This window comes from Gymnoscopelus braueri, assembly GCF_963280865.1.
Source record: "Gymnoscopelus braueri genome assembly, chromosome: 19".
In the NCBI taxonomy this organism is placed as follows: Eukaryota; Metazoa; Chordata; class Actinopteri; order Myctophiformes; family Myctophidae; genus Gymnoscopelus; species Gymnoscopelus braueri.
Window position 1 is genome coordinate 17,830,989 of NC_137621.1, and position 238,354 is coordinate 18,069,342.

At 43.3% G+C, this 238,354-nt stretch overlaps 4 protein-coding genes across 8 annotated transcripts; 1 reads left to right on the forward strand and 3 right to left on the reverse strand.

The window, feature by feature from the left end:
• Positions 1 to 42,036: 42,036 nt before the first annotated feature.
• LOC308074012 (G patch domain-containing protein 2-like) lies at positions 42,037 to 73,142 on the reverse strand. Of its 3 annotated transcripts, none has more exons than XM_080413346.1 (10): positions 73,100 to 73,142; positions 70,616 to 71,329; positions 63,451 to 63,512; positions 61,591 to 61,758; positions 61,357 to 61,436; positions 60,322 to 60,386; positions 59,476 to 59,515; positions 59,206 to 59,297; positions 53,847 to 53,932; positions 42,037 to 45,302 (listed from the first exon to the last, which is right to left on the reverse strand). In XM_080413346.1, the coding sequence occupies exons 2-10, from the start codon at positions 71,323 to 71,325 to the stop codon at positions 45,154 to 45,156; spliced, it is 1,452 nt and encodes a 483-aa protein (XP_080269472.1). In that variant the 5' UTR covers positions 71,326 to 71,329; positions 73,100 to 73,142; the 3' UTR covers positions 42,037 to 45,153. The 3 variants fall into 3 exon arrangements, with proteins under 3 accessions (XP_080269472.1, XP_080269470.1, XP_080269471.1); XM_080413344.1 differs by having other exon boundaries at positions 42,037 to 45,305; XM_080413345.1 differs by lacking the exon at positions 73,100 to 73,142 and adding an exon at positions 72,928 to 73,042 and having other exon boundaries at positions 42,037 to 45,305.
• A 25,065-nt stretch (positions 73,143 to 98,207) lies between these two features.
• Positions 98,208 to 116,273, reverse strand: ift43 (intraflagellar transport 43 homolog (Chlamydomonas)). 2 transcript variants are annotated; one of them, XM_080413923.1, is made up of 9 exons: positions 116,168 to 116,273; positions 115,037 to 115,138; positions 109,070 to 109,140; positions 106,032 to 106,067; positions 105,199 to 105,248; positions 100,313 to 100,385; positions 99,415 to 99,490; positions 99,138 to 99,200; positions 98,208 to 98,784 (listed from the first exon to the last, which is right to left on the reverse strand). In XM_080413923.1, exons 1-9 carry the CDS (start codon positions 116,216 to 116,218, stop codon positions 98,674 to 98,676), a joined length of 633 nt encoding a protein of 210 aa, XP_080270049.1. In that variant the 5' UTR covers positions 116,219 to 116,273; the 3' UTR covers positions 98,208 to 98,673. The 2 variants fall into 2 exon arrangements, with proteins under 2 accessions (XP_080270049.1, XP_080270050.1); XM_080413924.1 differs by lacking the exon at positions 99,138 to 99,200.
• A 1,847-nt stretch (positions 116,274 to 118,120) lies between these two features.
• Positions 118,121 to 133,950, forward strand: tgfb3 (transforming growth factor, beta 3). Its single transcript, XM_080413234.1, has 7 exons — positions 118,121 to 118,920; positions 126,324 to 126,487; positions 128,151 to 128,280; positions 128,580 to 128,687; positions 129,746 to 129,902; positions 131,294 to 131,447; positions 132,600 to 133,950. The coding sequence occupies exons 1-7, from the start codon at positions 118,575 to 118,577 to the stop codon at positions 132,756 to 132,758; spliced, it is 1,218 nt and encodes a 405-aa protein (XP_080269360.1). The 5' UTR covers positions 118,121 to 118,574; the 3' UTR covers positions 132,759 to 133,950.
• Positions 133,951 to 135,734: 1,784 nt separating this feature from the next.
• On the reverse strand, positions 135,735 to 233,917 carry ttll5 (tubulin tyrosine ligase-like family, member 5). Of its 2 annotated transcripts, XM_080413282.1 has the most exons (32): positions 233,810 to 233,917; positions 232,708 to 232,850; positions 230,315 to 230,421; positions 230,068 to 230,150; positions 228,841 to 228,947; positions 228,224 to 228,354; positions 226,478 to 226,560; positions 224,277 to 224,346; positions 223,998 to 224,082; positions 222,212 to 222,313; positions 221,798 to 221,889; positions 221,296 to 221,403; positions 204,900 to 204,981; positions 203,998 to 204,059; positions 199,057 to 199,130; positions 197,637 to 197,678; positions 196,531 to 196,638; positions 196,146 to 196,237; positions 194,868 to 194,930; positions 193,201 to 193,346; positions 191,465 to 191,792; positions 187,070 to 187,187; positions 186,463 to 186,609; positions 186,123 to 186,217; positions 185,822 to 185,970; positions 184,946 to 185,500; positions 184,059 to 184,252; positions 177,902 to 178,038; positions 155,299 to 155,536; positions 148,403 to 148,587; positions 143,240 to 143,322; positions 135,735 to 137,270 (listed from the first exon to the last, which is right to left on the reverse strand). In XM_080413282.1, the coding sequence occupies exons 2-32, from the start codon at positions 232,767 to 232,769 to the stop codon at positions 137,218 to 137,220; spliced, it is 3,981 nt and encodes a 1,326-aa protein (XP_080269408.1). In that variant the 5' UTR covers positions 232,770 to 232,850; positions 233,810 to 233,917; the 3' UTR covers positions 135,735 to 137,217. The 2 variants fall into 2 exon arrangements, with proteins under 2 accessions (XP_080269408.1, XP_080269409.1); XM_080413283.1 differs by lacking the exons at positions 226,478 to 226,560; positions 228,224 to 228,354; positions 228,841 to 228,947; ... (2 more) ...; positions 232,708 to 232,850; positions 233,810 to 233,917 and adding an exon at positions 225,572 to 225,653.
• Positions 233,918 to 238,354: the final 4,437 nt, after the last annotated feature.

Consider the following 238,354-nt stretch of genomic DNA (forward strand, 5'->3'; position numbering starts at 1 on the left):
ACACATCACATGGTCTTCTGAGAGTGGGGTGGGGGTGGGGGTGGGGGTGGGGGGGGGGGTTGATTAGAGCGCTGCCTTATGAATGCTCATACCCAGGATATCATTCATAAACCAAACTGTGGATGGAAAGCGGTGAACTGAGCTAACCTCAGTCATATGACTATTAATGTGCTTTCACAACCACCCGACGACAACAACATCTTAAAACCACCTGCTGTCTTGCACAATGTTTATCCAAGACTGCGAGAGCCTGACAATGTGTCTGCATATGCATACTATTAGAATAGTATCTGCATCGAAAACGTACCACCGGCTCAGCTGTGCGCACTCATGCGCACGCACGCATGCACGTACACGCACACGCACACACACACACACACACACACACACACACACACACACACACACACACACACACACACACACACACACACACACACACACACACACACACACACACACACAGGAGCGTTGGTTGTGCTCCATAAAGTACGCACATGATAGTAAATGACCTGGTTCACTATTAACTAACTATTATCCACTTAATGTCCTTCCTGGCTGGCCACATGTGGAGCTGGGGCTGAGTGCAGGCCTCTGGGGCTGCCTGGGGCTGCTTCAGGGCCATGGCGGTTCAAAGCCTGCTTTGCCATCTGCTAGCAAAGCGGCTGCAAAGACCCCTTTCACAGGCCGGCTATGGCTACTGCTGGGGCTGCAGAGGCCCATGACTGGCCCTCCCTCACCTACTGTAGGTGTTTACCTCAGCTTCATGCATATGGATGCAGAGACGGTATGGTTCTCTGGTATGTGTGAGCTGACTTTATAATATATTGAGTGGTGCTGCTGTTTCTGAAATCAGAGGGAGATTCCTTATGGATATGACCTTTTGGTCATCTGTATCTGGGGTGACCTGGAAGTGCAAAACGCTTTCACAAAACAGAACATCTGAAAACCTAATTAGCAAAAAAGACAAAAAACTAAACAAAACAAATCAAAAACACTTTTCACAACAGAAAATACTACATTTCATGAAACAAACTGAGAATGAATACATAGTGTAGTATTTAGTACACTATGTATCGTAGTATTACTTTTTGTATTTAACATTATTATTTACCATTAATTTAGTGTAGCATGGCATTTTTGTATGGTTTTTAAATTGGACGAAATAGCGTAGCATGGCATTGTTTTTATGGTTTTTACATTGGACGTCAAAGTGTAGCATGGCTTTTTTTTTAATGGTTTTTACATTGGACGACATAAAGTAGTGTAGCGTGGCATTTTTTTATGTTTAAAAAAAAAAGTGAAGGACTATGGTGCTGACTATGGTTAATGACTATGGTGCTGACTATGTTAAGGACTATGGTGTTGACTGTTAAGGACTATGATGCTGAGTATATTAAGGACTATGGTGTTGACTGTTAAGGACTATGGTTCTGACTATGTTAAGGACTATGGTGTTGACTATAGGACTATGGTGCTGATTATGTTATAGGACTATGTTTTTGACTGTTAAGGACTATGGTGCTGATTATGTTATGGATTATGGTGCTGACTACAGTATGTTAAGGACAGCGATGCTGACTATGGTACTTACCTGTTTTCAATGGTGCTTACTACGGTGTTTTCTATGGTGCTTCCTATGGTGCTTTCCTGTCATCTATGGTGCGTCCTATGGTAGCCTCGTTCCCAGCCTTACTCATCTGCGAAGAGAAAAGCCTGGTCACGTCCTAAAGCAGAGAGTGTCTATAGGGGCGCGACTTCCGTCGTGCGTATTTCCCCCGGAAACTATATTTTTTGACCTATCACAACACTCGTTTCATTCAAGGAGAATGTAAACAGATTTGTAAAGCGGCAACGTCATTTCCTTGGGCGTTGTACAGTATGTTAGTCTTCTAAATGTTAATGTTGTATTCCAACATTTAGCTACTTTATTATAGTTAGTATAGTCAGCCTTGTACAGTATCTACAGTATTATTTGACATTTTGTTTCATACGTATTTCTTTTTACTATATAGAATAGTTACATTACATGCTACTGTATGATATTTATTTATATTTGACAGCGTAGTACAGTATACAGTATACTTTTTTTATTAAGAAATCTTGTGTGTCCTGGCTCCGCCCAGGCGCTCCACCATGCGCATTGCTGCCCACCTTAAAGCAGCTCAACTTGGCATGACTGGCTTCTAATGAGTGCTCCCTCCTCTCATCAAGCGCTCCTGAGTCCCTCCCTCTCGTATTCATCAATTCTCATTAGGGAAAATCATCACGCGGAATACAAACTTTTAGCCAATATTCATCACTGTCAGCCCTCATCCACAGCAAAGCAATGACAGACGCAGGAGCTGGGAGTGCCTGAGTAGCACTGACTTAGCTCTTTTATTCCCCAATCTCACCCTCTCTGCTTGCAGAGCCAGAGCAACTCTCCACAGTGCACACTCCCTGACAGCAATTACTTTATGCAAAAAGAGTGGAGGAGTTCACTGAGTGGCGTGAGTGAGAATAAGCTTCCACTGAACACCGGCTGTTGACAGGCTATATGGCATGCCGATAGGGTCATCTATACGCGCCTCCCATGGGCACCATGGGGTGAGAAGGCGGAAAGTAGATGCATGGCTATAGAGCAACTCTGAAGCACTTTGACTGGTCTCACTCACTTCTATTGTAACAATGACCACAGTCTTCATGCAAAAAAATCAGGTGTCATATTTAAGCAATAATACACAAGACTCTTCAAGAGGGAGTGATTTGCCATGAGATACTGGCACCATGGTTTGTTACGGTTGCGGTTGTAGCCATAGATCAGTACACCAGTGCCAATATGTTACAAATACTGTACTATCGTTTCATTATTAATATCAACTAGGCAACGTATTTGTAGATCTTAATTAATTGATTTATTATGTATTTTTGTATTATGTTTGGGTCCCGGGGACACACCAAATGTATCTTTTGGGTCTTGAGCTGAAAGGTTTGGGACATGCTTTAAATCACTGTTTCCCAAACAGTGGGTCGCAGACAAATCTTTATGGGTCACAAGTAAATATATCCCTTTATTTACGTTTCCTACATTTAAAAAATATGTGTAGATATTTCAAAAGATTGAAAAAAAATGTAACAAAAAAATCACAACTTTTCATCAATTAAAAACAATTCCAACATTTTTCAAAAGTATTTAATAAAAAGATAATAATAATAATAATAATAATAATAATAATAATAATAATAATAATAATAATTTCTACAAATAAATTGAAAAAAGTTTAAGAAGTAGTGAAAATTGCAGATCTACAACCTCACAGCACGAAGTGACGTGTTGTGAGATTGTAGATCTGCTATTTTCACTATAGTTTGGGTCTCGGGCAAACGTCTAATTTCTCTCTTGGGTCTTGTGCTAAAAAGTTTGGGAACCACTGCTTTAAATCATCCATACAGTACCTGCACATTCTTCCTAGAAATTGCCCCCCCCCTTCCCCTCCCCCTGCCCCATACCCTTAGTAGGAGCTTATCTACGTCACAGACAGAATGCTTTCGCCAGCAGTGTGTTCCCCCTTCTATAAAAATAGCATGTGCTTGTCATTCTCATAAAGGCAGCGGGATCAATACATTCATTCCCATTTCAGCCACTCTGCCCCCTCTGCCCACCCACGCCCCCAGAATAGGACAGCTTGCAAAACCCAGCCGCCATGTCAGCTAATCACGGCCCTATTGCTTCAGTCATCCATGCCTCATCGTTGGCCCGCCAACAACCACGCGGGCTGCCTGCCCAGCGCAGCCAGAGATTTACCCAGAGGTCAATGGGGCTGGCCGGGCCCCTCTCTCAGCCCCGGCCTCCCCTCCTGCCAGGTGGGATCATAGGGAAGCGAGCCGGAGATTCTGAGATTTGTGATCTCATTTCCTCCGCGGAGCAAATGAGATCACACCCGCCACAATGGGGGGGCCGCCTTTTGGAGGACCTTCATTCCAGGCTACAAGATAATAGCCGAAGACCATTTGCATCAACTAGGAGACATTATAATAAATCAGAAGGCGTGATGAATTCTCTTAATGCTTAACACTAACACGTGTTAACAACAGACTCTCAATTATTGCCATTTGGCTCTGGCTGCAGAGCAAAGGCAAGGCCGCTGTATCTTGTTATGTAAAGTAAGTGTAAATTAGTGGATGTTATCAACTGGCAACTGAGATATACAATCTTTAAAAGCGTCTTCAAATGCTGTAATCATATAGACATAATCTTTAAGAGAAAAAAGGTAATTCTTGTGATGTGGAATGTCCTTTTCCCCATAAAAACAACAATAATGAAACAGTTAGCCTGCATGTAATGTATATTTCTGAACAAAGTACACACATTGTTGGCAAATGTTAATTAGCAAACATGTAAAATGTTAAAATGACGATTTAATATGAAGCTACTATACTATGTACACCAGGCGTCTTCAATGTGTTTCAGCCCAAGGACCCCCTAGCTGAGAGACAGATGAAGCAGGGACAGATGAAGCAGGGACCCCCACTACATATTGCATACAACTGTGTTGCAGATTAAACTTTTTCATAGTTTTCATAGATAGTTGGATTCATGCTAATGTGTATTTTCAGATAGTTAACCTTTTAAACCCTCAATATTTAGTCAACTTGACCATTGGCTCTGTACTTGGTCTGCTCTTTTTTCCCCTCTACACCAACTCTCCAAAAATAGACGATCTACTGTACAAGCTTATTTTCGGCTAATCTCTCAAGAACAGATTCTGCTCTCCGCTTGAATCTGTCGGGGGGGTTCGTCATATCGCGTACGCACTGGCCTACAAGTGGGCGTGCCTTCAGATCAGGAAGCAGGCCGCGCTTTACCCAATCAAATGTAGTGGGCGGGATTTACGTGTCCGCCGATCCTTCCCCACTAGAAACAAACCGAAACTCATTTAACAATAGCGTCCTCGGAGCAGACAAAACCACGGAAAGATATTCACATTTTAACTTGCTCTTTCATCATAGAAACAAGTGGGCTTATAACCAAAACGATCCATGTTCTCTGGGAGAAGTGGTGTTAGTGTTCCGTGTAGAAATATTGTTAGTGGGAATGAAAACATAGTCGCACCACCGGAAGTGAAAGGCTGAAGGCAGACCAAAACCCCGGTTTCCTTGCGCACGTGTGCTACGTCGACTTTCTCCCAGAGCCAAGTGAGATAGTAAAAAACAGCAGAGGGCGCTGTTTTTCCTTTTCATTTGGCGATGGGTTCCCAGATTGATTTTCGGCTAATGTTCCCCATCACACAAAGATTTGGCGGACCCCCTTTAGTAACTCTGAGGACCCACCTTCAGGGCCCCGGACCCCCTGTTGAAGACCCCTGATGTACACTGTATGTACTGTACAATTAGAAATGTGAAAAACAACAACACCACTGCTAGAAAACATGGGAAGTTATAAAAAACAAAACATGTAAAACGGTACAATTATATTATAACATCTATAAAATGGCTATTGACAGTTTGTAAATCTTGTATTAATCTTTAATAGGTCACACACTTTCACTCTCACATGAAGTACACACAGTATTGTACATACACATCGTCTCTGTCGGGTGGAAACTGTTACTTTTCAGGATTCAAATTCAAAAATAGCAAAAGTAGCAGATCTGAGAGCTCAAAATGCGACGCTTCGCGTTGCGTTTTGAGCCGCGTTTCGAGCATGTGGATCTGCTACTTTTGATGCTTTTGTGTGACGCTGTAGTATGATCAAGGAGAGCGTTAATTTACCAAAAAAGCACAAAAAGGTAGAATATGGAGATAAGAGTTTTCTGCCCGACAGCAACGGAATACAGTGTAAACACACACACGTACACACACACACTAGCAGATTGGAAGGGGGAGCCTTGGAGGGTAACATACGATGGCCCGAGGCAGCGTCTCTGTGGTCATGACATCAGTCACATCCCTGAGGTCTGCTGGTGACAATATAAACAAACAGGATTCCCACCCTGCGGGGGGGGGGGGGGGAGGCAGTTTCGTACTGAGAACGATTAAAACATGATAATAAAAAAAAAAGTATGTCATTCCCGATGCCGGTTTTTACATCCACCGCCATCTCAACAAGCCACATTTTAACTGGGATAAGACGACGCGCAGAGGTGAGAAATACAGCCGTGTTTATTCACTTCCTGCCAGCTCTTGCGGAGGCCGTGGCTGCTTCCTGCTGAGGTGTGAGAGGATAAATCCCAGGACGCTGGCTGGAGGCTCACAAGGGACTTTCTCCATGGGGATGTCATAACACAGCCCGTGGCTATGGCCTGTAAATCTAGCACGCACGCACGCACGCACACACACACACAGAGGGTGACACAAAGGATAAAACAGTCAAAAACGTGCATGTGTGCATGGGCACACAGACACACACTATATGCCTCAGTGTGCTTATGCGTGCATGGGCACGCACACATATGCAGACAAAGGCATGCACATTTATTAATGCACACTCACACGCACACGCACGCACACGCACACGCACACGCACACGCACGCACACACACACACACACACACACACACACACACACACACACACACACACACACACACACACACACACACACACACACACACACACACACAGACTTCTACCTGGCCCCGGCTCCTTTATCTCGCAGTGATATAGAGCACCTGAACTTTTTCTGGGTGTGATTGATGGACGGCAGTATGTCCCTGAGGGGCTGGTGATTAAACAGGAAGTAGGTATAGAGCAGGAGAGGAGACGGGGAGCTGACGGGCTGCCTGGCTGACCCCCCCCCCACACGCACACACACACTCACTGATCTGCTGCTACAGAGAACAGAAGAGTGGACCAGAGACATAGATTATCAATAGAGTCAATATGGCATTGTGTTACATGCGGCCTCTGACCTCAGCAGGGTTTCCAGCTCTGATAGCGTAGGTTCTGATATCCTTATGTCAGGAACCGGCGGGGGGGGAAATGGAGAGGACCGCCTGTAATTCATCTGTATTCAGCGGTTGGATGTTTTGATTTTTATCCGTGCTCTTATCAGGGCTTTTTGGGATCAAATAATGTCCTGATTAAGAGCTTGAGATTCATTAACTCGGCGTCCGGCGAACCGTGTCGCGTAATGTGTTTATTGGAAGCTGTGGAATGTCTGTTTAAAGAAAAGAAAAAATTGACTGTTTAATTGAGCAAAAGAAAAACAAGACTGAGTTAATACTGTTTATTTTAATGTTGTTGTTTTTTCCTATGTAATCTATATCATCAGTTGTCGTATTTATATAAAGTTCTCACATTAGTATGCAAATTATTCTAAATAATGTCTTGCAGGCATTTTATCAAAGCATTATCTCCTCATTCCTAATTAGGATTCTAGTCACTCAGTCAAAGAAAAGCCGCAACATCTACCAACATCACCATCGGTTCTATACAGTAATGTCTCAGAACTGCTACTTAAATTCATCTCAAGCATTCAGCGTTTAATTTTTAGCCTGAGCTGCCCACAGGGACTTTAACCCTTTCTGCTGTCTCATTTTAATCGGATGCTTTTTTGTTAAATGTTTAACTTAAATTGGGAGCCTCATAAATATTCCAAATCACTCGCTCTGTGTTTGATGAGGAAATGAGCCTCGTACCCGCTGTGATTCCCCAGGCTACGGGGAGGGAGGGGGTGGAGAAGAAAAAAAACCTACAACTTAACTCTTAGAAGTAGACCCGAGCGCCACTCTGACAGCCTACATTAGCGGGCGGCAAATTGTTTTAACAATGTGAGGGCCGCCTTTGTGTGGAGATAATAATGATGATATCTCCTTTCTGTGGCGCTACATGCTACAGAGGTAATCACAAAGGTCTCCTCTGTCATCGCTGGCTGAGAGCCCCTTTTATGTTCCATTGGGAGGACAGCTTGTGCTGAATATGATTCTAAATCAATCAAACGTAGAAACAGTACATGTATGACGATCGCGTGTTGTGGCGCGTAACTATTTCTGTCCGATCAAATTAGAAACGCTGGACGTTATGTATAGTATGCACATGATCTACACAGAGTCTAAATGTACTTCTTTTGAGCGTTAATTGGAAACGGAGGTGCATGCAGGAGCGCTGTGTAGTTATAGCTAATATCATGGCTACCTGGCAAGGGTCATGAAGGTCTGTCATGTGAGTTAGTCAGGTGGGCCGGGACCTCACCGTTTCAAAGTAACCTCTTTCTACTCCTTTCTCTCTCTCTCTCTCTCTCTCTCTCTCTCTCTCTCCCCCTCTCTGTCTGTCTGTCTGTGTGTGTGTGTGTGTGTGTGTGTGTGTGTGTGTGTGTGTGTGTGTGTGTGTGTGTGTGTGTGTGTGTGTGTGTGTGTGTGTGTGTGTGTGTGTGTGTGTGTGTGTGTGTGTGTGTGTGTGTGTGTGTGTGTGTGTGTGTGTGTGTGTGTGTGTGTGTGTGTCTCTCTCTCTCTCTCTCTCTCTCTCTCTCTCTCTCTCTCTCTCTCTCTCTCTCTCTCCATTGGCTCTGTGGTCATTAATCTTCCACACACAGGTGCTGAGGACCCTGACCCTCTGCTCCACTTCCACTATTAGCGCCATGACAACTCCACGGTAAGGTTCATATCCCCAACAGTGTCTCCATCCCTCTTCTCCTATAGTTGACTTGCACTGGTCCAGAAACGATCATATCTAGACCCAGACTGTGCTCCAACAACACACTGGTAACGTGACGATTACCTACTGTCACAACAGCACATTTAAAGGGCTTGTGAGTGACATGTTTTTGGCAACAATAACAAAAAGAATTTCATTAAAAAGTTAAAGCTCTATGTAGTGACTATCTTAAACAACTATCAGCCACTCGGCAGGGCATGGGGAAATTGTTTTTAACGCGTTCATTAACAGAATGTCCAGACCATAACTGCTATTGGGTGATGTTCCCATGTATTAACTCATTGACTGCCAATGACGTGTTTTGACATAGGTCAATCCAACGCCCACACCGTCAATGGCGTCTTTTGACGCATGTTGTGTGTTTTCAGTTATTACAGTAGATGGCGCATTGGCACTCTTCACTAACCTATGAGTCACCATTTGACTCCTAGTGAAGTACGATCACGTGATCGCAAAAAAACCCTGCCACATTCACTACCATTCTAATGGATTTGGAAAAATGCCCCTTTCTCTGCTTTCTGTTGCTTATTGGCGAAAACAGCCTACATTCAACTGCCAATAAATATGGAACGGATTATCGTGACGGCACGCTTTTTTTTTTTTGATTCTACGAGACTCGGATACGTCTTTTAAAGCGATCGGTGGATGGATCATTGTGAAGAATAATGATAATTTCAAAGGTTAGTGAAAAACGCTCGGAATGAGTTAAGAGTAGAAAATATCACATCGCTATGGTTTCGTTGACGCAAATAAAAGTATATGGTAAAAACCCTATGATCTCCCCCTGTCTGCCCATTCCATGACATCAATCAACTGGCTTGTTGCACCTTTTTTACCTGCCTGATTGGTAAGGCACCCTGCCTCCCATGGTGAACCCGCCCACACCTGGCCAATGGCACACAAGACAGAATGGCTGCTTCACTCTGTATTCCGATAGTAATGATTGCTATAGAGCGTTTGTTCAGTAAAAGGCACATTTCTCCAGCTCTGTAATATTAGAAATACTATTTTCAAGTCAGGATGCCAATTGTATCCATTCAAAATAGAGAACCACACATACTCATTTAATCAGCTTCAATTTAATAGTGTTCCAGTTCTAGTCTTGTCTGCGATTTTTTTGGGAAGACGGGGAGACCCCGGTTAGTTACTTAACAAACACTCTGTAGCAATTATTAATAAAGTATAAAGAGCTATTAAGCGGAATTTACCATTCACAGCAGGGTGGCCTGGTGTTTTGAGACAGGGTAATCTAACGACCAGAAGGCAGTTGTTTCAAATCCCAACAGACTAATGTGTCCTTTCAGAAAATACATCAAACCACTGTGTGTGCAGTCATGGCATATCCTCCTGTTTAAAGACATCATGACATGTAAATTGGTTAAAGAAGCCCCCCACACACTCGTTTTTCACACATACTAATAAATATTAATAATACAGTTTATTTGTAACACACTTAATTTTTTAATTACTCTAAGTGCTACAATTCATAAAAGTCAAGAAAATGTAAATGAATACAATTCAGATCAATGGACCCAACTATACACAGTTAAGAAAAAGTACTGTAGTGACTCTCCTGTAAGTTTGGCCTTTTAAACTCACAAACTTAATTTGAACCGCAGTGATGTCTCCAGACACATCCCGGTCCAAGTTGTGAATCTGTGCCATGTTTCGGGGTCCTGACCCTAACCGCCACCACAGAGGAAGCCCTCATTCAACATCTGGACTGCGCAACACACACACACACACACACACACACACACACGCACACACACACACGCACACACACACGCGCACACACACGCGCACACACTCGCACACACTCGCACACACTCGCACACACACACAGTAAAGTCCTCTGTGTTACTTGTTCCTCTCAGAGTTAAATGAACACTGATGATTTATCTGCGTATCTCTCTGTCCATCTCTCTCTCTCTCTCTCTCTCTCTCTCTCTCTATCTCTCTCTCTCTCTCTCTTTCTCTCTGTCTCACTGTGTTTAACATACGCAGCATCTCGCTGCGTCCCCTCACAGGCCACCATACGTGCAGCTGCAGGCCCAAGGCGAAGTAAAACACAAATGTCACTCAGGATGGGTGGAAAGGTTAGTGGGAAGCCAGGAGCTGGATAATGTTAATTTGTTCCCCGGGGTTCAGGGAGCAGAACGCACAGAATGACACGGCTTCTCCAACTTCTCAATCAGTCCACAGCGATCTACGAAACAAAACGTAGACAAAAAGACACTTCATCGGACAGTTACGGCTAGAGCGAGCTGCGTTACCTACGGACATTGTTAATTAATTAATTAATTTGTCCGACCCACAAGGGATATGCAGTATAAGTGTGAAAACATTGCTATAGGGGGTCTATATTAGTATGTACTATATGCATTATTATAATTGATCATTTATGCCGACGGTTCATTTGGAAAGTATCAACACACAGACTATCAAATATTCATGGATAGTTTATTTCACGTGTATATTGCATATAGTGCCCATGAGGATTTGTCATTCCCCTCCAGTGTGATTTTTTAAAATAACAGTTTTCCACAATTCATTGGTTATTTCCCCTTTGAAATTACTTTAAGGTTACATAAAGTGCAGTCAGATATTATTGCATTTTCACAGACATTATTTATATCATATTTTGTATGTTGTATCAAATTATATAACAGCAGCAGTTATGTAAATGGCTTCATAGTAGGCATTTATCGTATATATACACCGGTAATTTGTCAAAATGAACAACAGGCCATCTAATTTATTATCCATGGGTGTCCTATTGGGAGCAGTGTGTGTGTGTGTGTGTGTGTGTGTGTGTGTGTGTGTGTGTGTGTGTGTGTGTGTGTGTGTGTGTGTGTGTGTGTGTGTGTGTGTGTGTGTGTGTGCGTGTGCGTGTGCGTGTGTGTGTGTACTCCTGGTGGTCCGGTCCAGACTGCGTGTCTGACTTTCACCGCGTCTCTCTCCTCCCCATCCCACTGAGGTCACCTCACTGGTATCGCAAGCACAGCAGTCACATTGTGCTTCAATGCAGACAGATTGCTTATAATAACCGTTGGGGACCTTTCATTTTTCCTTGTCAGCGGTTTGCGGGATAATTTTGGCACACTTTAAGGATTCAACTCCCCTAATAAGAGGATAAAAATAAACAAGCTAGTTGTTGGGGGCACTATATCGGGATGGCTTAATCCTGTTTACAAGTCTGAACGCACTCCGGCCGATAAAATCAAACCCCAGCAACGTGGTTATATGTGGCAATTTTCACTATTTCTAAAACAAGAAATGACTGAGTGCAAGGCTTTTAGAGTGCCAGGGTTTACTAAATGGATAAAACGTCATTTTCAAAATGTCATTACTAAAGACCTACAGGGCAAAAATGCACAGTCAATTCATGTTCCATACCAAATATTAGGCACCGTACAAGTACATTTATTTTTGGGCCATTGACCATTTTTATGACTAATTACATTACAAGTCTATTTTCATTTGCTATATAGCTGTTTAAAAACATGTTTCAAATTCTGCAGATGTGGGGCATATCGATTCCCTCAGTGATAGGTAGAAGTGCTTCACAGTGTGTTGAAAACAGGCCGACATATGACAGTCTTATGTAGTTTAAGCGCATTGCGCATTTGCAATTTTTTCATGAAGAGGGAAAATGAAAATGTGGAACTACACGAAACAGAATGACTGGGAGCCAGTTACAATCACTGGCAAAAAAAAAGTTAATTAATTGAGTCAATTGTTGTTCAAAACTACTGTAAGATGTAGTGTAAAGATTAATTTATGGAGTATGAATACGGCTTGATTACTGTATGAACGGAAAGTCTAAAGGGAAAGGAAGGAAAACTAGAATTAATCAAGGCAGTTTGAAGGACAGAGGTTAAGAAGAAAAGTAATGTACTGCCTTGACTGAGATGGACATTTAAAAACAACAGGAGATCAATACACACACAGGGCTATCTCTGACGATAAGATCTAACCATTACTGTCTTCAAACCTCAACACGTTTAATTCTACTCGCTGATTAAAACTGCTCATTGCTTTGTGAATCTCTCACTAACTCAGTCTGGTCTAACAGAGATCTCTCTTTGCGAAACAGCCGTCGTCGTCGTTCATCCCTGATATTTTGTGGAAATTGCCTCTCTGTAAAATATGAACAATTCCATCAACACAAAAACCAACCTGAGTGTTAACAACACAATATATTCCATGATGCAGCGAACCAACAACTGCATTAAAAAAAATAGGGTTCATTCTGGGGCAGGGAGACTCTGACAATATAAATAAATAAATATAATGAAAATGTGTGACATTCATTCTGGACCAGTATTTACCTCCTATTTCCTACAGGCCCTTTATGTATCTAATATTTCTAATTTACCACCGTCCAGGAAAACTGACACAAGAAGCCATAAATTCCCTTCTAATTCCAAATAATTCAGATTACATGGACGAGTAGTTTTCAATCAGAAAGATAATCTGGATGATAGATGGTGGGATAATTGGCTGTCTCTGCCACGTAAATATTGTGTCGTTCTATTAATCTTGCAGAATGAGGTGTCAAGCTGTCAGTCATTCGTCAAACTGAATTAGGAAATATAACGAATAAATAAATGCATGCGGCTGTGTGTGTGTGTGTGTGTGTGTGTGTGTGTGTGTGTGTGTGTGTGTGTGTGTGTGTGTGTGTGTGTGTGTGTGTGTGTGTGTGTGTGTGTGTGTGTGTGTGTGTGTGTGTGTGTGTGTGTGTGTGTGTGTGTGTGTGTGACACAGGGAAAGAGGTTGGGGGGGCAAGAGAGAGAGAGAGAGAGAGAGAGAGAGAGAGAGAGAGAGAGAGAGAGAGAGAGAGAGAGAGAGAGAGAGAGAGAGAGAGAGAGAGAGAGAGAGAGAGAGAGAGAGAGAGAGAGAGAGAGAGAGAGAGAGAGAGAGAAAGAGATGAGCTGCAATGGCCCTGAGTGAAAGTGCACAGTAAAATCCTTAGTGTTAATTTAACTCTGAGAGTGTACACAATTGTACTGAGATAAGGATTTGATTTGTGTGAGTAATGGGAGACAGCGATGTGTTAGCCTGCTGTGATTTGGTTTGTGTGTGTGTGTGTGTGTGTGTGTGTGTGTGTGTGTGTGTGTGTGTGTGTGTGTGTGTGTGTGTGTGTGTGTGTGTGTGTGTGTGTGTGTGTGTGTGTGTGTGTGTGTGTGTGTGTGTGTGTGTGTGTGTGCGTGCGTGCGTGTGCGCGTAAGAGAGAGAGAGAGAGAGAGAGACAGACAGAGAGAGCAAGAGTGAGAGGGATGGGACGTAATGTAGAAATGCAATATGGAGAAGGGAAATACAGAGGACACTGCTATTCTAGTTCCATCTCTCCCTCAGCATTCAGGATGAAATCACATGCAACACTGCACACATCTTAACATGTTTCTAAGTATGGAGCCATAATGTTACCCTAACGCTGGATCTGGCCAAGGGCACTTTTATCAACAAAAGAATTGCATTGTATTTCCTGTCCCCGGATCCATAATCATATCTTCTATCACGTCTCATCGCAGCAGCTCCACTCACTGAATATTTCATCTTAACTTCAGGTGAACAACACACAGTGTTTCCAGTTGCTGAAAATAGCTGAGCTACAAGCTCACAACGTGTCGCTGTGAGCTTGTACGACAAAGAATAATTCAGAAGAACGTGCTATTAATCCACATTGCTGTAAAGCTTCATTTATAGACTCCATTGCACAGCAGGGGAGTAGTGGAAAGGGCGACGCTCTTCCACTTCTAAAATAAAGACCCATGCATCCATATTCTGAGGGGAACGTTTGCTCAAAATAGCTGGTCTACAAGCTCCCAACGTGTCGTGTTGCAACATGTTGCTAGCTAGTAGATCGGCGATTTCTGGCTAATGTTCCCCCCAGAATAGGGATGCTGGGGTTCAAGTGGTTAAAGGCCTGCAAAAATTGTAATTAAACAGCAAGCATGGTGGCTCACTGTGTTATGACAGTCACAAGATAATCACAAGGTCACTGGTTTGAACCTCACCAAGGTTTACATTTTCTTGACTTCGAAGCATGTGTTGAAGTTAACATCCAGAAGAGCAATTAAAACACTAGAAAACCTGCGTATAGGTGTGAAGGGTACTGTAGGGGAGAGGATCGGTCACTGATACCGCAGTCTCTGCTGAGTCAGAACGGCAGGTTCAAGGCCCATGTCACCTATCCCCAGGATGCAGGACTACTTTGTGTGCTGGTCCAAGAAACTTGATGTAATTAAGTTGATTGAGAACATGTGGTGAGACTGAGTTACAGTGCGCTTAACCACCTTTTTACGTGCTACCCTTGTAAGAGGAATTAGTTATGTATACTTAACTTTATTATTATTATTGGTGGTGGTGTTATTCATGTGTGCTTATTTGTCTTTTTTCAATTTAACCTTTTCTTCAGTAAAATCTTGCCAACAACATCACATGGCCTTAGAGGAGTTTATGTAAAAAGAGTTTATCTTCTTGTAACAACCCATGTTTCTATTGTTCATTACTTTTCAACTTTACTAACTGAAGGCTAACACAAAAGAACGCTTCAAGAGTACAAAAAGACTTCAATTTTAATTGGCTGAGAGATGGTGTGGTGGTCCAAAGATCAGACTTTCAGTCTGGAGATTCCATGTTCAAATCCCAGTCCTTCTACGGTTTTTCAACTTTATCTGAAGGCTAACATACAAAACAGCGCTTCAAGAGTACGAAGAGACATATGACGGAAGTGGCTGAGAGATGGTGTGGTGGTCTAAAGATCAGACTTTCAGCCTGGAGATTACATGTTCAAATTCCAGTCCTTCTATGGTTTTTCAACTTTATCTGAAGGCTAACATACAAAAGAGCGCTTCAACAGTACGAAGAGACATATGATGGGAGTGGCTGAGAGATGGTGTGGTGGTCTAAAGATCAGACTTTCAGCCTGGAGATTCCATGTTCAAATCCCAGTCCTTCTATGGTTTGGTTGTTCAGGTTTTTCTGAAGGCTAACATACAAAAGAGCGCTTCAAGAGTACAAAGAGACATATGATGTGAATGGCTGAGAGATGATGTCCTGGTCTAAAGATCAGACTTTCAGCCTGGAGATTCCATGTTCAAATTCCAGTCCTTCTATGGTTTTTCAACTTTATCTGAAGGCTAACATACAAAAAAGCGCTTCAACAGTACGAAGAGACATATGATGGGAGTGGCTGAGAGATGGTGTGGTGGTCTAAAGATCAGACTTTGATTGATTGATTGATTGATTGAAATTTTTATTAGGCAAAAGAATGTAAAACAACACAGTTACATTTATAATGCTTTTGTCTAAAAGGTCCAGCCAAAAAAGTCCTTGCGGACTTTTTCAAAACAGCGCTTCAAGACTACGAAGAGACATATGGTGGGAGTGGCTGAGAGATGGTGTGGTGGTCTAAAGATCAGACTTTCAGCCTGGAGATTCCATGTTCAAATCCCAGTCCATCTATGGTTCGGTTGTTCAGGTTTTTCTGAAGGCTAACATACAAAAGAGCGCTTCAACAGTATAAAGAGACATATGATGGAAGTGTCTGAGAGATGGTGTGGTGGTCTAAAGATCAGACTTTCAGCCTGGAGATTCCATGTTCAAATTCCAGTCCTTCTATGTTTTTTCAACTTTATCTGAAGGCTAACATACAAAAGAGCGCTTCAACAGTACGAAGAGACATATGATGGGAGTGGCTGAGAGATGGTGTGGTGGTCTAAAGATCAAACTTTCAGCCTGGAGATTCCATGTTCAAATCCCAGTCCTTCTATGGTTCGGTTGTTCAGGTTTTTCTGAAGGCTAACATACAAAAGAGCGCTTCAAGAGTACGAAGAGACATATGATGTGAATGGCTGAGAGATGATGTCGTGGTCTAAAGATCAGACTTTCAGCCTGGAGATTCCATGTTCAAATCCCAGTCCTTCTATGGTTTTTCAACTTTATCTGAAGGCTAACATTCAAAACAGCGCTTCAAGAGTACGAAGAGACATATGGTGGGAGTGGCTGAGAGATGGTGTGGTGGTCTAAAGATCAGACTTTCATCCTGGAGATTCCATGTTCAAATCCCAGTCCTTCTATGGTTTGGTTGTTCAAGTTTTTCTGAAGGCTAACATACAAAAGAGCGCTTCAACAGTACAAAGAGACATATGATGGAAGTGGCTGAGAGATGGTGTGGTGGTCTAAAGATCAGACTTTCAGCCTGGATATTCCATGTTCAAATCCCAGTCCTTCTATAGTTCGGTTGTTCAACTTTATCTGAAGGCTAACATACAAAAGAGCGCTTCAACAGTAGAAAGAGACATATGGTGTGAATGGCTGAGAGATGGTGTGGTGGTCTAAAGATCAGACTTTCAGCCTGGAGATTCCATGTTCAAATCCCAGTCCTTCTATGGTTTTTCAACTTTATCTGAAGGCTAACATACAAAACAGCGCTTCAACAGTACGAAGAGACATATGATGGAAGTGGCTGAGAGATGGTGTGGTGGTCTAAAGATCAGACTTTCAGCCTGGAGATTCCATGTTCAAATCCCAGTCCTTCTATGGTTTTTCAACTTTATCTGAAGGCTAACATACAAAAGAGCGCTTCAAGAGTACAAAGAGACATATGACAGCAGTGGCTGAGAGATGGTCTAAAGATCAGACTTTCAGCCTGGAGATTCCATGTTCAAATCCCAGTCCTTCTATGGTTCGGTTGTTCAACTTTATCTGAAGGCTAACATACAAAACAGCGCTTCAAGAGTACAAAGAAACATATGACAGAAGTGGCTTAGAGATGGTGTGGTGGTCTAAAGTTCAGACTTTCATCCTGGAGATTCCATGTTCAAATCCCAATCCTTCTATGGTTTTTCAACTTTATCTGAAGGCTAACATACAAAACAGCGCTTCAACAGTAGGAAGAGACATATGATTGGAGTGGCTGAGAGATGGTGTGGTGGTCTAAAGATCAGACTTTCAGCCTGGAGATTCCATGTTCAAATCCCAGTCGTCCCATATTTCAATGTTGTAGTACTTTGAAATGTTCAAGGCCAAAATACAAAAAAGCAAGTCAAGAGCACAAAGAGACATGTGAAAGGAGTGGCTGAGAGATGGGGTAGTGGTCTGAAGGTTGGACTCTCAGCACAGAGGTTCCCTGTTCAAATCCCAGTCGTCCCATACTTCAAAGCTGTAGTACTTTGACATTTTCAAGGCCAAAATACCAAAAAGCAAGTCAAAAGCACGAAGAGACATTTGAAGGGAGTGGCTGAGAGATGGGGTAGTGGTCTGAAGGTCAGACTCTCAGCACAGAGGTTCCATGTTCAAATCCCAGTCGTCCCATACTTCAAAGTTGTAGTCCTTGACATTTTCAAGGCCAAAATATCAAAAAGCAAGTCAAAAGCACGAAGAGACATGTGAAGGGAGTGGCTGAGAGATGGTGCAGTGGTCTAATGGTAGGACTCTCAGCACAGAGGTTCCATGTTCAAATCCCGGTCGTCCTATACTTCAAAGCTGTAGTACTTTGAAATTTTCAAGGCCAAAAGACCAAAAAGCCAGTCAAAAGCACGAAGAGACACCTGCTGAGGGCCCAAAGGTGCGTTGGCGCAGTGGTGTGATGTGCTTGATCGGTTGCCTCTGCTACAGACAGTCCGCAGGTTCAAGTCCCATGCCATCAACGGACTGGAGGACCATCGGGGGGACTGCGTCCCTCCCCTGTTTCCTGATAGTTAAAGGTGGGGGGTTATGTCTGAAAGAACTCTGCCCAGCTAAGGTTTTACAGAAGGACACTCCAACTCATCCAGTGCCATCGAGGTCCTGTATGTGCCTCAAAGGCTCCGAGTGCCTCCGGTGAGTTTTCAGTGTTTGTCCATCAGATGGCCCTGTTCGCAAACCAGCGATACCATACAAGTCAGAGGCGGGCATATTCGGCCAAATGGTTCGCATGACCTAAAATTTCTTTCCGTAAAACATTAGCTGGGCAGAGTTCTTTCAGACATAACCCCCCACCTTCAACTATCAGGAAACAGGGGAGGGACACGGTCCCCCCGATGGTCCTCCAGTACATTGATGGCATGGGACTTGAACCTGCGAACTGTCTGTAGCAGAGGCAACCGATCAAGCACACCACACCACACCACTGCGCCAACGCACCTTTGGGCCCTCAGCAGGTGTCTCTTTGTGCTTTTGACTTGCTTTTTGGTATTTTGGCCTCGAAAATTTCAAAGTACTACAGCTTTGAAGTATGGGACGACTGGGATTTGAACATGGAACCTCTGTGCTGAGAGTCCGACCTTTAGACCACTGCACCATCTCTCATCCACTCCCTTCACATGTCTCTTCTTGCTTTTGACTTGCTTCTTTGTATTTTGGCCTTGAAAATTTCAAAGTATTACAACTTTGAAGTATGGGACGACTGGGATTTGAACATGGAACCTCTGTGCTGAGAGTCTGACCTTCAGACCACTACCCCATCTCTCAGCCACTCCCTTCAAATGTCTCTTCGTGCTTTTGACTTGCTTTTTGGTATTTTGGCCTTGAAAATGTCAAAGTATTACAACTTTGAAGTATGGGACGACTGGGATTTGAACATGGAACCTCTGTGCTGAGAGTCTGACCTTCAGACCACTACCCCATCTCCCAGTCACTCCTTTCACATGTCTCTTCAGAATATAAATACAAAAAAGCAAGTCAAAAGCACGAAGAGACACCTTCTGAGGGCCCAAAGGTGCGTTGGCGCAGTGGTGTGGTGTGCTTTATCGGTTGCCTCTGCTACAGACAGTTCGCAGGTTCAAGTCCCATGCCATCAACGTACTGGAGGACCATCGGAGGGACCGCATCCCTCCCCTGTTTCCTGATAGTTAAAGGTGGGGGGTTATGTCTGAAAGAACTCTGCCCAGCTAAGGTTTTACAGAAGGACACTCCAACCCATGCAGTGCCATCGAGGTCCTCTACGTGCCTCAAAGGCTCCGAGTGCCTCCGACGTGTTTTCAGTGTTTGTCCACCAGATGGCCCTGTTCGCAAACCAGCGATACCATACAAGTCCTTCAGAGGCACCAAGGCAGCAAAACCATGTGATCCCAAATAACACCCTGCTGAGCTCCTATGGAAGGGGTCAGGGGGTGTAATCAGCCGAATGGTTCACAAGACCTAAAATTTTTAGGTGAGTTTTCACAGTTCCGGGGTTTGAGTCTTGGTCCTGGTGAATCTTTATTTTCGGTCTTTGTAAGGCTATATACCAGGAGCATGGAAGCAGCCCACCTCCCTCCTCACGCTCTCTTTTACCTCCGGTAGGAGAGGGAGGAGCATGGAGGGAGCCCAACTCCAGCTTTTTAAGCATTTCATTTTTTGTGATTTCCCGTAAATTGTTATTCTTTTTTTTCTCCCATTGTTTCATATAATTAGTTTGATTTGACAGCTGTTATAGTTCATTCAGGCATTTCAGTTAAAGGTTCTATGACATTCATTTTCACTTTTTTTTATTTTTTAGTTTTTTTGGGTGTTTTATGACCTCAATTACACCCAAAAAATCTGAACTTTGAACTTTTTTGGCAGTGAGTTCACAGCCGATTAATCCCGCCCACTCTCCTCCTCGCCCCTCCCCTATCCTTTCCTTTGGGGGGGGGGGCGGAGCAGAGGCGATGATCCCTCACCAGCGACACCCGCAGGCAAAGATTTCTTTTTTCATTGCAGTTGAAAAGGCTTTAGAAATGTGAGAGAAAAACACCTGCCATGGATCAATGGAGTGGAATTTTTTGTTAAAACTTTCTATACACGTTTGAAGGACCATGACAAAGACTTTTAATGTGTGGTAAAACTGAACTTCATGAAACCTTTAAGGTGTTAATTTTTTTCTTTAATCGGTTTGATGGCTGTTTTTTTTATCACACCAGTGTGATTTCATAGTTCAGTTGTCTTTTAGTTTTGAAGCTAGAACCTTCGGTTTAGAAACCCCTGACTTTACTTCTTGAGACACGTTGTCATGGTAGTTGCAAGTGAGAATGAAATACTTAACCTTAGAAGGAGAGTGAAAATCTGCCAAATGTTGATATTGAACCCCAAACCTTTGATTTAAAAATCACTGATACAGCTTTCATGCTACAAGGGCATAGTAGATGCAAGTGAGGACGAAATACTTAAGCCTATAAGATTTAGATGCAGAGTGAAAGTTTTCAAACCACTGGTATCAAACAGAGAACCTGCATACAAACCACAAAAACATGGCCTGTGCTACAGCGGCTTGAAGATGCTGGTGATGACAAAATACTTAACCAAATACAGGATGAACATTTTCCAAGCACTGGCATCAAACTAAAAACCTTGAGCTTACAAATGTCATTTGTTATGTCATAATGAGCCCTTCCTCTGTCTGAGGAAGGGCGAGAGCTCAGAACGTCACAGCAGCACTCAGGTGCAATAAACAATTCTGCAACTGTCCACAGTGTGCGAGTGTTCTCTTTTAGTTTTCATGTCATAATGAACCCTGATCATCACTGGATGTATTTAGTACACTTAAGGCCTTTGCAGACAGGGTGCGATTTTTCGTACGGAAAAAACTGACAATATCATTTCTAAAATGAACACATGGTTCTCAATGACCTCATGCACACCGGCTCCGAATTTACCGTGCGGCGATGCGATGCGGCGATGCGTTTTCCAATCGAACCCAGTTCGATTTGTGCGTCTTTTCGCATGCGGTAAAAACTGATTGACTAATCGCACCCTGTCTGCAAAGGCCTTTATATAGGACCACAATGGAAACGAGTCCCAAGGACTTTTTTGTGTTATCCTTTTCCTTATCCTCACGCTCTCTTTTAGCTCTGGTGGGAGAGGGAGGAGCATGGAGGGAGCCCACCTCCAGAGGGAGGAGCTTAAGAAATATACATATTACAGTATTAAGTGTTTTTTAGGCATTGATTTTTTTGTAACTTCATGTTTTTGTTTGTTCAGTAACAGGGGTCTTCCTGGCTGTCCAGCTCTTTAGTAAACAGAAAATGCATTTTCGGGTCGGGATACCAATTGTATCCAGTCAGGAGAGGGAACTCGTACAAGATACAGGATAAACAAGTGAAATTGAAATGAATTACACAAAGAAATGAGCAGACAAAATTGGAACTGGAACACTGTAAAATTTTAAGCAGATAAATGGGTACTCTCCCCTGATTGGCTGAAATTGGCAACACACCTGAAAATGTATTTTCTGTTTATTAAAGAGCTGGAAAGACCCAGACCCCGGTACTGAACAAAGTTAACACTCTATACAGCAATGATTAATGTCAAAGCAACCTTTAAACAAAAATGTAATCCTACCTTTAAGGTGTATATTTAGTTTTTCCTTCTATTGGTTTGATGTCTGTTTTAGGCATTTCTTTTTTTTTAACCACACCAAATTGATTTTATAGTTGTTTAAGTTGTTTATTGAGTTGGTTTTTAGCTTTGAACCGAAAACCTTTGGTTTATGAACCCCTAACTAATTAATTCTTGTGCCACGCTGGCACAGAAGATGCAAGTGAGAACAAAATACTTATCATTGTAGACAGGGACAGTGTTACTTTTAGAAATGGGGGAGCACATCTATACTGTTTTTTTCTTACTACACTAAATCTCTTTACCAAAAATAGCAGATCTACGATGTCGCAGCACGACGCATTGAGCTTGTAGATCTTGTTTGGCTTATGTTCCCGACAGACAGAATATGGATGCTGGGGTTCAATTGGTTAATCAATTGACTAAAACCAAAATCTTAATTTTACAAGTTGGGGGAAATCTTTCATTTGAGTTGGTGGGTCTGTTTATCTTTTATTTGAGTTGGTGGGTCTGTTTGAATTAATGGCCGTTTTAATATTTCATTGAGGCATCTGAACCAGGTTTGTATCACAAAAGTGTGCTTTCATAGCTCTTTTATTTGTTTAATGAGTTTTGACCCTAGGACCTTTGATTTATAAACCCCTGACCTTATTGCTAGTGCCATGCTGGCATGGAAGATGCCAGTGAGAACAAAATACTTGGAGAGTGGAAATGTGAAAATGTACCTAATGGAAATCTTACACCTTAAACCTTGCGCTCACAAAGCGCTGACACAGCTCTCATGCCACAGAATCATGGAAGATGCATATAGTGAGAACGAAATGTTTAACCTTGTAGAATTTAGATGGAGTGAAAATTTTGTGTTATTAAATCTACAATTTGTAAATCTAGTATTTGTTATATCAAGAATGTATGAACAGCAGTGTAGTGTGAAAGGGGAGCTCAGCCGAGTGACACGCCCAAAATAGTCGATCTACAAGCTCTCAACATGTCGCGCTGCGATGCTTTGTGAGCTTGTAGATCGGACATTTTTTACAAATAATTCCAAAAGTAGCACTACACCCCTGCACGACAGTGTTGCTTGCCCAAAACATTCGCGCTAACAGAAAATTGGTTATTTTTGGCAATCGACACCGTCATACTACGGCGTATACATTCGGCTCAACTCATGTTTGGAGACAAAATGAAACATGTCACCAGCGAAGCACATGTCTAAAATATCAATTAACTCCCATGCAAAAGGCCATATTTTTTATTAATCATTGTAAAGGTAATAAATACCTCATCTACTCTGTTAACCTGTGCGAGAGGAAGGCAAAAGAATCAACCAGTGACATCCTCTTAATCTAATTTATAAAGATCATAATTAACGACCTGCAGGCTGTGGGAGACCCCATTTCAGACGGCAGACAGAAAGGGCCCCAGCCATAAGAATAAAAATGAACTTTTTCATTGAATTCTGAATTAGATCTCAGATATTCAGCCATTTAAAAGAAAAGGGCAACTTTAATGGAGTTCCTCCCCGCTTTTTAATATCTCGTAATTCTCTTTAAAGGGGTCCACCTGGCGTGACGTGGTCCCCGCTAATTGTGGCGATTAATTAGTGGAACCGTCAGGTGTTTGCATAGGCAAACAATGAGCCAGGGTCTCCTAAATCATTTGTGCCCTTTCGACACGGTTAAGCCTGATGTAATACTTAGTTGCAGGCAGGTGTTGCGTGCCAAAAATAGCAGATCTACATTCTACAAGCTCACAAGACATCGCGCTGCAGCGCCTTGTGAGCTTATAGATCTGCTATTTTCAGCGCGCGGTATACAATGAACCCTCTAGCGGCAGGTGAACCCGGGCCTGACGCGTGACAGATCAGATCTTCTCAGAGATGGGCCGTCCATTTATCTGCCTGATAAACTCAGAGCCGCTCTCCATTTTCAATCATCAGAAAGTAAATGAGATCAACAATCTAATGACGCCAGCATACACGTGTGATGTGCACACACACACACACACACACACAGACCAATACTCTTGAACCATTTATTTATTGCAGTCTCGTTTGCTAAAAAATAAAACAAATGCCCGCAATGATATTTGATTGAAATATTATTTATGATTTATCAGAAAGCCAGGTCCCCCCTTTCCCCCCCCCCCCCCAATGATTTCATGCAGGAATCCCATTCTCTCAATCTCCATCCTCCCTGCTCTGTTGTGTCCCTGTTAAATCACACAGCGCTGCGCAGGGTTCATGCGGTTTTCCCTGCCAGGCACAGGGAGGCCTGTCACTTCACAGCTCCCATACCTTCAGGCCTGAATTTACAGTGCAGGGCTCGCGTGCCCCGCTGCACTCCCCCGGTGGGGCGACCCCTCCCCTGCTGTCCCTGACACGCATAGTAAGCATCCTGGATCTCGTAAAGCTGACATCTTCACTAAACTATGCTAACAAGGCCGTAGTGATTTGTATATGCACGGCCCCGGTGGCACGTGCTTCCAGGGGGGGGGGGGGGGGGGGGTGCAGAAAGAGAGCGCACAGCCCCCAGGAAGACGCAGAAAGGGGTGGGGTGGGATCAGGGGTGGAATGCACTGTGGAGGTAGGGGGGGGGGGTGAGGGGGGGGTGGCTAATCAAAGCGCAGCCGCACACGCTAGGGTTCAAACGCTCAGATGCGTGCACAAACATACAAACAACCCACACGCCGGGGTGTGGGTGGCATCGTGGGTGTGTGTGTGGGGGGGGGGGGGGGGTAATGCCGGGGTCTACTGGGCTGTGCACTGGAACATTCCAGCTCTGTGATTCCTCCCCAGCAGTGGGATTTATAGACTTCACGCTGAGCGCTCGGTGCAGGTGCAGAGAGCACAGGCAACTGCTCTGCTCCACCGGTGCAATATATTACCCGGCAACAAACATCAGCCAGGGTGTCAGCGCAAACAACACTCTTATTATTTAAGGCCGTCTCTTTTAAAGGTGATGAGATGGAATGGCTCGCATGGTGAAATCAAGTCGACTCCCGGGGCTGGAGATGGCGCCCGTTGTTTACGAGAACTGTGGGGCCGGAATGAATTGACTTCATTAGTTTTTATTCCACATCATATGGATCAAGATTAACTAGGGAGTGAGTGATTTATACGCTATTATAAAATGCCATTACCGTTTGTCTGTAGATATATTGTACACACTGCATTTTCTTTTTAAATACACATAATATATTTGAATAGAGACATTTATTTTATCAGTTGATCAGTATAGCTTCCCCGTCATTGTACACGTCTCTGACTCGGCTCTATTAAAAGTTGTGGCAGCCAGTTGGGGGGACAGACAGACAGACAGGCCTGTCCAACACTCTCCAGCTTGTGATTGAGGGTCCTGTGCACTCGTTTACTGCCCGACAGGTGGGGCGCGATGAGAGCAGCATCCCCGCCATGACCCAGCCCGCTGCTAATTTGAGAGGCTCACAGTTAAAAATTATATTACACTTCATTAAAGCACACTCCTTTTTTATCTGCCCAGGGATGACATTCAGCGGGGGCCTGGTTAATAAGATCACATCTGGGGAAAGATTTTCAGCTTTGAGGTGGGCACTTTTGCATTAGTGGGGATGCTCAGTCAAAGCCGAAAGGGTCATTTTTTGAAATCAGACAATTTGCATGTGCAAGTCACCACACCGATGTTCTGTTTTACCTCTAAATTGTAGATTGTAGGACAGAGTCATCGAGTCACTCTCCAGGTTATATTCTAAAGCTTTTGTAAATGTGGGGATGGCAAGGTTAATATTGCGGCTGATAACAGTCGCAATGACTGATCAGCCGGCAGGCTAAGCCTGGGAGATTAAAAAAACTGTATGACGCACATTAAAATACTCAGTTCCAAACAAATGCTCAAGTTTAAAATGTTTACTGTGCAGTGTCACCAATTATTACAATTTACAATTTACAATAAATAAATCTGTAATACATATGTGCACAAGATAAGTTAAACAGTGAGCAATTAACAATAATACAAAATGCGGTCAACAAAAATATAGCTCTCCCAGCTCACCCCACCTCCATGGTCAAATCAGCCTTGGTGAGCAGGTGAGAGCCACTACCTTATAGACACTGAGGTCACCCACAGCGACACTCCCACCACCAAGGTGCCAATGCGGTGCCTTCATCAATCACATACCAATAACCCACTTTAGTGCACATTTGGCTCCTACAGTTAATATACAAACTTAGAAGGAAAACTTAGTCCATGCATTACTGGTCACTGAACATCTCAACAGTAAGCTGTCTTAAAGGGATATTTCACTTTCAGCAAAAACACCCGTCCTTGGTTTGGGTGACTCACCCTGCCCTCCTAATACGCGAGGGGGCCGTGTTTTTTTTAATTAATTTTTTCATTTAATTTTTTATTGTATAATTTTTTTTTCATTTAAAGAAAAATATATAAAAAGAAAATGAAAAAAGTTATCGAAAAAAACACGGCCCCTTCGCATATTAGGAGGGCAGGGTGAGTCACCAGAAACAAGGACAGGTGTTTTTGATGAATCTAACATGTTAAAAATGGAGTTTGAAGTTATAATGGGTTTGTATAGGAAGGGGGCGTGTCTGATAAAATGAATATCAAATATCTAAATACTGAATCAAGCAACTTAAAAACGGTCTGGGAGGCTCACAAAAGCTTGAGTAGACGATAACATGACCGAAAGTTTTTTTGAAAGTGAAATATCCCTTTAAGTCCAATTCCTCGATTTCCTCTATTGGGATAGATGCTAGCAACCATTTAGTCACTCACTAATGATTTAACACTAAAGGCTTAAGTGGTGGACTCTTTTGATCATTAGAGCTAAAATGCATGTGCAAAACAGCAGAAGAGAAACCAGGGAAGTAGTATGGGAGAGAGCCACGTCAAATTTTCAATAGATGACACTCAGATGAACTCTAAAAGTATGCAGGATCGCCCCTCACTGTCTAGCTTGTTACCAGACCTTCTAATCTCTCATCTACCATCTCTCTCATAAAGCGGGTCATGACTCCTTCATTTATAAGATCCGTTGCATGGTCCAACAACATAATCGGACCGTAAAGCAATAGCAATAGAATTTGTTTTCTCTGCTTTGAATACAAAAGAAAGGGATTATTTGGTGCAAAACAGTTACATGATTCTACTGCCAGCTAAAGTCCAGACGCAGTGGAAAACACAATCCTAAACAGCAGTGTCTCCGTCTCCTGCCACTCCTGTGAGGGCAGAAATTGAAATTATACGGTATTATCATCTGCTCTGTTGTCTACTCTGTTTATTTGTTCTGTCTCTGTCTTTCGCTCTCTCCTTCTACTCTCTGTCTTCTACTCTCTCAATTCTGCTGTGTCTGTCTTATACTCTCTCTATTCTACTCTCTCTCTCTTCCATTGTCTTCTACTCTCTCTCTTCTACTGTCTTCTACTCTCTCTCTTCTACTTTCTCTCTCTTCTACTGTCTTCTACTCTCACTCTCTCTGTCTGTCTGTCCATCTCATGCACCGAGGCAGTGAACGTGAATGAGCGAGCCCCTGATCTCCTTGCTGGCGGGCTGCTGTCAGCGTGGCCTGGAGTGGGCCGTGTGGAGCTGCTGTCGGAGGGTGTCATGTTTCCACGGTCCACACTGTGGCCCTCTGTGCTGCCCCGTGGCCTGATCTCAATAGGTCCTTTGATGAGCCACCCGAAGCCTTTCATCGTGCACCTTACCCCAGAGCACGAGGCCCATGGGGCAGGGAGGGGGAGGCGGTCACACGGCACAACACCTGGCAGGTACGCACACCCACGTGCCCAGGCTAAAACAAAAGGTACTCTGTCAAGACGTTTATTGGAAATTAATTTCCTCTTCCCCGTGGTTTTTGCATTCATAAAAACACAGGACAGACGAGGCAGGAGGAGGATGGAGGCACGAGACACCGCTCGTACATCGACAGTGACAGGATGTAAGAGGGTTTACATCAGGGCATTTAAGGAAATGCATGTGACTCACTCGCCCAGGGCAAACTTCTCACATATACTGTAGAAGCAAGCATCCCCAAGCAATTTTGATAGTCTGCCGGTTTTTTTTATGAAACTGCAACAAAAAAATAATTGTGACAGTGAGTTTGGTTGCTGTATTTTAAACCGGATTTCTCCCCCCCCAAAAAAAGCCAGCTACAGCTTAAGAAATGGTTGAGAAAAACTATTTTCCTCTCGACTCCCAACACAACCTGCATCAAGTGAGTGTTATGGACACAGGTTAAAGTTTTGATCTAACAACTTTATTACTGTGCTTCACAATGATGCTACCATGAGGGAGTTAGCAAGATAACAGACACAACAGCGTGTTGCAAATACACAAGCAGAGACAGTGGAAGAAAATAAAATCATTGGCGCATTGGCGCATTGGCGCATATGAAAATAGAATAAAAGCATCTTTGTATATAGTTTTACAATGGTCTGGAAAGTGAGTTATTTAGTTAGTTTAAGTACTAGTTATTTTATTTTTAAATGTTTTGACCACTCTCAACCTGGCATCCCTATTTGGGTATGTTATTATTGGCCCAAGAAATTCATACATTTAAAAAGAAAATAGTTTCATCTTGTGATGAAGTCGAAAATAATATAATAATTAAGTGGTTAAATATTTTTTTTACCACCTCAAAACAACCGAGGCCTCGCAACCGCCCGTGTCCCCCCCTGTGATCTTCGGTGTCCCCCTTAGAGGGCCACGGACCCCAGGTCGGCAACAACATGATTGACCGGCTCCATCCGTCAAGACTTCCACACACCTGTCCCCTGCTTCCTTCCCTTTAGCGTTGCCTCAGACACTGCACCATCCTCTTCCTCCCTTATCTACAGTTCAAAGCCCGACGACTGAATTATCTCCGGACGGTAAAAGAGAAGGGAAACAACTGTCGGCAGCTCTCAGTCTGCCGGGGGGGGGAGTGGCTCTCCTCAGAGAACCGCTGGGTCAACTGGTCCCTGCTGCCTCATCCAAATGCAGAGGGAGAGAGAGAGAGAGAGAGAGAGAGAGAGAGAGAGAGAGAGAGAGAGAGAGAGAGAGAGAGAGAGAGAGCACACACACAGAGTGAGGACACATCAATGCCTGTACATGAGAGCCTCTCATCAGACAAATGGTCTCTCTATTTCCCCCCGTGGAGCGCGGTGTCATTGGATAGTGGATGTTAGGAGGAGAAGCGGAAGCTGAGGTCTCAGGTTTGAGTGGCCCACTGGCCCACAGAGCGGACATGCTGAGGTGTTGAGAGGAGAGGTGTGGAGGCCGAGTCCACAGGAGACAGAGAGCAGAGTGGAGATTTAACTTGCTATGAGAGGGGTGGGTGGGTTTGCTTGGGGGTGGGTTGCGGGGGGAGAGGGGAGGGGGGGGGGTACAACAATCCCCACTCCGCAGGATGAGCGGAACCTATTGAACCCAGCACACCTGCGTCCGCTGATCAAAGGCGCGTTCCATTCCGTGCGTGTGCAGCTAGCGTGGATCAGACGTATTGTTTCCATAATATTTGATACTCTACGGCGACTCCAGACGGGCGCTCTAAGTAAAACAAATTATGCAATGTGTGATTGGAAACAGCACACGTTTCCACTGAGGCAGTGTGGACATTAAACGGTTCACCACCATACGGCTCGACCCTTACAGTATGGGCTGCTATACTTAGTTGATTTAAAGAAGCCAGAGAGCTCCACATAGATAGATACACCCCACCGGCCCACCGGCCCGCCCGAGCCCTCTCGTCTGTCTTGGCTCTCTGGCACACAAGGTCATCCGCTAGCCAGTCACGACACTCTAATTAAGGCGACTGATGGACACAGCTAATTGGTAGGATTTATAACCTCCTTTTATGATGCTTTATGAGGAAGGCAAGTGGAGGGCATTACCATTTATAGGCCCTCGGCTCCATGCTGGATGGATCCGACCTGACCGGCTGAACACTGCAGCAGAATGGGAACTAAGGCACCTCAGGTGGGTCTGTGGGGAACCTTTTCAGGGCCGGCGTTTCTTGATATGTGAGAATAGCGGCGGTAGAAAATAGATACATCCTACTATAAATGTGCAAATTGTCTGTCCGCGTGTCAGTTGTTCACGTATCTCGAGAACCGTCCTACCAACCGACTTCAAACTCGGCGGCGCGCAGCGCCGATGACCCAAGGGAGTGCCCGGCGTCGAGATAGATAGATACCTTTCTTGATCCCGCAGGGGAATTTCAGTCGCCCTGAGTCAGCACAGCAGTTAAGAGTTACAGAGTTACAGGTACAGAGAAGGAAAGAAAAACAAGAAAAACAATAAGAAAGTCAATACAGAACAGTATACAATAGTATACACCTATTCAACTATCCTGCACTATGCAGAAAAAACAACAACGAGTGTGACAGATCGGCAGCTGTCCACAACCACAGATCTGACCGATACGCCCATATAGAGGCATAAAAGGGACACGGAGAGACAGCAACAGACAGACAGACAGACAGACAGACAGACAGACAGACAGACAGACGGGTACTCTGACACAGGTACAATGGGTATTGCATTACCGGGTTGGGCATGCGGTCCCAACTTGCAGACGGGTACTCTGACACAGGTACAATGGGTATTGCATTACCGGGTTGGGCATGCAGTCCCAACTTGCATCATTCCAGACCTGCATCGTTACTGAGAAGGCTGGTGTCAGTAACCTGAACGTTCGCCCCAAAACACACTCGCCCCCATTTTTTTTTACTGAGGTTACGTTTAGGAGTACCTGGTGTGGTGGCAACCGTTCCCAGGTCGCCGGATTTGATCCGGGGCGACTGTGTTTTGGGGCGAGCATTCTTGTTTTCCTGGTGTCTAGTGGATGGAAGAGTGAAGGAGAACAGAAGAGATTGACAAAAATATGAACAGTGAAAAGTGTTAATTAAAAGCTACAATCTGTAACTTTTATGTCCGTTGTCTCCCTCTCCTGATGGAGAGAGGTAATTGGAACGATGCCCAACCTCCGATGAAGATGGCGGCACGTCTATTGACGTCTGCTTCAAATAACTTTATTGACATTGTCAACCAGTTAGGTGTCCTACCTGACACCAGGGTCTAAGACCTGAGGCCGATTCTACAAAATCCTTCTAAACACAGTTCTCACACTTTCACAAATTTTCCAAAAAGTAAAAAAAAAAGCAGATGTGAGCTTGTACATCTGCTATTTTTGAATAGCCAACTTATTGAAATAAAAAAAAAGTTGAGAATCACTGCTTTACCATATAAAGTAGATTGGTTAATAATAGCGTGTCACTTCATGCTGCGCTATGAGCTTGTAGATCTGCACATTTTTTGAATCGTGAAAATCTTGAATATATATAAAGTGAACATTTTTAACTCAAATCTTTGCTTCTGGGGGTCCCTGGAACAAAATATTTTGAGACAGGGGTCCACCGTCAAATACATATAATTTTGGGGGTCCTTGACATGAAAAAGTTTGAGAACCACTGATATAAGCAACATAAAGTTTTCAGAAAACTGTTAGTTAATTCAGAAGACATTTGTAGGATCGGCCTCAGGTCTTAATTACATTTCATACATTACAATAAGTCCCATATAAAGTTAGTCTGAGGCACAGCGAGGCACACCAAAGGCTCCGCGCGGCAGGAAGGCAGGCTGGGCCCCCGTAATGGGTGTGTGGTTATTGATTGTATTGTCAGGGTGGCTGACCAGGGTCCTGGGTGTGCTACGGGGGCCCAGTCCATCTGTGGACAATGCAGTCAGTTACAGCTCACTGCTCCGTCTAATAAAGGACAGGCAGATTGATGTCACCAGTATGGTTGAACTCTGCCTAACACTCCCCAGCACCCACACACACACACACACACACACACACACACACACACACACACACACACACACACACACACACACACACACACACACACACACACACACACACACACACACACACACACACACACACACACACACACACACACACACACACACGCGCGCGCACACACACACACACACACACACACAGTGGGACAGTCGGGGAGGGGTGAGAGGTGGTGGAATCATTATTTTCCCCTACCCTTAGAGATCCCTTTTCTAGTGATCATAGAAACCGGGGATCCCATTGAGAATAATATGACTCTGAACTGCACCACTTGAAGTATGAGTATTTGGAAGAACAGAGCGTATTCTGTGCTTGTACAGTATGTTATTCGTGGCAGGGCTAGAAATCAATTTAATAGCAATTCCATGCAGCTCTGCTCATGCACCTTTCTCATTAAATCCTTTAATTTTGTAATACTACAATAACGAATACAGAATTTGTAATAAACTGTTTCTGCGGTAGAAAAGAAAACGTGCACAATCAGAAACACACACACACACGCGTATTACACACCCGCACACACAAACAAAAGTGCACGCATTATTCCAAGCCCAAGCGCACAGCACACACACAAATTATGTGCAACCTGTTTGTATCAAACAGAGCAAGAAAATGCAGTCTGTCTGGGATCTGTGTGCATCCCCTCGGGGAAAAACTGCCCCACGCTGTCAGTCAAACACACACACACACACACACACACACACACACACACACACACACACACACACACACACACACACACACACACACACACACACACACACACACACACACACACATACACACACATACATACACACACACACACACACACACACACACACACACACACACACACACACACACACACACACACACACACACACACACACACACACACACAAGACTGCCTTTCTTTAACAGCAATACAGCACATCTACCAAGGCAACGAGAACTTAGAGCAGAGTTGTGGCGTTATGGCGTGCTTGACAGACCATTGAGTGAGTTTTCTCGTAATAAAAAGGTGTAACGATCACAGCCGTGATGATGGCTTCATGTTCTGCTGGTTAAAGTCGTCTGCTTTAGGAGGAAGTTGGCGGTGGGGTTGGGGGGGGGATGGGGTCGGGGGGGGGGCCCGCCTGAGCGTTTGGCTGGGCCCCAGCCCCACCGCCTCGGTGGCAGCCGTACGAGCGATTACTTCTGCGCAGCCAGCCAAAACACAAAAATCAATAAACAATCTCAACGTTTCGGAGGGCCTTTCGTCTGACCTAATAAATGTCTCAATTCACTGTTATGACTTCATTTTGCTTTAACGTCTTCTTCATGTGCATTTTTTGCCGATCAATTAGAGAATGGAGTGCCCCCCCCCCCCCCGCGCCCCGCCACGACTCCTGCCCTCGATCCGTGGCTGCCACTCTCAGTCTCTCTCTCTCTCTCACTCTCACACACACACACACACACACACACACACACACACACACACACACAGTAGCGCACACATATTCCAAGCCCAAGCACAAGGTGAATTGCTATTTTTATCCTTGAAATTAGATACGTTTTGAAAGCACTGTCCGAAAAGGCACAGAGGGTCCCACTTGACGAGCAGAAATCTATACTACTACTAAACATTTTCCGGTGCACAGTAATTTTATCTCTTTTAGGTAACGTTTTTCCTTTTGGTAAATGATCTGCATTTCTATAGCGCCTTTTATCCAAAGCACTTTAAAACGTGCGTTACGTTCACCCACTCACTTGCTGTTGTGTCTCCAACAGACACGCAAGGCACCAATCTGCTCTTCGGGACGCGAGCAGTTAGGGGTGCAGTCAGTGTCTTGCTCAAGGACACTTCGACATGGAGCAAGGCAGGAATCGAACTGGGAATCGGACCGGGAACCTTTTGGGACAGCCACTCTCCCTTCTGACGCCCCTTTTCACATCGGCGGACACACAGATGTTAGAACCACTAATAAGTTAATGTCCTACATTGTGCTCATACAAATCCCATAGAGCAGTGGTTTTCAACCCTTTTCATGCCATGGACCCGCAAATTAATATGTATTTGGCCGCAGACCCCCCCCCCCCCCCCATCTGAAATTGTTTTGTGACAGGGACCCCCAAAAGCAAAGATTTGAGTTAAAAATGTTTGCTTAAAAAAAAAATATATATATTCAAAGACATGCACACATTTTCAAGATTTTTCAAAAAAAGCTTGTATATCTATTTTTGAATAGCCAAAGCTAAGTGGTTAAAAATGATTGTGATGCTATGTTAACTAATTTAGCTGGGGACCCCCTGGTACCCTCCCCAAGGACCACTGGTGGTCCCCGGCCCACTGGTTGAGAACAACTGCCATAGAGTAGCAGTTTGGCGTTTTGGGTTTGCTCAGAGCAGGTAACAAGATGTGTACATAATAGTAAGTGTGTAGGAGAGGCTCCATTTCCAGGCTGTCAGTGACAATGACGAGCACAGTCTCTCTCTCTCTCTCTCTACCTCTCTCTCTCTCTCCCTACCTCTCTCTCTCCAGGCTGCCTGCTGCTGTCACAGGCCCTAATCCTGGCGCTGCAGGGATGACAGGTGAATGGTGCCAGAGCCCCTGGTCTGTGACTGGGAGAATCTCACACGCGCGCCCCCTCTCTCTCTCTCTCTCTCTCTCTCTTGTCTCCCATCGATTCTGCCAGTTCCCATTATTGTCAATCAGAGCAGCCGCGTCTCCATGGGGAGGAAACAGTGCATCAGCGCCAGCGAGCTGCGGCATAGAGGAGAACCGCTGCATGCCTGCCAGGCACCGCACCAGCCCGGGGCCACTAAGGCCCCCCACCCCCCATCGCCCCCCCCCCCCTCAAGAGGCCACCCCGGGCAGGACGCCAACTCTCAAACAGGACCTTTTTTTTTTTTGCTTTACAACGCCCAGTGCACGGGGCCCGCCCGAGAAGCACATGAGGAGGTGAAAACCTTTGGAGCAGGAGCTTGCACTCGGTGCAAAAAGGCAGGGTGGCCGAGGAGGGCCCCCCCTCGCCCACAAAACGCAGGTTCACGGGTCTGTCAGCGGAAAAGCATTACTGCTCCCTCAGACGTGACTGCCTTGTTAGAAAAATGACATAATAACAATGACAGGAGTAATGAAACAGCAGCAGAGGCGCTGTTCCGCAGGATGAGGTGGGGAGGGAGGTGGTCTTGCTCTCAGGGGCCAGGTCCATCAGAGAGGGGCCCCCAGATGGGGTCCTTGTGTCGAGCACATCCCCCTAGCGGCTCCCCTGACCCGCACCCGGGGCTTCTGCCGCGGCGGCGGTGGCGTCGTGCGGGGCGTTCTGGTTGGGTAATGTGACCATGCGGCGGCTATAAGCCCGGGAGATTGATGGGGAGCGCTGCCCTCCCCCTCCCCGCGCTGTAAAAGATTATCCGCTCACCCGCTGGAAACAAAGCTGTGATGGAAATTCGTCTCGCATCATCAGCAACAAAATATCTACACGGCGGAGCGGGAGTCTCTCATTTTTCATGGGCTATATATTAAATAAAAAAAAGAGCATTAAAGCAAAAGGGAAGGGGGGTGGTCTGACTGATGGCGCTAGTTAGTATTTTTTTTTTTTAAATGGGCCACTTGAATCAAGGAGATTATAAGGTTTTTATTGGCTGTCAGAAAACACAACTTTCTGCGTACTTCACCCGCTGAAGCTCATAACGCTCTGATTAGAATGCCAGCGGAAATGAAAAGGAATGGAGCTGCTGGGAGGGAGAGGACGCTGGGGAAGAGCACCGATACCCTGGAAATCTGTTCTCTCTCACCAACACGCACGCACGCACGGACACACACACACACACACACACACAGCGTCACAACACACAGTATATGAATGGATAGGCCGCTCACCATCTTCAGGCAGTGGGATTAATACACCTTCACACACAGGTTCACACGTAGATCCACACAGGCAGGATTCAGTTACTCCAAGAAAGACCGAGCCACAGTTGTTCTAGCAGGATACATGAGATGCATCTGTTTTTAGTGTTATCTCTCTCTCTCTCTCTCTCTCTCTCTCTCTCTCTCTCTCTCTCTCTGTGTGTGTGAAGTGAATATTGTATTCAGCTGATATGTGTTATTTGAATTTCCCATTAGCCCATTAAGACCGGGAACGCATCTGTGTCATTTTCAGATTTCTTTGGCTATTAAAAAAATAGCAGATATACAAGCTCATAGCTGTAGATCTGCAATTATTTAGAAAAATAGTGAGAATTTGTGCAAATCTTTGAATACATATATATATATTAAAAGCGAACATTTGTAACTAAAATTTTCTGGGGATTCTACAATGTCTAAATCCTAACAGCTTTCTGAAAAACTTATGTCGCTATAATATCAGTGGTCCTCAAACCTTTTTCATGCCCCCAAAACTATAAAAAAAATGATATGCATTTGGCCGCAGTCCCCCCCATCTCAAAATATTTTGTTCCAGGGAGTGCCGCGCTATGAGCTTGTATATCTGCTATTTTTTTAATAGCCAAAGAAATCCAAAGTGACACAGATGCGTTCTAGGATTGAATGGGTTAGGGGTGGACTGTGCATCTGGGTGGAAAAAAAAGGGGCTTGTTGATGCTCGTTCATGTCATGCAGAGCGGCGTGCAGCGGGAACCTGGCTCCGCCACTGCTGCAGCGTGCCGGTGATAAGGATGAACTGATGGGTTCAGACCGACACCTGCAGAGAGAAGGAGCCGACTAGAGTGTTAGTCAAAGGGTCACCTATACCTCTGAGCAGTGGCGGAAGAAGCACTCAACAAAGTAGTGATACCTCAATATAAAACTACAGGTCGCTGTCGGGGCAGAAAACCTCTTATCTCCATATTCTAACTTTTCGTGTTTTTTTTTTATTAACACCCTACGTGATCATTACGTGTTACACAAAAGCATCAAAAGTAGCAGATCTGCAACTTTTGCTACCTTTGACTTGAGTATAAGCAAAAAAGTAGTGGCATCAAAAAGATTTTGTAGTATAAAATAGGGTTCAAGTGGTTAATATATGTTTTGTAATATAATAATCTAAATGTGCAAAGTAACTAAAGCTGCCAAATAATTGCAGTGGAGTAAAAAGTACAATATTTGCCTCTGAGATGTAGTGGAGAAGAAGTAAAGGTATTGAAAATTGTTAATACTCAAGTAAAGTTAAAGCACCCCAAACTTGTACTTAAGTACAGTACTTCAGTAAATGTACTTAGTTACTTTCCACCACTGTCTCTGATGAAGCTGGCACGTCACATCGGAGCCTAAACGATTTTTAATAAAAAACCAAAAACCCAGACCACCATTGTGATTTCAGCTCCACTTTTTGATGGCATTAGGTGGACTGTGCATGATGGACAGGGGACTGTGCATGATGGACAGGGGACAAAAACACAGCCTATGAGGGGGCTACGCAATGCAATAGAAATTAAACACTGCCAGTATTTGAAAAAACGTTGTCGGCTCAGTCTTGTCAGTTTGTTCAAATGCCACTTTCTGTATCCCAGGAAGAGAGGGAGGAAGAGGAAGAGAGAGAGAGAGAGAGAGAGAGAGAGAGAGAGAGAGAGAGAGAGAGAGAGAGAGAGAGAGAGCAGGGAACATCAAACTCCTAAACATGACAGAGCTGGCCCTTTCTGACGAGAGGAAGGCATTGATTTTTCCTCCATTTCACCATCAATCTGGTGGAGAAGAGGTGGCTTGTGGATGCTCAGACAGCTGATGATGTGATTTGTAACCGTGGACCACCGGAGAGCCGGGAGAGAATTGCTCCGAGTCTCGACACGTGGCGAAGTGACTGGCGACTTCTTCAGCAACCAGCACACAAGATTAACAGTGGGCGATCTATTGATAATCTCCACAGGCCCAGGGAGTATTTCCTCTGTCACACACAGCCACACTGCAGCAACACTTCCATTTGGAGTCGATAGAGCCATTGTCAAATCGCACAAGTATCTACAGTATAAATTGTGTTGTAAATTATATTTAACGTCTATAATAAAAGAAACAAATAATGCGTGAAACAGTGAGGGAAATAAAGCATTTGAGCATGTGACAATTTCACAAATAAATGTGTAAATCCTAAAATGGTGCCTGCAAATAAACTGATTAGATATCAAACCCTGATTTCACACCACAGTTCATTTTCGTTGTTGTCCTAAATACTGACAACCATTTATTCAACACAAATTCAGCCAAAGCATTTGGAATAAATATGTTTCAGAAGAGCATAGGCAATATTTTAAGTACTCATGACACACAGGAATGATTAATACATCACTTAATATATAGGCAAGACATTAAAGAATCTGCTCAACGTTTCACATACAAATAATCATTAGATCCTAATAGACGTAATGGCAACTATTACAAAGTAGCGTACATTTAACCAAACCTCTCTCCTGTAGTGTTTACACAGCAACTCGGTGTAACAAAACATTGTTTGTCAACGCATTCTTCAACAAAGTACTGTAAAACGAAATGTGCCTTAGGGGTCGTTACACACCGGGGTTGTAATAACAACAGTTTTTTGAACTGTTGTTGGTGTCATGAGTACATCCAACACAGAACTAAAATCTTAAGCCGCGATGAAGCGACACGTTTTTTTTTTTCAGAAGGAGGTTGATTTTTTTCAGTCAATAAAGGCATCAACCTGTATGAATGAGGCATTAACTATATGAATAGTTTTTATGGTAAATACATGCCTGCAGTTTTGTATCGTTTATTCGTCACGCCCCCCGTGGTGTGTAAGGACCAAAAGAAAAAATATATTTTTTAAAAACTATTTTCTAAAATAGCGAAAAGCAGATCTACAAACATCATGAGGTGTTGTGAGCTTGTACTGTAGATCGGCTATTTTTTGCTATTTGTCATACAACGAAGTATATAGGGCTTAAATGGTCAATGTGGTACTTACAGAAAACAGGGCCAAATGCATAATCACCACACTGCGGGTTTGATGGAATTTCTTTTACCATTGTAATGTCTATCTAACATCTAGTGACAGAGGGCAGGCTTTCTAAAAGGAAGCAGTAATCCTCTTTAGATCATTTGCAAAGCAATTAGGCATGCTTCCACCGCTATTAAATATAAAGATAACAGCCTATGAGATAAGATGCTATTTGTGCTACATATCAAATGGAATAGCTGCCTAAGAGGCCTGATGTGCAGGCGATAGTTTTAAATCCTTGTAATGAAATTAAAAAATTATGATAGTAAAAAAGAAAATTGATAGCTATATCTACTGTACTACGTCTATCATTAAAGATGACATCATGAATAAAAATGTTCACACATTAAAATGGATCTATGGATGGACCTGCAATTAAGCATCACTCTCAATATTTTTTTATACAGTGCAATAATTAGAAATGTGTGGTTTCATGAACGGTATCATCAACATTCTGACATTCTAAATGAACAAGGCAAATATATACTTTTTTAGCTGCCAAGTACAGATATTATTAGATATAATGTACAATATATGTATCCAAGTGCAGTGCAGCCATACACACAGTCACAGGAAACCCAGACCCCGGCACACAAGGCTAGCGTTGTCAAGATGATGCTTAGAAGATCATTCGTTCTCAGCGTGGGGTCCGGGGAACTCCAGGGGTCGTTGAGGGGGTTCCAGGGGGTCCCCAGCTAAATGATTAATAATTAGGAACTCAAGAGAGTTTGGAACTCAGAGAGTATACAAATTAGGAACTTAGAGAGTATACAAATACTCAGAGAGTATACTTAATAGGGAACTCAGAGAGTATACAAATGGAACCAAATGGTTCCATTTGTATACTCTCTGAGTTAAATTAAACACTGAGGATTTTACAGTGTAGATTTGGGTCCCAGAGATAGAAATGGCATTAAATGAGGGTCCGTGGCCTAATGTATATCAAACTGGTTGAAAAGGTAGAGACTCACAGCGCTAGATGACTGACATGGATTCTACATCAGTAGAACAGCAGTCATATCTCCTTTTCATGCATTTGTCAGCAGGGACCAAAGAGACTACCTTTGCCTGTATACGGATCTGTACATACGTCTAACCCCCCCCTGATGACAACAAAGGAAACCCCAAAAGCAAATTCCCCGGTGACCTGTGACCTGGAGGAGAAAGGGAGCCCTGCCCCGCTTGCATAGAGAGCAGGTTCAAACGGAGTTTATGACGCCCCACCCCCACCCTCCTCCTCTCCACCCATCAGTGGACACTGGAAGCCTCCACACTGGGGCGGGGTGGGGGGGGAGACAGCCCAGGCATCACTCATTCACTCGCCTCCTAGGTGCCTTTGTCAGGTGATTGCTGGCGGAAAAAGGAAAACAGATCAATACATCTCCCATGGGCCTGACAGGTAATCTTTACCTGGGATGAAATATGAGCGTTACCAGCCCGCTGGATTCCTTAACTGTAACAGGGGCACGGAAACCATTCCCCCCCCCCTACTTCCTGGCCATTGGAAATTCATTTTTTGGGGGCATATGGTCTGGCTGAGGGCGGTGTCAAAACGGTGGCCGCTAATTACCATAGAACAGTGGGTTCTTATGGGTCCATTTGGTTCCATTCGTACACTCAAGAGTTACAGACCTGTAAGGGTCCATTTGGAACCCACTTTGAGAACCACGGTCATAGACGCAGGTGGGGCACGCCCTGCCACACATACACGCGCGCACGTGCGTGCGTACATACGCACACCCCTCGATGAAACCCGATCTGAAGTCTTCGGACTTCCTCCCTGTCAATTTCCTTGGCACCAAAACACAGACTGACGTATAAAAAGGCAGTGGAGAGAAACTCTCTATAAAACACGACACAGGTCCAACACGCATCAATATCTTATAGGTAGGCTTTAGATTAGCCGCTAATTAATTTATCACCTGTGTGTTTTCCACCTGTGAGTGGGCATCAATCTGGGGCTTTTCCTATCAATCAGGTCTTGTGTCACCTGAACGGAGCCACCCACCGTGTTGCCAGATTGTGTGAGAGAAATAAGCAACCAGGTCTATGAAAACAAGCCCAAATTAAGAAGCAACTATAAGCCACATGAGCACTTTAAACCTATATACTGTATACGCGATGCGACACGCTGTGAGCTTGTAGATCTGATCTTTTCAAAAAATCTTGAAATAAAATGTCAAATGTTTTGAGATTTTTTCAAGATTTTTGAAACATTCTAACAACACAAATCTGGTACGGGGCTCTCTACCTCTGGCACAAAACATTTTCATATGGGGGTTAGGGACAAATAGGCCTACATATTAATGTGGGGGTCCATGTAAGAAATTATTAAGAAATTTGGAAGCAAGCCCAAAATAATAAACAACTACACTTTAGAAACGAGCCCAAAAACACCGCAACCCGCAACTACCGACATTTACAAGAAAAACTTTTACAGAAAAAAACAAGCCCAAAGTCGCTTATAATAAGCGGACATGGCAACGCTGGCGTCCGTCCCCACCATACTGTGTTCAGGGCTGCGGCAGCCAGCGGGGGCGGGGCGGTCCCTGCCTGAGCACTTTGACTGATTCCTGTGGCAGGAAGTCTTGGGGAGGAGGCATTCATTTAGATGAGTGTGCACACACAGCATTTATAAATGTCACACCCATGCCAACATGATCACATAAAGCCTTCTCAAAAGGGATGATTGCGGGTAACTATAATTCATGGTAATTTTACAAATCTGATACCGCCGCTCATCGATGTAATCTGTTGAATAAGGCTTTTGAGGGGTCTTAACCCTTTAAGACCGGGGGACGCATCTGTGTAACCACTTTATCCATATTTTATACTTTTGGCTATTCAAAAATAGCAGATATACAAGCTCATAGAGTGCCGCGCTATGAGCTTGTAGATCTGCTATTTTTTTTAAAATCGTGTTTTTTTTTGTGCAAATCTTTGAATATATAGCTATAAAGCAATTGTTTTTTACTCAAATCTTTGCTTCTGGGGGTCCCTGGAAAAAAATTTTTGAGATGGGGGTCCGCAGCCAAATACATATCGTTGTGGGGCTCCTTGACACTGACATTAATATTATAGCAACATAAGTGTTTCAGAAAACTGTTTTAAACTGATTTAGAAGACATTTGTAGAATCCCCAGAAGCAATAACATTTTAGCTAGAAATGCTCGCTTTAAATATATATATATTCAAAGATTTGCACAACATTTTTCATGATTTTTAAAAAATAGCAGATCTACAAGCTCATAGCGCGGCACTCGGTGCCGCGCTATGAGCTTGTATATCTGCTATTTTTGAATAGCCCAACGAAATCTAAAAATGACACACAGATGCGTTCTCAGGTCTTAAAGAGTTAACAAGACATGCGGTAAATCGATTGATAATGATGCCTGTTCATTTCACTGAAAAGGTATACCGCTGGTAACGAGTCGTGAGATTGAGAATGTATTTCACTGGACTTTGATGTACATATTACTCATATTATTATTTTTATTATTTGTTTTTGGAATGAAGAGATCTCCAAAGGAAAGAGTCCTTGTGATGTTTATTCTTTCTTATCACCCTGGAACCCTCCATTGTTCATTATTTACTGCAGGTAGTGGGGGCCACTACATACTACTCGATTGGTTAGGGCAGGGGTTCCCAAAGTTGGGGTCACGACCCCACTTGGGGTCGCGGGAGACTGGCGGTGGGGTCGCGAATTTATTTTGGGTAAAAAAAATAATTAAAAAAAATATATATATTTTTTTTCAAATCTAAAAATTATCACAAATAGTACATTTTACCATTTGAATACATTACAACTGCACACCGAACGTGCAAGTTTATGTGCATAAATGACCTCCAGGTTTAGGTGGGGTCGCGAGTCAATTTCCGCATTATTTTGGGGTCGCGGGCTGAAAAGTTTGGGAACCCATGGGTTAGGGGCCAACCATGACATGGTCATACTGTAGTTTGCAGCTAGTTTAGTTTAAGCATGGGGTTGATTTTGTTTAATAAATATATTTTAGTTATGGTTAGGCATTGTTAGTGTGGTTTTTAAAACAATTTATTTAACCTTAAGTATCCCTATTCTGGGGTGAACATTCGACGAAAATAGCACGCTGTGAGCTTGTACTGTAGATACAGCTATTTTCGGCAAAGAAATTTGGTGTGTAGAGGTAAAAAACAAAAAGAATGGGGGGGGGGGGGGGGGTGAGAGTGGACCAAGTTCTGAGCCCTATAGGGGACCCCGTTCAAGTAAGCATAGGGTTTAAGTGGTTAAAAATAGACATCATTATGGTGCATTCACGCCGGACGTGACACAAATGTCAATTCAATATTAAGTCAATATTGAATGACATGACATCGAGCAATATTTCACGTCCATACCCGAAATGAAGCAGATTAAATGTGCAAGTTGAAAAATGTTCAACTGAAGATATTTTTGTTGAAGCGAACATAGCGTTTGGTTGGCTGCTTATTTCTGGGGTAAGTTTATTTAGACATTTAAATATAAATTAAAAAATTAATTTAAATTAAAAACTGTAAAAAACAAATTATACTTTCTAACAATAATGATGCCATTTAATTGATGTATTATTTAGGCACGGGTTGGGGGGGGGTTAATTAAACAGTAGTGTTAGTACAGTATGGCTAAGCTTGCAGGGTTAAGGTTAGATGTAGTTGACTTAATACATTATTAACTACGGTTGGGTACAGGTAGTACTGTTGAGATCGGGTTGGGTTAACTTAAGTCACGGATCTGGTGTGGTTAAGGTTGAGGAAAGCACCTGGTGAGGGTGTTCAGCATGCAATGCTGTTCGGTCTATCTTCAGTTGCTAATTTATTCATCCATTTATATTCTGTATATTCTACAGTATATTCTGTATATCGTCTTTTTGGCAGCAACAAAGAGATACACCTTACCTCCATAACCCAGGGAAGGTGACATTCTAAATTGTATATATTCAGTTGTTAATTTATTCATATACATTTCCGTCTGTATATTCTACATTCTGTATAATTTTTTTTTGGCTGCAACATAATATCTGTGTATGCTGATACAGTTTTAGCATACACACTGGTTTAACTTCACTTTATTACTTGTACCTGTATTACTTACTACCACCACTGGTATCTTACTTGAAATTATAATGTTTTGCTTACCCTCTTGTATAATAATTTGTATTACATACGTACGGTATGTTGGATATCACTTGCAGCACAGTCTGGTTTAGTCTGGCGCACCATTTCATTGCATATACACGTATGAGTACGTACGAGACAAAATAATTTGTAATTGTGCTCTGAGAACAGGTTGGGTTTCAATAGAACACCGGTTGACAAGCATGCCAGGGTAGTGTCTAACAAACAGATGAGATTTAAAAAGTGTGACTCTCCTATCTACCTGATTCTGCTCAAACTCCTCTCTTATCCACTCCACTTCCTACTCGACGTCACAGTCTGCTCAGTCACAAAATAAAACAACTAATCCACCACTGCAAAAAAAAAAAGAAAGAAAAAAACCCTGCACTTTTCAAACAGGTCTGCAGCTGGCCTTGAACTTAAATGTGCTGGGGGAAATTTGAATATGGAAGCTAAACTGAGGAAGAACAGAGACGCGCCCTCGGCGGACGGCGTCCACTCTCCCTCCTGTGTTGTGCTAATGAGTACCTTTGTAGCGAGTGTAGCTGTTCAAATCCATGCTAATAGGAGGCCTGTTCTTTGTTGCGGCTCTGTACTGGTGGTCGCCTCTGTGTGAACTCCACAGCAGCATGTGGTGCTCAAATGTTCTGATGCCCTCCTATCTGTGAGCCATACCTACAGTACAGGTACCCGCGGACACGCAATCTTGTTGGTTCCAACGCTGGCAGACACAAAGTAGAGCAAAACCCCCCTCCCCTCCCTCACCACTCAACCCCTGACCATCACGCGGTGTCCCTGCTGACAAACGCTCAGGCTACTAAAGAAGACATAATTGTTGGGCTTGTGTGGATGGGGGGCAGGTGGCCTGGAGACTGGTGTGTAGAGACGGGAGAAAAGGAGAGAGAGAGAGGGAGAGAGAGAGAGAGAGAGAGAGAGAGACAGAGATTGAGAGACACAGAGAGAGAGAGAGAGAGAGAGAGAGAGAGGAGCTGCCTGGTACAGGGAGTCAGGAGGAAACCTCTTGAAGCTGCCTTCTGCCTGGAGGACATGGTTGACTGTGGGGTGATTAACTAGGCTTGATTGCATTAACATTTCTCATCCTTTAAATACTAACTAGAAAGACTGAATGCTGATTTGAAGAGGAGCGATGTGTTCCATGTATTTTTTTCATCATTCTTCTTTGTGTGCCCAGCGAGAGGGCTCAAGCGTTCAGTTTATGTCGAGCACAACAGTTCTCTATTGCTACTGTGCCTCCTCCTCTCCTGGCTTGGATCACGCTGGTTCCCGACCCACCTTCAGTTCTCCAGCTGCCCCCCCTCCCGGGGGGTTAAATATACTTCTGGAGCATTTAAAGGTCCAGTCGGTCGGAAGCAGAGGCCTGTGGTTCTGCTGTTCTCCACGTTCCCACCGCTGCAGCATCAACAGCCTCCGATGCCACGGTTTTGGTGGCTCTCCGTGACTCATCTCTGAGCTCATCCTTGTGATAAGGAATGCTCGCTGCTGAAAGGATAAGTCAGAGTCAGGTATAATTGGCCAAACATGATTTTACACATTAATTAACTTGACTCTCATTGCACTTACTTTCAACAATCATTCAGCGACAGCAATGACAAACACCTTTGAGTAGATGTTACCCACAAGAGCCTACAGTAACTAGTGAGTAAAGGTCCTTGCACACTGGTGCGTTTTTTCGGCCGAATAACGGGCCGAATTTCGGAGCACGTAAAAAAAAAGACAGACCTCACGTTATGTCAATCACGTTTGCACACTGCCGCAGAATATTTCGTCCGTATTATCTGTTTTCGGACCAGGGTCGATTACTTGCGTTTTCCGCAGCTGTCTTTCGCCTTTTGAGCAGTGTTGTGTCCTTCCTGAGCCACCATACTTGTTTTGATTCCACCATGTTGGCTGAGAAGAAGCTGAGAAGCACGCACTTTACCGCACGTGTGTGTGTGTGTGTGTGTGTGTGTGTGTGTGGTCTTTTTAATGTGGCTCCAGTCTTGCTAGCAAAGCATCAAACTGACCCACTGACATCCTAAAAGCAACTCTGAAACGGTCGGGATAATGCCGCAGCTTCTTGTACAACGTGTGAAACTCTCCTTCCTGTTTACGAAATGTCAGGATAGGATGAACCCAATATTCTCTTTCCCTTTTTCTTTTTTTCACAAGTGACAGGACCACAAAATCATCTTCACTGCTTGATGACTCGTTCTGCGAAAACATTGCAACGAATATAAATAATACGCATCGGACTTCAGTGTGCAAGGATGTTGCCGTTTCTTTTTGCAGATTTCGGATTAATAAAACGCAACGAAAAAAACGCACCAGTGTGCAAGGACCTTTACTGCTCCCAGTGACTGCCCGCACAGAGTGCAAAACACTGATGTTGGCCTACAAAGCAACCAAAAGGTATAGCACCCCCATATCTTCAAAGCCTGATACAACCCCTCCCGCTCACTCAGATCGGCTAACACAGGGAAGCTGTCAGAACCTTCTCTAACTCTTCTCCCTTCTGGCTTCCAAACTGTGGAACGAACTCCCCATTGCAGTTAGAACTGCAGACTCACTCTTCCGCCGTAATCTGAAGACTCACCTCTTCAGACTCCACCTTAGCCCGTAGCACTTGCCGTACGTAGCACAGGCTTATGCAAAGGCTAAAATGTAATTTTGATAGCATGTTATGTAGACAGATGTCAGGTTCATTTGTAGACCTGGCATCCTATAGCGTGTATAGTTTCAATGTACAGATTATTTATAGGGGTGGGACGATATATCGATATCGCGATACTTTCTCCCGCGATAACTAATCGATATACTGCCGGAAAATATCTATATCTTTTTTCTTTTTTTTTTTAAGTTTGTGATACGTTGTTTTTCCTACTCTGTATTTGTGTAATGATGATTTTGAACTGTTTGGTGCTATTTTATGTGTTTATGAATTGAATACAAGGACTTTCGTGATATATCGTTGGTGAAATTTCATGCAATATATCGTGATATCGCAATATATCGATATTTTCAGATATCGTGATATATCGTTGGTGAAATTTCTTGCAATATATATTGAATATCGTGATATCGCAATATATCGAATATCGTCGAATATCGTGATATATATTGTTATCGTGGGCCTAATATCGTGATATATATCGTATCGTGAGGTACCCATATCGTCCCACCCCTAATTATTTATTTTCTGATATTACACTGTTAGACTGATGATACGTTCTTGGTTTACCTATGATCCTAGATTACTATTTCTATGCATTTGATGTATTACCTCGTGTTTGCCTTGCTTACTGTAAATCGCTCTGGATTAAGAGCGTCTGATAAATGCCTAAATTGTAAATTGTACAGTATTTATAAAACTGAGCTGAGCCGTGTTCGAAGCTTCGTAAAATGCTCTATGAACACACCTGTGACCAGTATTGCTACGCCAACGGCGTGTTTACAATATTCACCGCTCAGTAACTGGATTTGCATAGCAACTTCCTTGTTTGTGCGGGCAGTATCTACTTTCTTCTAGAAATTATTATTAAAAACTGTTTTAATTGGGATATGTCTTTTCATGTTGCCATATTTGGTAGCCGTTTTATAGAAGTAATAAGCCACTACAGTAATTTTAGAACAGATAAAGGTGTTATGCCCAACAACGCCCCTTAGCTGTTCTAAAGTGACTGCGACCCACAGCCTCTTGAGGCGAATTGCTTTAATAATAGAGATTAAATATAAACTAAATATAAGAAATGTATGAATAAATACAAGTATTACACAATGGCTGTGGGAATGTGCACCTATATGATTGACAGGCATTGCCCTGCAGACATGCAATGACAAGTCTCATGGTTGATTTAGTTATTCATTAGAGCGTGTGGAGATGGCATGTGAGAACTGAAGAAGCTATTCCTATGTCTATACAGTGCTTTGAAGAGCCTTCCAATGGGGAGCAGTTCAAAGTGTGTTGGCCAGGATGCGAGGGGTCGGAAATTACATCATATTCTTTACAGTAATGCACCTCGACAAAAAAAGAACCTTGTAAAAAGGCATTTTTCATCATGACCATTTCCCTATAGATTACTCCAAACAACTGATTTGCTAATAAATATAAAATGTATTCCCCAACCGATGGATGGCTGGTATATTGAAATAAACCTTTGAGGCAATCCCATCCTAGTAAACTAAGCACGGTATTAATGAGGTTTTGGTCAAGTGAACCCAATCCAATTTGGTCCCATATGACTTGTGGACATGGCTATTAAGAGACCAATCTGTGCCTTTCCTGTGATTTAACTCATCCACCGTCTGTCACAACTTATACTGATGTGAGAGGCTGTGTGTTTGAGACTTCATACATCCTGGGTTTCACGTCTCACTTAAAAAAAAAAAAGACATGGTCCTTTTCCTGATTGTGCTGACCTTTAAATCTCTCTGTCTCTGGGAAAATATCTGAAACTGAACTGGGGGGGGGGGGGGGGGCATTTACACAGAAGACGAAAGGAACGCTAAAACAATTGCAGTCACAAACATGTTTTCCCCTTTCCTACTTTTCCGTGGATAAATAAATCTCGGCTGGCTTCCCGAAAAGTTAGCGGCGGCGGTCACACGAGACGTTTGTGAGGTGGTCCGGGAACAGAGGACAGGGGAACTAGAAGTGACATTGTGGCGGGTGGGCTGTCTCAAAGGATTAGGCATTACAGAGTTCACCGGCATGTGCTTTTGTTAGTTCCCATTACATCTGCTCGTGCCTCTTTCCACATGACTTCTTCCCCAAACTGATCCGGCGGGCAAGATAATTGATTAATATTTCTTGAGGGAATGATGACTAACCGTTGCTGAGGTTCAACCCAAACATATTTTGGGACGTGTTGGGTTAAAACGTGGTCAGTGCTTCAGACAAAAAGCAAGGGATTTTTATATTTCAAACATTCAAACAATGGCTGGTATTTTAGTCTATGACTAATTCAATTTCTATCTTTTGTCCTGTTTATGGCATTATATAGGATAAACATATTTATATTCTCGTCCTTCTCTACATACAAATATTCACAAAAAATAAAGCTTGAAAGCAGTATATGAATATAGTATTCCACTGGTATTAACAGGTTGCAGTCATCATATTCCGACTTGAGCTTATCTGAATTGTTATAGGTAGCAATGGAATTCACATGCACCAGTGATATTAATGATACTACAAACTCTTAATTCACTGAAATACAAAAATGTATAATTTTATCCCCATAAATGTGTAACTGCTTGGGGAAAATCCCTACAAGTATGTTCAATGGGTCTGATATCAAGGTCAATGAATGCATTATAGCACAAAAAAAATCTGTCAATGGGAGAATTACAGTACAAGCATTTATTGGGGGGTGATAATGGGTGGCTGAATGGAACCATCTCAGCATCTTAATAAGCTCTCATGTGATGCTCTCTAAAAACAATCATTACAGGCCTTCCTGGAGCCCTCCCCTTCCCCCTGTTTATTAATCTGCTAATTACACATTGACAGTAATGGCCCCACTGACTCCCACACTTAAATGAACAAGGCTGAATAGCCCTTTAATGATTAGTCTCTCTCTCTCTCTCACTCTCTCTGCCCTCCGTCCCATTTTCTCTCTCTCTCTCTCTCTCTCTCTCTCTCTCTCTCTCGTTAACAGTGTACTGTAAGCTTGGTGATAGCACTACAGCGCCTGCTAAATAAAAGCTCCACAAAGAAACTAAACTGTAAAAGAAGCCATTAGCGGCACGGTTCAGATAAACAGCAGTAAAACGCAGAGGACCGGAAGCACTTTACGAAACGAGGCCGTGGATTCGAGCGGTGGCCACTGCCCAGTGTGCACGCCCCACACCGTGTGGGCTCACTTGTATGTTTTTAGCAAACAGCAAACCATCGCCACCACCAAAGTTTGGTGGAGCAGCAGCCAGGGCAGAGAGCGAGAGAGAGAGAGAGAGAAAGAGAGAGAGAGAGAGAGAGAAAGAGGAGGTGGGATTGTGAAGGACACGAGAGGGGCGCAGAGTGGAGCCTGAGAGGGCGAAATAGTGCGGTGGGCTGCATTTCTGTCAGCAGAAGTGATGGCTGAGTGCTGGCGTTATTTGTCTTGTGCTGCCATGCGGGCCTCGCGCCAGCCTGGGCATTAATGAGAGGGGGCCGGACCGCCGGGCAGCGACACACGGGGCCTCCGACGCAGGTGATCCGTCACGTAGCTGTCCTGCTCCGCTACATGGAGACAGAGAGCCCACGGACCGGCGGCGCGTGGACCCCGACAAACTGAGGACCGGACCGCGCCGCACACAGGCACCCACGCGCACCCATGCACATACCTGCACATACACAGGTCCTCAGTTGTGGTACCTTCCAAAAGACAGGTAAACGTCCGGGTCCATTAGGTTACTTACATTTAACACTCTCAATTAAATGAACACTGAGGACTTTACAGTGTCGTGTGCAGGTTCTACGCCTCTTTTTGAGCTGGGAATATAACCTGGGATGTTTTGAGTTACAGTATGGTCATTACATGAGCCACCATGGCTCACGTAAACTGGTCAGAGGGATAAGATAAGTCTTGCATATTTCACTATCCCAACTACTCAAAACCCAAACTCAAAGCTGTAAAGGATGGTTTCACAAGTTTAAGTGTTGATGAAAAAAAAAAGAAAAGGAAAACTGTTTTCAGCACCTCGGACAGCGACCTGGGGCATCCCTCATTAGTGGGATTGAGTGCAACCACGCTTCGGCAGGCCAGGAGACATTGCATTCCAATGATTCCACCTTGCAACATTTTTCCCACGACCATTTCCCCCTTAATTGTTTAATAGAGTACAGAAGTCCTGACGTCACTAGTTCATCCCCTGGGTCGCGGAAGTAATTTCTCTATGGAGAATAACATTGGGTCATCTTAAAATCTTCTCATATAAGAATTGTGATCCAAAAATAAACAAACCGTCTCTGCGATATTGTCAGGGAGGTGGCTCTGTATCGTTTATGATAGTCAGTCACTCATATTTGATACAGTCGGTTTCTGGGGAAGATTTTACTAATTCGGCGGAAGTAACATTAGCGTTTTCTCACCGTCGTCAGTTGATGCTTCATATCCATGAGTCAAACCGCCAGGATCATTTGTTTATTTTTGGAACACTGTTCTTATTTGACGTGATATTAAACACGTCTATGGGAATTCAGAATGGTGGGAAAAAAACGCAACCCAGGTAGGATGTGTAAATTACGTCAGACTTCGGTGCTCTATAGTAAAAGTTATAGGAAATAAAATACTTTTAATTGCAAAGAAAATTTCTGTTGTCCGAGCACTGGTATTCACACCACAGCATAAGCATCCTCAGAAATGTGTCATATACCAGGTGAGTTTGAGTTTATTACCTTCATCCCTTTCAAGATGATGAAGATGAAGGGCATTACAGGAGACAGCAGGGGAGGGGTAAAATTAATTAATGAGTCTGCATCTGAAACGAGCCAAAGCAGTTACAATCTATTTGGATCTTCACACTTAAATCTTTACCTGACAAATAAATCTCTCATCCCCAAAAATGCCCCCAAAAATGCACAGTGTTGATGTTTATTGATTTCAATTTTCTTTCCTAGGCTAATATTATATTTTATATAACCTAATAGTCAACTTTTTATATCACAATGGGAAAAAGACGAGAGAAACAAAAATATTCCAATATCTTGCAGCCACAATGGATCCGACTTGAAAGACAAAACGGGACTTAAATCTTCCGAAAATACTCGACAATATACAACAAAAGCTTGATGTGCTTGGAAGGAATGGTTGTCTACCTCTGCAGTTGGACTGATGGTGTTGGTGAAAAGCACAGAGAATGGCCAATTTAAGACTGAGAAGTGGAACGGTCATCTAATCCAAACAGATACCTCTCCTGATAAGTTGTGTTGGGTTTTTTTCACGGCCAGCTCCAACACTGTGCGGTAAAGTGCTAAAAGGCTAAAGAAAGAAGACAACGCAACAGCTGGGTTCCGTCTCGGCAGCAATTCCCTACGGGATCCTGGGAGACACCTCCAGTCACAGACCATTCTCACTCCTGATTACAGAGTTTCAAATCAACGGCTGGTGCCTAATGTATACTTAGCAGTGCGACGGTGTCCCACGCCAGAAACAGCAAATCTACAAGATCACAATGTGTCACAACAAGACTCGTAAGCTCATAGATCGCCTTATTTTTGGACATGAGACACCATGGTATGACGAAGTGAATCAGGCTTAACACACAGTACAACAACCTAACTCCCTCTGGTCAACTCACACAGAGTGTATGCTTGTCTCGTTCACGGACGTATAAACCAAGAGATGGTCTATTCTCATAGAACGCAGAGAATACACCTTTCCGTACAAACAGGGTGTTCACCAGGAAAACAATTCGATTCCATTTTCCCCAGGGAATGTTTAAAATCTTTACAGCTATAAACATTCACGACGATGACTGTTCTGTTGAGAACGGCAACAACCAAAAAAGAAAAAAGAAGAATCGGCACACATAAACTGTGAGAGCTTGTCAGAAAGAATGCGCATCTCCTGGCAGCGGTGAGATTACCGAGCAGAGGCGCGGTGGAGCAGCCCGCCAAGGTAAAGATTTATACAGAGCAGTTGCAGCCGCAGAAACTGACATTGGGCGACAGGGGATGCATGATAAATCACTGTGGACAGGGGGCAGCAGACTCAAGATGCAGGAAAACACACTCTGAATGACGCCATGGGGAGACAGACTCTCAAATATCCTTCTTTTTAGGGTATTTGAGGATTAGAGAAGTACTGAAACAATTCATCACCTCCGAAAGAAAAGCGAAAAATTATTCAAACAAATAATTGTTTTTAAACTGCTCATTCGTATAATTGAAAATAATCTGTCATTTGATTCGCGCTTTGTTTTTGTTTACGTCGAACACACAGCTGACTGACGTAATTAGCGGGAAAAGAAATCATCATCTATCATTGTTTGAGTTTTTCCCCACTTGTGTATTTTCCCCCCATTCGCTCACCCTGGCAGGCAGCAGAGCGTGGAGTTGCATGGCCCCCACCCCACCCAGGAGGAAATTGAGGGATACCCCTATTCCTGATTCCGCATGGTGAATATGAGGGGTCTTTAAGGGGCAGGGGTGAATCTTTTTTTAGTTTTATGGGTGGTGGCTCAGCGCCGGGGAGGTGAAGGACAGAGTTGCCGGCCATTCCATCACTCAGTGCAATAAATGGATGCAATCTGTATCCCAGTAAAGCATTGGCTGTTTTTAAATTCCACCTCTTTTATCCAAATGAATGATGGAGCCCGGTACAGTGCACTGTGCGGCGATATTAATATACATCAGGGGCCTGCACCCCTCACTAAATCAGGGAACCACCAGCATTTGTTATTTAAATGACAAACGGCGGCTTCAAGAACGGCAGCGCCGAGCGGAGACACGGGAGAAGAAGAAGAGGTGGACGAACCAATTCAGATTTCAATCCGCCAAAGACACAAGACCCCCGGGCCATCAGTCTAATGAAAAAAGGCAGCTCAACCGGTCCGAACGGGCGGAACGGCTGCTGCTCTGTGCCAACCCCCACCCCCCCCCCACCCCCGAACAGGGCCCGCTACCCGTCACACTTCTGTTTTACTGTTCTACACATGGGAGGATAGCTCTATGCACCCTGCACCCAATATAACATGGCTAACAAGCCTGATGGTATAGACTCCCCTCTGCTGTTAAACAGGTTCACACACTATCACAAACGCCACACCCCACGCTTACACTTTACATACTGAACGTGATGCGGAATTTTCGAAAACGGGTTACAGAACAATATTCCAAAACAGATTTTAACAAAGAAATTCCAAATGCCAAAATATTTCAAAACACATTTCCCATTTGCTAATGCAAAGCTTTGAAAATACACAGGGATTGTGTGTGTGGCGTGCTTTGGACCACGTGCATAATGTCTATCTGTAGTTTGACTAATAAAGCAACAGCTCCAATAAGGGTTAAAGTGAGAGTTCAGGAGGCCAGAGGTGCATCAGTACTGTGGAGGTTATTACCTGATGTTGAGAGAGGCACGGCAGACGTCTTCCTCCTTCTCTTCACGTCTCCTGTACACAACAGTCCCAGATGGACACTAGTCTGTCTGTGGGACGGAGGTAGACAGACAGACAGACAGGCAGACAGACAGAAGAAAATTAAGACTCATGAGAACGCCACAACAGACATACATACATACACACACACGCAGCAAAGGTCTAGAAACACTGAATGTGTTTAAATCATATACACACTTCACTCATGCATGAAGTTGACTGATTTAAAGGGGTGGAACTGAAAAGTGTCCAGCTAAAAGTTCCTAGATTATAGCTAATTTACAGTTACCCTGTGCATATGTTTTTAAGATGCCATTTTTGTTTTACTCTTTGATACAGTGATTTTTGTTTTCGCCATTCACCAGAATTAGGTTTTACACTTTGATATAGTGATTTTTGTTTTCGCCATTCACCAGAACACAACACGCGATCAAACAACCAACAGTACCATAAGACAAGGGGGGGGTACAGGTGTTGCAGGGTTCATGTGCCTGAGTCACAGCAGAGTTCACATAAACAAATTACACCTGCTCTATATCTCCTCCACCATATGTCAGACGCCCAGAAATAGGAAGAGTCCCCCACGGACTGTCACTGCCTGATTACTGAGATGTAAACTTAAGGTCAAGGTCCTTACCATCACTGGGGCTGGGAGTGGGTAACATGATGGGTTGACATTGTTTTGTGTGTATGTACAGTGTGTGTGTGTGTGTGTGTGTGTGCGTGTGCGTGTGCGTGTGCGTGTGCGTGCGTGCGTGCGTGCGTGCGTGCGTGCGTGCGTGCGTGCGTGCGTGCGTGCGTGCGTGCGTGCGTGCGTGCGTGCGTGCGTGCCAGAGAGAGGGAGGAATGGAATTTAAGGTAGGACTGGGCGATATTGACAAAATGAAATACCACAATATTTTTGATCTGTAGGGATGACTTTTGGTGGTGCTTTCACAAAATAATGTATTTACACAATATATATTTTTTTTAATCAATAATCTTCAGTATTGATGCATGACAATATTACAATATCCCAAATCCCAGATGATATCTAGTCTGATATTGATATAAACTTATAGGCTATGAATCTTGTGTGTTGAACAAAATGGAACCTCAAGGGTGCATTTTGTTCCATATTTACACTCTCTGCAATACATTAACACTGAGAATTTTACTGTGTAATTTGAGGGTTTAAATAAGCGCATGGGTGGGATAAAAAAAGTAATAACCTGGTAATAAACCAAAAGAATGCAGCATACCTCTACAGCATATGTGGCATTTCAGACGCACACAGCCTGCAACCAAGTGACAATTTAAAGAATACGCTGTGCTATTTGAAAACACCAGTAAAGATGACCTGTAAAGGAAAAAAACAAAAAGAAAAAGGGACTTCTTGACACACTGACAAAATAACAGTGGGCCATAACAGAAGGGGATCCTTGTTAACCACGGTGGTTCATGGAGGACTGCAGGCTACATAAACCCCAGCACCCCTAACAGGCATGTGCTAAGATAGGACCCTGTCAGGGCAGCCTTTAAACAGGCTACGTGTTCCATGACCTCAACACCCATAAATCACACGAGGGGTGGGTGTGCGAGGCGCTGGGTGCTGGGTGCCGTGCAGGGCACGCTTTGAGCGAAGTCTCTATGTTGTATAATCAATAGATATAAAAATAAATGGCTTGACCGTTATTCTCTCCCTGCTACCCCTCTCTAATAAAATCCCAGTAATGCATATTTCATTTACTTTTATACTTATTGATTACCTGTACTCCAGTTAGTAAATCACGCGCCTATCGATCCCTCAATCGTACCTCTGTCGGACAGCACATAACCAGCCATTTGCGCCCCTGATAAAGAGCTCAGACATTGAACTCCCCGCAGTAAATCTTTGCAAACTAACTTTTTAATTCCAAAATCGATCCGCGTTTTAAACGTCGCATTATTTCACGAGGCACGCCCGCGGCATTAAAAGTAATACCCTGATGCATTTGGTCTTAATGCGCGGAGGTCCATCCCTCCATCTCGTCCCTCATTACACTGAAACCCAGGTACTGTGGGCCCCCTCAGCAGCTTGGAGGGAGGCGTGGGACCCTCCCCTGCTACTGAGCGCTGGGGACTGCCGCGCTCAGGGGCCGCCAGGCGCCCACTGAGACACTCAGCACCATGCTAATCAAACATTAGAATACCATCAGCTGGCTCATTAAACAAGGCAAAACACCACCATTCATCTCACACTAGAACCCAGAGGCTTTTATTAGCATGTTAGTCGGCTCGGTGCAAGTCTGAAAAAGGACTTGTTAAAAGAAAAAGGACGTTATTCAACATCTGGCATTTCATCGTCTAAGACAGATGCTGGTCAATTGTTGTTTTACTGAAAAATGTCGAAACAGAATAGGAGGGGGGAGAAATGTTTTGACTGACAACGCAGCGGTGAGGAATGGGGGCAGAGCAGAGCAAATCCAATAAAGATGGCTGACAACAACAACAACAACTAAATTCTATCAATGACGCAAGGACATTGAGGAAAAATGTCTCCAGGATAGATTTTTCCAGGTCATAAGAGACACTTCTAAATGCAGTGCAGTTCCTTGGGGTGCAGAATAAAGCAGCAGTGACACAGGGTCAATTGTAATTCAGGCGCCCACATCCAAAAGCAGATATATCAATTAAAAATAATAAATCAAAAAAGGAGCGAGAAGCTGCAGATACAAAATGGCCATCTATTTTCATTAGGGTACATGGCGCTTCAGGTGTGAGCAGGATCTCAAGATTAATAGAGGTATTCAAATGAATCAGAAAGGATTAGGGTCCCCTGGGAACGTGATCAATAGCTGCAAATCAATAATCAATAGGCCACTCACACCAATATACTAACTGCTGACACCGAGATCTCACAATTAAAATGAAAACTGGGAAGGCAGTGGCGTAAGACTATGATTTATCTCACGGTGCAAATGTCATTTAGAAATAAATAAGTCAATAGATAAAAGCTGCTGGTGGCCGGCTCAGGTAGGAGGCAGCTACGCATTTTAACATGGCCAACAGCCCTGAGCATTACAACCAAATCCCACAAAGCATGGCGCCTATTCACACGCCAATACAAGGATAAATAGCATACAACCCCATGCAGCCTTTATCGCTTAACATCAAATCTCTGATTGTTGCTGTCAAGTCCCACCAGGAGATGACAGCTTTTATTAATACAGTATCATTTCAACCTGGCCAAGATACAAGATTAATGTTTACACTTTACCCACTGAGAAAAACACTTTTCTCTCAAGGGTGTTTGAAAATAAAGAAAAGTCAGATGTATGGGAGCTCCGTGGAGGGAATCGATCATGTGAATATGTTGGTCAAAAGAAATGAAAATATAGTGAAGTCAATAGTGGCCATTTTAAAGTCTGCTATGAGCAAGGCACCGTCCTAACAATTACTGTCAGTTTTATCTGAGAACTGTCGCCATTATACTCATACGAGAAATAATCGATTCTTAGGAACTGTACTGTACATAATATGTATATATACTGCAAAGCATGTGCAGGAGTGTTAAACCTAGGCATCTAGGCGGGAGTGGATACAGGCAGAACAGTTCAGGGGTGCAAGTCGGTACAGTACATGCAGGGCTGGGTCGTAAGGAAGCAGAAGCCATCTCACTGGAGAATGGATTTGAGCAGCTTGGGGAGATGGATTCAGCACGAGCTGTCCAACGGGACACATCTGAAGCCCCTCTACCCCCCCCCCCCCTCCCCCCTCTCTCACTCAGTCTTCCTCGTTCATTTGGGAGTATGATTTATACTTTTTGAAGTGAAGGGTCTTGAATCCTGCTATAAAGGAATTAAGAGGCCTCCCCTGAGTCTACCATTCAAATGAGAGCATGGCAGGGATATGAGGGCTGTTTAATAGAGAGAAATTAGTATTCACAATGCCTCTTAAGTGGAATCTGAAGGAACCTTTCAGGTGGAGAAGAAAGGGACAGTTTAGAAGAGAAAGACCTCAGCCAGGGGAGGCTTTTCATAGTCAGTCGTGTATTTGCCCCTCTTCAAGGAATGATGGCAAGCTCTGTGAAACAACCCAAGAGAGAGAGAGAAGAGCGCTTCAAACTAAATTAAGAATGCACCGTAAATAGGCACGGTGGAAACAATGCAATGCCTTGGCCTGGAGACGGCAGGACTCCTCAGGTCCTCTAAAGTTCCCCATGCAGATCCACCAACTTGAAGCAATGCAAGGTTTTGACAAACATCTTCCGGATTATTTTCCATGTATTTTTTTCCAGCAGTTCCACAAACGTTGGGATTTGAATCTGCATTACAACAATGTTTTTGTTTCACACAGTGTTTTTCTATTTGTGAAAGATGACCTTGAGAAGCACCAAATTCAAGTGTTATTAACAACTGCTGCTGGCTAGAAAAGTCTAAGCCAGGATTGCGGTTTGTGTTAATGTTTGCTCATTGTGTTATGTATGCTTATCGTATGCGTGCATCTCGGTGTTTCTTTTTGCTTGCGGCAGAAGGACTCACAGCAAGTAAACAAGTTTGAAATCCCCCTCATCAATATTTTTCACTTGTTTCAAACCTGCTTTGAAAGCTAATTATCCTCACACAGGGAAGGGAAAAACAACTGAAACATGAGTGAACAAGCACAGGTCCATGCACCATCCTCTTATCCTTCTGTTTCACATGTGAACCCAATCTGCGATTAGCATTATGACATTTAGTGATCAGATGTGAGGTCAACTTCCACCTGGAAAGCTTAGAACCAGACGGAGAGATGTGATCACTGGAGTAGGGCTTCAGGACAGCTTCCAATTGACTTTACAGTGAGTCTCTTAATCCCTACAGTATATACTTTGTTGCACAACAATAAACGAACATAGCTGATCTATGAAGTTCGCAACGTATCGCAATGCAGTGCATTGTGAGCTTGTAGATCAGCTATTTTAGCATATTATGAGTATGACATGCCCGTATACTAGGGACACTAGAGTTCATGTGGCTAAAACAATACAGCCTGTGGCTGTCTTTCAGCATTCAAAACCAGCAAAACCTGTGAGATTTGCAAGAGCTTGCAACTTTAGGTCACAATCCATGCACCACGCACTTGCATGTACACACACACGGACACACACACGGACACACATGCATGCAAATACACTCAGTCTCTGGGGAACAAACCATACTAGAGGTGACACTGGTTAAAAAGTAACCTACAGTAAACCGATTTAAGTATGTTGAACATAGATTAGCCCATCAACATATTGAGCTTTAATGGAAAAGATTCAATAAAGTCTCCAATAGGACTTTAAGTGGCTACTTTATCATATGCGTCATCCATCTCCTACCTGTTTTTACAGACAGTAGAGGAACATCTGCGATGGGAGCTCTCTGGCACCATGTCAATGGGATACACCGGCAATGCACACAAAGGGTTGTGCTGGAAAAACAGTAACAAGTGTATGAATATTTGATTATTTTATTGTATATTATTAGGCATTTTTACTCTTGCCATTTCAAATGCAGAATCTGAACAAGCTGTGGTAAAACAAAATAAAAATGAACAAATAATCCAAATAAAATAAACAAAAGTGAGAAATAATGGCATTGTAAAATACCTGGCTTCGGTCTCGTTTTCCAATAGCAGGCAGCCAAAAGCTACAGGGGAGATAATCAAAGCTGAATTAGTGAATGCAAAATGATGATGGAAACAGATGGACAAGTGTGATCATATCCTTCATTGACTCCATGCTTCACCAGAGTGCATTATTGTTACGCCGTGGTGGCACCTATAGGGGCCCAGCCATCTAGAAGAGGGTCTGTGTGTCTGTGTGACTGTCTGCGTCTGCGGCTAACCTCGCAAACTACTGTACCGAGCAGTGCCAAATTCCAAGTGCATGCTGCCAGTAGGCCAATTCTTTTTTCTGTGAATATTTTTCACATTTTGTGAAGTGTCTCAGATCTCAGATCCAACGTTTTGCCGTCCCTCCGGATAGGCAAGACTGACATCATCAATACATATAATGTCATCAACATGACACACTGTTATTAGAACCCGACTTGTTTATTGAGAGAATAGCCAATTATTTGTACCCCTTTCTTTCTCCCAATTTAGTTGTAATGCCACTTATGTCCTCACACTGCTTGCCACTGCCGTTGTCCCCTACTGCCCCACCTGCCGGGAGGCAGCAGTCCCTACCGGGAGGACATAGCGCCTCCGTCCTACTCCTCCCGTTCAACACCCCCCGCTGAACAGGCGCCATCCCGATCCATAGAGGTACGTGCGGTGACAAAGATCACCCTCCATTCCCGGCTTTCCTTCCCCGTAAAATAGACACTTGGCCAAGCACGATGCACAGCGGTGGATTCGAACCCCTAGACTCTGCGGTGCTGGGCAGACACTTTTACCCCATGTGCCACCCGAGCGCCCGAACCAAAGCAATCTAAATAAAAAGACATCTTACTCTCTCTGGTAAGGATCTTGTGAGAACCGCTTCAATCTCTCCACAAACACTGGCATACTGTTGTCCTGTTAAAAAACAAATTTCAGAGTTACATTTACATTATACCATACAACATAATACTCGTACAACCTATTGGTTACGTATGAGCAGTGTTGGGCGTTACTGTAACGGAATACTTTTTGGGGTAACGGAGTAAGCTAACGCGTTAGTTTTGCAATTAGAGTACTCGGTTACTTAGTTACCTTTTCCAAATTATTGGCGTTACTTCGTTACATTTAAGACCTATATTTGTTGCCGCAAAGGAAAGGGAAAATCCATCCGACACATTTGCGCTGCTTGTTCCTGATCAATGAACAAGCTTGTCTCTGTCAACGGAGACTTGCATGGTCCCGGGTGTTACACAGAAATCGGGGACCGGGCCAGCAGTCTGTGGCGAATGCGTAATCATTCTACCCAACGGGTCACCACTTTTGGTGTGACACACACCAAAAGTTTTTATTACATTAATTTGCCGCACCTGTGTGACATGGCATAGATTGAGAGGAGACAGAGAGGTAACCCTTTAGTACGGTCATGGGAGTATTCACACTATTTTGGGATTTATTGGTGAAAGGAGGATGCAAATAGCTTTGGTGTAGCCCAGCACAGCTCCACAACACTGGTGGTCACCACGGTAGGCTTGTTCTTGATTTGATTTTGGTAAAAGATTTACAAGTAAAACCATTCACACACTATAACTTAAACCCAGGATAACACATTAAAGCATAAGAAAACAATTGTTTCCAATGTGGTCCTGCAGCTACACTCTTGATTTTATGTTTATCAAAATTCCCTGCAGAGGGGGTTTTAATCGTCGGTGACGCAAAAATAATCTAACAAGTTGCTTTTCTTAGAAGGTAATCCTGTAACGTAATGGAATACTTTTTAATGCCGGTAATCCTGTAACGTAACGAGTTACTTTTAAAAGTAACGTTACCCAACACTGCGTATGAGACAAAATGATAAACTGGTGTAAACGTTATTATTATTATGAACCTTGCTGGGAAGCCTCTGTCTGCCCTTTCTGACACAGCGTGCAGCAACACCAGGCAGACGGTTCAGGCGGGCATGATACCCTGTGATAGAACACACACGCATGCACACGCACACACACACACAGTCACACATACACACGCACACAAATTCACATTTAGTTTCCTGTGATGAAAAGCAAATAAAAAAACAAAATGTGCTTAAATGAGAGTTTTGCGCAAAACTAAAATTCATCACCTCTCTGAGAGGGACGTGCAGGCTGCAGGAAGGTGGGCGACGGACGCTTGTCCTCCAGGGAAAGTTGGCTGTCTGAGTCCCAGCTGGACAGGAGACCAGGGACCCCCTTAACCCCCTTAACCCCCCCACAGTCCCCCTCAAAGAACCAGTCGCTCTGCTCATCATCACCTGTACAAAGAGAGAGAGACAGGACATCTTTTAGTAAGGCTGAGCAATATAGCAAGGTCATATCCATATCATGATATGAGACTAGATATAGTCTGGGATTTTGGATATGGCATAAGTGTTGTCTCTTCCTGGTTTTAACACATTGCCTGCCAAGGACGTAAACATACGTCCTTTAAAAAAAATCATGTTTTCAGTGATTACGCCAGAGGGTGCTGAGATCTATCCTATGAATGATTCTTTCACTGCCTGATGACGTCAGACCCGGAATTGAGGTCATTTAAAAAATAAAGGCTCATTTACTTCCTGTTTACTTCCTGAGGGAAAATTGCTTTATCTCCGTTCCTCTTGCTTTACTGCAAAAACAAGCTTCATTGAAATGGCCGCAGCTGCGCAATGGATTACGACGAGCGGATAATTATTTTTTTCCTATACTACAACAGCCCCGTGCGTGTAATGAGCCGATCTCCGTGGGGACGGCGGTCACGGAGAATATTCCATGAATTTCCAAACGTACAGAAAAATCGCTCATTTTGCTGGCAAGGGGGCGAAAAACGATGTTTTAATTCTGGCAGTCAATCACTTAAGCACTATTTTATACATGTTTTAATATATAATTATAGTGAAAATATCTGATCTACAAGCTCAAACAGATTGTGACACGTTGTGAGTTTATAGATATATTTCCGCTATTTTTGAAAAAGATATTACAGTCACAGTACGATATTATCATCACAATACGATATTATCATTACAATATCGATATATCAATGTATTTGGTCGAAAATATTGTGATATTTGATTTTTGTCCATATCACCTAGCCTCCTATCACATTAGCACCGCAGACTGCACTGCCAGGCAGACGTCTGTATGCTGTGAGCCTACGGTAGGCCTCTCTCTCTCCTCCTCCCCAGACACTGCCGCAGAGCAGAGCTGTCAGTCAGCAGAGCACATAAAGGAACCATGCCTCTCTCAGTCAAGGTGTAGTGACAACTGTTAAATCAAGAGGCCGCCTGGCCCCCTCCAACATCTAATGAGATTAGCAAAGGCTTCGCCGCTCATTAACACCACATGACAACGTCTTATTAGTCGCCTGGATGCCCAGCAACCGTCCATGCCGTTGTACCAAAACCGCTCTTTCTCGCCCCGGCATCCCTCGAAACGTAAGATAGATATACATGTATATACACACCTTTCTGGCAGTATACATTGTTAAATCTTCTGTGTTCATTTCATGTACATTTCTGCATTCTCAAAGTTACAAACACATTGACTGAACCTTCAGAATCTGAATTCCTTTTATTGTCAGGTATGTTTGCACGCGCGAGGAATTTGTCTCTGTGAGGTATTAACCCATTCTACAAATGCCTTCTAAATCGGTAGTTCTCAAACTTTTCTCGTGCCAAGGACCGTCAAAAGGATATGGAGACCCCCGAAGAGCAGATTTGTGTTAAAAAAATCCAAATCATAAAAAAATGTCATGTCAACATTTTCAATATTTTTTAAACAATAAAAACAATTGCACATGTACAAGCTTGTATATCTGCTATTTTTGAGAACCGCTACAGTGTACGGCTCCTTGAATGTCCACAAAAACTCTCTCTCTCAAAAAAGAGTTAATTTCCTTCTTCTTTTTTTTACAACAGCAAGAGATGACAAAGTCATGTAAGTTGACAAGGTGAATGTTCTCATACCTTGTCGTCCCTCATCGGTGGTATAAAGGCCAGGATCACTGCTGCATATGCTGCTAGTTTCACTGTAATAGAAAAACACAGACATCATCATTTAATCATTATTGAATCCTTTAAACGAATAGCCCAGACACGTAAGCTCTATGCCAGTGGTTTTCAAACTTTTTGTGCCCAACACCAGTGGGCAAGTGAAAATCTCAAGGAACACATGTATACTGTACATACGGTACCAAAAATAGCAGATCTACATGCTCACAATGCCTTTAATGACACACCCAAAATATGGACACCAGGTGGTTAAAATAATTTAGGGGTGGAGGGGTATAGAATTTGCTTCTGTATTAGGCGCACAAAGTACAGATATATCAAATTAAAAGATGATAGTTGTATATATTGCAATAATAATGTGTAGTTGTCACAAAATCCCAAGGCACACCTGGAGTCCTGGACTCCCAAGGACCCCCCCTAACAGCCATAGCCTCTGGCTGCGGCCCCCCTACTGCAAAATGCCCTTTTCTTTTTCCTCTCTTTCCAATTGGCCCCACTGGTGCTCAATGGTGGCCCCCACTTTCTACTCCACATAGCGTGGACTCAAAGAACGTAGTTTTGGTTTTTAAGCGGTTTCTTGGGTCACGCCATCATGTTGTGCGTTTGAAATGTCAACAATGTGAATCAAGACTTCACAAGCCCACAGAACACCACCGTTCGCCATGTAAACATTCCATAAGATAATAATGAATAAAACCGGAGGTAGAGGTCGACATAAATGCAAAATGACACAAAAAGACAGAGCGTGCCTCGTTTCCACGGCAAACACAAAGGCACGGGGAAGGACTCTGATCGAAGCCACTGAGTGACATGCACAATCTAATTGAATATCCTCTGCTGTCAGCTCCAATCTAATCTGGCCTGGCGTTGTGGAGGATGACAGGAGGGGAGCCCCCCCCCCCCCCCCCCCCAACACGGAGGAGAGGAGGAGAACCACACACCCACCACTGGATAAAGTAAAGACAGACCAATATATCGGGTTGGCCAATATATCGGCCATTACTTGACTTTTTGGATGACATCGGTATCAGCAAATATATGCAATATATGTCCTGATTTTTAACCACTTTCAATCTGGCATCTGTCTATTTTTGGTAATTTTTTCTAAAGTTTTCCAAAAAATGCAATAACTTGCTTGTAGATTCAGATTGGCTATTGAACCTATTTGAATATGGCTTATGTGCTTAAATAGAATTATTTACGTGTATTTATTATTATTATTATTATTATCATATTATAAATTATGTATTTATTTACATTTTCTGCGTATAAGTAAAATGTTCTCAAATAGAACCATTTTTCATTATTTATTTTTTATATCGGTCAGTAGGTGGTCTAGGACCAATCGGCATCGGACCCAAAAATGTGGCATCGGTCAGGCTCTAGGCTATAGCATCTGCTGTGGAGGGCTGCCGCTGCTGCCTAGATTGCTCCATGGTTGCCCCTCTCCGCAGCACACCCCAAGGGCAGCCCCTGCTATATACTCCCTCCACACTCTCTGTTTGCACCCCCACTGATCCCCCCCTCCCGGACAGGCCTGCTGGGTCTCGCTGCTTCTGTCACACCTTGAACTGGGGTTCCAGACACTCCAAGGTCATAGAGACCTGGAAGGAGAGCGCTGATGGTGATGGTGGCTGTTTCTCTGTTTTAACCACAAGCCAATATGTGCTTCATCGTATGACAAATGGCTTATCTTTTTTTATTCACAGTTTTTTTTTAAAATATATTTTGGGGAAATATATATATATAAAAAATAATATTAAAAAAGCCGAAAATAGAGATGCCAGGGGTTAATGTGGGTAACAAAACAAAAGACAAAAAATAGCATGTACTACAGTACATAGACTTTAGCAAGTACCCATATTTCTAACTTTTATCTATCTGAAATTATGTTCTTGTTTAAATCCATGTTGGAACGTCATCGGTGCAGGCAGCGAACTTCAAACATGAATGCCTGCAAGCTCAAGTAACAGCAAGCAGCCATTCTAAGTCCTTCAGGAGCGTGTTTGCCGTTGGGAGAGCCGGACGCTCTTGACTGCCTTGCATTTTGCTTTGTGGTGGATCAGCGCTGACCTTGGTTACGACGACGCCGGAGCGGCTGGCGGGGTCAGATACACGCTGATATGGTGTTTTGCCATATTGCGGAGGCGTGCCTCGATGACGGCGGCGCGAGACCAGCGGCCATCCGGGCCGCGTGTCTCCTCTCCAGCCAGATGGTACTGCATCATCTCCCCTCACACACCCTGCAAGCAGATGTGAGAGGGACCAGGCCTCTCTGGGGAACCTTGGAAGACGTCTGGTCGAGCCAAGCAGTCCTGGACCGTCCCCCCACCCCCCTCTCTCTCCAGACTCCCATTCCCCAGGCCTCTGCTCAGCTGTCCCCAACCTCTGGACACATGGGTCAACATCTGGAGCACACGGCTCCCTGTTCAACATCAGCAAAGGACAGACACAGCCACACGCTCTGTAAGAATAACTATTAATGGACCTTTTGATTATCTGCTCATTCCACAACCTTTCTAGCGCTGTCCTCGACAAAAAAAAAAAGAAGTGTTTTCTGCATACCAACATTCTAAGATGTATTTATTTATTGTTTTTCTGCCTTTATTTTTTATAGAATACAGTAGACTGACAGGAAATGGGGAGAGAGAGAGATGGGGAGTGACACGCAGCAAAGTTTGTCGGGATCGGGATTCGAACCGCGACACGCTGGTGCCCGGACCGATACGCCAGCCGTCCGGGCCAGTAAAACTGAACATTCTAATGTGGATTTCAACAATGACTACTAGCTATTGAAAGTTATAGACTGGCAGAATTAAAGGCTTATACCTAGAGTTTACAAAAGACATGCATGGGAAAAAAAGCATAAATAAAATGAGAGGAAACCCTTCCACTGTCTCTGTCACTGATTCAAATGCACAGTAAAATCCAGAGTGCTAATGTAACTGTATAAAAATCTCTGTGTGTGGGCTGCACTGTGGTAATAGAAGCTAACCGAGAACCCTATGCTATTGTTTCAATGACTTCTGAAATCTGAGACCCCGTCAAAACAACGCTACAATAATTAACAACTTGTCTTTCCACCATTTGCTCTGTTGAAAAATGTGTTTGCTTCTTATAGAAGGGATGTTGTGCAAAGTTTGAAAAGGAATCACAGGTATAAACAATTAATTAGAGACGCCTATTAAGTATTTATCCGTATTAAAGGTGTAATGTGATGTCGCTTGGAGCAGCCCAAGGCCGACGTGAGACCGTTTCCATTAAGTACTGCCTAATTAATGCCATGAATAATTGATGTAGCCATTTTTCTTGGGACCAACAGAAACACCTCTTCTCTTTCTTCTACACTACAGTGACCTTTGTCAAGTAAAGTTGACAAACATCATAGTGGAACTTGGCTTTTGTTGCTGGTACAGAAATAAGTAAGCGGGTATGGCTGGTCGTGTTTGTGTACGCATACAGTAATTAAAACGCATGCCAAAACACTCTCACCCCCCACCCCACCCCCGTACAAAAATAAAGCAACTTATTTAGCATTAGGCTCCATAACAACAACTAAGTCTTAATTAGCTAATACGCCATATGTCCATGGTGCAACAGAGACAAGGGCAGAAATAAGAAGTGCATTCCAGTGTTTTGGGGCTGAACGAATCGATTCCCCACACAGCCCCGTTGTCTCAATACAAGCCAGAGAGGTGAAGCAAAAACATAGTAGCCAGATGAGCACTAATCATTAGGATATAATCCCCAGCTCCTGGGAGAGGCAGACCAGTTTGCACAGAGATTATGGGCCAGCAACCATTTATTGAGCCCGGGCTCATTCTGCAGAGGAATAAAGAAAAAGCAGGAGACGAGGGGCTGGGAGGGTGGGGTGTTGGGGGGCAAAGCACTGATAACAATGGATCTGTGGGCTCTTCAAACAAGCCACCCCAACCCAAATCCATGCCCTCTTCCATGGGCGTCTGATTATAAGGTTATCCCACCCTCCCTGAGCTGCAGTAATTGGATTAGTCTCAGAGATTTATGAAAATGAACTTCGGCAAATGGAGCACACAGCTTTACCAAAAACTATTCAAGAGTTAAAAAGAAAATACAAATTACAGAGTGATGGAGCTTGGCGTGTGAGAAAAGCATGTACAATGACTTTGCTTTTGTTTTAAGCGGCTGCGGTCGGTCGTCCGTGGCGAGAACATTCCCAGTAAGCACCACCACCCATCTGAGGACAGAGGCTGTGTCCCTGGGAGAGCGTCTCCCCACAGGTGAGGCCTGCTGGCTGGGCCAGCCTGGACGCCAGGTGGCCTCCCTGCCAGCAGACCGGTCCAGGGCAGGTCTAATCAAGGGTGTGGAGCCCAGCTGGAGCTGCCAACATCTGCTCCCCCATGATGCACTTGGGTGGCTAAAGGCTAAAGCTCCGCTCCGTGTGCACATAAGGAGTGACCTTGAGGGACGGGACATTTGCTTAATTCACAGCGTAAGCTAATGAAAATAGCTGATCTACAAGTAACAACGCATCGCACCGAGCGGCTAATTTTGGCACGTGACGCCGCCGTACGATGAAGCGTACAGGTCTTTAAAAGTCCAGACGCACAAAGGTATGTAATAAATGGAGCCCAAAGACGATCAGAATGGTTAATAATAAACATCAACGTTTGTGTGACTCTCTCGGCCTAAATACTGTTGTTGTACCGCTGTCAAATGCTCATCACTGCCACCATTCTTCCATATCCTTTGGCCCCCCATCAGGATTTAGCCATTCGATTGTTCGGCCCTCAGTACCGCGGGTGGCAGTCTACCGTGCAGCAATCAAGAGTGTTGTATGGCGCGAGTGAGAAATGATTGACAGCGTGCCACAGTGTTCCCATTTATTTCTTCTCCGGAGCTGTTTTCTGTCACAACGGCTATTGATTTTTCCATAAAGTAAGAAAACAAGTACCGTTAAGAGGCCAACGGAGGTCAGCACAAATTAAACCAGAAGATGTAAAGCCCTCTGTCTACCACATTATTGGTTACCACACACGTCTTCCCTTCAGACGTTTCTTTTTTTTTATACGGGTCGGGCAGATAATGAGATCATCAAAAGGGGGAATACCCAGTGGAGGAGCGCTGGCAGGAGCAACCGACCACACCACTAGCTCACACCAACAGCCCTGCATTGTGAACCCCATACAGAGTACACAGCAATAGAGCCAGACCCATAAATCGGTTTTGGCCGATATATAGTATCGGCCATTATTTGACCTTTTTGACGTCATCGGTATTGGCAATTATTTATTTTTTTTCACTTTCAACCTGGTGTCCCTATTTTGGCCATGTCATTATAGGTGAACATTTTTAAAAGTAAAAGAAAAGAAAAAGAATTCAATAGCAGACTCATTGTGAGCTTGTAGATCAGCTATTTCTGAGTATTATTATCTGAATAACTTTAATCAAATAAATGTTTTAGGTAGATTGATTGATTATAATTCATTTCACTCTTTTTGAGAAAATATAGCTTGATTTAACTCTTTTTGAGAAAATACCTGTCAAAACAGCAGAAATCAGTGGGCTAGGTCTCCAAAATCGTGATCAGAATCGGATGCAAAAATCTGGCATTGGTCAGATCAGTCAAATGAACACTTTTTATGCATGGGTAAGAAGTGAATCACGTAAATTCCAGTCCATCCTCTATTGTAATATTAATCAACACCATCATTATACCTAATGGGATGTAAGTGATATGTTTTTGTAAAGAATAAAATAAAAATAATTGTATGCTAATTTAGTATTTTTCATCACTTCCAATGTCACTTGTTTATCCTGTATCCTGTATGAGTTTTCTCCTGACTGGATACAGTTGCCATCCCGACCTGAAAATGTATTTTCTGTTACTTACTGAAAAGCTGGAGAGATGGGGAGACCGCTGTTACTGAAGTAACATTGTATAGCAATTGCTATATGGAATATGGTGTTATTTAACAAAAAATAATACCACTTACACCCCCCTTTAACACCATCATATTCATTTCACCTTCCGCTGTCAGTTGCAGCAATTAACTATTTACTGCTAAGTAGAATTACACACATAGGGTGCCTGGTGGGTCCCTGGTTTGAAACCGACCTCAGTCTTGTCTCACATGTTTCTCCTCTCTCTCTGCCCTTGGTTTCTTACCTTTACACTGCTATCTAAAATAAAGCATAGAAATGCCAAAAATATATCTTTTTTAAAAAAAGAAAAAAAGAGGGTGCACTATGGGATGCTGGGACAGGCAGAGCTTTAATTACCCCCCCCCCCCCCCAAAAGGAATTCATTTAAAAAACAATCAATACCACACCTAGTCACTTATTTATTTGTGACAATATTTCTGGAGAGAGTATAATGAGCTGGCTCCTGCCCTGAGGCAAGACTATCAAAGATCCCTCCCTGGTGATCATTTCAACCACAGAAGATGAGGATGAAGGGACCATATCATTCATTTTTAATGTCAACTCAATACTTTAAAGTGGAGAGGCATGATTGTGATACTTTTTCTTTTTTTTGGTTTAGATGAGGACACAGTGAATATTGACAACTAGCTAGATGAAGACAGGCAGCGTAGATCATCTTAAATGTCGCCTTGTTTAATTGCTTCTGTCTGATAGTAGTTATGCCCGTGACTTTTATATCATGGGTTTAACTGCCTTAGTAACTTTCCATTTAAAGGGTAAATGGGCTTTTAGGATTTTGTGCACAACTTCGAGCCTGACATTAATTCCGTCTCTAAAAACAATGGCAAGGTTAAACTTCGTTTTGTTGCTACATTGCCAGAGGAACGTAGCCCTTAGTTTGAAAACAGAAATATTTATCGTACATGGGAACATTTACCAGAAAGATATTTTTCAGCGCTCTGCCTAGCTGTATGATCTTGAATCACATACTTAGTGTACAGTATGTTACGGTAAAACAGGAAATGTGCAAAGTTTCCCACATTTTCCTAAATGTACCATGATATATATAGATAGATAGACCTAACTTGGTGATAGAAATGTACTAAATTCACCATATTCACACAGCAATGTTGCTCCTTCATACTCAGTATGGAGTAAAAGCAAAATGTCTGCTGTGTGAATATGGTCAATAAAAGGTTAAGTTAGCACACATTACCCTTCAGACATGTTCTCATCGGAGGCATCTCGCTGTTCCTTGGCTTCCAGAGAGATCCTATCCTTCCAGCACTCCTTTGCCATCAGCCCAGCTCCATCAGGCTGTCTGTCCACTCCCACCCAGTGACCGGACGACCCCTTCTTCAACTGTGACAGCCGTTGCTTCTTGGACGCCTTCTGACCGCCGCCCTGCTCGCCGTCCGTTCCAGAGACCGTCAGCTGCTGCCGCAGCCTGACCGTCACGTCCGAGGTCATGCGCTTGACCTTGCGGCGCCTCCGGAGCGGGAGCGGCCTTCCCGGGGTGTTCTCGGTGAAGGAGTCCGACTCCGGCCAGGAGTGCTGCTTGGTCCCCACGGAGCCGCCGGAGAAGGAGGGCCATCGGCCGCCGGTCACGATCATGTCGTCGGAATCGCTGCAGTTGGCGGCAGAGGCGGTGGCGGTGGACGGAGCCAGGGTGCCGCCGTACTCCCTGCGGTCTTTGGCGTTGACCTCGTCGAAGCTGGACTCTGAGGCCTCGCTCAGGCAGCGTCCTTGCTCCAGGGCGTGGTGGAACGAGGTGTCGCAGCGACGCTTGCGGCCTCTGCGACGGCGGATTTGCCTCCGTTGCTGCAGCGGGCTCAGGACCATCTCCTCCCAAAGCTCCCCCAGTTTGGACTGCTCTGAGGTCTGTTCCAGTGCAGACACCAGGTCCTGCACAAGCTCATCCATCATGTTGCTGTGGGGGAAAAACACACGACTAGCCACTTTAGTTTAAACCCTACTCTGGGGGTAACATTCGCCCCAAAATAGTCGTACTACAAGCTCACAACGTCACTCTTCACCACTCATTCACAAACACACCAATGAGGGGGAAAACATACACAGGAAAATACATATATGACCCAAGGGTCATAACACCTCCCCCTAAGATCAAACATTTATGCCTTAAAAAATTAAGTTTGATTCCAACCTCACATAACAAAAAAAAAAACATGCTTAATTATTTAGTTACCCATTTACCCAATGAGATATTTATAAATAATCATCAGTGTGTCTACATGATAACTAATACGTTTGTAAAGGCAAATAATAGAACAGCTAGAACAGTCAATGAGTTCACTTTACTGTAATGCAGCCTTTTAAACCAGGAAAACATAACACTTAAATATTACAATATAACGATACGATGGCCCGTGATTGTGGATGTATATGTGTACGTGTTCTGCACACATGCAGGCAATACATATGTATGTCCGACTCCTTACACTGTAAACCAAATTGATGAGCAAAATGGGTTGCTCTGATGTATAAAATAAAAAATTAAACTTGGTCACCAAAAATATAAATATAACAATACAATATACAAAACCCCAGACGATATCCATCTAATCTCATATCATGATATCGATATAATAATCAATATAATAACCAGACCTAGATTAAAGTTGGTCATACAAGTAATTCAAGAAGCCTGCTGGTTTGCTTGTGGCACTACTTATTAATGACATACGATGACAATGACACCAACAATGACATAAGCAGCAGCCAGTGGTGGAAAAAGTACTCACATTTTTACTTAAGTAAAAGTATCAATACTGCAATGTAGAAATACTTGCGTAAAAGTACAAAAGTATTGGTATCAAAAAGTAGAAAGTACTCATTATGCAAAAAAAAGTTTTCAAGTGTATACTATAAAATGTATAAACATCTTTTGAAAATAGCAGATCTACAAGCTCACAATCCGTCACATCATTGTGAGCTTGTAGATCGGCTATAGTATTTTCCAATGGCCGAAATCTATATAGGGCTGCATGAAGTGGGTAATGTATGTTTTGTAATAATAATCAGAATCTACAAAGTAACTAGTAACTAAAGTAAAGGTATTGTATTGTAGTATATTTTTTTAAAAAGTACAGTACTTGAGTAAATGTACTTAGTTACTTTACACCACTGGACACCAATGACATAACCAGCAGCCCACAGACAGTGAATGGCTGAGGACATGTAAACAAGATGGATAGTTGCACGCTGCCTGCAGGGGAAGCCATCGCATAGAACTAGGACTACCTTAGGGCTACAATGTTGCCACAATGATCAACAAAGCTTCGTTAAATAGGACCGTGTGCATAAATAAAACGCTGCACGTTTTCGTTTTGAGTGTTTTTACACCGCAACATTAACGACACAGTCATAATTATTTAACGACCGATCCATTCCACACACACACAGCATGAACAACAATGCGATCAGATTATAATAGCTGTCGCTGTCTGTCCGCCGCATCCTTTGTTACATAATAACAGCAGAAGGAGGCAAATAAAGGGTCGCATTTACATTTCTCCTGCAGTGACACTTTACACAGAGGTTGTAGGCTGTGGGGTGTGTTGTTAAACAGCGTTTTGACGTGATATAACGGCGTCGCGTACGAGCGATCATAACGTTATGTAACGGTAAGGTGTTGTTGCTGTAGTGGTGGTTGTTGTTGTTGTTGTTGTGTTCCACTCACCCTGGCACCGCTCAGATCAACATCCAGCTTGTTTTGTTTTCACAGCTGCTGTGACACGAGACGCACTTCCGCCTGACTGTCAGTCCGATGAAGTCATATCCGGCCGCTTGTCTTTTTTTTTAACAACCTGCCTGCGACAATATTTGCTTTTTAACCACTTAAAACCCTATACCTCTATGCTTAAAACCCATATGGGTAACCGGAGTCCCTCAGGGCTCAATACCAGTGTATTTTAGATTTTCAGTTAGGTTATCCGGGAGAGCTTGCAGCTTGTCGATCTGCTATTTTCGGTGAAAGCTTTCCCCACAATACCAGTGCTGGGGTTTAAGTGGTTAAATAAACTTTATTGAAATTATTCAGGGTTTACAATATATTGACATTTATTGCATCTAAATACAAACATTATAGCAAAAAGCAATTAAAGGGGAAATCCACCCATTTTCAATATTTAACTATGTCATTAATATAGCATAAAGGAGTTGTGTGGAAATAAGAAAAAATTAAAAAAACAATTAACATTGCAAAAAAAATTAACATTGCAAAAAAATTAACATTGCAAATTACACTGTGATGACTCATCATGGTGTAATTTGCAATGTAAATTTTTTTGCAATGTTAATTTTTTTTGCAATGTTAATTTTTTTTTAAATTTTTTCTTATTTCCACACAACTCCTTTATGCTATATTAATGACATAGTTAAATATTGAAAATGGGTGGATTTCCCCTTTAAGTACAATTTTTTTTTTATTTTTTATTATTAGTTTTTCTTTTTCACAGTGTCAATAAAGTGGCATGGCTTCAGCTTTTTTTTGTGTGGAGTCAAGTGTTCTTTGTCTTTTAAGTTAGTTCAGTTTTAATTTGTTTAAAGACCACCTCTCCAGAGATGGTCTCCTGTGTATGACCATGGCACATCGAGCGTTCCATAGTTGACTATTGCAGGCAGCTACAGATGAGATCATATTCATACCTGCCAATATTATACTGGAAAAAAACAGGAGATTTTCTTCAGGGGGGGGGGGGACTTTTGAACACAGTAGATTTCTGTTTTATGGTGCATTTTAACAGGGAATTTGATACTTTTATCAGGCTTTACCAACCTAAAAGTTCAGAAATTGTAAGGGTTAGGGTTGAGATGCCCACAAATCTGGAGAAATCCAGGATAAATTTCAATTCAGGTGCCAAGAAGGAGACAGGGTAAAAAAAACAGTTAAGGTGTTACTTGGCAGGTATGGCTACAGATAGATAATACAACTCATCAAAGGTTTAGCTTGTATCTAAAAGCGTATCTACTGTTATAATGCATCTACAGCATACATGGGCAACTGGCGGCCCGGGGGCCACATGCGGCCCCCACCTTCACTTAATGCGGCCCGCATGTTAATATGGGAATACTGATATATTATTGATTTCAGCTGTCACAATTCCTAACATGCAAACATGACCCACTTTAATTACTTCAGTCTATATTAGTAGCTTAATGACTAGTATTACAATTCTATTTTTTATGTCCAATGTATTTGTATTTAAGTTCATAAAATGTACATAACTATAACTAAATGCATTTGAAATTAAATAAAACATGTTACTACACTGCGACGCGTTTTGAAGATCGGCTATTAGATCGGCTATTTTTGCTATTGTGTTACGAAAAAAAGTTAAAATACGAGAGTCTGTCTACCCGACAATATATGCAATGTGGGCCTCTGGAGTGATTGTGGAAATATAGTGGCCCTCTCCATCATCAAAGTTGCCCACCCCTGATCTACAGGAAGGTTTTCTCTTATTTTCTTTTTTGCATTCTCGACAGAAAAAGAATAACAAAATGTCTATAGAGCAAATACATCAATCAACCTTTATTTTTAATCTCGGGAACACATTGAGGGATAGCCACTCATTTTTACATGCTACAAAAATTATACAAAGAAAACAAGAATAACATTTACAAAAACGTGTAGTTACAGTGTCAACAGGCTAGTGGGCTTATCAAAAAGTCATCTTGTCCATAATGGGGGATATATAAATATACCTTTATAAAGATATGTAACATTTTGTTCATTTTCTTTAAACAAAAATGCAAATCCATGTTCCAATTGTGATCAGTTGTAACTTGTAGCGCATACTAATGCTGTCACGTCCATAGCTTCTTAAAACAATAGTGACCTAATAAGTGTTTTATGATGTGTGACAAACTCCCAATAATGAAGGGTTGTCTCAACGCTGGTGTGTGGTTGAATGAAGAAAAGAAGGGGGAGAGAAAAAAAAGTCATTTACCACTTCTTTCATCTCTCAGATGAAGGCAGACCAAATAATAAAAAAGGAAAGTCTGTGAAAATGAGTACAAAAGCCATTTAATCTCTCTCATCTTCCTCTTAATAACTGCAAATTTACCCTTGGGCCCATGGGAGCCAGGCCTCTCTGTGCTGCTGCCACCTTATCTGTCGCCTCCATATTTCAGCATGCTGAACGGCTCCCCTCAGTACCAGCCCCCGGCCTCCTCTCACCCGGGCCTGTGGGACGTACAGCCGGGGCTCCAGAGTCCGCCATTGTTCTGGCCTGGGAGGCTGTCCGGGGAGACCACAGAGAAACCGAAGAGTGGGAATATTAAAAAAAAAAAACCTTCAGCCACTGCTTCATTAAGCAGAAGCCTTTCACAAGCAAACATATCAGAAACAGCCCCCTTTCAGAGGTTCAGAGGTAGTAATTAGCAATTTGGAAACCTTGCCCCCTCAGGATATGCGGTTTCAATTTAGTCAGCAGCTTTAGTTTCTTGGGCACTTAATATTCATTGTTTCTCCACTCTTCCCAATTTCTCGAAGTACATTGTCTAGTCTTTCACTGGTGATAAAGTGTTTTATCTGTCATGTAATTCTTCTTTTCAATGAGCCCCCCTGCAAGAGAAGTTAATTTTTATAAATAATTTTCTGAGGGATTTGCAAAGAATGTGTGGGATATGATAGCAAAAGTGCTCTTGAAGAGGTGCCAAGTGGAATATCCTCCTACATGGAGCTTGATTGATTTTGTCAGGCAGTAAATAGTGCGCGTGAAAACTTCCTGCCACTTGCCAGGAAGTTTTATTGCAAAGTACCTTGTTTAATTTAGGACATGGATCAAAAACGCCAAGGATATTACGGTTAAAAGAATAATATCATATCAAAGAAAGTGGTATCCAACCATATTATGACAAAAGTATAGACCTTCAACGTGACAAATCTCTCATCTCATCTCTAATATTTGCAACATCATTGCTCAGACACTTTGGAAAATGATGCACTGTTTTTGTCCTGTTTGACAGTTATAAATCTTGAATATTGGTGCCTGTTTAGTGTTTGACACCGACAATATAAAGCCTTGCATAAATACCAGGGCAAATGTTTGCAAACTACTTAATAAGCTAAACCACATGTCCCACCTCAGGGGGCGAGACTGACACTTATCTCTGCCACCATGGAGCCTTTGTTTCCAAATGCTACCACTTCCATTCATTTGCAATCAGCTTTGTCTAATGGAAATAATTGATTTTGCCTCTTCTCCACAAATGAAAAAGAATTGTGATTAAACATTTTTTGTCTCAAAATCTAAATTCATCATCCTCATCAACACTTCACAAAAATAGGCAACTCATTAAATCGGAGAGAAAAGAGTAAGGAAATAGCAAATAATATGTGAAAAGAGGAGCAGGGAATGAAATAATGAATGGGAGTCAGAGTGAGCTATCTTTCCTATGCAGAGCGTCACTAGGGATGCAAACTCTCAGCCACCAGAAATGAGCTACCTATCTGTGAAAAGAGTGACTGCTCCATCCTATTTGATTTGGCTCTCCTATCATCTCTTAAGAAGATGTCAGCCTTGCTTCGTCTATTGCTCTGAGCCTTTATCAACCCTGGGACGCTCTCCCTGCGAAAGGGAGGAAAAAAAAGGAGAGACGCATTTCACTGCCTTTCAGGGAGCAACACTAAAGAATAAGTGTTATGCGATAAAAAGGGGGTTGTTAAATAGATCTGTCTATTTGTATGGTAATAATGATCGCTTAAAGACCCAGACCTCCGTGACTTGTAGTACAAGGAAACAAATCTGTATTCGGGTATTGTGTTAAAACGTCTCTCCAAATGACCTTGTGAAACTTCCATACGGTAAAAAATGACTTGAGTTTCTGAGCGCTCTATCGCTCTTCTTTTTTTTTTACTTTGTATGTACTCAGTAGGGATAGCTGGTCTAGTCTAAACTAAACCAGGATTTTTTTTAATGTCATGCCATCCCTCTCTATCAAACATTCCATAACAAATCCTAATTAAAGGATTAAAAAAATCTATTTCAAATAAATTAAATACCATCCTGGACACTGCTCATCAAGTCCTCTCAGGCTCATTAAGATGTTCCTCAACTGTTACATTCGGACCAGAGCAACATGACGAGCAACAAAAAAACAACTCTGGATTTAGTCTCTTGTTTTCTGTCCCTAGATGGGCCATCGACAAAATAAGGTCCATAAACCTAAGGAGCATTTTTCAATAACTAGTGTGAGGGCTGGGGTGGGGGGGGGGGGGGTTGCTACTGCACCTGGAGACCCTCCTGTACATTGTTTTAGATGCAGTGTTGCCATGGTTTGTGATGTCAACCTGCTACCACAAATGTAGGTTTGACATGTCAATTTGGTGTGTGTGTGTGTGTGTGTGTGTGTGTGTGTGTGTGTGTGTGTGTGTGTGTGTGTGTGTGTGTGTGTGTGTGTGCGGGGGGGGGGGCTCATTCATTTGATCCTTTATCTGTCCTTTTGATATCTGCGTGGCATGTCAGTGCAAACAGCAAACAGCCGAGCCGGCCCGTTGATGTCTGCCATGCAGTGTGCGTGCGTGTGTGTGTGCGTGCATGTGTGCGCATGCGCGTGCGTGTGTGTGAGGAACATGATTGATTCTTCAAGCACTGGAAGACAGGAGGGGAGTAGGACTTCTCCTCAGATGCACCGTTGACATGAACACTTGATTGAAAAGCCCCCATCCCTCTGTCTGGAGCAATACTCTCTGTAATCATTCTGTACGGACAAAAATGTGTATTAACACAAAGAACATACTGTAATCCTAAATTACAATCAGCACGTGTGATAGATGCACAAAAACAGCAAAGAACACCCACAGAGAAGACAGGCAGGAGCAGAAAATAGAAAATAATAAACTGTGTTACATAAAGTATACATCAAAGACAGGGAAATATAATTGTTGTTATTAATTGTCCACGGATGCAAGTGGCTCAAATGTATTATTCCTAGCCTTTTTATTCTCGTTTTGATGTATTTGCACCGTGTCACTAAGTTATCTGTTTAAATCTTATTCTGTTCCCTGAAATAAAGCATTGTCCTAGAAGTACACAGTAAAATCCTCTGTAGTCATTATTAATTGTAACCAAATGGACATTTTGGTTACATTTGTACACGCGTTGTTAAATTAACTCTTTCACTGATTTCACTGTGTATAACTGACAACTTAAAACACTTGATTAAATAACACTGATACATGGATCTTCTATTTGCCCCTATTTCTGATTTACTAATCACGTGTGCAAATATTATGCATACATATTTTTCCCTTTGACCTGATCGTTGTGTACATTGAGGCATATCACTGGCTAGTTGTATTTTGAATTGTGTTGAATTCAGATGTTTTACTGTATTGAGTATAAAGAAATGCATCACGAGCATGTGCTGTGTGCATATTCTACCTGCTCTAAAACGTTGCTCTGCGCTCTAGATTGTTTGTTGTTGAAAATACACAAAGATGTGGAGGATGTACACTCCAAGAGTGTAAAAAAATGTCCATTCTTGGAGTTAAATTAACACTGAGGATTTTACGGGGTTCCAAGCTAAGGTGGAAAGCACTAGAGGTAGATTGTTCAATCGGTTTGGCTGATTAATCAGGGCCAATTGAGGCATTTATGAACAAAATGATAATGTGTGTGTGGACATGGGCGCTGATTATGACTGATTAGTCTCTGAGATCATAAAATCTTAAGGTAGCAAATGGGCAACATTTCAGCTTCTTGTTGAGCAGGCGCTTTTACATCCACCTTTTGCTTGTTTTACGTACGTCAGTATGTTGTTCAGTTTGATATATCTTGCCTAATACATTACTATATTTTGTCATTCAAAATGTGAACCACAACACCAGGAAAGGTGAGTTTGAGGACACCTATACGTAAGTCGCACCACCAATCCAACCGATATGATTGAGTCATAGTGTCAGGGGCTTTGTCAGAGTACCCGTGGTATCCGTCTGTCTGTGTCACTTTTGTGCCCATATACAGTATGGAGATCCCTGATGTCATCTGTAAATTACAGTGTATATATTGGCATGCCCACACCCGCAGGCCCATACAAATATGGGCATATCTCTTGGATCGGTGGTTCTGGACAACTGGATAGGCTATCTATATATGCCTATATGTGGACATTATGTGTCGGATCGGCGGTTCTGGACAACTGCATATCTGAACGACTCGACAAAAAACGTACAGTAGACATAATATGATAATTTATTATTATTATTTATTATGATTATCATGCATTAAAGATAATAGCCCAGCTGATCTCACTGACACTGTTGGGTCAGTTAGAATAACATGGGCACACCCCAAGGAATTACAGTAAAACCTTGTGTGTTAGTACATCTCTAAGTCTAATCTCAAAAGACAGATTCAGAGCTCCGCAGCTGAATCTGTCGGCAACTCCCATTACAACGTATAGAGTTGTTATTAGGAATGAAAACAAAGGAACACCACCGGAAGAGGAGGGCTGGAGGAGAGTGAACGGGCCGACATCCGGTCTCTACACGGGGAATTGGGCGGTAACCCCAGAGGCAAACTAGTGTGTCACCAGGTGTGAAACTGTGAATATAAAGGATAGATGTTGGACCTATGATTTTGTTTTAACTGTAAGATTCTAGAAGGGTTGGCACTTGAACAGTGCTGTTTAACCAGCCGTAATCAGAAAAAAGGCCTATGATTCTATCTAGTGTAACTAAATGAGCACTTCTGCAGCATTTTGGTTTGATAGAAAGATTGGATTCATTATCAATAATTAGCATGGCTCGTATACATTTTTGTTGGCTGCTTGGCAAAATTCTAACTGAGATTAAGCTGTAGCTAAGCTTGAAACTAAAGGCCTTAATTTGAGAGGTCGAACCACCACCTTGGATTTGCTTGTTTACAATTAGCCATCATGCAAACTTTGGCAGACACATTCAAATGACCTGCAAAACAGTAATGCTGACAGTTTCAAATCTAAATTGAACTCCCATTCCCACAGGGCCTGAAATATCATCTTGCCCTTCTTTTCCAATTTATCTTACATGGTATGGTAGAAAATATAGTAACATCAAAGATGAGAGAAGAGGACAAACATTTTTGTCTCTTCCTAAGAAGAGTTTAGTGCTGTGGATCTCAATGTGGGTTCCAGGGACCCCCAGGGGTCCTTTGAGAGGTTCCAGGGGGTCCCCAGCTACATTTTTGACTTGATATTTTCATTAGAGTTTCACTGATATCTCAACAGTAAAGGAATTCTGAACCAAATGACAAATCTGACCAAATCATGTCTAACAATAAAATGTACTTATATTGAGGTCAGAGATGAAAATCGTATCAAATGTGGGGTCCGTGGCTTAAAGCATGTCAAATTGGGGGTCTTTGAAATTAAAAGGATTGAGAATCATGGTTCTATAGTTGTCACTAGCCCAAATCCAACTATGTATAAAAATGACATAATAGGTCAAAGATTGAATTCATTTGTATGCCAATGTAACAAGTTTTTTTCAGTCTCCTTAGAGTGCACTGTGAAGAATTGGAATGGGATGTTTAAGGGGCTGTAAAGCTTAGTTTCTCATTGTGAACCACCCTGGTTGACCCATGAGTGTTGTTCACCACCCCTACAGTTCTATTGTCCAGCCTGGTCACCCGTTTCCATTTATCTGGTGGGATAACTATAAAAATCTGTCAGACGGCAGGGTAGGTTTTTTCGCTCTCTGCTCAAGCCCAGCTGGCAGATTGAGAGCCCCCTGTAATGCACAAGTCTGTTTTTATTATTCTTGCAGGGGGAACACTATTTCATCAAGCGCATGATTCCACAGAAGAGAGGAGATAGCCCCCAGCTCGGCTATATTTCTTCCAATCAAACATTCCAAGGGGAAAAAATGAGTGGGTGTCATCAAATCCCAGAATAATGCTGCCAGATTTTATGTAAAAAGAAGGACTGATGGACAAATACAGGAAGGAAAGACAAGTTTAATGACGTGTGTTCAGGAGCTGAGATTGGAAAACTGACAGAGAAAAGCAGCCTCTTTGCTGGAATATAAATTGTTGTGCGCTGTAAAAAGGCTTTTATCTGGAGTGAATATGGGACGTAATACACAGGTCAGGGTTAAGTCATTTTCTCCGGCAAGTTAAGCGAATAATGAAGGCGAGCTCGCGCATAGAGGAGCCCTGCTACTGCCAGTTTGTCTTCATTTATTATGCCAAATCTCATGATTTTGGCGTCGGCGCGGTGAGTGCTCTGGCGCGCACCGGTGGACGACATATCGCTTAATTTACACAAGGTAATGAAAGCAGGGAATGGGAGGACAAAACAATTTACCTGCTGACACGGGAAGAAGTGATTTGCGAACACAGGGGTGAGCAAAAGAGCAGACGGAGGGCCAGGGCAGAGGGTGCAAGAGGAGGAGAAGAAGGGGGAGATAGTGATGAGGAGGTGAGGAGAAGAGAGGGATGTATGAGAGAGGTAAAGAAAAAGAAAAACACAATGAGAAAGAATAAAGGGTGTCTGTTTTCAGCCTCTGATCTCAGGCATGATGATGTCTCTATCGAGGATATCTCTCTTTCTCTCTCTCTCTCTTTCTCTCTGTTTCCTCCCCTCTTCAGCCCACCTGCACGCACATGCGCACCCACCCACCCACACACACACACACACACACACACACACACACACACACACACACACACACACACACACACACACACACACACACACACACACACACACACACACACACACACACACACACACACACACACACACACACACACACACACACACACAAATACATGCAATCAAGGCGTAATTGACCTCAAATCTGATGGAGGGCCTGTGTTGACAAGGCCCCTTGTTATCTTTCACCTTCTCTCCCAATTGTAATCACTTTTCACAGAGCACTTGTGTAGAGGGGTTGGGGGGCAATAATAATCACACAGGTCCTGCAACAGGTATTTTCACCCACAGACCCAAATGTCGTACTGCTGTTTCAAACTGATCTTGTTGATCATTGTGTGTAACGTCTACCTTGGAAATATTGCTCTCTCCACTTCCCACCTGGGATCTGTTTTCCCATAATCAATTTGTTATGCGCTTGTATCTTTCCTCCAGTTATGAGCACTGCAGGAAAGATGAGATTCTTAGCTTTCAAGCGATACCAACATATATTTTTGTGCTGCCAAGTATTCCAAGAGAATAGCAGACATTATATAAATGCAAAATAACAGTTGGTGGAAATATGTTATATGCAAATTGATCGTGATTAATATATTGATAGTGCTTGTAGAACAGTACAAGCTCAGAAGTCTAATCAAAACTCTTTCCAACAAGCCCTTTGTTCTTTATAAAAAAACGTAACAAAACAAATATATCAACATATACAAATAATGACACTAATAATGAATAACTAATAATAATAATTTCATCTTTAAAATGTTCCAAACATAAGATAAACCCTAATAGCAAAATCATTTGCCTTGTTATATCAGGGACTAACAGGCAAATGATGGCCACCATCTTAAATTGTAGCTGACAGCAGCCAATCACTCCACGGTACTGATGGATATGTTCTAGAACTGATGACATTTCACCTGTACAGAAAGCTGCTAGACCACCACTGTAATCGTCCAATCAACAGCCCTTCAGGCCAGGCCGCTCCTTAGGGCGGGTGAGATCAGATGAGCCCCGGCATTTTCTTTTGTAAGAGGCCAAACTCTATTTGTCTGCTCTCAGGAACAAAAACAATCAGGGAGGAGAGAAAGAGAGAGAGAGAGAGAGAGAGACTCTATCTGGAGTGGAGCCAGAGGGACCGGCAGACAGAGAGAGGGTGGTGGGGTTCGGGGGGAGAGGGGTTGGAACGGAGAGCCTGGTCCTCCAGCCCGCGGTGGGTGGTTCTGGTGACGATAAACGGAGTCGCAGCTCAGTACCGGGGCCCCGCTGGCGCGGCTCTCCGCAGGACGAGACAGAGAGAGGAAGTGTCGCTCTCTGCAGGCTCGCTGAGCCAACCTGGACTCTGCTGAGTCCTGCTGCTTGAGTCTTCACAGCAAATCAAACACCATAACACCCCCATTCACCCCCACCCCTGCCAAACACACTGCTTAGGAAGGACCTCCGCTGTCTAGAAGAATGTGTTAGCAAACAAAAGCTGGTCATCACCAATAAGCAGCTGTGCTCCACTATTGTATCTCTAGCACACTGGTCCTCACCGTCATGTCCAGGGGACCACCAGGGGGTCCAAACGGACCCCTACGGATCTGTAACTCTTTGAGAGTGTACAAATAGAACCAAATTTGGTTCGGGTCCATTTGGTTCCATTTGTGTACACTCTCAGATCAGATTTTAATTAACAATTGTACAGGTATAGATTGGGGCCCCAAATATTAAAATAAAATGGTTCCATTTGTACACTCTCAGAGTTACAGACCCGTCGGAGTCCGTAAGGTTCCATTTGGACCGCTGGTGAGCCCCAGACTAGATATTGAGAAACAGTGTCCTACCTCATGGTGACAGTATACGGCCCATACGGACAGTTGCCCTGTCAGGACCTCGGTTCCGTCTGGGACAGCAACCACTCCTTTGCTCCTTACCTGGGGGAATAAGGAAAGGGAGGGAGACCTTTGTAGTCCCGTGGGGGGGAATCAATTTCAGCTTAACCCAGCTGATGGCTGCACAGACTGTTATGATGAGCGCTCAGGGGGGAGCAGTTAGGGGTCTTGCTTAGGGACACCTCGACACGTAGCCGGTGCTGGGAAGTGAACCTGGGACCTTCCGTTTCCCAGATGGCCTCTCTACACAATCAGCTCTTTGGCCGGCCAATGAGATCCCTGCAGCCGGGCTTCTTTTCCTCCACCCTCCTCCACCCTACTCCCTGGACTTCCACCTTCCTCCACCCTTCTACCTGGTCTTCCATCCTGCTCTCTGGTCCTCCACTTTCCTCCCCGGCTTTCCTCTCTCTCCTCCACTGGTCCTCCACCCTCCCCTGGTCACAACTCTCACTACAGGCTTATTTCCCCTCACAATGAGAGGTGACAGTGAACAGCGGAACTCGTCAGTGTGAATAACACGCAGTCACGCTTGGTAAAACCCTCTCACACTCTCTCTCTCACACACACACACATACTCACACATACAGTATGCGTGTCACAGAAGCTCAAGGGCCCAGTAGTAGGCATGCTGTCAGCCACAGTGCGAGCCCCCTCTATTACAGCTTAACCAGGGACAAATTGAGCAATTTGATGGGTTACATTTGACGTGTTTGTTGGACTGACTTGTGTTTTGTTACACAGTCACCTCCACGCATGATCAAGGAGCGACGAGTGTGAGCTGAGTGAGTTCTCGGCGAATGCTCCTCACGGAAAATGTGCAGCGTTGAGGATCTACACCAAGGTCAGCAAGCTGTCTATTGTTTACAAACGCAGCTCAGCTCACATTACTGTAAAATCAGGCCTGTGGTAGTTGCATGTTCCTCTGTGATGTACTGTTCTCTCGTCAGTCTAGCGACGTCCTTCAGTGGCAGCCTATAAGAGCGGTTCATAACATGACCACTGGACAGGCTTAATTTACCCACTTTCTCCGTCCACTGCCCCATCAGCATATAGTATCACATAACTGCTAATGGGATAATGGAGGAAGGGGGGGGTGGAGGAAGCGAGTGAGGAAGACAGTGATAGTTAGGGAAATGGAGCTCGGGTTCATCCAAACATTTAATAACTTATCCAATCTGGAGCGTTCACCTCTTACTGGGCTAATTATATCATTTAACTGGCCCGGACGAGGGCCCAGTGTGGCCGCTCTGTCTTACACTGTCATCACATAATTATGACTTATGCCAGCGCAGCCTAGCAAGCTGGATGAAGTCAGCTCGCCATAAATTTTAATGATCACTTTGACGATATGAACATTCGCACGGCTTCCACCACATTAACAGGAAAATATGGACGCCATCACCAGAGGCCTGTAGTGAGAAAAACAGCAGATATAGGCAGTGAGGAGAGGGGCAGAGTAGAGAGGAAACAGAGGGTGGAGAAGCGTGTTACATGTTCTGGCCTGGGTGAGCGGGTTTCTCCAGGCCAGACGCATCCTACTGCCTCTGTGGGATCAGGTTCTGTGGTCACCGGACTGCTGGGGAGTGACGAAGCCAGCGCCAGGCCCTGTCAGAGGGCTAAACATTGGAGTAGTCTGTTTCAATGGAAAAACAGCAGCTGACACTCAACGCTTGTGGTACAACTGCTGACCTCATTCAAAGAATGAAGCGTGCCTTCGCGGCGTCTGGCAGTCTGGCACGTCGCAGGAGGAACTGCTTCTGATGCTTTCACTCACAAGTACGGGAAGTTTCCGATAACTTTCAAAGGGTGACAAAGAGAAAAGGCCACAGCGGTGTTGAAAATAGATTGGGTATAATGAAAAAGGGCTGAGTGTCTTTTTTTTAATAGCTGTAAAACGGCTAATTAGTCCTCCATGATGGATCATTGTGGGAACGTGCATTTAGAGGTTTGAGACCCTGTGGTTTTAATGGTTTTCTGGTAAAATAATTTTACATTTCTTGTGTAATTAAGAAATGTTCTATGACCTACAGTAACTGACCTTTAACTGCAAATTGTGGATGTAGTTTAAGAAGTCAACTCGAGCTCGTGCAAATTTGTGCAAATAAAGGTTTGAACACACAAATGTGTTTTTTAACCAAATATTAGAATATTCAAATATACGTGTCTTCATACAAGAATGTACTTACAATTACAGTTTACAATTTATGCATTTAGCAGACGTTCTAATACAGAGCGATTTACAAATTGCAAGGTACTGTAAGTAAGTGCCATGAACCCTGGTCAACCAACAACAGGGAACACAGCAAAATCTTGAGTGTCCATTTAACTTAGAGTTAATTGAACATTCTGTGTAAGTACTTACTGTGCAAGTGGTCAAGGCATTACAGTTCTATGAAAACAAATATGTGCTATAATATGAGTGAAAGCATGAAAAATAACATGACTCTGAACATAAGAATTGGAGTAGTTATGACAGATTAGAAAGCCTTGACAGAAACATGCCGTCCGTCTCTCCAGATATTCTGCACTCATGATTTAAAAAAAAGGCCGGAGAGTTGGAGAGACGTGCGCTCTGAAGAGAAGTCGATCTCCCTTGCACTTATTATTAATGTTTGTTTTTGTGGCTATCCCATTTCAGGAGGACCCAGGCACTGCGGTAGAGCGATTAAATGACAGAGATTACCTGTTTGGAAAGCCCCACGAGACACTTGATTGATAATGCATGACACAAAAATGTTTTTGTTTACCCAGTGATATGGCTTTGAGAAGGGTTTCAATTTCTCCCTTTTTTATTTTTTCCTTTCTTGGGAAATCTGATTCACTGAACTCAAGTGGACTGGGGGGAGATTCATTTGGGTCTCGTCTGAGAGTTTTGTTTGGAGCCCTGCGCTGTATTGTAGGGACGAATGCCTTGTGTAGAGCAGAGGTCAGCCACATCATATCTATCCGATTCAACCCATGTTGTCCTAGAGGGGGGGGTATAACACAGAAAACATAATCTCACACCACAATTCCATTCGTTGCCCAGCATTAGATTAGATTGAAAGTTCCCTGCACACACTTTCCTGGGGCTGTCAAATGAGCTGTCAGTCATGTGTCACAGTCAGCCCCCTTGCTCATCTGCTCTAATACATCACAGTCTTTTATATGGATCACTATGAGTGTTGCTTTCTTCACAAGCGCTAGCAGCCCCTCCACCGGGACTTCAGGGTGATTGATAACATCTCCTCGGCTCCTCACACTTGTGCCCATTTGTATAGTTGGTTGGAGAAGGGCCCCTGGTGTCCATTCACATCTACAGTGCCCATCACCGCCCCGCGGAGAACATGACATCAGCCTGCTAAACACAACAGGCCGGCCCACCGTTTGAATACTTTATAAATGCTCGAGTGATGAATGTAGTTGGAGCGTCGTTGAGATTAGCTGAAGAGAATCCTGAGCCTGTTTTGTGTACAGTCCTATTGGCATGTGGTCGCCGTGCCAACCTAATGGCCCCTTGGCACATAGACAGCTATCCATCCCAATCTGGGCTTCAATAATCCAATTGAGGCGACCTGCTTGGCATGAGAGCGGCTCATCTGTCTTTACTGTTCATTAACAGGCCTCGGAGCTCCGCAGCCATTCACATTCCTTTGGATCAGCCCTAAAGGGAATCCTATCTGGGAGAAAACTGGACCTGTATCTTAACCACTTAAGACCTATATTGCACTTCATCAACAGATAGCAAAATGCAATGCATTGTGAGCTTGGAGATCTACTTTTTTAAAATTTTTATTGTAAACTTTGAAAAACTTGTTGACAATGTTTATTTATTTTTTAAAGATTTCCCGAAAATAGGGACGCCAGAGTTAATGTGGTTAAGATGCAATGGAAGATACATTATCACTCCTTTGTGGTGTAAACTCCAGAAATAAACTCCAGAAGATCCAATAAAGTATCAAATAAGGTAACTCCAGAAATATCAAATAAAGTATCAAAGATACACATTTCCACAGATAGCATAAGCATCCACTGACATCATTTAATGGACTATATGTCTAATATAAAAATTTTCCCATGCTGCAGTCACTTCAATCGTACCCCGCGCCCCCCCCCCCCCACTTCTTTCACTGGTGGGGCTTTATGTCGAGCGGTGGAATGATAATAATGTTTCTAATCTTGTTACATTGCACACGGAATTGTCTCCCATGTTAATGATGGACCAGCCCCCTCCCTGCTTCACTGCGATGCTTACTTTCAATTTGTGTACTGTCATCTCCCCGCCACGCAGCTGAAATTGATGCGCCCTCTCCCTTTTAATTAAATCAAAAACAGTCGGGGGGCCGGGCAGGTGGGGGTCCTGCGCCCATACAGCCGTCACAATGACTTGGCTGACTTCAAGACCAAACTGAGCACCAGTTAGTCCCTCTTCCCTCAGATGTGTGTGTGTGTGTGTGTGTGTGTGTGTGTCCACAAGTATAGAATTTGAGAAATAGACTTTGTGAGGACCATTTTCCTCACAAGAGAAATAATATAATATACTATAATAATATATTTTTTTTAAAATAGAGTTAAAAGAAATATTAGTTTAGACTTAAAATCAAGAAAAGATTCAGGTTGGCCGGGTTAGGGTTAGGCATTTAGAGGTTAGTATGCAGATTTATATTTAGTTTCATGCAGTGTTGCACACCTCTTGCAAAATAGCTGATCTACAAGCTCACAATGTTGTGAGCTTGTAGATCTGCACTTTTGCAGCTATTCTCGGCTACTGCATCCTAAGACTTTGATGTCCTCACAAATATGATAATACAAACGTGTGTGTGTGTGTGTGTGTGTGTGTGTGTGTGTGTGTGTGTGTGTGTGTGTACATTCATATTATAGTATATCTGTTAAACTCCTTGTGCAGTAGACTTGTTCATGGACTTTTGATTACGCTTGAATTATGAGCACATTAAGGATGTCAATCATGAAAGTAAAACATTTTTTTTCAACAAATACAAGAATCCTACATCTTGAACTTATTTCCTTAACTTTAAATCAAACTATTTCTTTTTTTTAATTCTGTGAAAATCCAATGGCTGTTTTCAATCAATAGCCAATGTACATTTTGGCTGCAGGTTCTGCAGGTAATATAAAATAACAATAAAGATAATAATAATAATAATAATAATACCTGAAACTATCTTGTTCTCAGGTAGGCTTGCCCCGAGGTGGAACAGGAGCCCAAGTCTAGGAAATGAGAGCATAAAAATTCCCACACATTAGAGGCAGGATAATTGGATTTCTTGTGTCCTGTACGGTGGGCGGTGTGTCTCTTGCAGCAGTGACATTATCAAGGTAACAGAACCTGAAGGCTAGGGAACAGCAGGACGGCCCCGCAAGGCCTGTCCTGATGTTCCACCTCGCTGCCTGCTTGGCTATTCATCCTGTGGACCCTGCAAATGAAATTATAGGAGGAAGAGCAAAGGACATTCTTTAGGAATTAATCCCATTTATGCCTAAACCCACTTCACATTTTTATAGTGAGGCCCCTGTTTTAGATGTAAGGTGCATTTACAATTAGACAAGGCCTGGGGAGGATTGAAAGAAATACAGCATTGTATTTGGTAATTTTCCGGGGAAAGACAAGAAACAAGGGAGCTTTTAAAAGGAGCAAGACATAAAAAAAAAAAAAAAAACTCAATTGGCTCAATGATATTTTTAGAAGGAAGCTGATAGTGAGACACATATGGAGTGGATCTCGGGCATAAAAAAATGTTATTTGATTGTAAATGTGTTCTTTCTTGAATGTTACACTATGCGGTGGATTGAAAACTGTAAAACGTGCAATTCAAAAGTAAACACACACACACACACACACACACACACACACACACACACACACACACACACACACACACACCTTGTTCTAGCTAGAGTGGGTTGGATCAAAATTATAGTAGCCTACCAATAGCACTATTTAATCATTTTTAGATGATTAATTAAGGGCAATTCTATTTAGTTTTATTTTATCGTCTTATTTTTGTTTAGGTTAAATCATTTCTTAGTTGTAATAATAATAATAATACATAACATTTATATAGTGCTTTTATGAGTACTCAAAGTCGCTTTACAATGCCTTTAACTTGGCTAAATGCTGCAATATTTATGAAAACTACCACTGGTGCCTTCTTGTCTCACCCTAGGCCATCACTGTCTGTTTTGTTTCGTTTCATTTCAATTCATTAGTTTTATTTAACTTTACTATAATCAGGTGCAGAGGAGAGAGGGATTAAACAACACAACAGAATTGAGATTTTTGGATATGACACAATAATAAAGTTTTTTTCTGTCCAAATGAATGTCTAGTTTAATTGAGTAAATGGTTTAAGAACAATTTCTACATTATTGGTCAATAAATGTCCTAGGCTACTTAAATAAAATAATTAAATGACAGTATGCTAATTTCACTGCAGGACTTCTATATAACTGTATTTCAATATTATAGGTTCTGAAAATTAGAGCCAAGTAGCCATACCCTCCGAAATGAAAAAGTTGCTTTCATCTGAAGTCTATTGTAAATGGTCTAACTGCACTGCATGCTAGTTAATATCACATCAAAATATTGTGCAACAAAAGTCTTTGGAAAGCATAGCACCATAAAAGCACCTGATATCAATAAGTCCCGTCTGTTTAGTTTCAGGAGTCACAACGCTTTGCAGATAAACACTGCCCCCAGGTGGTCAGAAATAATACAATTCAAATACGTTTGATGTGTTTGTAAGGAAGTGGATGTGGAGCATTGTGGACTACAGAAGTCTTTATTCTTTAAAAAGAAATCGTGTTTTTTTTCCCAGTGTTTTACTACATGACTTATCATGGATTAAAACCCTTTCACTATAGGCTACTTAAACAAACTGATGACTTAACAGACAATAATGAATATGGTCCAATATGCATATTGTGATTTTGTTGGTGTGATCTTTCATCTAAATAAGATTTATATGTGAAAGGGAATGAAATTATCACAATTTGACATTAAACTGTTTATCACTGCCTCTGTGAACAAAGAGTCACACCTCCCTTTTTTCACAAACAAATGAGGAGATAAATTCATTCAGAAAAGTAGTATTCAGAAATATCAGAAGTTCACACAAGGAAGCAGTAATTTAAGTCTCTGGGAAGATTAAATTGTGACTGCAAATTGTAGCACTACATCTTGCGGAATCTGGTGTTCAAATAAAATCTGATATTCATGCATGCATCACACATGCACAGTAAAATCCTCAGTGTCAATGTATCCATCTGTAACTCTTGAGAGTGTACAAATGGAACCGTTCGGTTAAATGAACACCAAGGATTTGACTGTGTGTGCATACACTGTAGCAGTCTATTAGCCACAGACCTGTTCTGATTACTGGGAGGTCCTTCACTGTCCTCATCAAGAGCAGCACAGACTAGTCAGAGATGAGGGGCCACACACATGCACACGCACACGCACACGCACAATAGTACAGTAGCATAGTGCCTACTCTAGCACACACACACACACACACACACTAAACAAACAAATACAAACGACACATGGACATGTACACTCTCAGCCTCCGCTGTCATCCACACAAACACAGCTCAGGCAGGCGGTTCCCCGCCATCATCCCCTCCTCTACCCTAAACACGCAGTTTTAATTTCAAAGCTCTGATTAGCTGATGATTGCATGACAGCCGCCGAGCAGGTTCCCTGTTCGCCCGGCTCCCAGACTGCAACTCAATCACGCCCAATTAGCGGGTCCCCAAACACTCTCTCTTATTAGAGGACTCATAATCGACTCATTGTGTCCTGATTTGGCAAATAAATCACTCTGGAGGCCGCTCACTCCAACCACCCCCCCCCCGCCCCCCCCACCTTACCCCACTCCCCCGAAACCCACTCTCTCATTTCCCCATCTCACTCTCTCTCTCAAGCTTAAATTATATTTCGTCACATGACGGTGTCACCCGCCGAAAATAACTGATTCACAATCTAACAGTCGTGTTGAGGATCAGTTCTTTTCGGCAAGCGACACCGACGCCAGACAAAATACAATTTAGGCTTCACTCTCTCTCTCTCTCCGTATTTTCCTGCCCACTCCCCTTCTTTTCCCCGTCCAGGGGTTCAGTGACAACGTTTTCGGGCGTGCGTTTTCATTGGAGCTGACAGTTTGAGCAACGCCCTGACTCCTTTTTTCCCCCCCCTTCTCTTCCCCCGAAGAATGAAGAATAATTTAGCGGCTAAGGCAAGGCAGCCAGCAATGCGGGTGTCCTTGTCCTACAAGGTTAAGAATCCATTCCGTCTGAGCAAGAAAGGAGTGAATTAAAATAAATGATGGCTAGATATTTATTGCGAGTTTGTAGATGAAGCTAAGTCACTCCAGTGGACCAGCGGGCCCTGGGCTGCCAGTGGGCTTAGCGTAGACGGGTGACCTCCCTACCTCTCCCCGCCTAACAGGGGAATAACACTCAATGTCACATTACTCCTCTCCTTTTGATATATTTATTTATATCCCTATATATATATATATATATGTATTTATATCTATGAATGCACGTGTTGGGGACGTTGGGGCGAAACGTCAAATGAGACAGCGGGACATATGAAATTATCTAGTGGTGGATGCTAAAAATATTTGTGATTTGATTGAATGAGGGGGAAATGTTGAGAAATGTGAGTGAGCATTGGAGACGGTGCTGGTACAAGTTGACACGGACAAGGAGATCCTGAATGACCGAGGACAGGAGGACGTCCAAAGACGAGAAGTCATCCAGGTGTCCTTGAGTCCGGAGACAGGAAAGTCACAATGACCTGCTTCGGCCAGAACAGTTTGCATTGGGCCAAGAAGATCCAGGACGCAGGTGGAGACAACACTGATTGACAGTGTTTATTTGCATTTGAGGCACTGCTTTTACACTTGACATCTTCATGGAGTAATCTTAACATCGCCTATTAGATGTACTGTTAATAACACCAGTGACACCACCATTGCAGAGCTTTTGTCAGCCTCAGTGGACCAGTGAAAGCAGGGATCGCAAAGGACAAGTAGAACCAGCGATCACAGACAGCAGACCAGTGGAACCAGCGATCACAGAGGACCAGTGGAACCAGAAGTTTCTCAGATGCTCTATCACCAGCATCCCATTTGTGACAGCTTCTGACAATGCCATAGAAGAAGTTTGGCCCACTAGGTTTTCAGAGGTGGTTCTGGAGTTAACCCCTGGAGGGTACAACTTAAAGACATACAGCGTTATTTTTCTTCCATCAATTGGCTGTCACATCTATCCATTTATACTCACTATCTTTCTTCAATGACAAAACTAACATTTTGCATCCAGCTGAATCTTCTTACCTCCCCACATCATTCCTAGGGCTCTGTGTGTGTGTGTGTGTGTGTGTGTGTGTGTGTGTGTGTGTGTGTGTGTGTGTGTGTGTGTGTGTGTGTGTGTGTGTGTGTGTGTGTGTGTGTGTGGAGTGGTCATTAGTCTCTGTTTATGGTGGAGTGAGTCTGGCCAGCTGGCATGTGATGTGTGATGCGGCACGCTGTGTTCTACCACTGTGAGACCCCCATGGCAGAGTCACGCAGGCCCAGCACTCCCCCTCAACCCCCTCTACCCCAGGCGGGCCGCCGAGACCACCGCGAGCCCGCAGCAGATGGAGCCTCCGGCTCCTGCCTCTCTTCCGCGGGGCAAGGAGGAGGTGGAGCCGGAGGGTGGAGGTGGGACCGGCCTGGCCCCCATCACAGATGCCAGAAGAAGCCTGAGAATCGTAGCGGAGCCCCTGCTGGGCAGGTGCTGCGCTGCAGCAGGTGTGATCTCAGCCCCTCAATCCCCTCTGTCAGCACCTCAGTGGTGGAGCGCACGCGCTCGCTTCCTGTCCTCCCCCCCCCTTCTCATTCACACACTTTAGAGGTGCAACGGGGGGTGCTTACAGCCAGGTCCTCCCTCCCTCCATCTTTTCCCCCTCTCCTTCCAGCCATCCATTTCCTGACCCATCCACTGTTTTAGCATTGAACAACAAACTACTAAGAGGTTGCTGATAGAGGCGCACTCGCTGCCTCGTGCCTCTTCGCCTTGTAAGAAACCAAAATATAAAGTACCAAGTTCAAAGTACAATGGCCGTAGAAGTGTTGAATGTTGCCGTCCCTCGGAGGGCAAACAGCGGAGTTGTGTTGACTCAGGCGTTTTCCTCTGTTGGCCACGACGATAAGCTCCCTGGGCTGACCTCACCACCGCCAAGGGCTGTGGGGGCCGGGAGGGGCACGCAACTGCTCTCCCATCAGCCCTTGCTTTATCGCCAGCGGCTACAAGACAAAGAGGTTCTGCTGCACACATGGCTGCAGCCAGCGTCCTGCGTGATGGAGAGAGTTTATGACGGTGGGGGGGCGCGGGGGGGGGGGGGGAGTGGCGCTGCGGCCGAACGGCCCACCTTGACCTGTCCCTGCTCATAAGGCTTCGGTGATCCCTGTCCCCTCACCCACCCAGAACCTCCCTCCCCCCCCGCCCTCCCAGTGCCCCGGCCACTCCAGCCACCACTGAGTTATTATCATAATTTCCCATAGAGGCGTCGGAGGGCCTCCACAACGAGAGAGTCGCCCGTGTTTTACAGAATGTTTTGTGTTTTATTGCCTTTAAGTCACTCGTAGGCCAGCGGAGAGGGCCCACAATGATAAGAAAACCACTCATGTGAAAAATGAAGGGCCTCGCACACAGGACTGAGGGGTGAAGAGAGGAAATAATAAAATACATGACAAATGTGGAGCCCGACTGTATTTCATGTTCAAAAGCCCCGTCTTGCCTCCCATCCCCCATGTGCACCAAAAACGTACGATGAGAAAGGAGGAAATAATAATAATAATAATAATGAATTCAGCCAATCTCATTGTTACGAAAAGAACAGGGCTTTTGTTTCTCACGTGGTTTTAAAGAAAAAAGAAAAAGTCTCTCTCTCTGGTCCTTTGACAACATGACGGCTGGACCATGCCCCTGGGCATTCCAAGCTGCCACTGTCCCCGTCACTTCATGTTCCGGCCCACCTGGGGTAAACAAGAAAGGACTTAGGAGCAAAAGAATATTAGCAAAAAAGGAGAGTAGGGAAAAATGGCATGAACAAAACTGAAAATACTTTTTCAGCACATCAAACTTTGGGCCTTAAATGTACCACTGTCATTGCGTATCTTGGAGCAAATCGTCCTTCCCACACACAAAGATCCCCTGGGGTCTTATAAAGGTGCAGTATAGCGATCTAATGGAAAATAAAACATCTGTTTAATCGACTTCTTTCAAAGGCAAATCCCCTTTTGATCAAAAAATGATATTGATCTGGTGCTCTTAGTTCTGTGGCGAGGACTTCTCCTTTAAACTTGAAATATCATGGAGTCTTTGTTGCAAATCAATACTGGGGCTAAACAACTCCGTTTTTTCAAGTTGGTTTCAAAGGACACGGAATCCATTTGAATATGGTTGCATTTGCATGCATGTCTTCAACCAGAATCCAAATTGACCGTGCATACTCTTACTTTAATAAAAAAGGGACTGAAAATGGTTGTTTCCCCCTGTTATTTGAGACTGCAGATCAATGTCTGGATGCAGTACTTTGAGTCCTGGCCATGTTCATGGCACCTGAGTGATGCCCCGCTGGCCCGCTCAGTGACAAGAGTCTGTGACAGGCGCGTGGCCCCTGGTGGAATGAACCGCTCCTAATATCCCGTGAGATTTGGCGTGTCTGTCCTCACCCCTTACTCTGTGTCTGAGGGGCCCCGGCACGGGGCCCCCAGCTATCTCCACATCTCCCCATTTTCTTAACGCTTTAATTACACATCAGCATATTGCTTTTGGGCCATATGGAAGGCAGATATTGAGACCAGATAAGATGTATAAACTTCTGTCAACACCACAGCATATTAGGTGGAGTTGGAAGCATATTATCGCTATTCTACGCTTCCAATTAGCGCCCTGTATCAAAATACATTAGAGCCAGAAGCCCGACAACCAGAAGGAAAAAACATTTTTAAGGAGGCCCGGGTCCGTTTTTTATTAAAATTGTATTACTTCCCCCGCTTGTTTTCTTTGCCACAAAATGAAAAGTCATTTCCACTAAGGGATCCAATAAAAACACAGATAAAGGGCCCCTTTAAACTCCGTGGTCTGAGAACTGCCTGTGCTCAGCTGGCCTGACGGTTTTACAGTTGAGCTTCAATACAGAAATGCTGCTTTTAAAAATAGCCAATGTAGAGTCACACGAGAAAGCCTCTTTTCCTAAATAAATAAGGTCTCGGAAGTCATTCCGCCACACAGCAACAGCGTCTATCCTATCGAATCAAAAGTACTTGGAACGTCTTGTCAGTATCATTTTGAACAAACTATCACGTTCCACAGGAATGCATAGTGGTAATCTAGATTTTACGGCAGTAATGGCGCCATTTTTTTAATAGAAAAATGTCACAGTGAAACAAATGACATCCTCAACACTGGGTGAGGCCTGTATACTCCGATCTGATAAAATAACCCATTAAATCGAGAAAGCATCTGTGTCATTTTAGATTTTAGTGTTGGCTATTCAAAAATAGCAGATGTACAAGCACACAAGCTTCTACATCTGCTATTTTTGAAATTTTTTGTACGTCTTCTGGGGGTCCCTGGCACAAAACATTTTCAGTTGGGGGGGTCCGCGGCCAAATATATAGCAATTTGGGGGGAAAAGTTTGAGAACTACTGATTTAGAAGGCATTTGTAGAATCGGCCTCAGGTCTTAATGGGATAAAATAAAAAAAAACACACACACACACACACACACACACACACAGGAATGAGCGTGGCCTCAGACTCGTCTCACCTCACGGTGACACCGTGTTCTTCTGCAGCCTGACGCCACGAGGACCTCTAGGAACAAGACTGTCGTTCTCACTTGAAATAACGTATATGTTACAGTTGGTTTGACGTGATTAAATTCACTGCACCCAGACGCCGAGAGGTCATTCTGAGCCCCGCTGCTGCATCGGGAGATATAAACAGAGAGATGGGGAGGGTACGGAGGAGGGGATGCAGGGGGAAGAGAGAGAGACTGAGGGAGAGGAGGATGAGAGGGGAGGAGAGAGGTCACTTTGAGAAGCTGGATGCAGACACATGCCAAACAGAGTCTCTGGACCTTTTTCCTCTCTCCCTCTCTAATCCCCTCTATGATCTATCGTCGGCGTGGCCAATAAGCTGAGCCCGGCCGCAACCCGTGATCGCCGGGCCTTAATCTGAGCCCCTCGGCCCGCTCGCCGTCCACCTCAGACGGCACCGGCCCGGTGCCAGCGAAGGAGTGGCAGGCTCAGCCTTCTCCACAGAGACAGCTAGAGGTTGTCTCTACATGGATGGGCACTTCGCGGCTCGGCGGGGGTGGGAGGAAGGGGCAATGCGGCAGCTGCTCAGGGCATATGGGCAGAATTCATTAAGGCCGGCTAAATAAGCCAATTGTGGGGACTGTAAAAAAAAAAAAAAGTGTATGTGTGATAGAGAGACAAACAGAGCCCACACTGCGTTTGAGTGCCTGGCTTCAAATATGCCATCACTCTACAGACACGTTATTATAAGCACAAATATCCTTTGTGACAAGTTCGTCCTGAGGTACACTCATCAGATCCTGTGTGTTTGTGATGGCCAGTAATTGAGCTGTTAGATGCATAGATTGTATGTCCTTGAGGATTTCGGTGTGCATCCCCCAAACGTCTTGAGACCACCCTGTGCCTCAGAAATAAACCTAATCACAGTCTGTAAATGTTACACCTGTTTCACTAATAGGCCCGGCCTGACTTCAGAGCCCCGCATTTATATTCACACACATGTGCCAAAGACAATGCTGAATGCTGATACAGATACACAGTACCAGCATGTGTGTTAAACTCATAGTATAACCACCAGGAGACAGGCAATAATACATTCAATATTTAAGGGGTGTGTATGTGTATGTATGAGCAAATCAGGCTACATTTTTAAATGGGATAACATCCTGGACCTAGTGAGGATCAAGAGTTCTGTGGCGTCTTGGTTCCGTCCATATAGGTAAGAAGAAGCTGTTGATCTTTAAGTTTGACGAGCACACACCTGCCACCGGCGGCCACCTTAGTCCAGACGTAGATCCATACCTCCTTATCCAGTTAAAAAAAAAAAAGGTATAATGTATGCTAATCCCTCAGGTGTCAATAGGAACCCTGTTCAATGCATTTGAGATAATAGAGAAGTAGGGGCAGCTTCTATCAAAGAGCTGCAAGATAAAGTCAATGGCAGAGTCAATAACAATAAGGTTGTAGGCTTTAATGAGGAATGTTAATTTGAACACAATCAAGTGGATTTCAGCTTAGCTGATTATCAACCTTGGACTTGTATGAGGGGGCTGATAGTGCCAGCTGTACAGGAAGGGCATTTGTATCTGTCAGCTCATTTCGGAGGGGTTCTTAAGACAAAAGTCGGTTTGCCTTTCGGCTGTTTAAGTTAAACAAATAACAGGTGAAACTGAATTGAATGAAATGCCCAAACAGGATGACAAACATCAAACAACATAGGCAGGGCGGAATGACGCAACGCCAATAGCGTTTTGTCTTATTTCTTTTTAAAAGCAATAAACCTTTTTTTTTGTACAAAATATAGACTCTGAATAAAAAAAACACCATGAAGCTGGCGAAGGTAAACGTGAGGTTAGCCGCCGTAGGCCACGGGTGTGTGCACCCACTTCCCTGAGGAGACGTACCCGAGGTCCCGGGCAGCGCCTCCCTCACGTTCCGGGCAAAGTGGCCTGCTCCTCATTCTCTCCTTGATCCCATTCCGTCAGCAGCTCTGAGGACACCTCGGTAAACAGATGATCCCAGTCCCAACACACATCCTCCTAGAGAGAAAGACAGAGAGAGAGAGAGACAGAGACACTCAATGAAATCCTCAGTGTCAATTTAACCATTAGTAACTTTCCATTTGGTTACATTTGTATACTCTCAGAGTCAAGAGGGAGAGAGAGAGAACAGAGAGAGCAGACAATGGAAGAAGGTAGTGCAAGAGGGGGAGACGGGGAGAGAAAGAGCGGAGAGAAGGGGGAGGTGGGAAGGAGCAGAGGGTGTTAATGTACACATCATAAATCTTGATTACCTGGGAGGCAGAGTGGCGACCTCCCCAGGTGCTCTAGAAACAGCTGGACAGGCCCCTCTCTGGGAGCACACAAGCTATATTTACTAAGAACCCACTCACCTCCCTCACCTCCTGCTCCGGTGCTAAAACCTTGGTGAGGAGCCTCAAGTCAATCTCTCCGTCCTAAAGGAAGACCACAATAGAATCTACTTAGCTTGCACAAACACGGGTCTGAAACAGCAGAGTGCATGTGCATGTGTGTGTGTGTGTGTGTGTGTGTGTGTGTGTGTGAGAGAGAGAAGGGGGTACTGGACAAAATACCAAAATAGACCACCTTCAGGTGAAAAAGGGTTATAAGATTTTTACAGAGACAGGAAAACAAAAGAATTTGACTTACCAAGGTTTGAAAGGCAGAGTAGGACTTCAGGTCATTGTCCAGATCTCTGTAGGTCATTACTCGATTCACCTGGATGCTAGAGGGTGAGGACAGTGGAACTACAACTCAAACTCAACTCACCATTGGATGCTGATGCAATAAAACTCAGTTCTGAGCAACGTTCTGAGCCTCTGTAAGTACGTACTGTACAACATGCCACGGGAAATATAGCAACAACAAAACAACAGACGCCGGTGGTGCTACACTGCTTCCACGGCATTACTTGTGAAGCAGGACAACGAAAAGTGACTCTGGAGAAGTTTGAACTTGGTGCTAAACAAAGCATCAAGACTTACTTCATTAAAGACCAGGGTGAGGGGGGGGGGGAGACGGGTGCCAAGCGGTAACCGCCTCAAATTGAAACCCAGCTGCTTATCTGTGGGTCGGAATTAAGAGGGGGGCTCTCAAAGTGGCCAGGGCCTAGTAGTGCATGCCAGTCCTACTTACTGCACATTACACGCTACATTGCCCGCGCAATGAGTTCAATGTGGATATTATCTCGCACAGAGAGTGAGCCCCTGCCTAATAACCTCCACCGCTGTCATAGCCTTGCTACATAGCCGACACATGTCGTCGTGTCTCTCACTGCCCTGTAAATCAAAGGGCCCCTGTTAGTAAGAGCACCACTAACGCGGTCGCATAAATCACACCCTACCGTTATTACTGCATAACGGCCCAATGTGCCAAGATACTTTGCAATGCCACCCGGTGGAGGACAGGTAACAGTCAAAGTCAACACTGGGGGAAAACTCCTCAACTTGTGTCCCTCATCCGAGCACACGGGATGCAACGCAAGTGGGTCTGGGGTCTTTAGCCGGTGGTGTGTGTACAACACTGAGAGTGTGAAAGGGTCCTGTACCTGGGAGGGGCTGCGATTTGCATGGTTAGGTCTTCCTCCTGTATTTCATCAAGGTCCGGAATCACCGGGATGTCTGGAAAACACACACACACACACACACACACACACACAACAATAACATTAATATCATCCAACCACACACTTAATTTAACTCTGAGAGTGTACAAATGTAATTACATTTGTACAGTATCTAGTGGATAAATGGATAAATTAATCACAGGTGGACTGCTGAATTCTGTTTTAAGACACTGACAAAATGTGGCGATCAATCGGCAAATGACAGCGCCACAACTTAAAAATGAATAAATCAATGGAAATCTGCCATGCTTGCTAGTTAGAGGTGTGTGTGTGTGTGTGTGTGTGTGTGTGTGTGTGTGTGTGTGTGTGTGCGTTGATTTGTCGCCTCCCGCTCTCTTGAGCTACATCCTCATAAGAGCTGCCCTGTCACAATAGCCATGCGGCCATGAATATTCAGGAGGCGAGGCGGCAGATCTTCCTGCTGGGAAAGGGGTGCTGGCCAGGGGCTCCCCAGAAAGCACCCCCCGCTACTCGAGCATTTGGGCCCTGTCAGCGGCGGCCACCCCCAGGACCCGCGGTGGCCAGTAGGCCGACCTCCGTGTCCACTCTGCCACTCTGACTGGGGCGGCATCCAGCCATGTGCAAGAGTATTTGCTTGCGGGCCCATCTGTGTGGGGTCGGAAGTCACAGTGCGGCCTGGCAGGGGCTGCGGTGCCAGGAGCCGCCAGCCCGCTGCTCAAACAGTGGGAACCCGCTTTAATTGGCAAAACGCAACAGGACAGAGGATGGCTCTGCTACCAAGAAGGACAGGGCAAACTTTAGCACCATATTTCAGATGGACTTTTGTTGAGGCGGGAGATACCGAGCCATATCTGGCAACTGGATGATAATTAGCTGTGTATCAAGTAATGAATTCAGAGCTTTAGATGTCAATGTTTTTAGATGGTGTAAATAGAAGCAGCTCTTTTTTATTTTGGGCATTCTTATGCTTTATTTAGAGTGCAGAGAAGGCGGAGAGAGACGAGAGACGTGCAAGACAAGACAGGCGTTGGAATCCCAGCTTTATTGTTTACTGAAATATCTTATTCAGTAAACCTCAAAACTGAAATAAATTAAATAAATAAGTCACGTTTAAAGCTGGGTAGTGATGACATTTGCCAAAATTGATAACAAGTGACATCACAGTTGTCCTCGGGGGGTAAGGTTTCAACTATTGTCATTAATTTATTTTCCTCAACAGAAGCTTTGTTTGAATGGAGCAGAGAAATGTAATTGTACATCCTTATTAACTCCACTGCTGACTGGTGACATGAGAGAGAAAAAAGCTGAGAGGGGAGGGGGGGGGCTCCGGGAGAGAGAGAGGCAGGGAAGGACAGAGAGAGAGAGAGATGAAGAGGAGAGGGGCTGGGGGGGAGAGCAAGAGAGAGAGAGACTAGGGGGATAGAGAGAAAGAGAGAGAGACAGAGAGACTGGGGGGATAGAGAGAGAAAGAGAGAGAGGCATCAGGAGGAGGTTTGTCAGTAATCTCTAAACACAGTGCTGAGCCCTGAGGAGGAAGTCAATAGAGGAGTTAAATAGAGGTGAGAAGATGAGAGTCCACATCTGATGTGAGGAAATATCTCGGCATCGGTGTCACAATTCCTTCAAAAAATAACTGCTGGAAATAAACCAGAGTTGTAGAAATATCGGCATCGATGGCTCTTCAGCACTCTCTATATAAAACGTACAAACTCTGTGGCAATAAAAGAAATGGAGTTAAAACTCTAAATTCCGGATGGCGTTTCTGGTAATCTTTTCCCACAAACAAAACCAGTTTCTGACCTCGGATAACAAGACCTCATCCTCTGCTGTTGATCACTTATTCCTTTCTCTTTTTTTTATTAAACAAAATTAAAAATGCCACACTCGTTTAGCCGCTGACAAGATTCATCTGCGTTTGGGATATCCAAATAAATGTGGGCGCGGGGTATTTCATATTCATGAGGGCCCCGGTGACACTTTGTCCCCTCATTTACAAAGCACAGCGTTCAGCAGAATCCGTCCCCTCTGGACCCCCAATCAAATTTAATGGTCCTAGTGCAATGACATCAAAAAGCCTGGCTGTCCAGCTCTTTGCAAATAGCTTCCTGGGTTGTCTTCTATCCCCCCACACACACACACACACACACACACACACACACACACCACTCTAGCCCATTTCAGCCAATAATGCACTATCAACACAATTCCACGAGAGTTCAATGTGAGGCAGCAAGGCATATGTTCTCTATATGCAAACTCTATTATTAAGAGGGGAGGGGGAAAAGGAACAACATTTTTAAATGAGCTTCAAATTCAACCTATTACCAGAGGTCAACGGGGGGCCTGATAGCGCCTGCAAACAAGCCGGTGTTTTTTCTCTGACACAAAGGGCAACTCCATCAGAAGGAGCCGTCTCTTTGCAGCGGGCTGGCGTGTGTTTATGCTTGATTTTTATACTCCGTCGTATGACGGAGTCGCCCGCCGAAAATAGCCGATCTACAAGCTCACAGTGCATCGCATCACCGTCGTACAACCAAGTATGAATCAGACTTTTACCCACTACATTGACTTGCTTCCCTACCTTCGACATCTATCAAGGTTGCTTTGTCTGGCTGCGAGCGGCCGAGGCGTATCCTTATTACCCGCTAGCGTCCAGTTTCCTCGCTGAAGCATGTAAATATCAAAAGGGGATAATTTGCCGCGAATGTAGACATGCTCCCGGCAGGCACCGCGACGCAGTCAGCGACTTTGGAGACCAGGAGGACACTTCTATAATCTAAGCGGGGGGTCCGGTCAAATGATTACCTAGGCATGAGAGATCCATTTGAAAGGCTTATGGGACAATATTCAACAGATCACTGGCTGAGAGAAAAAGAGAGAGACATGAAACAGATGAGTGTGTTTGTGATAGTGGTGCTATTTTAAGTGACAGGCAGGAGGCTGAAGGTGTGGGGGTGGGGGGGGGGGTTGCCTATGGGGTGATGGGACCCGGGGATTGGGCTAGCCTTCTCCCTCTCTCCTCGTTGCCAGTGGACATAAGGGATAAAGGTAGGGGGACATAATCAAGATCGCAGGGGCTATCTCACTAACCCTCAGCACTGTAATTTCCAATGCCCCTGCCTCCGGCTCTGTATTAAGAGGTCTCCCTCCACAGAGTAATAATCTTTCCAGCGGCATTTACTGAGAGAGAACCATACCACTTGGGTCTTCACTCAACTGAACATTTCTGCCAGTGCAAAAAAAAAAAAAAAAGGCATAATTAAGATGTAAACATTACCACTATGGAAAACATGTCATGTATGGGCTATCCTATATACTGCTCATAGCAGTATATACACAAAGGACAATAAAGGCACTTTTATCGCAAATTAACTTCTTGTAACAGTTTTTAGATTATTATTTTTGTCCTCAGGACCAGGCTCAACATATACCAGACGAAAGGTATAGCTGTGAAAAGTGGTGACCTGTAATCAAGGACTTTTTGTATTTGAATAATTCGAGTTAGTTGAAGAATCGACTCCTGACTGGCAGGTGAGGCAGTAGGGTATAGCAGGGGTAACACAGAAATGTATGGGGAGAAATTAATTGGCATGACTAAACTAAATTGGGAGAAAAAACGAAATGGGTAAAAAATAATTGGCTACTCTAAATTAAAAACAAATACGGTAAATGTAATAAAAATAATAATTGTGACAACGGCCTAGATCTGTTAATATACCCCAATATATATATTGAACCACAATACAATTATAATGACATTCTTACATGTTATGAGACACTGTAATACACTGCTTTTTACCCTTAACTAGTATTTCGCTAATGTGATTATGGTAAAAAGCCAAGATTGTAGGTACCGATATTAGAGCCATAAAATGTCAAAAGACATTCATGAATAAAAAGCATAATTGACAACTAGATAGTTAAGGCCTTTGAGATGCTGAAACACTTTTCGTTTTCCCCACTTTCGAGAATAAACGACACGGTCTTTCACCCAAAACCTTTGAATGAGAACAAAAAAAGCTTTGCTACCGAGCCATTGCTATTGTATATGTATATGTATTCAATAATCAGAACTGAGGCAGCGTGCGCTAACAGGGCCTCTGCTCTCCTGTCTTTGCTAAGGCAATTTCACCCTTATTTCCCCTGCTGCTTTGCTCTGAAAAATAGAACAATTATCCTAGGCAGCGTTTTGTTGAAAACCCCCACCTCCCCTATCCTGACATTGTTTGTGATGTGGAGAGTCGGGCCCTGAGGTGACACAGTCAGAACGGCAGTGTTCCCACTGGATCTGGGCTGCATGGCACCTTCCTTGGCGGAACTGAGTGTGTGTGTGTGTGTGTGTGTGTGTGTGTGTGTGTGTGTGTGTGTGTGTGTGTGTGTGTGTGTGTGTGTGTGTGTGTCTGACTGAGACTGTGTCGCTCTGGGGGAGGGGGGTACTTAAAACCCTGCCACACTTCAGCCAATGAATAAGAGCAGGGATTTACTGAATACTTGAGGTCTGCTATGGACGTTGTGTGACTTGAGTGAGTGTAGGAGATTACCAATGATCCCCACAGCCGCGGTCCTAACCTTATCAAATGAACATATTCACTTGTCACTTTCATCCAGGGGGGCCCGCGTGCCACACTTTAAGGGGTGTCTAAACTCTAGGTGGTCAAAGTGGTTCTGACAGATGATTCCCCCACTTGAACCGAGACGAAAATGTGTTGTGGGTGCCAGTGCAAAGTGATGATCTGACTGCCTGCTTATCTGCTCTACTTCCAGAGGATGAATGCACTGGGGAGGCATTGGAGGGCTCCACTTTGCCCGTGAGGAGACACAACGGGGGACCGCAAGGGTGCTCTCACCTCCTTCATCATCCGAGCCCTGGGGAGTAGTTTGTGGTTGCAGGCGGTGGCTGTAGGAACAGGAAGTGCGAGAGCATGAATTATTTAATGCTTTTCAAAAGGCGACCTAATAGTGAGGTCATCGCAGGGAGCCAGACTTGGAGCAGGGTCCTTTGATTTTGTTGCGCATCTCTCTATGGGACGACAGGAGGCTGGTTCTGTCTACTACTGGCTGACTGGGATTACACTACGCACACTGCCCTTTGATTCTGTGGTGGAACAGTGTTGACAAGCCTAAAACAGCTGAAATCTGTTCCTGAGATTCATTTTGAAGGGCAGCAGCCTCTGTTTCACATAAAGTAGGTGTCTCAGCATTCAAACCCCAGGTTCCAACTGATGATGAGTCAAACAGATGTTCACAGCCACCTACTTCGCTGGGGGACCCGATGATGCTTACTGCTATGGATAGCATAACCAATGCATCATCCCATGGAACAAATGTGTCACAGGGGTCTCCATGGATTGATTACTTCCTCTTCTGTGTTTGTCACAGATGTCCATTCTATACATTTATTTCTATGTCCTCTACTTGCCTCTCCTCGTGGCGTTGTCTATTCTAGTACTAGAATGATGGGGAGGGACTACAAGAACAAACTTAGCCCTGGACTGCAATAAAATTGATGACAACTCTGTCACACTGTTTCTACTGCTCTGTTTACACTTAACAGAATAGGGAAAAAACAAACATTTAAAGTGACACATTTTTTCTTATTCCCCTTGAATAAAACTGTCACTTAATTCTATTTAATTGCCATTTAATTCCATCAGTAATGTCAAGAAAAGGGTGAACTTACTCTTCTAGATCCTCAGTGGCAGGTCTTCTCGAAGATCTAGGTGAAGAACACAAAAATTAACTAACTAGAGTTAATTTGCCTATATACTTGAACTACATGCTACACTGAAATATAGGCTACTCGATCAGTTCCTGAGCACCTTTTAATAAGCTGTCTTAATGAACACAGCATATGACTAATATGTATATAATAATCCTGTTACAGTACATAAGGTGTAGTGGTGTTTGTTATTTAGACAGATGTCTACCTGCTATCCTAGATACGTTGTAGCACTTTTCTTAGCACACCATGTTTACTTGACTGCTTACTGCTTACCCTGTTGTTGGTTGACTAGAGTTAATATGGCTTACTCAGAACTTGCACTTTGTCGCTCTGGATAAAATGCTTAAATTGTAAGTTGTGTTTAAATCTCATTGTATCTTCTGACTATGTGTACTACTGTCTCAACCTTATGGGGGTTACATCTTCAGACATGTCTGCATTTACCAAACCCAGGCGGGTACATGCTCAACATCAAACAATAATGCCATCTTCTCACATTTTCACTCCTCAGAAGATATGTTTAGAACACGCAATTTTACATAACTAAATGGGCATGAAAAAACTTAATGCATAACTTCATTATTATTATTATTATGGAGCATTAACCACTTTTAACCAGGCTTCCCTATTTTGGGCATGTCATTATAGCCAAAAGGTGTTTGAAAGCTCACAAGCTCAAAACACAGTTTTTGGGAGAGAGAGAAAAAAAAAGGAATGAAATTTAAACTTTTAGAAAATAGGGCTTAAGTGGTTAACCTATACAGAAATTAAATTGTGTTAAGGTGTCTATGTATTATTAAAAAAGAGTTTCTTTCAGAATGGCAGTTTTTTGCTGGTCTTTCACTGCTTGCTCTACTGGTTGAGTAGTGCCCCCTACTGGTTTCGAAGGCAATTTATTTTCAGTGTCCCTCTGTTTATTCTTTCCTCAGCACCAGACATTGGAGCCATATAGTCCCATTAAAAAACAGATCTATTAAGGATTAACAGTGTAGGTGCCCATTAGGATACATACATTTGTTTTGTGGGGATATGAAGGCACTTACAGCCCTATGCCAGTACACAATAATGAAGTAACAGATATTATATTAATCATAAAACATAGTGATACCAATAGGCAACTACCTATTCCTTAAAGCCTTGTTTTGAGAAGTATCAAAACCCATACAAATCACCATACAGAACCCCATTCTTAAATACTACAGTTCAATTTCCTTAGATCACCCCGAATATACAATGAAATAAAAAGTAACACCATAGCGACTGGTTACTTATGTTTTCCTCTTTTTTTTTTCTTAAGAAAAATGATCTCAAATATTCCGAGCAGTGAGCAGTGGAAGTACTGGAGGCCATTCAGTCAGAGCAGCGAGGGGCTGAGACAAGCCTACCTGGCTGCCCTTGGACGGTGTCCTGTCTGGGGGCGGGGGGCGGGGGGGTGGCGACACTTAAGACACATTACAGGTCCCTTGATTAACCCATTAAGACCTGAAGCCGATTCTACAAATGTCTTCTAGAACAGTTTTCTGAAAAACATATGTTGCTATATCGGTGGTGCTCACACTTTTTCATGTCAAGGACCCCCACAATTGTATGTATTTGGCCGCCGACCCCCATCTCAAAATATTTTGTTCCAGGGACCCCCAGGAGCAAAGATTTGAGTCAAAATGTTTGCTTTAAAAATATATATATACATTCAAAGATTTGCGCCAATTTTCAAAAATTTTCAAAAATAGCAGATCTACAAGCTCATAGTGGGGCACAAAGTGACGCACTATGAGCTTGTATATCTGCTATTTTTAATAGCCAAAGTATAACATAATGGTTAAAGTGGTTAAAATATAGCTACAATCGAAAATGACACAGATGCTTTACCGGTTTTAATGGGTTAAGACTCATGTAAGGCAAAGCGATAGACATGGTAAAACTGTCTGGAAAAAGTTGTTAGGGATAAAATATATTGTGACAACCCGGCTTCAAAGGTTCATCAATAAACTGACAGATCATTTAGTGTCAATTAGGAGTGATAGATCGACAAATCCCGGGATTTCTGCGCTGGGATTAGTAGGAGGAGGGCGGCGGTGATTGAGCATGAGGGGTGACATTGAAGGGAAAAGTCCTTGCCGGTTCCAGGGGGGACCATTACTTACTTTGTTTCAGAGAGGATCAATGCACGTGCAAAACCCCCTTTACACCTCCTGTATTCCAATCTCTCCGAGACCAAGAATCAAGCCAGGGGGGGGTTGCGTGAACGCGGGGAAGCTATGCCACTGACCTTCCGTGAAAGAAGAAAGACCTATTGAGTTTGCTGTTCTCCTTACTTGCACTAACGGTGCGGAAAACCGCGCAAATAAACCCAATTGACTCGGCCCGTTCACTTCAATGTATGACTTTATGCATCTCCCAGGATCGCACCTAGTCTGCGCTGAGAGCGGGGGCACAGTGGTGGATGGAAGGCAAGACATAGAGAATCAGTTCCACTACCCGATTACACTAGCCTCCGTGGTAGTTTGCAGGATTTGAGGCAAGTGCACGGCTCATATTTCATATTCCGCTTGGGAAGAGAGCATTCGTCACACACATTCCATCTGTTTCAAATATTCTGTGCATTCTACATGTTGTGCTTCCCTTGTAAAGAGCAGACAGCAGTGGTAAAGGGGGGTGATTAAGTAGCTTGAACCCGCGTGATAAAGTGGCTGGCTGACTAACAGTGCCCTCCTGTGGCTGACGCATTAACCATGTCAATTACCGCCCCGCTCACAGATGAAGACGAATGGTGAGTGGCCCGCTCAGACAGGCTTCCTCTAACCTTGTTGATTCACAGCCCGAGTGCCAAATATGCACTGATAAATAAGCTCATTCGACAGCATGAGAGTTCATTAATAACACATAACACAAGAACGCAGTTCCCAATTCTGACCACGTGTACTGGAGGGGCCCGTGTGAACCAGGGTGCAACCACGGTAGACGGAGGAGGAGGAGAGAGAGAGCCCCATACTCACTTGGCAGAGCCTGTAACCGTGCTTTCCTCTGCCCAGCCTCCCTGTCGTCTGGCTGGTTTAGGAGGGGGGCCCTGGAAAGAGAGATCACTTTAATAACAACTCCTAAACCAAATGTGTCATGGCTCTCAGGCCTAGATAGCAAACCAAAATAGAGCACGCTCTACAGTATGTAGGGTATGGCCTTTCTGTTCAACACTATCAAAGCCCTTGTATGTTGAACTAGTACCTGATGTCAAACATTTCTATTCCAAACATTGCATCTACATGCATTTTAGGAAAGTGTAGAAAAACAAAAAAAATCATCAAAACTATCAGCACCACCATGATAATTTCAAGAACTGAAGCAGACCCAAGGCCTGGAAACTTAAAGCACAACTTCGGGGCACCCGCTGGCCTAGCGGTCCAGGCGCATACCACAGCGCGTCGTGGGTTCGAATCATGATCCTGACGACCTTTGCGACGTGTCACTCCCTGTCCCTCTCTCCCCGTCTCCTGTCTGTTTCTACTGTACTGTCCAAATAAAGGCAGAATAGCCTAAAATATATCTTTTAAAAAAAAGGACGACTTCAGACATTTTCAACCTATCATCATATAATTGGTCGTCACTAATGCTCATGATAATATGGTACAATTTTGTTCTACTCGGTCTGTGTCTCATAGGAGGGCTGTGGACACTTCAGTAACCCGCCTACCAGTGACATCATCATTAGGCAGGGTTTCTTTTTTTTTTAACAAGATTTTAAAAAAATGTAAAAATATTTTTATTAACGCAAGAACAATGGCTTCCATTATAGAATGACAACTTTCCAGGAATAGAAATCCTGCAGTTTCTATTAGCTTGGATTCCCCATCGATGATGTCACTAGAAGGCATGTTTCTGAATTGTCCACAGCCCTCCTCTGAGACACAGAGTGAATAGACAAAAATGGTACCATATTATAATAACCAATTATATGACGATAGGTTGAAAATGGCTAAAGTCGTCCTTTAAGGATGAACGTTAGAGCAAGAAACATTACTCTTCAAGGCCCCCCACAAAGGTAGCCCGGTCTTATTTTAACCCCTGTTCTCGCCTGATACGCCTAATCATAATAACTGGACCCAAATACATTGTTACGAGCAAACAATACATAGCATAGCTCACGTAAACAACACAGGAGACATGTACGCGCAACACGGACGAGTCGTCTATGCGTGGGCCATTGTTTTGTTTATTATGGTTTTCAATGTGAAAGCATGAACATATGGAGCAGAGTGTGGGAACTGCCACATAAAGAACGGCCGGGGGCTGCAAGTCTGACCTAAAATAGCTTCACAGGAGGAAAAAAAAAAGAAATGACCCTCTCCCTCTCATTCTTTGATTCTGAAAATAGTACTGAAAATAGTCAATTGAGTTTGGATCTCAATCCTGAGACCGGGACCCTGAGAGCAGCACTTGAATGAATGAATTCCTCAGAGCACACATGAGGGTGGGCAGTAGACAAATGAATTAGGGAAGAAGAAGGAGAAGGAAAAAAAATACAACATTTCTCATTACCAAATTGGGTCTGCCGAGAACAAAGTGGCCAGGAAGAATTTCATGTGTTCGTCGTGAAAGAGGAAATCATCTTTCATGGCTGTGGCCCCTCCACCAAATCCATTTATAAATGTGAATGTCAGTGCTAAGCAGGGCGGAGGGAATGCAGGCTCCCATTGTTTAGTGCCATTAACCAAAGTTGAGTCTGAATATTGCTTAACCACACGAACCCTAGCGTCCCTATTCTGGGCTTTGTTATATGTCATAACAGACCAAAGCCCAGTTCACACCAGTGAGTCGCGATGCGACAAAACCGTTGCAATACGTTGCAGAGAGAAATCACAGCGGTCTGAATTGCTACATTGCCGGTTATAGCAGTTTTAGGATTCTGCTGCAAGTGGTGGCAAGTTGCAACGCGTTGCATTGCAAATCATGGGCTGGACTTAACGTTCGGCGAAAATAGCAGATCTACAAGCTCACAATACATTGCAATGCGATGCACAGTGAGCTTGTAGGTCGGCTATTTTCAGTGAAGAGATTTGGTGTAGAGGGAAAAAGGATGGGGCCAAGTATAGAGCCCTGTGGGACCCCGTCAACGAAGTACAGTATATATATACTGTAGCGTTTAAGTGGTTAATGTCAGACAGACTGGATCTGAACAATTAATAGAAATTGTGCTATTTTCAACAATCTCGCCAAAAAAATTGTACGCCTCAGATTTCCCTACAGGTAATTTCTGTTTAATTCATGTATAGTGCTTGTGTTATTCACAATGAAAATAATCAAACGAAAAATAAATGTATGGGAAATTCATCAGCAAACATTTTCTTCTGTGTAACAATGCACCCTCAGGCAATCATTTCCTCTGGAAAAAAAGAAAAAGAAAATGGAGAGGACTACAAAACATGAGTTGAAAAACATTTCCACTCATTGTACATATGTACAATATTCCAAATGCCAAATATAAACTTCACAGCCATGTAGTGAAGTGGTTGTGGCGATGAAGGCAATTAACTCTTATGTTTTCCAATTCAGGATTCTCTGATGGTCTCTGGGGCAGGGCACTTGCGGTAGTCAAACCCTAACATCCCATAAAAGCAATTCAGTCTTTGTTGAAAACGATGTCGAGAATGTGACCAATCGGTATGGTATTTTAGGAAGATGAGGCCAGTGCTGCTAAACGGAGACTACAAATAGACCTACCCAGTCGCACGACACTCTGGAAAAATGTATTGCATGTGCACAGCAGGTCAGAGAGGGCGCGAGAATACTGATCTTACGTTGGGGAAGTTGGCCTAATTTGGAAGATTAGCCTACAGCAAAATCATGGCTGGCATTCTTGTGTTGGGAATGTTGGCTGGAGTACAGTTTACCAATCCAGGGGACATAACTAATTCCATGAATGCCAATGCTAGTGGGGTGGTTTTCTTGTCTGTCCAGTGTCATCTCTAGGTTTGACTTCAATAGGAAATGTCCCTATCTGAGACAGATTGATTAGGTTTTACTAAATATGGATTACTAAGTAAAGGAAAATGTAAAAGGGCTTGAATCAGTGTAGAAGCACATTAGACCACTGCAAGTTATGCGAATAAACAGCCCATGCTATGCTGAACTGCCGGAAAGAATAGGCAGTGAAATACAGTGAAATCTACAAGTATTCAGATACAGTAGTAACAATTAGACTAACAATAACAATTTGAGTATTTTTTCCCCCGCTTTCACATAGATTTAAACATTGTGAGAGGTTTAGACCAATTTGCTGATCTCAGTTTTTTTTTTTTTTGTTTATCCGATAACACAGTTCTCATAGTGGGGTCCGGGGACCCCCAGGGGTCCTTGAGGGGGTTCCAGGGGGTCCCCCAGCACAATGAGTTAATATAGCATCAGAATCAGTTTAACCTATTTAACCGTCTATACATAGGCTATTTGAAAATAGATGTACAAGCTTTTGAAAATAGCAGATCTACAAGCGCACAACTCGTCACATCATGAGCTTGTAGATCTGCTAAATCTGTGAAACATTTTCAGAAGGGGGTCCGCAGCCAAATACATTCATTTGGCTCAATCCAGTGAGTGACTAGGTGATATGTGTGTTAGAGAGGATTTCACATCACTAGATCGGCCACATTAGATCGTCATGGGCGACACTCTAAACTTAGAGTTACTATAACGCTACCGTAACAAATGCCAAAGAAGAACCTCACAGCGGAGGAAGGTGAGGAAATTAAGGAGTCACTCCACTTCTTAACGGCCGAGGTTTCTAAACAGCAGCAGAAAACCATCCTGGACCTGGTGCTGGAGGTTAAACAGCTAAAGCTACAGAATGCTGAGAAGGACCGGCGATTCGACTACCTGGAGAACAGGGTTTCAGATTTGGAACAACTTGTTTTTGATTTGTTTTTTGTTTTTTTTATCATATTGCATTTATTATTTTGCATTTATTGTCTAATTTTAACATGTTCGAAATAAAGATTTTAATTAATTTATGGTTTATCAGACTCCGTATTTGGGCATAACGATCAACACAGGATTCCATTTTTGAGCATGCTTGGCCCATCGTGACCTCATCACGATGTCAGGAGCAACTTAATCAGACGGTATCCAGCCGGAGAGAGAGTGAGACCTTATCGACTTCCACCTGGACCTCTGGACTTGATATTCAGCTGGAACGTGGTTGTCATTCTCTTTTCATGTCAAGGAACCCCAAATGTATATGTATTTGGCCGCGCGGACCCCCATCTGAAAAGGTTTTATGCCAGGGACCCCCAGAAGAGAAGATTTATGTAAAAAAATATATATATTCAAAGTTTTCCAAACATTTGCAATATTTTTCAAAAATGTTCAAGAATAGCAGATGTACAAGCTCGTACCTTGTAGAGCAGCTATTTTTGAAAAGCCAAGCCATAAAGTGGTTAAAATGATTGTGATGATATATATAAACTACTTTAGCTGGGGACCCCGTGGAATCCCCCACCCCAAGGACCCCTGGGGGTTCCCGGACCCCACTTAAAGAACCACTGGTTTAGAGATCCATATATGGTTATGAGCTGACACCTTTAGGGACAGGCATCATTCGACACTCATTCGAGACTGGTGTCATGAACGGACGCAGATAGATGGGACGCTAAATGCACTTATGAGGCACAATACCGTATTCAGGAGTAGTTTGAGCATGGAGCCACTCTAGAGACATCTTACCTAGATTCTTAGAACACTACAGCGGATCCTGCGTAGAGTAGACCCATAAAGGTCGAGCTTGGAGCTCAAGGCTATTTGTGGTGTGTCTATCTCATGGTTACTGCCTGGTCAATAATGTACAGTTACCATACCCTTTAGCAGTCTATATGTAAACGTGTTTAGAAGGATGAATGATAGAGGTTGCCTGTCGTAACAGTGCAGGAATTTATCGATGCAGACTGACAGTTTGCAACCAAATGTATTAGAAAAAGATCTAGGCAGAGAACACTGTCATATTCCCTCACTAACAAAATGTGCTTTGTTTATTTACAGCATTTTGGTAAACCGATCTTCATCAGGTTTTGTAAACTGACTGGATGAAGGCCCGTGAACCCCAAAAAATGTAAATAAAGACCACGTTTGAACCGTCGCACAAAGAAACCGGCACCACTCAGATGTGCAATAGCAAAAATGAGTTTTTTACATCATACTGTATGCAGAAAACTGAAACTGAATGCAGCTAAAGGGAAACTAAACTACTGTATTATGGCAGGACACACACGAGAAAGAGAGAGAGAGAAAATATAATATTTAGGTAGGTCCCATGCACACCACACAAAGTACTAATTTTGAGTACTAGTTCAGTATTTTGTACTGCTACTTCTATAGGAAATGTGTCACTCACTACTTTATAACTTTATACCATCAATAGTCAAGCTGTACTCACACTGTTTGTTGGTATATCCCGTACCCCAACATTTATGAACTCTATAGGAGACTATGTCTGTTTGTATATGAACTTCATAGGAGGTTATCATGTCTGCCATTCTATGAGCAGGCTCATAGAATAGGCAGCCATTATTCAAAGATGTATCAATAACTTATCATTTAATATGAAGCTCGTTATGATAAGGCTGTTTCCCTCTTGAAAGTGGTTGAAAGCTGCTCCGCAAGATTTTGAGAGCTGCCGAATTTCTATGGGCCTGTAAATCAAATCACACCAAATGCATAACTGAATGAAACGGCAATTAGAGTTGGGCTTCCAGTGTTTATAAATCTGCAACTTCTGTAAATGGTATAAAGCTATTTTAATATCTAGAGAGAGCTTTAACAACTCGAGCCAGGCATTATAACCATTGCATTCATGCTATACGTACCTCCTCTTCATCCTTGGATTTACGCATAAGACAGAACCACAATGCACATTTATGAAGCAACTTGTGTTATAAAATGTTGACACACAGCTGGTTAGTTGTGTCCAGATGAACTCTTACCTCTCCCCCAGAAGCAGATGAGGAGAACTTCCTGACATGACGGCTCTCTTCAACAGATGTCTGCTCTGCTGCAAGGCGAGATCTCCATCCTGGCTTTGCAACCTGTAACATTTAACATCATTCTAATTCAGTTGTTCTCGAATTGGGGTCCGGAGACACCCAGGGGTCCTTGGGGGAGTTCCAGGGGGTCCCCAGCAAAATATGTGTTTACAGAATCGATATGGTTAGATCTAATAGTGCAGTGTTTGATGTCCTTGATCAGAAGTTGTTATTGAATAAGTTGTTATGGCTTTGAAGCATCCACTGCTGCATGGGTCAAAAGTTATAGGAAATATACTGTATATTTTAATGGAAGTTATTCTGGGTTGAGGGCTGTGAGTTGTGGCATTCCTCAAGGAAGCTCTTTAGGTACGCTTTATTTTTTATTTACCTTTCAAAGAGTTACATTAACATTGATTTTACCGTATCAATTGGGGTCCCAGAGATAGAAAAGTGGCGGTCCGTAGCCTCCAATGCATGTCAAACTGGGGGTCCTTTCAATTAAAATGGTTGAGAATCACTGCTAAAGCCTTCTTCTCTTATGGGGGTCCCTGGCATATCTTTTCAAATGGGGGTCCGCAGGCTAATAAGTGTCAATTTGGGGTGGGTCCTTAATTGACATGAAAAAGTTTGAGAGACACTGGTCTAATGTTCCAGGGTTGCCACGAAAGATGAGGTCTGATTGCTGTTAGCAAAGTAACTCCTCTATTAGCCAGGATAGTTTACAAAGCGAGCCATGATGACAACACAACGCTTTCGCTTATTTAAACGGGGACTCGTGTTGCATTTGAACGTTTTCGTGTTGTCTTCTTCAGAGACATAATGATAATGAATGTATTTTTATAGTAATCTTCCAGACATAGTCTACAAAGTGCTTTACAGAAGAGTAAAGATAAGCATTAAGAGATAAACTACAACAAAAGATCAGTGAAAAAAATAGCACAATATGTCATGTCTTGTCAACAGGTTAGCTTAGCTTATTAGCTTAGCCTAGCCTGGTCCCAGGTTGTGGTACGAATAGTCTAGTTTTAAAGTTAAACTGCACTGCAGAGCGAGAATAACTAAATGATCAGCACGGAAGCGAACACTCACATTTCTACCAGATCCAGTTGTATCTCCGTGTTGAACGTTATTATCGTCCATTTCTCTGCTTGCTAACAACAGGCTGCTAAGCTGCTGCTTCCTGCCTGGAGACAAACAAGCGTCACATAGCAACCGTTTCTATGGCGACGGGACTTTAAGAAGCGATGCGCATGCCATGCAGTGGCGTGCCGCTGGCCACAGACTGCGTTGATAAGACTTTGAGGGTGTGAAAAATGTGCTGTGTTTATCCAGTGGTGGGAAAAGTATTCACACTTTTTACTCAAGTAGACTACAAGTATCAATAGTAATACTGCTATGTAGAAATAATCTGTTACAACAAGAAAAAGTCCGGAATTCAAAATTGACTTGAGTAAAATGTACTTTAACGTACCAAAAGTAGAAAATACTCATTATGCAGAATGTCCCATTTCACAAGTTTTCAAATCTTTTGAAAACAATGCGTCGCATCACATGAGCTTGTAGGTCTGCTATTTTCAAATGGCCGAAATATATTATATAGGGCTGAAGTGGTTAGTGTGTTTTGTAATGATAATTAAAATCTACACGTTAACTAGTAACTACAGTTTTCAAATAATTGTAGTGGAATAAAGAAGTACAATATTTGCCTCTGAGATGTGATCGAGTAGAAGTAAAAGTATTGAAAATTGGAAATACTCCAGTAAAGTAAAAGTAGGCTACCTCAAAATTGTACTTAAGTGTATCTAATGAAAAATATCCTGTGATTATCTCATCAGCAACTTATTCCTCAACTAACTTTAAAAAAAAAAACATTTGCCATTGACATAATTCTAATAAAATAGTCTTTGACCATAATGTGACCTAAAATAATTCTGCCATGATTGACGTATGTTGATGATGTATTGATGTATGCATCACTGATACTGGGTTGTAGATTGTATTCTAAATATGTATTTTATTTGTATTATGCTTTATAGCTAAAGTTATTTCCTATTGCTCCTGCAGTCCGCTAGATGGCAGTGTTGTGCATTGTTAAAAGCACTGCCACTACATCTATTCTAGTCAGTGGATCTGAGTTTAGCTTAGTTTGCATCTCCAAGATTTCACTGGATAATGGGTCATTTGAACGTGTTATATCATACTCCTGTTGTAATGTTTTATTTTAGGTAGATAGCGTGTTCGGAGCCTTTTGCAACAACAGTGTAATTCTAGGCAATGTTGTCCCATGTCCACGTGGGGGCTTGTCCCTAATTTTTGTGGGAATAAAGTCACTAATTTCTGCTCTAATGTTAAAAATCAATGTTTTCATCAAAATCAATTATTTCACATTTATACCCCACAATAAAAAAAAAGTGTTTTGATTCGGATATTGTTTAAGCTGCATGGGATACACGTTGCCCTTTATTGTCTAAGCTAAGGAAGGAGACTATAATTTGCAGTGGTGTAAAGTAGGCTACAATTTTGAGGTATTTTTACTTGGAGTATTTCTAATTTTCAGTACTTTTACTTCTACTCCACTACATCTCAGGGGCAAATATTGTACTTTTACTCCACTACAATTATTTGAAAACTTTAGTTACTAGTTACTTTGAAGATGTTGATTATTATTAAAAAATATATACATTAACCACTTATATAGCCTGATATACATTTCAGCCATTTGAAAATAGCCAATCTTGACTTTTTTCTTCTATAAACTTGTGAAATGGGACATTCTGCACAATGAGTAGGCTACTTTCTACTTTAAGTACAATTTGATACCAATAGGCCGGCTACTTTTGTACTTTAACTCAAAGTACATTTTGAATTCTAGACTTTTACTTGTAACAGAGTATTTCTACATTTTAGTATTGATACTTTTACTTAAGTAAAACATTTACCGAGTACTTTTTCCAACACTGTCCCTCCCTCTCTAAACGTCACGGCTACCTCCGGGTATAAAGTGTCCAGTGAGCGTGGAAAGTGCGTCTGTTGACTGTATGTGAGACTTGGCAGAGGGAGACAGGACGACACGCAGGGGACCACATAGGCTACACAAGTGGATAGAGAGCGCTATAATACGATGGAGAAACAGAATGGTGTAGAAATTGATATGCTGGTATAAAACTAATGAAGAAAGAAGAGAGATGAACGTGTGTTAAACCAATGGAATGAAAGGCAAAGAAAGAAAACACTGAAAGTTTTTGATGAAGAGTTTGAGATTCTATTCCAGAAAGGTCATGGATTATTATAGCTGTGTGAATGCAAAAGCGCGTTTTGCCCACATGACATGACACAACATGGGATTCCTTGGAGAAAAGGACTCGGTGACGACTTGAATGGTATTATATAATAAAGGATTCTATACAAATCGGAATTAAGTTAAAAGAAAGAAAGGAGGGGAAAAAAAACTTTTGAAAACTTGACGAGCTTCAGTTGTGTGAGTAAATAAATAAATATGAATTTGGGCAAAGCACTCCTGTTTTTACTGCTCTCAAACTGCGTGACCATGACTTTGTCGCTGTCGACGTGCACCACCGTGGACATCGACCACATCAAGAAGAAGCGAGTGGAGGCGATCCGAGGACAGATCCTCAGTAAGCTGCGGCTGACCAGTCCGCCTCAGACCATCGGTCCGAACCAAGTGCCGTTTCAGGTGCTGGCGCTTTACAACAGCACGAAGGACCTCATTGAGGAGCTGGGGAGAGACAAGCAGCAGAGTTGCGGACAGGATAACACGGAGACCGAGTATTATGCCAAAGAGATTTACAAGTTCAACATGATCAATGGACCCTCAATGGACAGTGAGTATAGTTTGTGGCTTTAAAAAATATATATATATTTTTGGGGCTTTTCTGCCTTTAATTATAGTGGAAAGTGGAGATGGACAGGAAACAGGGAGAGAGAGAGAGATGGGGAGAGACATGCCGTAAAGATCGTCGGGAACGGGACTCGAACCCGCGATGCACTGTCAGGCAACATTAGAGCCTAGGAGCCCGGAGCGCTAGGCCAGCGGTCCGGGCTGTAATGTGTGGCTTTGATACGCGTCCACGTAGACCGACCATTGCCCAACACACATAAACACACACACACGGGCTCGCAGTCGCACACAGTTTATTTCCCAAATCACAGTGTGTAAACGCGTGTCAAATAACCCTCAGCTTGTTTTTATGTACTTATGTTTTCCATAATCGTGTGTCAAGTTTCCTTAAGAAACGTTTATTTTCACAAACGCCCTAAAAAAAAAAACTGTTTATATAGCATGCGATTATTTGCAACCACCGTGGAGAAATGTTAAATAAGACCTCCTCCAGTTGGCATGAGGTCCACTGAATAACAAAACGCTCGCCCCAAAACACAGTCGCCCCGGGGCAAATCCGGCGACCTCGGAACGGTCGCCACCAGGTATTCCTAAACGTTACATAGTAAACTATGCCTCAACCTGACCTTATTATAAACGTGTATAACCTCAGTAAAACGGTGCCAAAACCTAACCTTAAAGTTATTCCTAAACTTAACCTCAGTAAAACTATGCCAAAAAACCTAACCGTACTCCTAAACTTAACCCTAGCAAAACTAACCCTAATCTTATTTCTAACCTTATCCTCAGTAAAAACAAATACAAGAATACAGGAACCGCTGGGGGTGAGCGGTCCGCGAAACAAAATGGGGGCGAGCGTGTTTTGGGGCGAGTCTTCCGGTTACCGGTCCACTATAACCGCGTGACAACGGAGCTGGCTGGCGCTGCCGTCTGAGCCCGAATTCATACTTCGTTGCAGGACGGTCGGTGTCGCCGAAAAATACCCGACCTACAAGCTCACCGCGCGTGGCGGACGCCACGCGCTGTGAGCTTGTAGGTCGGGTATTTTCGGTGCGCAGCACCGTCGTGCAACGGAGCATAAACTATGGCTTTTACGCACGGACGGGCGCGCCTGCCTGCCTGCCTGTGCGCACTGCACTGCAGTGGCGGCGCGCAACGGAGGGCAAAGTAAACAATCTAATTGGAATGAGCACCATTCCTCATACATACCTCACACCACAGCCATGGGAACGGCAGCAGCCTACCTACCACACGACAAGTCTGACACATTCCAAACGGGGGAAATTTCTCAGGCAGTTAAGTCGGGAGCATTTATTGCCAACTCCAATACCTCATTTCCAAATTTTATTTGGCCTTTAATTTCCCAATATATTTCAGCAAGCTTTACCGTTTCTCGTACTTATATTTCCATAGTCTTCGTTTCCAGTAGCTGCTGACTGTTTTGTGGATTACGGTCAAATTGCCCTCGCTCATTCATATTGGCATTTCCTGTATAAACTGTGCTCAATTGATTGTTCCAGTAATCACAATGGGGAGCTTATTGGATTGGGTTCTCTCGCCCCCACTGCAGTGATTCTCCAGAGAAAGGAAATTTTAAGTGGAGGGGGTTTGGACATGTGCCTCTTCTTCTTCTTCTTCTTTATAGTAAGGAGGCTGATCAGTGCACAACAGCACTGCTTTTAAATCAACAGGTGTTTATTCTGTGCCGTGATGCGGAGCCAGTCCAGCTTAATCCCCCCCTGAATCAAATCCATTTCACAGCAGGTCCCGCAAAGTGCTTCTGACACTCACGGTATACAGCTCTACAACCGGGTTTATCCACTGGTCAGAGGTAGCCAGAGCTCCCAAAACAAACAGAGGTCTAAGGAGTGGGATAAGTAATGGCCACGTGCCCAGGACACATCACCCTGCTACACTGTCAAATCCTCAGTGTTCATTTAACTCCACAAATGGAACCGAATCTACATCAGAAAGGGTCCACATTTGGTTCCATTCGTATACTCTTGGAGTTAATGTGAACACTGACAATTTATTGTGTATGGTCTCAGACTGTAGGCCTCCATGGTGATAATATACTACATGAACTGGACTGGCTATTGGCACCGTTCATTGTCCTAAAACAACTTATCCAAGAAGGGTGTTACCCTCATTAACATGGGCTGCCAGCATGGATGAATAATCAGTTTTCTCTCCCTTTGACTTTCCATTATGTAATTTCATAGCAAGCAGAGCCCGTTTCAGAATCTAGGAGCAGAATGTCTGTCACCACAGTAATAACAGTGTGCATTCAGTCATATTTGATTATCTGATAATGGATTTTACATATAGGCTACATGTTTAGTTTTTTTTTCGCGTGATACTGTAATAATTTCCATTTAGGGTTTCTGATTGCAATAAGCATAATCCAGGTAAAGAGCAATCTACAGTAGCTGTCTGATGCATTGTGAGGCCAAAAGGATATACCACCAATCCCACCGTCAGTATCACAGAAAAGTGAATACTGGTGAGGACTTCAGATGTAGAAGACATATTCATTCATCCACTCAGACAGCATCAAGTTACCTCTGGATGACCTTTGGCACAATAAGGCTGCCCAGGCAATCCAGTCTATTGGCTGCAATATTTAGAAATTACGCATATTGTCACTCACAGAGAGAAGTTCACAGTCGCAGCCTAACATAAGGTAATCATTCACTGAGTGTTTGGAGGATGACCGGAGTTGAGGACAGCACTGTTCCTGATATATGGAATAGTAGAAAGGTGATGTCATCCCAGCAAACAGAGACAGAGTTCTTTGGCCTTATTCTGAAAGACAGCCTCTCTCTCACCCCCCCACCCCAAACCCCTCTCCATTTCCCCTCTTCTTCATCCTTGATCAAGTGGAAAAAAGCTGTCTGACTTCAGCAGAGAGAGAGAGGGAGAGAGGGCGCTCCATTGCATTATCTCACACACTCCAGCCTGATTTACTACACTTCGGCGACAAAGTGTCCTCGTGACATGCCGCTCGATAAAAAGAATGTATTTTCAAAAAAGTGTTTCTCTGTCCATGTGGTGCTTCTCTCCTCGGAAGAACACCAGATATGAAGACCTGGTTCTCTCTGAACATTCCACGTTTAGTCTGTATACTATAAATATTTGAGGTGGAAACTTTGTTTTCAGTTATGGGCTGACACTAACCACTTAAGTCTTAAGGCCTATTTTGTACTTTATTGTGCAATGGTGTCGTGTGAAACTAACCGATCTACGATCTTGTAGTTCTGCGATCATAATTGTTTTGTGCCTATAATGCCATGCCCAAGGCTGAAAGTGGTTAAGTATTTGTCACACATCTTGTTTTTGAGTCCATTTGTGAGTCCATTCGTGACTATACAAATCACTAATTTGAGACACAAACCCAATTAGAAAATCGACCATTCATTTGTGAATGTGTTGAAATGGCAATTTTGGGCCTCACCAGGGCCATTTCTCACTGGTTAAAGAGGTCTAGACGCCTCAGCAGCTGGCGAGCACCTGCCTCCCCATGCATGCGTCCCAGTTCCTCTGTTTACCTCCACATAGCTTTGGAGAGACTGACATCACAGCAGCCCTCTGGCTGCCAGTGAGAGGAGGTGATTGCTGGGAGCTTCTGTGTGACGTCACCTCGTGAAGGAGACGAGAGGGGTCATAGTAGTGGTGGGACTGGGGGGGCATCCCAGTCAGACACAGGAAGGAAGGCAAGGGTTAAGAGGGTACTGGGGTGGGGCGGGAGCTGTCGAGAGGACAAGTGTCTGGGCAAGACACTTTATGAGAAGCTGAGCTACTCAAAGTCTGTTCCTAGGCTATCCTGTGTGTACACTCTAAAGTCATGAGTGTTCATTTAAACACATAAACCCAAGTGTCCAGCGCGTTGTGAACTTGTAGATCAGCTATTGTGGCGAATAGAATTGGTGTTGAAAAATACCAGCGGACCTGGTATAGATGCCTGGGGGACCCCAGGCAACTAAGCATATAGGATTTAAATGGTTAACTCAGATAGTGTACAGAGTACAGACGGAACCAAACAGAGACAGTCAGACACATTGGTTGCATTTGTACACTCTCAGAGTTACAGACCCTTAAGGGCTGTGTAGCTTTACCGTTAAATCCCCCGCTTACAGCCCATCTATGGAGCAATTAATTGAGTGATAATATGAAAATGAGATCAGCTGGGCATCATTTGGTGATCCAAGCTATGAAAAGTGGTTATAAATACACTGCTGGATAGGTGTTAATGGGAATAAACCCGCTATAAAACTTGGCTCTTTAATTGCAATGTGATCAAGTGAGAGTAATTTGTTGTTTGTAAATTAAGGTGTCTGTTGTTCTAGCAGTGCAGCTCTAAATCTTAAGTAATGTTTCCATAGTATTTATTACTTATACATCGTTACTTGTAATTTTGTTAATAAATGTTGTCATGTAGGGATAAAATACAAACAATCAGCTGAATATGAGCCATGGTTTTGAGAAGTCTGGCGCCCTGTGTGTATTGAGGACCAGTACGTTTTATAGTAAACAGCAGAAAACTAAGCAGATATGTATGTTTATGTTTCCCCAGGGAAACATAATTGATGTCAGCTCTGTGTACCGGTCAAGCTGATGTCATCATCTTGATGCTGGCGATAGGACCAAATCTGATAATGGCGGGGGTCGGCAAATTAGTCAATGTATTTCACTTTAATTACACAAGCAAACCCCACCACTGCACTGACATGGAACAAATTACCTTCAGACCCTTGGCAAAAATAAGGCGTAATGTGAAATCCACCTAAAAACCGTTGCAATGGGAAAAATGAGGTCACGCAAAAAGGAAACTAAAGACTTGATTAGAATTTCAAATCTCCCCCGAAGTGGGGCTTTCCACCTTGTATGAGAGAGGTAGAGGGGACAGAGAGAGAGAGAGAGAGATAAATAACTAGAAGCGTGTGTGTGTGTGTGTGTGTGTGTGTGTGTGTGTGTGTGTGTGTGTGTGTGTGTGTGTGTGTGTGTGTGTGTGTGTGTGTGTGTGTGTGTGTGTGTGTGTGCGATGTGCGATGTGCGATGTGTGTTGGGGTGGGTGAGGGTCTGAGGGAAGAGAATGCTACTGATTTTTCCTCCTTATAGATTGTATGGAAACACTGGACAGATATCTGGCCTGGGATGCACGCAGAAAAGGTCACCTATAAATAGGGAAACTTACGTAAAAAGGCCTTGTGGAAATATCAGATAATAGCTTGGAGGACACTGTGAAATAGAATTATGGGTCAAATAGAGTGCATATATTTAGAGATGTGCAAGTGCCTTCTGCATGACACAAACACCTCGTCATTTGAGTTTCCTTTGTCAATTTTTTTTTGAAAAAATGAATAAAGGAGGAAAAAAAAAACGCTCAATCATGCGAGTGTGTTAAAGGTGCAGCTCCGTTAACCACCAGCAAATCTAAGGGCCGGTAATAAAGCTTAAGCTTGGGGTAATAAATTAGCAATGGCTTGGCTGTAAATGACTGTTTCCACTTGGCTCATAAAAAGCTTGCTGTGTGCTTGTTTTGCTCAACGCTGCATGTGCTCGGCCTGTTAAAATAATAAACGATTCAATGGTATTAGAGGGATTTTCCTTTTTTTTTTAAAGAAGAGAGAGTGCGAAAAGAGAAGGAGTCGAGCGGGCGTCCAACAGGAAGCGTTTCAGAGGGAACCTACTGTATGGTGCAGCCATTACAGTAGATTCGGCTGCTGACTGCGCCATGCGACACTACCCCCCCCCACCACACACACACACACACACACACATGCATGCATGCATTCAGGCATGCGGAGCGCACAAGTACACACACACTGACACACACAGTTTAGATGCATGCATGCTGCTTGTCAGCCATGCACTTGGCAGATCAACTGTCACCAATGAGGCTCCTTTCCCCTTAAAGGGATAGTTCACCCAAAAAATACGTATTTTCTATCAATTACACACCCCATGAAGCCTTGAATTCATGGAGATATTTTTGTTTTTGTCGAATTCCTAAGCCAATAATTTGCTGACCAGCGGAAAGATGCTAATGTCTCCGGTAGGAGACTCAAAAGTGACACTTTGAGTCTCCTACCGGAGCCGCCGCCGGTCATCAAATTATTGGCTTAGGAATGCGACAAAAACAAAAGAAATCTCCATGGGGTGTGTAATCGATAGGAAAAGTCATTTTGGGGGTGAACACACTGGTTCTCGACGTCGGGTCCAGAAAGAACCACCAGGGGTCCGAATGGACCTTTACAGGTCTGTATGAACACTGAGGATTTTACAGTGTAGATTGTGATCCCCAGAGATGAAAACATTTATCAAATGGGGGTCCGTGGCCTAATGCATTGACATTAACCCATTAAAACCGGTAAAGCATCTGTGTCATTTTACACTTTAGCTATATACCAACATAAGTTTTTCAGAAAACTTTAGAACATTGGTTTAGAACAGTGGTTCTCAAAAATACCAGATATACAAGCTCACAGCGCGTCACTTCGCGCCGCGCTGCGAGCTTGTATATCTGCAATTTTTGAACATTTTAGAAAAATATTGAAAGGGTTTGAAAAAGCTGGAATAATTTAGATTTTTTTTTTACTCAAATCTTCTCTTCTAGGAGTCCCTGGCACAAAACATTTCAGATGTATTTTCAAATAATTTTGGGGGTCCTTGGCATGAAAAAGTTTGAGAACTACTGATTTAGAAGGCATTCGTAGAATCGGCCTCGGGTCTTTAATGGGTTAAAGAAAGGTTGAGAATCAACTGCCTTAACATTATATCGGAGTTGGCCCAGGTATGGTTCTGTTCCGGCATGTGATAGCACATGTTTCCTAGCCGAGCCCGCCTGGTTCCAGGGAATGCTTGGCTTCCATCCTGGCCCCTCGGAGCACCTGTTGGGCTCCAGAGCCGGTGGGGAGGAGGAGAGCGCTGCCGTCTCCCTCCAGCCTGTTCCACCGCTGCCACATGGGACATTTGGTTTTCATTTCATGACTTCAACTTGTTGCTAACTCAGACTTGCACAAAGCATGAGCAGATGGTTGCACGGGCGGCGGGCTCTGCACTTCCTCTCCCCGTGAATGGCCTAGAAACGGTTAAAACAACTTTGTTTTTCTGCGAAACATCTTAGTTTGTCGTGTCAAATCCTCAGCAATAAGTACAATAAGCACATCAATATTCAGAATGTAAACATGTCCACCCTTGATCATAGCTCAGGCCGGAAAATAGGCTTCGATAACGTGTACACAATGAGGTAACAAGAATAACAGCTTAGAGGGATCCGTTAAAAGAAACAAGGACTGCTCCAGTCGGAGCTCAGATCAAACAAGCAGCTATTATGGCCGTCATGATGTGAAGGAAAGTTCCTATTGTGTTCCATGTGTCCTGCAGATGACCTCTCCTACTGCCCGAAGGGCATCACCTCCAAGGTGTTCCGCTTCAACGTCTCCGCCATGGAGAAGAACTCCACCAACCTGTTCCGGGCCGAGTTCAGAGCCCTGCGGATCCCCAACTCCAGTGCCAAGAGGAACGAGCAGAGGATTGAGCTCTACCAGGTGGGTGTACCGACCGTTCATCTCCACTGGTAGCCACACATGTGGGTTGTGTGTGGGGGCGATGTGTAGCAAACATAGCAATGTGCTCCAATTCTCCCATAAGTTCCAGTGCTGTGCGACTATGCAGGTCAACGAGAAGGATGAAAACATTTATATCAAGGCTCCCAACTCCCTCTCTCCTCTTTTCAAGGGCTGATCATTATTCCATGTGCTTCCAGTCAAATGGATTCTACATTAGCACAAATTTAAGAGCTCGCTGCAGCCATCTCTGAGAAACTCTAGATTGCCATTCTGCGATTCCTTCTTTCTCAGCTGTCAGTCTCAAAGCAATTGTCCCCCCTTGTTATTTCAAGTAATGCGCTGCGCTTTCAACGGGGCATTTCTGCACCTGCATTTGTGTATTTACATGGCATGAGTGTGTGTGTGTGTGTGTGTGTGTGTGTGTGTGTGTGTGTGTGTGTGTGTGTGTGTGTGTGTGTGTGTGTGTGTGTGTGTGTGTGTGTGTGTGTATGTGTGTGTGTGTGTGTGTGTGTGTGCGCGTGCGTGCGTTGGATGTCTGCATGTAGGGTGGCAGGGATGGATTTTTTTTTCTTGGTTTCCTCATTAATCTCCCGTGAGAGACTGGGAGCAATGATCAGGTTCCAACATTTCCTGCCAGGGAGACAAGTGTCTCCGGACTGCATACCGCCTCTGAGGCGGTCTCTGGCGAGGGCCGAGCGCAGACTGTCAGGCCCTCAGATTGTTTCCAGGGGCCCAGGAGGAGATAGAGGCAGGGTCAGCCATTGGGGGAGTAAACGGAGCCACTCGCCCCCACACTTTAGCCGGGAGCTGATTGGCAGGGCCTGGCGTTGGCAGCCCTCGGGCCCCCCTCCCGGTCCCACAGGAAGCCAGATTAGATGCTGACAATGTTCAGGAACCTGGTTATCCCAGCACTGCTGTGGGGCTGAGCGCTCAGCTCCCCATTCCACTCAACTCTCCCTAGAGATAAACCTCTTTGTTCAGAGAAACGCTAGGTGCTGCCGGGGGCAATGAGCCCTGAATCCCACCGCTGAAGCCCTGTCACTCAGCCGGCACTGACACTGCCGACTGCACACATTTGGTCTCGAACAACATAAACACCCATAATAGTGTTATGACACGAATGATGCTCGAAATCTAAAAATATAATGCAGCTGCTTTCTCAATACCCGTGATACTCTATCAACCTGAAAAGGTTTTGGAGGCCCTGTTGAAGTCAAAATTTGAAGTACCGATGGAAGGGACAGCCAGGTTCGCATTGGCAGAAGGGTAACATACAGGCATTAACTTGCAAAATGGGGATATCAACACAAGGAGTCACTTTTTCCATGAGGAGAAGACATTTGGCCCAGGGCATCCTGGAGAGTCTGGCTCAGACAGCGCTGGCTGGATTGCCGTCTGGTTGTGTGTGTGTGGTTGTGTGTGTGTGTGTGTGTGTGTGTGTGTGTGTGTGTGTGTGTGTGTGTGTGTGTGTGTGTGTGTGTGTGTGTGTGTGTGTGTGTGTGTGTGTGTGGGCGCATGTGCGTGTGTGTGTGTGCGTGCGTGCGTGCGTGCGTGCGTGCGTGCGTAATATGAGGGAGAAATGGAGAGAAAGCGAGAGAGAGACCATATGCAACAAGAGTCAGACTTTCACCTCTCCTTGCAGATACTCCAGAAGGATGACCACATAGCTAAACAGCGCTACATCGGGGGCAAAAACGTCCTGACCAAGGGAACGCATGAGTGGGTGTCCTTTGACGTGACTGAGACCGTCAGGGAGTGGCTTATGTACAGACGTGAGTGAGATGCATCAGACCTTCTTACACCTGATCTATACTCCGCACCGCACCGATAATAGCCGATCTACAAGCTCACAACGTCGCAGCGCGACATGTTGTGAGCCTGTAAATCTGTTATTATCGGTGAGAGACACGACGTGAAACCAAATATAAATCCGGCTTTACAGATCAATGACTGTGCTAATAGGCATCATTTGAAGTCCAACTAATAACAACATCAATACAAAAACAAAGCAAATAAATAAATAAAACATCTGCCTCCCTCCTCACGTCCCTGTGCCGTTGTTTCTCCCCAGAGACCAACCTCGGCTTGGAGATCAGTGTCCACTGTCCCTGTCACACCTTCAATCCCAACGGTGACATCATCGAGAGCGTCAACGAAGTGCTAGAGGTGAAGTTCAAAGGTGAGTTTGGCGCGAGACACACCGTGGCGATGCGGGAGGTGGAGTCTCGCATAACTAATGCGAAGGGATCCTCCAAGACGTTCCCACTTGTTGGCTTTCCGTAAACTCTCATGGCAGCCCCTCATCACTGCCCTTATTAAGAGCTCGGACTAAGGGAAAAAGTTCTGTCTGAAGTGCTATCCAGTGAACACGCGCCCCAGGCGTTTGATACTCAGTCGAGGCCATTTTTAGGAAGATAATGGCTTCCATTTCTAAGAGCAAGCGAGAGAGACACAGACCATGGGAATACAATGGTCTGGTATGTCACTTAGCATATGGGCCCCCGGGTCCTTGGTCCTGGGAACGTTCCCCTGACTGGCTCGGCCGCAAGGAATGTGCTGCCACGGCGCGCAGACGTTTGGCCCTGAATTAAAGAGGGGCGTCCATATCCACCGGCGGCGTCTCTCTTGAGATCTCCGCTGCTTTAGCTATCAGGGGCAGATTGGATGAGCAGACACGAGCCCAGGGGGGAGGATGGAAGAAAGAGCAGAGTGAGGGAGCAGCCCTGACTGTCGGAGGTGATTGAAGCCCGGCCACTCACCACTGGAGATGATCTTTTTACTGCTGAAATTAAGATGTAATAATAACATCCCATCTTGACTGAATGAGGGTTCATTTTCAAGCTCATGCTTCCACCGTACAGTAGCTCTCACCCAACAAAAAGAAACATTAGCATGAAGCTGACTGTTGTCTTTGTATTTAAAGCTACAAATTGTACATTTTATGTCCATTGTTTCCCTCTCCTGATAGATAGTTAATTTCAATATGTCCAAACTACAGTAAAGATAGCGGTGCACCTACTGTCGAATCCGGTTTCAAATAACTTTATTGCCATTGTCAATCAGAAAGTGTCCAACCCAACACCAGGGTGAAAACGTCCCAGTGAGACCACCTCCAACCACTGCAGATGTGTTATATTGTACTAACACACTCTACCATACAGATTGGTTAAGGTAACATTTTAGTCATTGAAATAAGGCCCAGAATAGATTGTAGCTTTAACCGACTTCTCTGTGCAGGTATGGAGGGGGACTACGAGGAACAGAATCGTATGAAGAAACAGAAGGAACAGCTGTACCCTCATCTCATCCTAATGATGATCCCCCCCCACCGGCTAGATGCCCAGTCCTCCTCACGCCGGCGCAAGCGGGCACTTGACACCAATTACTGCTTCTCGTAAGAAACCATCTATGGCTGTGGAACATGTAATATGTTGTGTCGTTCATTGTCTACTCTAATTAAAAGGTCCTTAATAGGGCTGCACGATATATCAAAAATGTATCGTCATCTCAATATCGACATGCGCAATATACATATCGCAAATGACTGCTTGAACTGCCATAAATGGTGTAGTTACATGCCATGTATTCACATTCTGCATATGAACACATTTGGGATTGGCCCAAATGTGGAGCCCTACTGATTATTTAACTTGTTTTCAGGTTTTTATTCATTTTAACAATCCAGGTATAAAGTATGTTTTTTTAAGTGGAGCAGTGAGAAACTAAATTATATTGCCATTTTGGTGGTATAGTATATTTATTGTCAATAGCAGCTGTCAGCCAGGTGCAATGTTTTCAGTAAAACCATGTTGTTGGAATGAGAATATAATCCTTTTCTTTCTTCTTCTTTTTGTCAGTGTGTGTAGGTAGGCTATTCATTGTCTGGGTTCTATGCAGCAAACCTAAGGCAGGAAGATATTAAAACTGTATACTTCAGTATTTGCTTTCTTATCGCGAGTCATATCGTCATCGCAATATTCAACAATGTTATCGCATTTTGCATGTTTTCCTAATATCGTGCAGTCCTAGTCCTTACACGGCAGGACTCTCGTGTCCCTATTGGCGAAAATAGCCGATGTACAAGCTCACAACGCTTCGCTGTGAGCTTGTAGATCGGCTATAATGAAAGAGATTTGGTGTAGAGGGGAAAAGGAGTAGGCTACGGAAAGATCCATAGCCTAGGGGTTCCTGGTCAATGAATGTTATAGAGTCTAAGTGGTTAATTGGCCCAAAAATATATTTTTTCAAACTGTTGTTTGAGTACATTCACACAGAACGCAAATATCATGCGGTGTCGCACGCACACATCAACCATTTTGAGTACAATACTCTATCAAAAATCTACTGAAGTGAAAGTAGAATTACTCATTTTAGAATGAACAGAAATAATCAACTTTTTTTGCAACAGTAGAGTACTACTTTATTTTCCCACACCTGGTAATGGCTGTACATGCAAAATACATGTATACAGTATATATAATCAAGCATGGCAGAGGCACAAGCAACATGATACAAGTTGAGATCTGTCCCAGTGCTGGGAGACGCTACCTCCTCTCTTACACGTCGTCTCCTCAGCTCTGGATTCTCTACGTCAGGCTGACAGGCAGCTCCAAGACACCTGGGCTGACTCCAAGAGGGAAAATAAGGGCACACCTAACAGTGGAATTTCTGAGCTTTTTCAGGCTTTGGCGTCAAAAGTGTATGGAGCAAAACGTACACAACTCTGTGAAAAGAACATTTCAAACGAAAAAATTGCCTCTTCTTTTCCCCTCTTCTTGTCTGCAGGAATTACGAGGAGAACTGCTGCGTGCGGCCGCTATACATCGACTTCCGCCAGCACTTGGGCTGGAGGTGGATCCATGAGCCTAAAGGTTATTATGCCAACTTCTGCTCAGGTCCCTGTCCTTACCTACGAAGTGCAGACACCACCCACAGTTCGGTGAGAACAAAATGCAGAATCAAGTCATGAATTGATACACTCATATGGTGCTTTCTCTATGCATGGTACCTGCTCAACTCAACTCGCCTCTACTTACCGTTTTGGTTTGGCAAAAACTAGTACCTAATACCCGGTACTTGGCTTCTCTCACGGTTCCAAGTGGCTAATCACTAAGTGAATCATCACTAGCATCATTGCGTCACGAGTCACGACAGACAAGTGGCACAAGAGTGCCACTCTTTTGCACCTTTATGTCTAACCTCATGTACATATCTGCTGCTTATTTATGTGTAGATATCTTTGATCTTTTTTTTCTCCTTGCTCTCCCTCTGCGTTTCCTTTCTTTCCTGGAAAACAATGAAATGATGGAGCTTGCACAAAAAATGATTTCACCCACTGATATACACCTGTAAACCAGTGATGTGACAATACAACTGATTCTGACTCCCCTATATTGCATGCCACGGAAGCTCCCAAACGCTATTAACAAACTATTAAACTAGACATTGTAAATGTAAAATGAATCAATATTGAGCAACTACATGGCTTACTTCTGACCTAAAATGTTGTCAGAAACTGTTTTGGTGGACTGCAGAGGTGAAATAGAGATTGCTTCCAGATAAGTCGCCATTGTTCTTTAGCACTCTCCTACACTGAGCTTTGGACGTCACTATTGACGACCAGCTACTTTGAGGGGACACTATCTGTCTGAGCCGGTTCCATGCAAGTGCAAAAGCACCATATACTGTATATTGGTGCTGTTGGGCAGAAACCTTGTATTTCCATATTAAAATGTTGTATGTTGTTGTTGTTTTTTTGTAAATGCCCTACTATGTTGGACATGAGTGTCACACTAAAATAGCTGATCTACAAGCTCACAACACGCTGCATCGCAATGCAACGTGCCGCATTGCGATATGAGCTTATAGATCAGCTATTTTCGAAACATTTTGAAAGTGAAACTGTTTTTTTATAAATATTGAACCAATGAAAAGTATTAAAAAGAGCTTGTGACTAAATAATAACCACATTGGATCCATTGAAACACAGGTTCTTTTTTCCATTTCCCCCCCCCCCCCCCCCGACAGTGATGATATGTAATCAAGCAGTCACTCCCTCACTGAGCTCTCTGTCTTATTGGTTCCTCCGCAGCTGCTAAGCTTGTACAACACCTTGAACCCAGAGGCGTCCGCCTCACCCTGCTGCGTCCCCCAGGACCTGGAGCCCCTGACCATCCTCTACTATGTGGGCCGCACCCCCAAAGTGGAGCAGCTCTCCAACATGGTCGTCAAGTCCTGCAAGTGCAGCTAGAAAGGGCCCTCGGTGCCCGGCAGCGAGAGACCTGGGATCTCAAAGGGCCGCCCCCCCAAGCACTACTCAGGTGGGGTGGGGGAGAGGTGGGGCGGTGTTCTGCCCCCCCCACCCTCTCTACGAGTACCTCTGTCCACCTTCGCCCCAACCCCCCCGCCCATCCCCCCTGCCCTCCCTGCCTCAACCATGCACGTGCGCTCTCTCTCTCATGCACACATAACCCTGCAGACGGGAGGTGGCCTGCCACACTACTTGCATTCTGCGGGGTAGTGTGTGGACCCAGCGAACTCGCCACTTTATTAACGACGCTCTCAAAAATCAGCAGAACTGTTCTTTTGGGGGGGTTTTTGACCGTCAACAGTGGCCTTTTCAAATAAGTGTTTTTTTTTCGTTTTGTTTTGTTGTCGTTCCCCAGTATTTCATCTTTTTGAAGTGCCTGTACGTTCGCCATATGACATGGGCATTCAAAGACAGTATTTTTGTTTTAGTTTTTTACGAACAAGAGGAACACAACATAAAGGTTCTTGCTATGACCACTGCATATTCCGAGGACATACAAATAATTTGCAGTCGAAATGGGGAAAGTGGCTGAAAAATGCAGACTGAACGTACACTTCGTCGTACACCGGCGTCGCGTGCCGAAAACAGCTGAGTGAGCTTGTAGATAGGCTATTTTCAGCATGCGACACCGTCGTACAACGGCATATAAATTATGTGTGATTGTGAACATGTCCAAGGGGTTCAAGCTAAACAAACGCTGTTTGCTAAAAGCAAATATATCCCTTGACCAACAATGCATGGCTATAGGACGCACAGGACAAAATAGGATTGTCTACGCTGGAAACAAAGCGCTGTGCACTCCACAGCTCCCTACACTGTTAATCTAGGAAGAAAATGCTGTTGGATTTAAAAAATAACTATCTTAGGAAAACAAAAGAAAAAGAAAGAAAAAAAAAAACACATGCTGGAAAACAACCTTTATTCAAAATAGTATTTTCATGGTTATGTTTACCTCTATAATGGAACAGGACGGTGTCTCCTGGGATGTGTTTTGTTTCTGAAACGAAGCCTTACTGTTGTACAAGACCATGTACATCACTAAGTGAACACTTCACTAGATCACAAACTGTAAATGTTTTTTCATTAATCTTGGAAACACTCTTTTTTTAATTAAAATAAGGACAGTCTTGGACCAAGTTGCTCCATTTTCATTATTGTTTTTTTTTCTATACACGGTACACAGTTCTACACCCCGTATTAATGCTCGGGATGTTGCACTCTGCTATGCATATTAAACTACTTTGTCAACACATTCTCACTCCCAAGACATATATGTTGTTGACACTTGGTCAACGTATCTTTTATGTCCGATGCCATATTGACGAGGTTGGGTCATTCACTACATACTGTACTATACTGCCCATCAGTATGCAACTAGAACGGTGCTGAGTCAGCAGAAGCGAACATCACACCGCTGCGCGGACAGTCACTTGGCTTGCGCCTCATAGGGCTCAAGTCAGCCATGCCTGCCTTGTTTTAAGTACAGAGTTTGCTTTGTTTTCAATATTTAACCCATTAGAACCGAGAAAGCATCTGTGTCATGTTAAGATTTTTGCGTTGGCTATTCAAAAATAGCAGATATACAAGCTCACAGCACGTCACTTCGTGCCACGCTGCGAGCTTGTGCATCTGCTATTTTTGAACATTTTGGAAAAATCCTGAAGTGTGAGAACTACTGATTTAGAAGGCATTTGTAGAACCGGCTTCAGGTCTTAATGGGTTAATGGTGTTTTCAACCGACATGATCTCTGCATTACGCGTCATGTGATGCAGACTACTGTAAACGTTGAAAAGTCATGCTAAAGAGGCACCCAGTGCATTGTCCAAGTGACACCAAGGGGTCCGGACCCAGTACATTGTCCAAGTGACACCAAGGGGTCCGGACAAAGCGTCAATAATGTATGTGACGAGTTGGGATTGAGAATGTTTGTACTTGGAAGTACAGGAGGACATATTCAAGTCACCAAAGCAAAGTATACTTTACTTAATGTACTTAGTGACAATGCATACACATACAGTACATACATGATCAATATGGTTTGATAGCTGAACAATCACTTCAATATTGCTATTATTAGTTGCCTGTATTGGTCCCAAAATACCTTGCCATGCATGTGTGCTGTTGACAAATAGCCACTACAGATCCAAAAAACCTTTTGATGTAAACAATAACAATTTTAAACAATAATTTACTGCACAAAATGTAATATAACACAACTGGACTGTAGGAGTCTTATCATACAGCATGCATAGGCAACAGTAGTCAATGCACAACATAAAACATTCACATATGAACCATCACGAATATAAGAGCTGCTATGATTTCAGTGTAATAAACCCAACTACTGCAGCAAAACTGCAGACTACAACCATGTGCAAAAACACACTTCAATATGACATAATATCATTTCACTTTAGAAACAAAATGACAAAATTCAAGTATTTATCACAAAACATTATCATAAACATACTGAATTTGATCATCATAATACACAATATATATTTCTCAACAAACCCTGAGTATGTTCACTACAGTCATAAATAACAGAACGTCTTTAAGGATGCTGCTGTGGGTGGATTGCAGGTGAAGCCTTGTATCATGCTTTGAATCACAGAAAGGGTTAACGGAGGGTGCCCTGTTTCAGTGGTTCTCAACCTTTTGACCCCCCCAAACTAATCATATTTGAACTGGGGACCCCCCAGCCTGATAAGCACTTGGAATGTATGAGTTGAGGCATTTAGTTTGACTAGGTTCCACAGATAAATATTGTGAAGATAGCAGATCTACAAGCTCACAACGCCTCGCAACGCAAGGCGTTGTGAGCTTGTAGATCGTCTTTTTCTTTTTTTTTGCCTCTTTCGTATATTATTTGACAATTTGACAAAATGTGTTGATTACTTTTGATGCAGCAATGGTCTTTTTCTTTTTTAGTTTTTTTAAGGTCTTAGAAGTCCTTAAATTGTCACTTCACTATCATCTGGGGACCCCCCCAAAATCCCACTGGTTGAGAACCACTGCCCTGTTTGATGGATGTTGTCACTGAATACAATCAGATACAGTCAGATATGTCTTAAAGGAAAACCTAAATCTCTTTGTTCTGATGTGAGGAACTCATCAATAATATATAATGTGACAAAAAAAGTCTCAACCATGACGCCAAACGTGTGTCGTTTTATGTCCTCACGGGCGTTCATTCCGTACGCTCGTTAACACGAAACGACGCGTTTGACATCATCATCACAAGAAATACACAGAAGACATAAGGATATTTTTTGGCCACATTAATCAGAACATTGGGATTTAGGTTTTCCTTTAACATAGCGGGGGAACCTAATGATGAGAACAGATGAGATTTCAACACAAGTTCAACCCCAATCTTTAACCGAAAAATGTTTACTTGATTTTGATTGGGAAACATCCATCTGGCCATTGATTATGTCACATTGACCCGATGACTAACAGGCTGATGATGAAACAAAAGTGAATGAATTGAAAAGGCAACAAAGCAATCTCATTCAAACGGTGGAGTTTCCTCAAAAAAAATAAAAATCAAGCCTACATGCAAAGGATGCTAAGCTTTCAACACCTCCTTTGGCAACGGCCGGAGAGCGTCTGAATTGGCAACTGTCTTGAGCTTCGAGAGAGAGTGGGAGCTGGAGAGCGTTCTGACAGCACACGCAACATGAAAGGAACTCCTCAGCTTGCTGACCGCTCATCGCAGCGAGACGAGAGGTGACTGAGGCCGTCTCTAGATAGAACGCCGAGCCAACGAGCGCGGCAGCACGGCAGGTCTCTCTCGTTAAAGAGAGCAAACAGCATTTAAACGTGACGGTTGTTGCGTGCCTTTTCAGGGGGCTGACGAGAAAGTATTTGCAGTGCTACAGAGGAGAGCGGAGGGTGCTGTGTTGCATTGCATTGCCACGGTGTAGGAGAAAGACTTTTCATGCTACAGTGATAGTGACCTATGGGGCTCGGAGAACCATCTGTTGTGGTCGATCTGTCACTGAAATCCTTCCATGGCAACAGTAGCATGGGGGGAATGAGGGGGGACAACTGTTAGGGCATGGAGAACGAGGGCAGGCAAATGGGCTACGGGGAAGGGAGACTTTAGAAGGCTAGATCCTAACCTGCATCTGTGCGTGTGAGAGAGAGAGAGTGTGTGTGTGGGGGTGTGTGTGTGTGTGTGTGTGTGTGTGTGTGTGTGTATGTGTGTGTGTGTGTGGGGATTTCTGACCCGACAGGCTATATCGTCTTGCACATCCGAGAGTGTAGTCAGAGAAATTGATGGCACGCTGTCGCTGGCTTTCCCAGAATACACCTGTGTCCGCTTTGCGGCTACATGCAGAGACACCTTTCAGGTCGGCAGGGCTGCGGGACGTCGCTCCCTTTCCCTTCCTGTCATCTGTGTTTGGGTCCCTGGCCATGGAGCAGCTTGCCGTACACAGAGAGACCTGAGAGAGATGACACAAGCACAGAACTAGGATCAGTCCAGTGACGCCGGCCTTTCCTTTCAATGCACTAGGTGTCGTTAGCCCGGTGCAAATTACTCAGTCTAAAGGCCTACTTTCGTCGCAGGAAGGCGTCGCTTGCCGAAAATAAGAACCACATTCATGATCGTCATCTTTTCCGCTTGAACCACATTTTATACTTTTACAGCTTTTCTAGAACAACGAAAATGTCAGATCTAAAAGCTTGACAACAGGTTGTGAGCTTGTAGATCGGCTATTTTTGAGAGAGTCGGTGTAGACTAGGGGAAAAAGTAGGAGGCCTAGTATAGACCGCTGGGGGACTCCGGTCAACAAAGTATATAGGGTATATAAGCAAGTGGTTAAAATATTCAAGCATGTTACAACGCTTTCTGCAGAGGAACACACTAGTAAAAACCACACGGGGACACACACTCCAGGTAGATCCGTTTTAATTCTCCGTGGCGGAGGTGGGTGCAGTCACCCGGGGGTCAGCCTCTGTCCGGCCGTCCCTCTGCGCCTCAGCCCTCTTCCCCTTCCATATAGCCGACGGCCTGGCAGCATGCCAGGTATCCAGTAGAAAAGGAATTCCAAGTACAGTTGGAGCTGCCGTGTTTGTGCTCCCAAACAGTATTCCCTTTCATTCCCTCTCAGCAGACTCTGTTTATTTTGGTGCTCTTTTACACCGTGGGGCCTGACGGAGCTGGAAAACGAAAACATCTCCCCCGACTTCCAATCCGATGACATGACCGCTAGCGGCGGCTTCTTCCAGCTCAGCAAAAGGAAGATTAACCACTTGAACCCTAGCGCCCCCTATTCGGGGGCTTTGCCGGAAATAGCTTACGCTATTTCTGGGGAAGAGATTTGGTGTAGAAGGAAACAAGAGCAGACTATGTACAGAGCCAACTCGGGTCCGCTTCAGTAAGTATAGAGGCTTTAAGAGTGGTTAAGGGCCAATATTCACTCTGAACCTCTCCCCTGTCCACACTGACATCCTAGAAAGTGAACATGATAAAAACTAATGACACAAGATGCTACCAAAGAACACAAGGAGAACGTGAGAAAATCCGGAAACTGGAAAAGAGAAATAGACGATAGTCGGGCGGCTTCTGTATGAAACCAGCCTATACATCCATGTTAACCACTTAAGCCCTATTTTATACCGTGTCGTGCAACAGTGTCACGCAGTGGAAATAGCCGACATACATGTCGGGTGGAAACCTCGTTACTTTTCCGGATATGGATCGATACGTTTCATAAATCGTATGTATAATATGTGTGTGCATCTATAAGTATAATCTATCATCTTCAGCCCATCTATAATTGTGTTTTCCCATCTATATCGGCTGTTTTCACTACTTTTGCTTGACACTCTTGTATGACGAGGTAGGGCATTAAATGACCAAAAAACATAAAAAGTTGAAATTTGGAGATTTCTGCCTGACAGCGACGATATAATGTTTACAACAGTGTTAAAGGGTGATTTACTTCTCTTGATAATAAACAGCTTCATAGCATCCTTGTGGGTCAAGTGTAGCCACGTTCATGCCAAGAAAACAACTGCATAGGAAAATAAGCTCAGCCTACCTCACCGTCTCTGGGAAACAATAAACACAAAGTAATAAAGTATAAGGTTTAGACAGTTCCCCTGTCCTTTGAAGAAAGAGATAAAGACTATGACAAGACAAGTCTAAAAAACTTGCACATCTGCTAGTTTTTTTACATTTTTGAAAAATCTTGAAAGTGTGAGAACTACTGATTTAGAAGGCACTTGTAGAATCTGCCTCAGGTCTTAATGGGTTAAAATCCATCGCACGACAGTTAGCTTGCCGATAAAGTTTGTTTTTCTCGGCAAGCGTCACCGTCATGTGATGGAGTATAAATGTAGATTTACCCTAAACTGCACAGGGATTGGACATAATGGGGGACGGACGACAACCGGCCAAAAGTGCGTGCATCACACGCGCACACACACAAGCCTTTACTTTGGTAGACGCGGACCTTAAGTTATCAGCCTTGACATGATCAGGAACCCATTAAAATGGGCACAAGTGCAGCGTTCATTTCCTCCTCAAACAGAAAGCAATAAATCTCCTCCGCGGAGCCCTGAGAACTTCAATCGGAGGACTTTAAAAACACATGTGGCCAATAGATATAATCTGGTTTCATAAGCATTGATGGGTCCTCATCAAAATCCAGTCTCTTAACCCACATCAAAAATGAATGGGAGGGAAGGGTTCGACGAGGTGAAGAGCAAGGAGAGAGACAAGTGAGGGAGAGGGAGAGAGAGAGAGAGAGAGAGAGAGAGAGAGAGACAGAGAGAGAGTTACATGATTAAGAGAGAGCAGAGCGAGTGAGGGCGGTTCTCAGCAAAGAGGAAGAGAAAGAGAGAGAGAAAGAGAGAGAGAGATAGGAGAGATATAAAGGGAGCGAATGATTAATGCGAGCGGACAGCTGATCATAGAGAATGCTGTTCGTTTGGACCCACTCTAACTCCCTGTCACAATCGATCAGGGGAGCCCAGTCATCTCGCTACAAAAGGTACACTGGGCGGGCAGGAGACCGTGACTCGCTGCTGAAGCTCCACAAAGGGCCCGTTGCACCTTCCAATAACAAACCCACCCACCCAAAAAGAAAAAAAAAGTCTCTGTTGTACTCGGTCCTATTCTCAATGCATGGCTTGTTAACTGGTTTCTGGTGCGGAGCGGTTTTGTTCTTTCAGTTACTCAGGCTCCATTTTTTTAAGGGGGGGGGGGGGGGGGGTGGTGGAGGAGTCAGAAGTGAAGCCCCCCCACCCCACCCTTTGCGCCTTGAGCGGCGGAAAAAAATGCATTCATGAAATTCAGAAGCTGCTCCCAACAGATCCAGTTACAGTTATTGATGAGTTTATAAGATGTTTGTTAACCTACGCCAACCTTCATACTTTGAGGAGGGAAGAAAAGAGAGAGAAATGAAAGAAAAGAAAAAGAAATGTTCTGGTCATAGGCGCAGACACGCACGCACACACACACACACACACACACACACACACACACACATACATACATTTTTTGGGGGTTGGTTGGCGCACAGCTACTGTCTTTTTCCAGTAGCTCTGTTTGGAGCGACTCGGGCAGGATCTCGCTTTTCTGTGGGTCGGCTCAAGTGTGTGACGCTCGCGTGATGATGAATGGCGTGAGTCGCTAACGCTCGCTAACGCTAAACGTATAGGAGAGGTCTATGGAAAAAAAAATCCCTGATCAGACAAACAGATGTGCATCAAACTGCTTAATATCACTGTTACTGCAATAAACTCAACAGCTTCCCCAGTCCCCCCGGCCCCGGCTCCAGAGTGGAAATAGTTGCGCAACAACTTCAAGACGAGGGGATGCACGTGAGCGCACGCACACGTGAGCCTACGTGCGTGCGCAACAGCCTATAGCAGGGGTACTCAACTACAAATCTTGAGGGTCCACAAATAATTTTTTGAATAAGGCAAAGGTCCCTTTATTTAAGTCGGTCAATCGAGCTTAGCTTATCAAATCGGATCCCCTCCCAACCAACCAACTTAATAAAACTGGGGTGCAGAGCAGTGGCGCAAATCTGGGCTGAGGCTAAAGGGGGTCCCCCGCGCGTGCGCCAAAAGTTTGAGGTTCTCTTTTTTTTATTTTCCTCTAATCTAGCTAATTTGACACTGTGTTATGTTAATTCAGGTAAGTATTTTTAATTATTTTAACATTTATTTTTATTATTCTAAATGACTTGGGGGGGGGGGTCCAATCTCCCCCGTACCCCCTGGGATTTCCGCGTCTGGTGCAGAGTATGAAAACATACATGAAAATAAACATGAAAACAACCGCGGTCCGGTCCTGGACCGCGGTCCGCCTGTTGAGTACCCCTGGCCTATAGTAAGACCATAATAAATACATTACACTTCATTACATTTCTTTTGTTGCAGTTGATGTAACATGGGTACAAATGGTCACGGATTTAGGGCGCCACATAGTAAAATCCTTAGTGTTAAATTAAAGTCATAATGTGTTCGTTTTTCAATTAAACAAAAGTCGTTTTTGATATAATCTTTCACTGGTACATTGTTCTCTAGTATAACTGGTATAAGTTCTCTTAACACTATTAAACACAATTTCTATTCACGACTGTGCCCCCAACACTGACGTAGACACCGGAAATGTACTGTATTTATTTATGTATTTTAACGTAAATAAATACAGTTTCTGACAACTTGTTGTGTTCCATATCCTCGGGCTCTAGGCCCCTGCAGCATTCCTTTTTGAGCACTACTTCCGTATAGACAAACGCTGTAATGACAAAAGGAGTGTCGCCAAAAATACTACTAAAATGAATGTTATACACAGTGAGACTTTAAAGCCTGTTTACATTTTGATGTACGATGGTGTCTTGCACCAAAAATAGAAGATCTACAAGAGTAGCATCCTCTGCCTCCCGCCCCCACCCCCCCTTTTCTGTAAATATAGCTTTTGCTGCTACTGAGCTTTTACCGATATGTATTGTATTGTATGTATGCACAGTATGTATGTATATGTATTAGAGGTGTAACGATATAGTAACTGCATCGAATTTTTTTTTTAAATTTTCAACGATCTACTATATCGATATGCAAACAGCTAAATATCGTATTGTTTGACTTTGTATCGTATCGAATCGTTTTGCGATGCAAATAATCGTATCGAATCGTTCTGCAATGCAAATAATCAATTATATCAATACTAAGTACTTTTAAGAAGAAAAAAAGAGAAACAGGGGTTTATATCCAGTATCCAGGTATGTATTTTTCACACAGAATTTTTGGGTAAATAAATAGTTACTATATCGATTTTAAATCATTGAATCGAATCGTATCGTTCTAAATTAACCTGTCCTGTATCGTTCATGTATCGTATCGACTAAATCGCTGAATCGAAACGTATCGTATCGTTCTAAATTAACCTGTATCGTTCATGTATCGTATCGACAACCAAGTATCGTGATACGTATCGAATCGTTGTTAAAACGTGTCGTTATTATGTATGCATTTAATGTCTTACTGATTAATTGAGTACAATGGACCACAATGGAAACAAGCCATGATGTGTTATCCACATCAACTATTGACCGTACTTCTTGTACTGTTAACAATCTTCTTAATAAAGAATTCAATCAATCAACCACGTGTCGCATTGTGAGCTTATAGGTCTGCTATTTTCGTCACGCTAACACCGTCGCACGAGGGAGAATAAAATTAAGCATAGCTTTTGAGTGTAAAAATGGAGCCGTAAGGGTCCTCAGAGTTACAGTAAATTAACACTGAGGATTTTGGGACTGGGGCAGCATGGCCAACAGATGAGGGAATGGCCGAGCATCACTGGATGTCATTACAGGAGAGAGATGCCATCAGCGTAATGCCTCTTTATCCTCCAGCGGTAACATGACCTCTAGAGTTGGACACATGGAGACTGAATGATCAAGTGAGCAGATTACTAAACTGGAAAGTTAATTATGTGTTTATACCCACTCATTTATGGCTGCTTAAACTCTGCTTGGCCTAAACGCTAAAGACGTCCACGGCACAAGTCATTATGATATAATAACCGATAAAGCCAGCCGCTCTGACCTTTTTCTTTTTTTTGTTGTTGCGTGGGTTAAACCGGCCAGTAACAAGAGGCTGTGTATTGTATTTATTACAGTTATCATAACGGAGTCTTTGGCTCATTATAAACCATGAGCCATACCACACACACACCATTGGGCAAGCAGAACCAAGATAAAAATATCCAACAGTGTTTATCAGTCCTCCATGGAGGAATGGCCACTATGCCTGGCTGCAATCACCGACACTGGCGTGGAGGGGGCATAACTCACCAGCTGTCCAACAACTATAGCCCTGGCAGCCCTGGGTATGGTTCAGTACAGTAGAGGACGGTGGTATACAGAGAACAGCACAGTGTCACACCCACCTGTTTTTCCGCAGACGGCCTCATAGACACCATGCTGGCCATTGGACGTGGTTCCATTGGTCGGACCCTCTGAGGAGGTCTGCCTGTTGGTCAGACACAAGATAAGAGTGAGTGAGGGACTGGACGTGACCCATCGCTGAAGGATACCACCTTGGTTGTACGTTTCGGCTGAAGTAAAGCGGTCCCAGCTGTGCTGGGAATGATGGGAGGTTTCACGCCTCTCAGGGTTTTTATCACGTATCTCTCCAGTTTGTGCAACATATTCCACCAAACAACAAACGGATCACCGTTTTTTTGACAGCTTATGCAAGCCAGTGTGCGTGGGTGGGTTTAAGGGCCGGAGGGGGTTTTCTTGACATTCAGTCGAGGTTAAGTGTTTACCGAGTGCTTCTCGTGAGCTATTGTGATGGGGAGGGGACACATTCCTGCCCCTTGGTAGCTGTCCAGAGTGGTGTGCTTTTCACACCGATGCCTCGCGAACCAAACCTGGTGTTTAGACAGATAACCTGAGATAATTGTGACAATAAATTAGTAGACGGGGCCTGTGGACAATAAGCAAGCGACAGGAAAGTCATAGAAACGCCCTTAAGTATTTGAAATGAGAAGTTAGGGCAACCATTGCAAAGACCTTCGTGGCCCCGGGTCTCACAAACAACCCACTGTGCAGTCTCTCCCATTGAATCGGCAGTACACACACATGGAATGTCTGTGCAAGTGGTTCCAAAACCTTTTCAGCTTGAGACCCAAAAGCTAAATTTGGTGTCTTTTCGGGACCCAAACTTACAAAAATACATTAAACACATGCCCACATGCCCGTGCACACTGAGGTTTCATGAATTTATTCATATAAAAAAAGGGAAAAAAAGAAACAATTGAAAAAGTAAAGAGGAAAACCCTGGATACTAGCGACCGTGCACACAGAGATTTCAAGAATTTATTCAAAAAACGAACTGGAAAAAAATAAACAATCGAAACAGGAAACAAACAAAAACCTGGATATTTACTAGCGACACATAAAAATGGGTCTGCGGCCCATACTGGGTCACGACGACCCTCTGTTTGGGGAAGACTGTTCTATGTCAATAGAGCACAATATTTTCACAAAGTAAGCCCTTATAAGTGGCAGTAGGGCGTAAGAGCAGGGGGCAAAAAAGTTTGTAACCCTACACGTTAAATCTGTTAAGCATTTATTTTCTTTTTTTCTTAGGGGAACAATAAATAAAGCTCAGCTGGCATTAACCTCTCGCCCCATAACAGCGGCTTGCCAAAGCGGCATTAACAAGGTAATGAGGGCACACACTGCCTCCTTGTAAGGGACTGCGCACAGTTGTTCTTTCATAGCATTACACAACCGCAAATAGAACTGGCCCACTTTAAGCATGGCATAACTGGACAGGAAGCGATCTCTTTCATATTTGGAGGGAGAAGGAAAGAAAAAAAAAGACATATTGACCTCTGGGTTCTTCACATCACTTTCTTTGTCAACAGCAAAGAGTCAGGCAGTCAACGCCAGCCTAGGAGAGAAGTGCTCTGAACTTGCAGTGTTCAGATAAAGTCCTATATCCCCGCAGCAGAGAGTAATGGCTGATTTACGGTGTTGTGCACCGACAATATCCGATCCATCACACTGTGTCGTGAGCTTGTAGATTGGCTATTTTTGGTGCGCGACACCGGTACGCAACCATTAAGTACTGTACAAATCACCCTTAACACACAAAAATGCTTCGGAAGAGGCTGAAAGGGTGCGTGCAAACAAATCTGAGCTATAGGCCTAATGGTGTTGTGCGTGTAGGTAGCTAGCGTGTGGTAATGTTATTTAGATTGACCACAGGGATAAAGTTCGACCATAAACACACTTTTGGCAGCTCCTGTGTGTATACAGTATCCTGCGCGGCTAACTGCGGCCGCAGCTGACTAATAGGGAGTGAAGGCAGCGGCGCGGCTGACATTAATGGTGCTGCTGTAATTGTCACCCTATTAGTAATGCCACACGACAGCCCGGGTTTCCGTAGCTGCAGCTGCAAAACTGGCACAGCCTCGCAAACAAAATACCAAACACACGCTCATTTTTATTTGTGTTACAAATTGCTCCTTTCAAATCCTTGAACTGAAGTCATACCAGAGTGATACCTCGCAGCCCCTCGGAGCTGGCAGCCATCGTATGTTGATAGACTGTTGGGCCCTGCCCTGCTTGATGCGGTGCAGCTCTGCCCGCTCAGCGGCTGTACGCTAACGGCACAATACAAGCAGGGTTATCATTCAGAACTGGTGCCAAGGTAGATTGCGACTCTCGTAGATGTATTTTATCGATTCTGACATTTTCAATCTACGAGAGTTGCAGCGACCATCCCCCTCATTTCCCACTGGATTGTCAGCATGTACAAATGCCCCAAATGTTAACTCACTCTACGGTGTACAGTACACTGTAGTAGTGCAATGTAATCATCCATATTTTTCAATAAATAAGTGTTTTAATCCCGTCTGTGGCTGATTCTGTCAGAAATCCCCAATGGGCGGTAGTGACGAAGCGCATCCGGAATTATTAATTATTAATTTGAAAAATATGGTTTATTACATTGCACTACTACACCGTAGAGTGAGTTAACATTTGGGGCACAAGGGTAAGCACCTTATATTTTGCATTTGTACATGTTTGGAGAACTACAGGCTTTGGAGCTGACAATCCAGTGGGAAATGGGGGGTTGGTCGCTACGACTCTCGTAGATTGAAAATGTCAGAATCGATAAAATACATCTACGAGAGTCGTAATCCACGGCTAGTGCCAAAGCCTTATTCAGCCTATTTGAGGCTCCACATCAATTAAAACTTAATGTAATGAGGGACAGAAAGCAAATGCTGACGGATCAGTTTGTGTGATCACTGGACCGGGAGTGAGTCGGCGCTTTCTGACAATGTTCTACTCTGATTGGATGGCATTCTGGTTGGACGGGGGGGGGGGGGGGGGGGGGGGATTAATGGAGATTTCTTTTTATTAATCGCCCAGGCTTTCAGACAGAGGAGTCTATTTGGCTGCATCAACAGAAACCACCCCTCCCTCCTTTTTCCTTTCTTTTCTTTGCCTTATCTTAATCCTTATTAGTTCCTTTCCGTTCAAAACAAGGCCAAAGAACTGAGCGTCATGCAAATAATAGATTCAAATAACAGAGGAACAACTGTCAGTAGTCATCAATGGTGTATTGTCCAGGGGAAAAACAGGCCAGGGCTAACGCTTGTAGATTGGTATCAAATGTAGCGCGGCTCGCTCTGAGTTCAACAGCTGGCTATTGGAATGGTGTTTGAAGGATTGAGTAACCTTGAGCTGCTCTGATACGCCCAACACAGTGATGCTATTATAAGGTGGAGGGGGCTTTAGCCTGCCCTGGGATGGCTTTCAGATGTGCCATAATAACCAAGGTATTGAGCACTGCCCCCTAAAACGAGTGCAGAGAATAAAGGGAAGCAACTCATTATCCCTCCATCTTCTGTGAACAATCATCTCCTCTCTTCTGGACAGAGTTTATATTCTCTCTCTTGCTCTGTCATTCTTTCTATTCTCCCTCTTTATTCTTTCTCTCGTTGTTTCCATCAGTGCATTTTTGGTCTTGAAGAAGCTTCCGTTTTTCCCACACTCTCCCCTGTCACACTGGTGGACCGCAAAAATGCAGGACAGTGGAGAGTGTGAGGGGGCTCAGGAATTCCACATGCCGAGGGTAAACACGGCAACTGCCAGGAACACACACACATACACGCACATGTGCGCGCATACACACACACATGCATGCGCACATGCACGCACACGCTCGCTCACACACGCGGGAGCAAACACTGCACCTAGCCAGCTGCCCTAACCTATCCTACAACCCCTACCCTGCACCCCAGCCCCTGTTAACTCTTCCCTTGCTTGCTCTCTGACGGCGTGGTCCATCCCACAGATTGAAATTTAACCGCATCACGTTACAAGACCAAGATGCATTGGTCCCGTGTCCTCCGCAGCTCTCTGGCCTGACCAACCACATCAAAGCATAGATGGACACGCACACACACGCACACGCACACACACACACACACACACACACACACACAGTCAAACAGGTAGGCAATACACCATATTAACACATCCCCACACCCACTCCACACACACACAGTCTTCTGTGTTGCTCCCATCCCGTGCTGTACTCTCACACTGAAAGTGCACAAGCAGCAGTCCACCATTGCAGCCATGTGCTTTAAACAAACAAGCAGCTCCTATCACTGAGGTTTGCTATTGTTGTGTAATTTGGCCAGATGTCGGGCTAATAAAGTCATACTGCAGGCGTGGGAAACAGCTGGCAGTTTGGTCTCCTTCGGCCCTATTCTTTCTTTTTTTTTCTTAATATCCCCCTTCCCCTTTTCTCAATTCTTTTATTTTTCCCTTCTCTCTGCTCTTCTAGCTAATCTCCAAACCAAACAGGCTTTAAACGGCGCTCAGGGCCCAGGGCCCTGCCGTTGAACCGCATTCTGTTTACGGTTCAAGCAGAAATCAGGCCTGTGATGAAGTTGTTTACTGAATAGGCAGATACAGCCTGCAGCCAAGAGGCTGGGACCACTCCGCTTCCACACGTATTCTAACTCTCATTACCCTGAGCCATTTCCTCTTCAGCTCGCTGATGCAGTGGACCTCGTTTCACCCCAACTGGCAGGGCTACAATCGATGCCCCCCTCCCCCGTAAAATTAGCATCACTTAACCCATTAAGACCGGGAACGCATCTGTGTCATTTTTTGATTTCTTTGGGCTATTTTTGAAAAATCGTGAAAATTTGTGCAAATCTTTGAATGTATATTTTTTAAAGCAAACGTCTCTGGAACAAAATATTTTACAAATGATAGTTTAAAAAAAATACATATTCAAAGATTTGCACACATTTTTATGATTTTTCAAAAATAGCTGATCTACAAGCTCATAGCGCTCATAGTGCCGCGCTATATGAGCTTGTAGATCTGCTATTTTTTAATAGTCAAAGAAATCTAAAATGACAGAGATGCGTTCCCGGTCGTAATGGGTTAATATCGCACAAATTAGACGATGGATTAGACCTTCAGCTGTGCTGGAATTAAGTAATGGAAAATAAACGGTTTTGTGGCATGTAAATGGACTGTGTCATTCTGCAGTGCTGTGGCCTTACTTGCTGCTGAGGCGCTGGGTTGCTGTCTTCCTGACCGGGCCCTCCCGGCCACCGCTTGGTGGCTTCGGGGTGAGGACGGGGCCAACGGGGCGACCTTGGCTCTGGATGGGGTTGTGGCGGATGGGGTGGCTGGCTGAAGGCATGGTGGATGAACCAGTGGCAGTCCGAGGATCTGGCAACAGGGCCTAGGATGAAGGGGGGACTTGGGTTATAAAAATTCACAGAACTTTTAAAAGGATAGTTCACCCCAAAAATGTAATTGAGGCTAAAATGTTTAATGTTTTCTTTCTTTATTGACATTGTGAACCTTTAGATCAGTAGTTCTGAAACTTTTTCGTGCCAAGGACACCCCAAATTGATATATATTTGGCCGAATAATTCAAAATTATTCAACATTTTCGATATTTCTCGAAATATTCCAATATTTTGGCACGAAGTGATGCGCTGTGAGCTTGTATATCTGCTAATTTTTTTTATATCCAACATATAAAATATGGATAAAGGGGTTCAAATGATTCTGATGCTGCATTAACACATTTAGCTGGGGAACCCCCTCCACGACCCCTGGGGGACCCCACCTCTAGAACTACTGCTACCTGACACAGGGGTCAAAATGTCTCAGGGAGACCACCTCCAATCGCTGCAGATCTGCTCGTTATATTGTATTAACACCCTAACATGCATAGTTTTATTCATTCAAAATAAGTCCCGGATAGTAGCTTTACAGGGGGATACGGCAACATTTTGGCACTCTGATCAACTCAGAGTGCAATGAAAATATATGTTTGCAGCTTCCCGTGGAAGTGTCCTGTGGTCAGCTATGGCAGATGGTAACACTTTCGGTAACGGTATGAGGTAGCTTTGCATCCAAGGAAAATAATTATATAGAGGTAGGCCACAGGAACACAGGTAAAATAAGACACCCATATCTCTTTTCACAATGCACAATACTTTACTACTTGATTAAAAAGTTTAAGAGTAGGCCTTTAACAGACAGGCACATACAGTATGAATGCACAGACACCAACACACACACGCACACACACACACACACACACACACACACACACACACACACACACACACACACACACACACACACACACACACACACACACACACACACACACACACACACACACACACACACACACACACACTCCCCCCCACACACACACACACACACACACACACACACACGCACACTGTAGTCATCATCTATGTGGAATTCACTGTTTATACAGTTACAATAAAATTTATCAATGAGTGTAGTGTTGTAGCAATTGGCTACAATTTGCACTCAACTCCCATACCAAAATAGGAAACGGGAAGAGCTATCAAATTTGGAATGGGCTACACATGGGAAAAATGTCTGTCCCAGGTCATTAAGGTGAAATATCAAAGACCCTAACAAGAAATACTGTAGCACACAAAAAAGAAGGAGAAGAAAAGAAACACCAAAACAAGCTCTACATATTCAGAATCTGTTGAAAAAATAAATAAAAAAATAATAAAATGTTTAGACAAGATTACTCTTCAAAGACTTAGGGGAAAAGGGGGGGAGAATAGCCTTTTCTTGACATATATATTTCCTAACATAATATTTAAGAGCTACCATTCACCAGGTCCCCGATTCTGCGGAATGCTGCGCGTGCATTCCTTCCACATCTCACGCTTGTGCCATTTTCTCTGCCACTTTATACGTCTATCTAACCAGCTAATGGTTTACCGGTTCCCCGGCGTGTCCTTTCAAAGGGGGGCCGGCAGCGTGACAGGGAATATCTGATGTAATTTTTTGTGTTGATAAATGAGAAGCTGGGTTTCCAGGTTGCAGGGGCCGGAGCCACGCTGCAGTTTGCGCGGGGGCCAGGAAGGGCACCTTTCTTTGGCTGCCAGGTGGCTCCAGGCCAAGTCTGTGGAGGAGCCGCGCAGTCTGCACCCAGTAACTGGAACAGGGGCCACAACGGCCGGAACAGCCCACTCGCTCTATGTCTCTCACACACACACACACACACGCGCGCGCACACGTGCACTCAACATCATTTTTGTAGTTGGTCGAGCCAAATACATGAATAAATTGTCCGAAAAGTGCAGGCGTGGCGGGACCCAGTGATGTGGAGCAGATTTATTTCAATGAGTCCATAGAAATAAAGAGCCCTCTATCATTTTGTCTTGTCTCATTACAGAGAAAGGACCGACAAAGATGCACATTGTGCTGAGCATCAGTAAAGAGTCCCAACCAGGCAGACCCGTAACACGCTAGATCAGTGATTTTCAACCCTTTTAATTTCAGGGACCCCCAGTTTGATATGTGTTAGGCCATGGACCCCCATTTTACATGGTTTTGTATCTCTGGGAAGTTACACTGTAAAATCCGTAATCAGTAGATACACTGTAAACAATAAATCTGGTTTCGTCCAATGTAATTGTAATGTCCATATCAAATAAATAAACATAACTTAACATAAATACAGTAGTAACACTCTCGGAGTTACAGACCCGTAAGGGTCCATTTGGTATCTAACTATCATGCAATAATTTAGATGGGGACCCCCTGGATCTCACAAAAGGATCCCTGGGGGTCCCCGGACCCCACGTTGAGAAACCACTGCACTAGATGGATCTAGGGAGTGAAAGGGGAGATTTCAGGGAGGGTTCGTTGATTGGATGGTGACTCAATCGATGCTAAGGCAGCCTCCCATGATGTCACTAAATGGGATATTTTGAAGGTTGGGTCCGTCTCAGCGACCTATGTACACATGGGTCCGTACGTGTACGCGATTTCAGACCATTTCTCATAGGCAGAGATACTCTTTTTCCAGTGTCAGGTACTGAAGGATGATGGGAGATGCTTGCAAGTGCTAGGTGAAAATTGGTGAACCGTGCTCGGTCCAGAGAGCAGCCAACGGGAGGGGATGAGACGGGGGGATCACTTTCACAGTATGCCTTGCGTAAGCCAGATCGCCCCAGCCAAGAAAAATATCACCTCAACAGCATTAATTAGGGCCAAACCTAGATCATGAAAAAAACAATGACGTGAGGGCAACTGCATTACTCAGGGCGGATGTAAAGAATGAGTGCGGCCAGTCATTCTAGCCCATAAAGCGGTCCCACGGCGCTCCCCTGCCTTGCGTTTCTCTCCATCCATATAGGATGACTCGTCACGGCGATCAGCGCAAGATGAATAAACACACTCTTCCTGTTCAGATCCCCTTTCAAAGCAAACAAACTGATAGACAGAGAGCCGTATATCTCTTTTCTTCCAAAAGTGAAAACAATACAGTGTCAAGTGACTTAAACTTCTCGGCCCCACTAATCTCCCTCAGCACAGGGCCAAATCACATCTGTCATGGCCGCTTGCGCGTGACTAAAGTGTTTCTCTGTTGCAACATAACTACAGTAGAGAAAATCATGTCTCAACGGTTTTGTTTGTGTTGTAGCGTGAACCATAAACAGAGCTAGCATCTGATATGAATGTCTTGGTTAATAGATACGGAGGCCCCACTAGGACCCTTTACGAGAAGGTGTCTCGATTACTCACCTTACGATAAAATAAAAGCCCAGCCGAGCCGTTTAGCAGAACTACGGGTTCTGTTGGTGTGACAAGTAATTTTTTGCTCTCCAGGAACAGAGTCTTGGTGAGGAGAGGCCGTTCCTGAACAATCACTGTTTTGTTCAGCCGCTTACACGGTCAAATCCTTTGTCTTTAACTCAGTGAGTGTATAAAATGGAACCAAATGGACCTGTAAGGGTCCATTTGGTTCTATTTGTACACTCTCAGAGTTACAGGTCCATTTGGTTCCATTTGCACACTTGTCTGGGTTAAATTGAGACTATGGATTTTATTGTGTGGACACGGATTCCCCGCATAGCTTTGCAAATGCTAACATGAAGGCTTTCCCCTTGATGTGGGAAAGGTTTTTTCTTTTTTCTTTCTTTTTGCACTGTTTTGGACGGCACTGTATTTTTAACTAAAGGAAGATTTTGTACAGACAAAAATATGAGGGGTTTCCTGAGTCATAAATCAATGCTTCTCATAAGCTTTGCTCACTGTTTCTCATCCATGAAATCCTGGAATGAAGACAACAACAGAGACAGATGGAGAAATTGGAACATTTTACCACTTCCACTCGATCCTAATTAAAAGAAAACACAAAACGCCTTTTTTTAAAGGAGCAAACAATATGAAGGCGGTATAAATTAAAGGCTGTATAAATTAAACTGTATAAATGAGATATACTACAGAATACAGTTACAATGTTGCGGTTTAGACGCCCAGCTTCATCGTTAAAGGGGAACTTTGCCTAATATTTAACGTGAATCCCATGGTTCTGTTTTGAGGACGAGGTGTGAAAATGTGCCATACAGTAACACTTCTTCCCAGTGCGTTTGAGGGCTTGCGCTGGAAAATTGTGATGCCAGCATTACGTAAAAAGTAATTGAACCACATCATTTTATGTAGGCTGACGGCAAACAGGACTCAAGTTAGAAGCAAAGTCCTCCTTTAAATTAAAGGCGCTGTAAGGGATATGTTTTGTTTAAAACAAAACTTTTTTTTTGGTTAAAACGTTAAAGCTCTATAATATTCTGATGGTAATCATTGCTATAGAGTGTTTGTTCAGTAACAGGTAGGGGTGTCAGAAAAAATCGATTCGAATACGAATCGCGATTCTACTGTTGGACGATTCAGAATCGATTCTCATTTTCAAAAAAATCTAAAGATATTGTTTTTGAATTTTTTGGGGGATCTTTTCTTTACTTTTGTGTTTAGTTGATAAAACCTGTACAATTATAAACGCTACGTAAATGTACTCTGCTCTCATGCCAGCAGACTGGAGTAGATCCTGAAATCCTATGTTTTTAATGGAGAATCGTGTTGAATGGAGAATCGCTTTGAATCGAAAAAAACGTTTTTGAATCGGGAAAAAAAAACGTTTTTGAATAGAGAATCGTTTGTTTTGAAAAAATCTGGAGAAAAAAAACCCGGAATCGTGACCCCAAGAATCGGAATCGAATTGAATCGTGACATAGCAGAAGATTCACAGCCCTATAACAGGGGTCTCCCCATACTGTATCTCCAGCTCTTTAACTCTTTGACTGCCAGAGTATTTTCATAAAGTACTCCCCCAGTGCCAGCAATTTTCGTGTTTTTTTATTTTTATATTTTGAATTTTTCTCATGAAAATAATTTAAAGACACATAATTTAAAGACCCAGCACAAATCCGCCACTAGAGAGCAGCACATGACAGCTTGATCAGGTCGTTGGGTCTTTGTCACCCTTCTTGGTAGATTAGACAGGGAAAAACATGAAAACGGATGTGACGTAGTCCCAGATTGTTTTGATCGTCCAAAATTACGATGACTGATCGTCACCCAGACCATAGATTATAGAAGAGAACCTGTCCGTTTGTCCGTTATACCGTGTGAAAAACCGTTTGTTTACCTATTTTGGACGAAAATGACCGGGGAAAAAAATCTAAAACCGGAAACGGAATCCAGGTCATGAAACCGGATGCAGATGTCCGTGAAGTAAGTGGAACTCGAAAATAACATTGAATATTAAGCAGCATAGCGCAATCAGAGATTAAACAATGAACGCGCGTCCAGCGCGTCGAACGCGTCGACGGCCAACTGGACAAAGTAGCACTTGACGCGTTATCGCGTCGTCCGCAGTCAAAGAGTTAATAAACAAAAACATTATTTTCAAGTGGGATACAAACTTCATCCAATGAGGACAGAGGTGCCCCACTTAAATATTAAAGTGTTCCAGTGAAAAGTGTTTCAACACTTCAAATTTCCCTTGTTTATCCTGTATCATGTACTCTCTCCTGATTGGATGGAATTTGTATCCCGACCTGAACATTTTGTTTCTGTTTAATAAAGAGCCGGAGAGACGGGGGGACCTCTGTTTCTATAGAATGTTCGCTCAGAAGCACTGGTTCTCAAACTTTCTTGGCTCAGGGCACCATTGTAAAAACATTTTCATCCACAGCACCCCTGAATTACATTGTTACTTTATAGCACCATTTATCTCATATTACGGTATGTAAATATGTAAATCTTTCCCCTTAAGATAACAGTATGTCACGAGGAAAACGTGAGAGAATATACGTTTCCCATTAGGACAGATTGGATTGAAAATAACTTTATACTTGACTTTATAGTTTAACCACTTGAACCCCAGCACCCCTATTCGGGGGAGAACATTTTGTCAAAAATAGCCGATCTACAAGCTCACAACGCAGCGCAGTGTGACGCATTGTGAGCTTGTAGACTGGCTATTTTTAGCGAAGAGATTCGGTGTAGGTTGAAAAAGAGCAGTGCAACTCAGGTTCGTTTTACTAAGCATAGAGAGGGCCTAAGTGGTTTAACTGAAGTGATATGGATAAATTCCAAATATCATCAAAGTATTCTGACTGTGACACACCTCGACTTGCATCACGGCACCCTAGGGCAAGGGTTCCCAAACTTTTCAGGCCGTGACCCCCCAAAATAATCCTATTTGAACTGGGGACCCCCCACCCCGACAAGCACTTGGAATTGCGGTTCCACAGATAAACATTGTGAAAATAACCGAACTATACAGTATAAGCTCACAACGCAATTTTCACAATGTCTTCCTCTTTCTTACCTAATATTTGAAAATGTGGCCAATTTGGTATTAAAAAAGGTCTAAAAGTCCTTCAATTGTAACTTTAGAAATGTGCAGATACCCTGTATACACTTAAACTGTATGTTGGTTTGTTTATTGTTGAGTGAGAAAACAGTGTTGGGCATTAAGCTAATCATCTGGGGACCCCCCCCCCCCAATATAATTTGGGGTCCCGACTCACAGGTTGAGAACCACTGCCCTTGGGCACCCACTTTGAGGAACACTAGTGGTCACAGTGGTTACCTGATGGCGGCTGCGGCTGTGGTCCAGGAGCTGGCGAGACACAAGCCTCTGCTGCTGCAGCTGCTGGATGGCAAACTGCAGCTGGTAGCTGCCCTGTGTGGGCCTGTACGGCTGCTGCTGCTGCTGGGGGCTCGCCCCCGTCGCCAGGCTGCTGTGGGGGCTCACCCCCGTCGCCAGGCTGTAGGCGCTCTGCGTCTCGGCGTCCCAAACGCCCTCGTCCTCCATCAGCTGCCTATGGCTTTAATACAGAGTGAAGTAACAGGACATTAAAGTCAGTGACTGCCTGGATGAAATAAATTCTATTTGGTTCAATTATTATAACAATTGACAGTATTTCCAAAACTTACTTTTCAGAACATGTAACCTTTCATTGGTTAAATATTCATAAAACCCACAGACACACTTGACCACTTTCAATTTCACTTTCAAAATGTTCAGAAATAGTGAAAATAGCCGATCTACAAGGACCTTTGCGCGATGCCCTTGTACGACCAAGTAGGGCATTACTCTCTGAACAAGAAAAAGTGCTCCTCGGAGCACTGCCAGACCCCTAGTGGTTGAAATCTGAAGATACGTCACGCGAAGCTTGGCCAATCAAGGGGACAGGTAGGAAAAGAGGGACAGGTAGGAAAAGAGGGACAGACCGACCGACTGACCGACAAAGCCTCATGTAGGCCGACCCCCTGGGTCTGGCAAAAACATGCAGTAATCCTGGTCTCATACTGCTAGGAACTGGTTGGACACGTGTTCCTTCCACGCACTACGTCCTACCGGGGAAACTCCCCCCTATCAGGTGATAAGAAGCGGCCTGCTCACTCCTCATGCATTGAAGGAAGCATGAGCTCAGTTCGGGGTTCTCCCCAGGCTGGCAGAGGGAGAGTAGCGCCCAGGATTACAAGCTTAGGCAATAGGCACTGGGTGAAAGAAATGGGTTACAAAAATCGTGGGATAAAAAAAAAGATATTAAAAAAATTTCAGTCACCACTTCTAGTAGCTTCTTTGAGGTGCCAACCCCACTGTCTTGCTCAGGAAACGTTTTAGTGCTACAATTGGTGGAATCATGTCGGCTGCAGTAGCCAAATGAGAACTTATCTCCCTGGTTATAAAAGTGTGTAGGATATTAGACATTTAAAAACAAATCACTTGTTAGAAAGAGTAAGTTAATAGCTTCATTTTGATGCCATGTGTCATTGGCTATAGCTTCAGCCGTGTGACAGCTAGCGTTGAAAGTTTTTCACATGGTCAGGTGGAGTTAGTTATCTCAACTAACCCCACACCCTTTTCTGGGGCTGGTTGTCACATCAACTGATCTACATAGGTCTTTTTTTTGTTGCTGTTGGTAGTCATGACTGCCAGCTCCCACCTGATGTCGTGTGGGAGTTCCGACGGCTCCAGACCGTACTGAGCAACCGCTCGCTTGCATAAGGTCTTCAGACTAGGACTTAAGTCCAAGATGTAGAGGTCATCACCTGCGACAAATCCAAAGAGGACGATGCAATCTCCCACCATGCAACAGCACATCTTAAAGATTGAACGGGGGCCTTCCCACTTGAGCTCAACCTTCTTCCAGGAGAAGGTGTCTGGGTTGAATTTCCACAGGTCATTTAAGGACTAGCACTGGTGGCCTTCACCACCAGATATGTACAGCTCTCCATTGTAGGCAAAGGCTGAATGACCACAGCGTAGTTCTGGAAGAAGCTGTGCAGAAGGCGTGCTCAGCCAGCAGTCGGTCTCTGTGTCAAACACTCTGATTGTATTGTAGTAATCCGAGGCCTTTGGGCGGTCATGGGCCCATCGGCCCCCAAATACAAACATCTTTGTCCCAATGATGGTGGCAGAGTCATATTGTGAAACGGGTGGCGGAGTGCCTCTGGTGTTAATTAAAGCCCAGACCATCGTGGTGGTGTCCAACTTATAGATGTCATATAGACGCTTGAGCAATCCTCCATAGACATATATGACCTTCCCCAAGACACAGGCTGAGTTAGTCCCCCACGCCTCCTGAATAGACAGCCCAGACGTCTTCGGCTTGAACCATCTGTGGGTGTCGACATTGAACGCATACAGCCCAATACGGTTATACCCACCCCAGACGTAGATGATATCTTCTATAAGTACAGCTGTGTGGTCCATACACATGAAGGGACGCTTATATTCGCGTTCACTTCTTCCAGTCGTCACTGGGGGCAACTGCATCCAGCGTAAAGACACAGTGTTGAAGACGTGCACACAAATCTGATCCATATTGTTGCAACGGCCATTTAGAAAGGTGTACACCTTGTTCCCCACTGCAACAGCTGTTGCATCATAGTGTACCTTTGGTCTTCCTTTCACACTGTGATGTACACTCCAGCAGAACATTTCGTACACAAGGTTGGTTCTCGGGAGACTGGCCCTCTAACACGATGCAGTCCTAATGCGCACACCATCAGTTATGTTCTTTCAGTGGCACAAATGGCACATAAAGCTTGGCCAATCCACAAAGCCGTTAAGGTCGGGTTGACCAATCAAGGAAGCTAATTACTGTAGATCTCCCTAATATGGTGAATTGAATTCAATCGCCTGGGCCACACAGCAGGTGTTCAGCAGTGTTGACAAATAATTCTCAGAGGAAGTTGTTAGAGTCAGCTGGATTTAAACAAGACCAGGAGACCTGGTTCTGCCAGACCCAGAATAAATTCCTTGTACTTTATAAGGACTTTGTATTACGTGTCAGCCTGTGTCCCTTTTTCGCCCATGTATGGACGAAAGGGGGCAGAGCCTCATGTAGGCCGACCCTCTGGGTCTGGCAAAAAGGGAACCAGGAGACCTGGTACTGCCAGACCCCTAGTGGTTGAAATCTGAATGGCCGGACTTCGCATGACGTGTGTGCAGAGGAAAAGAGGGACAGGACAGGACAGGAAAAGAGGGACAGACCGACCGACAAAGCCTCATGTAGGCCGACCCCTTGGGTCTGGCAAAAACTAAAGTTGAAATATGGAGATACAAGATTTCTGCCGCGACAACAACGAATGTAAATGCACATGTCAACAGCTATTATACTATCACAACACCCGTTGACCGAGTAATTGGAGGCAAGCCTACTGTATGATGTCAGTTATCTATGACATCAAACTATGACGTCAGTACCATTGTCAAATTCCTGGAGGCCAGTCTGTGACGTCAGCCATATGCATATTTGGGCATATCAAAGACACACAAAGACAGCCAGACATTCCTGGAATATTTAGATAAAAGCAATGCAAACTGTGATGGTGGCCGTTTATACTGATGATAATTAGTTCAATGTCTTGGAATTGTACAGAGATAATTAAATATCTAAATAATATTGGTATGGAAGACTTGACTTGACAGTAGTCTCAGCATATGAAACTGGTTGGTTAATTTCTCTGGTAATAACTATGCTGTGTGTTCAACGCTAATAGCCACATGACATAGTATAACATATCATCAAAAGTGTATCCTTGTATTTCATTTTTCTCCCCAATTTTGTTGTTGACAAATTCCCCCCACGTGTATGGTTCCTGTCACTGCAGTGCTAACCCCTACTGTTGGTCTTGGGGAGGGTGTAAACATTAACCACATGTCTCCTCCAAGCCACTTTTTGTCACCTCGAAACGTGGCTCGCGAAGCGACACGTTTTGAGCTCGTCGATCTGCATACTTGCCTTTTTTTTTTTTTGAATCCTGTAAAGTAACCGTTTTGGACATATAAGGTTTCCCCCCTGACGGAGACGATATGTTTGGTTTCAATCTCTATAATCACACTTGTAGTCTTTAAGATCCTATTCTTATTGTTTGACAGTGGACAGTAAAGAGTGGGGCAGGAGATAGGATAGTGGAACATGTTGCAATACTGCAAAAGAAAGTACTGAGAAGACAGACAGTGATGCTGAGGCCATGACATGACAAACATTCATATAGTGTTTGGTTTAAAGACATAGGTGACATAACATGTGTTATGTGCAGTTCATAATGCAATGAGTGATGGCAATGAACTGTGTTTTTTCTACTACATACTTTTCTTCAAACACTACATATACATATACATGTACTGTACAACATAAAGCACCAAACAGCTCATCTGAACCGCAACCTTGAATATTGAAGTTCCATGTCCTAACGTTGGATTCTTTCAAATGGGTTCCGGATTGCAGCTTTAATAAGGGAATATTCAGGCTCCAGCGGCTCTGCGGTGAGTCATGGGTGTATTTGCCCCCCATCCTCTCCTAGTCAGTGACTTGACCAGGCGAGGCAACCCAGGAGGAGATGCGGTATTAGCCAATTAACTGGCCCATTTCCGTCCACATGTTGAATTGCAACAACGTGTGGCAAGACGCAAAAGAGACAAGACAGCTCACGGGGCTGTGCACAAGCCTCGAGTGAACCCCTGCCAGCGCCATTCAAAAGCAGGGGGCAGACCTGGAGCAAACAGAGGCCCTGAACAAAAAAAACAACAACAAACAACGGTTATAACCTCTGTGTTAAATTTACCCATTTCTAACTCCGAATAGTGTACAAAAGTAACCAAATGGACCCTACATGTACACTCTCAGACTTAAATGAACACTCAGGATTTTACAGTCGTTTCCTCCCCACCTCTTCACTCTCTGCGCTTCACGTTCCATCCACATCACGGAGCCATGACCTGGAAAGCAAACCTCCACGCGTTTGTAACTGGATTATCTGTCATTAGGACTAAGCCTGGTTTCAGCCCCTTTTTGGCATTTTGGCCCCTGCTAAAGAAATGAGGCGTCCAAGCAAGCAGGCAACCCCCTCCGTGTGCCCAGCTTCTATGTATGTGGAGTCTGGTGCACTCGCTGCTTGCACATGACATGCACCACCCCAGCAGCCAAAAACAATGCTGTTAAGAACTGTGCACGAGGAAGAATACACAGTAAAATGATCAGTGTTAAATTGCGGAAACAGCCATCTACAGGCATGACACGCTGTAAAGCTTGTAGATCTCCATTTTTGAAAACATTGTGAAGAGTTTCGCCTCTAACGACATGCCCAAAATAGTATGCATTAACCACATGCCCAAAATTGTATGCATTAACCACTTACAACCTGGCAATAGCCAGGTTGGAAGTGGTTAATGCATACAATTGTATTTGAATCAACCTGTGTGTTAGAGTATGTTAATCCTACATATACTGTAATTAACGGAATGTCAGTCTGTCTGTCTGAAGTAAATGGTAAATGGTGCATTTATATAGCGCTTCTATCCGAAGCGCTTTACATTGATTGTGCCATTAACCCATTCACACACACATTCATACACCGATGGCGGAGGAAACCATGCAAGGCACCAACCTGCTCATCGGGAGCAATTAGGGGTTCAGCGTCTTGCTCAAGGACACTTCGACACTAACTCTAGGGGAGTGCCCCAGCCCGGGATCGAACTGGGAACCTTGCGGTTTTCCAGTTCACTCTACCCGGCCACTCTACCCCTGAGCCACTGCCGCCCCACCGAAGTGCTTGGTTCTCCTCAGTGGCAGAAGCAATTGCTCTGCACTTGCACATGGCCATTCATCATTAGCAAATGCCCACCGTGAGGAAGCCTGTTTTTCACTTTACCCAAATTCTAGCTGTTTATTAGCCTTTTTTGGAAAACACTGTCTAACTCCACATGGTCCCCCAGGCTATGGGATTGGGATCAGTGTTGCCACATTTTGTGCCGTTACTAACAAGCCCCCAGAAATACGGTAGAAGATTGAAGCGGCCAAGCCTGGTGGTCAAATCTGAGAATGCACTTAAATGCTACTGCGCGTGCGTCTCCCGTTTTGTGCGCATGCTCACGACGCGTCACGACGCATGGAGTGATTCCATTGGTTCATATTGGTTCCATATTGGTTCCTATTCTTACTTCCGGGTGCTTCAAAACGCCACTGAGCACATTCATTGAAATGATAGCTGGGGGCGGGGCAATCCGCCCTCTAGTTATATTATACCTCTATGGTTACTAAGCATTCCCATCTGTTGTCACGGTCCCCCAGGCTATGGGATTGGGTTCAGTGCTGCCACATTTTGCCAGAGGAATAAGTAAGTAAGCAAGTCTATGAAAACGATGCTCATATCCCCAACGGGTATGAACTAGTACATTAGAACTAGTCAATCTTCAGTGGTTGGAAGTTGTCTCCCTACTCTTCCATTGAGAAATCTAGAACCCGGTGTTGGGCAGGACACCTACTGGTTGACAAGTAGTACTGCCCAAGCTCATAAGCCCTATCTCCCCCTCGCCAATTAGGGATTTCGACTTGGGAAAAAAGGTTTCGTCTCCCACGTGGGAGACCAGGGTTCAAATCCCGGGTGGAACATGAAACTTTGAGTGTACAAATGGAACCAGATGGACCTGTAAGGGTCCATTCTGTTGCATTTGTACACTCTCAAAATTACACATGCATTAATTGAACGCAGATTTTAGAGAAGGACGGAGGGAAAAGAGAGAGAGAGAGAAGATAGAGGGAGAGATAAAGAAATAGGACCCTTGAGGGCCCTAATGACAGAAAAAAGAAAAAAGTTCTTGGAAATTCCTCCCATTATATATGCAATAACATTATTTTGTCCGTTGCAAGGGTTAAAGAAAATATTATCTTAAAATATCACAATCACCGTCAACATTTTTAGAACCACACTGAGATAACGTCTAAAATTAGAATTCAATTAATCTTGAATAACAATGCACGCTGCAGGAAAATAATCCGGTGTTGCTCCAGAGCACGCATGAAAAATATTCCCATTACGACACAGCCAAACAAAGACACAGGGGATCTGAACCTATCGTGTGAACAACGCTATCCATCCCCGCATTTCTCAGTGCATGTAATCGCATGTGTGTAGCAAAAACAACTGGTATGACCCTGTGCTCATTAAAACAAAAAGGAAGAAAAAACAAGAATTACCCAAGAATAAATGACTGTGTTTAGGGCTGCAATTAACGATTATTTTCACAATCACTTAGCCTGTCGATAATTGTTTTTGATTATTTGATTAATCTATGTAATCAATTTAGACCAGGGGTCTTCAACGTTTTTCAGGCCCCCACTACATATTGTATAAAATTGTGTCGCAGATTGTGTTGCTGTAGTAACTCTGAAGACCCCCTAGGGGTCCCAGACCCCCAGTTGAAGACCCCTGATTTAGACCATAAAACAATGGTAAAATGAGGTAATAAAGTAAGAAATAACAGGTAATGCTCATCACATTATCTGAATGTAACAGACAGCATTAAGATGCTTAAATATTTTTACCCAGCAGTCAAAAACATGACCATCCATTTTATAACACGCAACAAAGAACAAAAGCTTTCACATTTTGGGTAAGTTGTAAATGGCACGTATTAGTGTTACTAATGTTGTTACTTGTTTTTCTGTCGATCGATTCCACCCCAAGTTATATGTTGTGAACTTTGTAAGTGCAGGGATTCAATGACGCCAGGGGAAACAAACCAATTCTCATTCTTTTGTTATTTTCTTGAACCACTTTCAACCTGACGTACCTATTTTGGGCACACCATTATACACAGATATATACAGTATATATACAGTATATTTGCCCCCAAAAGGCAAAAATAGCTTGTAGATCAGCTATTTTAGAATCAGGAATCTTTAAGGTTTCGAGGCCTATCAGGCTCGAAGCCTTATTGCATTCCTTGGCTTTCTCTTTCCTCCGCCGTTTTTTCAGTTCTGGCCTAACCGCGTGGTAGGCCTGTCCCCGACTAAGGATTTGTTTAGTCGAATCTAATTGGCGACTAATTGCCAATAGTCAACTGGCAGTCGACTAATAAAAAAAAAAAAGCTTGTGTCTCCAGCAGAGTTTCTAGTGTCTCTATCTCTCTCTGGAAGAGGTTGCACATGAACTCTGCAGCCGCACTGAGGCGCTCCAACACAAACAATACCAATACAAAGACGAGGAATAAGAAGAATAAAGTGGAAGTTACGTGTGGTTGCAGGTGTAGACTTTTTTTTTCGACTAGATTCGACTAAGAGACACGCAGTCGACTCTGACCCCCGCGACTAACCAGTCGACTAGTCGACTTAGTCGAGGTCAGGCCTACCGCGTGGTAACTTTTTACGAAACTCGGCAATATGGTAGAGGGCTATGCCAAACGGCGAAGACACGAAACTCACAACCATTGGCCAAAGGGTGGCGCTGTAGCACTCAATTGAAAATGCCAACTTTGAACAGGTACAACTCATGCCCTGTTTGACCTACAGCCATGAAACTTTGATACACACATGCGTCTCCTCATGCCTAACAACTTTCATACTTTGACTTTTGACCTCTGACCTTTAGATCTCCCACCATTTTGAATTATATGAAAAACAGTAAAAATCTATCTCCTCCTGGGATCTTTGAGCAATCTGCACAACACTGTTTACACATGAGCTTTGGACCTATGCCGACAAAATGAAGGAAACGGATTTTCCATAAATGAAAACATTAAGTTTTTACGAGCCAATGAATATTGCAGTTTTATGACAATTATTCATCTGCCCCTAACACATACATGCAGACTCACATTTGTTTGAAAATTTACAGTAATGTAGAGGGTCATTCCAAATATCACTGAAACCAATCTTACTCAAATTGGGGCGCTATAGCAATTTTTTTAAATGCTAACTTTAAACAGGCAAAAGTCATGCCTCGTTTGGCCGACAGCCGTGAAACTTGCTTACACATGTGCCTTGACTTATGAGGAACACATCTATCACTTTGACCAGTAAGCTCCGCCCTTAGCAACGCGTTGCGAGCTTGTAGATCGACTATTTTCACTAGTTTCCATTCCGAGAAGACAAAAAAAAATCTTTATTGGTAAATGTTTTGTGAACCAGTGATCTAGAGTAGTTAGCGAAACAGAGGCTTGGTTCATAACGGACGGAAAAACCTATAGATATCAACAGACACAATCAGGGAGGCCATATCTCTAGCTCAATGAGAAGAGAGGCAGCCTGTGAATCCATAGGTTGCTGGTTCGATTCCTGTCCCCAACAATGCGTTGAGGTGATCATCATTTGGAATTCTTAGTTTTACAAATAGTGTTTCTTGAGGTTAGGTCGTTGTTTTACTGAGGTTAAGGTTAGTGAGGGTGGGTGTAGAAAATAGTCATCTAGTCAGCAACCTTCCCCCTATTCCCATGGATTGGATCCACCCCTCTCACCTGCTCTCACTCATCACCAATCACACCTGTCTTCACTCACAACTCATTAGTGGCCTGGTGGCTTTTTCTTTGAAATAATGTGTAGTTTTTCAAATATCTAACTTTAAGCGCCCGATGCCACGTTATTGGCCATGGCCATTTAAAGCGTAGCAACATTAACAAACACATGAGTCTATACCTGTAACAATGCTCTATACACCAGGGAACTAAATTACTCATATGCTGTATTGCCTTTGCCAGGATTCGATCCCATGACCTTGCGGTTCAGAGTCAAGAGCTCTTCCACCTGAGCTACCCAGACACAAGAAACAATATACATTGTAATTATATGAACGTGCAACTTTTACACTACAGATTTTTTTTTACATCATTCTCCGATTATACTTTTTCAAAGCGAACATTTGTAACTCAAATCTTTGCTTCTGGGGTCCCTGGAACAAATTATTGTACAAATGTTCACTTAAATATATATATTCCAAGATTAGCAAAAGGTTTCACGATGATATACAAGCTCATAGCGCGGCACGAGTGCCGCAAGCTTGTAGATGAGCTTGTAGATCTATTATTTTTGAATAGCCAAAGTAATCTGAAAATGACACCGATACGTACCCGGTTTTAATGGGATTAAAAGTACTTTTTCCCTTCCTGGAAATCGAAGCCAAAAAGTACAATATTTGTCTTTGAAAGGTAGTGGAGTGCTTCCACTACCTTTCAAAGACAAATATTGTACTTTTTATTTTCCACGCGTTTCTCCCCTTTTTCATGGGTCACAAGTAAAATCCCTTTTCAGCTTTTTTTTTTTTTTTTTTTTTTTAATTTTTATCCCACGATTTTGTAACCCTATTTTTTACACCCAGTGCCAATTGTCTATGTAATCCTGGGCACTACCTTCCCTCTGCCAACCTAGGGAGGCCAGGGCCGAGCTCATGCCTCCTTCAATTCATGAGAGCCAACTGACCTTCTTGTCACCTGACAGGGGAGAGTTTCCCTGGATGGACGTAGCGCGTGGAAGGAACACGTTATTCCAACCAGTTCCCTTCCCCTCCATCAGGCGCCCCGGCTGACCAGGGGGAGGCAGTATAGTGACCAGGATTACTGCATGTTTTTGTGAGGGTACCTACCCTAGGAGACACGGGGAGAACATGCAAACTCCACACAGAAAGGCCCTTTCGCCAACACCACCTAGGGTATGGGCACTGATGACGCGGAGGAGAGAACACACCCCCAGCGCCCACAACGTCCCCTGCTGGAATCGAACCCAGGACCTTCTAGCTGTGAGGCGACAGCGCTACCGACTGCGCCACCGTGCCCCCCTTTCCTTCTTTTTTGTTCAAATATTATTTATTTTCCCTGAATTTTTCCATTAAAATAATACAGGCATTGCCAAGATGCTATGCTATCTTCATTATTTTTGCGTCATTATATGTATTTTTATATAAATATTTGGGTCCCATTTAGACAGAGAGCTAAAGTGCAATACGTTATCCTTCTGAAGATGTGGGAAAGGGAGGTCATGTACGATAACTGCACTTTCCCGTCATTCAGAACTTTCTGATGTCCCTTTTCATCAGAAACTCCATTTGACTGACAAGCTTTGAATGTCAGTCAAATAAAGACATGTCCAGCGGACTTTCTCCAGTTTCTTCCCAGAAATTCAGCGTCTTTACTTTAGGCTTATACGCACGTTGACGATATTCCTCACGGGCTTCCTTGAGGAGTTCCCGGCGGCCTTTCCGCAACGCTCTGGTGGCCGATTTCTTGGACGCTTTCTGTGTCACCTGGTGGCCGGTTTCTTGGCCGCTGCGCGTCTCCTCCTCCTTCTCCCCCTGCGTCTCTTGACGGTGGTCCTCCCCCTCCTGCGCCTCCTTCAAGGTTCTCCTCCTCGTCCTACTGCGTCTTATCGCCTCATGGCTTCTCCTCCCCCTCCCGCTCTTCTTTCCTGCTGCTTTCTCTGGGGAAGCAGGGGTAACTTGTGCCACGTCTGCCATTTTCTCTCTTATTTCACTGAGTCTCTTGAAGGTCCTTAGACTTTCAACAGGTTTGTGTGTTATGACCTTCACCACGAAGACCTCAGCCACATATACAGCTGAGGAGCTGACTCATCGTGACATCATCGATGATCAGTGGTGTAAAGTAATAATAATAATAATAAACTTTATTTATATAGCACCTTTCATGACATAAATGCAGCTCAAAGTGCTTTACAGAGCAAGAAAAACAAAAAGCAAAAAACAGAGCAAAAAACTAAATAATAAAATATAGAACAATAGCAAGTAGGGAGACCAGGGACAAAAGTAACACTTTTTGTATTTGCATTCATAATTCACAGACTACTTGAAACATCCTAGTCATCTTTTGCTATAAGAAACATATATATACATACAATACATACAATCGTACTGTTTCCCTGTACATTTAGAAATTTAAAAGCAGGTCTGTCTTGTCAAGTATGTTTCTAGTGTTGACAGCTAACCTGTCACTGCTGTAGGGGAGTGTTTAGGGGTGGGGAAGTGATTAGGGGTGGGATTAGGGGTGGAGTTGAGTACCTATTGTCCCTCCCATTGTCACACCCATTTCTGGGCCACTGAGGTGTTAAAAACTCTGGGATCTTTGCAGGGCAATTTCTCTGCTTTGGGGTTTAAGGTTCAACAAGATTCAAATGGTCACATCTTCTTTAAATATTGTCCAATTTCAATGAATTATACATCATATGAAAGCTTATATTCTCTACTTTTATTATATTTAAAAAATGCATAAACCATTGTACTCAGTCACATTTAATAAAAAACTATCTAAGCTGTGTGATATATACATTTTGAGTTAAGACCATTAATATCAACCCATGTCCCTCTGCACTCTAGCAATCAGTGCACCTGGTGATACCTAGCCTGTCAGTCATTGGCTCCTCAACTCCTCAATGGTGCTGAAAAGTAACTATTTACATTTACTCAAGTACCAATACAAGTGATTACAATGCACAGTACAATTTTGAGGTACTTTTACTTTACTTTTCATTTGTGTTACTTCTACTCTACAACAACTACAGCATAATATGACAGCTTTAGTTACTTGTTACTTTGCAGATTTAATTATTAATACAACACCTACAGTAACCACATACAGCCGGTCTACAATGTGACGCGTTATGAGCTTGTAGATATATAATAAGAAATCCATGCTGTATGATAACTTACCACACATGAAATCCAATTCTGTCTATCCAATGGCTCAGTCAGTACACTGTCTACCTGCAAGTCTGTAGGTCCCTGGTTCAAACCCCAATTTAACCAGTCCAAATATAATTTACTGAACAAAAATCATGACTTTGTTAATTAATGCATGTTCACTTTTTAAAGACAAGATGAAATGGCATTTTGACAATATTTGTTTGTCAATTTTCTGACATATGTTCTTGTAGAAGAGTCATCCTAGTGTGCAAAACGTCCCCTGGCCTATTCCCATGGATTGGATCCACCCACCTCTAGAGTTGCACCGATACCGATACCGTATTGGTATCGGCTACCGATATGACTTATTTCACGTATCGGATATCGGACATGACATTTCCGATAAAAAAGTTAAAACATTTTTTTTAAGAAGCAGCTAAGTATGCACATTGTTTTCATTTATTATTTGTAGGTATTTTTTTTTGGTGATAGATCATAGTGTATTTGTTTTTTTTCTACTGTTATTGTACTTTAAAATATTCAGTAATAAATGTCTTTAATTGAAAGGTAATGCATTTTTTTGTATTTAAAGTTTTGCTCGGATATCGGCATATATATCGGATATCGAAAAATATCCTAATTGATATATCGGATCGGAATTGAAAAAACCTGTATCGGTGCATCTCTACCCACCTCACATGCTGTCACTCACTCCTCATTAGTCTCTCTCTCTCTCTCTCTCTCTCTCTCTCTCTCTCTCTCCCTCTCTCCCTCGAAACCGCTTGTTGCTGCTTGCAGTTATATTTTATTATTGTATTTGTCACATCTTTGCTGTTCTTCATATATATATATATTGTCGGGTGGAAACCTCATATGCCCCAAACAAAAATTGCAAAAGTAGCAATCTACAAGCTCAAAACATGGCGTTTCGAGCTTGTAGATTTGCTACAAGCTCAAAACATGGCGTTTCGATCTTACAGATTTGCTACTTTTGATTGACACTGTAGTATGATGATGAAGTAGGGCGTTAATTTACAAAATAAAACACAAAACGTAAAAATATGGAGACAGCAACGATATACAGTAGTAATAGTGCTTATGTGGTGAGCGTGTGCTTGTGTTTGCATGCGGTTACAGGCCTAATCACAGTGCTTTGTCTTTACTGTAATAATTCCCTTTGGGCAACACTAGCACACATGTCCCACATCGGGGATGAACCGAAGTTCCTGGCTATTCAATTCCAACACAATAACTCACTAATAGGCAAAAGAGAAAGGGGATAGAGAAGAGAAGAGAAAAAACCAAAAAACCACAGTGCCACATCTGAGTTTTCCATCACCAGTTGAGCACATGTGTGAAGCTTCAACTGTCTGGGGCTTCCCTGGCTGCCTTGCCTGTCATGTCAGGCTTCTCTGCTGCGTGTGGGTGTCAGTCTGCCTCCCTGCTGCGCTCAGCGTCCTGTAATACGCTGATATGAACTTACAATAACACAGCAGTGTGAGCCCAGCACATGTGCAGCATCAATCTAACCCGGCGCAGAATGTGGGAAAATGGCTGGTCAGTGAATGACATCATGGCCGTGGCCCTCCCGTACCTCAAAAGTCCCACACCCCCCCACCCACACCCCCACCTCCTTGGCCGGTGCTGCGGACATGATCAGGGTCCGGGAGTGTGTGGGGGGATTTCCATCCATTTGTTGACTTTTGTTCCCCTGCTTGTTCATCAACGCCGTGGGTAGAATGGTACGAAATGAGGTTATAGAAGCAACGGTGCAAAATCTAGCCTACAGAGAAAGGAATGCATGGGGGTTAGCTCTGTGGTTGGCTGCGGGGAATGAGTACAGTGTGCGGTATAGCACACCTGTTGTCCATCGTTGACGTTTATGACCGTCACCAGAAGTAGACATGCATGTATACATTACAGTATACCCAGGTAGGAGGACCCTGCTGTGAAGGCATCTGCTCATTAACATGAACACAATCCTGGAATTTCACTAGTTCTCACCTCAGGGGACTCCAAGGTCCAAGAACCACATCTGGCTACAATTGAGGTGAATAAAAAGGAAGACATCAAACCAATTTTTGCTGATTTCTTTTCTTTTCTTTTTACCAATATTATATATATAAAAAAATCTCCTGAGCTGTTTCTTTGGTTTGCTGGATTTTTTGGCGTAGCAAATAGACAGTCACAAAATGTGCTGGAATGAAATGTCCTGGCACAATCAGACCAAGTAAAACAAAAGTCTGACAAAATATTGAACAAAACTAAAAATACCCAGTACGAGTACGGTGGTGGACCTCAGTTGGAATAGAAACCAACAGAACATAACTGTGATGCCTAATTTACGCTCCGGCGTATGACAGTTTCGCGCACAGACAATAGCCGATTTACAAGCTCACAACGTGTCGCGATTGCATCGCGGGGTGAACTTGTAAATCGGCTTTTTCCGGAGCGCGACACAGTTGTGTGACTAAGTATAAATCGGGCTAACAGATGACAGCTTTGTGGTTCGTTGTACATGAAGAAGTAAATGGTGCTAAAAGAGGCCGGTGTGCAAATGCAAAGTGAGTGTTCCACTGACTGAGAGGGGTGAAATGGACCGGCCACGACGCCTTCCAAACCTTTAATATACCATAATCACGGACCTCCATCACAATTTCAAACCACAAGTGTTATTAACAGTCCCGAGCGTTGCCCGAACCTTACTGGAAATTAATTTTTACCTGAGCCAAGAGACGAGTTTCTTGTCCAGGATCGAGGTAGTGTTACCGAAATTATTGCAAAGGCCCCGGCACAACCTGGTACTGCACAGAATCAGAGAAGAAAAACCCAAGCAGACAGAAGAGAACCAACTGTTGCTCCCTGTTAAGTTTGCCATCTTGCATGCAGCTTTATATCTGATTGTCAACATTGCGCTTCAAAACGTCCAAACGTCATGTCACACGACACACGGCGAGTGGCAAGTATAAATGTTTCGGTAAGTATGTGTGTGTGTGTGTGTGGGGGGGACATATGGAGACGGGCCAAACACTGTACGGCTTCGAGTGTAGCCCCCTATACCCCCACCCCCCGGCCGTCAGCAGGCTGCAGCGAGGAAGCGGCTCTCCACAGTGCTGAGCCAGCATACCTGGCAGGTCCTGGCAGCGGGACTTCAAAGAACCCGGCTCCTCTTTGAAACCCATCATGCTTCACCCCCGTGGTTGCTTAAAGAGCCAGTGTGCTTAACAGTTTCAGCATGTTTGGCAGCGACCATCGGCCCCAGTGTGTGTGTGTGTGTGTGTGAGTGTGTGGGTTGGAGGAGGGGGGCAGGACTCAGGAAATCCTATGTTATAAGAAACAGCGCTGAGGCCAAAATCAAGGTAATTTATCCTAATATCTCATCAAAGATGTTACACCGCTTTAACCATTATGAACTCTAGCGTCCCTATGTTCTGGGGGAACATTCAGCAAAAATAGGCGAACATTCAGTGAAAATTGCAGATCTACAAGCTTGTGACCATGTAGATCTGGTCTAGAGGGAAAAAAGGAGGGGACCAAGTATAGAGTCCTGGGGGACCCCAGTCAATAAAATATATAGGGTTTAAGTGGTTAAAATTCAAGCACCAAACCTTTGGTTGGGGGGTAATGAGGTAGAGTAAGCTTTTTGTTTTTTTGCATTGGTGCTCAGTAGCAAATGGAAAGTTACAGGGAGCCACGTATTATCTGGGGAACTTTGGAATAAAGAGCTTTCAAACCAAAAGCTCTCTTGTGATGGAATGAAGGATTCAATATTATTCCTACTTCTTCAAGAACCTGGGTCACAGCTGAAACGCAAAGCTGCAAACTGCTTTCCTCGTGAACAGACACCTAAAACAATCAAGGTAGAAAACAATCAAGGGATAGAAATATTCTAATGGTGTCATGCAGCGGAATGACAGATTAACAAATTCCCAACAGGAGAGTATAGTCCATCAAGGCACTGGGCACTAACATTTAATATGACATCAGAGAGTGACTTATGTTTCTTTAGTCTCTTATTGCAAGAGTTTTAAGTAAAGCTTACGCTTTACTTAAAAAGAAAAAGAAAAAATATTGTACATACATATATATGTATATAGTACTGTGTATATTATTTTTATTTATTATCTATCAAAGCTATCTTCCTTTTGGTTTGTGGATATGTAGAACAAAATTAATAGAAAAAGAACTCCAGACATTCCAAGAATTCCCTGACAGTTCCATACATACGGAAGGGTTGGACTGGAAAAACACGGAGAGGGAGATCTGGGCCAATGTGTCTGAGACACTGTCACTCACATATCACTGTAAAAATACAGCCCAGCCACCATGTACAGTATGTTTAACCGTTCGACGGCGACACCTCCAATGGCCCCTTGTAATGGGTCAGCCTTCACACGCGTGGTGGCACGACCTGGCCAAAATGACCACGGGTTTACATTCTCTCTCTATCCTTCCTCGTCTCTAGTCTTCTCCCTTCCTCATCCCTCCTTCCTGTGCTTGTCTAATGTGAAAAAGCAAGGGACCAGGTGGCGCAGAGTAAAAGTTGGCCACCACCGCGCAGCCTCAGACTTTGAAACCTCCGAGGGCAACTAGCTTACCCGGACGCTCCACAATTGGACGCCTTCGAGGGTGGAAGCCGGCAGGGGAGGGCATTTTCTGTCGCCGCACTAGCGACTCCTACAGGGTTAGGGTGCCTGACTGTTCAGGGAAGGGAGAAGAACTAGGTTGGATAGCATGTTCCTTCCACATGTGTTTAGGTCCTCCTGGTGAAGCTCCTCGCGCGACTGGCGCCTTCAGGTGTACCGGAGGAGGCACATGCTCGTCCACACCCTCAGTCAGCAGTGACTGCACGGGTGTGTGTGGAAAAATTGGGAATCGGCATGACTTAAATAGAAGGAAAAGGGAGTTGTTGGTTGCGGAAGAGAGGAATCTAGGAGACTGGCTATGTGCATGAGTTATTGTTGATTCGGCTCCATTCTTAAGCCTGATTTGTATTTACATGTGCACCAGTGTAGTGTGCCGAAAATAGCAGATTTACAAGCAAGCAAGCTCACAATGTGATGCGTTGTGTTCTTGTAGATCTTTTTTTTCGCGTGCGACACCGGCACACAAGTAGAAATCAGACTTTGCCCATTGCAATGCATTAGGCGGCTGCCAGCATGATCATGCACTCCAAGCAGCCAGCATTCAATTCTGCTGCTACATTACCTAGCCTAGCGCAAGTTATCCTCAGCAAGTGGGAAAAAGAAAAAGCGGCATGCATGCATTGAAGTAGACTCAGCACTCTGATGCTTGAAAAGACTTACTCCCAAAGAGCAACAGTCTTCAACCTCGAGGTCGGTTTAGAGGCTGTTTAAAACAAGCATACAGGTTTTGTTGACTGTGACCAAGTAGGCGACCAATTTACAAAGGCTACCAATCTACGATTTAACTACCTACTATACCTACTGTTGAGTTGACTAAAGTTGATTCATTTGACATTAATTTGGTGATGAAAGAGTGGGGACTAAATGATTATATATTATATTATATTTTTTACAGCGTGGCGAGGTGAGACGTCTATAAGAAGGTCCGTCTGTAATGGACCTTCAAATTTTGTAAAGGGTCTCTCAGGTCTGTCCCTCCATATTTGGACAAATATGACGATGATCAGCATGACGGCAGAGATACACAAGACGTTATTAGACCCTGTATTGTTTTAGTCGTCTTTGTATGTACTGTATACTGTATGTTCCCTCTCGATATTTGGGGAATGACGCAAACCCTACCCAACCCCTGTCTGTGTGGGTGTCAGTGGCCAATCCCGAACCACTACACCAATCAGCGTCAGTGTTTTTTGTTTTTTTTGGTGAATGAATAATCTCACCTCCAGGGATGTGGTGGGTCTGGAGCCGTACTTAGAAGGCAGACTGTAGACTTTTGGAACTCAATATTTTGGTCAAGACTGACGTCACGTTACATTAATGGCATCGTTGTGGGGTACTGTGATCCCCACGTCCCCCTATTAGTTACGCTGTCGCACCGCAGAGGTCAGCCGCCACAGATATGCAGCTCCAGATAAGACAGGCCTCCAATTACTGACTTGCACAGGTAAGCCACGCAGTTATTAGATTATTAGATCGTCTTGTTTTTCGATGCAGAGTCGTATAGAAATGGGTCTGTCTGTGTTTGTCCGGGGCTAATCTGACAAACCGCTAGCATACTTCACATAATTTCGATTTATTTTTAAATAGATATTAAATGTAATTCTATAATGGAAGTGAAAGGCTCAGACCTTGCCCCAATATGGAGTCATAAATCACAGATACATCATAATGACTGAGATCACAGACTGGCCCCATGAGGTCCAAGGTCCACTTGGAGCCACGCCGTTATTAGACCGCATCTTGTTTTTGGGCGGTGCAACCGCCCCTATATGTGAGGTTTGGACATCGACATTCGCTGCACTGTGATTGGCCACCATTGTACCCCCCTACACCCCTAACCCCTACACATTCAATGCAAATCACTGGCCACCATTGTACCCCCCTAACCGTGCACCGTGATTGGCCATTAACATGCTAGCTGTAATATGATTGGCTGACTTTATTGGCTGACTCTATTCAGGACTGTGATTGGCTGGTGAAACACGTGACATGTGCATAGCCCTATAAATAGGACCATGCACTTAAAGGGATTGTAGGCGATTCTGAGATAAACAATGAAAAAAACTCCTGCAGTTCGTTTCCCCGACCACCAGGGGGTGTCGCAGGGAGGACTTCCATAGAGTTAAGGAGGCTTCTAAACGGGCCATGCCGAATATGGGTTGCTTTATACGGATACAATTCAAGGAACTGCCCACCCCTGCCGGTTCTCCGAATTTTTATTTTTAAATAGGCTCTTTCATGACAAATTGACCACATATATGAAGTTAAACAACTAAATTCTATCCAAACGCTATCTGAAAAGTAAATTATGTGCCTCCAAAACGAAGTTTGAGAGCGTTTTCAAACCGAAAGTAAAAAGTTCACACGGGCACGGACGCGCACGGATGCGCACATGCGTGCGTGAATTTACGCACCGGATACCCGGATGTGTAACCTAAATAGTAGGGAAAATACGGATTTCAGAAAGAGGAGTGTTTTTCAACGCAGGAAAACACCCCAGCATCATTATATAGTGGCTGATAGAGGGGAAAAAATGCAAAATATATATATAGAGGTATTTTTCAAATATAGGCTTAATGTTGCCTACTATACCTTTAAAAAAAACACAGAGAGCATGTGCCTCCTTTGGGGTCCCCAGTGTCTCTTGTACCCAAAAAAATGTTTTTTTTTTAAATTCAGTCATTCCTTCTCATTTCATGGATTTCCAGAATGGGCGTGTCTGAACAGGCGATCTCAGAATGGAAATGTTTCTGATGTCACAAACATTAATGATGGCAAACCCAATGTTAAATGAAAAGTGCCCAAATCGCTCCGAAACTTGGGGGTCTACGAACAAATACTTCGGGCTCGGATTTTGGCTCCGCCCCCCGGAGGTGGGTGAAACAGGCACCTCAAACACTTGGTGGAATTGTTCAAAAATGTTCAAAGTGTTTTTTTTTCGATTTTGTATTTTTCTTAGATGCTTCTTTTTATGCAGAATTTTTCCATTTTTTAAATTTATTTTTTATATTTTTTTTAAATATTTTTCTTTATTAACAGACAGAATTGCTCAGTAGCCCCCCCCTGCCCAAGAGGACGTTTTGGTATTGCAGCTGGTATATAAGCCAGAGACAATTGACTTGGGATGAGTATATCTGAGTGATGATTTAGGCTCAAACCTTTTGAAAAAGGTTTGAGGGACATACACCATATGATATTAAATATCAAATATTTTTTTTAAATTCATGGTGTAGAATAGATCCTTTAAGTGAACTTCCATCACTGTGATGACCACTGTGACCACACCGCCCAATTCACACTGGGTGTGATTTTTTCTTTTCTTTTCTTGAATTAAGAGCAAAAACAGTCAGGCAATCTCCATAAAACATTGCAGAGGGTTCTTGACAATGTGTTCCAACAGAAGCCACATTCAGGCTGTACATACAGATATGCCCATCTCCTGACAATTGCATTAAAACACACTATAGCTCTAAAACACACTTTAAAAGCCTGGGATGCTAACCAGCCCTAGAGGATAGCTGGCTGCTGTCGCAATCCTATTTTTTTCCTTCCAGTTTTTCACAAAGAAGATAACGTGATCCTAAGATTTACTGCTCCATTCACTTCCCTGTTAAAAAAATTAGGGACATATTCTGAATCTCTGCTCCTGTGTTTTACTATGTATTTTTGAGCGAAACATGCTATTTTCAACTTTTCACGGAAGCACAGTGAAACCCTCCGTGATTAGCAACCATCAGGGGATCGATCATACTGGAGATAAATATTCTGTGACTACTTGAAAAGGTAAGAAAATCGCAAAATGAAATGAACGGTGACTAAAGACCCATGAGGGAGGGAGGGAGGGTATGGGGAAAATTGAATGTTGTGTCGAACTGAACCAGCCTTGTACTCTGAACCAGCTGAGTGTTAAACGTTATGTGAATTGTATTGTAATGTCTGTTCCTGTACGTAAGAAAAAAAAAAGAAAAAGGCATGAGTCTTATTGTACCTGTAACCACATTTACTACATTCTGAAACTAATGCTGAATAAAAATCATAAAAATAAAATAAATAAAAAATCGCAAAATCCTGGCACTGGGACCACACCGCCAGAAATAAGCCTGGCAGTGAATGAGTTAAGAGCAACCAGTAACTTAATCTGAGTTCCCAGAAGTTTTCGCCAGCTCTCGCATACAAACGGGAGGGGCGAGGAAACTTCTGGGCCAGAGCCCTTGTATTTGTGGGCGGGATGTAACTTACGCTCAGAATCTGAGCGGACACGCCTCTTACCGGTCTGAGAGCTGTGCAACTCGTCTAAACAGTCCGACGAGAGGCAAACAGCAGTACACAACAATGGCGGCCGCCCGTCGCTACTATTTACATGCAACACCCACTGCATGTGGATCCCGCCCCCTTTTCTTCATTGGCTGTTGATTTGAATCAGAACGCAGTGGCCTCGCCCCTGCTGTCCAGGCTCTGAGGCGAAGTCTCCCAGACTACCAGTAACTTAAAGGTTTCATGACGTTCAGTTTTACCACACATTAAAAGTCTTTGTCATGGTCCTTCAAACGTGTATAGAAAGTTTTAACAAAAAATTCCACTCCATTGATCCATGGCAGGTGTTTTTCTTTCACATTTCTAATCTAAAATAAATCTTTACCTTCGGGTGTCGCTGGTGAGGGATTTTGCCTGTCAATCATCGCCTCTGCTCCGCCCCCCCCAAAGGAAAGGATAGGGGAGGGGAGGGGCGAGGAGGAGAGTGGGCGGGATTAATCGGCTGTGACCTCACTGCCGAAGGGCCAAGCTCAGATTACTTTTCAGCCTAATTATTCAGAAAACCCCAGACCACAGAAAATCCACTGAATGTTCAAAGTTCAGATTTTTTGGGTGTAAATGAGGTCATAAAACCCCCAAAAAAACATAAAAAATAAAAAAAAAGTGAAAATGAATGTCATAGAACCTTTAAAACCTTTCATTTATCAGTAGCATCCATCAGCTGTATCAATTGCCTTAAGAAAAGCGCAACTTCACTAGAAATCACACACTCAACTATTTCAATCAGACTCAAGTCAGCACATTCACGATTTCAATTCAAACAAACAAGCAAAAAAATATATATGGATTTTGAAAAATAAATAAATCAAAAGAAAAGGCTAATCATAAGACTATATTGCTGCTCTTTACATGTTTGCCTCTGTGTCACGCTGAAGCTGGTCTGTGTGGCGGTACTGTATCCGGCCAGCATCTGAGACTCCAGGCTCTCATGGGAGAGAGAAGCAACTGTTTATATTGGCAGAGAATGGTGCTGAGATTGCAATGAATGCACCATACCCTCTGTGCTGCCTTCATGGAGGGCAAACAGCGCACGTGAGCACAATGCTCATATTTCGCCCCGAAGCAGCGCCACAGCTCTTCAAAGGAAACAGAGGTGTAGTGCGTAGCCAAATTAATAGGGTGGGGTGGAGGTGGACTCCCTGACAGCAATAACAGCACAATGTATTAGGATGCTAATACAAGCGTTTTTTTTTCCACCCACATGGACATTACAATATCTTCTGCACCTTACGTGAAACAGGAGACTATAGCTCCTGTTTCACATTACGTGAAACAGGAGCCTTGTTGTAGGCAGTGCTATTTGATTTTACTTACCCAGCGCTGCTTGCCAGACCGGGGTCTGAGTGAACAGCCTTCAATGGCCCTTGGGTCACTGTGGTATGACGTACTGGAGGTGTGAAAGTGATGCCCCCTCTACTCAGCACCCCATTGGCCAGGTTTAGGTTGGTCAGCTGTGAGAGAAGAAAGAACAATGGTAAGAAGCGACAGAAAGGCTGCAGACAACACATAGTCAAATCCAATCCAAATATTTGATACGCTGTTTTAGCCCTACTACTGGTGGGGCTCTATAGATGGCAATGTCAGTTAGTTGGTCAGTCCAACACTTTAGTCCCTAACTACATAATCTATCTCGAAAGCTACTGGCAGGCTTGCATTGGAATTTGCCGTGCTCCGCCATGCTCCCCAGAGGATGAACATTACTGATTTGTTGACTCCATGGCCTTTCCTCTAGCGCCACCCTTAGGCCAACATTTCTACTTGCATACAAGATATCTCAAAAACTCTTGGGCGGATTGCCATGGAGTTTGCCGAGCACATTCACACTCCCCAAAGCATAAACTCGAATAATTTGGGTGACCCCATGACCGTCCGAATCAGAATCAACTTTATTGATTGATTGATTGATTGATTGATTGATGTACTTTATTTAGTAAGACATGAGAACAACAGTACATGGAAGTACAAATTCACAATACAAGGTCTACTAAACTGGAAGACTCATTAAGCACTGAGCTTGTTTAAGATGAGATCCCCATGCACACAAATCATGATGACATATAAGAGACAGACAGATATACACACTACTATACAGAACGTCATACAATCAGCTTACAGGTTACTGGTAATTATCACGGGTTTACAGGTGTAAAACAGTGGGGGAAATTTGTTTTTGTGCAAGCTCCATCGTTTTTTGTTATTTCCATAAAAGAGAAAGCCAATTTAATATAGGATATGGCCCCTTCCTCAATTCTGGCACTAATAATCCTATATAAAAATTGCCTGGACCGTGGACCATGGCACTGATAATAGTCACACCAGGGGCCATGTGTGGCCATGGGGCCACAGGTGCACTGATGCTCCAATCAGCACCAAACTTGGCACAATCACTGTTCAGGGGTCTGGCATCAGAATATAGTCACAGCCCAAAAAACTAAATTGCACATAATGCAGACATGTGGGGCACTACAGCAGTGTTGCAGCATTGTTTAACACGTCAAATTCATAACTCAGTGACCATTGCTCTAATCAGCACAATATAGGACTAGCAGCCTGAAAAACTATACATTTTTAAATGTCCTTTATTTTTCTTCATGTTAAGCGCCACTAGTGAGAGCGCAAGGCTCTAAGGAGGGCAGTGTCGGTCAGTTCAAACCACTGGTTGTGTGTCAGGGTCAGTACAGCCTCTACGGGGCTGCTAGCGGGGCATTCAGACTCTTAGTTTTGTTTTATAAAGTGTATAGTATTTCTACAACCGCGAAATAAGCTCTATTTTCATATCGTCCACCACTTCAGCTGGAGAATCCTTCTGCCTCAGAATTCTCACACCAGCCTCATGGCTGTCCTCCTGTGTAGACTGCAGCAGTCTCATTTATCTAGAGAGTGCTATGAAATGTACACAGCACATGGCAGAGCTAGTCTCCGCTCAGCTCTGAATCCAGGTGGTCCCCCCCCCCCTCACCGAAACCCCCTCTCCCCCGTTTTCTTCCCCTGACAGCATTGGTTATCATGACTCACCGGGCCAAATCTGTTTACAACTATACATTATCAGCACAATCAGTGCAATCGGGCCCCTACACCCTACTCATTACTGCTAACTGAACATACTGCACCTCTGTCCCGGCGTACTGCTGTATGTTAGGCAGAGAGTTACTATCAGTGCTGAAATGTTATGGATGTGAACAGTTCTCCAGCTGCTGTGGGGCTCCTTTACTTTACGGTCTTTTCCTCCTGCACCAGTTTGTGTCAGAACTAAAAGGTGCGAACACGAGTCAGCTGGGAGGAGCTGGGAGGGAGATGACACTACTGAAACACTTTAAATAATGTAATAACCTGAAACATTCTTTGTGCATGCCAGACAGGGGTAATAATGACACCTTGTTTCATTTGTCAAATTCTGTGTCGATGCCATGATTTGGCAAAAAAAAAAAAAGTAATCTTATCCGGCTCTCTTTTATAAAGTGACAAGATTATTTTCCCTGTGTTTTAACCACTGAAGCCCAAATAGCAGACCTCCAAGCTCAAAACGCACCACATAGGCTATTTTTGCTCTTTTTGAATTTTTTTATTTAAAGGTTTTGCCATGCCCAAAATAGGAACGCCAGGGTTAAAGTGGTTAAGCTGGGCTCTGGGCAGGTGAACGAATTGTTTGGCTAGTCGTCATGCCAGGAAAAGGGAAATGTCGTACATTCCTAAATGACAGGTGTTTAAATTAATGCCGGAGCCGACTGAACAGCAGCCAGGTCGGTGAGTTTCTCAGAAACCCGGATGCACGGTTCATTTTCGATCTCCCTTGATCTACTGTCGGTGGATCTACAACAGTGGTTCTCAAAGTGGTGTCTGGGGACCCCCGGGGGTCCTTGAGGGGGTTTCCGGGGTGTTCCCAGCAAAATGAGTGAATATAGCCTCAAAATCAACACTTTAACCCAATATAAATCAGCGTTCTTTTTTTTCTTTTTTCTAGAAAAATCTAGAAAAAGAGTTGATCCGCTATTTTCAAAAAGATTGTGAAATAATGTTGAAATTTCGGAATATTTTAAAAACATTTTAACACCACAATATTGTATGGGGGTCCCTGGCACAAAAGATTTTCCGTCCGCTGCCAAATACAAAAAAAAGAATACAAATAAATAAATAATAAATACAACGGAAAAGGACCCTAAATATGATCAACAGCTTTCTCAGTATCTAACCAAGAACCAGTATCAGTTGTGAATTGTTGTGCTGCTGGTCCTGCCAGTTTTAATGAACACTGTGAACATGTTATCTGCTCTACTATCACACGGATAGGAATTGGAAGGCAGCAGGCTGCTTTTAATCTAACAAAGTGCCTCCGTTTTGAACTGTGAGGATTTCTCTGCCAGCTACGATGATTACGCTCCATGCGTCTGCTGCAAGCTCCTCTGGGCGTGACTACACCGTCAAATCCTCAGTGCTAGTTTAACTCAGAGAGTGTGCAAATTACGTTAAAACTACGTATTTTATTGTGTATCCTTTACTCTGAGTGGGACCCTGAGTTAAAGAACACACACACACACACACACACACACACACACACACACACACACACACACGCTTAAAAATATAGCTTGGCTTGAGGCTGAGACGTCAACAGATATCAAGGGTTGAATATTGTGTTACACCACACACACCCACACACCCCCACCCACACACACACACACACACACACACACGCACACACACACCACAGGTATCCTCCAAAGGAAATGTAATTGCTGTAGCGCTCTGTCATGCTTGGTCATGTTAGGGTGGTACTGCACACATGCAGGCTTTAAAGTGTTAAAGAGGTATTATGTGACACAGACACGCATTCATGCATGCATGCACACACACGCTAGCTAAGGCACACACACACACACACACACACGGGAACCTATATTTTACATGGGTTAAAAAAAAGACTACTATTGCTCCCCTCATTGGGAAACAATTAGGCCCAACATAATCGTTTCAGTTGTGGAAGAAGTACAAAAAGATTTTATTTAAGTAAAAGTAGCAATGCAACAATGCAGAAATGTTTACAAGTAAAAGTATTGTATTCAAAATTGTACGTAAAAGTATGCGTTGTGAACTTGTAGATTGGATATTTTAGAATAGACAAAGTATAAAATACGGCTTAACTGGTTAATGTATGTTTTGCAATAACAATAATCTAAATCTTCAAAGTAACGAGTAACTAAAGCTTTTAAGTAATTGTAGTGGAGTAGAAGTATAACGTATTGAAAAAAGTTAATATTCAGGTAAAGTAACACTACTTAAAAAGTGTTCTTAAGTACAGTACTTGAGTAAATGTACTTCATTACTTTCCACCACTGGTTGGTTTTTATGCTATGTGGGTTATAATGAACATCAGTGATTATTACTGAACCTTCCAAGGTCAGCCAGCGTAACAGGGTGTTAACTTGCCTCCACAGAACTCTCCAGTGAGTTTAAATAAGTGAGTTAATGACTTCTAATCTGGGCCTACACAGAAAGGCCAAAGTCTTTAAGTGCAAACGCTGAACTATTCGACTGTGTAAAATAAGACAGCAGCAGCAGCCGGTGCCTGGGATTAACTGTTTGCAGGAATCACAGCAAACTGAATAATATACAAGCAGGAGGAAGCCATAAAAACCTGCAGTATGTGTGGTCCGGTGCCATCACCCAAAAAAAACTCCCACAAACGCAGAGGAGGAGGAGGAGGATTAGGAGGAAGGGAGGAAGGTGGAAGGGGGGGGGGGTAGTGGTGGGGTAGGGGGGGGGGGAGGCAAAGAAGCTACCCACGCCAAACAACAAACCTTCAGGGGGGGATAGAAAAACGAAAGGGGAGCAAACGGAGCTGCCGCTCCTCCTGCCCGGTGCCAATTTGCCACATTCTTCTATTTATAAGCATCAATTACCACAAAAAAGTGGCTGCCTGTTAAGCATCAACAGAAAGGACCCCCCCCCCTCCCGTGTATCTGATAATGAGACCTCACACAGAGCCGGGGCTCAACTCAGCTCACCAAGTGCTTACACCAGCCAGCTCCGATGCTGGTTCCAGCTTCCACCCTCCCCTATACAACCACGCCCCTCCTCTACAGGCTGCAGACGCAGCACGCAGGCTATGACCACCGCGTGTCCTCCTGAGCCGACTGGTTCTCAACGTCAGGTCCGGGCAACCACCAGGGGTCCACGTGGACCCCTACGGGTCTGTAACTCTGAGAGTGTACAAATGGGTCCATGTGTACACCCTCATTGTTAAATGAACACTGGAGGATTATCAAATAGGGGTCTGTGGCCTAATGCACATCAAATTAGTGGTCCTTGAAATTAAAACGTTTGAGAATCTTAGTCCTAGCCCACAGGCTACAGAGGCAGTCTGCAAGCTAGGGGGCTGCAGGCAGCGTTTACACCAGCCAGCTCAGATTCTGGCTTAGCCCACAGGCTGCAGGCTACGACCACACCCCTCTTCCTAGCCCACTGGCCCTCAACATCGGGTCCATATCTTCGAGAGTGTACAACTGCAAATGGAACCAAACCGGATGGTGAATGTGTCATATTTACTAGAATATGTCACATACTGTACATATCCTGTAGGAGTGCACAGCAGCAGCAAACTACAGAACACGACCATTCTCAAGTTGAGATACATTCTCTGCCTTCTGGAAGGTGCACACACACACACACAGACAGTGCAGGGCAGCAGCCTCCGGCAGCTATGTGGTATGAACGAGGGGCTCAGCGTTGTCAATCAACGCGGGGTCAAGTGCAGGTTCGCGAGCACAAAACAAAGAGGAACACCACAGACCTCACAATGAGACACTCACTGTGGCGCAACGACATCCATCCTCCAGTCTTTGAAGCGCTATTCGTGTCTGTTTACAATTTCGCACGAGTTAAACGCGGTTCCTATTTGTTACATGCTGAAACGGGTAATGAGTCAAGGTGATGATATGCCGTTAAGCCTGATTTATACCTAGTCGTACGATAGTGTCCCGCGCCGAAAATAGCCGCTCAACAAGCTCACATTGCGTCACATCAGGATGCTTTGTCAGCTTGTAGATCACTAACGAATAACGATTGTTTTTGTAATCAATTCACATTTCAATATCTTTTTCATTATTAGATTAATCTATGAGATTAATTTATCTAGACCATAAAACAATGGTAAAATAAAGTAATAATGAACAAAATAATAATACCAAGTTTTTAAATATGTTTACCCAGCAGTCAAAAACAGTAGGCCTACTTTTCATTTTATAATATGCTACAAATAAAAGCATTCATTCATATACCAGTGCAGTTTATTTGATCACATAACAACGTGATATGTAACACGTTTTAAGGTGATCACCTTATAACGTGATAAATGTATCTTTTTTTCATGAAAATGTTTTTTTGGGGAGAAGATTAAAATGTAAAAAATAATTTGATAGTTTTTCTGTCAATCAATTCGTCAATGATTGGATGAATGGTTTCCCCCCCTACTCACATGCTGGGTCAGCAGGCCAATGTGACTGGAGCTAGTGTAGTGGCGGGCCGCCTGCTTGTCCGCCAGCTTCTGCAGTGCCGAGATGATGGCCTGCTGGTTAGACTGGGCTTGGGCTGACAGACTGTTCAACTCCTTGGAGACGACCCCCACCGCCGAGTCGGGCTTCGGCTTTGCGGAGACCCCCCTCTTCATCACTGTGACAAGTGAAGAGGGAAAAATTACGTAAGAGCCAGGCCGATATATCAGCATTTAGAGGCAAAAAAAGAGAGTAGCAGATCTACAAGCTTGTATAAGGTATCGTTTTTTTATCGTATGTATCGTCTATGTGTTTATTTTTAATCTATCAAAAAGTTATTTGTGTTTATTCTAATAACATTTTCTTGAAATTTAGTTAAAGATTTTGCAGTTTTTTTCCTTTTTTTAACTCATTCACTGCCAGGCTTATTTCAAGCTTGTTGATCCCTGTGCCACAGGCAGGAAAAATGAAAAAAAATGATTTTTTTTCTCCGTTTACATTTTAACATTGAAGTGGATGGAGCATTAACTTTTTGAAAATCGTTTTCTCCTAGTTCCTTTGAGATAAAAAAATATATATATAAAAAAAAAATATATATATATATATATATATATATATATATATTTTGAAAGATTTTTTTTTTTTAGGCGACGTCAAAAGACGTCATTGGCACTAATGGCACACTGAAAACGGCCGTCAAAAGACGTCATTGGCACTCAATGAGTTAATTTATTTTTACAAAATATCAGTCAAATCATCAGTAAACGGTGGTCTAGGACTCGCCATGAAACCCCAAAATCTGGCAACGGTCGGCCTCGAAACGTAAGAGCGACGCGGCTTGCTGACTGCACGTCGTGAGGTGTATTTCTACCTTGACCTGCAGATGTAGGCCTGGAGAGTTTCTGGCTGTAGATGTGCGTGGCGCTCGGCATGGACGATGAGGCCCCCGCCGGGGAGGAGGTGAAGGACTGAATCCGCCTCAGCGGCGGGGACGGCCGCGGGACAGACACCACGCCGGGGGGAAGCAGGGCGGAAGCCGCCCAGATCACCCTCGGGGGCTGGGGGGCGACCGCGGCCGCAACAGGGGGGCACACCGGGGGTCGGTGGGCTGGCGGCGGCGGCGCGGAGCGGGAGGCGTGAGACTTGGCCATGGACGGTGTGTAGGCCGGCGGGGGCTGGGAGGGCGGTGGCGGCGGACAGTGGAGAGGGAGGGAGTCGGGGGAGGTGGAGCGGTGGTGCAGCTGGATGTGGGTGGAGTCTAAAGCGGCGGGGAAGGTGGAGGAGTGCTGGGAGGCCTTGACCTCTGACCTCTGGGGTTCAGTGGCTATGCGGACAGAAGGCCGAGCTCCTCCGTTGGTCTTGGAGTCCAGGTCTGAGCTGACTCTGAATGAGGAGTCTGAGGTCTCTGTGGTCACAGGCTGCAGAGCTGTTCAGAGGAGGAGAGAAGCCAGAGCTCCTTTATCGCCAGTTAGTCATTCCATGGGTCTGACACACATTTGTTCTCCCCCCCAATGAGGGCTAATCATTCGAAGCTGACCTCTCCTTGACACTTCATGACTCAATCTTTTTGCTTTGCTTTTTTTTCCCCCCCCTCCACCTCTAAGGGTTTACAAATCAAAACACTAAGATTCCCGTTTACTGTGTGTCGTGGAAGGGTGGAAACCCTAAACATTTCCAGGCAACAACACGCACACACACACGTGCGTACGCACACACGCAGGAGGAAATAAGGAAATAAGTAACTCACATTTAGGATGTTCACATTTGACTGTATCTCCCAAGGCGTTTTTCTCACAACACTCTTTCTTGACATTCCTGACTTTGGTTCCTAGGAACACGCTGGCTGATTTATTTCTGTGTGTGTAGAATGTCAGAACTTCCTCCAGATCAGTCTCACTGTATAGGAAAAGAAAAGAAAAAACAAAGATAAGAGACATGGACATGTGTAAAGCAGATTTGGATCGCTGTTCGCTCAGTAGCATGTGTAATTGAAACAGTAAGGAGGCCGGCCTTAAACAATAGTATGAGTGCATGCCAGAACTGCTAACCTTGCTTCAGCCATGTACTCCTGAAACACGCCGGGGTTGATGCACTGCTCCTCCTCGCTGTTTTTCTCCTGTCTCTTCACCATATGTTGGGTCTCCTGTGAGGATAACAAGAGGAAGTTAAGACACCATGAGTACGCTCGACTGTCTGTCGAGACGATAACAAAGTTGTCTCCCATATGCATATCTCTCTCTCTCTCTATCCATTGCACGTCTCTACTCAAACAATGCCGTTGCCGTTTGATTGCAGACGCGAAGACACCGGATAACGTCAAGCGGTGTAATGTGATAACGAATTACGGGCTTGTGTGTGTGTGTGTGACGGAGTCTTGAGAATAGGTACCGTGTTGTAGCGGTGGAGGAACTCCCCCAGCTGGTGGGACAGGATGCGTCTGCGGTCTCGTAGCGGTAGCTGGCGACTGGGCATAACCATCCTCATGTCCTGTTGAAGGTTACTGGACGCTCTCTTCAGGAAACGAATCATCAGCTCCTGGACGTGACAAACAAGACAACGGACAAGTTCAGATGTCGGTGCCCTGAATCACCACGTCGGTCATAAGGATTACTCGTCTCTGCCGTCTGCAATGACTGAGACGTTCAAAAGCAACGGATTGGCATGTGTTCACGTTAATCCCCTCTCTCCCCCCAACGAAGGGGTTTAGAGGCCAGTAATGATGATGCTTGCCATTCCAGCAGCGCTGGAGAGACTTTCCAATCTGGCCCTCTTTGAAGAAGACCGCATTTTCCCTTTCCATGTGGCAACAAAACACCTCGTACACATTAACACTAGCGAAGTGGTTCGCGTGAGCAACGCAGAATAATTGAATGGAAAACCAGCCGTAGATAAACATTAAAAACAATGCTCCGGAGTATCCCACCTCCCACCATAAACAAGTACAATGAATGGGGGAAAATGGCAGTTTATAATATAGCAATTACTACTGGCGTACCATTTGCTCATTGTCTCTGTCTGGCCAGGCTGGGGTGGCGTTGGTTTTGCTTTCTGCCAGGAGTCGTAGCTGAACTCGCTGCAGGTAGGAGGAGAAGGCGACCCGGGCCTGCACTTTACTGCGGAACACAAACAGAAGGGAATGACAGGGTTTTAGGAGGAGTGACCAACTGACCCCATCAGGACACACAGGAGGTCTGCAGAATGATGGAAAAGTAAAGCAATGCAAAAGGAATGAAGCCAGCAGATATGCTTTTGATGAGATCGGTATCAGGAATTATGCAGCCGGTTTGTCTACTTTCAACCTAGCATCCCTATTTTGGGAATGTCATTATTGGTGAAAATATTCAAGTTGTCTCCCGCCTTCTCCACTCCCTCCATTGGCTCCCAGTTACTGCCCGCACAGAGTACAAAACACTGATGTTGGCCTACAAAGCAACCAACGGTATGGCACCCCCATATCGTCAAAGCCTGATCCAACCCTACAACCCCTCCCGCTCACTCAGATCAGCTAACACAGGGAAGCTGGTAGAACCTTCGCTAAAACATCCGGGATAACGCTCCACACATCCCAGACTCTTCTCCCTTCTGGCTCCCAAACTATGGAATGAACTCCCCATTGCAACAATTAGAACTGCAGACTCACTTCCAATCTTCTGCCGTAATCTGAAGAGTCTTTAGACTCCAACTTAGCCCGTAGCACTTGCCCTAGCCTCGACAACCTTGCAGGCTTATGCAAAGGCTACAATATAATTTAGATGTTATGTAGACAGATGCCAGGTCCTTGTTGACCTGGCATCCTATAGTGTGTATAGTTTTCATATATATATATATTTTTTGGATATTCGACTGATTCTTGGTTTACCTATGATCCTAGATTACCATTTCTATGCATTTTTATGTATTACCTTGTGTTGTCCTTGCTTACTGTCAATCGCTCTGGATTAAAATTGTAAATTGTGCAAAAATGTAAAACAATGTGCAGATCTAGCCAACAAGTGAGCTTGTAAATTGGCTATTTTTTTAAATGTTGAATAGGGCTGAAGTGGTTAAATAAATTAAAGTTCAGTTTATATGTTTATTTTTTTTATCTATCAAAATTGTGATTATTATAAGTTAAATGTTAACTAAAAACTTTAATCAATTGATTAGAAAATGTTTCACTTTTTGATAAAATATCGGTCAAAACATTGGTAATGGATGGCATTGGTCGAGGCAGGCTATAAAAAATAATAAACACCTCACTCATAGTATGTACCATATATTACTGCACAAGCACTCACTCCATCAACAACTACATACAGTAGTGTATACATACATGCCATACATGTATATGTGTATATGTATGTACATGTATACTGTATGTATACACACACAGACGGGCGACAAATTAAAGGAAAGACCAACATAAAGTGTTTTAGTAAGGTGCTGGGCCACCACAGACAGAAGTTTCTGGAACTCTACTGGAGGGATGGAACACCATTCTAAGAGGATATTCGCTTATTTGGTCTTTTGACGATGGTGGTGGAGGGCGCTTTCTAACACGTCTGTTCAAAATCTCCCATAAGTGACCCCTCCTGCCCTGTGGGGGCATAGTCATTCTAGAGGAGACCACTCCCATCAGGATAGAAATGTTTCATTGTAGGATAAAGGTGATCACTACAAATAACTTTGTATTGAACTGCAGTGAACCTTCCCTCTAAGGGCACAAGTGGACCCAAACCATGCCTGGAAAATGCCCGCCACAGCATAACAGAGGCACCGGACCCCCTCACAGCCTAATGTAGTTGCTGACACAGTGTGATCACATCCTGCATTGGCATTCTCAGTCACCTGATATGCACTTTTGACCTAAATTTACAACCCTATTGAAGAATTAAGGTTTTATTTGTCACTCACTCATACAGATACAAGTGGCGAAATGTTGGCGCAGCATCATGTCTGCAAGACTGTGCAACAGCAGCAGTAAAATATACAAAAGATAATACTGGGTTACAAATAAATGAAAAGAACGAGAAAATGAAGACGAGGAATACAGGCAAGACCTACAGTACAATATGCAACCTCAGCAGCAGTGGGGGATGTGCAACAGGGAGTGTTTAGAATTAGAGGAGGGGGATACGTTAGCATCAGATGAATAGAATTTGTGATAAGACATATAGATCTATATTATCGTCAGTGTTAGCAGCAAAAACAAAATAACCTTAGCAGCAATGGGGGGATGAACAATGGGAAACTATTTGGGGCGCAATTTAGTATCACACTAATAGAATGTGCAGTAAGGTATGTATATCTATATATCTAGAAGGTATGAACATCTATACATTCATTCTGTAAACATTCTATCTATACATGCATCCGGGTGTTTGCTAATAGTCCATTTCTTCCGTCGCGTTTAATTAGCTTGGTTGGTAAAGGGACGAGTGAAAGGTACTCCATATCGGCCAAACACGAACGCATGAGAAGTGAACCATAGATCTCCCATGGATTTTAGCAGTGATTTATGCCATAAAGCAAACACTATTTACTGATGACTTTCCTATAGATGGAAATGCAGACGTCACTTCCTATTCCTGTGGAAACACTAGTTGAGCAATCTTTGAGATTTGATGGCTCCTGCCATCTTGATCCAAAATCAAGGTAAATTGTGCCTGCTCAACATTTTGATATACAGTATGTCAGAATCATATGGCCCCATCATATGAGTGCAATCATAGGATGTAACAATAGGATGTCAATTTCTTAAATGTATCATGCAGTACACCTGTATGGAAGCTTCTGCTTTTGTTTCTCCACTCATTTATACAGGTCAGACAGACAGACAGACAGACAGACAAGACAGACAAGACAGACAGACAGACAGACAGACAGACAGACAGACAGACAGACAGACAGACAGACAGACAGACAGACAGACAGACAGACAGACAGACAGATACTGTAGATATACTGTAGCTGTACACTCTTACTCCTCTCTTTCTCTCTCTCACACAATTATCTTTTTTCTTTTTCACTTCCCTGACAGCTCATAATAAATAATCTCATCTAGGGCTCCAGCCAATTCCCTTGGAACTGACAGTGAATGTTGTTTTGGCTTCTTTTTGGAATCTCTACTACATGTCTTACAACAGAAAGCAAGCAAGCAAGCAGCAACACACATTCTGTACATTCTGCTTGCTGACTGAGAGAAAACAAAAACAGGTTATGTATCGTTTTCAACTAGCGGCTGTTGGAGGCACAGTGTGACTTGTCCTCCACCGATATCGAAACCTGATGAATTGTTTTTGTGGCCCGAGTGAACCTGAAAGGGGGTACTGTCAGTACACCGACGCAGAAAAAAAAATGTTTTGGAAAAAGCTGTCAAACACAAACAATGATATACTGTACTATAATTGCCCGGCTCCGTTCGCAGCCCTGGCAAGTGCTGAGGAATTTCTACGAACTCAGACTTGTTAATGTAATTCCTCCTCAAATTACAATTTCAGTCCCACTTTTAAAATCAATACAAGACTGGAGCCTTTGTTCCACTTTAGACAGAAGTATGTGATATTTATTAATGTCACTGCAAAAAAAGCAGGAGAAAGCTAAACGGCTGAAGCGCGGCGTGTTGCATAATAAACGGGCGAGTGGGGCAGCTATCCAAGTCCTTCCTGGACTCTCTAAAACAAAGACAGCCTGACTCCTGCAATTAGCAAAGCCAATCACGGGCAGCGTCTCTCAAGCGGTGGTCTCCGCGCCGAGCTCAAGGCTGACGCGTACGTAGTAGAACTGGCTGGCTCCGGACCCCTGATCTTCCACATGGCGAGTTAGGTAGACATAGAGGAGTCACGCTCAAAACAGACTGATCAAAACACGACAGGCCGTAAAAAAAAGAGGGGGGAGCAGCTTTTCTTCTCAGAACCTTTGGCCGGTTTGCCTCTGTACACCTCATATTTCCTCTGCTGGAACAAAGAAGGGGTGGGGGGGGGGGGGATGGAGGTTGGTTAGGGTTGGGTGGGGGGCAGAAGGGATGGAAGTGAGGAGCGAGGAGGACGAGGAGAAGGCGTAGAAGTGAGGAGGAAGGGAGCTGCCGGCACAGCAAAAGTGGGGTCCTTGAGTGGGTTCGAGGGGTACCCATCTAAATGACTGAGAGGTAGGAACCAAATGGACCCTCATGGATCTGTAACTCAGAGTGTACAAATGGAACCAACATGATGAGGATTTTACAGTGTAGATTGGGGTACCAGAGATAAATAGTGTGGGCCCTTTGCAGAGGGTGACAAGTTGCATCTACGAATACATTAAATGAATCAATACCACAGAGATTGTTATATGATTTTTTTTCCACCACAACTCAAGAGTGCAATTAACACAGGCTCTAACAGGGGGTGGAGAAGCGGGGTGGTAACGGACTGACCTGAGTTCCCAGCCCTGCTGGAGGATGTGGAGCAGGTTGACCTTGGGTTTGGCGCAGCGCTTGGTCGCCAAGGAAGTGGAGGAAGAGGAGGAGGAGATGGAGGAGGAGGCGCCGTCGTGGACGCGTTCCCGCGGGGCAGCCACCGGCTCTGTCTGCAACGCTACCAGAGGAGGAGGCCTGTGAGAGACCGGTTCCGGAGCTCGCCTCTCCACCTCCCTCGCCTCCCTCTGCTGCAGCGTCCGCTTGCGAAAGCGCTCCTCTTCCTCGTCCGGCTCCTCTGCGGCCTCCTCCGCCGCGCTCTCGGCCGGGGAGGTGTCGCGTCCCCTTCCTGAAGGCAATGCACAGGAGGAAGACAAACTGTCAGCTAAATCACAGCGTTTAAGTGGATAAAATGCACACGCTCACTCAGATAGAGGGCGTCTCTCTCCTGTGCTGTAATTAAATGAACACGGTCATACAGTCATAATTTGGCCAATCGTACTATCACACACAGGGGAGTTTTTTTTTATTGAAACCAGAAGGGTACAAGTGTGTGAATTAGGTCCACTGAAGCCTGCAGCACACTACAAACGATGCCAAACGTTTTTGGGCTTCGGCAGGGCTTGCTGAAGTTCTTAAGAGGACAAAACTATTTTATACTCGCTATGGCTCAGCTCTGAGTTCTGAACATCAGACCCAGCCCACTCAGTAGTCTGCCTAACACCGCGGCTCGCTGTTGGTTTAAAGGTTGCTTTAACCCTTTGAGACCTGAAGCCGATTCTACTGTACATGTCTCCTTAATCTCAGTATTCTGAAAAACGTATGTTTCTATATCAGTGGTGCTCAATCTTTTTCATGTCAAGGACCCCCAAAATTATATGTATTAAGAAGCAAGGATTTTAGTTAAAAATGTTCGCTTTAAAAATATATATATTCAAAGATTTGCACACATTTTCACGATTTTTTCAAAAATAGCAGATCTACAAGCTCGTAGCGCGGCACTCGGTGCCGCGCTATGAGCTTGTATATCTGCTATTTTTTAATAGCCCAAAGTGTAAAATAATGCTTTTTAGCTCAAATCTAAAAATGGCACAGTTCCAGGTCTTAATGGGTTAAACCAACAGCCCACCCCCCTGGTTAATTCTTCTTCTTTTTTAAATTATCATTATTATTATTTTTACCTGTCCCAATTTAGTAGTAATGCCAATGGATTCCTCCCCACACACATTTATGTGTTGTCACTGCTGTTGTATCCCACTGACTCACCTACCAGTGAGGAGCCTCCACCGGGAGGACCTAGAGCCTTCGTCCTACTCCTCCCGCGCAACATTCCTTGAGCGACAGGTGCCGCCCCCCCAGCCCGTATGATTAATTATGTTCGTGTAGAAGACGCTCGACAAAGCCAGATGCACCACAGAGGATTCAAACCCACAACCTCCGCGGTGGTGGGCAGGCACTTAACCACTGCGCCACCCGAGCCCGGGTTAACCCATTAAGACCTGAGTCCGATTCTTAAAATGTTTTCTAAATCCTAACAGATTTTTTTTAAAAATTAAAAATATTTCTTTTTTACGATTTTTCAAAAATAGCAGATATACAAGCTCATAGCGCGGCACTTGTATATCTGCTATTTTTGAATAGCCAAAGAAACCTAAAGTGACACCGATGCGTTCCAGGTCTAAATGGGTTAATTCTGACAGAGTTGGCGATCAGAATTAACGTGAAGTAAAACGAGATGAGTGTCGTGTGGTATCTACCAGACATCTTCTTCCCGGGGGCTGAGCGCCGGGCCAGACGCTGCCTCCTCTTACGCGCCTCCAGAGTCGGCAGCTTCCTCTCGTACTGGAACACGTGGCCGGCGAAGAACACCTCCACCTGAAGGTGCACCTTGTCTTTGAGCTTCCTGTGAAAGAGAGGAAACACAACACCACCACCACAGTTTAACAGAATGGTGGCAGTTAACCCATTAAGACCTGAGGCCGATTCTACAAATGTCTTCTAAATCCCAACAGTATTCTGATAAAAACTTATGTTTCTATATCAGTGGTGCTCAAACTTTTTCATGTCAAGGACCCCCAAAATGATATGTATTTAGCCGCCGACCCCCATCTCAAAATATGTTGTTCCAGGGACCCCCAGAAGCAAAGATTTGAGTAAAAAAATGTCGCTTTAAAACAATATATATACACACATTTTCATAATACAAAAATAGCAGATCTACAAGCTCGTAGCCCTATGAGCTTGTATATCTGCTATTTTTGAATAGCCAAAGTATAAAATAATGCTTTTTAGCTCAAATCAAGAAGTGACTTCAGTCTCTGGTCTTAAAGGGTTAATGGTAAAAGCCCGGATTTCCCACAAACACACATTTTATGTCATCGCTGTCAGGTAGAAACCTTTTATGTCCAAAACAGTTACTTTTAGAACCTGTGTTCCAATGGATCCAATGTAGTTACAAGCTCTTTTTTATATTTTTCATTGGTTAAATATTTTAGAAAAACCTACAGACAGAATTAACCACTTTCACTTTTTTTTTTTTTTTAAGTACCGAAAATAGCAGATCTACAAGTTCACAATGTGTCACAATGCCATGTGCTGTGAGCTTGTAGATCGGATATTTTCGGTACTTTCGCACGACACTCTTCTACAAAGAAGTAGTCGTAAGATACAAAAAAATAAAAAAAATAAAATTGAAACATGGAGATAGATACAGTACAAGGTTTCTGCCCTGTATCAGTGACCAGTATACTGTCTGTAGAGGTAAAGCAGACAACTGTTGGATGGGTGGATGAGCTAGGGTTCGAGGGCGAAGCCAGCTGTGAGAGTGAGTAATGTGTCTGAGTGTCGTCTCTATTTAAGAAGTTGCTGAAGTGAGGAAGGGTGATGGACTGGTGCACGGTGGGAAAATGACAAATGATAATGCCAACTGTGGTCTCGCAGTAACTGCCGGCCTCTCCAGAGCAATATGGAAAAATCTGAATTGGGCTAAGTGGGGGGGGGGGGAATACCCAGATAATATGGTGCAATTGTAAAATAAATAAAATAAAACAAAACAAAATGGATGTTTAAGTTGAAGCCTCATACTGATTTCAAATAACAAGAGTGGATGGTTCATTTGAATAGCTAAAATGCGGTACAATGAAAAAGTGCAGAGATCATCTATTTAGGGGTTTTCTCTTCCCTGCGTTTTCATGCTCCATAACTATCTTTCCCCTCCTGCCCCCAGCTACAAGACGCATTGCCACATAGACACTAGCCTCATACTGGAAAAACTTCATATACTATACTGTCACACTGCCATACACTTTTAGCCGCTCCTCTCACCTATCCCATCGAAAGACCAAACAAACACACGGGACGGACCAAATCCACAAATTGACGATGAGGCTATTCCCAAAGTCCCGACCACAATGGAAATGCTTACCTTTCATGGAAAAGTCTGTTTGCCAACATGGAGTTCATCGATGTCTTGCATTCCAGGTATCCACTAAAATGAAGGAGAGAAGAGATAGTAACCTGAATAAAATAATAATTAACTACAGCGGGGTGGGGTGGCCCCCCGGCGAGCGTCTGACAGGCTCATTTGTGGTAAGTGTGTTAAAATGGTGGAGCTACTGTGATACAGCCACTCTGAAAGCCTCCTCTGTTAAACGCCCTCATAATTTCCCCCGACCACTCAATAACATACTGTTAAAAATCCCACTAAACCCCTGCTACTAACAGGGCCGTAAAGCTAATCAAGCAGCAAATCCCTCATATAGGAATATGGACTGTAAGCACAAAAATGGATTTCCTCTCTAACAGGGGGGTTTAAATGTCATTTAAACCTGAAGTCATTAAGGGGCATGAGCCATATGTGTGTGGTGTGTGTGTGTGTGTGTGTGTGTGTGTGTGTGTGTGTGTGTGTGTGTGTGTGTGTGTGTGTGTGTGTGTGTGTGTGTGTGTGTGTGTGTGTGTGTACACACACGTGCGTCATTATATATATATATATATAATTGGCCTAGCTATATACATACATAAATGTACGTCTGTGGTTATTACTTACATTTATTAAGTAATAACCACAGTAACCCCAGCACTTGTGTTGTGAGTAAAAAAGAGACGCTGTGTTCAAGACAACGATTCTCAAACTTGTGAAAAACTAAATGAAAGGTCGTCCAACTCAAGGGTAGGAATTTCAGGCATCATGTCTCAGCTTTGATTTCCCCCGACCTGAGCTCGACTGATATCCATAACAACAAGAACATGGTGGAAAGCATTCTTCGTGATCCATGTTTGTTTACTTTTAAATACATAATTGGATCCATAATTATGCACAATTAGTTTGTATCGTTTCCTGTGGTCATCCATGTTTGTTGACCGTATGAAAGCAATTTGTGGAGGTTGACAAACAAACTAGTAAAAAAAATGTTTTTATTAATTAAAAACAAATTCAAAAATGTTTCCAAAAGAATTTCATCAATAAATAAAACATTTAAATCAAAGAAATTCCATAAAATAGAAAAAAAAAAAAAAAGTTTTGAGAAGTAGTCAAAATAATGTAGCAGATCTACAAGCTTGTAGATCGGCTATTTTCACTATAGTTTGGGTCCCCGGGGAGACACCAAATTTCTCTTTCGGGTCTTGAGCTAAAACGTTTGGGAACCACTGATGTAACCCTAATTCCCTGGTGGTGGGTATAATGCTGTCATGATGAGGTCACCTGTATAGCTCCCAGGTGTCTGCAGTGGGGAAGATTCTGATGAAACCTCCTCTCCTCTCATGTTCCTCCTTTATCTTCCTCAGCACTTTGATCTGATGTTGAAGAGAGACACCTGTTAGAGCAGTGGTTCTCAAAGTGGGGTCCTTGAGAGGGTTCCAGGGGGTCCCCAGCTAAATTATTTAATACTTAAAGGACCAAATGGACCCCTTAACAGTCTGTAACTCTGAGAGTGTGCACAAATTAAACCAAATGGACCCTTACTGGTCCATTTGGTTCAATTTGCACTTCCCGAGGTAAGGGGGGGTCCATGGCCAGATTAAAAAGGTTTGAGAACCAATGTATTAAAAAGTGCTGTTAAGAGTTAAGTGTGGTCAGTGCTAATTACCTCCTCAGTGCTCAGGCCGAGCGTGCTGTCTCCCAGGCCCTGTTTGCCTCCCAGCTTGACCTTTGACCCCTCTTCTTCTGGGTTATTGGCCGACGTGGGCCTCTGCCGCTACCACATGGAGAAGGAGTGGAGATAAGTCTACCATCCGTGCATCTGTATTTCTTTATTTTCCCAACATAAAAAAACACTAGCCGAGTCTACTGAGAATAGCGTGTTTCAATATCCAAAAGAATTGCTGAAAGCTGGTGTTATGTTTTACAGTCACACCTAAGAAATCACATTTTATTGATTAGCTATAGGCTAATCTAAACTAAGTTAAGCTACAGTGCAACTATCTTTTTAAAATGAATACAACGAATCATTCCAACATCCCTAACAGTTGCTTAAATGACACTTATTTTTCACTGGCATTCCTGGCAGCCTCCCTGCTACATGCACTACTGGGGCCTGATTGACGACTTTGGCACGCAAAGTTTGAGCTCGGGCCAATACAACGGGGCATAACCCCACAGGATCACATACAGAATTTGTCATCTAAATAGCGAGGGGATTACATTTAATTTGTCTGACGGTGGGGCTAGGGGGATACAATGGCAGCCAAAGACTGACAAGACCTAATCCCCCTGAAAGAAATCTCAACCGCTGGCCCTAATCAGCGCACAGGGAGAGGACAGGTTCTCGGTGGGCCCCTGGGGTATTTTAACTGCATCCATGACAGTGCTGGTTTAGCGGTGGGCCTGTTTTTGCGATGTCTTCAGACACTAGCTGAAAATCTGAGACATTAAAAGCAGAGACATTGCACAGCAATTGTTCATGAGAGTCTGAGTCAAGCACTGCATTGCAGTATTGCAGCCACCCATCTTGCCAGGGGCCACTTTGCTAATGTAATGGACATTCTAATCAAGATAGCATTTAGAAATCAATAACGGGGCCATTCGTCGCGCCACCATAATCAAATACTACGTAGCAGAAAGCAGAGAGTGGCTAGACTGGAAGAAATACGGTAATGTTCTTACCAGTAATGTAACAAGGGTCAGTATAGCAGAAGGGAAAAAAGGCAAACGCTAGATTAGTTTGGAACATGGATGAGACTGAGGAGGACTTACCAATCTGGTCTGTGGTGTTCCTATCTGTGCAGAGAAAGAACGCTATGGAGCAACAGGTGAAGAAGATGGTGAATGGAGCGAAGCATCGGCATCTCGACAACCCACACACACACGCTCGCACGTTTGTATTCCTACACTTGTGAGGATATACAGTACACATTTTAGGAGGTTCCTTTCATTGCACGCAGGGGTCAAAAATAGAAGATTTATACAAGCTCACAACATGTCACGCTGTGATGTGTTCAAATAAGGCATAACTCTAAACACAACCCAGAAACCTTTAACTTCCTAATCTTAACCCTAACCCCAAACTGAATCTTTGAGGACCAGGGAAATGGTCCTCACAGTGTCTATTATTCAAATTCTACTACACTTGGGAGACATTTGGCTCTCACAAGCATAGTAATACAAGTGTGCACACACACACACACACACACACAAAATCATGCACCGTGCAGGGTAAAATAAGGTGGGGTAGAGATCTGTCTGATTTGGTAATCTCCCAGCAGCAGATGCCGGGGCCAAGGCTGGGCTGCAGTAGTTGAGTGGCTCGAGCCAAACGTTCTTGCTGCTGTGGCACCATTAAGCAATAAGGCCTTGGGAGATGATTAGTCACGTGATTAGAGATGATAAAACAATACGCCACAGAGCGTAGCTCCAAGTGATCTCACCCCAACTGGGTAATTGCATTAGCAGTTGTTTTTCATGAGGGTGAATTTTCCACGAGGGTGAAAGAGGAGCTCAGTGGCAACGGCATGAGCATATACTACATACATGACAGATAATGTATGGTTAAGAACATAGAGTCGCTGTTGGGCAGAAAAACATGTATCTCCATACTTCAACCTTTCACATGTTTTCATTCAATTATGAGAGTGTCGCGCAAAAGTAGCGATTCGCTATTCTTTTTGCATTTTTGAAAGTGAAAGTGTGTCTACAGGTTTTATAAATATTGAACTAATGAAAAGTATTAACAAGACCTTATGACTAAATAATATCTACATTGGATCCATTGGAACACAGGTTCTTTTTTTTCCATTACCTGACAAACTAACGGTTTTGGACATAGAAGGTTTCCACCCGACAGCGAAGATATAGCACTAACATAAAAGACAGATAAAGAATGGCAAGAACATAATATACATGCCAGGTAATATATGGCAAGAACATATACTACATATACATGACAGATAATGTAGCATGCGGATACAGTACATTACAACAGCAATGTTTCATGAGGACTGATTGATAGACTGGGCGAGGTAAATACTGGGCTAAGTTGGTTTTAACATCCTTCACAACACACACACAGAGTGTGTGTGTGTGTGTGTGTGTGTGTGTGTGTGTGTGTGTGTGTGTGTGTGTGTGTGTGTGCGCGTGTGCGTGCGCGTGTGTGTGTGTGTGTGTGTGTCTCCAGTACCTGACTTCTCCTGGGGTCCAGTGGGCCTCTGTCAGAGTGTGGCTGTCTCACAAGAGGGTCCTGACACACAAATCCTGCGAAGATGTGATGAGTTGTAAGGGGAGAATACAACCAGGAAACCAGGTTTAAAATAGTATACTGTTCCTTTGCTCTGGATTGGAATATATTTAATCTTTTTATATACAGTGTCTGTTTCCTCCCACGGCCAGTAATGAAAGGAAAAGTTTACTTAACACCTGATCTGTAATACCACACTGCTTTAAAACAACTGGCTGTGAAAAAACAACTTTTTTCCCATGTTTTACTATTTTGACAAACATTTTAAAAGAGTTCAAATAGTCGATCTACAAGCACACAACGTGTCGATGTAGATCGGCAAGTTGAACTATTTTAAAATAGTAAAATATCGCTAATAACTTTAAGGATAAGGGGTAAGGTGGCGCGCAAGATAGGGCCCTCCATGTTAATATCTGAGGATAAGTGTACTGTTTGAGTATAAATCAATTGCATTAGCGTGATGCAAAGTTAATATTGGGCTCTATACTTGGTCCACTCCGTTTTAACCTCTAGTCTACACCAAATCTCTTCACCAAATATAGCCGATCTACAAGCTCACGAGTTACACTCGCAACGCGTTTGCAACGTGGCCCGCTGTGGGCTTGCAGATCTGCCATTTCTGCTAAATGTACAAACCAGAATAGGGACACTTCATGTGGTTAAAGACTGTACAATTAAAGTATTGAATTGCTATTATGCAAAGGACTGCATGAGTCCTAATAATTAATGTCTGCACTCCAAACATATAACTTTATACTACCATTATGTAAGGTGACATACGTTCAAAGAGGCCATGCCTTTATTATAATTTCCCCACACTCAACATTACGTCATCACTCTCTTCTTACATAGCTCACCGAGAGCTAATTGATGGTGAAATGGAGAAGTTAACAAAACATGTTTACGTTGTATCTTGTGCTCGTACTTGGCGTGAATCAAGTCAATCGACAGCTCGGGGCCTCGAGGCTGTTTGTGCTACCTCATCCAGACGTCAGGTAAAGACCAGATCCGTGCCACGTTCTTGCCTAAACGCAGCAATTATTGCAAACATGGGGCTGACGTGCGACTGACAGCTACACACGAGGGGAAAATGAATGCTAATGGCATGCTGTCATTATTTACAGCGCTGGGACGTGGCCCAAAGTGTTATCAGCCAACTGCGCTGGGGTTTGTTTGGTGAATAATAGATGGGCTATGTTTTACATGCCACTGCTCATTTTCCCCAGGCCCGCGCTAATGCCTCAGTCCAAAGATAACTGGCAATTTATGGCTCTCTGCTCTGGTTTAATGAGCAGGACGGGAGCAGTGTCGGGGGCAACGCATTATTTAAGTCACGCATTACGTAATAATATTACTCTAATGAGTAACAATGTAATATAGCGCTTTACTGGGTGATATTATTACAGTGTATATGTAAAGTAACGCATTACTTTCAGAAACTGTTATCTATAGTTTGTTTAAGCTTCTGAATGCTTGGACACCGGTGACATTGCAATTTGTCTATGATTTGCTATTTAGACAGTTATTAAATTCTTTTTTTTTACCAATAACATTTCAGACAGGAGAGTGTAGAAAGACGAGAAGCCAAGGGCAGAGAGGGATAAGAGACATGCAAGGCAAAAAAGGGGTTGGACTCAAACCCGGATCTTTGTGCTCGCTAGGAGCATACAGTAAAATTATAATCTTTGCACTAACTAGCTGAGCCAACAAGCAGGAAGAAAAGCCCCAAAAACATAAAAAACAAACAAAACAAAAAAACAACTATAAGGTGAATATTACAAACTTATAAAATTCCCCACCACTGGAAGGTTGGGGGGGTTCAAGCCACAGCTTGGCCAGGGTGCATGCAATCATGTACAAACAAGACTGCATGGCGTAACGTACGTCAGCCTAGATGGAGGCCTGCAGGCCAGAGGATGCTATGGACCCAATCAAGATACACCACCACGAAGCTGTGATTATATCTGTCACGGGTCCATTTGGTTCCATTTGTATTCTCTTCCGAGCTACATTAACACAACGGTTTTCACTGTGTACTTGTCTGTTCCCCTCTAGTATGGGACCAATTTGTCAGACTGTGTGTGTGAGTGTAAGTGTAAGTGAGAGAGAGTGTGTGTGTGTGTGTGTGTGTGCTTGCGTGCGCTTACATGCGAGACTTTTTTCAGGTGCATTTATCATGATATTCCTAAGCTCTGGCTGTTATATGAGAACACAATAATGATGATGGGACCAGATGTAACAAAGGCTCATCTCATCCACCACTGCAAACTCTGTTGTATAAACAGTGTTGATCTGCGCCTTGGGGCCAAGCATTTTTATGTCTGCATGCTAAAGATTGCTCTAGCTTGACAATGCAGGATCCAGTTTCTCAAGAAGGCTTAATGACTCCAAAACAACCAAGTCCTCTGTTGACAATTTTTCCCCCCGCAAGTCATTTAATGTCAATTAATAATGGCTGTGGTTTTTGCACAATCCTGGTGCCCCATTATGGAACCACCCAACTATTTTCTAATACGCTGTGCACATAGTTAACTACCAGAATGTGGGCATTGTGAGCATTTAACTGTAAGACAATAGCTGACTGTCTCCGTGGCTGAAAACCTTGGTCAGTGAGTAGAGGCCAATTAACATCTGTGCCTTTAGTGCAAGGTTATGCTTAAAAGAAATCTCGTAAATAGGAGACACAGGGCTGAGAAACACACACAGCGGAACATGTTGCAGACTAAATCTGTGGAGTCTGCAGCAGCCTAGATATGGGGATCCTAAACTTTTTCAGCTTGAGACCCAAAAGAGAAATACATGATGAATGAATCACTTAAAGGGATATTTCACTTTCCAAAAAACTTTTGGTCATTTCACCATCTACTCAGGCCTTTGTGAGACCCCCAGACAGTTTTTAAGTTGCTTGATTCAGTATTTAGATATTTGATATTCATTTTATCAGACCCCCTTTCCTATACAAACCCATTGTAACTTCAAACTCCATTTTAACCATGTTAGATTCATCAAAAACACCCGTCCTTGGTTCTGGTGACTCACCCTGCCCTCCTAATGCGTGAGGGGGCCGTGTTTTTCTGATAAATGTTTCTATTTTTTTTTTTTTTTTTTTTTATTGAATTTTTTTTTTCATTTTCCCCAATTTTTTTTTTAAATAAATGAAAAAAGTTATTGAAAAAAACACGGACCCCTCGCATATTAGGGGGGAGGTATGAGTCACCAGAACCAAGGACAGGTGTTTTTGATTAATCTAACATGGTTAAAATGGAGTTTGAAGTTACGTGTCTGATAAAATGAATATCTATATCCTGAATCGAGCAACTTAAAAACTGTCTGGGGGGCTCACAAAGGGCTGAGTAGACGATAAAATGACCAAAAGTTTTTTTGAAATTTCAAAAATAGTCCAAATAGCTTAAAGGAGTAGTTCACCCAAAAAAAGTACTTATTTTCTATCAATCTCCATGAATTCAATGCATCATGGGTTCTGTAATTGATAGAAAATAAGTCATTTTTTGGGTGAACTACTCCTTTAACTACTAGCTCACAACGGGTTGCATTGCAATGCCCTGTGAGCTTGTTTATCGGATCTTTTCACTCGTTTCGAAATGTCTGAAAATCAAAAAAATATTTTAAGAATAATAATAATAGTAGGAACGGTTGAGAAAACAGGGTATTTATTTACTCATGACCATAAAATGGGTCCACAACCCCATGGGCCTTAACCATTTTGTTTGGGACACACCGGCCTAGATCAAGAGGCTTCCCATTTACCTAGCAGCTCCTACACAATGAAATTATGTGATAATATAACTCTGAGAGGGTACAAATATAACCCAATTGGGTTACATTTGTACCCGCTCTGAGTTATAAATGCAAAAATGAACACTGAGGATTTTACAGTAAAGGAGTCCACAAAGCAGAGATGGTCTACACAAGGACCTATATAACAAGACAACAACAAAGCAGTCTGCATGACGGCCAGGTCAGTGTTTACACTATCCCATACCTGAAGGGTGCAAAGGTTTGGTTAGCACAATAGCCAAAGTGTGTGCATCAACTGCCATTGTAACCTGTCAGTGTCTTTGAACAAGACAAGAGATTCCCTAATTGCTCAGTCATTGTACAGTGGGCATCATTCTGGGCATTCTGGGCACTGCTTCACTTAACCCATTAACTCATTCCCTGCCTAGAACGACTAAAACGACTTTTGTCCTTTAACCCCCTCTGCCAAGAACGACTAATTTTTCTTATTTATTTATTTATTTTTTAACCCAAAGACCAAGGAGATATGATTTGTTGAAGATCTAGACTCCCATCCACTTCCTTGTTAACTTAAAACTTAAACATTTTGTATCTCGGCTCCTGAGTACTTTTTTTTTTCAATGAAAAATCTCTGGCAGTGGGCAAACGCAAAAAAAATTAAGTTCTGGCAGTGAATGAGTTAAGACCTGAGGCCGATTCTACGAATGTCTTCTAAATCCTAACAATATATTTGCCCGTGGACCCCATCTCAAAATATTTTGTTCCAGGGACCCCCAGAAGCAAATATTCGAGTTAAAAATGTTTTAACTTTTTTTTTCACGATTTTGCAAAAATAGCAGATCTCTAAGCTCATAGCACGGCACAAAGTGACACACTATGAGCTTGTATATCTGCTATTTTAGTAAAAGTGGTTAAATCTGAAATGACAGAGATGCTTTCCCAGTTTTAATGGGTTAAAGGTTTTAAGAAGTGTGCTGGTTTAACAATACATATTATAGAAACTTTAAATTTCTACCTACAAGCGTTCAGCTTATGGACCTGGGCATCTTACTGTATGCTGAGGTGTAATCATCGGAACAAGTTATTGGAATTCTCCCTGAGTGCTACTTTGACACATGTACTCACCAACAAGAGAAAACATGTCCGATAGCATGCTGGACTTAATCTTCAGGTCCAGAGGCGCGTCACTGGAAGAAAAAAACAAACTATTATGCAATATTTATCCACTTAAACCCTACATACTTTGCTGACCGGTGTCCCCAAGGGGTCTATCCTTGATCCCCTCCCTTTTTCCCCTCAACCCAAAATCTCTTTGCCGAAAACAGCATATCTTCAAACTCACAACGTGGCGCAACACGACACGTTGAGTGTACAGATCTGCTATTTTTGGTGAATGTTTGCCTACTTTCAACGAACATTCGCCTATTATGACATGCTCATAATAGGGAAGTTAAAGTTAGGGCTCATGTGGTTAAACCCAGCAAGACTTGTCTATCAGACTCACATAGGTTAGACAATGTCATACATCACCGGCAGCTCAGCTGTAACTTTTTTCTTCACACAAATACCATCATATACTGTACCATAATACCGTGGTGAAATGTCAGGAGGGTATATGAAGGTATGAAAAAATAGAACCAGCCCCAAGTCCAGTTTTGCTTCTAGAAAAACGGATTAGCTGTCTAACCTTGAGGACATTTTCTTGGTAGCGTTTCCAGCGAAGTCAAGATAAAAGCTTTGGCAAAAATTCTCACCCTAAGGGTATTTATCAACAAATGAAATGTAAACGGCACTTCCTTTTAGTGCAACAGCTACAGTATTAACAAGTGCTTTTTTTTCTCAAGGCTAAGTGTGTTTACATGTGTATGGAGGAGAAGAAAACAGAACAGTAGCATATTCCATGAAAAACACTGGTCTTTGCCGATTTGCAGCAAGAGATCCTTCCGGAAACAAGAGGCGAGATGAACCCGTGAATAAGCATCCTGGCGTTGCTCGGAACGCTGAGCTGATAAGATGGAATCACTCACCAGGCCAGGGAAGGAGAGAGGTTCACCTCCAGCAGCCAGGGTTTGAGGTTGGAGTCGATGAGCACGTCAAAGCCGTACAGCTCTGCAGAGAGAGACACGGTGGGTGAGTCTAGTGCCGTCACCATTACACATTTAAGTTGACGGTTAATTGTCACACAAATAATTGTGATTAACGATTGAATTGCGTTTTTGGCATTGAACATTGGAACAGAATACAATTTAAATTTCTGTTTGGTTTTTAGGCTTCATAAATCACAAATTGCACAGGGTAGATACGATAAATAACTTCAATATACACAGAAATGACTGACGCATTTAATAATCTTCAAATCATTCAAAAAAGAAAATGTCTGAAAACGTTTTTCAACATGGAAACAATTATGACGATTATGCAAAAATAATTGCGATTATCTCAAATAATTGCGATTAAGCGAGTATGTAATAATTGTGACAGATCTAGGTGAGTCACAACGTTTTCACTGTCGACTGGGGAAAGTCAGCATAGAAAGTCACAATAGCAAACTCTGATTGATTGATTGATTGATTGATTGGAATTACAAATTAACCCACAAATCATAAATGATGTTATCAATATGTGTGATATTTGAGAATAAAACTCAAAGTCCAGGACTTTGAAAAACAAAAAATAAGTCAAACCAAAAGTGCGGCATTCATATTTAAATAGAAAAATATATATATATATTACATTTACTGCTTGAATCACACAGGTGCCTTATCCCAGTGGTGGGCTTGGGACCCCATATGACAGTAAAGTGACAATTTAATGACTTTTAAGACATTTTTAATACCTAAAGAAATAAGAAATGAAATAAGACCATAACTGCATCAAAAGTAATCAACAAACTATACTATAAAATCTGGTCAAACAATGGCCAAATTGTCAAATAATATAAGAAGGAGGCAAACATACATTGCCTCAAGGCGTTGTGAACTTGTAGATCTGCTATTTTCACAAAATGTATCTCTGGGAACTGAGTCAAACTAAATGTAATGCCTCAACTCCTACAGTTCCATGTGCTTGTCAGGGAGGGGGGGTCCCCAGTTCAAATATGATTATTTTGGGGGGGTCGCGGCCTGAAAGGGTTGAGAACCACTGCCTTATCCAACAGCCAGGTTTTTGTTGGATATTTAAACATTCTCAAATTTGTAGTTAATTTCATTGCTGTATCCAAGCTGTTCCATTGAGAAGCACCTATGTATGTAAAAGTTCCCTTTCCAACAAGAATTTAAAACACACATTAGCTATGCTGGCCCTTGATCTATTGAGATATTGTGTGCCTCCTTGATATGAGAAAAAAAACCTGAGGCCGAACAGTTTTCTGAAAAACGTACTTTATCGGTGGTGCTCAAACTTGTTCATGTCAAAGACCCCCAAAATTATATGTATTTGGCTGCGGACACCCAGAAGCAAAGATTTTAGTTGAAAATGTTAAAACATATATATATATATTCAAAGATTTGCTCATAGCTCATAGCGCGGTATGAAGTGACGCGCTATGAGGTTGTATATGTCTGCTATTTTTGAATATCCAAAGAAATCTAAAATGACACGTTTTGATCCCTTGTGGATCTTCTTCAGGTCAATTTGCCTGGACAAAGTAACACTAGATTCCGCTGAAAACCAGTTGACTTCGTTGAACTGGCTCCTACCTACGTATGTGTGACCGATTGGCATACGACGATGGAAGAAAAAGTAAATATCAACGCAATTTTAAAGTGCAGTCTTCATCATATAGGCCCCCACTAAGTGTCAGCTGGCGAAGATGGCCTGTGTCGTTCTGCTACTGATTACGTGGCGTATTGTATATCCTATCACTCGAAAGGAGAAATGTACATCAAAGTCTGCTACTGAGGGATTGGCTGCATTACATGCGCTAAGTACATACACATTTCAGCTCCTCTGGAGCTGCTTACACCAGGCCGTGGATCAAGAAGCCAATTGCGGTTGCGGGGAACATTTTCATGCATGCCGCCTGTAATCCTTTCATTAGCGGGAGGTTCTACGGCCTACGTATCATTGTCACCACGTGTTAACAAGAAGGACAGGGCTCTATTAGCTAGATGGAACAAAACGACTGGGCTCAGTCACAACTAAGGTCAGTGTTTTGTATGACTGAGGTGTAACCAAAAGAAAGGTGTGATGAACCATAGAACTTTTTTGTTGTTTTTATAGACATTAAATAAATGTATATCATGGGTCTTCAACAGGGGGTCTGGGACCCCTAGGGGGTCCTCAGAGTTACTACAGGGGCAACACCAACATTACATTACATTAACCACTTGAACCCTAGCATCCCTCTACAGAGGGGAACATTAGCCGAAAATAGCAGATCTACAAGATCGCGAGGCGTTGTGATCTATTTCCGGCAAAGAGGTTTGGTGTAGGGGGAAAAAAGAGCTGACAAAGTACAAGTTTTCTAAGTATTAAGGGTTTAAGTGGTTAACTGTGTTAACTAAGTGAAAAAATACATACTAACATGAATCCAACACAACGCTACATATTGACAGCGCTGTCAAACAAGTCTATGAAGCTATCTATGAAATCTAAGATTTTTTTTTATCCGCAACACAATTTGTAGTGGGGAGGTCCCTGCTTCATCTCTCTCTCAGCTAAGGGGTCCTTGATCTGAAAAATGCAGAAGACCCCTGTGTTATATATCGTTGCCGTTGTGCGGAATGTCCGAAACCGTTACTTTTCAGGAAATGCGAGATGGAACAGCGTGCATGCTCTAGTCTAAGGGTTTCCCTGTGTACAAAGTCATCCATTCCCCCTGGTGTTCCTGGGGGTGATACTGTACAACCCTCAGCGTGACAGGGCTGGCCTGTGGCAGCCGTTGTGAAAGCCCTCCTCTTCACCACTCCCTCTCACACTGCTCTGGGGAGTGTCACGGCAAGCCAGCGCCCCCCCACCCCCACCCCCTGACCCCAGCTGCAGCCAGGGGGGGGGAGGAAAGTTAAACCACAGCATTTCACAGGGATAGGGCAAAGCACAGCCTTAAAGCCAATGGAGGGGGGGGGGGGGGGGGAGCGGGGTGCCGGGGTCCCTCCTAATGGCACTTCAAAAGAACAGACTCTGTTTTGAGAATAGGCCAGAGGGCTGGCGGTTTCAAAGCTGCCATAACCAACGTTGTTTATTCTAGCATCCGCAGGTCAATGCCAGTGTTAAGCACACAAAAGCCAGCGTGACGGCGAGCGATGTCTTCTCACTGCGCTTGGCTCGAATAATGACAGGCTGAGCACCGCTAGTTCAGCTGGACGAGGTACATTTATAGGGCCGTAAATTACAGACATGGTTTAGGGTAAAAAAATAAATAAATAAAAAACTTGTTAGATTAATCGATTCATATTGAGCCCATGCCTGTTAAAAAGGTGCTTCTAGGAACAAAGACTAACGAGAGGATAGTCAGATTTAGACTTGGCCTAGCGAGATGTCTCAATCGATCTTCTCTGAGCAACGAGCATGCACAGTGCTCTCCAATATCCAAGATCCCAGACCTCCCCAGCTCGGTCTTGGAATTCAGACTGTCTACACTTCTTCAAAACACTCATAAATTTTCTTTCATTCTTTCTTTTTTTATGCTGTCAATCTCACACACTCTGCAAGTGACAGGGATTTGTCTAAATCCCAAACAAGCGCCCTGATTGCACTTCATTTAGCTTAAACGCAGAGTCCTAAAATTACATTATGGGGAGTTCAGAGTAACACGATACATATCATCTTGAGGTTCAAGATCGGTTAGTATTAACGACGTACCGTGCACGCAAGATGGAGCTGAACAAAGTTTGTCACAGTATGTCCTCGAGACGACGCCTGCAACCTAAGCTGCGAGACCCATTTTGACTTGAGATGAGGGATTGGGTGAATGCTTCACCACTTAATCCCTATATACTTCACTGACTGGGGTCCCCTACAGGTCTATACTTGGTCCCCTCCTTTTTTCCCCTCTACCATCAGATCCCTTCAGTGAAAAAAGCTGATCTAAAAGCTCACAACGCGTCGCAACGTGAGCTTGTAGATCTGCTATTTTTGCTGAATGTTCACTTATTATCACATGCCCAGAATAGGGATGCTAAGATTCATGTGGTTAAACAGTAGTTGTTAAGCAGAAGACAAGGGATTTGATTTTCCATTTGCAGGCTCTTTATTATATAAAAACACACACATACTGTAGACACACACACACACAGACACACACACAAGCAAAGAGAGATACAGAGAGACAGAAAGAGAGAGAGAGTCATAAAACATAATGTATTAGTCTTGGGGAACGGAGCACTGGAATAATTTGGTTTGGGCCCAGAGTGCCTCATCAGTGGCACCACAACAACAGGCGAAAGGGGGGAAAACCGGCACCACCTCGCCAAAACCCCGACAAGCAGACTCCATGTGCGGCGCATTTTCCTCCAATTAGGAGCAGACGCCGTCCCTGCCCCACGAGCCTGCGGAGCCGCTCGCTAGCTAGACGAACGTTTGTTCTGCGGCTCAACCGCTGCCTTGGGGAGCGCTGTTAATGTGTCCACAGAGCCCACAACAAGCATCGCAGACAGGCAGAGGAGGAACCAGTGAACATACACATCACACCCATTAAAAGAAGGGAGGGAGGGAAAGAAAGAAAGAAATAAAGAAGGAAATAAAGAAAGGAAAAAAGTTGACAGGAGAGAAGAAAGCAGGCATGATGAAGAGGAGTGTTTACTTTTTTTTTTTTTTGCTGTTGGAATGGGCGCTGCTCGAAAACTCCACGCCACAAGAGACACGACTATGACAATGTTTCCTCCCGCGTCCCGCCCCTGGCCACGCAGATCGCTGGCACACAGAACAACAACATCATAAAGCATCCTTCATCTGTTGTGTGTTTTTGTCATCAACTACGACAATTGAATTAGCCTTGCATCATTCTCAGATAAATTATTGCCTCTGAGCTGCTTCTCTGCTGTTGAAGTGATGAGAGATGCGCGGCGGCGAGCTCCGAGCCAGAAACACGACAGACGCCCTGAAGACAGCAAATAAAACGGCAAACAATATGTACTGTAGCTCCATCTCTAGACACAGGGGCCCCCGGTCCATTTATCGCTCTATAAAAGACTTTGGATTTCATAACAAGCCTGGCCATGGTGATCATCATGGTACCCCTATTTTTGGTACAGGAAAGCGTGTGACTATCTGACAAATGTGGGACACAGGGAGGGTGGTTCAAAGGCGGGAGCTTCAACCACACTGTACACTTAATGAGGAACGCTCACTGGAACACAGGACCAGTAAGTGGAATGTTTTGTGTGTAATAAAATAGGCCTTTGGCTTGGCTAATCAGATCTCAGTCAAAACATCTCGTAATCAGTATCCCTCAGTAAAAAGCCTGTCCATTAATCATAAGGCAGTGGTAAGAAGCTGCATGGGTGGCATTCTCCACACACGCACACACAGACAGACAGACAGACAGACAGACACACACAGTCCCACACACACACACTCACACACATTCTCTCTCTCTCTCTCACACACACACACACACACACACACACAGAGACACGTACAGACACACACACACACACACACACACACAATAGCCCCCACACACAACTCTTACAGTAAAAAAAAAGAACAGAAATCTGTTGTTTTTATTTCTTCCCACAACAGACATTACAGCGCTATAAAAAGATTTTGTTACCGTATAGCCCTGTAGATAGGCAGGACAATTTGGGCGGAAAAAACTCAAATCCCAATTTGAAAAACAATAAACAACGGATTAGAGACATTAAAATAGCAGGGAGCAATTTGCCCCAAATTAAGATTATAACTTGCTTTATGGCCTCTCGCATGGCTGCTGTCCAGACAAGGCAGAGAACGCACTGAAACGGCATAATGTGTGTTTTGAGGGCGCGTTCCCTCGACTTAACCGCACTTACTCATTAGGCTACTATACACCACGACAATATGATTAGAACTGGGCGATATGGACATCATATATCATATAATCATATATATCATGATCATTTTGATAAAATACCACAATATTGATTTTGAGACAATATTGCAGGGATAGCGTAGGATTAGTGCTTTCGCAAAGTATTTACACAATGAGATTATTTTATAAATAATCATTAGTAATACCTATATAATAACTAAGTGGGTAATTAGAATAGTCAGGTACGTTTTGCATCACTTTCCTAGGACTGTTAACCCATGGTTGATTAATCGATTAATTGGTCAGTTTGGTCTTTGTCAGCCAAGCCTTTGTTAGGTGATTAGTCGTTTGCCATGCTTTTTTCTGTGTACATCTCTTGTCAACTCTAGATATAACGCTTTCATTATGCCAGTCTATAACTTTCAATAGCCATTGTGAAATCATGTTCAGTACTCAACCTCACCAAACCTGAAAAGGCTGGTCTTTGTATTCATTGTATGCAGCAAACATAATTCGATAGTGACAGTGAGAGAGAGAGAGGAAAGGTGGGAGAGAGAGAAGGGATGACATGCAGCAAAAAGCCTTGGGTCAGATTCAAACGCAGGCCGGCTGCAGGAAGGACTACAGTATATCCATACTTATGTGGCATGCGCCTGGTAAGAACCAGGTGAGCCAACGCCGCAGACCTGCAGAAAACTCAATTTGTTGATTAAACCAAGTAATCAAGTAGTGGACAAATTCCTATGACTATTACTCGACTAAGAAATGCATTAGTCACTGTAATGCAACTTTTAAAACCAGTGGAAGACAACACTTATGCCATATCACTATATTACGATCCCAAAACTCCCAGGTGATTTTATCAATATAATGTTGATATATTGGTTAAAATGTTTATCTTATTGGTCCACGACAACTGCAGCAGTCACATTAACAATCATCAAGTCGGAGCTTTTGACAAGCAGGAAGAGAGGAGAGACAGTAAGTTTAAAAAAGGGGGTGGGGGGGCTGACGGCTGCTCAGAAAACACGGCTCCTCTGCGGTTTGAGTTTGGATTTTATTTAAGAGGGGAGTATTAAAAAAAAGAGGAAAAAGAAAACATGGTGATATGAGACTGGACTCCCTTGAGAACACACAGTAAAATACTCAGTTAATTTAAAAAATGAAACCAAATGAACCCATTTGGTTCCATTTGTACACTCTTCAAGGTTACATGAACACGAAGGATTTTACTGCACAGACCTGCCTGCACTCATGTTTTACACTGGCTCCTACATGTCTCTGTATGCCTGTGTGTGTGTGTGTGTGTGTGTGTGTGTGTGTGTGTGTGTGTGTGTGTGTGTGTGTGTGTGTGTGTGTGTGTGTGTGTGTGTGTGTGTGTGTGTGTGTGTGTGTGTGTGTGTGTGTGTGTGTGTGTGTACGCGGCCACGTGCGTGTGTGAAACACACATTGCATGCAACAGCCCACCTTGAGAGAGAGGCAGAACAACAGAGAGATGTCGAGGGTGGTCCGCTGGAACTGTCAGTGTCTGCCTTTGGAAACCTAATCCTGCAGGAACACTGTGAACGCTGTAATTAAGTCGCCTAGGGCCACTGAAGACAACAAAATTACACGATATTCAACAGTCAACTGATATCTCAGGAGGTTAATGGGCATGTTCGCAGCAGACCACAGTGTTTGTGTATCATAATACACAAAGGGGACGGACCTAATTGCCTTGTGCTCCTCGCAGAGTGATAGTATTGCAGTGGTACGCTGAAAGTATTGAATTTGACAGGCTGCGATGGCATGCGCGTTTACTTGCGCGGCGATGTTCCCGTATTATTCGGCATGCGATGGGATAATGGTGGCGGTACGTTACCACAGCACCCCCCTGTCGCATTCCTCTTTTGATCTGGCAGAGGTAATACCCCATTTAAATTAACAGAGATGGGACGCATGATCCTGATTGCGAATAACCCAAAGATGAGACAGATGAGACAGGCTGACAGTAACAGTAACATGATACTTTGCCATGTAAACACACAATCCTGTTTACTGTTGGCCCTCAGGGGCCCTCGTAAATTCTGTCTGCGTGGTAATAGTTGGAATATCCTGTTTATTATTATTGTATATAAAAAGGTAGATATAAACAGATATAAACATCCCAAATATACAACCTTAACTGGGACAGCATCTGGAATAATGTGCGCATGTGTAACAACTTAAACCCTATTTTGTTGACTGGTGCCCCGCAGGGCTGTATACTTGGTTCCATCCCTTTTTTCCCTCTACACCAAATCTCTTAACTCTTAACAAGCTCACATCACGTTGCGTTGCAACATGTTGTGAGCTTGTAGATCTGTTGTTTCCGCCTATTATGACCAGAAAAGGGACCCTAGGGTTCATGTGGTTAAGGCCCTCAGTTGGGACTGACTGAATGAATGAGAGACATAGTAACCTGCCTGGTGTTTTTTGTTGTTGTTGTCGAGTTTCTTCTACTCTCGCTCTAGACAGATGCATCATACGGTTGTTGATTTGTGTCCGACAGGCATGGTTGAGGCCTGGATTAAAGCCCCCGCCAAAATACACAGCATTGCCCATTCATTTAACACCAGCTCATCCAAAGTGCGAGGCCCCCACTGTTTTTTCTAACGACGAGAGGTGGGGGAGAGTAAAGAGAGCGAAAATAATTATACCGTAATCATTTTGAAAGGGAGCGTATGGACGAGAGGAGAGGAGAAAAGAGGAGACAGGCAGAACTGAGGCACTGAGTGGAGGCTTGGTCGTGTGTGCCGTATTCAAACTCCCAAATCTCAGATGGGGAGAGAGAGGGAAATAACGAGAGAGAGAGAGAGAGAGACAGAGAGAGAGAGAGAGAGAGACAGAGAGATACAGAGAGAGAGAGAGAGAGAGACAGCCAGACAGACAGACGGGGAGAGAGAGAGAATAAGAGAAAGAGAAAGTGTGGACAATTAGTGCCAACACTAACACGGGTAATGGCTCCGAAATGGAGTTCACACGAGCTTGGTGCTGGGCAGGAGCAGCCAAGAAAACAGTCAGCCTAAAATCAGACAGACCTGAATGGTAACAGAGAGGAGGAAACGAATTCCTGCCTCAGTCAACAGGCTTTCCACTACTCTGCCGCCAGCAGGCAGGAAGGGTCCAAATACCTACAACTACACAGTCAAACGCTGAGTGTTGAAAATCTGCAGTTTTTTCTGTGTACAACATGGAGCAACTAGACAATCATTGTGAAAATGAGAGGAAATATGAAAGATGTATGTGTGGCTCCATGTACAGCTGTGTGTGTGTGTGTGTGTGTGTGTGTGTGTGTGTGTGTGTGTGTGTGTGTGTGTGTGTGTGTGTGTGTGTGTGTGTGTGTGTGTGTGTGTGTGTGTGTGTGTGTGAAAACAGGAGTGACATATGCAGCATAAGAGGGTTCTAAGAAAGTGTTTACGAGCCACAAGCATTAAGACTTCTACATTACAACATAACTAATCTCTCAAAACAGATTCTGCTGACAGACGAATCTGTCAGCACCACTGCCCTAAGCATGTAGTCAGTGTTGTTGTTAGTAGGAACAAACACAGAAGCACCCAAGGAGGAATTGGACTAAGAAAGGGGACGAGCCAAACCGAGTTCCTGTTTCTACACATAAAAGGAGGTGGTGCCCCCAGAGGCAAAAACAAAGGAGGAGGGGGAAAAAATAAAAACTTTTTTGCCGAATGGATTTCCAGATTGCAACTTAACTAACCCATTTCATTTCATTTACTCAATAACAAACCTACTGTCCTCTTGGTTATAGTAACACATTCACAACCAACAGGACGACGGGCTTCAACTAGAACAAAACAATGTTTACTATCTGGTTCTGAAAATGACAAACATTGCCGTCTCAAAGTGTGCCCATGCCCATTGCCCTAAATGATTTGATCAAATCTGTGCTGTCACATTTGGCTCATCCAGGTAAGGGACGAGTCGAAATTTAGGAAATGGGGGGTATGGAGGAAAATAGGGGAGGGTCATGCCATTTAAAATTTAGTCCGAGGGAGGGTCAACTAATTTTACTTTGAGTCCAAGGGAGGGTCATGCATTTTTGAATTAATAAAATAGTCCGGGTTTTTATATATATTTTTTACTACAGTTTTTATGAATTACATTCTCCCCTTCCCCTCATCAATTTTACAAACAAGTTATAAATTATTATAACACCAAACACTCCGCACAGGCTGCAATGGATGCGTGGAGATGGCCAGGACGCACAGCGCGCACCTCTGTCAATACGGTAATGGTAGACACCAGTTCTCTGGTTGAGATTCAACATCAAGTGAAACGCTGCACATAACCAGTGATAGGTTAGATTTAAAGCCTATATTCCAGTTTATAATGCGCGGAAGCCAAGCAACACTTTTGACAGAGAGAGTGGGGGGGGGGCATGAGAGAGCACACGGGCGCACGAGAGAGAGGGGGGGGGGAGCATGAGAGAGCGGGGAGAGAGGGAGGGAGAGAGAACCCGGATCAACAGCAATACAAATTAATAACTGCAAACAGATCCAAAGATTAGGCTATCAATATCATACAAAAGCAGAGAGAAGCTGTGTTCTCACCGCTCTGATGGACAATAAATAATCCTTTTGCAAACAATATCCATGTTCTGTTCCTTTGTCAACAATGATCCAAATGGGAAGTTTATTTCAGCAGCTAGAACGTGACTGTTTGACATAGATTAGTTTGAGCTGCGCAGCTCCTCATTTCAGTTAATTGCCTTCACCTGCTGCTGTGCTGCTGCGCAACAGGGCAGATCTCCACCAGGCCAGGTGGCCCTATCCAGGCCCATGAAATTCATAGGCAGTCTACAAATATTGAGACAAATAGGCTATAACCCAATACATAATTTTATGAAATAAATTGGTTATATTTTACAGATAGTTACACTATTCTTGTACTATATTAAAATTAAATCATACCTTAACCTTCAAGTTAAATTAATTATTTCCGTGGACTTATTTCCTGTGTGTGTGTGTATATATATATATATATACACACACACACACACACACACACTCTAAATACATTATAAATGTATTCTAATTCTTTGAAAACAGATGCTTCAGTAGAAAAAAACGAAACATACCTGGTCAAATTTGGAGACAGGTGCTGTATCACTATCAGGTGGTGGTGGCACAACTTAAACCTGCATGTGTTGGCCAGGGGCATGGCCACAATAATCACATGCTGCAATGTCGTTCTGGGTTTCATACACATCACATGTGCACTCCAGGCACCTGCCTCTCATTATACCGCGCTTGTCTTTCATATTTGTTTTTAATACAGCAAGTGTTCTCTATTGATGATGCGCCGCGCGCAGCGCGACTTTTCAGCGGTGCTAAGGTCAAGGCTTTCTGACAACTCAACCTTTCTATCAGTACGGGTAGCTCCTGAGTAAATTGTCGGACTCTGAATCCGTGCGCTCCGTCGTCTGCAGTATTGAATCCCACTCAAGTCAGTAATTTTCTGCGATGCAATGTTACTTCTTGCGGTCAATTTATTTACTCGAAGTTAAGGTTAGGAATAAGATTAGCGTATAATAGACATCATTTTACTGAGGTAAATGTCATTGATATTTTTGGGGGAGGGTCATTCTTTTTTTTTTAATCACTTGGGGAGGGTCATTGATTTTTTTTCCCATTCAGAGGGAGGGTCATTGCATTTTAAATTAGGGCACATATATTTCCTCCATGCCCCCCCTTCTGTAAATTTCGACTGGTCCCTAAGAGTTTCTTGTGGTGTTAACGTTAATAATGTTATCATCACGTATCCTCTACACAAATTAAATCTCTTCATTGAAAATAGCTGATCTAAAAGCTCATGAGTCGCGGTGCGCGTTGTGAGATTGGGGATAGGGACACTAGGGTTCATGTGGTTAACCCATTCAATCTGGGAACGCATGTTGGCACCGAGTGCCGCGCTACGAGCTTGTAGATCTGCTATTTTTTTTATTTGTGCAAGTCTTTGAATATATATATTTTTAAAGCGAACATTTGTAACTCAAATCTTTGCTTCTGGGAGTCCCTGGAACAAAATATTATACAAATGTCCTCTTTTCAAAAATAGCAGATCTACAAGCTCATAGTGTGGCACTCGGTGCTGCGCTATGAGCTTGTATATCTGCTATTTTTTGAATAGCCAAATAAATCTACAAATGACACATGCTTTCCCGGTCTTAACCCATTTTTGGGCGGGAACCCCTTTTTGTAACTATACCTTTCAGGACGGGAACCCCTTTTGGGGTTCCTGTTGCTATGTACAGTATATAACAACATACATCTGTTGTAATTTTTGAGGGTTTAGAGGGTTTAGGACCCATCCGTGGTGAAAGTTTTTCTTTCCGTCGTGAAAATGTCTTTCGCTGTGACGCCATGCTGTGGAAAACACGCCCATAGGCTAAGCTTTGCAGGACGTGCTGTGATTGGCTAGCGAGACACATGATGAAATTAACTTCAAACTTCGCAGACGCGCTGTGATTGGCTAGCGAGACGGATGATGAAATTAATAATAATGTAAAAAATTTAAGCACGTCACTTCGCAGGACGTGCTGTGATTGGCTACCGAGATGCATGATGAAATTAATAACTCATAAATAGCACCGCTCACTTCACACTGGGTGTGATTTTTGGGCGGTGAAACCGCCCCTATAAGTGGGGTTGGGACATCGACATTCGCTGCACTGTGATTGGCCACCATTGTACCCCCCCCACCCCCCAACCCTGCGCTGTAGTTTTGGCCATCATTGTACCCCCCTAACCCTGCACCGTGATTGGCCACCATTGTACACTATGGTGGCCAATTTAGGACTATTCAGGACTGTGATTGGCTAGTGAACACATGACACATGTGCATAGCCCTAAAAAAAAATAGGACTATGCACTTAAAAAAAACACATTTATGGTTTTTTTTAAGTTAGGGGTGTACAATGGTTGGTCCACAATATTACTTTTCTTTAAGTGAACTTCCATCACTGTGATGACCACTGTGACCACACCGCCCACTTCACACTGGGTGTGATTTTTTTAAATAAATATTTGAAGTTTTTCAGAAAACTTAGGTCAGGATTTAGAAGCCGTTTTCAGAATCGACCTCAGGTCTATGTCAGCTACAATGTGTTTATCAGCGTAGTGCGTGTAGTGAGTAGTATCGTATCTTTAATGGCCGCAATTAATAGATAAGACACATTTACACACTTTATATTGTACCTGGCTTGCTGTTGGCGGTTTGAGTCATATGTCTGCTGGATTTTGGCCAAGATCATTCCCAATCTCTTTTCTGGCTACTTGCAGAATTTCAACATTTCTATCGAGTCAGTCCACAGTTAATCACAGTTTCATCAGTGTTATCAATTTGTTTCACCATTTCTATTTTGTCGATAAGGTCGATGTTAAGTTGTCGCGGTTCTCTAGCGTCTGTCCCACAACAGAGGCGAGCGCTGTGCAGGCATGCTGCTGCCCTGGCCGGTGCCTGCTGGCTCTGTGCTACAGTACATTGTGCTTCATTAACCCATTAAAACCGGGAAAGCATCCGTGTCATTTTAGATTCGAGCTACTAAAAAGCATAACTTTATACTCAAAAATCTTTTTTTTACATTTTTTACTCAAATCTTTGCTTCTGGGGGTCCCTGGAACAAAATAGTTTGAGACAGGGATCTGCGGCCAAATCCTCCTATAATTTGACAAACCTCAGTAGTGGTGTGTGTAGTGGTGCATGGTGTCATGGTGAGGCTGCCCGGTTCTCCTCAGTGGCTGGAGCAATTGCTCTGACTTTGCACACAGCCATTGACCATTACCATCTGAACGCAACAGCGAAGCCCGTTTTTCAATTTCATCAAATCTCAGCTTATTATTAGCGTTTATGTGTCAAACAATGGGAGATCACACTGCGCAGGCTTGCCAGGTTTCGTGCGAGAAACAAGCAGCAGGGCAACAGGACGCGCAATAACACCACGTTTGCAACTACTTTCGCCTGCGCACTTCACCGGGTATGGTCTAGTACATATAATTTTGGGGCGTCCTTGACATGAAAAAGTTTGAGCACCACTGATATAGCAACATACGTTTTTCAGAAAACTGTTAGGATTTAGAAGACATCTGTAGAATCGGCCTCAGGTCTTAATGTGTTAATGGATTAAAGCTTGAACAGGCAGAGATATTTTTTCTTAAACCTACTCTGCACGCATCATTAGGGCTGGGGCGGTATGGATTTTTATTTTCCGCGGTAATTACTCCCCGTTACGGTACGGTACGGCGGTACGTGCACGCGCGCGAAGCCAATTTTAAAGAACCGCGGGTTACCGTTACCGCGCCATTACCGCTACCACATTGTTACCGTTACCGCGCCGTTACCGTTACCATGCCGTTACCGACGGTGGGTTTTGCACCGTCGTCATTATTATTATTATCATCACCTATGCTGTTGCATTGTCTGAAGTAAGCCGAACAAAAATAAGTTTTGCTCTTAAGCAGTGGTGGAAAAATGCTCAAATCTTGTACTTAAGTAAAAGTATCAATACTGAAATGTGAAAATACTCAGTTACAAGTAAAAGAGAGAAATACCTGGATGATGTTTTCTCTCATCTCTCGTAGTTAACCAGTCTGCGTGGCCGACTGGCATCGTTCCTAATGTTTATATTCCATGACCATGATGTTAGCGTAATCCGTTAAAGATTATTGGAAAGCTATCTCAGATAAAAACTATTAGGATTAAGTAAAGTAGGGAATCTATCCCCGTTTGTTATGAAACTTATGAAATAAATGAAACCGTCGTATGTTTTGCATCAGTGCCGTGAATGCCGTCAATCGATTGGTCTCGGCTGCCGGAAATAGCAGATCTACAAGCTTGGTGAGCTTGTAGATCTGCTCTTTTTGTTACGTGATGTAAGACACTATCGTACGACGAGGTATATATATATGAGAGTGAAATTACACTGGTGACTCCGACCCAAGCTATCTATATATATATATCTATATATATCTATATATATCTATATCTATATATAGATATATATCAGAGTCCTGCAACGGGCCGGATACCCGTGTTTGACGGGTGAAAACGGGTGAAAATTTTACTTTGATAAGATAACGGGTACGGGGACGGGCGGTACTGAACTAATCGCGGGCGGGTATTTATTGTGAAAATCAGAGAGCACTGTTTCCGCCCAAACAACGTAACTTGTGTAACTTAACACAGCACAACTGCACGGAGCATGCTCATGCTGGTCAGTTATCTTAACTCACAAAAACACATTGAACGTCCTGTACCTTCAAATTAAAACTATGTGATGACGTAAACAACGACACGTGTGCTGCGTAGATGCGCGTTCGCGCGTGGCTTAAGCTCGCTCCTCCGTCTTCACTTGATTTCTGTACAAACCTGACCACTGAATGTAGCGCTGTTGTTGAAGGCTGCTATCTTTTTCAACACACTTTTCATTTACACGGATAAACGGGCGGACAACGGGTCGTTTATTTGACGGGCGGGGCGGGTCTGGTTCGTATTTTGAAATAATCACGGGTGATGGGTCGGTCTACGGATCTGAGTATATATATATATATATATATATATACACACATACACACATATACATATATATATATATATATATATATATATGTAAGCTAAGTACTTGAAAATAATGTAACTCAAACAGCTTATGCTTACTTTTTATATGTCTGTGTTGTGTGGGTAGACTATATATATATTCAATCTAACAATTTCTGTAATACTAAAGCCAAGAAATAATTAATTATCAGGCACACACACAAAAGCAAACCCCCAGTTTAATAATAATGGACTGGCCCTGCTCCGACTCCTGTCGACCCCCGGCCCCGGGGTACCTCCACAAAAAATAATTTAAAACATATTTAAAAAAAAAATATATATATATATATATATATATATTTTTTTATTTTTTTTTATCGCGGTAATGAACCTGACGTGCGGTGCGGTATACCGTACCGCGGTATGGCGGTATTGCGGTTACCGCACCCAGCCCTACGCATCATGTGAAAAGAGTGTACCAGACAATGGAGGAGGAACCCCACATATGGGCTCTAATGCAGCCTGGCAGCGAGTCGTGGGTTCGATTCCCGAGCCCGACAACCTTTGCTGTGTGTCACTCCCTGTCTCTCTCTCTCTCCTTGTTTCCTGTCACTCTATCACTAGGCCTGTCACAATTATTAATCGCAATTATTTGAGATAATCGCAATTATTTTGCATAATCGTCGAAAATTACAAAAAGGCAGAAATAGCAGATCTGAAGTATAAAATTATTAAATATGTCAGTAATTTCTTTGAATATTTCAGTTATTTGTCATATCTGCCCTATGCAATTTTGGTTTACGAAGCCAGTGAAATTATCTATCACTGTACTATCTGAATAAAGGCAGAAAAGCCCCCAAAATATATATATATAAAAAAAAGAATAATGATGATGGTACCGAAGCAATTGGTCCTGTGTGGCACAAACATCTTGCAGGCAGTGGCAATGTGAAGTTCAGCACTCAGCACGGCTTTGACGATTAAGTCCTCCACCTGGCTCATAAGTACTGGAAGAAGCAAAAAGGAGGATCGAGAGGCGAGGGGACGGGACAGGAGGGGAGGGGAAGAGAGTGGAGGAGAGAGGAGGGGAGCGGAGGGTCAGTGATTCACAGTATACTCGTCGATGCCACATTTTTTTTTAACTCATGTAAAGTAATACATGTTGTTGAAAAGGTATAAGTAGCTCCCAAGATTAAAATGTAATTTAATCTAAATGTTCCCTCTCATAATGATTTATTCTTCTTTTTCTTTGAATCTTATGTCAAGGGATCGTGAAATTAAGTGCCGCTGCGAACCGCACGACCATTATTTTTGGAAATCTTTGCGTGGATGCTGCAGTTAAAACGTTTGGAAAACGGTTTGCTAAGGATGAGAATGAGAGAGAATGAGAACTCGACTCACATGTGGTGTCTCTCCCCTCCTGCTTCAAATACCTCAGCATCGCACTCATGCTCCATTTGTTCCCATAATCCTCCACTTCGGGGTCATCGCAACTGACAAGGAACAAAAGACAGAGAGAGAACCTCAGTGGCTTGGGCTTTTTCCAAAACGAGAGAAAGCCCCCTGCCCCCACCCCCCATAATGACCATGTAACAACTGACAGATGACTCGATCTGCGTTCCAATTAATTAGCACCCGTTTAAAATGAACCTCTTGAACCCTATAGCATCCCTATTCTGGCGGGAGATTTGATGTAGAGGGGGGAAAAAAGAGCGGACCAAGTACGGAGCCGACCCCGGACAACTAAGTATCGAGAATTTAAGTGGTTAAAATGAACAGCAGATATTTGGTACTGTAGTTTAGATATGACATTACCTGACGTAGTCACTGCTCTTCTTGTTCACGCTGTAGTTGGTGAGATGCATGAACTGGTTCCTGATGTTCTTTGAAGCCCGGTCATACTTGACTGTAGCGAACCTGTGGGGCAGGGCAACGTGTAGCTTATTTGGACAAGAATCAAACGGTCACTCATCGTGGCAAACGGCCATAATGACTTCATTCACATGGCCGACTCCTGACCGAGCGATGGGACACTTTAACCACCTAATAGCCGATCTACAAGCTCACAACACATCACATCGCAATGCGTTGTGAGCTTTAGATTGACTATGTTTGCTATTTTTGAATAAGAAATATATTTTTGGCAGTTTTTTTATTGTTGAAAAATATATATATATATATTTTTTTCCTTTGCATTTTATGGAATTCTTTTGCATTGTGAGCTTATAGATCTGCCATTTTTGAAAATGTCTGAACATTTTTTAAACGTTTTGAAAAGGAATTCTACATTTTCACCTATAATGACATGCTCAAAATAGGGACGCCAGTGTTGAAGGCTTATAATTGCAAAGATTCAATTCTTCTTCCCCTCCTCTGCGTCTGGGAAGGAGTGGGCGCCACATGTGCAACAATGAGAATTCCTTGGCAACACGGCTCGTACCTGAATACCATCAAACCGAGTGGAATGTCAGGAGATAAAAGTGGGATTCGGAATTTGGCCAGGACTTATAACTCACAGCTCATAATCAAGTGCAGCAAACGGAAGGGAGTCAGTGTCGCTCCGCGCAGCAGCATGGAACTTACCTTCGCCGGTCCTCATCCAGTCGTTCTGTCCATCACCCAGCCCCCCTTGCATTTAAACCCTAACGTCCCTATTCTGGACATATTATAATAGGAGAACATTCGGCGAAAATAGGAGAACATTTGCCAAATAGCCTATCAGATGATCCGATCTACAAGCCCACAACGCGTCGCATTGTGATCTTGTAGATCGGCTATTTTCGGCAAAGAGATTTGTGTAGAGGACCAAGGAGTGGACTAAGTATAGTGCCATGGGGGACCCCAGGCAGTCAACTAAGTATTTATGGTTTAAGTGGTTAAGCATCTTGCTCATATGGGCTCTGGAGAGCTCAAGTTTTATTTTTATTTTTTTCCCGTACCCCCCCTTTTCTCTTTTCTTTTTTCTCCCCATAACCCCCCCACCCCAGAGAACTATGTCCATACTGTCAACCAGACAAACAATGAATTATGACAAAGGCTAGGTAAAGGAAACACAAGTAGAAAATATACAACAATATACAATATACAAATACAAATAAAAATAAAATAACATAACCAAGACAAAAAATAATAATAATAATAATAACTCGGTAAATGCATACAGTAGCATATACCCTTGTGGATGATAGGTGTTGTGTACAGGTTTACAGTGCCAGTTTACCATATACAAACATACATGTGCCAAAGTAAGAGCATATTAATCAAAACAATCAGTCAGGGTTCACAGACCATGAAGTAACAGCCCTCTAGTCAGTCGGCCAGGGGTAACCCAGATCATAAAAGGGAAGATGATTAGATAAATAAAATAAAATGTTCCATGTCCTATCTAACAGTGTTTGATTAGCCTGATGTACTGTTGAGACAATGGAGAGCTTTGTTTAGAATTATCCAACCCCCCCCCCCCCCCAGTCCTAAGTCTGTAAAGTTGAGGCTGCCCTCTACTGGTCACTGCATCATGTGTACAAATGATTTTCTCACTTATTGCATAATCTCTATGCCCAAATAGCAACATTATTTACATGACACATATCTGTCAGCTTACCTGGCCAGGCCTTCTTCGTACACATAAATAAGGAGGGGATCGTATGATGTCACCAGCACGTATAACCGCACGTCAAATTTAAAGTCTGAAAACAAACAAACAAACATTAGTCAAAGAAAGATGTGCAGATGTAACGCAACGCGCTGTAAGCTTGCAGATCTGCGATTTCACCGAATGGTCGCACACTTTTGCCAATGTTTTCATAATAAGGCATGCCCAGAATAGGGATGCTAGAGTTTGTGTGGTTAATACAGTGGGACAACTGGAAGAAGAGCTCACCGTCTATCAGCAGAGGGTTGCTAATGTAGCGAGATACCAAGATGTTTTCATCCATGGAAATCTGGTTTGGCTGTGGATGAAACATGGTAATATCATACACCATGCAGATAAACATGACTGCATCCACTTTTAAATTGCCCATTGACAGCTGAGTAACTTTAAACCAACAGAAATTGAACAGTGACGTTCCCAGATCTTTTACTTAATTAAAAGTTGAAATACCACAGTGCAGATATTCTGTGTTACATTCATAATTTGACCTAAGCAAAAGCACAAAAGTATTAGGATCAAAATAAACTTAGGCTTGGGTTGTATAGTTGCCAGGCTGTAACTCCAAATATTGGTGATATATCTTCAATAGTTGCTCCGTTGATTAGAAATTGATAGACCAAAAGAGGCTCCTGGTTGACTTACAATGCACTGTAAAAAAGGTCTCAAAGTCACTTTATAGCACCTACTGTAACACAAACAAAGAGGATTCTGCTCTTTTCCTAATTCAAAATAGAAAAAACAACAAGGAAGTTAACGCATACACAAAAGAGTGACTTTGAAACCTGTTTCAAGTCAATAGGGAGTTTATTTTTTTATCAACAGAATAATTATTGAAGATATCTCACCAATATTTGGAGTTACAACTAAACAACCGAAACCTCTACCAAAGTGTAATTTTGCATAAAAAGAACCAAAAGTAGAAGCACTTATTACGCATAATAATACACATTATTGTATTATAATTATTGATGCATTAATGTGTACTTAAAGCTACACTATTTTATTCATTAAAAAAAAGTTATATAGTGCCGCTTTAATACTGCAGTTGGGAAGGACAGGCTTATTTTAACTACTTTCAATACTGCTGGGCAGCTTGTGACCACCTGGATCAATATACAGTAGCCTCGTTTTGTCTCAATCTATAATAATAATACATCCTCATTTATTCATTTTATATTGTTTATGTCAATCTGCTAAGTAACTAAAGCTTTCAAGAAGTATAAAGCAGCAGAAAATATACAGTACAGCACTTGAGTAGATGTACTTAGTTACTTTCCACCACTGCACAAGTTATCAACAGATGGCTATGACTATGTTTGCCAGTCTATAAAATCAAATAAAAAAAATCAAAGGGAAAATCAGATCAAGGGATGTTGAAATCTACAATGGCATTGGTCATAGTAGGCCGATCCTCAACAGCACTCTATGAAAATCCAATCCGGTGGTAGGAGCTAGGTCATTTATGAGGTTAAAATGTGTTGCAGGTGCTGAAGCTGAGAGCGAGGCAGGGAGGAGCAACTAACCTCAGGGCTGGCTACAGTTCAGAGAAAACCCAAACCCTGAAAAAAAAAAAACTTGAACGACCTTCTTTTCCAAATATCACCCTGACATTCTTTCCACTGTTTCATAAAAATGCCTGAGAAGAAGAAAAGAAGAAAAGAAGAAAAAACGTGTATACGTTGTCCAAGAGAGAGAACCTTGTGGACCTCCTCCAAGAGTCCATGCCTTGAAGTGTGTGATTTACTCAACAAAGCTTATTAATGGCTATGACACACACCAAAGAGGACTCTATCAACAACACTAGTATACTGTAAAAATCCTCAGTGTTAAAGGTGGTGTACGTGATATGTTTTATTTTTTTTACTTTACAGCTCAATATTCAGATAATTATTGCTATAGTGTTTGTTCACTAACAGGGGTCTCCCCAATCCAGCTCTTTAGTGAACATAAAATAACATTTCAGGTCGGGATAAAAAATAAATCCAATCAGGAGAGATAATTTATCAGCTTGAATTTTATAGTGTTACAGTTCCAAATCCTGATCACTTCCAATTTCACTTGTAGCCTGTATGATTTCTCTCGCCTGATTCTCACCTGATTGGATGAAAATGGTATCTGGACCTGAAAATGTATTTTCACTTTACTAAAAAGCTGGAGAAATGGGGAGACCCCTGTTACTGAACACTCACTCTACAGCAACTATTACTGTAGGAATGTACCATGTAACAAAAAACATTAATTAAATCCCCTTTAACTCAAGAGTTACAAATGGATTTTACTGTGTAACATCTTGTTGAGCAGCTGCATCATTCCACATAGCGTTTTCTCGAGGCGACTACGCTACCATCGAAACGTCCGTCAAGAACTTGAAAACAAAAAATGTCTATGCGATTTCTATGAGCTGTGTCAGGGAACGATAGTGGTCTTACGTTGCTGACCAGGTAGATTCCCCTTCCTCTTGAAGACGCCACTGGTTTAATGATCCAAGGGCCCTTGTCCTTAACGAAACAACCTGGGCAGGAGGAAAATTGTGAGTATACAGTTCAGAATGAGCAATAAGGGTGAGTGTATTGTATAACAAGCTCTGTAGGGTTCCCACTCCCACTCTCCATGACCAACTCTAGGGCTGGGCGGGCGATATGGACAAAATCAAATATCATAATTGTGATGATAATATCATGTGGGGGTTTTTTTTTCATGGCAAAAATAGCAGATCTACAAACTCAACGCATTGTGAGGTTGTAGATTGAAAATGTTTGCTATTTTTGAAAACATTTAAAGTTGAAACTATATCTGGTATCATATCACGATATAAATATATTGCCACGCCTATGTCAAAGGACGGTCGGTCGGCAGTCCAACACTTGAATGCTAAACAAGATATCTAAATATCTACAGGCTGGATTGACCTGGAATTTGCTGTGCACCTTCATGCTCCCCAGGGAATTAACTTTATTGATTTTGGGTGCCCCCTGGCCTTTCTTCTAGCACCACCATTAAGCCCAAATGTAATCTTAGTTTGCATACATGATTTCTCATAATAAAAAAGGCAGATTGCAAGGTGAACCCTACTCATTGTGGTGGCAAGGTGGCCTTTCCTCCTGCGCTACCCTTGGGCCAAAAGGCACTTTGTTGCTTTTTATTGATGGCATTTTATTTCATTTTAAAGCTTAAGCTGTTTAAAATATGTGTTATTCCTTCAGTGAATATACACCAATATATAATATATACCATCACCCCTTTATTCTGGCACTAATTCTGGCTCTAAGGATGGCAATGCAAACTGCTTTGTTCTAGTTGGGTGTAGCTACTGGGTCTTTTAGACTCAAAGTTCCAAAACTTTTCAAAAACTACTCTATGACACATGAGCAGATTTACTTGCCTGTCGCTGTCGGGTGGAAAGCCTTTTATGTCATTCAATTCAATTCAATTCAATTTTATTAAAGTGTCAAATCACAACAAGTTGTCTCAAGACACTTTACATGTAGAGAAGAGACCCGACATGTCATGACAATTACTTTTCAGGAAGAAATAACCTGTGTTCCAATGGATCCAATGTAGTTTTTTTTAAATTCTTGTTTAAGTCTTGTTAATACTTTTCATTGGATAAATATTCATAAAACCCACAGACAGACTTAACAACGTCCACCTGGTGTCCCCATTTTGGCTATATCATTTTTGGCGAAAGATTTAAAAAAAAAATAGCAACAATAGCAGACAAGCTCACAATTCATTGTGTGAACTTTTGTAGATTGCCTATTTTTGCGTGACAGTCATACGAAAAAAGATGAAATATGGAGATACAAGGTTTCTGCCTGACAGCGATGACATCATGCCACATATATTACAAGGGGTCATGAACCCCTTCAACCAAACCCACCCAGTCGCCTCCCTGTATATTTTTACTTTCATTTTCTTTAACTACACAGGTAAAGTATCATTGAAATAAATAATCTCTTACGCAAGAGACCTGTGGGTGACCCATCCCTGGTCGACAAGGGATCCAGCGAGGCTCCAACAAAATTTCACTACTTTTCCAAAACTTTTCTCCTTTGATTATTTTACATAACTCATCCAGGCCTGGAAAATTAGATTTTAAAATGCCAAGCCTTTTCCAGGTTTTCTAGGAGAGTGGGAACCCTGGCTCAGGTGCAAGGTTTTTGAGGGAAGCTTACTGCAGAAGTCCTGGTACTCCGACGGAAGCACAAAGGTCTGGGGAACAATGTGGAAGTTTTTAAAGCCGTGAGCCTGCTGCATTCGCTGGATGTTTTTGTACAGGCGATCTTTGCGCGTCAGTTCATATGACCTGGAAAACAAACACGGCCGCTGACCTGTGAGTTAAAAAATGTTCAAGCTCTGTAGTAAGTAAAGTAAAGTGCAGTGCAAACACAGTGGCAATAAGACTCCCTTCTCCGTGACATTATGATTCATTTCATGTTTTAAAGAGGCACGGGTCCAAACTAAATGCACTTTGCAGTGGAAGCCAACAAACACACTGACTGATCTGAAGGTCTTAGAATGGCTCAGCAGCAGTATAAGATGACTGAATGCTCAATGCATCTCCTGTGGATGTCAGTTCAGAGGTGTGGGGGCATTTAATATGTATGACTTATCTATTTAATTGTAATTTACCCTTCTTTTTTTCATTGGCAATTGGTGCTTGGTTAGGTGAGAAAAAAAAAGAATGCAGGGACAATCATTCCTCTTTTGTGTTTCCATGTGTACTCTGAATGTTCCTTCCAATACAATATTGTCTGCTTCAACAGATACAACTGAAGATTGTGCCCTGCACCTGGGAAAGTGGTTGACCTTCTGGAAGTCTTGAAGGCTGCGCAGGAGATAAGGCTTGAGGTGTGACCCCGTCCACATGAGGTTAAAGTCATTACTATTTGGATGAACCTGAAACAAACAAGAGACATTCTGGTCAAGAGAATGTTCAGAGGCTTTGTCAACAAATTTAGATTCACTGCACACAGGACAAATGACCAAAATATATATACTATATATTTCAGAGCAACACCAAGTATAGTAGTTGATGCTAATACTGTGCGAGCTCTGCACAGTTTCCAGTCACCGACAGCAGTATTATATTCTGATGTCCATCACATGTGACTGGTCGGTTAGCATGGATCTAAGAAGCAGATCAGATACTCAGCCACTAATCTGGTGAAATATAGCCTACTCTCTTCAAATCACCTCAAAGCAAAAGCCCGCTCACCAGCTATTTTCATCACCATTTTACTTGATGTGTTTTCTGTTTTGCTTTGTTTTATTCCAGCCATTGGTGGGGAGGCAAGTTTGGCATGGCTCTTTCACTAACTTGTCTAGGAGAAAGCCATATGTTTGCAATAGAGGGTTATTAAACTCTGGCTCTATATGATGCCGTGGCAGACACTCGTCTGCCTTTGATGACGGTTTAGTGGGAGTCCAGAAGCATCGAAGAGAAATAAAAAGAGAATTAATGGTAACTGTTTGAAAGGAGTGATAATGAGGAGTATGCTCCCCTGAGGGCCAATACTTTTTTATTTCCATTGTGGGCACATTCCCAGGCTTCGACTAAAGCATGATTTATACTTAGTTGCGCACCAGTGTCGCACACCAAAAATAGCCGATCTACAAGCGATGCGACACGTTGGGAGCTTGTAGAACAGTTATTTTTGGTGCACGAACAAGTATAAATCAGGCATTAGACAGTATAAGTGAAGGCTAAAAATGACAGATTTTCAATCCCTTATCCTACAGTGTAAAATCCCAGTGGATTGGACAGACATGGACCCATCCCTTATTGTTAAAAAACACACAGAGGATTTTACTGTGTACAATGCTATATATTTACATTACTGTACGTAAATATAGCACTGTGCTTCTGGAATAGAATGCATCATCTGGAATAGAATGCATCATCTTAGGGTTATGCATAATTTATACTTTGTTGTACAACGGTGTACGACCGTCATACATGAAACATGACATTGTTGTGTACGTCACCACTTTGACATTGGACGCCCAAGAACTTTACCTCATGGAATCCATGATTGGTCAGTATTCCTCGTACCAGGCGGCTCTCTGTGCGAACGATCTTGAAGCCCATGTTGTATCTCTCTTTAACAAATGGAAAACAATAGTGCAACTGTCTTTAATGTACTTCAATATGCTCAGACATTAAAAACATTCCTAGCACCCAAAAAGATAATAGGCTGCAACAGCTTGTTTTATCATCTTTCACCGTGTTCCTGCTGTAACCTCAATGCATGGTAATAATGTACCTCCAATGGAGCAGATGTTCAAATCTCTAGAGACGATCGCTTCAGGGCAGAACACCAGGACTGGGATCTTCCTGCTAAGACCACTCCAGGCAATGCAAGGGTGGTCTCTGGGAGGCACAGAATCAAATGAAGCCAGATATAATACATTAGTAAGATGTAGTAAGACATTATGTGCATCCCATAAAAAAAAGATGACAACTGAATGATGTTGTCAAAAACAAATACAGTCTGGGGATTTATTTCCCTTCATGCTATGTTGAGTTTACAGTCCTGGATGATGCTGGCTAGCGGATATGGGCAGCTTACCTAACCCTGGTGGAATGCATCCTGACATGATGTTGACTTTATGTAAGCAGATAGAGACAGAACCACACACAGGGTTCAGGGGCGTGCTGGGCAATAAAAAAGCCCCAGCTACTATATTAACAAACGCCCTGGTAACATTGCACTGAGAATATCTGATAGTGCCAGACTCTGACTGCCTATCAGGGGCTAAAAAAAAAGAGACAGATAAGATAGCATGTTGACGGAGTCGGAGTCAAACTCTATCAGTCGTGACCGTCCTTGATAAGATGGGGCGAAGGCAGGGAGGCATGTAAACAATTGTTGCTCCTAAGCTCAAATATCCAGGTATGCCAGACAATAAGGCTTCTGTCTGCGGTCTGCGGTGATATCTGTGCTACACGCCATTGAGAAAGGTATTTTGATAGCACAGATCTCACAAGTCAGCGAACAACAGAAGGGCTCAGACTGGCTGACAACAAGTACTGTTATGTCAATGTGATGCTCCATTAGAAACATGTTCACACAGGAAGAGGATAAATGTTAAAGAAAACAACTGATCTACAAGCTATAACGTGTCGCAATGCATTGTTAGCTTGTATATCTGTTATTGGAGTATAAATACACATTTAGGATACATATTCCAATCTGTTTCTGATGCTCTGCTCAAGAGACTGAGGCAAGGGGAGGGTTGATAAGACAGTTGTACTGCCGCTCAGGCAGCCAACCAGTCAGTATTAACCAGGCTGAAGTTGAACCATTGCCAATATTAAGCAATCCTGGCTATTTAACCACTTAGATACTGTACTTTGCTGACCGGTATCCCCCAGGGCTCTATCCTTGGCCCCCTCCTTTATTCCCTCTACTCTCTTTGTCAACAATAGCCAATCTACAAGCTCACAATGCAACATTGTGAGCTTGTAGATTTGCTATTTGTATGTTCACCCACTTTGCTATTTGAATGTTCACCCACTGTTTTTTGCTGAATGTTCGCCTATTATAACATGCCCAGAATAGGGACGCTGGTGGCAGAAATAATATGACAAAGACTGGTGGGTGTAACAATGAGCTGCAATGAAATGTCGTTGGCTTTAGCTATTAGGTTTCCAACTTCTTTTATCAATTATGCAAAATAAGAGTTACTCAAGAAGTTCACTCTAACTGCATCTTGGCATCAATAATTAAGATGAGGTTAGGACATCCCCTATAACATAGATTGCATTACACATGATCCGTAGCAACATTTATGAAAATGTACATTTACCGTACAAGGGACTTGGTAAGAGCAAATGTGTAAATGCTTTGCTCAACAACATGATGTTCAAACTGGTACCAGAGTAATGAATGTTCTATTTAAAGACAGAATATACAGTAAAAATCCTCAGTGTTAATTAATCCCTTTGTAACTCAGAGTGTACAGATGAAACAGGGTCCTTTGGGTTCCATCTGTACACTCTCTGAGTTAAATTAACACTCAGGATTGAACTGTGTACATGCCAGGAGGGATCAGTACTAAGCTAGGAACCCATTGGCCATGGACACTAAGGTGTCCTGCTAAGATCAAATCAGACAGCTAACTCTACAAGCCATAGGGATTGTGGGCAGCAGCACGTGTGCGTCCAAAAGGAGAATGCTCACAGAGAGGCTTATCACACCAGCCCTAAAACAGGAGAAATTACAAGCTATTATGTTCTTAACAAAACACTATAACAACTTGATTTTGGTGTTTGTTATCACGTCAAGACAAATGGGTTATGGGAATTCTATCCATGATAAACTATGTCCAAAGTTAAACTGGATAGACACTCTCACACAGTCACATATGAGTTGTCATTATTTGTCTCCATTATTAGACAAATCGATAGACAAACACCAGATTAGAAAGACAGACAGACAGACAGACAGAGGTGGGGGGGGTTCAGGCTCAAGGTGTATACTATATAGTTACATACAAACACTGTAGAGCTGTTGCACTTCAACAGTGTGTACATTAAGTAAAATACAATGAGGAGATCAATGTATGGATAATAAAGAATAAAGCAGAGACAGGCAGGCAGACAGACAGGCAATCTGACATATTGTGAACCTTTAATTAGTATATATCCACTTACTCATGCTCGTCCTCCTGTGAGGACTCAGAAGAATCCTCTTTATCCCGGATCACAGCTGGCATTTCCACGGCGGCAGGTGAAGCAATGCCTGGTGAAATGTTCTGGGTGCCTGTGGTTCTTACCACCACCACGGCATCTCCAACCTACAGACAGACAAGTCACCACCAGTAAAAGAAGCACTGATCATCACTTAACAGAAATCCCAGCTACTGATCAGCTAACGTTAAGCTAACAACGTTAGCCAACAATTGGAGATTATATACTTTCAGTGCATTCAAAACTGGTTGTGGAGAGACTGGACACTGACAACCTTATGTTAGCACAGGTGTGTTAGCAGCAGTCTTGCAATACTCGGTAGCATCATAGATGATGACACAGTTGCTATGGTAAATAATTGCTCGACCAACATGCAGTGCCATTGGAATGAGGAGGAGAACTGATGAAGCCCAGACTGAAGGTAACCAGTGTTGCCAGGTGTTGTGAGAGAAACAAGCAACCTGGTCTATGAAAACAAGCCCAAAAGAAGCGAGCCCTTCGCCCTTTAAAACATAAATACATTGGCTATTTGAAAACAGCTCATCTACAAGCTCACAGCGCATCGCCTTATTTGTTGTTTTAAGTGTTGCACATAATGCAGGCGGCAGCAGGACGTTTACTTATGGAAAACGAGTGCTTCCAGACAGTTCCAAACTCCACTTCGAAAAATTATCAAAACTTTGCAGATAGAAAGAGGATAATTCAAGCTTTCCATGCAATGTTGGTGAGTTTAACGACGTTTGATACAATAGGACTTTCCTGTTTGGATGTATGGGCTGTCTGGTTGGTGTTGCAACTCGAGATTCAAGAAATTAAAAATAGAATTTTGAGTCGCTTGCGGCTAAACCCACAACTACCAGTATTTGCAAGCAACTTTAGAGAACAAGAAGCCCAAAGTCGCCTTTAATAAGCGGACATGGCAACACTGAGCCCAGACTGAAGGTAACGCTAAAAACTAGCCATATATGTAACGTTAGCTATAAGAACACAGAGGTAGCTACTCGCTAGCTATAGGTGAATACCACCTTGTATGCTATAACGGTCAATGAAGTAATAACGAACATACCTAAAAACACGCCAACATAAACGTGCATCTATCTAGTCTTTGAGCGTGCAAGCTTGCTAGCATCACTCACATCACGGCGGCGGGCTTACTCTGATGAGCACCATCCTGTGTTGCCAGGTTTTGCGAGAAATAAGCAACCACATCTAGGGATTAGAGAAACAAGCCCAAAAGAAGCAACTATAGGCCACATGATGAGCACTTATACATACGTACATTGGCTATTTGAAAATAGCCAATCTACAAGCTCAAGATCTGTTATTTTCAAAAACTCTTGCAATAAAATGTGGAATATTTTTTAAAAAAAAGTTCATTCTAACAACAACACAAACACAAAACCTTTTCATGAAAATATTTGAGAACCACTGGTTTAAATAATAACAAGCCTAAATAAGCAAGTACACTTTAGCCCAAGAAATCGCAACCCGCAATTATCTACCAATATACACAAGCAACTTGACAGAAACAGAAGCCCAAAGTCGCTTATAATAAGCGGACATGGCAACACTGCCATCCTGCTTAACGTTCCTGGTAACTACAACAACTGAGTAGCAACCGATAGGCGCATGCGCAATGCACACCTTAAACACTACCTGATGTGTCCAGCCTTTTACTTGTCACATTTTACTCACTCGTCATTGATCATATTTGCCTGGTTGGCTTATCAGATTATACATTTGATTTATTTTACTAACTAGTCATTAACTATCAAATGTTGTTTACCTTGTTGGCAACAACAGAAACAACGAGAGGGAGAGAGAGAGAGAGAGAGAGAGAGAGAGAGAGAGAGAGAGAGAGAGAGAGAGAGAGAGAGAGAGAGAGAGAGAGAGAGAGAGAGAGAGAGAGAGAGAGAGAGAGAGAGAGAGAGAGAGAGAGAGAGAGAGAGAGAGAGAGAGAGAGAGAGAGATGGGGCGGCACCTTAGCGCCCTCTATTGACCGGAGGTGCGTCCTGAAGTAGCCTAGTGCCCAGTCCAAAATCATCCAGGTGCTTCCAGTCTTCTCCCCAAATAGTGCCCAGTCTTCCCTAACAATGACTATGGGAATATATAGTAATGTAACACTTATTTTAACAAAAAAAAATCTAATCAAATCACACCACATTTAAGGATTGTTGTCTGTGGCGTATTTGAATTACTATACTGTAACTATAATATAACAATATATATATTTACAACATAGATTTGCTTTGAATTAATGATCACATTTCTTCTGCTTTAATCTTGCCTTCTATGTTTGTCACATGACAAGATGTGTTGTAAACCAGATTTGTACAGATTTCTTCATGTAGTCAGTGTGAACAGAAACTTTAAATGTAATGCATAATAATATGCATAACTCTCAGAGTTAAACCCGTAAGGGTCCATTTGGACCTGATGCTGAGAAACCTCAGTGATGATGTTTCCATCTCCTAACATTTTGCACGAACAGTCGCACACACACAATCTCACCAGACTTTGGAGAAAACCTATACCGCTGTACCGACGCCTCACACCTAACGATGGATTGTGCCCCCTCCACTCGCAGAGGCGCAAGAGCTATTGATGCCTCCGGAACAAATGCACCAGAGATATTATTCTGTTGAACTCTAAATTGAAGTGATAGTCGTGGGATTCCAAGCAAATGGAAACTACAACCTTTCTCTTCATGGAAAGCTAGCATTCTGAAATAGAAGCCATTGTTCTTGCATCAATTAAAACAAAAAAAAGGATGTCATTGGTGGGTAGGTGTCTGAACTGTCTACAGCCCACCTCTGAGACACAGAATGAGTAGACAGAAATGGTGCCATATCATAATGAGCATTAGTGAGGACCAACTACATGAAGATACGGTTGAAAATGGGTGACGTGGTCCTTTAATGAAACCCCTCACTAATTATAGAAAAAAAGAGACTTTGCTGTTGTTTGTCAGGACTCTCACCTGTGACCATTCTGGTGTGGTTGACCCTTGTCAGGGGTTTTACCCACCAGCAGCATTGGGCCCAGGGTCAGTGAATCACTCAAGCCTCTTCACCACGGCAAGGTCACAGCAAGAGAAGAGGAGATTGGCCCTTACAAGGACTGTTTTTGTTTCATCATTTTGTGTGTGTGGCTTTAAACGTTTTTAGTTTTAGTAATCGGTCCTTACAAGGGCTTTTGGTTCTTTTTTAAAATGTCTTTCTTTTTTTGTCAGTTTTTCTTCAAAATTAGTCATTGCCAATTCCCCATTTCTACTGCAGTCCCTGTTACTGCCATCGCCAGTCTGGGGAGGGTATAGACTACCTTGTCTCCTCCGATGACACATCACCAGACCCTTCTTTTCACCTGTCAGTGAGTAGTTTCACCAGGAGACCGTATCTCACATTAGTCTCTGCTTCCTTCTCTGTGTCCTTCTGAGACTGTATGTCACATTTGTCTCTGCTTCCTTCTCTGTGTCCTTCTGAGACTGTATGTCACATTTGTCTCTGCTTCCTTCTCTGTGTCCTTCTGAGACTGTATGTCACATTTGTCTCTGCTTCCTTCTCTGTGTCCTTCTGAGACTGTATGTCACATTTGTCTCTGCTTCTTTCTCTGTGTCCTTCTGAGACTGTATGTCACATTAGTCTCTGCTTCCTTTGTGTCCTTCTGAGACTGTATGTCACATTTGTCTCTGCTTCCTTTGTGTCCTTCTGAGACTGTATGTCACATTTGTCTCCTTCTTTCTCTGTGTCCTTCTGAGACTGTATGTCACATTAGTCTCTGCTTCCTTTGTGTCCTTCTGAGACTGTATGTCACATTTGTCTCTGCTTCCTTTGTGTCCTTCTGAGACTGTATGTCACATTTGTCTCTGCTTCCTTTGTGTCCTTCTGAGACTGTATGTCACATTTGTCTCTGCTTCTTTTGAATCTTTCTCTTCCAAGTTCCCTGTCTTGTCTGTCTGTGTGGTTCAAGGTTTCTTTATAGTTAAATCTTTAATATTTTACCAAGATAGACAATCCCACACTTGAAATGGTACACTTCCTAAGTGGTCCTAAGTGGTTACCTCTCCCGCCCCTATCCCCTCATCTCCCAACCCTATTTGGTGAGCTCACGTGCTGTGAATGTTGTGTGCCTCCTGTTTCCTAAAGGGGCAGGCACCCACATCACACAGACACAGGAAATCAATTGCTATTTGGGGGTCTTGATTTCCCATTGTCTTTCACAACTTGTGTACAGGTACATAAAGGCCATTTAAACTCCCGTCCAGAATGGATGCGTACTGTGCCCATTCGTTCTGAACGCAAAGCCTCCAAGTATGATTATGGATACTGCACTAAGTACTCTGACAACGGGTACAACAGGTAAAACGGGTATTGCATAATACAGGGCATGCATTCCCCAACGAGCATTGTTCCCAATGGGCATCAGCCTAGTAATACTAATAATAATTGCAAACATATACACAACAGTGAGAATAGCAAAAAATATATAAAGAAACACAAAACTAGCAAAACAACATAAAGAAACAAAACAATGAAGAAACAAAAAATAAACAAAACAAAAAAGTAGTAATCAAGACCTTCAAGGTGCTTGAAGGTGCTCTGTGCAAGGTTCCTTACTCCTAAGTTATACTTTATCTATCTGTGCCAGTGTCCTTGGCTTTGTATAACACTTAAGACCTCTGACCTCGAAAAGGGCAGTCCTGAGGGGGTTCGGGGAATCGGGGTCACACTGGCTTCCACTGAGCACAGGTAGAGAAAGGGCTGGAGGGTGTTAACGTTTCTGGCATTTGCTAGGTTTTTCTCTGGTCTGATCATTTACGAGCCTGATTGTCCGGCGGAAGTAGCTATATAGCAACCTACTGCCAGTGGCCTTGTTGCTGCGGAGCCACTTTCCATGGGGCAGCATCTGGAACAGCCTGTGGTTGGGATGGCTGGTCGCTGCATAGTGGGTGTATCTTCGCTCTCCCAACTGCTCCCTGCTCTGGCGCACCTGTTTCCAGTCATCTCATCTCATCACCTCCCTCACTTAACATGTGCCTGTCATCAACTCATCAGCTGTCAGTATATAAACTCTGATTATCCTTCCACTCACCGCCAAGTCGTTGTTTCACACACCGTGGTAATATCCCGCTTCTTGCCAGCCTTGCTAATACCTAGATTCAAGGTTTCTATATTGTTAAATCGTAAGTTAAAAGAGTACATTCTGTTGGTTCTGGTACTTCTTATACATTTGCGGCAGCAATAACAACCAAAAGGAAATAAGGAAAAAGGTAAAGGTAAAGATAAAAAAAAAAAAACGTAGTACCAAACCATATATTCGATAAAACATATATCCATATGTATAATGGAATATATCGTAAATAAATGCATAAATAAATAAAAAAGCTCTTAAGTGCGTAGTTCAACCCCTCGTGCAACCTCTGACTCCAGACAGGCATTTCCCCCGTTGGTTTGGGCAGCTCCAATCCTTCATGAGCCTGTGAGCCTTCCTGACAGCAAAAGTCCTGTAAGGGAGGGAGCAGCTCGCATCCGCTGATGCGCTCAGCTGTTCGCACAACCCTCTTCAATGCTTTGCGGTTAAGTTCAGTACAGCTCCCATTACAACGGTGATG

Bases quoted from the DNA above. Each gene is read 5' to 3' on its own strand.
- LOC308074012 (XM_080413344.1), bottom strand. From the start codon at position 71,325: ATGATGGATGAGCTTGTGCAGGACCTGGTGTCTGCACTGGAACAGACC. The intron at 61,759-63,450 runs GTATGAGAACAT...CTCTTTGTACAG, and splicing joins CACCGATGAGGGACGACAAG to GTGATGATGAGCAGAGCGAC. The intron at 59,516-60,321 runs GTAAGATGTCTT...TCTCCCCTGTAG, and splicing joins CAAGATCCTTACCAGAGAGA to CTTTTGGCTGCCTGCTATTG.
- ift43 (XM_080413923.1), bottom strand. From the start codon at position 116,218: ATGGACGATAATAACGTTCAACACGGAGATACAACTGGATCTGGTAGA. The intron at 109,141-115,036 runs GTAAGAGTTCAT...CTCTCTTTCCAG, and splicing joins CATCTGCTTCTGGGGGAGAG to GGCCCCCCTCCTAAACCAGC. The intron at 99,201-99,414 runs GTAAGTCAAATT...GTCTTCCTTTAG, and splicing joins ACTCTGCCTTTCAAACCTTG to GACGGAGAGATTGACTTGAG.
- tgfb3 (XM_080413234.1), top strand. From the start codon at position 118,575: ATGAATTTGGGCAAAGCACTCCTGTTTTTACTGCTCTCAAACTGCGTG. The intron at 118,921-126,323 runs GTGAGTATAGTT...TGTGTCCTGCAG, and splicing joins CAATGGACCCTCAATGGACA to ATGACCTCTCCTACTGCCCG. The intron at 131,448-132,599 runs GTGAGAACAAAA...GTTCCTCCGCAG, and splicing joins CAGACACCACCCACAGTTCG to CTGCTAAGCTTGTACAACAC.
- ttll5 (XM_080413282.1), bottom strand. From the start codon at position 232,769: ATGCCAGCTGTGATCCGGGATAAAGAGGATTCTTCTGAGTCCTCACAG. The intron at 178,039-184,058 runs GTGAGTAGGGGG...CTTCTCTCACAG, and splicing joins TTGGCCTGCTGACCCAGCAT to CTGACCAACCTAAACCTGGC. The intron at 148,588-155,298 runs GTAACCACTGTG...CCTTCATCCTAG, and splicing joins ACAGCCGCAGCCGCCATCAG to GCCCTGTTGCCAGATCCTCG.